We start from the raw sequence: 288358 nt of genomic DNA on the forward strand, positions 1-288358 counted from the left end.
CTGCCTGGATAGTAAGAGGCTCAAAGAGCTGGCAACTCCCCACTCTATTTCCACTGAGCACAGGGCTCTGGGTAAGGCTCAGTCAGTCAGAGCTGCTAGCATAATCAGGCGGGCTTTCCGCCCACTCAAAGACCTCTGGCTCTGTCTGCCACTCTGTCCGGTAACACAGGCGGGCGCCCACTTCCGGGGCTCTTGGAGGAAACTCTCACTCACTGGCTGCGCGCGCACACCAGGATATCTGGCCAGCAGTCTCACGCTCTGAGTGAAACCCCCAACCGCAGTGAAAAGTTGCAGCATTCGAATTGAGTCTCGCTCCGTCCCCGTGCCCGGCTTTTGGAAGGAGCTGGGGCGGCCCGAGATCCCGCTTTCGGCCCACACAAAGGCCCCTGACTCTGCCCCTCTGTGTGATAACACGGGCGCGCACTGCTGAGGCACTCGGAGGAATCTCTCATTCACTATCTGCGCGCGCAAACCAGGATATGAGGCCGGCCGCGTTTCCCTCTGAGTGAAACCCCTCCAGCACGGAAAATCTCCACCATTGGAATTAGTTCTCACTCCCTCCCGTGCGTGGCTTTCCCAGGGCGCTGGGGCTGCCCAGAGACTCTGCCCTCGGCCCACAGAAAGGCCTCTGAACCTGCCTCTCCGTGGGGCAACACGGGCACCCACTCTCGGGGCCTAGGAAGAAATCTCTTGCCCACTATCTGCGCGCATGCCAACCAGGAGACCGGGTAAAATGGCCGCCCCGCTTGTCTTTCTTTGTTTGGGTTTGGCGCGAGTGTTAGCTTGTATTGCTCGGGTTGCCACAGGATCAGTTTTTCCTCGGCTTGGATCTCCGTGCCACAGCCTGGTTCGGCCGTTTATGCCGCGGCCTGGATCTATTCACCCCCTTTGCCCGCCTCAGTTTCTATATTCACAGTTACCAGAGAAAGCCGCCCTGTTTAGGTTAGTGAGGAAGGCGGAGCATTTCTTACTCCCTATTTCCTTCGGGGTTTGGTTATATATTTAGCCAATTTTTCACTCGACCATACCTTCGGGTGTATTGCGAAGCTTCTGGAGGCTCCAAGTATAGGTTTTTCTGTTTCTGGTTGAAGATCTTGTTGAGTTTTGGGGGAGATTTATCGGTATCGCTTCCTACCCCGCCATTACTCTGACGTCATCTGCTTTCCTTTTTTTAAAAAATTTTTCCAAGTAAAGAAATTTATTTTTGTTGAATAAATATTTATTTTTGTTTTGTTATAAAAATCAGGAAGTCGTTTGAAAATTAAAGAGTGAACATATAAAAAAATTTTAATCCTATCAGATCAAGTCAACTCATAATGAATTTAGCATCTATTGTGACTCTAATACTGTGCTATTCCCATCAAGAAAGTAAAAGAAAAACTCTTCCTATTCTTGATTATTATAATCCACTAGGGGAGCAGATCTATCTATCCATCATCAATGTAATCTATGTATCTATCTATGTATCTATCTCTATCTATTAAATACCTGCTTAAACCAAGTGTCCAAGTCCTTTCCCTTTCATGAGTAAAAGACAGTTATCATTAGTCCTATTTTATAGGTGAAGGAAACTGAGGTTCAGGGAAGCTGAATGACAGCAAGTGAAAGATTTCGGTTCTGAGTCTGATCTTCACTACCAAATGCTTAAGGGCAAATGTCTTCTTTGGGATGGGTTTCATGTTTGTAGGAGTGTTATTGTTGTAAAGCTAATTAAGAAGCATTTGGAAGTGCTTAGGTAGAGATGAGACACCCAAGTTTCATATTGGACTTTCTACACAAGTGAGGTTTGTCAGGTTGTTGCTGATCTTGCTTTTCACCTATTTCTTTAAGCAGAATCTACTCCAAAGATTGACAAAAAACTGTGGACGCAATCCAGCCGTCTTTTGTGGAACATCAGAGGTGACAGAGATGTTAGAGATCACCTCTAGTGACATCTTTATTTAAAAGACAGAAAACTGAGGCCCAGAAAGGCCTGAAGCCTATAATACAGCCGTCTGGGACTTGGCAGAGCCTCAGCCGTTTTGGCTCACACATGCCGTGCTCATTCTCTTGAATGACTCAGTGAGATCTTGAACTAGTGTTTTTATGTTACCCAGTGTACCAGGCAGCTGCTCCCACCAACTGCAATCTGACCTAGGCTAAATTCTCTCTGGCCCGAAGGTCCTCAGATCAGCTTTACTGGAGCAGAAAGGTATGTCATCAAATCATGTTCTTTTTGAAACAGCTTTTGCTAATTTGTTATTTTATATTAGGAAGACAGTTTTGCCACATTCTAACTTACCCTTCAAGACTCCTCTCAATATTACATGCTGTAGTCCAATCCCCAGGATAGCTATCTGCAGAGGCTAGAAGGAGGTTCCTCAGGGCCCTTGTGGCTTCTCAGTGTTCACTGAGCTGCTGAGCACCTTTCTATGCCTCTCCCCTTAAAGTAGATAGTTCATTTACTTTTTTAACATTTAGGTGATCTTGATCATTGTTTTAATTTAAAAAATTTCTCTTATTGATTTGAGAAAAAGAGAGAGAGTAAAGAAGAGAGAGAAAGAAAGAGAGGAAGAGGAAAAGAGAAAGAGAGAAGCATCAACACATGGTTCCACTTAATTGTTCCATTGAGTTGTGTACTCATTGATTGCTTCTCATATGTGCCCTGACTTGAGGATCAAACCGGAGACCTTAGCTCACCAGGATGATGTTCTATACAATGAGCTACCCAACCAGTGCATCTTGATTATTCTTAATCCAATGAATGAGGTGCACACATGCATCATTATAACCCTGTATTCTCCTATTGTTGCTGGAAATCACTGAACTTCTGATTTTCATCAAAGTTCAAGCTGGTCATAATGACTTTGGGTGGTCTTGATTTCCTCTTTAATTTTTCCTTTCTCCCTTGGAACTAAAGACACAGATCTTCTGCTATTAGCATCATTATTGGCTGCGATGTCCACAGTGGCAACGTAGGAGCCCCATTTGCTCCTATAAGTGTCCTGTCACTTAGATAAATGTCAGGGCTGTCTTTGGCTCCAGGCATCCCTCTGGAGTTTACAGAGTTGGACTAACCTGAAATATTGCCTCAACCGATCCCATCAGACCTCCCCAATATGGAGGTTAGAGTGAAGATAGTTTATAGGGGGCAATAACAACAGAAATGTTCTCTCTGAATCAGGCAAATCATTTGCTCTCTGCTCTAGTCCGCTATTATTTCCCTTAATATTTTAATGCCCGAGAAGCTGCTGCTTCTGACCTCAAAGCTATTTTCTTCCCTGAAGGGTAATGCACTGAGGGATAGCTGGCCCATCATTTCTGCTCCTTTGGGCAGGCTCCCTATTTTCTTTAGTTTCATTTGGCATTTCTGGTGAAATAGCTTAGTGTTGAAATATGACTCATAGTCACTGGTAAGCCAGTGTTCTAGGTTGTCTAATCAAAGGGTCCTTCAGGACAGAAACCAGGCTGGTTTCCTGGGTCTCTTGCCCACTAGGTAGGGCTGCTGCTGCTGATGACCTGGTCTCAAATTTGGAAGGGTTCAGGTATGTTGAATTGGATGGGCCTGTAAGACATGGCAGTTGGATCACTGGATTGAAACCTATTAGAAGGCTATGAGCTAGAGCACAATCATTAGCATGTGCACATGGATATGTTGACCAAGGGATGGCTGGTAGAATACAGTGTGTCCGTAAAGTCATGGTGCACTTTTAACCGGTCACAGGAAAGCAACAAAAGACAATAGAAATGTGAAATCTGCACCAAATAAAAGGAAAACTCTCCCAGTTTCATACCTATTCAGTGCAGTTCGATGTGGGCTCATGCACAGATTTTTTAGGGCTCCTTAGGTAGCTATCCCGTATAGCCTCTACAGACTCGTCACTGACTTATGGCCTTCCAGAATGGGGTTTCTCCACCAAACTGCCAGTTTCCTTCAACTGCTTATCCCACCGAGTAATGTTATTCCTATTTGGTGGCGCTTTGTTATAAACGCGCTGATATTCATATTGCACTTTGGTCACGGATTCGAATTTAGCGAGCCACAGAACACACTGAACTTTCCTCTGTACCGTCCACATCTTGACTGGCATGGCCGTGGGCTGCTTTGCTATATACGTATACACGGTGTTACGTCATCATCTGCACATGTGCACATGCTGCCACATCATCCTACAGAAACTGGGAGGGTTTTCCTTTTATTTGGTGCAGATTTCACATTTCTATCATCTTTTGTTGCTTTCCTGTGACTGGTCAAAAGTGCACCATGACTTTACGGATACACTATAGATTACTTGGGAACGAGCTGTGGAAATGTAAACATTTCGCATGTTACATAGAAAAGGAAATCTGCAAAAGGAGTGTAAAGGAGAAGAGAAAGAGAAGTAGAAATAAAGCTGGAAGACTGATATCCCAGATACTGAGGAGAAGGGATTCCAGATAAAAGAGATGGCCAGCAATGGAAAATATTGCAACAAGGACAAGTAAGGTAAGAACAGAAGCATATCCATTATATTTGATGATACCAGGGTCATTATTCAACTTATCCAAAGAAACTTTTTTGGTGTTAAGGGAGCTGGTTCCATCTGGAAGACAAAGTCTAGATGGAAAATGAGGCATTGGAGCAGCTAAGTTGTAGGCTAAGGAAGGCGTGGGAAGGATATTTGGGAGAGGATGGACTCAGGGACCCATTGGAAAGATTATTTTTGAATAACAGTAATGTTGAGAGACTTCAGAAATAGAATTTTGACTAGTTTCAAATGCACTGGTGAGATTGGTGTGGAGAGATGCTTTTTTCACATATATATATCCATTAGCTTTATCTAGGCCTACAATCTACAACCAGTAATCTTAACTGTTGAGCAATTAGTTACTTATTAAATAATGCTCTGCTGTATCAGTTTATAATTGTCAATTTGATATTGGCATGTGAAATGGACATTAATTTTAAACATTTCCTTCTTTAAGTTTGTCCAGTATCTCTACCAGAGGATAAAAGGCATTCAAATGGATCATTGCAAAAGATATTAACCACCATATACAAACCTCGGAAAGCCTCATTTCTTTTTTGTTGAAAAATGGAGCTGTCATAACAGGCTTAGGCTATGGTGTTGACTTCCATAGCAGGCCGCAAGGGAAGTAAAAAGACAGGTATTCCATAATGTGGATAAATTACTGTCAGATCCTCTCATGAAGGGGGCCTCTCAGAACATGATGCAAGCAAAATCATCAGAGTAACAGCTCTCCAAACTTTAAATTATTTATGGGTTATGTACCTGTATCCTGGTTAGTTGGTCTCAAGAGGGCTTTATTCACAAAAGAATAAAATTTTTCTGATTTCAATGAGGGCAAGATGAATTAAGGCAGCAAGACAATTAATTATAGAGAGAGTTATAGACCCAACGGCTGAGAGAAATGCAGGGCTGTTTGCTTTTCTACATCTCTCAGGAATAACAGCATTAAGGTATTGGGAATTCACCCATGCAAAACTGCTTGAGTAAAAAATATTATTTTTTCCTGCAGACTCACAAAATAGAGGATCAATAAACAGGAGATAGGAAACACTGAGTAATCACTTGTATCAAACTAAAGCTATTCCTGCTTCACATTTCTGGGACCTGGCTTTATATCTAATTAAGCAACTGAAATGATTTATGGACTTTAACATTTACTTTAAAAGTGGAATTTGAAGGGCAAATTTGTCTTTCTAAACTCAACCTGTTCAAATAGGAACCTTATGTCACCAGTGGTGAGACTCAATACAATCTCTAGTTAACAACTCACCTGGGTTTGGTTAGGTCTAAACTGATTGTAGAGCAATTTACTACAATTTAGCAAGACTTTTAAGCTCTCTCTTAACCCTGTGGGGGTTTAGGAGTCTCTTGCTTTTTTATTTTTTGTTTTTTGTTTTTGCTTTTTATGCATTAAAAAAAGTTTTTTGCAGCTACTCATTTTTCTGAGTGCTTATGATATTGCAGTGAATAAAACCCAACAAATAGTTCTATCCTCAGGGAGTTTGGCTTCTTGTAGAGCAGGGGTCTCAAACTCAACTCAGCATGTGGGCCGCAGAGCAAGATCACAGCCATTTGGCGGGTTGCACTAGGTCTACAAAAGGCAACTGTTACACAACACTTTTCTCACTGCAGTTGAAAACAAAAAAAAATCAGTACAACAAGCACAATCGTACATGCAGTTTACTCAGTGTCACAAAACGACCAGAAACTGTAGTTCGCATCACAACTGCTGTTAACTAAGCTAATATCTAGCTAGGATGCTAGAGAAATGAAAAATACAAGTAGGCCCCTAGGCTTACTTAATTTTATCCAAAATATTTTGAACTTCGTGGATTAGTCTGCGGGCCGCACAAAATTGTTGGGCCGGCCGCATGCGGCCAGTGGGCCGCGAGTTTGAGACCCCTGTTGTAGAGGGAAGGAAAGGTACGCAATAAAATAAAATGAATAAGTGAATAAGTTGGTGTAAGGTATTTTTCCCTGCCGAGAAGGAAGGAATGGGCCAGAGCCGCAAAGTGTGGAATAATAAACGGCTTTATTGAGTACAGAGCACACATCCTGCCCGGCAAGGTTCCCTGGCCCCGAGGAAAGAAAGATGGAGAAAATGGAGGCTAGAGAAGTTGCACGGATTAAACCGTGTGGGTGTGGGAGATATTTAAAGGGTCCCTCTAGGGAAGTGGAGCTACTATGACGTGGTGAAATTTCACTGGCTGGCAGAGGATCTCTTCTTTCCAAATGGTTCCTGGGAAGCTTCCTTTGGCGGGCTTGATTGTGGGCAGTCCTAGCCAAAGTGGGCGGGTCTGAGTTCCCCACATGACCATGCCCCATTATCCACTGACCTTACAGTTGGTACATTAGAAAATGATAAATTTTATGGAAAGGGACAAAAGATGTACAGGGAAAAGTGGATGAGAAGTGTAATCTTAAGTGGGTAGAACAGGGAAGGCATCACTAAGAAGGTAACATTTGAGCAAAGATTTGTAAAAGCCTTGGTTTGGGTGATGTGTATATCTTGGAAAAGAGTGCTGTAGGTAGGGGAAACAGCATGTGCAAAGGCCCTGTATCAGTCAGAGCAGAAGACTGATGACACAATTCACTTGGATATTTTGAGGAGAGTTGAAAAAAAGTGATTATTTTCAAAGGTGTCAGCAAGTTGTAGGAAAATGAGAAGAGACAACCTAGTATTCAGGAGCTAGAGACAGTGATGCACTAAAATCAACTCTAGACTTGAGAAGGTGGCTGGTAGGTGGTCATTAGAACTTGGACAAAGAGATAATTATGTTGAGAGTCTGCCTGACTAAAGCTAGAACCTTAGGTTGAGTGACACAGCACCTGCACCAACATTGATGGAAGGAAGAACAAGAAGAGAGAGAAAAGGAAAGACTAACCTCACAGATATTCCCCCTTTAGATCTTCTGCTGGGTTTTCCATTGGCCAAATCCTTCTGGAAGAAAAAAGCCAGGGAGACCACTACATCAACCACAGATTTCATCCTTCCTGGGCACAGAGCAAAGATGATAAGGGCAAAGGGTGGGTCTGGAAGGGCAGACTGAAGACACAGAGTGCAAGAAATGAGGCAAGATCATGGGAGAAGTGAGGAAGAACTGCAGGGATGTCCCTGTGATTACAGAGGAAGAATCGAGTAGAGAAGCACCAGGAAATGAGGACAGAGAAATAACATTTGAGGGGCATTTTTAGGGACTATAAAGTTTTTAGCTCTTATTACAAATGAAACAGGGAACTACTGGAAAGTTCTGTGGGAAAAGATGACATGCACTGACATATCTTGAAAGAATCTTTCTGGCTGCTGCTGAGTTAAAAATAGATGGCAGTGAGACAAGGGTGGAATTGGGACACCAGTGAGGATTGTGTTTCTTAACTTAGGCAAGAGAGATGGTGGTTTGGATAGGTGGACATGGTAGAGGTGGTAAGAAATGGGCTCCTGAGTAATAAAGTAGATAGAGCCCACAGGAATTGGTGACAGGCTGAGTGGAGAGTGTGGGCTAGAGGGAAAGAGAGGAGTCAAGAAAGCGAGGATGTCTCCAACTTGGAAGGATGGAATTGCCATTGGCTGATTTGGGGAAGACTGTGAAAGAGGCAGGGCTTTTGAGGAGAGCTCAGCAGTCAGTTTGGACATGTTAAGTTGGAGGCGAGTAGGCAGTTGGCTTTCTGAGTCTTGAGTGTAAGTGGAAGGCCTTACATGTTTGCATATGATGGTATTTAAAATCATAAGATGGGATGAGATCACTGAGGGAATCAGTGTGGAGACAAAAGAGAGGGAGAGGAAGAACTGGAGACTGAAACACCCCACCTCTACGGGGAAACCAACTGAGGAGACAGAGAAGGAGCTGCCAGCATAGCAGGGAGAAAAAATTAAAGAAGAAGGTGGTTTCTTGAAAACAGGGCAAAGAAATGTATCCAGCAGGAGGGAGTGATTGAAGTGTAGAGAAGGTAGAGAGGTGAATTGGACAAAGGTGTGTGTTATTCTGAAAAAGTGTTATGAAGTGAGAGAATAACAAGGGATGGACAGTGTTCTCAAGGGAGTACTTTAAGTGACTGAACCGGAATTGAAATTTAGGCAAGGAGGAAAAAGAAACACACTAAGAGAGTGAGTGGAATGATGGTGGCAGGGTTAAACGAATGAAGATTTGATTGGAGCAGAAGGATTGTTGTGTGTTAGAAAGAGAGTTTTTAAATGAAGTTTAAGGAAGAATTGCATTTATTTATTATGACCAGGCCTGGGTTATGACCATGGGAGTATGTAGTTGAGAAATTGTTCAGATCAAGATTATGAAAGAGAGTAGTTTAATGATTTGAGAAACCAGTGTGTTGGCAAAATCATTTATATGAATATTTAAATAACTGGAATTAAAGATTTAAGTAGTTTTAGAAAGAGAGTAATAATAAATTGGGTGGTAAGAAATTTGAGAAACAAGAAGGACCCAAAGCTAGAGTTTTGGGGAAAGACAGAATGCTGTGAAAATGGCAGAGGGGAGCAAAGTAGTCACCTCCCAAGCTCCCCACCCAGGGTATGGGGTTGTGGGGCTGCATAACCCCTGGGAGGTCCAGGTATTAGACTAAGAGAAGCAACAATGCCACAGGGGAGAGGCTGAGGTAGTTGCGTGTTTGGGAATGTCTGTCCTGAGTTCCAGAGGACACAGTGGGAGAGTTTCAGGGGGAGACAGCAGGATTGGGACAGATTCAGGGATATGGGAGACTGTAGAGATTAGAGAAAATGAAGTATCACTCGGGAGTTGGAGTTTCTTGGGATGATGCATATAAATAGGGGAAAGAGCCATAATTTGGTGAATCCTGGTGGCCTCAAAGCAGAGAGTGCTGTTGAGTCTTTGCATGTTAAGAGGTAGTGAGGAGTAGGGGGCTGGGACAGCATCTCAGGGCTTCTGAGTGATATGTGGAGATCGAGGAGGGGCAGTCTTATTTTGAGGACAGGAGGCTCTCTCCTGTCTCCTGAAGACAGTCTTGAGTGTGTGGTGAGGAGATGTTTAACTGAAGTGCCCAGCCAAAATTATTTTAATTAAAGGAAATGATCTCGTAAGTGTTGCCAGATTCAGAGAAAAGAAACTCCAGCAATTGGATGGAGAATAAATAGATGCAAGATGTTGGAAAAGGCTCACTTATTTCTGATGTATAAACCATAAACAATTAAATGAAAACAGGGAACTTCTCAGAAGTTTTATTTTTCTAGCTTTTATAATTTTTTAAGGCATTTCTTACCTAAATTGGCCATGCATTTGCTTTAGTTTTGCACTTTGTGAACACGATCATTAAGATTTCTTGGCAGAACCCTGATTGTTAGGCAACCTCAGATATTTTGTTTTGGTGTTACTTTAAACCATAATTTCTCTGGATTTGGTGGGGTGAAATTCAATCCAACTAGCATTTCCTAAGTGTTTTTGGTGCGCATGGTAATTGGCTGTGTTCTCTGGGAGATGCCGAAAACTTCTGAGATGCTTGCTAGCGTAAATGAAAGTAGATGTTGCTTTGCTTTTTTCAGCATTTTCCCTGCTGAACATTTTCCAGATACTACTATCAAATGTGCATCCTGAGCTTAAGTTTGTTTTATCATGGTTATTATTCAAATTTAAGTTTATAATTTAAGAAAAGGCCTGTACATTTTTAAACCCCCACCTCTGAACATTAAATTGGTTACAAGGCAGAAGCTCTTCCAATAACTTCTGTCTTAAAACCAATTTTAAGTCCAATTTACATATGGAAAACAAAGTGACTCTTTAGAAATGCTAATGAATTATGCCCTCTCTTATCTCAGAACCCTTCAAAAAACTTGGTTTTGGTGATGATGAGATACAAAGACAGGAGCTCCATTTCCATCCTGCTTCCCACTGCCCCTGCACGTAGCCACACTGGTCCTCTGACTGTTCTTTGAACGTATGAGGTGAATTGCTACCTAGATCTTTGCCCTTTCTATTTTCTTTGGCCACAATGCCTTCCCCCAAGATACACGCAGGCTTGCTCTATTGTTTTATTCAGGTCTCTGTGCAAATATCATCTACTCAGGGAGAACTTCCCGGAAGATCTTGTTTGAATTGTATCCCACCCCCCACCCTCCTATTGCATGCTACCTTCCTACTAAGTTTTATTATTCTTTGAACTCTACTGCCTTACATTATATTATGTATTTACTTATTTTTTTGTTTGCTCTGAAAGGAAAATAAAAAAAAAAGCAACCCTAAGGTCAGGTGTTTTTGTTTCTCTGCTGTGTCTGTGGCACATAGGATACTTAAAATTTAAGAAATAAATTCCTGCAGTGAGGTGAGTCAGAGCTGCATCTTCCTCCAGGGAGGGTTTTGATAACAATAAACATTTGACAGATGGCCTGGAGTTATGTTCTCCTAACAGCGGTTATGGACTAACTGAATATTTCTGATAAGGGAACAGAAAGAACATTTTACACATTTTATATATTTATCGTTTATACCTTATTTTGATGAGCCAGGTCCATAGTAAGTGCTCAACAAGTTTTTGTTTAAGAAAGGATTTAATGGAAGAAAGAATATATACAAGTGTGTGGGTATTTATGAGATATGCAGACATGATGTTGGAAATCACTAGATCTTCGGGTAATTTCTTATTTTGCAACAACTATGCCTGTAATATTAAAAATATTATTTATTGAGGCAAATAAAATACATTTCACTTTGCCTTATGTATTAGAATGATTGTGACATTTTTTACGGCTTTATTAGATTTAAAGGCAAAACACTTTCTATAACTGAAAGAAAAATAAGGAGTCTTTTAATTAAGCAAAGACAAACTCTTACAAATATACTTAAATGGTAATTTAAGAATGATTTAAAACAAAAATTTTTTTTTTTTTTTTTTTTTTTTTTTTTTTATATTTTTTTTTTTTTTTTTTTTTTTTTTTTTTTTGTATATAGTTTTATTTTTTTAATGGGGTGACATCAATAAATCAGGATACATATATTCAAAGATAACAAGTCCAGGTTATCTTGTCGTTCAATTATGTTGCATACCCACCACCCAAAGTCAGATTGTCCTCTGTCACCTTCTATCTTGTTTTCTTTGTGCCCCTCCCCTCCCCCTATCCCTCTCCCATTCCCCCCTCCCCCCCCGTAACCACCACACTCTTATAAATGTCTCTTAGTTTCACTATTATGTCCCACCTACGTATGGAATAATACCGTTCCTGGTTTTTTCTGATTTACTTATTTCGCTTCGTATCATGTTATCAAGATCCCACCATTTTGCTGTAAATGTTCCGATGTCATCATTTCTTATGGCTGAGTAGTATTCCATAGTGTATATGTGCCACATCTTCTTTATCCAGTCATCTATTGATGGGCTTTTTGGTTGTTTCCATGTCCTGGCCACTGTGAACAATGCTGCAATAAACATGGGGCTGCATGTGTCTTTACGTATCAATGTTTCTGAGTTTTTGGGATATATACCCAGTAGAGGGATTGCTGGGTCATAAGGTAGTTCTATTTTCAGTTTTTTGAGGAACCACCATACTTTCTTCCATAATGGTTGTACTACTTTACATTCCCACCAACAGTGTATGAGGGTTCCTTTTTCTCCACAGCCTCTCCAACATTTGCTGTTACCTGACTTGCTAATAACAGCTAATCGAACAGGTGTGAGGTGGTATCTCATTGCCGTTTTGATTTGCATTTCTCTAATAACTAAAGAAGATGAGCATCTTTTCATATATCTGTTGGCCATTTGTATTTCTTCCTGGGAGAAGTGTCTATTCATATCCTCTTCCCATTTTTTTATTGGATTGTTTGTTTGTTTGTTGTTGAGTTTTATGAGTTCTTTGTATATTTTGGATATTAGGCCCTTATCTGAGCTGTCGTTTGAAAAAATCATTTCCCATTTAGTTGGCTTTCTGTTTATTTTGTTATCAGTTTCTCTTGCTGAGCAAAAACTTCTTAGTCTGATGTAGTCCCATTCATTAATTTTTGCCTTCACTTCTCTTGCCTGTGGAGTCAAATTCATAAAATGCTCTTTAAAACCCAGGTCCCTGAGTTGAGTACCTATGTCTTCTTCTATGTACTTAATTGTTTCAGGTCTTATGTTTAGATCTTTGATCCATTTTGAGTTAATTTTTGTACAGGGGGAGAGACTGTAGTCCAGTTTCATTCTTTTGCATGTGGCTTTCCAGTTCTCCCAGCACCATTTATTGAAGAGGCTTTCTTTTCTCCATTGTGTGTTGTTGGCCCCTTTATCAAAAATTATTTGACTATATATATGTGGTTTTATTTCTGGACTTTCTATTCTGTTCCATTGGTCTGAGTGTCTATTTTTCTGCCAATACCATGCTGTTTTGATTGTCGTGGCCCTATAATAGAGTTTGAAGTCAGGTATTGAAATGCCCCCAGCTTCATTCTTTTTCTTTAGGATTGCTTTGGCTATTCGGGGTTTTTTATAGTTCCATATAAATCTGATGATTTTTTGCTCTATTTCTTTAAAAAATGTCATTGGAAGTTTGATGGGAATTGCATTAAATTTGTATATTGCTTTGGGTAATATAGCCATCTTGATTATATTTATTCTTCCTAGCCAAGAACAAGGTATATTCTTCCATCTCATTATATCTTTTTCGATTTCCCTTAACAATGGTTTATAGTTTTCACTATATAAGTCCTTTACATTCTTTGTTATGTTTATTCCTAAGTATTTTATTTTTTTTGTTGCAATCGTGAAGGGGATTGTTCTTTTGAGTTCCTTCTCAGTTGTTTCATTGTTGGCATATAGAAAGGCTATTGACTTCTGTATGTTAATTTTGTATCCTGCGACCTTACTGTATTGGCTTATTGTTTCTAGTAGTCTTTTTGTGGATTCTTTGGGGTTTTCGATGTATAGTATCATATCATCTGCAAAAAGTGATACCTTTACTTCTTCTTTTCCGATATGGATGCCTTTTATTTCTTTGTCTTGTCTGATTGCTCTGGCTAGAACCTCTAGTACCACATTAAATAACAGTGGAGAGAGTGGACAACCCTGTCTTGTTCCTGATTTAAGGGGGAAAGCCTTCAGTTTAGTGCCATTTAATATGATGTTAGCTGATGGTTTATCATATATGGCCTTTATCATGTTAAGATATTTTCCTTCTATACCCATTTTGTTGAGAGTCTTAAACATAAAATTGTGTTGTATTTTATCGAAAGCCTTTTCTGCGTCTATTGATAAGATCATGTGGTTTTTGTTCTTTGTTTTGTTGATATGGTGTATTACATTAACCGTTTTACGTATGTTGAACCATCCTTGAGATTCTGGGATGAATCCCACTTGATCATGATGTATTATTTTTTTAATATGTTGTTGTATTCGATTTGCTAGTATTTTGTTTAGTATTTTAGCATCTGTATTCATTAGAGATATTGGTCTGTAGTTTTCTTTTTTTGTGCCATCCTTGCCTGGTTTTGGTATGAGGGTTATGTTGGCTTCGTAAAATGTGTTTGGAAGTATTGCTTCTTCTTCAATTTTTTGGAAGACTTTGAGTAGAATAGGAACCAAGTCTTCTTTGAATGTTTGATAAAATTCGCTGGTATAGCCGTCAGGGCCTGGACTTTTATTTTTGGGGAGGTTTTTAATGGTTTTTTCTATTTCTTCTCTACTGATAGGTCTGTTTAGGCTTTCTGCTTCTTCTTGACTCAGTCTAGGAAGGTTGTATTGTTCTAGGAATTTATCCATTTCTTCTAGGTTGTTGAATTTAGTAGCATAAAGTTTTTCATAGTATTCTACAATAATTCTTTGTATATCTACAGTGTCCGTGGTGATTTCTCCTCTTTCATTTTGGATTTTGTTTATATGAGTTCTTTCTCTTTTTTCCTTGGTAAGTCTTGCCAAGGGTTTGTCAATTTTGTTGATCTTTTCAAAGAACCAGCTCCTTGTTCTATTAATTTTTTCTATAGTTTTTCTGTTCTCTAATTCATTTATTTCTGCTCTGATTTTTATTATCTCCTTTCTTCGGCTGGTTTTGGGTTGTCTTTGTTCTTCTTTTTCTAGTTCCTTAAGGTGGGAAGTCAAGTGGTTCACTTGGGCTCTCTCTTGTTTGTTCATATATGCCTGAAGTGATATGAACTTCCCTCTTATCACTGCTTTTGCTGCATCCCATAGATTCTGATATGTCGTATTGTCATTTTCATTAGTCTGTATATATCTTTTGATCTCTGCACTTATTTCTTCTTTGACCCATTCATTTTTTAAAAGTATGTTGTTTAGTTTCCACATTTTTGTGGGATTTTTTTCCTCTTTTTTGCAGTTGAATTCTAGTTTCAAGGCTTTATGATCAGAAAATATGCTTGGTACAACTTCAATTTTTCTGAATTTGCTGATGTTGTTTTTGTGGCCCAACATATGGTCAATTCTTGAGAATGATCCATGTACACTGGAGAAAAATGTATACTCAGTCACTTTGGGATGAAATGTCCTGTAGATGTCTATCATATCCAGGTGCTCTAGTGTTTTGTTTAAGGCCACTATGTCTTTGTTGATTCTCTGTTTGGATGACCGATCTAGAGCCGTCAGCGGTGTATTGAGGTCTCCAAGTATGATTGTGTTTTTGTCAGTTTTTGTTTTAAGATCAATAAGTAGCTGTCTTATATATTTTGGTGCTCCTTGGTTTGGTGCATATATATTAAGAATTGTTATGTCTTCTTGATTCAGTGTCCCCTTAGCCATTATGAAATGGCCATTTTTGTCTCTGAGTACTTTTCCTGTCTTGTAGTCAGCATTATCCGATATGAGTATTGCTACACCTGCTTTTTTTTGGATGTTATTTGCTTGGAGTATTGTTTTCCAGCCTTTCACTTTGAATTTGTTTTTATCCTTGTTACTTAGATGAGTTTCCTGTAGGCAGCATACAGTTGGATTTTCTTTTTTAATCCATTCTGCTACTCTGTGCCTTTTTATTGGTGAGTTTAATCCGTTTACATTTAGTGTAATTATTGATACTTGTGGGTTCCCTATTGCCATTTTATATCTTGCTTTCTGTTAGTTTTGTGTCTTGTTTGATCCTTCTCTTTTGTTTTTCTATCTTTTGTTTTTATTTGGTTGTATTCCATACATCTTTCCACTGTTGCTATCTTTTTTATCTCATGTGCTTCTGTGGTGGTTTTTTCAATGGTGGTTACCTTTGAATAATGAAAAGGGTCCCTACCCTGTTCATTGTAGCGAACTATTTTGTGAGTACTTTTGCACTCCATCGTCCTTTGCTACTGTTAATCTCCATCTTCTCCCCCTCTTTCTTTTTGTTGTTGTCACAGTTTAAATTTGGTTTTATTGTGTTCTTCTTGGAGCTTTTACTTGTGGCTCTGTTTTTTTTTGTTCTTTGTATCTGATTGGAGAACCCCCTTTAGTAATTCCTGGAGTGGGGGTTTTCTGATGATAAATTCCCTCATCTTTTCTGTATCTGTGAATGTTTTTATTTCTCCTTCATATTTGAAGGATAGCTTTGATGGGTATAGTATTCGTGGCTGAAAGTTCCTCTCTTTCAGGACTTTAAATATTGGGGTCCACTCTCTTCTAGCTTGTAGAGTTTCTGCTGAGAAATCTGATGATAATCTAATGGGCCTTCCTTTATATGTTGTATTCTTCTTTTCCCTGGCTGCCTTGAGAATTTTTTCTTTGCTGTTGGTTTGTGTCAATTTCATTATGATATGCCTTGGAGTAGGTTTGTTGGGGTTAAGAAAACTTGGAGTTCTGTTTGCTTCTTGAACTTGAGGCTTTAGTTCTTTCCACAGGCTTGGGAAGTTCTCATCTATTATTTGTTTGAGTATGTTCTCCATTCCATTTTCTCTCTCTTCTCCCTCTGATATACCTATTATTCTTATGTTATTCTTTTTGATGGAGTCAGATAATTCTTGTAGGGCTATCTCATTTTTTTTAATTTTTGAGTCTCTTTCTTCTTCTCTCTGTTGTGCCTCAAGTTGCTTGTCTTCTATTTCACTAATCCTCTCTTCTATCTGACCTGTTCTATTAGCTAAGCTTGTTACTTCGTTTTTCAGCTCGTGAATTGAGTTTTTCATCTCTGTTTGATTTGTTTTTATAGTTTCAATTTCCTTGGACATATATTCTTTGTGTTCATTGAGTTGTTTTCTGAGCTCCCTAAATTGCCTTTCTGTGTTTTCTTGTATATCTCGGAGGATTTTTAGGATTTCTATCTTGAATTCTCTGTCATTTAGCTCCAAGGTTTCCAATATATTAAATTTTTTCTCCATAGATTTTTCCTCATCTAGCTGTGTTACCTCTCTTTCTTTTGTATCCATGATATTCGATTTTCTCTTCCTTAATGGCATCTGAAGGTGGTTTTGTTGATAGTATTAATGAGATTTAATAAAGAATAAAAAGTTTAAAATAATAATAAAAAATAAATCGAAAAAAGTTGTTTTTTTTTTAAAAAATTAATAATGTAATAAAGAAAAATAAAATAAAATAAAAATTTAAAAAAAAAAAAAAAAAAAAAAAAAAAAAAAAAAAAGGAAATTATTCCCCCCCTCCTTTTTTCCTCTCCTCTCCTCTCCCCTCTTTCTTGATAAAATCTTGTGGTGGACTGTGAATTATAACAAACAATGCCTGTGATGGAGGGCCTGAATTGGGGAAAAGTAATAAAGGGGCAAAAAAAAAAAAAAAAAAAAAAAAAAAAAAGAAAAAAGAAGAAGAAAAAAAAAAAAAAAAAAAAAAGAGCGTATGGACCCACAAAAAGCAAATAAGGAAAAAATTTGGGTCAAGAATAAAATGATTTGCTTTTAGGTGTTGGTTGTCTAAGAGTTATGATGAGAGGATTAAGAGGAAAACGGAAAAACGGGGGGACAAATTAAAAAATTACTATTGTATTTAGTGGAACAAGAACTAGATAATATGGAGAGCCAGGGATGAGAGCACTGCTAGTGAGTTAAAAAGGTGAAGTAAAAACCCCCCAGAATGCCACAAACATAAGTTTGAGTCCCAGATAAGATAATTTGTTTGTTATTGAGGTTTGAGTGAGAGGAGATATAAAGGAGAAAGGAAGAAACTAATATAGAGGGAGAAAAGAAAGAGAGAGAGAGAAAAAAAAGAGGGAACCACTAAAAGAAGAAAAAAGAAAGGAGAGAGAGAGAGAGAGAGTTAAGGGTTTTGGAGTGCAACCCTCATAGAGAGAAAGGAAGAGAAGAGAAAAGATAATGGGAGATGTAACACTTATGGGTAGTGTAGTTCAAGGAGAGGAGAGAGTAAGACCGGTAGAGAGTTAATCGGCCAAATTGGAGGAGGAAAAAAAAAGTATCAAGAATGAAGATAAGAGAAACAAACGAACAAATATAATAAAATGGGATAGGTTATAAAGTCTGCAGATTATTCTTGATTTTGAGAGGTTATCTTCTTGCTTTTTCTTTTCTCTCCCTCTTCCTGGTCGGTGACTCTGTACCCCGGGTTTTGCCCCTTTGCCACGCTCAGGTGGAGGTTTGCAGTTGATAAGTCTCTATGGCAATGTCATGTATTGTGCTTTAGTCTCGTTGGCAGTCTAGGCTATTAGCATTTATAGGCTCCGACAGTGAGAGAGTCCGTGTTCCTAGAGCCTTTCTCCTAGTCTTTCCTTCCTCAATTAGCAGCCTGATAATCCAGCTATGGGGTTGCTGCTGCCTCTGCCTGGATAGTAAGAGGCTCAAAGAGCTGGCAACTCCCCACTCTATTTCCACTCAGCACAGGGCTCTGGGTAAGGCTCAGTCAGTCAGAGCTGCTAGCATAATCAGGTGGGCTTTCCGGCCATTCAAAGACCTCTGGCTCTGCCACTCTGTCCGGTAACACAAGCGGGTGCCCACTTCCGGGGCGCTTGGAGGAAACTCTCACTCACTGGCTGCGCGCGCAGACCAGGATATCCGGCCAGCAGTCTCACGCTCTGAGTGAAACCCCCAACCGCAGGGAAAAGTTGCAGCGTTGGAATTGAGTCTCGCTCCGTCCCCGTGCGCGGCTTTTGCAAGGCGCTGGGGCGGCCCGAGATTCCGCTTTGGCCCACACAAAGGCCCCTGACTCTGCCCCTCTGTGCGATAACACGGGTGCGCACTGCCGAGGCACTCGGAGGAATCGCTCACTCCTTATCTGCGCGCGCAAACCAGGATATGAGGCCGGCCGCTTTCCCTCTGAGTGAAATACCCTCCGGCACGGAAAATCTCCACCGTTGGAATTAGTTCTCACTCCCTCCCGTGCGTGGCTTTCCCAGGGCGCTGGGGCTGCCCAGAGACTCTGCCCTCGGCCCACAGAAAGGCCTCTGACCCTGCCTCTCCGTGAGGCAACACGGGCACTGACTCCCGGGGCCTAGGAAGAAATCTCTCGCCCACTAACTGCGCACCAACCAGGAGACCGGGTGAAATGTCCGCGCCGCTTGTCTTTCTTTGTTTGGGTTTGGCGCGAGTGTTAGCTTGTATTGCCCGGGTTGCCACAGGATCAGATTTTCCTCGGCTTGGATCTCCGTGCCACAGCCTGGTTCGGCCGTTTGTATTCACCCCCTTTGCCCGCCTCAGTTTCTATATTCACAGTTACCAGAGAAAGCCGCCCTGTTTAGGTTAGTGAGGAAGGCGGAGCATTTCTTACTCCCTAATTCCTTCGGGGTTTGGTTATATATTTAGCCAATTTTTCAGTCAATCATACCTTTGGGTGTATTGCGAAGCATCTGGAAGCTCCAAGTATAGGTTTTTCTGTTTCTGGTTGAAGATCTTGTTGAGTTTTGGGGGAGATTTATCGGTATTGCTTCCTACCCCGCCATTACTCTGACGTCATCTCCAAAAATTAACTGCATTTTTCAAGCTTTCACAAGTGACTGTATAACTTAAAAAAACTACATATCCATAATAAAAACATGTCCAAATATATGTTAAAATTTTATTCAATTTTAGAGTATTGTATTCTTTCATTCTTGCATTTTTATACAAAAAATAGAATTTTATATTTTTGGAAATGAACTTTTGTTCCCGCCTTCTGGTGGTGATTGTGTTCACCCTTCTTTTCCTCTCTTTTGCATTTCACACAGGATTTAACAGGAGTTATGTGTGAGTAAAGCAGGGTAAAGCATGGGCTGTCAGGAACTGTGGTTTCCAGGCTCCATTTTTTCCTCTCATTAGCCATGAGAACTTGGGCTAAACACTATGTCTCTAAAACACTTTATGTCTCTAAAAAGAGGGTGTTCTTATTGGCTTCTAAGGTGGCATTTTGTTGTGCATGTCTCTGGGTTTATGGAGTCCCCAACAATTCATTCCCAGGTAAAATTTCCTGTCATGGAAGGGCACCTCTCCTCCACATTGTACTCTGTTGATGAGACCAAGGTGTTTGAATCTTGATTCAAGATTTGTAATCTTACATTTTGGCCACTCTTTTTATTGCCTCAATATTAAGTGTATTCATATCCTTGTTTTTGTTTTAAAAAAGAATCCGTTCTTATTAGGAAATCACTTGGCTTATGTAAGAGATAAGTATCATTCAACAAGAGTTGAATAATTTCATGCAGAGGATGGGTGGGACTAATGGTGTCTTTATGCTAACCTTAATCTGCTGGGTTTAATACAGTTAGGAAGAATGCAGGAGAAAATCAGGGTTTGTCCTCAGAGCACATTATTGTGCTTGGAGAAGAGCATAGTTCTGTATAAGGCATTTTACATGTCAAAATTTTCATAGGTGTCAAAATTTCTTAAAATCGGCTCTATTGAAGTACAATTTATAAACAATATAATGCACACATTTTAAGTGTACAGTTCTTTGAGAATGCATGATGCAAAATTGCTAAGATGTGGTCTACTAAATGTATGATCTGGGATCCAACTCTGGAGGTCTGATGTGAGTCTGTAAACAAAAGGGAACCATTAGAGGCCTTTTAATGTAGAAGCCCATGGGCAGTTGGAGGCCAGACTGGAAGAATAAAGGGCTGAAAGAAGGAATCAGTTTAAAGAGTCCCTATTATGAGAATTTGGAATAGGGAAATGACAATAAGAAAGAGGGGCCAGAATGGAAATATATTTAAAAGATAGATTTGGTGACCAGTTGGATATAGGGGATGCAGGAGAAGAGGAATGTTAGCATATCTTCTATTTTTTTTGTTTAGGCTACAGTAACAAAATACCAGAGGCTAGATGGCTTAAAATTATTTCTTACAGTTCTGGAAGCCAAAAATGTCTAAAATCAAGTACCAGCATATTTCGGGTCTGGTGAGGGTCTGATTTCTGGTTCATAAAAGCTTCTTATGCTATATGCTCACATGATGGAAGGGTAAAGGATCCCCCCACAGCTTCTTTTATAAGGGCACTAATCTTATTCACAAGGGTTCGACCCTCATGACCAAATCACCTCCTGCAGGCTCCATCTCCAAGTAGCATCACACAGGGAATTAGGCTTCAACATATGATTTAGGTGGGGAGCACAAATATTCAGTCTATAGCACAAAACAACCTAGAATTTTAAATTACAATATTGCTAATATACCCAACTCTCTAATATCTTTTTATTTTACTTCCCCCGTCCTCTTTCCTTTTCTTAATGAAAGAAAGCCATAAGGTCAGAACAGGGGCTTCAGAATTTGTCTCTATTAGATGGAGACTTTGACATATAACAGACATTTTCACTGTATCATAAAGACATTTTAATATAAAGCCTACTTTAATGAGAATTATATGTATAGTCAAGTAGCTTTAAATTCTATACACAATCACAGAAAGATTGACTTGACTAAAATTTAGGTAAATGTCACTATTTTGAAGGGAGAAGAAGTAAAATGTACCATGTGGGAAAGATGGGAAGAAAACTGGAAAAAATTGTTGGTGATGTTTATTTTCTGTCAGTGATTAGTATGCAAATATGATCTAATAAATTGCTCTTAATAAATAGCATTTCTGATGCACCTGATGTTCTCAATTCCTTTTGGCTTGTCTGTACTTTATCATATTTTACAAGGTTTGGAAAGCTATTCAATCTGGAAGTAGTATATTCCCTGTATGTTTGGGTAAAGAAATAAAAACAGAAACAAAAAATAAATGGAAAAAATAGAAATAAAAATATCTCATATTATCCTTACATGGCTATAATTATAGTGTACATTTGTAGCACCTTCACTCTTTGCATTTCACTTTCTTATTTTTTTATTTATGACAAGAATGAGAAAACAAAATCAGCACTTTCATTTTACAGGTAAAGGAATTGAGTCTCCAAATGTTTAAGTAGTGTCTAAGATATTATAAGCGCCCTATCCCATCTTGACTTTTGGCATCTTACATCTTTATTTAATGTTTTCCATTCCAATATGTATGTCTGAGAGGGTATATGTGGCAGAATTCATTACAAGATTAATAGAGAAAGACAACACTGTTGTTTTCTAAACTAGTTGCCTCTCTTATGCTCAATCTGGAACACCTAAAATTCAATGGAATTAGTGAGTGCAAAGTGAATTTGACTAAATCCTATTATCTTCAGACTTTGTGTAAATTTTCAGTAGATACAAGTCTCTGTGACCATTTCTTTCCTCCATTCAGGAGGAAGGTCTTGGACGTATATTAGTTTACCACTGAAGTATCTAGTTGGTCACTGAATTTATTTCCAAGGAGCTATTTATAACAAGATTTCAGACTCACTATAGGAATAAATTTTCAGTGGGCAAGCAGCTGGTCAAGGTTCTCCTCAGACCCATTAGATGGCAACTGTGAAGTAGAACAAAGACAATTTTAGATTGTAATTCATTATGTAAGGTCCTTCTTAGTTGAGATTGCATTATTACCTGAGTAGAACTGAATCTTCTGATGAAAGGAACTGATTCCTTCAGGAGAGGGAGCTGTGGAACTATGGGAGGGAGTGACTGGTGCAGTGTTGTGCTGAGATAGAGTGACTAGTCTTCCTGGTGTGCCCAGGACTGAGGGGATTCCTGGGACGTGGGCTTCTGAGTTGTAAAAGTGAGACTGTCTTGTCTGAATTGTTGGTCACCTTATAAGGAAATGTCTTGATCAAATAAATGCCTTCTCAAGTGATGCTCATGGCTAAATAAGGAGATAAAAATCGGTTTATACAAAATAGGAAATGTAAGGCTAATAGTAATTTTGGTGAGAAACTAATATTAACTTACTTTATACTGACATATTTCGTTAGAGAATCTTAGAATTTTGGAACTGGGAAGGAAATTAGATGTCATTTAATCTCTTGTCTGAATGATAAAATTGAGACCCTGGGAGATTAGATAAATAACTTAAGTTTGGAGAGCTACTGAAGGGCTTGATATTTTGGGTCCAAATTCTTTGAATGGTTACACCAATTTCTTTCTATATCACCTGAAATTTCTTCCTTTTACTCTTGGCAAGAGCCTTTAAAAGAGTCGATCTTATGAGATCTCGTTACAATGAAAGAAAAAAAAGTTTTTCTTTTTTCTCTGTCTATATAAAATGATAGATGTTAACTAAACTTATTGTGGTAATTATTTCACAATATAATCAAGTCATTATATTGTATACCTTAACCTTATGCAATGCTGTATGTCAATTATATCACAATAAAACTGAAAAAAAAAAAACCACCCAGTCTTTACTACACATAGGCTAGTTATTTTTTTAAATAAATTTTTATTAATGTTAATGGGGTGACATTAATAAGTCAGGGTACATATATTCAAAGAAAACATGTTCAGGTTATCTTGTCATTCAATTACATTGCATACCCATCGCCCAGAGTCAGATTGTCCTCCGTCACCCTCTATCTAGTTTTCTTTGTGCCCCTCCCCCTCCCCTTCTCCTCTCCCTTCTTCCCTCCCCCCATCCCTGGTTACCACCACACTCTTGTCCATGTCTCTTAGTCTCGTTTTTATGTCCCACCAATGTATGGAATCATGTAGTTCTTGTTTTTTTCTGATTTACTTATTTCACTCCGTATAAAGTTATCAAGTTCCCACCATTTTGTTGTAAATGATCCGATGTCATCATTTCTTATGGCTGAGTAGTATTCCATAGTGTATATGTGCCACATCTTCTTTATCCAGTCTTCTATTAAAGGGCTTTTTGGTTGTTTCTATGTCTTGGCTAGTTATTTTTTTTAAAAAATTACATTTAGTCAGCTTTCTTCAGGAGATTATAGTAAAATCTACTTTTGAACTCTGAGAATATCAGGCTGTAATATTCCTATGTCAAGTATTACTATTATAGTAATCACATGATTCCTATTACCACCATTACTGAAGTATGAAGGAAATATTAGACAATGTTAGCTTCAATTCTAATTTCTTAGGTAGGTTGTACTGAAGAACACCATGAAGTCTAGAATTCTAATAATAGTTCTTGGCTGCTTCCTATCTCTTGAGGTCTCTACTATAATCTCTGAGATGGATACTCAGCTTTGGGTCATTTAATTTAGTCTTCCCTACAGATCATCATTTTGGTTACTGTCTGGGCTATGAGTCATATTCAAGTCTTTCAAGAGAAAAAGAAATAAAATACTGCAGAGTGACCAAAGCTTCAACCCCATAAACTGTTACAAGGAAATTTCATACCTGCAGAGTGAGTGAAAATGAGAACTCTTTAAAAGCATCAAAGTGTAAAGGAACAGATCAATTTCAACTGGAGGGTCAGCTTGTCATTTTTCACTCAATTATTATCAGGTCCATCATGTCTAACATGCGCAGAGTAGCTCCTGGGAGGACTGTCTGCTACTGAGAGTCACAAATAAAAGAATGTTTTGAACAAGTTCATGGATAAGATGTATTCATACTTTAAAGCTGCTTAAGGTGGGTCTGGAGCAGACACAGAGAAGATTCTTTATTCTTCAAAATTTACCTTAGAAAACTAGTTTTGAAAAAACTCTTTGATATTTCACCTGGTCCCCTTTGAGGTTGGACTGTGAATAAATTTGATCTGGGTTAAACATTGAAAACATAAATTCCTATTTTGCCTCTTAAATCTATAAAATTACCAAATGACAGATTAAATGCTTAAATATTACCAATGGTTTTGTTTTGTTAATGTGACATCAAGTTTGCTTGAATTGGTTGACTCATTTACTCAAACAATGTCCTGATTGTTCTGGAATTGAGTAGACACTATTTTGGGGGATAAAAATTCTCATTAATCCAGAAAAACTATGAATTTTTGAATGGTGAAGAAGGGAAATGATTGTGCTGGGGCTTCAGAAACAAAATATTGGGACTGAAAGTGTGTCTGTTCCTCATAACAGCCTTGGATGACAAGAAGGGAAATTGATGTGTTATAATTGAATGGTTCATTCCCATAATTCCAGGAAATATTATTCTAAATCACCTCAGAAGCTTATCTTAGTACTGTAACTTCCCAAGTAATTCTAAAATATTCCTTCATGATCAGTAGATAATCTCTAATGGGGAATTTTCTTTTTTTAATTTGGTTAATGTCACCTCTATTGTGCACTTACGTAAGCACCAAGTTCAATGTTATATAAGTGGTAATAACTAAGCGTTTCAGGCTTCAGTAAATAGACATCTATAAATACAACTAAGTAAAGTTCATTACTTTTTCTACTTAATAAAAGTTTACCTTAAAATAGTTATGTTTTTTCTGATATAAAATACCTTGCATGTGTTTTCTGGAAACAATTAAAAATTAGCTTCATGAGAAGATCAGATTTAGATGGTTAATAAACCCATATTGGAAACTAGGAGATTGCTTTCTCAGACAGAGTAAGAGTTTTTTCTTGATAATATATTGTTTTTAATAAAGAAGCAATCCCTACATTAACTATTCCAATATTCATTATGAAGAAAAACATAATAAAACATATCTTGTCAGATTAAGGAGCTCCTGGATCAACTTTCACGAGACAAAGTGGAGCTTCTGAAAACAGATTATATTAGTAGGGAAATGCCAGAAGGCAATTTTAATTATGCTTTCTGCCAGCATGTGATAGTATTTCCCATGAATTATTGTGGGCAAATGCTTGGGATAAAAAACCAAAAGTGTAATTTTTAAGGTGGTCGCGTTGTGTGATGCTTCTTTGGCTTTTCTGTTGTACTTAATGATCATTTCCCTTAATTTGATTCAACTCACATTTGATTTTGTAACTTTATCAAGAATAAATCCCTATCTAATCAGTAGAACACAGAAAGAAAGTAGAGAGAACACATCATTTGTGTGGCAACATGCAAACGAGCAGCACCTTCTTTTTGTGAACACAGTAGAGGTTGATAACCATAACACTGTGTAAGCCGGGGTAAGCCAAACTCACCTTTTAGCTCCAGTTTTTCCATATATAAAAATGGGAAATTGTAGCTAATGCTACTTTTTGAAATATGTTTCAAAAAATAGCAAGAAAATTGCCTAAAGTAATATAAAGTATTATAGCCATGCATTATGCACAAAAAGTGTCCTAAGGTTTCCATTGTAAATCTAAATTATATAAATTAAAATTTAAATTCATTAGGTGAACTAGCTATTTAAAATGTAATTGATTAATGTTCCTATAAATCATATTTTCATACCTTATGGGTACATAAGTCATAGCAAAGACTATCAATAAAGGAAGCCACTCTCTCTTTTTTTTTTTTATAAATATTTATTTTAATGGGGTGACATCAATACATCAGGGTACATACATTCAAAGAAAACATTTCCAGGTTATCTTGTCATTTAGTTCTGTTGCATACCCATCACCCGAAGAGAGATCATCCTCCGCCACCCTCCATCCAGTTCTCTCTGTACCCCTCCCCCTCCCCCTCTCCCTCCTTCCCTCCCCCCACCCCCTGTAGCCACCACACTCCTGTCCATGCCTCTTAGTCTCGCTTTTATGTCCCACCAATGTATGGAATCCTGCAGTTCCTGTTTTTTTTCTGATTCGCTTATATCACCCCGCACAATGCTACCAAGACTCCACCGTTCCGCTATAAGTGATCTGATGTCACCATTTCTCCTAGCTAAATAGTATACCATGGTGTATATGTGCCCCATCGTCTTCATCCAGTCCTCTATTTTTTTTTTTTACAGTAATTAAAAGCCTTTAAGCAAACTCTTGGCCAATACAGCAAGAATCCCTAAAAGAGTAGTGTCCTTAACATGTTCCCCAAGTCCAAGTTGGCCCCATCAACATGCCAAATCCCTGAAAAATGCAACCCAACCACAGTTCAGTCTGTTAGGAGCTGTCACAGGGAGCAGGAGTCCAGGAAAGTTCCCCACAGGAAAAGTCCACATGGCACTGGAATTGTTGTCTCCATTCTATACTTTGCAGCTCATGTCCAAGTCCCAATGACTGCTGCTTCTAGCTGGTAATGATTCAGGTAGACTGGAAAAAGCCATTTGCAGCATGCGTGGATATGGAGCTTCTGTTCTCCTCTGCCTGGAGAGTTGAGACCAGGTTGCTTTTCCCTGGAGCTCTGTGACTGTGGCCTGGTAAAGAGAACCTTGGGATACACTAAGCTGGGTGGCAAAGGTAAATTCATAATACAAGTTGACAAAAGGAGGAAAGAGAGCTCTAAATTAGGAGTAGGTCCCAGCCTGAAATATGAGTGGGGCATTGAGGTAGGAGGGATAAAGGAAACACTATATATTAAGCAAAGCAGCAGAAAATAGGACTATCAACACCCACAACAGAGATCTTTGAGAGAAGAATAAAAAACCTGACTATTCAGGCAAAACATAGTTAAGTGGCCCTTGTGCGAATGAGATCAGTTTACCTGCTTCTTGGAAGAAATACCCTAGGCTCATCCACAGTGTTGTAGATGGGGCCGACGGCCCTGGGCACCTTCAGCCTTCAGTGGCAAACCCCAGCTTTCTGGGCAAGGTTAGGTCATAGGTGGCTGGAGCAGGGCTGGAAGAGACTGAACCCTCCCTTAGAGGAGCGAGGGGGAAGCCCACCTTCCAGTGTCCCTGTTTCCTCACAGCAGAGGCGAGGAAGCCACTCTCTTAGTAAGAGTATACAGACTTTCTATATTTTATGATATGAATGTCAATTTTATAGCCAAAGTTGAACATGACAGTAAAAACACTTAGAACCACTTTGAGAAGTTTACCAAAATCAAAGAATTTTTCTTCTAAAATGATCTCACAGAATTTGTCTGAATTCACCTAAATGTGCTTCTGGAACAAAATTTCTGTATAAAATATTATAGAAAAGTAAAGTGCCTTTGTCAATTAGTAGTCTGATTTATGATATGCACCTTTCTACTACTTTCTATATAAAATCAATTTGAGGTCACCCGAAATAGCTTCTAGCCAATAGTTTCATTCTAAAATTTCCAATATGCACTGTCTAAAATATGAACAAGATAATACGATGATTGCTTTCTGAAATACTAAGGCTCTTTCCTCTCTAAAAGGTATCTTTTATGGGTAGATAATCTGTCAATTGTCTTGACAAATTTGACTTCTTTTAGGTAATTTCTCAAAGTGGCAATCCTGCCATATCTATATTATTTTCCTCTCCATTTGTATGACTGGAATAAGCCTGAATATGTAGGTCTTCTTCCACTAAATAAGATGTTAGGATAATTTTATTTCTTTCTATTTTTATTTAATTTTAAACAGGCAATAATATATTTACAAGGTTTAAAATTCAAAGGGCATAAAAGAGTTTTGTTTTGTTTTTTTACAGAGGCAGAGAGAGAGTCAGAGAGAGGGATAGATAGGGACAGACAGACAGGAACGGAGAGAGATGAGAAGCATAATCATTAGTTTTTTGTTACGACATCTTAGTTGTTCATTGATTGCTTTCTCATATGTGCCTTGACTTTGGGGCTACAGCAGACAGAGTAACCCCTTGCTCAAGCCAGAGACCTTGGGTCTAAGCTGATGAGCTTTGCTCAAACCGGATGAGCCCGTGTTCAAGCTGGCGACCTCGGGGTCTTGAACCTGGGTCCTCCACATCCCAGTTCGACGCTCTATCCACTGTGACACCACCTGGTCAGGCAAAAGAGTATTTCTTGAAGGTTCTTTCTTCACCCATGTCTTTCAGCTATCCAGTTTCATTTCCTGAGACAAGAGCATCCGTGATTTCTGAGTTATTGTCCCAGAGAATTTCTATGCTGCATATACAAAATGTGCATCTGTTTTGAGTTTGCTATAGTAACAAAGTCTAACCTATTTGGGTACTCTCTCCTCCATGAGACAAACCTTTATATAGACTTAGACAGTGTAAAACAAACAAACAAACAAACAAACAAAAAACCAACTAAAAACCAAAATGTGCATCTGTCTGTACAGATACACTCTATGCTGGTGATCCTCTATGGAGCTCTGTGGACTGTATTTTCTGTGTGGTGATAACTTCCTCGAACTTCTGGATTGTGCACACATCAGAATGGTTGAGTGGTTTACACAGGTATATCAGGTCACTGACATAGAAGCCTTGGGACAGAAAGTGAAAGGTGGGTGCTACTCTGAGAAGAGGTGTCCTGAAGTCACACTTGTGCTGAAGCAGATCCTGAATGATCAATTGCAGTAAAAAAGTGGTAGCACAGTGGATAGAGCATCGGACTGGGATGTGGAGGACCCAGGTTCGAGACCCCGAGATCGCCAGCTTGAGCACAGGCTCATCTGGTTTGAGCAAAAGCTCACCAGCTTGGATCCAAGGTCGCTGGCTCAAGCAAGGGGTTACTCAGTCTGCTGAAGGCCCACGGTCAAGGCACATATGAGAAAGCAATCAAAGAGCAACTAAGGTGTCATAATGAAAAACTGATAACTGATGCTTCTCATCTCTCTGTGTTCTTGTCTGTCCCTATCTATCCCTCTCACTGGCTCTCTTTCTGTCTCTGTAAAAAAAAAAAAAAAAAAAAAAAAAAAAAAGTGGAGCCAAGAGGACATGGGAAAAGGCACAAGAGATGTCCAGCATGTAGCATGACTATGCACAATACCATCAACGTGAAAGAGGTGTCAGGTAACAGTTGTTGATACAGAAATTCTAGCACAAACTCAGACTTCAATTAATTCCTATCATTTCAAAAAGGAACTCATCTTGAAACTTTTCACACCATAGATTGGCTTTTATGATTGACCTTTCCTTGTAGACTTTTTTTTTTTTTTGCAAAATACACATAACAAAATTAACCATTTCATGTGTCAGTTCAGTGGCATTAAGTGTATCACATTGCTGTGCAACCTAGTAAGCTTTTGTAGAAGAAATACATGGTAGAAATTCTTGACTTTTTGCTGATGTTAAAATTTACTGTTTTACACCTTATATTTAATTTTTTTTTTAATTTTTTAATTTATTTTTTGACAGTGACAGAGAAAGACAGAAAGAGGAACAGATAGAGACAGACAGACAGGAAGGAGAGAGGTGAGAAGTATCAGTTCCTCATTGCGGCACCCTAGTTGTTCATTGATTTCTTTCATTGATTGCTTTCTCACATGTGCCTTGACCCTGGGGGCTACAGCAGATCGAGTGACTCCTTGTTCAAGCCAGCGACCTTGGACTCAAGCTGGTGAGCCTTGCTCAAACTAGATGAGCCTGCACTCAAACGGGCGATCTCAGAGTTTCGAACTTGGGTCCTCTGAGTCCCAGTCTAACGCTTTAACCACTGGGCCACTGCCTGGTCAGGCTACCCTTATTTTTAAACTTAGATCCCCAATATATTTAAAACTGTATGACTTTGAAGTCTTTCTGTGAATTTCTCTTCTCCAGATCCTGTGCCATGAAAATCACAAGGTTTTGGGATTCTCGAACTCCAGAAATGGCTGAAAAATTCCAGGAACTAAAATAACTTAAAATGGCCATTATTTTACTCATTGTTCTGAGAAACATTACTCTTACAGATATCTGGGTATGCATGCGTGGTATTGTCAATTGGCTTGGGCAGTACCAAATTATGTAAAGATTTTCTCTTAAGCAAAAGGGTGACTGGTTGATCCATAACAAGACTTGGCCTTGGATAAATTCTTTATGAAGTAGTACACCTACTTCAGATTGTGTTGATGATAATTGGTAGAATTAGGATGTGTCTTTTGATTATTTTATCCTTATATCTTTACACAAAATATATCTTTTTACCTTTTAATGAGTTTGTGCACTGGCTGGTACAGATGCTATTTTTGTCCTTGTAATTCACAGTCCTTAAATTATCCTTTGGGAAAATATCTACTTTCCAATAATCATCTATTTCCAATGGCAGGAATACGAAATACTAAATTACTGAATTCCAAGAATGGGAAGCATTTCTTTCTCAAGAAGCATTTAGCCTTACTCTCTCTGGGATAAATGAAGCTTCTTTGAAGGTGCCACACTGCATTATAAACTCATATTTCAGCAACATCAAGTCTGTGGTTGTTGGTTCACACAAACAACTGGTTAAGGATCTTACAGAAATTATTTGCTAAATGTCTTTTCTAATTATAAATAAATCAAATCAGAGTCATGTTCGATTTTGCAAACATAACAATTTGTAAGAATTAGGGTAAATGTTGTGGGTTCCAGTCTATGTTTAGGCTGTTATAACAGAATATCATAGACTGTGTTACTAATAAACAAGAGAAATTTATTTCTCCCAGTTTTGGAGACTAGAAGTAAAAGTTTATGAAATGGGCTGATTCTGGTGTCTGGTGAGAGCCTGCTTCCTGAGTCTTAGATGGTTGCCTTTTTGCTGTGTCTTCATGTAAGAGCAAGGGAGTGCGCAGTGATCTCTTTTATAAGGGTACTAGTCCCATTTTGAGGGTTCCAGACTCATGACTGAATCAGCTCCCAAGATTCTTCTAATACTATCATATTGGGGATTAGTGTTTTTTTATTTTTATTTTATTTTTTGTATTTTTCTGAAATTGGAAACAGGGAGGCAGTCAGACAGACTCCTGCATGCGCCCGACTGAGATCCACCTGGCATGCCCACCAGGGGGCGATGCTCTGCCCATCTGGGCCATCGCTCTGTTGCATCCAGAGCCATTCTAGCGCCTGAGGCAGAGGCCACAGAGCCATCCTCAGTGCCTGGGCCATCTTTGCTCCAATGGAGCCCTGGCTGCAGGAGGGGAAGAAAGACACAGAGAGGAAGGAGAGGGGGAGGGGTGGAGAAGTTGATGGGTGCTTCTCCTGTGTGCCTTGGCTGGGGGATTAGTTTTTAACATGAATTTTGGGGAGATATGAACATTTAGTCTTATAACAGTTCCTAAAGCATCTTATCTTGGAAATTTTAGATATGACAAATTTTTACTCATATCATGTACTTATGTTGAGTCTGTCTTATGAGCTCTTTGGGAAAATAACTTGCTACTATGTTTTCTGAATATGCAGCCTTGTTTTTTCTTTTCTTTTCAAGAATCTGTACTTAACACTTTAGATTTTGCAGTTAGAACATAAGTAGCCCTGGTTGGTTGGCTCAGGGGTAGAGTGCTGGCCTGGTGTGTGGTAGTCGCAGGTTCATTTCCCAGTCAGGGCACACAGGAGAATCACCCATCTGCTTCTCTACCCCTTCCCTCTCCTCCCCTCTCTCTGTCTCTGTCTTTCTCTCTCTCTCTCTACCCCTCCCATAGCCATGTCTCAAATGGTTTGAGCAAAGTTGGCCTCAGGGGCTGAAAATTTCTTGTGGCCTTGCCTCAGGTGCTTAAACAGCTCCGTTGCAACAGAGCAGCAGCCCAGACTGGCAGAGTATCACCTGGTAGGGGGCTTGCTGAGTGAATCCTGGTCAGGTGCATGTAGGAGTCTGTCTCTACCTTAATAATAGTAAATAAATAAGAACATAATTGTTCAATGATTTTTGGCATATCTGAAGACATTATTGTATCTGAGGTTTCTTATATTGTATCAGCAAGAGTAATATACTTTACAGTAAAAAGGACCCAGATATCAACAGCTTCTAAATTATTCCTGTGTTATGTCCTGTTGAGTTTGTTTTTATTTTGACCATTTAAATGTTGATTAATTCAGTCAAGGAATATTATTAGAAGACTTTATTATAACTTTTGTATACAAAGCTTAAGGAAGTATTTCTCAGCTTCAACATTATTTACATTTTGGGGTAAATAATTCTTTATTGTGAGGACTACAAGATGCTTGGCAGCATTCTTGGTCTTACCTTCTAGATGCTGATAGCTCTATATTCCAGTTGAGACAACCAAAAATATCTGCAGATGTTGCCAAATATCCTCTGGTAGGAAAAAAACTCACATTTTAGAACCACATACATATAGGGAAACCCTGACGTAGGCATGGTTTCTAGAGCTCGTCTCAATGCCAGTTGCATAAATCAGTGATACCTAAGGTTGCTGCATTATTAAAATAGAAGAGTATTTTATAACTGTTGCTAATAAGTGATATTCTGAGTCCTTCAAATTCTTCTCCCACCCTACTCTGTCTGTTGACCATACACAACATTCTTCTTAAAAAATAACTGAACTCTCACCTGAGCAATCATGGCACAGTGTATAAACTATTGACCCAGACCACTGAAGTTGCTGGTTTGAAGCCGTGAGTTCTCTGGCTCTGAATGTAAGCTAGTCAGCAAGGGTTCACTGGCTTGAACGGGGGAATCATCTAAGTAGTCCCAAAGCTTGGCAGCTTGAGCCCAAAGGCCAATGGCACAAAAAGCCCAAAGTCATTGGCTTAATCAAGGAGACACTGGCTCACCCCAATCAAGGCACATATGAGAAACATACAACTAAAATGAAACAAATATATATAAAATAAAAAGTAATCAAACTCTCCTTACCACTGATGTCAAGTAAACCCTACTCTGGTTAGAGTTAATTTTTAAGATGGACTTGTTTTGAGAGTCTGAGAATCAGTGGGAAAATATCCAGAGAGATATTTCTACACAAACGTACAATGTAAATATAGCTCCAGCTGTGATCATAACAAAAGCTTTGTCAACTTGTACATAACAGAACCAGTGATAGACTGCTTGGAATTCACTTGCATGGGACTTAAGTCAATCATTGACAAACTTCTCATGCTCCTCCACAAATTTACAGACACTGACAAATATATTTATTCAGTAGTTTACCACAGATCTCAGCCTACCTTGTTATTTGAGGGATTATACAGCATTTGAATATTTTCTTGTAGGTTCCTTGGATTTCAGAGAAAATTGTTTTTGTTTAAACTTGAAAAAAAATACACTTCTGTTTATGCCTTCCTTATGTTTAAGAATTATGAGTAATTGATGCCCTGGCTGGATAGCTTGATTTTTCCTGAAGCACAGAGGTTGCTGCTTCAATCCTTGATCAGGGCACATACAGGAACAGATCTCTGTTTCTGTTCCTTCCTCTCTCTCTCTCTCTTTCTTCATTCCTCTCTTACTAAAATCAATAAATAAAAAAAGAAAAAAAGAATTAAAACCAATTGAAATTTCAAAAAAATGTTAAAATCCTTAAAACATGGGAAAGTATGTTAATTTATAGTTAAAATTTTAAATAGCTTTGGTTTTCTGGTTATAAAAATCAAGGGACTATTTATCTTGAAATAAATAAAAATTTAAAAAGGAAATAATAGTACTCATTCATCTAACAACTCAGAGATAGCAATCTTTTTGCAACTATTCTCCTAGATTGCATATACAAGTAATATTTTGATAAAAGAAAATAAAAAACATTCTAAATCCTTCTTTTCTTGCTTGACACAATGGTTTGCTTGAGGTAGCTATGGAGTATTTCACTGTATGGATGATCATGCATTTGACTTCATCGATGCATAGTTACATTGATTTTCTTTTGTTATATTCAACATTACATTATGATCTCATGTGTACATCTTCACATATTTGTCCTATTATTACTTTTAGATCAGTTCCTCAGAATGAAATCAAGGAGTCCAAAAATAATACACATTTTGCCTTCTGGTGTTATGTTGTCAAACTGCTCACCAGGACGATCTACCCAGTGTATATATCCTAATAGGACACGAGTTCACCTGTATCCTACATCTCTAGTAGACACACACACATCTTTAAAAATAGATTTTCAATACATCAAGAAAGGCACCCAAATTTTGAAATCTTGAATTGATTTAGTTTGACTGTGTAAGTTTGTGAATGTGTTTTCAGCAATTGAGAAATAAGACTCTATCAATTTACCTTCTAAGAATAATATCAATTTTTTTTTGTATTTTTCTGAAGTGAGAAGCAGAAAGGCAGAGAGACAAACTCTTGCATGTGCCCGACTGGGATCCACCTGACATGCCCACTAGGTGGTGATGCTCTGCCCATCTGGGTTGTTGCTCTGTTGCAACCAGAGCCATTCTAGTGCCTGACGTGGAGGCTATGAAACCATCCTCAGTGCCCAGGCCAACTTTGCTCCAATGGAACCTTGGCTGCAGAAAGGGAAGAGAGAGATAGTGAGAAAGGAGACAGGGAAGGGTGGAGAAGCAGATGAGCACTTCTCCTGTCTGCCCTGACCGGGAATCGAATCCTAGACTTCCACACGCCAGGCCGACACTCTACCACTGGGCCAACCAGCCAGGGCAATATCAACTCTTTAGTGAAACTGTCTTTGGTTTAAGTTTTTCACTTAGAAATTCTGATGAAGGATGGTGATGGTATTTTAGGTATTGCATTATATTTTATCACATTCAGGACAAAGAATAACCTTAGCCTTACTTTTAGTGCTTCTTCTGATAGAGTTATTTTTGAAACCTTATCCTCTACTTGCCTTTTAGAGGCCAAAGCTTCAGTGAAGCATAGTTCTCTTTTGGGTTTGATGTGAAATGGTTTCAAAAAGCCAGGCAATAGCTCTCATTTATGAGATAATGACTTCAGCCAGGCATTGAGCCCAATTCTTTGGAGGAGTGAGACCCAGCTTGAGGCTGGATCTGGGTAGAATGACAGCTAATGAAATATAGGACTTTAATTTGTTGTTGTTCTAGCAGGCTCCCGTGGAAAAATCCATCCCTTGTGACATTTTCCCCTTCACCTCCTTTCCCCAGATCTTCTATAAAACTCAAAGGACAAAACCAATTTGCTTTCAGAATGTCTTATGAGTGGACTTCCTATAACTCTAATTTGGGAGGATAATTTATCAAACAATTGATTGAACGCTCTGATATTCTAGCACCATACAGAACTCCTTTTACCCGCACAACAAGATGAGATAGCATGTTAGCCAGTGTTCTCTAGAACACAGAACCCTAGGATGTGTGTGTGTGTATGTGTGTGTGCGCGTGCATATTTATACCAAAATGCAAAATACAGTATATATATCCTTTGACTCCGTGATTTCATTCTGAGGAACTTCTCTAAAAGAAGTAATAAAACAAATATTATTGCAAAGATATAAGCATGAGAAACATAACTGCAATTTTGAGTATACATATGGAGAAAGAGATTGATTTTGTTTTAAAGAATTGGTTCATGCTACTGTGGAGGCTGACAAGTCCGAAATCTTTTATGTAGATCAGTAGGCTGAAAACTCAGGCACAATTTCTATGTTACAGTCTTAAAGCAGAATTGCTTCTTCCATTGAAAACCTCAGTCTTTAAGACCACCCATATCATGGTGGGTAATCTACTTAAGTTAACTGATTGCAGATGTTAATAATATCCATAAATATCTTTACAACAACACCCAGACTAGTGGTTGACTGAACAACTGGGCATCATAGCTAGGTTGACATACAGAATCAATCATTATGAATGGTTTTTGGAAACTTAGATAAAGCAATAGCTCATGCTAAATGGATTACAATGTACAGATGAGGAAACTGGGGCTCAGAGAAATAATGTAACATCAACAAGATCCTGCAGTTTGTAAGCAGTGGTACAGGATTTAAATACTGCATTGACTGACTCCAAAGTCCATAGTCACTACACACACATGTGCACTTGCACCCATGAAACACAACCCCTCCCACACACACTAACCTCTCTTACCTTTCTCACCTGATCCTTAGAAAATCCATGTTATAGAAGAGGAAAAGTAACCCAGATCATCTTTTATAATCACTGACATCTAATGGGGGAGAATGCACCACAGGGTGGGTTACACTGAGTCAGAAAGGAGGATAGCTATTAAAATAATTAACCAAAACTTCATGATTTTGTTTAGGCCACATTTTTAAAAACATTCTACCATTTTAGACAAATAAACATTGTTCGGAGTTCTGTAGTAAAGGCCTCTGTACACAGAAGTTAAGAGGAAAGTCATTTTAACCATATTAATTATTTAGAACATTCTATAATACATATTTGTAAGCAGTAGTTTACCTCCTTTTGTAGCATTTTAAGTACTTTATACTCCTTTATCACTCCTTTTCTTCTTTTCAAGAAAATTAGAACATTTTATTTTTCTTTCTTTATTTATTTTTCTGAAGCTGGAAACGGGGAGGCAGTCAGATAGACTCCCGTATGCGCCCAACCGGGATCCATCCGGCACGCCCACCAGGGGGCGATGCTCTGCCCATCCGGGGCGTCGCTCTGTCGTGACCAGAGCCACTCTAGCGCCTGGGGCAGAGGCCAAGGAGCCATCCCCAGCACCCGGGCCATCTTTTTGCTCCAATGGAACCTCGTCTGCGGGAAGGGAAGAGAGAGACAGAGAGGAAGGAGGAAGGAGGGGGGGGGGGTGGAGAAGCAGATGGGCGCCTCTCCTGTGTGCCCTGGCCGGGAATCAAACCCAGGACTCCTGCACGCCAGGCCGACGCTCTACCACTGAGCCAACTGGCCAGGGCCAGAACATTTTATTTTTCATCAGCTACATCCTAGAAAATTGAATAGTTTGGTAATATCGATATTGGGTTCAGTTAATTATTTTCATTCTGTATGTATTGAAAAGCTTGAGTATTCCTTCATAACACTCAGAAATATAAAACGGGAAATTTAAGAAGTCAGATATCAAATGGAATTACTTTATTAGAACACAATCGTTCAACCTCTACATCCTCATCTTTTGGTTCTGAATTAGGAGGCAGCATTGTTATTTCAGAAAAGAAAAAGTTTGAGGGTAGAGATATCAGTTTTTTTGAAAATGTCCACATTTATCTTTTTCCTTTGAAGCATCTTATAAGGATAGCATTGAGATAAAGCTGAAAAATGCCATGAACAAGTGACTCAAGGAAAATATTAAACTTATAATGAAAAACTCTTGTTTTTTCTAATTTGAGGTCCTCCTTTGAATGTGTTATATAGGTAAAGAATTAAAATGTTATTTACATAGGAGACATTTGACTGGTTTGTAAGTCTTATTTGATAATTGACTAATTTGGGAGATGAACAGTGATTTATATTTATAAATGCATGATGGATTTCCTAGATTTTGGCATTGCTCCACATCCACCTGTTATTAGGAACGCTTAAATGAGCAACAGATACACACACCAAATGATTCCTCACTGGGAATGTATATACTCTTGAAAATTCAAAGCAATAAACTAAAATTTTCTACTTTTGAAGGACTACACACTCCAATGAATTTTAAAAGAGAAGGATAATAAAATAGTATTTTCTATTTTTACTTTATATCTGAATATTAAATATATAGTAAATATATTTCACAAATTGCAATAATTTTAAGAAGTGAAGGATCCATGATACATGTCACTTCTGGAAGAGATAACATATTCCATTAGATCATTCATATAAACCAAGGACTTGCCAGTTCTCACACACTGTAAGTTACCCGACACAACCTTTCTTGCCCTTTTATGTCCATTGTATATAAAATGAATAAAATTGGCTGTATATTCTTGTGTGTTATCATAGCAATCATAAACATTCAGAAACATAGACAGGCCACACATAGAACCTGATTCTCTAGTCCAAGACACAGTAAGTTGGATGGTAAAATATTTCAGAGAGAAGAACTAAAGGTATTTTTTAAAACAAAAATGAGTTTTTGAGATCTAATCTTGTGCTGGGAAGTTTTATTTCTGGCTATGCCTCTGAGGTGCAGGCAAAGCAGGGATGGCCTGTATTCTCTAGGCATTCTGGAGCATTTTAAAGTAAAAGAAAATCTTTAAGGGACCAGGATTTCCCACTTTTAAGTATTCCTAATTGTATCCTAACCTTACCTCTCTGAAGGCCACTCCCACTTCTAGCTAACAGCCCCACCATACTCCTAACGCCCTCAAGATCAATGGCAGTGACCCAATTTCCAAAATTTTCTTTCTGTTGTACAGTCTATGAATATCCATTAGGGGAGTGCGACATTGTCAACTGCGCTGATGATCTCATGCCTGTCACCCTGGGACGAGTAACCATGGCCTAATTTGATAGGGCCTCAGGCTGCATATTTGCATCTTTTCCTTCACCCACACATCTGTTTCACAGCTCTCACTTACACTCCACCACTAGACAATGAGCATTAAAATGCACATATGCAGATGAAAGCACCTTGAAATCTGAAGAGCAATGTACAAGTGTTAAATATTACAGAAAAAGGATATACATTACATAATTTTTCCATTTAAATTAAACATTTATTATAATATATCATATAAATAAATATATGCATATGTGACACGCATATAGCATGTACATAAGTGTATATATGACAGATACATATAAACACATACATATAGGACTAGAAGTCTTCCAGTGACTTCCCATTCCACTCAGAATAAAATCCAAATTTTTACCATGACTTACAGGTTTATCTGTTCTGATAGTAGGTGACATGATCTCCCTTTTGCTCACTGTGCTCCAGCCATAGTGGACTCCTTGCTCTTCCTTGCAAAGTCTGAGTGTTTGACAATCTCAGGCTCTTAGCTTCATGCTTTTCCCTCTTTCTGCTACACTTTGGCCCTAAATATTTACAGGCCTCATTTCCTTACCTCTTTAAATTCTCTGCTTAAACGTCATCGAATCAAGAGTATCCTGATCTTGCCATGGCCAGTTGACTCAGCGGTAGAGCATCAGCCTGGAGTGTGGAAGTTCCAGGTTAGATTCCTGGCCAGGGCACACAGGAGAAGCACCCATCTGCTTCTTCACCTTTCCCCCTATCCTTTCTGTCTATCTCTCTCTTTCCCTCCTGCAGCCAAGGCTCCATTGGAGCAAAGTTGGCCTGGGTGCTGAGGATGGCTCTATGGCCTCCACCTCAGGCACTAGAATGGCTCTGATTGCAGTGGAGCAATGCCCCAGAGAGGCCTGAGCACCATCCCCTGGCGGGTATGCTGGGTGGATCTTGGTCAGTTGCATGCAGGAATCTGTCTGTATGTCCCTGTTCCCCCCTTCCCACTTCTCACTTCAGAAAAATACAAAAACAGAAAAAAAAGAGTACCCTGATTTTACTAAAAACAGTTCTTTTATACCCCAACTTGGACATTCTTCCTCCTTTTGCCTTGCTTATTTTCTTCAGAGCTATTTCACAACTGACATGTTATTTATTATTTTTATTGGAAATTCCAGGGAGTGTTTGTTCCCTGATAAAGCCCCAGCGCCTTGAATCATGACTAACACATAGTAGGTGTGCCATCACTGTCTGTTGAATAAATGAACAAATATTAGTTAAGGTAGGCCTAGGTAGCACCTCTCGTCTCCTTGTTTACTGAACTGATTTTTTGTGATTTATAAAGAGCTTTAAAAATGAACTTTATTTTTCAGAGTAGTTTTAAGTTCAGAGCAAAATGGAGTCAAGAAGAAGTTACAGAGATTCTCGTACTATTTGTCCCACAAATACACAAGCTCTCCTACTGTAAACACCCCCACAACACAGGTGCATTCTTGCAACTGAGGAGCCCACACTGACACATCATTATTATCCAGGGTCCACAGTTTACATTCGCACTCTTGATGCTGTGCATTCTGGGGGTTTGAACAAATGTATACTATGCATCAACAATTATAATAACATACAGAAGAATTTTATTGCTCTAAAAACCTCTGTGCTCCACCTATTTATTCCTCCATTCCTGCTAACACTTGGCAACCACTAATCCTTTGACTGCCTCCATTGATTAGTCTTTTTCAAAATGTCATATAGTTGGAATCATACACTATGTAGGCTTCTTAGTTTGGCTCCTGTAAAGGGCTTTTTGCAACTCTAAAGTAGATGAGATTGACTAAAACCAATCAACCAAAACCAACCAACCAACCAACCAACCAACTGAAAAGCAATTAAACCACAGATGTATAGCCAAAGGCTTAATAATAAACAGAACCAAATTAAAATAGTCAGTTATGGTCACATTAAAATAATAAAAAGGAAACTATCTTAGGGTTTACAAGACAATTGTTCACTAGTAAGAATATTTAGATGCTATGAGCCTGGCTTTAGCAAAAGCACGCACACACAGATGTATTTTTAAGTGGGCCTGGCAGCCTTATATATAGATGACAATCCATCAACTTCATTGATGATAACTGGTCGGAACCCCAGGCATGCTGCTTCCTCTGTCTACACTCAGCTGAGTCACTTCACCTCCCACAATGTCAGCATTCCCACATGTCATGTGGGATAGTGGGTTCAAGCTTAATGACCTCGAAGGCCCATCTTGAACTGAGGTGTCTTCACCACACTTTCTACAACTGAAGTTGATAATTTTGTAGTGATTGTTTTTTTCATGTTCAGTACGGAGAGACTACTGAAATCTCTGTGAGTCAAGGAACCATGTCCATTTCCTTCATTGCTATCAACCCAGCATTTAGCATCTGACACGAAAGAAGTTTTCAATTTAAAATCTGTTGATTGAACAAAGGCCCTAATGCATGAATGAATAAGTGAATTAAAGTGATTCTAAGGAGAGTGCCCACAAATGTTCTGGAGTTTTTAGTAACTTGCCAAGAAGTAGGTATCATCTTTTTCCTGTGAAACCTACTTTATCCTTATTTTATTTTAAAATTAGGCCTATATCAATCAACTCATTTGAGTCATTTCCTTTTTTGTTTTCCTTAACATAAGGAGAAATACAGCCAGTTTCTACTATTTTAATTTTAATGCTGCCTCATAGTTATAGGGCCTGACTTACTTAAATACATGCTCAGGACATGTTATAAAAAACTAATATTTTTGTTTCCAAGAGTATATTTCCAAACTGATGACACAAAAACAGTGTTGCCTGGTTGGATTTCCCACTAACAAATGGAGACCATTACGAGGACTTACGTCCAATATCAATGATTCACACTCCAACAACTGTGCATCTACGTGTTGGCCTCTTCACCAAGCCCAGCTTCACTCTGGATAGAATACAGGTTGCTGTCAAGTAAAAGTACCTCCTAACTTGAACCCTGGATATTTCTATGTATTCCTGGAAGGTAAGCATACAGGGCTGTTATATTGCTGTCAAAGTGCAACTGCAGTGAGAGAGGCCCAAACACTGCTTGAAGCATTCTTGCTAGATAACCACCAGTGACTGAAGTTAGAAGAGAATGGAGGTAGAAAAACTTTTACTGAATGCCAATACTGCCTCAGGTATTTTACTGGATGCTGGATATAAAGTTATGCATTTAATAAACATGCCCCTGGTCTCAAGGAACTTGCAGTCTAACAGAGAAAGGGGACAGAACAGAAACAAGTGAACAACCTATTTAATTACATCTTAAAATAAGGGCTGGAAAGGCAGCATGGGAGATTGTGATGCAGAATAATGATAATGGTAGTGGGAGACTTACTCAATTCAGGTTGTCAGGAAAGACTTACCTTAAGATTTGTTTTTTAAACTGAGGCCTGGATAATAAGAAAGACAAAGATCAGTATGCGCAAAGGCCCTGAAGTTGGCAAGAGCATGGTAATAACAAACTGAATCAACTGTTGTGTGGAGAAGTGGCATAATGTACTAGATAAGAGCAAGGACATCAGGGTCTCACTGGTTGCTATCAAATTGGCTTATCACAACTGACTTTTAACTTCTCTCTTCTGTCTGTTTCCTCACCTAAAAAAAATATCAGTGTTACATAAGAATATTGCTATGCTGCTCTGTAACTCTGAGTCTATGTGAATCTTTTTATTGGCTTGTTCATTTTTGAAAGCTGCAGCACAGTAATTTATTAGTCTCACATAGGCTCACAGAGCTAAGCATGATCCTAGAGATCATTTAGTCTAACACTTTCATTTTGATTTTTAAAAAATAATGACTTTAGAGAATTTTTCACTGTCCTAAAGCTGTTTAGTATAGAGCTGAGGCTAGAATTCAGATTTCCTGCCTACTTTGTCAAATAAATATGTAATAAAACCCAGAGAAGTTGAGGAAAAATTCTGGTCTGTTTTAATGTATTAGATGACTCACATGTAGCTTTTAAATTTTCTTTTTAAATTTTTTTTTTTAATTTAAGAATGAGTGTTTCAGTCAGGGCTAGAAAGAATGGTAGACTCGGCCCTGGCCGGTTGGCTCAGCGGTAGAGCGTCAGCCTGGCGTGCGGGGGACCCGGGTTCAATTCCCGGCCAGGGCACATAGGAGAGGCGCCCATTTGTTTCTCCACCCTCCCCCTCTTTCCTCTCTGTCTCTCTCTTCCGCTCCCGCAGCCAAGGCTCCATTGAAGCAAAGATGGCCCTGGGCGCTGGGGATGGCTCCTTGGCCTCTGCCCCAGGCGCTAGAGTGGCTCTGGTCGCGGCAGAGCGACGCCCCGGAGGGGCAGAGCATCGCCCCCTGGTGGGCAGAGCGTCGCCCCCTGGTGGGCAGAGCATCCCCCCTGGTGGGCGTGCCGGGTGGATCCCGGTCGGGAGCATGCGGGAGTCTGTTTGTCTCTCCCCATGTCCAGCTTCAGAAAAAAAAAAAAAAAAAAAGAAAGAATGGTAGACTTAAACTGAGTAAATTGAAGAGAGTTTAGTGAATTGTGTGGTAAAGTTGAGGGAAACTACAAGGGGTATTGCACACCCCCAGGCTAGTATCAACATGGAAGCTTTCTTAGACTTTAGCCTGAAGGGGCCGGAGCAGAGAGGTGACAGAAATAGCTGTTTTGAGAGGTATCCAACGGGAATTGAGACTTTTATTTGAGAAGTGCAGCCCCAACAGTTTCCTGAGTGAATACCCTATCCTTAATTTCCATTTTCCTTCTGATCTTCTGGGTGAGCTTCCTGTTGGTCAAAGTCACCCAAAAGCTCAGTAGACAAGGGAGCTCACCCACTCAGTCCATGCAGTGCTACTCCTGGGGCAGAGATGGACGAGAAGGGTGGAAGCTAGAACCAGAAGGCCTAGGGGGAAGGTATGCAAAACAGAAAAGTTTAACACAAAAGGTTCTTCTACCCCTTTTTTTCTACTTGACATTTTGTTCATCCACACTTTCATGTGTCTCATGCTACCATACATTGCTCAAAAATTATTATATGATGAAGACACATTTGGCCCTTATTTTGGTTTCTACAGACATATTTTTAAGAACTTGTCTACAGATAGTCAAAATGACAGTCAACTCACATAAAAACTTGAAATAAGTCGATCAAATAATTTGATAAAATTATTCTTAGTTCCTTTGAATTTGGCTAAACAATATTTTTTACTACTTTACGGCAACTTATTCTTTCCTGGGAGAAATGGGTTAGTCACGGAAACCACTGTATTTTGTGTGCAGGGCAGAAGGCAGTTGTTCACTCCCAACATGTCTGAAAGAATGAATGGGGGACTGGGTCCACTGAGGTTTTACTAGTATTGGATTATGAAGTCTCCTGGGCAAGGTTCATCTAAGGGAGGAAAGAGCCAGAATTATGTTCCCATAAAATGTTCCAATCTTCAGAGGAGAGTGAATTATTTTTTATAATAAAACTACAATGTCTATCACACTACAATTTTTTTTATAATTTATTTTTTATTTGTTTATTTTAATTTATTCATTTTAGAGAGGAAAGGGAATGAGAGAGAGAGAAAGAGAGGAGAGACAGAGAGAGAGAAGGGGTGAGGATCTGGAAGCATCAACTCCCATATGTGCCTTGACCAGGTAAGCCCAGGGTTTCGAACCGGCGACCTCAGCATTTCCAGGTCGACACTTTATCCACTGCGCCACCACAGGTCAGGCCACACTACAATTTGTCCTAAGCTTTTTTCTCATAGATCCATGTCTAGGTTGAGGAACAGGAGAGGACATTATGTCAAAACTGAAAGCACTATTTTCGCAAAATAGCCCCTGAGATATTAGAACCATGAAGGATGGCTGCTATGAGCCTAATGTCTTCAGTAAAAAATAAAAGAAAAATAGGTATTTTCCCATTTAGCCCAAAGTGCAACATTTTCTTGGTTTGCTGAAGAATGGATAGAGCACAGGAGACTGGAGCATATTGGAGACTCTATCTTTCAGTGGCCCCGGCCTCAGGGTGTGTGTATGTTCTAACTCTAATGGTACCTGGGCCAACAGCTTTCAACCACAGCCAGGGACAGACATAGCATCCCAGTCTTTCTCCATGATTGCTATGACACTGCAGTAACAGTGATTCTGGTGGCTGGGCACCAGCAACCAATTCACACAGCTTCATGCTGGTTCTCAACAGCATGACAGTGCCCAGTGACCTTCATACAACTTGATAGCTGGCAAATGTCTAGACCAATAGTTCTCAAACTGTGAGCCAGAGTGCACTAGTGTACCCTAGAAGATTTCCAGGTGTGCCCTATGGTATTCCAGAGAAATATGTGCCTGTTGGGGACCAAAAATCCAACAGGGTTTTTGGAGTTTAGATTTTGGAGGGACAGAGGTGTGGCATTGGCTGTAAGCTGACAGTCTCTCCAACTCCCCACCTCACTTGCTTGATTAGGTTGCAAAAGGCTGTTAAGCTGTGGTGCTAAATTGTTTACACTACCCGCCATGTTCCCCGGAAAGACTGGAGGCAAGTTTCTTCTACCCTTTGTTTGGTGTAAAGTTAAAATGATATGTATGGTGAGGGTTTTCTGCACTCAACACAATTAAGAGTAAAAAGAGAGGAATCCTTCAATGTATTGACTAGGAAATGACAGTTTTCCTTTCAAATATATGCCCAAACATTGAAGAAAACGCGAGGACACATCAGGCTCATGTTTCTCATAAACACAAGAATGAAAAAACACATTTATTCTGAATTTACTAATTTTTTTAAAAATTTTAATGGGGTGACATTGATAAATCAGGGTACATATGTTTAGAGAAAACATCTCCAGGTTATTTTGAAATTCAATTATGTTGCATAGCCATCACCCAAAGTCAAATTTTTCTCCGTCACTATCTATCTGGTTTTCTTTGTGCCCCTTCTCCCCCCCCCCCCGCCCGCCCCCCTCCGTAACCACTACACTCTTGTCCATGTCTCTCTCATTTTTATGTCCTACCTATGTGTGGAATCATATAGTTCTTAGTTTTTTCTGATTTACTTATTTCATTCCATATAATGTTATCAAGATCCATCCATGTTGTTGTAAATGATCTGATGTCATCATTTCTTATGGCTGAGTTTACTAAATCTTACTAAAAAAGTATCTGTATATATAAAAAGATAACTTTTTGTCATTTTTTAAATTTTTTAACCCCTCTTTTCTATGAATTCTAAAAAGGATAACAGAAAATGTAACATAAAAATGTTCTTTAATGTCAGAATAAATTTAATTTTGTTGTATTTATTTCATTTAATTACCATAAAAGCACACTTGAACTTTATATTTTTTTCTTTAAAATTTTACTTAATTATTATAACATATTTCACAGAAATGTGTATATAGTGAGCCAACAATTATTTGTAGAATTTTAAATATGCCCCAACTTCAAAAAGTTTGAGAACCACTGGTCTAGACAATAACATCAGTTAAGGAGAGCTTAAGAAAAAAACCTGGGAAGATGTAACTTGCTAACTGAGAGGCAATAAGAAATACCTTTTCGGGACTCCCAAATATATAGGTTGTACTTGGCAGGATTTTGGAAGTCTGATAGCAGCAAATACGGCCCAGGAAAGAGAAATACCATCATTTGCCAGATTTCTGTGGCCTGGAGAAACACATACTTCATAAACATTTTAATTTTGACGTTCATGCATATATGGTTTTGTGCTGGGCAAAAAATTGTTTTATTCTTCGATTCTTATAGAACTCTGCTGTTTATGCAGAATTATCTGGAAGACTACTATTAACAATTTTCTCATTTACAAATTCTTCCCTAAATATTGTAACAGTATTTTTGTTTAATATATTATATGTATTTATATTATTTTATATTATTATTTGTATGTATTTAATATATTATATGCATTTTTTAATTTAAAAATTCTGCAAAGATCTTGAGTTTCTAAAAAAATGTATAACAGAAAGTCTACAACCATTTCCATAGGAATATTGATATATGTACTAAAAAGATACCAATTTTTTGCAGTTTTCATTCATGTTGACCAACATTCATGACTGTTCCTTTGTGATTAAAACTTCACATCGTTTTGCAAATGTCCATTTACTTTACTCCTTTTTCGTAGGTATAGACTCATTGCTTTGTTCTAATCAAGAAGTAGAGCAAGCACAGAAAGCTCACAGTGACTTCTGTACAGGTAAAAGTCATGACCTGGGAGACAACTGGGTGAAGTTGTCTGCTGGGACCAGGTGCTGTACCTGAGTTAAAAGGGTCATTTTCCTCTCTGTCTCATTCATGCTGAACATAAGAACTGGAACTGATGGAGACTGAATGATGAATTGCAGCAGAAGGACAAAGTGAAGGAGGTGAGTTTTAAGACTGTTTAAACTTGTTCAATCATCTGCTTGGAACTGAAGCCATGGAAAGGTAGCTTCATGTTCTGCTCCGAGACTGTCACATGTAGCTCTCCCGAGCAAACAGGAAATTTCTGTGTAGTATTAAAAATTTGTTCTCACTGAAGGATTTTGTTTACAATTATAAAAGGAAACATTTACAGTTTCTAAACCTGCAAAATGGGGAAATAATAATAATTATATCATGAAATTGGAAGAGAAAATGTAATTAACTGTGAAGTGTTTAGAATAGCTTCTTTTTTTTAAAGGTGTTTTAAATATTATTATAAAAATAAAACAAAGTGAGTGTGAGAAATTATTAATTTTAGATGATATTTAAAAGTGGCATTTAATAGAAAGCCTAAGAGAAGTTGTAGGGAGAAATTAGAATTTAGGAACTTATTGCTTCAAGTAGTTTTGGGATTCTTTCCCCCAGCCCTGAATGTTTTTTTTTTCCTTTTTTTTTTTAACTAAATTTAATGCAGTGACATTGATAAATCAGGGTACATATGTTGAGAGAAAACATCTCCAGATTATTTTGACATGTGATTATGCTGTATACCCCTTACCCAAAGTCAAATTGTCTTCTGTCACCTTCTATCTGTTTTTTTTTGTGACCCTTCCCTCCCCCACCCCCTCTCTCCTTCATCGCCCCATCCCTCCTCCCCCCCTCCCACCAACCTCCAACCCCGTTGCCATCACATTCTTGTTCATGTCTCTGAGTCTCATTTTTATGTCCCATCTATGTATGGATTCATATAGTTCTTAGTTTTTTCTGATTTACTTATTTCACTCCGTATAATGTTATCAAGGTCCATCCATGTTATTGTAAATGATCCGATGTCATCATTTCTTATGGCTGAGTAGTATTCCATAGTATATATGTACCAAAGCTTTTTAATCCACTCATCCTTTGAAGGACACTTGGGCTGTTTCCAGATCTTCGCTATTGTGAACAATGCTGCCACAAACATGGGGGTGCATTTCTCCTTTTGGAGCCGTTCTATGGTGTTCTTGGGGAATACTCCTAAAAGTGGAATAGCTGGGTCAAAAGGCAGTTCGATTTTCAGTTTTTTGAGGAATCTCCATACTGTTTTCCACAGTGGCTGCACCAGTCTGCATTCCCACCAGCAGTGCAGGAGGGTTCCCTTTTCTCCACATCCTCGCCAGCACTTATTCTGTGTTGTTTTGTTGATGAGCGCCATTCTGGCTGGTGTGAGGTGATATCTCATTGTGGTTTTAATTTACATTTCTCTAATGATTAGTGATGTTGAGCATTTTTTCATATGCCTATTGGCCATCTGTATGTCCTCTTTGGAGAAGTGTCTATTCATTTCTTTTTCCCTTTTTTGATTGGATTGTTTGTCTTCCTGGTGTTGAGATTTACAAGTTCTTTATAAATTTTGGTTATTAACCTCTTATCAGATGTATTGTCAAATATCTTCTCCCATTGTGTAGTTTGTCTTTTTATTCTTTTCTTATTGTCTTTAGCTGTGCAAAAGCTTTTTAATTTGATATAGTCCCATTTGTTTATCCTGTCTTTTATTTCACTTCTCCGTGGAGATAAATCAGCAAATATATTGCCTGAGAGATGTCCGAGAGCTTACTGCCTATGTTTTCTTCTAAGATGCTTATGGTTTCACGGCTTACATTTAAGTCTTTTATCCATTTTGAGTTTATTTTTGTGAGTGGTGTAAGCTGGTGATCTATTTTCATTTTTTTGCAGGTAGCTGTCCAATTTTCCCAACACCATTTGTTAAAGAGGCTGTCTATATTCCATTGTATTTCCTTACCTCCTTTGTCAAATATCAGTTGTCCATAGAGCTGTGGGTTTATTTCTGGGTTCTCTGTTCTGTTCCATTGATCTATATGCCTGTTCTTATGCCAGTACCAGGCTGTTTTGATACAGTGGCCCTGTAGTATAACGTGATATCAGGAAGTGTGATGCCCCCCACTTTATTCTTCTTTTTTAAGATTGTTGAGGCTATTTGTGTTCTTTTTTGGTTCCATATAAATTTTTGGAATATGTGATCTATATCTTTGAAGTATGTCATTGGTATTTTAATTGGTATTGCATTGAATTTATAGATTTCTTTGGATAATATAGACATTTTAATGATGTTTATTCTTCCTAACCATGAGCATGGTATATGCTTCCACTTGTTTGTATCTTCCTTGATTTCTTTTATCAAAGCTTTATAATTTTCTGAGTACAAGTCTTTAGTCTCCTTGGTTAAGTTTACTCCTAGTTACTTTATTTTTTTGGTTGTAATAGTGAAGGGGATTGTTTCTTTAATTTCTCTTTCTGACTGTTCATTGTTGGCATATAAAAATGCCTCTGATTTCTGAGTATTGATTTTATATCCTGCCACTTTGCTGAATTCATTTATCAGGTCCAGTTGTTTTTTGACTGAGAGTTTAGGATTTTCTATATACAATATCATATCATCTGCAAATAATGATAGTTTCACTTCTTCTTTTCCAACTTGAATGCCTTTTATTTCTTCTTCTTGTCTGATTGCTGTGGCTAGGACTTTGTTAAATAAGAGTGGTGAAAGGGGGCACCCCTGCCTTGTTCCTGATCTTAAGGGGATTGCTTTTAATTTTTGCCCATTGAGTTTGATGTTGGCTGTGGGTTTCTCATAGATGGCTTTTATCATGTTGAGGTATGTTCCCTGTATTCCCACTTTGCTGAGAGTTTTGATCATGAATGGGTGCTGGATTTTATCAAATGCTTTTTCTGCATCTATTGAAATTATCATGTGATTTTTCTCCTTCTTTTTGTTTATGTGATGAATCACATTGATTGATTTTTGAATATTGTACCAGCCTTGCCTCCTCAGAATAAATCCCACTTGATCATGGTGTATGATTTTTTCCATATAATGTTGGATCCAGTTTGCTAATATTTTGTTGAGGATTTTAGCATCTATATTCATCAGAGATATTGGCCTATAATTTTCTTTCTTTGTGTTGTCTTTGCCTGGTTTTGGAATCAGAATTATGCTCGCCTCATAAAAGGAGCTTGAAAGTCTTCCTTCCTCTTGAATTTTTTGAAATAGTTTGAGAAGGACAGGAGTTAGTTCTTCTTTGAATATTTGGTAGAATTCAGTTGTGAAGCCATGAGGCCCAGGACTTTTCTTTGTTGGGAGTTTTTTGATAACTGTTTCAATCTCATTTGGTGTAATCGGTCTGTTTAGGTTTTCTGATTCTTCCAGATTGATTTTTGAAAGATTGTATGTTTCAAGGAATTTGTCCATTTCATCTAGGTTGTCTAGTTTTTTGGCATACATTTCTTCATAGTATTTTCTTACAATATTTTGTATTTCTGTTGTGTCAGTTGTTATTTCTCCACTCTCATTTCTAATTTTATTATTTTGAGTCCTCTCTCTCTTTTTCTTGGTGAGTCTTGTTAAAGGTTCATTGATCTTGTTTACCTTTTCAAAGAACCAGCTCCTAGTTTCATTGATCCTCTCTATTGTTTCTTTAGCTTCTATGTCATTTATTTCTGCTCTGATCTTTATTATTTTCTTCCTTCTACTACATTTGGGCTTTACTTGCTGTTCTTTTTCTAATTCTTTTAGATGCAGGGTTAAGTTGTTTATTTGAGCTTTTTCTAGCTTCTTAAAGTGTGCCTGTAGTGCTATGAACTTCCCTCTCAGTACTACTTTTGCTGTGTCCCATAAATTTTGAGTTGTTGTATGCTCATTGTCATTAGTTTCTAGGAATTTTTTTATTTCTTTTTTGATCTCATTCTTAATCCATTCATTATTTAACAACCTGCTATTTAGTTTCCATGTGTTTGAGAATATTTGAGCTTTTCTGTTGTGGTTCATTTCTAGTTTCATGCCGTTGTGATCAGAGAAAGTGCTTGATATGATTTCAATCTTCTTATATTTGTTGAGACCACTTTTGTGCCCTAACATGTGGTCTATCCTAGAGAATGTACCATGCACACTTGAAAAGAATGTATATTTTGCTGCTTTAGGGTGGAGAGTTCTGAAGATATCTCTTAAATTGAGTTGATCTAGTGTGTCCAATAAGTCTGCTGTTTCTTTGTTAATTTTCTATCTTGAGGATCTATCTAGTGATGTTAGTGGAGTATTGAAATCCCCTACTATTATAGTATTGCTGTTGATCTCACCCTTTAAATCCATCAAAGTCTGCTCTATATATTTAGATGCTCTTATATTAGGTGCATAGATATTTATAATAGTTATATCTTCCTGTTGGATGACTCCCTTTATCATTATGTAGTGGCCTTCTTTATCTCTTACTATATCCTTTGTTTTAAAGTCCAATTTGTCTGATATAAGTATTGCTACCCCAGCTTTTTTTTCATTTCCATTTTCATGAAATTTTTTTTTCATCCTTTTACCTTCAATCTATGTGTATCTTTTGTTCTAAGGTGTGTCTCTTGTAGACAGCATATGTACGGGTCCTGTTTTCTTATCCATGCAGCTACCCTATGTCTTTTGATTGGATCATTTAATCCATTTACATTTAAGGATATTATTGATATGTAGTTGTTTTTTGCCATTTTATTCTTTAAAGATGTATTCCTTTTTTGCTATATTCTTTTCCCACTTTGATCTGTTTACAACAGGCCTTTTAACATTTCCTGCAGCATTAGTTTGGTTGTAATTAATTCTTTTAGTTTTTTTTTTTGTCTGAGAAGCTTTTTATTTCTCCTTTGCTTTTAAATGATAGCCTTGTTGGATAAAGTAGTCTTGATTGTAGGTTTTTTTCTGCATTACTTTGAATATTTCTTGCCATTCCCTTCTGACCTCAAGTGTTTCTGTTGAGAATTCGGATGTCACCCTTATGGGGGCTCCTTTGTAGGTGATAGCTTTTTTTTCTCTTGAAGCTTTTAATATTTTCTGTTTATCGCTTAGCTTTGGTATTTTAATTATGATGTGTCTTGGTATAGGTTTCTTTGGGTTTCTCTTTAATGGAGTCCTCTGTGCTTCTTGAACTTGTGAGAGTTTCTCCTGCATTAATTCAGGGAAGTTTTCAGCTATGATATGATTGAACAAAGTCTCTATCCCTTGTTCTTTTTCTTCTTCTTCAGGAACCCCTATGATGGGGATGTTATTTCTCTTCATGTTGTCACAGAGCTCTCTAAGAGTTTCCTCAGACTTTTTGAGTCTCTTTTCTTTTTTCTTTTCTGCTTTCTTCCCTTCATTCAAGTTGTCCTCCAACTCTCTGATTCGATCCTCAGCTCCATCCATCCTGTTTTTAATTCATTCCATTGTGGTCTTTATTTCTGATATTATATTTCTCATCTCCAACTGATTCTTTTTTAATATTTTAATATCCTTTTTTATACTTGCTATTTCTTTATTTAGGTGTTCACAATGACCATCTATTGTTGTTCTAAGATCCCGAAGCATCCTTACAATCATTATTTTGAACTCCGCATCTGGAAGTTTGATTATTTCCATATCACTCAGTTCATCTCTTGAAAGAGTCTCTTGTGGTTTCATTTGGATTGCACTTCTTTGTCTTCTCATCATCTGTTTTTGGGTGTTTTATTTTTAGAGTTGGTTGAGTCTAGGCTTGGTTTTGTCTGCCTCCAGTTTTCAGTTGTGTTATTTCTAGGTCTTCTTGGGTTGGTATCAGCTGTTATCTGTAATCCACTTTCGGATTTGGGCAGCTTTGAAGTCTTGATTTGTTTGTTTTCTTAACAGGTGATAGTCTTGTTGACTGATCTCAGCAGGGGGCTTTTTTGAAACTCTATGCAGGAATGCAGTGGGTTGTAACCTAAGACTCTGACAGCCTCTTCTACCAAGAAATCTCTCTGGGGGCAGGGTGTTTTCTCAGCTTCAGTAGGGGGAGGTGTATCTCAGATCTCCACGGAGACCTGAGTTACTGCCCCTCTTCCCCACTTCTGTTTTCAGCTGTGTCTTGTTGCGCTGATTGGAGCTGGAGAGATGTCTGGAGCTCTCTGATCCAGAAGCAATTCAGTACTGTTTTGCGGGGAAGGATCAGTCCCTCCCCCAGCTATGGCTGCCTCCAGCACAGATGAGTCAGCTTTTTTAGGTCATCTCCTGCATTCCTTAGCCCCTCACAGTCTGTCCCTCTCTCTCTCCTTTCCACTTGGGAGATAAGCTGGTCTTTTCAACACACCTCGTTCCCTGGTCACCAGGCAAGTGGCTGTGAGCAGTAGTTTCTGCTCTTTTCCTTGGAGTGAGATCCCCTCTGGGTTCTCAGCCTCCCCCCCTCTTGTTCCTTTAAGCAGGGGAGATTCAGGTGCTCCCTGAATCTTTGCTCCTTGGTTTTTGAGAGCAGTTCTTGTAGTCCAGAGTTGGTTTTTCACACTGATTTTTCCTAAATTGATTTCTATTCCAGTTTGGTGGTGAGAGCTGGGCATCTGTGCATCCACCTACTCTGCTGCCATCTTCAGGTCCCTCTAAAATAGCTTCTTGAACCAACCCTGCCTCCCTTCTCCTTGTCTCCACCAAACCTATTATTATTAGTATAACTTTTTCTTAGAGATAAAGGCTTTTGTTTTTCCATCATGTATGCAAGTTTACAACTACATATACTATTTAGGAACAAAGAAATAATTGGGTGTCGAAATTATTATCATTTAAGGTAGCATATTTTTAAATATGGTTTTATTGAGAATCAGTCTTTTTACAATGGTATTAGTGCTTTTCAGAACTTGGATAAATGCACTTTTCTTCTCTATACATATTTTTTTTTTTTCTTTTAAATAAATTTTTATTAATGGTAATGGGATGACATTAATAAATCAGGGTACATATATTCAAAGAAAACATGTCTAGGTTATTTTGTCATTAAATTATGTTGCATACCCCTCGCCCAAAGTCAGATTGTCCTTCGCCACCCTCTATCTAGTTCTCTGTGCCCCTCCCCCTCCCCCTAACTCTCCCCCTGTCCTCCCTCCCCCCACCCCTGGTAACCACCACACTCTTGTCCATGTCTCTTAGTCTCATAACAATAGTATGTTGGGCAAATAAATTTGTAAAATTTGTGCCATTTGATTTTGCTCACTTTTATTGTTAAAAATGGCAGCTGCCCACCTGGAGCAGCTGATTATCTTCTTGCATGGGAAGGGGCTTGGTTATGCTAATGTGTGCTGGAGGAGAGGTTGTCATGCTGAAAAGTTTTAAGAAGAAGAAAGGGGGAGGAGCTAGGAGGCCATTTTGGCAGAGACCAAATTGTTGCAGAGTAGGTAGGCAACCAACGTAATGGGGTTCTGAAAGAGAAGCCAGTTTGTGTAGAGAGAAGAAGATGGGAAACAGAGGTGAATAAGGCTGGTGGGGCCTTTGATTCTAGGACAACCAGGAGAAAGTTAGTGGCTTTTGGATTCCTGAATGGAAAGGGTAGTGTTTTTCTGCTGTGTGTATTTACTCGCCAGCTGGTTGCAAGGCTAGAATAAAAGATGGTCCACCAGTTTTGGGGTCATTGTTCCTCTACTGTCTATCCAAATCTAATGAGAACCTGCACTTGCCTGGCAGCTGCGACAGCCATGACTACTGGCCTTACATAGCATAAAAGTTGGGGAGAATTTTATGACCCCTTTCCACCAGTTTTAGTCATTTTATTTCATTTTTAACTCTTCAATTGTGTTTTCTTCAACATACTCTGAAGAAATTGCAATGTGAAAATTATGTTATCTCATTTTAGTAAAAATGCCTTTAGTGAATTCTTTGGACACTGCTTTTGAAAGCTAAATTACATTAGAATCCATTCTATAGAAATGTGACTTATGAGGTAATTTTTTCCAGATATTTGGTTAATATTATTTCTACTTAAAAAAGAAAGCTATATTTTAATCTAAAGAATTATAAAAGTGCCTCTCCCTTACTGGCATGTGTCTTGTTCTTACTGAGTCAGTCAAGATGAGCACATTCATTTACTTGAGCAGAGATGTGTCAATATTGTGCTTAATGACATAATCCAACTCTGTCTAGACCAACACACATCATCTGTTAAAAACTAAGAAACTATCAACCTTTTGTCCAGCTTGCTAACCCATATCCTGCTTTAGGGATCCCACTTAGAATGTGCTAACTCACTATAAAAGCTCTCATTCTTTAATTCTTCAAGCTATTTCAACTTTCTTTAATGTCAAATATTATTTTCTGACTTAATATATTCAATCATTTATTTCACGTTTTACATATTATATAGCTATACCGCTGAGGGACTACTTATGTCCAAGAGACAGTCCTTGTTTTCAAAGAACTTAATGATCTCATGGGGGAGACAGACATGTAACTAATCTGTGACAAAAGGTATAAGATGAGTACAAAACAGGCGCAAAAAAGAGACAGAGCTGGAATCAAATAATTTTGACTATAAAAATTATCAGGCCTCATCAGAGTATATAAGCCCTCTAGCTACAGAAGTGAAAGGCTTCTCCTTAAGCAAGGAGATGAGGGAGTTTGTCTTGTGTCTAGAGATGGTGTTGACACACCCAAGGGTTGGGTCTCCAGATGCCTTTAAAAAGACCAAGTAGAAGGAATCAAACTTCTGTATGGCTTCCAAGTTGTTCCCAGGCAAAGGAGAAGAGATAATACAAAAGATGTACAATAATGAAGACACTGATTTACAATAATATACAAACATGGCAAAATCAGATCACTTGGTACTGTTTGGATTTTGTCAGAAAAAAATTAAATTAGCCAGCTTCCAGGCCATGGAAACAATATGAGAAATCTTATTCACTTATCTCCCACCACCAATTGTGATTCAGAAAATAATTTCCTTGCCCCCTATTCACAGCAAGCCATGGCAGGAGGCAAAAACCCTGCAGCTGCCCCTGTCTGGGTGAGAAGAGGGGAACAGAGAAAATAGGAATAAAAAAATCTGATTCTAAACAATGTTTTAAAAACCTATTATTCTTAATGTGTCCAGAGAAGGCAAACATTCCCAGCACGTGTTTCTACAGTTCCAAGCATTGCCTTGGATTTGTTTTGCATTTTTAGCAAAGGAATTCAGGATTAAGCTAGGTAGCAACTTGATCCAACACTCATTTGAACAGTGGACTCTTTGGAGTGAACTGAGTCCACGTTAAGACTTGTTTCTGTGGTGTGTGGCATATTCAGCATATTTGTTCCTTGTCGAAACAAAATGTGCTTTATAGTGCAGCTCACAATTGAAGTTCAGGAGCAACACTAACTCTCTGCCTCATTCTCAGGACTCCTTAGGAATGCAGCTCTTAGCCAGTGAGCACAGCTCTGTAAATGCTGTTGGCTTCATGCTACCTATCAGCCCACTGAAAGCAGTTTGATCACAGTATAGCACGGCCCTCAGATTCTTTTAGCTGTTGAGTTGGTACTATTCAGTTAGAGGGAAGACTGCCTAAACTTCAGTAATGGACTTCAGGAGAATAAGATATACTAGCCCTGTGAGAATTAGGTGTTTCCTGATGCTCTCACCTCCTGGTATTTGGACATTGGTGAACTCCCATCCTCTTGTGCAAATTGAACCTAGTGACTTCATTCTAACAAAAAGACCAGAGCAAAAGTGATGGGAGGTCAGTTTCAAGATTGGATTTTAAAAGTCTGTACCTCAGAATGATTTGACTTTGGTGATGGCACCCAACACAATCAACAGTTAAAGTGCTATAAAGATGTTCATCTAAAACCTATGTACTCTTATTGATCAATGTCACCCCATTAAATTTAATTTCTTAAAAAAAAAGAAGAATCCTCATGGGTTGAGTCCCAGTGAATATGAAGTCATAAGTAGAAATCACAAAATGTACAAGGAAACCAAGCATCATGAATGAGAGTTAATAAAAGACAGTCAGTTACATCAATGAAGTCACATAATTAACCTGTTTGATATATGTTATTTAAAGAAACAAAAGAAGAAAATTAAAATGTGAATAAAGAGCAAGAGACTATCAAATATGATCTGACATAAAATACTTGAAAAAGTACTTAATGGAATGTCTGGAAACAAACAAACAGACAAACAAACAAAAGATTGAAATTTAAAGTTCAATGAAATAGTAGCCTTGAAGTAAAAATAAAATAAAATAAAATAAAATAAAATAAAATAAAATAAAATAAAATAAAATAAAATAAAAGTCTGTACCTCCCCTCTGACTGGCACGAGGTTTTGCAGGTGCACTTTCTAACTCTGTGCTCTGTTTGCGTGCTAGCTCTGGGGAAGCAAGCTGTCATATTTAGAGTTGCCCTATGGAGAGGACCATATGGTAAGGAACTGAAGGTGTTCTCTGGCCAACAGTCATGGAGTAAATCAGGCCCTTAGTCTATAAGCCTTCAAAGAACAGAATCCTGTTACTGGCCATGCATGTGAGTAAGCCTGGAGACGGATCCTTCCTCAGTTGTACAGTGAGATGACTGCAGCCTGTGGGAGTCCCTGAGCCAGAGGACCGTTTGAGTAACACCCAGATTCCAGTTTCTCTAGAAACTGAGACAGTAAATGTTGTCTCTAAGCACTACATTTTCAGGTAATTTGGGTAATTTGTTAAACAACAATGGATGACCATGACATGTGCTCATAGAAATGGTAACTCTTGAAAATGGAGCCACAAAGTTTGGAAAGAGAATAGTATTGTATATATATTCAATATTTGTGACTGTCTGAATCACCAACTCAGATAAACTCTTGATGACATACACTGTCATCAAACAATTCTACATACACTGTTTACAATCATTGCAACAACCTGGAAGGGGTATTGGTGTTCATATATTTTGGATAGACTGAGATTTTGGAATTTTGGAAACTCAGTTACTTAGCTCAGAACATGTAGCTACAATAGAAGGTGATGGAGATGAGAGAGAAATCTAAGTGTCTCTTATTTGGAAGCCTTAGTTCCTTCCTCTACATTAATGAGTCATAAGAGGTAAAGGCAGGGTTGAGGCTAGGGTGGCAATCAGTATCACCTGTAGATCTTTTAAAAGCTAGTTATGTCACTTTTGCTTTCTGAAGGTCCTGACACAGTTTGTACCGAACTGTACCACACAGTGGGGTTGGACCAGATGAGCACTGAGCCTACATAAATTCAGCTATATCTCTTGCAGCTTGGGGTTGTGATTCGAAAATTAAAATTGCACATATCAGCCAGGTTCTGATTGAGGGTCTGGTACTCCTTAGCAACCTCCCTGGTGATTAGATGATCATGTGACCTTAACATTCTGGTATTAGGTTCTTTTTAATTAAGTTGAAAACAAAACAATGGCATCCAGAACTCCACTATCTGATGGGCTCATTACGGTGTGATGTGTGCCAGATCCTGCCCAAGTTACAGCCCCAAACTGACAAAATAAGTTTGGCTAAACAAGGACACTTTGAGAATAGAGTGGATGAGCAGAGAGTGCTGCTTTCATTTGGTGGTAGCAAGAAGATTATGAAATAATAGAGTACACCACAGTGCCACACCTTAGGAAGATGTAGGTGTCCTGGATACTACAGTCATGGCTTCTGGAGCTGAGCAGGGCAGCTGCAGAATTGATTAGACTCTGCAAACAGGCTGTCATTCTGTCTCACCAACTCTTGGGCCAGGTCTAAGGTCTCTTATCTAGACTTAGCCCTTCTGTTCTTGTAATAGCTTCTCCACCACTGACCCAGAATGGGCTTCTCCTTGCTCATGGGCTTTTATGCAGATGACAGCCTCACTTCCAGGACAATAGCTTTTCCACACATATTTATGACAGTCATTATCATTAACATACAAAGTCCACATCAAGACAAGATGACTGTAGAGGCTTCTTCTTCAACATTTTCTTGCTACCTCATGACCTTTTTCATAGAGGATTTTTCTAGAGCTGCACTGCCCAATAAGGTAGCTACTAATCCTATGATGCTGCGTAGTATTAGAATTGTGGCTAGTGAGACTGAGGAATGGGATTTGACATTTAGTTTAATTTTAATTTATTTCAATTCAAATAACCATATGTAGCCGGTGGCTACTGTGTTAGATAGCACAACCCCAGAGGCTGTCATCCTTATGTTATTCTTTTGTTAATTTATTTTTGGCTCATATTTATAGAACGTTGTCTATGTGCCAGGCACCACACTTAGAATTATGCATGTATCCATCCAAGTTTCACAAAACCTGATGAAGCCCATTATGTGATTTACATTTTCCAGAGCAGATAGCTGAATTGTAGAGAGGTGAAGTGGCCTGTTTTACATCATTCAGGCAGGAGACAGAATTCAAAATAAAGTCTATTTGGCTCCAGTGCTGTGTCTCCTGTACAGAAGAATGAGGTGACATCAACAGGCATAGAGAGTAAAACACAATGGACAAAGACAATGAAAATATAACCCTTGTTAAAGTAGGTCATTTCATTTTATTCTTATTGTAAACATTTTTGGCCTCAACAAACACATTAATTTTTAAATAACCATCTTTTAAAACTTTCACGTCATATACTATTTTTCCTCATGATGTATTATTTATTAAAATAATCAGTGAACTCTAAAAGTCTATACTGATAATGTGCACTTTTATGCTATTATGACATAAATACAAATAATAAAAATAGTCATCTATTGTGGGTGTATGGTCTGTGAAATATCTTATGGGAGGCCAAAAACAAACAGAAGGAGAGAGATGGTGTGGGAGAAAATGGCTCCTAGGTGGGTAATGTTTGTAGAACATAGGAGGTATGTAATAGAAGCTTATAGATGGTGAAGTTGATGAGAACTCAGTTTCCACTGGTCGTTTCCTCTCAGTTTTCTTAAGAAATAAATGGTGTGTGCAGCCCACATTCTGAAAGTCAGAGACCCTGGCACTTCGAGCTGCATTGCTGCAGTGTAACTGGGTCTGATCATACTTGCAGAAAAGAGATAAATTAAAGTGTATGCATTATTAACATTGTGCTGAAATCTTAGTCACTAGATATTTCAATCAGATCAATGTATTTGTAAGTAAAATATGCTTACTTATATTAGGTACTAAATTTCTTAACTACAAGAACTGGAACTATAATTTATACCTTAAGCCATTTCTTTTGTTTTATTCAGTAGAATTCTTTGCATTGCTTTAGATTTAACTGAATCATGATAATGGTTTTTGATTAAACATTTTAGATTTAATTGCAAAGTGATACAAAAATTTAATCATCTATTTCCTAATTTTTTCAATGTAAAATTTAAATGCTTGAAAAGTCCAATATAAAAACATAAGTGTCAAGGTCACTTGTAGCAAAATATGACACATTCGAATTATTTATTAACAACTTTTACATGTAAAGATAGGTACTTCATAACATTTGGATTTTGGCAAAAGGCAACAATTTGATGTTAATATCTTAACTTTTTCATTAACTTTGTAACTTTTACAAGGGAGTAGATTATCAAAATATCACAAAAGAGAAAGAGAAATTTGTCTAAACTACCTATGAATGAAATTCTACAGAACAGACTCCAAAAATCATTTTTTCCTCTTCCTTTTGTAAAGTTGTATATTTTCATGTTCAAGTTCTGAGATTTTTATCTCCAGGTATAAAAATGGAAATATTTGGCTCTAATCTTTTAATCTAAAGTGAAGAATTTATGGCTTGTAGACCTGATGCATTTTTTTCACTGTTGAATCATCTTTTTCATAATACACTAATTAAAGTCAGATGATTTTTAGGTGGCAGTAGGTAGCATTGAAGAGTTCTTGGCTTCAAGCAACTGTTGAATCCCTTTGATCCTGTTTTAACTCTCATATTAAATAGATAAAATTCAACTGTTCCAGTTGTTTTTATTTTAGGAGGCATACAAATTTACCTCACACCTACATGAAACATGAGCAGAACTTTTGAGGTCCACTGGGTCCTTTAACCACTTGACTTAGCTATCCCTTCTACAGCGTGTCTCTAACAGATAGTCAGCCAGGTTCTGTTCGAAGTCATGGTAACAGAGAGCTTCACAAAAGCTTCAACTGCTTTTTCTCATGCTGAAACCAAAGTCCCTGTAACTTTCATCCAGTGTTTCCAATAGTATAAGGCACACAGTAGGTTCTTTCTCATCACTCAATTGGTGTTTATTGATGAACAAGAGAATGCACCGTTTTAGTTTTGACTCTTAAAACTATGCTGAATGTAGAATATAGTGGGGTTTTTTTTTTGATATGGTCCAGGCTATTTTCCTTTCTTACATAAATCTTTTCTTTTCCAGGGTCAGTATTGCAATTTCTTTAAGCAACATGATTTTCAGATATTTTATCTATCTCATTGTTCTCCTCCGAATGTGCTTACATTGATCAGTAGATCTCTTCAAATGTGGTTCCATCGAACCAAACATAATACTCCAGACAAGGTCAGCTCTGAGAAGGGTTAAAAGCTCTGTATCTTTGAGCCTGAACATTTCACTTGACACGACCCAAAAGACTATTTCTTACAACCCCCTTTCCTGTCTGTTTTAGAGTAGAGGCATTTGATTCCGGGCAAGATCTGTGGCTGGTGCACAATCCGTCCTGGGAGAAGGATTATTTCCTTGAATGTCCAGGGTAGGGAGGAGGTGGAGAACGCTGTGCTGCAGCCTGTGGGGTTGGGGAGTAGGGAGGAGGCAGTTCTGCACAGTATTCCATCTCCTGGTCATAACTATAGGGCGGTGGTGCCACTGAAAAAGGAAAGGAAAAGGCATCAGGCAGTTAGCGAATATTTATTTCAGTGTCCACCATGTTTATGCTGCCGGGCTGGGTGCTGTGGGAGGGGACAGGACTTTTTACTGCAAAAATCTGAGTTTTATTAAGTTGAGGGCACAGTTATATATAACAGGGCAAGTGGTGCCATTGGCCAAAGTATTTAGGGTTGGTGGCTAAGGGAAGGGTAAATTTCCTTCTTGGAAATAACATGTTGAAGGAGCAGAGAGAGAAGAGGTTAAAGGATGATTCAAGTCTGAGCAAAAGCACAGAAGCAGGAGGACATTTTGCTCAAAGCAAAAAGTACATGGAGAGGACAAATGGGAAAGACATTGAGGAATAAGTAATCTGATTGTATTATCACCATGGTGTGCTTTGAAAATCACATAAGGAGAATGTGATGTGCAATTATCAGAGATTTATTTGAACATGCTAGTGAATATGCTTTAAGAAGACAACTCTTCTGTAGTATGGATTGAGGTGAACCAAAGAAAAGCCAAGATGATATAAGAACTATGTAAATGAACAGAATAATAAAGAACTCATGGCAGCATGGTGGGAGGGTGGGGGGTTGGAATCACAAGAGCCCTCAGGCAGCTGAGTACTTCGGTGATGACTGGATAGGTGCAGAAAGGTATGGAGTGAAGGAAGATGTTGAAGTACTGGGCACCCAATATTGAGCTCCCATAACTTGGAAAGTCATGGAGTCATTAAAGGAAAAGAAAAAAAAAATAGGACAAGCAGTTTTGTGAATAAAAATGAAGAATTTAGTTTTTCAAACCTTATTTGAAAATTTTTCTTTAATTAATTTTTTGGATCAAAGACCTAAATATAAGATCTGAAACAATAAAGTACATAGAAGAAGACATAGGTACTAAACTCATGGATCTGGGTTTTAAAGAACATTTAATGAACTTGACTCCAATGGCAAGAGAAGTGAAGGCAAAGATAAATGAATGGGACTACATCAGAATTAAAAGTTTTTGCTCAGCAAGAGAAACTGATATCAAAATAAACAGACAGCCAACTAAATGGGAACTGATATTTTCAAACGACAGCTCAGATAAGGGCCTAATATCCAAAATTTACAAAGAACTCATAAAACTCAACAACAAACAAACAAACAATCCAATAAAAAAATGGGAAGAGGACATGAACAGACACTTCTCCCAGGAAGAAATACAAATGGCCAACAGATATATGAAAAGATGCTCAGCTTCATTAGTTATTAGAGAAATGCAAATCAAAACTACAATGAGATACCACCTCACCCCTGTTAGATTAGCTATTATCAACAAGTCGGGTAATAACAAATGTTGGAGAGGATGTGGAGAAAAAGGAACCCTCATACACTGTTGGTGGGAATGTAAAGTAGTACAACCACTATGGAGGAAAGTATGGTGGTTCCTCAAAAAACTGCAAATAGAACTACCTTATGACCCAGCAATCCCTCTACTGGGTATATACCCCAAAACCTCAGAATCATTGATACGTAAAGACACATGTAGCCCCATGTTCATAGCAGCATTGTTCATAGTGGCCAAGACATGGAAACAACCAAAAAGCCCTTCAATAGAGGATTGGATAAAGAAGATGTGGCACATATACACTATGGAATACTACTCAGCCATAAGAAATGATGATATTAGATCATTTATAGCAAAATGGTGGGATCTTGATAACATTATACGGAGTGAAATAAGTAAATCAGAAAAAAACAAGAACTACATGATTCCATACATTGGTGGAACATAAAAACGAGACTAAGAGACATGGACAAGAGTGTGGTGGTTACCAGGGGTGGGGGGAGGGAGGACGCAGGAGGGAGGGAGGGAGAGATTTAGGGGGAGGGGGAGGGGCACAGAGAAAACTAGATAGAGGGTGACAGAGGACAATCTGACTCTGGGCGAGGGGTATGCAACATAATTTAATGACAAGATAACCTAGACATGTTTTTCTTTGAATATATGTACCCTGAATTATTAATGTCATCCCATTAACATTAATAAAAATTTATTAAAAAAAAAATTTTATTGTAGTATATGTCAGTGTGTTTTTAAGTCACAGTTAATACACTTTGTTAAGACTATGTATGGATGCCTGTCTTGTAGTGACCTCAGCCCCATCTCGAGAGTTGGAAGAGAAGAACCCCTTGACCATACTGTCTTTAAGAACCCAGTCATTCTGTAACATCTGAGCAAACACTCAGCAAGCCCTCAGATGACTTGCCAGTTACTTGAATCATCATCAAGCTCATGATTCTATTTGGAATTGACATGTCTAATTGCTTACTGAAAATGTAGCCAAAATCACAAGACTAGTGTCATAGTAATATAAAAACAAAACCAAAAAACCAAAACCAAAAAATTCAAAAGTCGGGCTTTTAACATTAGAATGGGAGGCAAGAATAAGCAACATTTCAACAAACTTATTTCTATGACTTCTTACAAAACGTGCTTTGACCAATAAGAATATGCTAGTGTGTTCTGATCAGTATGCATACACAAACACCGGGCGTCACCCTATTTGCAAACACAAACTGTTTCTTCTGGATCCCTTTAAGTTGGTTAACTTCACCAGGTGTTTAATTTTTTGAACCATTTATTGATCTGTCTGTACTCCTGGATGTGAGGAAGCAGAATTGAGTTACTCAAGAGGAAGATGGAGGCACAGAACTGAGTGGGATGTCCTCCAAGGACTTGTCTGTTAAGCAAAGTCTTTGCAAGTCTCCAGTGATCTGAGCAGGTTGAGGGCTCATGACAGAAGACAAAGCTTTGTAGAGAGAGCAGCAACGATGGGCACAGCTTCTTTATGGCTGCCTTAGACCTTTGGAGGCGGGCTATGCCAAGCTTAATTTTATACAACAAAATGGAATAGCTCCTGTGGAGTGTAAACACACATTCTCTCTGCATTACACCTACTCCTTCCCTTCCTTGTGTCTAGGAGGACTGAGACAAAGAGATTTACAATAGCCTTCCTCCAAGTCAAGAAATGCAGCCTCCATGCAAAATAAGAAGTTACAGCTGGATACCCATTGAATTGTTTCTTATAAGCATGTGGTTTTAAGTTGTTTTTCTCTTGAAGCTTTCCGTGCCTCCCCTGGGAGGAGCACACACCGAGTGATTCTACAGATTGACTGCATCGTTCTCTGTCGTGAAGCCACAGTGCGTGGTTATGGCACAGTAACAAAGCGCTTATGCTTTTTCATCTGCATAAAACTGCTGGAGGACATTTGAGGGAGATTCCCACGGTTTATACAGTTGCATGTTGAACATGAAAATCCAACATATGAAACTGTATTCTCTCATTCATATAGCTTTTGAATTTTGATACAGTGATATTATAATGCTGAAGAGCAGTATTTTTAGGATGGTCCATCATGAAATAAACATGGCACATCTTTTATGGTACCAGCAACTGGAAGACTTTTTGAAATAATACTTGTATAACTGTGACTGTGCTATCTTTCTTTCTTATGGAAAGTAAGGTTTCACTGTGAAGTAAACTTCACAGCATCAATTTTTAGAGTTCCGGATTAACTCTAAGAAGATTTGTTCTTCCTTAAAGGTTAAGCCATCTTTAAAAGATATATGGATGCAGATGGAGATATGGTGTCTTAGAAATTCTTTCATAATCTATATTCCAATTTTCTGTTTTAAGTAGAGCAAACATGCCATTTATCCTTAATGTTATTATAGTTGTCTAGAATATTAGAAGATTTAAGGATGCTATGAAATTCATAGAAGAAATGTAATGTTTTTCACCCACTCAAGCCAACATTTCTAAAGCAAATGTAAAGGAAAGATGCATGGTGTTATCCAAACTATACACATTATTTTAGAAAATTTGAAAACAAAAAAATCATTCATAATTTTGTCACCACAATTCAACAAATATTATCTTTATATATTCTTTTTCAGTCATTTTTATGTTATATCCTTATGGTCATATAAAATGGTATATTCTCTTTTTACTTTATATTATAACATAGTATTTTTCATTGTGCTATATATTCTTTATGAACATTGTTGTTAATAGCTGCATATTATTCAGCTGATCATTCACTTGTTTTGAGATATAAAATGTTTTATTATTATTATAAATAATGGAGTGATGAATATCTTTGTATACATAGACTTCTATTTATTTTAAATTACTTCTTCAGAATAAAATTCCAGGCATCAACCAACTGGCCATAACTTACTATTTCTGTCTTTACTGTTTTTATTTTTTATCTCATAAAAGCCTCCTGCATTCTATTTTACAGTTCTCCACATGAAGAATGTCTACTTAACAATGTTGGTTTGAGTCACCTAAGCTGTCTTCTTTAATTTTTTTAAAAACACATGTAACCCTATCTTTGAGTCACTTGGACTGTTTTGAAGTCAAAAATCATTTTCTCACCTTATTGTAACCAATACTACCATTTTGTAAATCTGACAACCACTCTTTTGTCTTTCTAGAATATACATTACAAAACACCTTGAACCTCACCTGGATTTTCAATTTACTGATGGCATTAAAAAATAATAAATTAAACTGATGTCACCTCTTTTCTGTCTTTCTATCTTTTTTCAGTTTAGATTTATGGTCCATCACAGAAATTATTTCTGTATATCTAACGTCAACTCTTATCTCTTTCTTTCTCCACTGCCTGAAACTCCAGTCCTAATTAAATCCAACATTTTGTCTACCCCAGTTCTGCATCTAGGAGCTTAATGTCGAAGGATAAAAATGGACAGCTATGCTGACGGATTTCACTTTAAATGAATAACAGTATTCTTAAGTGTGGAGGCAGTCAGCAGTGCCTGTAAATTAAACATTTCTTTAGGCATTTCAACACCCCTCCATTAGATGAGAATACCATTTCATTTGTGTGTGTGTGTTTCATTTTCTTTAACTACAAATGCATCCTTAACCGATTTTAGCATAATACTTGTTTCTTATTTCATTCAGAAAATAGGTACAATCAAAAGACACCTTATCACCAAATCCTCCTGGGATAAATCTTCCCATGGTCACTGCCTTTCCCAATAAGATTGCCATAATTTGTTAACTCAATGATGCAGATGGAGTGTTGCTTTCTTAATAAAATATTTCCAAGAGATTTGAAATATTGGAAGCCAATTAGTTATTTTATAGGATGTTTCTCAACTTGGACTTGTCAGATAACTTTTCACGCTGCGATTTAGGCTGTGAACTTCCAGCCAGAATACTACACAGGTGAAGCTGTGTCACCCTCAGGGTAGCACCCAAAGATGGAAGATGTCTGTTTGTCTTTCTTTGATGATATTAATTTTTATTTTCTTGTCAAGATGTTGTCTGATTTCTCCACTTTTATAATTAACAAAAATCTGGAGATAGTCATTTTGAGAGTATATACCTATCCTGCTTCCCAGCAATCTTTTTTTTCCAGATTTACCATCAATTGATGACTCTTGTTCTAAACCAGCGGTTCTCAACCTGTGGGTCGCAACCCTGGTGGGGGTCGAACGACCAAAACATCTCCATGGCTTTAGGAGACCCCTGTGTTTTGGTCGTTCGACCTCCACCGGGGTTGCGACCCACAGGTTGAGAACCGCTGTTCTAAACCTTTCTTATGATGGTTTTAAAATGATAAATTTTCAAACTCCACAACTCTATTTTACATGTATTCTTTTGGCATTTTTATGTTAGCAAGAGCTTCCCCCTCCTCCTTCTCCATTGTTTATGTCTCTATCTATCTATCTATCTATCTATCTATCTATCTATCTATCTATCTATCATCTATCATCTATCTATCATCATCAGTCATCAGAGGATTCAATAATACACTTCAAATCTCAATTTTCTTAATAGCATTAAAACCCTTTGTTTTCCTTTTACTGGCATTTTACTTTTATATCTTTGCAAAGACTTTTGTTATGGTCTTTCTGTATTATTTTCTTTCAGGTGTATATAGTCCACTGTTAATATGACCAGTTTTCTTCATTTACATTGAATTTCTGGCAAGTAGAAATGTAAGACTTGCCAAATAATTCTTGTTTTCACACAGATGATTTTAAAAATATTTGTAACTAAACAAGACACCCTTCATTCCACCCAACATGGCAGGAATAAAAAACTATTTCAGAAGGTCTCTGTCCAACACAGGGTGAAGGATAGCAGGTTACCATTTCTTGATAATCTCCCCCCAACTCCAGAACGGAGTAATTATGTTCACTGTAGGGTTCCCCCTGAGCACTTTCTCCAAAGGATACTATAACCTTGGCTAAATTATTTTCTATTCACTTATGTGGCCTCTAGGCTGTAGGACTGTACAATAACTTGGTGTTATTTCTGTTACCAAAGGGTTAATTAATTAATGTGGGTAAAAACATTATATATTTCCACACATGAAAGATTTAAAAAAGCATTCAATTCTACCCTGAGCTGTTTCCCTGTCCTTTAAGTAAAAGCTTAATTAGTGTCTTTGAGAAGAAAATGAGGAGTAATCAAGCACATTATGTTTCGAAGGCCTTGTCTTTTTTCAGTAAAAATGCTTCTTCCATAAGGTTTATTATGTTTCTTGCATTATTCAGTTCCCAGAACCGCACATTTGTTAAAAATACAACATGTTTCTGTGATCTGCCTGTATTAATGGGGCCACTAAAAAGATTTTTTGTTTTTTGACAGAGACAGAGAGAGAGAATCAGAGAGAGGGATAGATAGGGACAGACAGACAGGAAGGGAGAAAGGTGAGAAGCATCAATTCTTCGTTGCAGCACCTTAGTTGTTCATTGATTGCTTTCTCATACGTGCCATGATTGGGGGGGGGTACAGCAGAGTGATGACCCCTTGCTCAAGCTAGCGACCTTGCGCTTAAAGCCAGAGACTTTTGGGCTCAAGTCAGCAACCATGGGGTCATGTCTGTGATTCCATGCTCAAGCCAGCTACCCCATGCTCAAGCTGGTAAGCCCATGCTCAAGTCAGCGACATTGGGGTTCTGAACCTGGATCGTCTGCATCCCAGATTGATGCTCTATGCACTGCACCACTACCTGATCAGTCAGGCCAGTATAAAGTTTTAAAAACCTGTTTCTATGCATGAAGTAGAAACCTCAAACTTGAAAAAGCACATAACTTCACATGAAAATATTTTGTGTTTTTTATCCTAATTTTATCAATAATATTAAAAAATGTTCTAAAAATTAAATTTAATTAAATTTTTCTTGGCCAGGCAAAAGTATGTCTGGGAGGTTATCTACAGAGCACTTCTCTTTGCCTTCTTTTTAATTTACGTCTCTTTATGATTACCTTTCTGCTCTTCTCTTGGGTAATGAGTTGGTTGGCCAGGAAACACGAAGAATAAAAAATAATCTTCCTACTTTTTCCCTATACCTTAGTCTTAACATCATTACAGCAACCCAAACTATATTCTCAGTGAATTGGGAAGATTTAAAATTATGAATAGTTTTTGCAGTGAGTAAAAGCTACACTTTCCAGGGTGGAATTCATTGTAAATTCCCAAGGTATGAATATTTAACTCAGATCTTGTCATGAGTAGTGTTTTTTCTTTGTTCAGCCATGTTTTCTGTGTGCCCATGATGTGCCCTTCCTGATCTCACATGCTTGGGATTTAATGGTAAACAAAAAAGACAAAGAACCCTGCCACATAGAGCTCATATTCTGGAAGAAGGGGATAAACAATAAACAATATATGTAACAATTAGGTAAACTAAGTGGTATATTAGAAGATTTAAAACATGGGAGAAAAAAGTAGAGTAGAGTAAGGAGGATTGTGTGCTGTGGGGAGGGACACATTATAATCAAGGAAGGACTCATTCAGGAGATGACATTGATCAAAGACTTGAATTAAGTGAGGGAGTCAGTGTTCTAGACAAAGCCCTAAGATGAGTGTGTGCCCTATTTGTCCACAGAACAGCAAAGGGGAAAGTGTGACTGAAGCCAGAATGACAAGAGGGAGAGTGCAAATAAACGAAGTCAGAGAAATAAAAACAGGAGCGAAATCATAACGTTGATTTGAAGGCCTTGGTAAAGAATTTGTCTTTTACAAAGAAAAAATGAGTAAATGTTGGCTTTGATTCTTCCTCTGGGAGCAATGGGAAGCCATTGAAAAATTTAAGCAGAGTAGTGATTTAATCTGACAGCTTTTTATTTTATTTATTTTATTTTTTTGTATTTTTCTGAAGTTGGAAACGGGGAGGCAGTCAGACAGACTCCCGCATGCGCCTGACCGGGATCCACCCGGCATGTCCACCAGGGGGCGATGCTCTGCCCATTTGGGACGTCGCTTTGTTGCAACCAGAGCCATTCTAGCACCTGAGGCAGAGGCCACAGAGCCATCCTCAGGGTCCGGGCCAACTTTGCTCCAATGGAGCCTTGGCTGCGGGAGGGGAAGAGAGAGACAGAGAGGAAGGAGAGGGGGAGGGGTGGAGAAGCAGATGGGCGCTTCTCCTGTGTGCCCTGGCCGGGAATCGAACCTCGGACTCTTGCATGCCAGGCCGACGCTCTACCACTGAACCAACTGGCAAGGGCTTAATCTGATAGCTTTTTTAAAAAAAGTTCACTCCGGTTACTGTGTTGAGAAAGACCCTGGGGGCCAAGGGTGGATTTTGGGAAAGTTGATAGGATGTCATCACAGTGATGGATGTGAGAGCTGATGGTGGTTTCTACCAGAGAAGGTACTGTGAGAAGTCGTCAGACACTATGTATTTTGAAGATGAAGCTAAGAAGTTTTCCTGATAGGTTGCATGTAAGTTTGAAGGAAAAAGAGAAGTCAAGAATGAGTCCAAGATTTTTAGCCTAAGCAACTGGAAGGTTAGAGATGCCATCAATTGAAATAGCAAAGGCTATAAGTGGAGGATGGTTTGGGGAGAGGGTCAGAAGTACTGCTTTAAACATGTTAAATTTGAGATTCCTATTAGGCATCCAAGTGAAGATGTCTAATAAGCAGAGGAATCAAATAAATCTGAAATTGAGATTTAAAACTTTAGGAAGCATTAGACTGTAAATAGTACTTAATAATATGATAAGACCAAATGATATAACCAAAGAAGTAAGTATAAATGCAGGATACAAGCAGACATAAGACTGAACCTCAAGGAACTCCAACATGAAGATACTTGAGAGGAGGAAGAACTAACAAAGAAGAACAGGAGACATGGGTATTCTCACGTTTACCTGAAATTTTCTTTCTCAAGTTGAAGAAAATAGAAATAGGTCAAAAAAGAAAGGAAAAATTAGGGAAATGATACAAAAGGAAGATTGCATGTGGAAGTTTTCCTCATTCTTTTCTACAGAGACTGAGAGGAAATGAGCATGGATAAGAAATTATCTATCTAAGGATATGCTAAATTTAGGATTTGACTCCTTTTTATTTGTCAAATTGTGCATATACAGATTGACTTAGAAAAAGCTATTGCAATCATGTAATGCAAAGCACAGTTAATGGTGTCATAGGTGTTCAAGATATTTATATGTGGAACATCTAGCAGATTCTTAATGAATACCTCCTACATTATTAATATTACCTTTACTCATTGTTGAGAATTTTAATATTATGTTAAAACTTTTATTTGCATAAAGAGGACACATACAGACTTTCTTCAATACTTTTTATCAAAACATACATATCTATTAGTTCAGATGCCAGTTTATTCAGACATGTAACATATAGTTTCTCTACAATTATTTGACAGAACACTCTGGCAGAATGACATGGTGGGTGTCAGTTGTTTATCTCTCTTAACTTTGGCTGACTGGCAATTGTAGTCAATGAGACAACCATTGAAAATACAATTTTGATCTATATGAATTTAGAAATACACTACATCCTCAGAGATTATTCCAGTGAGAGTCTTTATTGTTTCCTTTTTCCAAGGAGTGCAGCGTAACTAACACACCCAAGTCTTCCTCGAGAAGAAGCATGCAGTTCTGCTTACCAGGATAGGAGGTGATGGCATTGACGCGGGCAGTACTGATGACGCCCACTCGGGGCCCGTGGTTGTTTTTCATGCACATGCAGATACATATGGCGATTCCAGCAATGACCCCCATGATAAATACGATTCCAAACACAATACCAGCAATCGCTGTGCCCCTAAAGAGAAAAACAAAAGTGTATTTATTTAAAAAGCTCATAAAAGATTCTTCCAACTTTCAGATACAACCCAATGACTATATGACAAGTGTTTCTTTACGAATGTTCTTAAGGATAATGTTTAAAAAAGAGATTTTCTCGCCCTGGCTGGTTTGTTCAGTGGTAAAGTGTCAGCCCAGTGTGTGGAAGTCCCGGGTTTGAATCCCAGCCAGGGCACACAGGAGAGGCACCCATCTGCTTTTCTACTCTTTCTTTTCTTCTTTCTCTCTCTCTCTCTTCCCCTCCCACAGATAAGGTTCCATTGGAGCAAAGTTGGCCCGGGTGCTGAGGATGGTTCCATGGCCTTTGCCTCAGGTGCTAGAATGGCTCTGGTTGCAACAGAGCAATGCCCCAGATGGGCAGAGCATCGCCTCCTAGTTGGCATGCCAGGTGGATCTCGGTTGGGCGCATACGGGAGTCTCTCTGTCTCCCCACTTCTCATTTCAGAAAAATACTAAACAAATAAATAAACATAAGAAAGATTTTCTTGATTTGGTTAAGTAGTTTTGTGTATTCAATGAATGAATAAAAATTATAAATCTTTAAGCAATCCTCTTGCAGCACAATAAACCCATCTTTCAGATTCTGTTTTTAAAACTTCAGGTATTTATACAAAAACCAGTTCTCTAGGTATGCTCTCTAAAATAATATTTTCAAAAATCATTCTTCTGTGTACTTAAACAATAACAACAACAAAAAATTATCTATTTTCTCTTTGCCACCATTTTCTCTGTTTCTTTATCTGGAAGCTTATACCAAAATAAGCCTCTGAACTTCCTGAATAAATTTTCTAATTTTCTATCCTTGTTTTTTTCTTTTTCTTTTTGAACTACTTTCTGGGGAATCTTACTAACTTCATCTTCCAAAGTTTAATTGAATTTTTAAGTTTCAGCTATCATAATTTTACCATCTTAATGCCCTACATTGTCCTCTATTGCACTCCCCACCTTTTTTTATTCAGTGACAGAAGGGGAGGCAGAGAGACAGACTTCCACATGGGCCCTGACAGAATCCACCCAGCAATCCCACTAAGGGCAATGCTCTCCCTCTCGAGGACATTCCTCTATTGCTCAGCAACCAAGCTTTTCTAAACACCTAAGTCAGAGGCCATGAAGCCAACCTCAGCAGCTGGGGTCAACTCTCTCCAATCGAGCCATGGTTATGGGGAGTGGAGGGAGGAAAGAGAGAGGGGGGGGAGAGAGAAGTAAGTGGGGAAGGGGTAGAGAAGCAGATGGGTGCTTCTCCTGTGTGCCCTGACTGGGAATCAAACCCGAGATATCCACAACCTGGGCTGACGCTTTATTACTGAGCTGATCAGCCAGAGCCAACCCCATTTTTTAAAATAGTGTCCTGTTTTGCTTTCAGTGATGTAATACTTCTCTTGATTTCTAAAGGTATAATGATAAATTATTTGAAATTTTCTCTACTTTTTGTATTTCCTCTGTCTTGTTGAGATTCCTTTTTATTGATTGTTTATTTTGATTTAGTTCATGTTTGACATTTTCCTTAAATGTCTGGTGATCTTTGAATCTCCTCCTATTTAAAAAAGGGGCACTATCTGTCTGACAGTCAGTGTGCAAGGCCAACGTTGGGCAGGTGGATTCTATAGTAAAGAATCACCTGAGGTCAGTTCTGTTAGTTTTTTCCTTTGAAGCTATAATCATTTTTCTTTTAAAAAGGACCCTCTAATTTCATACTTAAAGTATGAGAAGGCTGCCAGTTCCTGGGAGTCTGGGGTTTTACCCACAAGGATATAAACTTTCATAAAATTATCATGCTTTCATTTCAGAGACTCAATCTCTCTCTGCTAGGGGAAGCTTTCAGGATAAATTTCAGTAAAAAAAAATCTTTGTGATTTAAAAGCTTGACCTCTGAAGCCAAATTTCCTGGGTTCTAATTATTAACTGGGTAACTATGGTCAAGTTGCTAGACCCCTCAATTTTCTTAATGAAGGTTAGTTTGATGCTTTTTCAAATTTTATATTATATAATATCTGTGCTAATGGCTTACTTGCCAGATAAATAAGTTATTGTTCTTAGTGCTATATGAATATACATCTAATTATTTTCTAGAACAGGTTTAGAATCTCTCATCCCAAACCTTTATACCCAGACATGCTTCACAAGTCAAGAGTTTTCACGGTTCGAAAGGGACTACAGTTCATACACCCAGAATGTATGGTACCCCCATGGCTAGCATCCTGAGCACAACACATTTATGTTTTTGTGGTAAAGGTGAAAATATTAACACTCGTGGGCTTTATAGAGACTAAAAAGTGCCTCAGTTTTGTTCAGGTCCAGTCTTGTCACTAATTGAATTATATAAAACCTTTCACTTCCCATAGTATGTTGAGAATTTCAGGTGGATTTAAAACCTGTATTTATACTTTTCAGAAGAGATTTTTCTTTCTATGACCTTTTCCCCTTGCTGGAAAAAAAAAAAACATAACAAAAACTATAATACTATTAAGAGTTCCAGTAAACTCTTTAAAAATATTCCTTCCTGCATTTTAACTTTGTTATTAAATTATGAAGCAGAATGTGAGATATTTAGATGTCCTGTTATTAGTCATTAATAATGGCAGAATCTAGCAGTTTAAGAAAAAAGATTTATCAAGGAAGATACTTTGAAATAAAAAAACTAAAAGTTATCTGGAAACTTCCTTTTCTTTGTATTTTTTTTTGTCTAAAAATATTAAATTAGAAGGTTTAATTTTTGTTCCAGAAATAATCAATACCTCAATTATTCAGACATAGAGTTTCCAAAGTATGTGCTATAGAAGCTGTTTATATTAAATTAGGATGTAATTATATTAATTGATCCTTTGCTTAAACAGTGGGAAGGAGAAAATTAGTTACATTTTGTTGCCTTGGCAGCTCCACCCAAGTGCCTTCTCTAGAGGTCAACAATAAGGATGCAACAATAAGGGTTAAGTTAGTTTTTGATTAAATCATAATTAAGGTGTTCTTGACCCTTTGGTACCCATTAACAATTGTAAATTATTTACTAAAAATGTGTCAACTATAAAATTTATAACACTATTTACTATAATTAAATAATTAAAAGTAGTAAATAAATTCATTTTTCTGCATATAAATAGTTTGGTTTAGTCAACTACTGTAAAAAGACAAGCTATCAATTTGAGAAATTTGACATCACAAAAACATTAAAAAATATTTAGGGAATATTTTTTTTTGAAAGACTACATTTTCGGGTGTGCACATTTTCTGGTCACCAGAAAGATCAAAGTATGACTACAAGGTTGGAACTTGGACCATTATTTCTGGCCTCTGGGGAAACCCTTACATCCTCCACTGGGGAGGAAGAAACAAGAAGAATACAGGGGAAAGGAGCCGGGGTGGGGGGGTAGCTGAGTCAGCCAATTATGGATTAACTACTTCTTATAGTTCTCTGAATAGGTGCATGGAGCAATTTGCTACACAGAGAAAGAAAGATAGATCTTATCTGAAAACCACTTCCTCTTCTCTTTTCTTAACAGTTTTTAAGACCTTAATTTACAAATTCCAACACTTATTCTCTGACCTCATCTAAACTCACCCTCCCATCCTATAGTCCTGTGAGTGATGTATACCTCTAGACAAACCCTTGAATTCTGTAAAAGGTATATAAGACTTAAGAAATCTAACTTCAGAGAGCATGTGTTTTGTTGACTTTGTTGGGGTCATGCAGCTCCTCTGGTTAAATAAGTCCTACTTCCTTCAAGAAGTTGTCTGGGTGTTTTTGTTCTCCTTTGATTTCTGCAATATATGGTGCACTGGCTGGGAACCGAGGAGGAAAGATGCCTGCAATGGGTGGACTTCAGGCACTCCGTTGGGGAGCCCCCGAGCTGCCTTGCAGATGCGCCTGCTGAGTGTATGTCAGGGATTTCCTCATGTGGACACCTCTGTAGGACAGGAGGGAGGATCCCCTTCGCTGGTTCCAGCAAGGACCAGACAACGAAGGATCGAGGGAACAAGGGAGCGTCAGAGCCACAGTAAGGAAAACTGGGCAAAGGAAACTAGCTGGGGTCCTGCCCCACTGGGCTGAAGGGAGACCTGATCACCCTCCATAGGTTAAGAGTGGTGACTGTGCACTCTCCACAGGTGTGTGGAGTGGTCCCCACGGCTTAGGAGTGGTGACTCATCACTCTTGACAGGTGTGAGTAGTATTCCCCATGGGAGTGGTAACTTGTTGCCCTCCACAGGTTGTGGGGAACGAGCCCCATGGGTTAAGAGTGGTGACTCATCACTCTCCGTGGGTTAGGAGTGGTGACTCATCACTCTCCATGGGTTAGGAGTGGTGACTCATCACCCTCCACAGGTTGTGGGGAACAGGCTCCACAGGTTAGGAGCAGTGACTCGTTACCCTCCACTGATGTGTGGGAGATTGTGTGAAAGAGAGTGAGTGCAGAGTGAATGAGACAGACACCAGGAGAGGGTTCTGACTCTCTCTCACAGGGCCGAAGTGAGTGTTGGGTCCCAAACCATGGTTCCGTAGAGTGGATCATATGGCCAAGAGGCAGAATTGCATGCTGACAGTTTATATCAGCCTGCCATAAGCCAAGAAGGCTGCCATTCCCATGAGGGGAGTTGGCCGGTGACAGACTGAAGCAAGTGGAGTCCCCTCCAAACTTCCCTTACACTTCCCATGTCCTTCATGTGGTGTGATTGTTGCCTGGCATGGGAGGCATGGGAGGTTCACAGGGAAAACCCACTTCTTTAGCCACAATGGTCAAGAATTTTAAGAAAGAGTTCTCAGGAGATTTTAGGGTTACTATGTCCCTGGGGAAATTGAGGACCTTGAACTAGAATAGTCCACTTTTGTGATAAGATAGCCAGCAGAAGGAAGCTTGGATAAATCTGTTGTACAGAAGGTGTGCAAATGGGGGCAGGCAGCTCTGGTAGAGGCCCTTCTGCACTGGAAAGCTTTCCATCCAGCTGGAGAGAAGCTCCAAGGACATTTTGCACTGTGGGCAAAGTGCTCAGAGAGACTGGTGAAGAGCACCTTTGTAATTGTTGGAATTGTATGACTTGTACTGTTACTGTAATTTGTTTGTATAATGTACCTTACTCCTTGCACAAGAATGCCTGTGGTGTTAATTGCAAAGTGAGGAAAAGGGGTAGAATCTTACGCAAATAAGCTTGTAAAATTTATATATTTTTGAGTTTGGTTACTTTTATAGTTAGAAAATGGCACTGGCAGCGAGCACTAGGTATATGTGTTTCATAAAATTGCAAATTACCTTCCTGCTTGGGAAGGGTCATTGTTTTGCTAATGATTGCTAGAGGAAAGGTTTTCGCACTAGAAAGTTGAGAAGAGTGTTAGAAACAAGCCATGTTGGCAGGGAAAGAGAAGGTGTAGCAGGTAGTCACTAGAGATCCAGACCACCCCGATCAGTTTCCCTACATAGACACTTGGCTTACACTAGTTTTGCACCCTCTTACTTAGCTTAGAGTTCAGACCTCTACAATATTGATAGCGAAGGCAAGGAAGCATTCCACCACACCCAGATTGCTGCTGCAAAAGAAGAAGCAGCATAAGATCACCTGGGCGGGAGGTGCCTCTCACCACCCTGTAGGAACCAGGTCCAGGCTCTCCTCCCTTAGCTGGGATGCTGTGCTCAAAGACAGGGCCTGGAGTGCAGATGCCTTTGAGAGGAGTGAGAAACAGTGAAATAACCAACAAGATTTTGTCAACAGAGAAGTTACAAATAGGCAGAAAGATGAGTGCTGAATGCAGAAAAAGGCAGAATTCATAGCGGCAGCCCTTCAACAGAATGGAAAAGGAAAGTTTCCCCTGTTCGAAAAAGGGAAGAAAACAGGCAAGGGCAAGAAAGAGCAGTCAGGGTGGGCCCCTTGTGATGTGATCAGTGTGCCATCTGCTGGGAACCAGTCACTGGAAAAATGAATGTCCCAACTGGGACAAGAAGAAGGCATGCCTGCCAGCCGCCTCCCAACGGGGAGTACCTCTTGGACTGAGGGTGACTGTACTCAGGAGACCCACTAAGTCCATGGTCCGCATGGTAGTAGGGGGCCAAAAGATGGACTTCCTGACTGATACAGGGGCTGAACACTTGGTAGTGACACGGCCAGTAGTGACATTGTAGGAGCCACAGGAAAACAGGCAGAACAGGCATTCTGCCTGCCCCATAAATGTCCTATAGGAGGTCATGAGGTTATGCATCAGTTTTATACATGCCTGACTGTCTAGCGCCCCTGCTGGGGTGTAATCTGCTAAGCAGACTGAGGGCTATTATCTCTTTTGCTGACTATGGTCAGCTGGATTTGCAGGTGCCTAACCCTATGCTTGTTTTAACTCTGTCCCCAGGAAGGAGGAATAGAGAAGTTTTGCTACTGAGTCTGGGAAAACACCCAGTCAGAGGCTAATCCAGAAATGGCCAGGAGTATAGGCAGAAGATACCTGCCCCCCCCGGCTGGCAATAAATGAAGTACCAGTATGGTTAGAGTTAAAGCCTGGAATACTGTCTGTTAACCAAAGACAACACCCAATTCCTAAGGAAGCCTTAGAAGAAATTCAAGTGCGTTTACAGAGGCTCAAGGAGCACAGCATTATTATCCCTTGCCACTCACCCTGGAATGCTCCTTCGCTCCCCTCAGAAAACCAAGAACTAATGATTATCAGCCAGTACAGGACTTGAGATTGTAAAGGAGGCAACAGTGACTCTGTACCCGACAGTGCCAAATCTGTACACACACTTAAGCCTCCTCTCAGCTTGTCTCATAGTTCACTTGCTTGGACTTAAAAAATGCCTTTTTAGTATAAGCCTGGGTCCTGGAGGTCAGGAGCTATTTGACTTCCACTGGGAGGACCCAGCTACAGGGGCAAAGGTACATTACAATGGGACTAGGCTTCCGCAAAGGTTCAAGAACTCCCCTGCCATCTTTGGAGAGGCCCTTGCTCTTGACCTCCAGGAGTTTCCTGAAGGACATTGGGTATGTCCTCCTTCAGGACATGGATGGCCTGTTGCTGGGTCACAAGACTCTCCAAGGATGTGCTTGAGGAATGGATGAGCTACTTCATTATCTAGAGAAGAATAGACAGAGGGTATCGAAGAAGGCCCAGATCTGCAAAAGCCAAGTAAAATACTTAGAATTTATTCTCCAGTAGGAAGAGAGGAGGTTAGAAATTCCTGGGTGCAATAGGATTCTGTCATTTGTGGATCCCCAACTTTGCAGTACCAGTCAAATCCCTCTATAAAGTATCAAAAAGGGGGAGAAAAAGAGTCCATGGACTAGCGGCTGGAACAGGACTGGGCTTTTCAGACTCTTAAAACAGGAATCACAAGTTGCCTCAGCACTAGGTCTTTCTAATCTAGTGAAACCTTTTGTGCTGTACGTCTCGGAGAGGAACAGGGCAGCAGTAAGTCTATTAACCCAGAACTTAGAGTCGTAGTCTGGACCAGTGGCTTGCCTCTCCAGACAGTTGGACAGAGTTGCTGGGGACTGGCAGCCATGCTTGGGGGTCTTGACAGCTGCAGCAGTGTTGGCACAGGAGGCAGACAGGTTGACTGTGGGACAGGGCTTGGAGGTGTGGGTGCCTCATGCAGTGGTGGCTCTGTTTAGTACAGAAGAGCATTGTTGGCTCACAGATGCCCATCTCACCAATTACCAGAACTTACTCTGTAAAAATCCAAGGCTAGCCATAGAAGTGTATACTACTTTAAACACTGTAACACTGTTCCCAGTAGAGGAACACACAACTGCCAGCTCTCCAGACCTGTTAGATCAACCCATAAGAGACCCCGGTTGGGAGCTGTATGTAGATAGAAGCAGATCTGTCAACTCACAGGGGGAAAGACAAGCAGGGTATGCAATAGTGACTTTAACAGAGACTGTGGAGGCGTGGCCTCTGCCCCAAGGAACTTCTGCTCAGCGGGCAGAACTGATTGCTCTGACTCAGACTCTAGTGCTGAGTAAAGAAATAAAGTGAATGTTTTTACCAATTCCTGCTTTGCCTTTCTTACTGTGCAAGTCCATGGAGCCATATATTTATATAAGGAAAAAGGGCTACTGAAAGCCAAGGTCAAGGACCTCAAATATCTTGGAACAATTCTCCAGCTGCTTGGAAGCAGTATGGAAACCAAAACAGATAGCAGTAATCCACTGCCAAGAGCACCAGAAGGCAGGATAGATAAAAGCCTGTCCTACCCGGACTGAAAAGATACTACCCAGAGAAGTCATTCCAAGGTTTGGACTGCCACTTCAGGTAAGCTCTGACAGCAGTCGGCCTCTGTGGCTAAGGTAGTACAAGGAACAGCTCAACTTGAAAGCTTCATGCAGCATACAGTCCTCAGAGCTTGGGAAAGGTGGGACTCATAAATAGGACTCTAAAGTTAGAGCTTAGCAAATTGAGTCAGGAAACAGGTCTTAAGTAGATGTAAGCTTTGCCTCTAATATTGTTTGAGATTTGGTGCACCCCTTCCAAGAACACTGGGTATTCACCTTATAAAGTATTATACAATAGGCCTCCCCCAGTATTATGTCATTTTCCAGGGACTACCTGAAAATTAGGAGAAACAGAACTACATAGACAATTAAAAGCTTTAGGGAAGATGGCTGGTGCCATATCCAGTGGCTGCTAGATAGGGCTCCGATCAGTTTGTTTGCACCTGTCAATTCTTTTTCTCCAGGAAACCAAGTGTAGATCAAGGATTGGAATCCGGATCCCCTCCGAATCAGGTGGAAGGGACCCTACACTGTGATCCTGACCACTCTCACTGCTGTGAAGGTAGAAGGCATGCCCACCTGGATTCACTACAGCTGCTGAAGCCTGCAGCCCCAGCGAGGACACCCTTGTGGACAGCAGAGACTGATCCTACCAATAATTGTGAGTCGACCCTGTGAAGGACAACATGCCCTGCTCCAGCCACAACCAGAAGCTGTTTGTTCCACACATAGTTGAAGCCTGAGGAACCTTGCCATGGGGCTTCTTATAATTGGACTCTGGGAAGGGAGGGAAACTAAGGTAAAAGGAAAGCCAGAATAAGTCATCTTAAGGTTTGATGCATGTACCTCTATGAGTCATACAGGAACGGGGTGTAGGTCCCTTGGCTGGGAGAGAAGCTACAAGGTAAATGAAAAATATATATGTGCTTATAGCTACCTGTGAATATTGATCATGTGTTCAATAGGCACATGGAAAAAGAGCACCTCCAAAAAGAAGTATATTTTAAAAGAAGATTACTTATTATTAACTTAGTCCTCACTGAAGTTTAAGGTTTTTAGAAATTAAGAATTCTGATTAGTTGGAAAGGAATTGTATACTTTTAATCATAAAAGTAATAAGGTATAGAAGTACTTGTGAAAGGAAAAGAAAAAAGTAAGTTGTTGTAAAAGCTGGTTATATATGAATAGTAAAGAAAGTTCATAAAAGTTAAAGGTTTGTTTAAGTTGCAGAAAGTTTGTGCAAGTTATAGAAGGTTTGTTCAGAAAAAAATAATAAGGTGAGACTCTAGGATAATAAAAAGTTCTTGAGTCTCAAAAGGGGGTATATGGAAGGAGAAGTAAGACCCCCCTACCCCTCCTCCACTGGGGAGGAAGAAACAAGAAGAATGCAAGGGAGATTGTTAAGAATATGTTGTTTAAAGGTCGAGGGAAAATGACGACGGAGTAGGCAGATGTTACAACTCCCACCTCCCAGAACCAAAGTGGATTACAATTTAACTTAGGAATAATCATCTTGAAAAACCAACTTTGGATTAAACTAAGAGGAATCTATAACCAAGCATCACTGAAGGAACCACACTGAGCTGATAGGAAAGTGGAGACATGGAAAGGGCTGCCCCACTCCCAGGAGTGAGCGGTGGCCCAGAGACTCTATTGTGGTGGTGGGGGGGAGGTTTCCTAGGGAGTTGTGGACCACCAGCCCTAGAACAAGAGCCCCATCCTGGAGCCCCAGAGACTAGAGGAGGCATACATACTGTAGGTAGCTGAAAGAAGAGATGGGTTACTGTTTGCGAGAGGAAGACAGAACTCTCAGACCCAGGCTCTGTCTTAAAGAGAATCTGCAGAAAACCTCGTTCACAGCCACTTACATGGCTCTGGAAGTGGGGAGCACCAAGAGGACTGGAGTTGTGAGAGAAGAGTGTAGTCTCAGGGGCATAGGGAGAGATTGAGGGGAACAGCCACCCTGACCACTGTAATGGGTCACTCCTCAAACCTAAAGTGCCCATTCGTCCTGGGAGAATCAAGCCAGCAAAGGGAAGCAATTATCCCACCCACCAGGGGTTCTCCTGCTCAAGTCAGTGCAAAGAGATGCTTAGAAGCAGGGGACAAATCAGGGGCACAGAATTTGAGTGCTGATGTCTGGGCTACATGCCCCACCCCAACCTGCTGAATACCCTCCGGAGGGCAGGAGGACCTGGCTGTGGCTGTGGCTGCTAAAGTTGGTCCATGCGGTGGTTAGAGGTGGAGCCCAGTGAGGTAGCCCACATGGTGGCAGCCGGGGGCAGAACCCAGAGTGGCCTGCTGCACACCAGCAAGGGTAGAATGCTGCAGGGTGAGGAGTCCCCTGCACTGGTGCAAGGAGGACCCCAGTGGGGTAAGGCATCACATGTGCCTGCAGGGGGTGGAGCTAGGCAGTCTGCGTGGCAACTGCAAGGTGCAGAGTACAGAGAGGTGTCCTGTGTGCCTATGGAGGGGGTGGAGCCTGCAGAGGCAACCTCTGCAACCATGAAGGGCAGAGCCCAGTGGCCTATGCTGCTAAAGAGAAGAAAAGGTGTCCCACATACCCATGGGGGTGAAGCCTGGAGAGGCAGACTGAGCTCGCCCAGGAGGGTGAAGCCCAGCAAGGCAAGGAGCCCCCTGTGCCCATGGAGAAGCCCAGGCTGTGGCCTACAGGCCTGTGCTAGTGCCCAAGTGCCTAAAGAGGTGGAGGCATAGGGGGGTCGACAGAAAAACCTCACTTCAGGAATAGACAGGCCATACACACTGGCCAAGAGTAGATAAAAGCCAGCCTAGGAGGAAAGCTGATATTTACAATGGCACCTGGGCCCAGCAGAGGCAACCACAAATTCAGATCGCTTGTAGCTCCAAGATGGTTCCTAAGGCCAGTCAGAAGCAGTTACCCCCACTGGTCTATGCCAGGTTCCAGCCAACGAGGTCCAGGGCTGGTACATCCAGTAAACAGATAGGGAGAGCATCAGCTCAGGACCTAACAACCCTAGTTAGAGTGGTATCTCATCCATACAGAGACAAAATGGGAAGACAGAGAAGTGCAATTCAAATGAATCAGCAAGAGAAATCCCCAGAAAAAGAACTGAATGAAATGGAAACAAACAAGATACTGGATGCAGAGTTTAGAATAATGATTGTTAGGATGCTCAAGGATCTAAGAGCAACAATACATGGACAAAGTGAGCACCTAAACAAAGAGATAGCTGGCATCAAAAAGAACATTGAAATCATAAAAAAGAGTCAGACAGAAATGAAAACCACAGTATTAGAAATGAAGACTACACTAGAAGAAATTAAAAGCAGGCTGAATAAAGCAAATGACTGAATCAGCGATTTAAAGGACAAGGTAAGCAAAAGCCCAGAAGCAGAACAGCAAAAAGAAAAGAGGATCAAAAAGTCTGAGGAAAGTCTAAGAGAGCTCTATGACAACATGAAGAGAAATAACATCTGCATAATAGGGGTCCCTGAAGGAGAAGAGAAAGAACAGGGATAGAGAATCTGATTGAAGAAATCATAGCTGAAAACTTCCCTAAATTGATGCAAGAAAAAGTCACACAAGTTCAAGAAGCATTGAGAATCCCATTAAAGTGGAACCCAAAGAGACCTACACCAAGACACATCATAATTAAAATACCAAAGCTAAGAGATAAAGAAAGAATACTAAAAGCTGCAAGAGCAAAGCAGTCAATCACCTACAGTGAGCCCCCATAAGAATGACATCTGACTGCTGAATGGAAACACTTGAGGCCAAAAAGGAATGGTGAGAAATATTCAAAGTAATGCAGAACAAGAACCTACGACCAAGATTTCTTTATTCAGCAAGGTTATTGTTTAAAATTAAAGGAGAAATAAAAAGCTTCCCAGACAAAAAAAAAATGTAAAAAATTCATTACATCAAACCAATGCTGCAAGAAATGTTAAGGGGCCTGCTGTAAACAGAACAAAGGGGGAAAAATCTAGTAAAGGAAGAATGTAGATTTAAAGAACTAAATGGCAATAAACAACTACATATTAATAACAACCTTAAATGTAAATGGAATAAATGCTCCAATCAAAAGACATAGGGTAGCTGCATGGATAAGAAACAGGACCCATACATATGCTTTCTACAAGAAACCCACCTCAAAACAAACACATAGACTGAAAGTAAAGGGAAGGAAAAAATATTTCATGCAAATGGAAATTAAAAAAGAAGCTCGGCTAACAATACTTATATCTGACAAAATAGACTTTAAAACAAAGGCTATAGTAAGGGATAAAGAAGGTCACTAAATAATGATGAAAAGAGCAATCCAATAGAAAGATATAACCATTATAAATATCTATGCACCTAATATAGGAGCACCTAAATATATAAAGCAGATTTTGATGAACATAAAGGGTAAGATCAACAGCAATACTATAATAGTAGGGGATTTTAACACCCCATCACTGGATAGATCTTCAAGAAAGAAAATTAAAAAAGAAACAGCACACTTAAAGGACACACTAGATCAACTGGATTTAATAGATATCTTCAGAACCTTTCACCCTAAAGCAGCAGAATATACATTCTTTTCAAGTGCTCAGGGTACATTCTCTAGGATAGACCACATGTTAGGACACAAAACGAGTCTCAATAAATTTAAGAAGATTGAAATCATATCAAGCTTCATCTTGAATCACAATGGCATGAAACTAGAAATCAACCACAATGGAAAAACTGAAAACCCCTGAAACTCTTGGAAACTAAATAGCATGTTATTAAATAACAAATGGGTTAATAATGAGATCAAGGAAGAAATCAAAATTTACTTGAAACAAATAAAAATGAACAAACAACAACTCAAAATTTCTGGGATATAGCAAAAGCAGTCCTGAAAAGGAAGTTCTTAGCAATACACACATACTTTAAGAAGCTAGAGAAAGCTTAAATAAACAATTTAACCCTGCATCTAAAAGAAGTAGAAAAAGAACAGCAAGTAAAGCCCAGAGGAAATACAAGGAAGAAAATAATAAAGATCAGAGTGAAAATAAATGACATAGAGGCTAAAAAAAACAATACAGAGGATAAATGAAACCAAGAGCTGGTTCTTTGAAAAGGTAAACAAGTTGGATGAACCTTTAATAAGACTCACAAAAAAAAAGAGAGAGAGAGGACTCAAATAAATAAAATTAGAAATGAGAGTGGAGAAGTAAAAACTGACACAGCAGAAATACAGAGCATTGTAAGAATATACTATGAAGAACTATACACCAAACAATTAGACAACCTAGATGAAATGGACAAATTCCCTGAAACATATAATCTTTCAAAAAACAATCAGAAAGAATCAGAAAACCTAAACAGACCTTTTACAACAAATAAGATCAAAACAGTTATCAAAAAACTCCCAACAAACAAAAGTCCTGGGCCAGATAGCTTCACAGGTGAATTCTACCAATATTCAAAGAACTAACTCCTATCCTTCTCAAGCTATTTACAAAAATTCAAGAGGAGAAAAAACTTTCAAGCTCCATTTAGGAAGCAAGCATAATTCTGTTTCCAAAACCAGGCAGACAATAAAAAGAATGAAAACTACAGGCCAATATCCCTGATGAATTTAGATGCAAAAATCCTCAACAAAATATTAACTGGATTCAGCAATACATAAAAAAAATCATACATCATGATCAAGTGGGATTTATTCTGAGGAAGCAAGGCTGGTACAATATTTGCAAATCAATCAACAGAATTCATCACATAAACAAAAGGAATGAAAAAAATCACATGATAATATCAATAGATGGAGAAAAAGCATTTGATAAAATCCAGCACCCATTCATGATTAAAACTCTCAGCAAAGTGGGAATACAAGGAACATACCTCAACATGATAAAGGCCATCTATGACAAACCCACAGCCAACATCTTACTCAATGGGCAAAAATTAAAAGCAATCTCCTTAAGATCAGGAACAAGGCAGGGATGCCCCCTTTCACCACTCTTATTCAACATAATTCTGGAAGTCCTAGCAACAGCAATTAGACAAGAAGAAGAAATAAAAGACATCCAACTTGGAAAAGAACAAGTAAAACTATCATTATTTGCTGATAATATGATAGTGTACATAGAAAACCCTAAAGTCTCAGTCAAAAAAGTACTGGTCCTGATAAATGAATTCAGCAAGGTGGCAGAATATAAAATTAATATTCAGAAATCAGAGGCATTCTTATACATCAACAATGAACTGTCTGAAAAAGAAATTAAGAAAAGAATCCCCTTCACTAGTGCAACAAGAAAAATAAAGTACCTAGGAGTAAATTTAACCAAGGAGGTTAAAGACTTGTACTCGGAAAATTACAAAACATTGCTAAAAGAAATAAAGAAAGATACAAACAAGTGGAAGCATATACCATGTTCATGGTTAGGAAGAATAAACATCATTAAAATGTTTATATTATCCAAAGCAATTTATAAATTCAATGCAATTCCTATTAAAATACTAATGACATACTTCAAAGATATAGAACAAATATTCCAACAATTTATATGGAATCAAAAAAGAACACGAATAGCCTCAGCAATCTTGAAAAAGAAGAATAAAGTGGGTGGTATCACACTTCCTGATATCAAGTTATACTACAAGGCCATTGTACTCAAGACAGCTTGGTACTGGCATAAGAACAGGCCTATAGATCAATGGAACAGAAGAAAGAACCATGAAATAAACCCATGACTTTATGGACGACGGATATTTGACAAAGGAGATAGAGCATACAATGGAGTAAAGACAGTCTCTTTAACAAATTGTGTTGGGAAAATTGGACAGCTACCTGCAAAAAAATGAAACTAGACCACCAATTTACACCATTCACAAAAATAAACTCAAAATGAATAAAAGAGTTAAACGTAAGTTGTGAAATCATAAGCATCTTAGAAGAAAACATAGGCAGTAAGCTCTCTGACATCTCTCGCAGCAATGTATTTGCTCATTTATCTCTACAGGCAAGTGAAATAAAGGACAGAATAAGCAAATGAGATTATATCAAACTAAAAAACTGTTGCACAGCTAAAGACAATATGAAAAAAATACAAGGACAAACCACACAACTGAAGAATATATTATATTTGACAATATATCTGATAAGGGGTTAATAACCAAAATTTATAAAGAACTTGTAAAACTCAACATCAGGAAGATAAACAATCCAATCAAAAAATGGGCAAAAGAATTGAATAGACATGTCTCCAAAGAGGACATACAGATGGTCAATAGGCAGATGAAAAAATGTTCAACATCACTAATCATTAGAGAAATGCAAATTAAAACCACATGAGATATCATCTCACACCAGTCCCAATGGTGCTCATTAATTAAACAACACAGAATAAGTGCTGATGAGTATGTGGAGAAAAGGGAACCCTCCTGCACTGCTGGTGGGAACACAGACTGGTGCAGCCACTGTGGAAAACAGTATGGAAATTCCTCAAAAATTTAAAAATGGAACTGCCTTTTGACTCAGCCTTCCCACTTTTAGGAATATATACTAAGAACACCATATCACTTATTCAAAAGAAGAAATGCACCCCCATGTTTATGGCAGCATTGTTCACAATAGCTAAGATCTGAAAACAGCCGAAGTATACATCAGAGGACGAGTGGATTGAAAAGCTTTGGTACATATTTGGTACATATATACTATGGAATACTACTCAGCCATAAGAAATGATGACATCGGATCATTTACAACAACATGTATAGACCTTGATAACATTATACTGAGTGAAATAAGTAAATCAGAAAAAACCAAGAACTTTATGATTTCATACATAGATGGGACATAAAAATAAGACTCAGATACATGGACAAGAGTGTGATGGTTACGGGGGGGGGGAGGGGATGAGAGAGAGGAGGTGGGGGGAGGGGACGGGCACAAAGAAAACCAGATAGAAGGTGACAGAAAACAATTTGTCTTTGGGTGAGGGGTATGAAACATAATCAAATGTCAAAATAACCTGGAGATGTTTTCTCTGAACATATGTACCCTGATTTATCAATGTCACTCCATTAAAATTAATAAAAAAATAAAGGCAGTGGTTGGAATACTATGGGGCTATGAAAAAGAAGGAAATCTTACCTTTTGTGACAACATGGATGGGTCTGGAAACTATTATGCTAAGTGAAATAAGCCAGGCAGAGAAAGAAAAATATCATATGACCTCACTAAATTGAAGAATCCAATAAACAATATGAACTGAGGAACGGAATAGAAGCATAGGCGAGATCAAAGGGACCAGAGGGAAAGGGGATGAGAGGATGTGATCAGAGAAGGGAAAGAGATTGGTGAAATTATATATACATAACAGCATTATAGAGAGCGGAAAAGCAAATCCTGGAGGGAAGGGGGAGGCTATTGGTGGTGGGGTGCATGGGGTATGTTGAAGTGAACTTGGGGGTGGGGGAATGTATTCGGTGGGACACTTGAATTCATGTAAACACAATAAATTTAAATCAATAATAATAATAAAAGAATGCAAGGGTAAAGGAAATGGCGGGGGGGGGGGGGGGAGGTAGCTGAGTCAACCAGTTATGGATTAACTACTTCCTATAGTTCTCCAAAGGGTGCTTTGGTCCACTTGCTACACAGAGAAAGGAAGATAGAACTTATCTCAAAACTCCTTCCTCTTCTTTTTTCTTAAAAGTTTTTAAGGCCTTAATTTACAAATTCCAACGCTTATTCTCTGACCTCTCCTAAGCTCACCCTCCATCCTATAGTTATGTGAGTGATGTATAGCACTAGACAAAGGAATCATGAGACCCTTAAATGAAAACCTGTATTCTGTACAAGGTATATAAGATGTAAGAAATCTAACTTTGGAGAGTATGTGTTTTGTTGACTCGGTTGGGGTCACACAGTTCCTCTGGCTAAATAAATCCTACTTTCTTCATCAGGTTGTCTGGGCGTTTTTGTCCTCTTTGATTCCTGCAATATGAACACACCCTGTGCCTGGGAAGACAAAGAATTTGGAAAGGTCACAGAAGCTCTGGCAGATCCGTTTCCCTTCCCTCATACATTGTTCTGTGTCTTTCCCGTTTGGCTGTTATTATAAACTGGTGATCTGGTAAGTGGAGCATTTTCCTGTGTACTGTAATGTTTAAGAAATTAATCAAACCTGAAGGAAGAAGTTGTGCGCATCCCTGACTTTGTAGCTACATTGGACAGAAGTGTTGGTAATCTGGGGACGTGATCCTTGTGAGATGCATTTGGAGCCAGGGCAATCTTGTGTGACTGAGCCCTTGAACCTCTGGAGTCCAATGCTAATTACAGTAGTGTCAGTACTGTACTGAATTGTAGGATACCCAGAGAATTGGTTGGTGCCAGGAGAAAATATATATATCCCACAGACTTCCTTCTTTGGTCTCCAAAATTTTTTGTAAATGGATATAAATATTATTGTTTAGCTTTATCCATGGGTGGATATTGACCACTTGCTGATAATAAAAAATTTTTGAACACAATTATGGCTTGAAAATGTATACTAACACGACACTTTATAGTTAAGATAGTAAATGCATTTGTAGGGGCTATAATAATACTATAAAACTGTGGTTTATAGCAAGGCTCAGAGATAATGTAATTCATTCCATAAATAGCTTTTCATAAGTAAAAAGATTCTGATAATGTTGTAATTGTTACAGTAATATTCAGAGGACACTTTTTTTTTTTTTGTATTTTTATGAAGCTGGAAACGGGGAGAGACAGTCAGACAGACTCCTGCATGCGCCCGACTGGGATCCACCCGGCACGCCCACCAGGGGCGACGCTCTGCCCACCAGGGGGTGATGCTCTGCCCCTCCGGGGCGTCGCTCTGCCGTGACCAGAGCCACTCTAGTGCCTGGGGCAGAGGCCAAGGAGCCATCCCCAGCGCCCGGTCCATCTTTGCTCCAATGGAGCCTTGGCTGCGGGAGGGGAAGAGAGAGACAGAGAGGAAGGAGGGGGTGGGGGTGGAGAAGCAAATGGGCGATTCTCCTATGTGCCCTAGCTGGGAATCGAACCCGGGTGCCCCGCGCAATAACTTAATAATCTCAGTCCCCCCAAAATAGGAAAATAAAAAAAGGTCACAGAGATTTTTTATATTTATATGAAGTGTAGGTAGAATTATAGAATATTTCCATTAAAAGAAACTTTTCATGTGAATTAAGTATTTTTAAGAAATACATAAACAAGAGATAAACATTTTTAGAAGAGTTTTCTGAACCCCTCCCCAACAATTTTAATAGAATGAACTTAAAATGAGTTCATTTTATATCAAATAACAAATTATGAGGAAAGGAAAATCATGTAACTATTTTTTATTAAAGAAGAAAAAGTTAAACAATTTCATTTATTTATGATAGTCTATGTGTGATAAACTAAAGCAATGAAAAAACATCACCCTAAACTGCAAAGATGAAAATAAAATGCACACACGAGAAAAAGAAAATGACAAAAATTCTTCTTCAGACTATTTCATTTTTTCAATAATTTATTCTTTTGGCCAATGCATTAAATACATTTTGTCAGGTTCATAAGTTTTCTAAAACAATATTTTATTCTAAACTTATTGGAAATTTTAAAGATTTATAATTTAGAAAAGCTTTGACTTGCTTAATCTAAAAATGATGTCTTTTCCTTTCTGTTCTTTTAAGAAATTAATTACTGAATAGTAAGAATAAAAAAATAAACTCGAGAGAGTAAAGTTTTTAATATTAAGAGTGTATAGTTCTGCAACTTTCATTAATAACAGTAAGACCGCAGAAATACCTATATCGCCTATCTCTGTACTTGTACCTGTAACTATATATTTTAGTGTCTACCTATATCTAGCTACATATACATTTATATATATAAAATAAGAAATATATTTTCAACTAGTTAAATTATTACTAAAATATTATTATATCATGTATAGAATGCCAATGGAGGATAAAAAAATTAATATGCTGTAAAATTCAGATAAGCCAAAGATGTTTACTTTGCCTTTTTTCTCACTAGTTCTTTTCTTTATATACTCCCCTCTGCATAGCCTCTTTGTTGGAGTTTTATAGGTAATTTCTTTGTTATGCTAAGAATAATAAAATTAGAAAACTAATGTTTCTCTAAATGAATCAACTTATCTGATTTACTGGCTCTACCCCTGTGGTAGAGAGATAGGTGTCTACCTCAATATCTTTCCTCTACATTTTTCTTCATAAAAGAACTCCTGAGAGTTAATTGGGTACATGGCTACTTAAAATAAATGCTATTATCTTCTAGATATTCCTAACACTAGTCTTTTTAATGTGATAAACTTCTAGAAGATAGTTGCATACTAAAATATTTTGAGACATCTCTCAAGAAAAGGAGTGAGTGTTCTCTCCCTTCTTCCTCATCTGCTTCCCATCCTGCATTTTGAAATATGGATGTCGTGGCTGAGCTTTAGTCTCCATGCCAGACCACGAGGACTATCCGCCTGTGAAGGGAGGAGGTATGAGTTTGATGGAGTGTGCATCCTTAATAGATGAATGGAGGTGCTTCATCTGCCCCAAGTTACCTATCTTTGAATTTCCTTTACATGAGAGAGGTCAACTATTTAAATTTTTTTATTAAATCCCTTTTTTTAAATTTTTGTGTTGTGTGTGTGTGTGTAATTTGTGTAATATGCTGCTTGACTAATCTCACATAATACAACTCCTTTGCCATGATTAGCATACTCTATGTTAAACATAGAGTATAAACAAAAAAAAATCTTTAATGTGGAAACAGCAGTCTTAAGGAGCTTACAGGTATTCTGAGGTCTCTGTAAAAAGATTCCAAATAAGCATACCAGGAACAAGAGAGCACGAGACTGCATTCAACTTTTATCAAATTGGGCTCATTCATCTTCCATCTTATGTGGCTAAATTTTTATGATTTAATGGGAGACCTTCGAGAAATCTTTACATTGTCTAGACATCAAAAAGGTATACAGAATGAGAATAAAAAATGGTCTTGAAAGTGTTGGGAACAATAGGCTGACCTGAACAATAACACATTTCCACCCCTATTGGAGTTCAATGGTAAGTGATCTGATTGATTAAGAAACAAACAAGTGCTCAATTCCTATAGTATATTCATAAAGTGAGTTCAATAAAGTGCAAATGCATATAATAGAATAAAAGTAATATTAATAGCTGCAATTAAATGTTTTCTAGTTCTCTCTCTATATGTATATATGAATATATTTGTATTTTATTTAGGGAAACAGAAATCTGAATAAAGATTTGCTGAATTATATTAATTGATAGGTCCTGTATGTTGTATGGATTCCAAATGTCACATATCTTGCCAATATAGCCTTAGCACAACATACTGTCAAAGTGCAAATGCAGTTAATCATAGTTAATGAAATTACTAAAATATTTTTGTATAATATACATGAATGTGATGAATTTCATAGTAATATTTTAAAGAACAGTTTTGACCCACACATGAATCAGATTAATTTTCCAGGCATGCCCTACAAATGTTTGATTTATTCTTGTCAGTATGCCTGCAATTTTAAATAGCTGCCACTAGATAGCAGCATTAATGAAATACAGTATATATTGCTTATCATGTGTTAGGCATCACTGTGAGTGATGGGATACAAAATTGAATGATAGATGGAACTTTCAAGGATTTGAGAATAATATACGGTATAACAAGCAAAGAGAGATTTTGTAGGTCAACTATTTCTGGCATAGAAGAATAAAACAAGAAAACAAAATAATTTGATCATATTCAGCAGAAGAGAACTGTTTCTTTTTTAAAAAAATATAAATGTAATACAGTATGAATGTAATAAACTAAAAAAGGTAGTAATTATTTCTTAATATGTAATTGCATATACCATTTTTTTTTACCCAGAGGATGCTTTTGTGAAATAGAATCCAACCCACTTATTTTGCAAGCAAGAAAACCAAATTTGTGAGAGGCTAAAATAAATATCTTCTAGCTAGTTTCCTGGTAAAGAAGAGATCTCACTGGTCCTAATTTCCACCCCAGAGGTATTCATACTGCAGTAGACTTCCTTGTTCATGTTCCCTCATCTATTTGGCAAATGTGATGGAATCTCTTTCTTCATTTTGCCACATTAATGGGCAAAATCTTACTGGGAAGCAGAGAAGAAAAAAGAAAGGATTCGTGGAATGTCTGGGATACTGAAGCTCTGAAATCTGATGACTAGATTGAACTGGGGAGTGAAAAGTGAGAGTATTGAGTGTCGTCCATGTGGGTGACTGCTATTTCCTGTACAATATACTGGAAATAAACAATATTCATAAAAATGTGTTGAAATGAAGACTATATGAGGCACACAACCAAAAGTTAAATTTAAATAGAAATAGCAACTGCACGAAGGTTTCCCTGCCTTCTGTCTTCTAAACCTAAAAATTTCCCAGTTACTGCTAGATATAATTCTTTCATTTCTAATGCTTTGGCACAGTTCACCCTTTTGAAGTAACCTTTGCTGAAACTTCACACTGAGCTAATTACCTTAACTTATGATGATTACTTTAGACAAGACTTCCTTCTTTTTTCTTTTTTTCATTTCCTTTTTATCATATTTTGAGTGAAAAAAATCACAAAGCAGTTTTTAACAGTGACTATAAGGATTCTATTGAAAATCTATTTGTTGAGATTTAAGTGCTAAGAGCATATAAGAAGGAAGAGATTGAATCTGAGTATGAAAATACAGAGCCCTTAAGAGTAACCCGCTTTTCTGTCCATCAACTCCAGAGTAGCAAGTTTTACATAAATATGGAAGCTCACACAGTAATGGACCTGGTAGAATAACAGCTGCCTTTCAGGCTTAGATATTTAAAAATTTAATAAGGTTCCTATGGGATTGGGGTGAATGTTGGAAGATGTAAGCCTTTCCAAATTAACCCCTGGCATTGAGCCCACATGCTGTCAAACTCAGTGTTTTCTCCTGTGCCTTACAAGTGGGCCTGTCCACCCCAACAACTGTGATCTTCCTGGACCTTAGCAAGTTCTCAACCTCTACAGACAAGCCTGAGATTGATCACTGTCTGCTGAGGAGATCTCCTACTCTAAGTTTGCCTATGATTTGTTCAGTTCTGACATATGTTATCAGCAGTACACACAACTCTCATGAGCTTATGGCTTCCAAGACCCAAGTGCTACTACCTGATCATACCTCTTCTTCAAAGGCTTTGCTCACAGCTTCACTTGTGCCCACCTAATATGGTTGATCTGAAATATCATGAGTTGGCTTCCTTGTTGGATGTAGCCTCATGGTCTTTTCAGTGATGCATAAAGCCACTCACAAGCAATCCATCCTCATCACAATATCACTATCATTCTCTCTCACTGTAGATGGCTGCCTCTACTCAGTTCCATAGTTTCCAAGTTTTTGCCTTACAATTTCCCATAAGAGAAAAGCTGATTTCAATCATGTCTTATCCAGTAGAGACAATCCTAGAGAAAGAAGAGGTCCTCAACTCCACATCAAGGTCAATCTATGTGGCCAATGCCAGGTATACTGCGATTGGCCCAGCTTGAGTCAAATGCCTGTCTCCAGAACTACAATAGATAATAATGAGAAAAGACAAGAGGGAAAGAGAGGTAGTCTCTTCAAGAGCATAAGAAACGGATTTGGCAAATATGAGACACACTAAATTTGTATAGCTAGCATTATAAGGATTCCGGGTCCAAGTCTGACTTTATAGATGTGAGCTAGAATTATCAAGAAGAATGGACAGAGATAAATGACCCTAAATCTCAGATCTGTCTATGCTTCACATAAATATATAAATTGGCAGTACAGAGTTTGAAAGGTAACTTCAGACAAATTTGCAGGTGTGGGACTCTGAAAATGTCTAGTGGCCATCTGTCCTAGTAAACTTTATTTTAAAAAGATCATTTAATCACAAGGTTGGATAGAATTATAAATTATGTAACATCAAACATTTTTTAGTGTCTTCTCTAGGCTAGTTATGATGTTGGAGATTCAAGAAAGACAAAGACTGGCCCTGGCTAGTTGGTAGAGCGTCAGCCTGTCATGTGGAAGTCCCATATTCGATTCCCGGCCAGGGCACACAGGAGAAGTGCCCATCTGCTTCTCCACTTTTCCTCCTCTCCTTTCTCTCTATCTCTCTCTTACCTTCCTGCAGCCAAGGTTCCAATGGAGCAAAGTTGGCCCAGGTGTTGAGAATGGTTCCATGGCCTCCACTTCAGGTGCTAGAATGGCAATAGAAAACGGCCCAGATGGGCAGAGCATCACTCCCTAGTGGGCATACCATGTGGGTCTTGGTTTGGTGCATTAGGGAGTCAGTCTTTTTGCCTCCCCACTTCTCACTTCAGAAAAATACAAAAAAAGAAAAAAAAAAAGAAAGACAAAGAATGTTAATTATAGACACAGATAATTATAATGCATGACATTAAGTCAATGGGAAAGCACAGACTAGGTTCTATAAGAACAGAGGACAACACCTAATCCAAATGTAGTAGCACATGTGAGTGTGTGTGTGTGTGTGTGTGTGTGTGTGTGTGTAGAAAGAAGGCATGTGTGAGAGTGTATGTGATTTGTATATGAATATTTGGGGGGGGGGTACTTGAGGATGGCTTCCTGAGGTGATATGCCCTTTTGAATCTTAAAGAAAGATTAGGAATAAATCAAAGGGGTTTGAGAGCATTTGAGCAGAAGCACATTTCAGATCAAAAGAATAACATACAAATGCCATAGGAATGTAATATTCATATCATCATGAGTTCAAAGGACCGTGAAAAGTCGACAGCTGTTGGAATAGAGAAGAGAGGGTTAGAAGGGTTTGTGGGGCTAGTCAGGAAGGTCTTCAATGACATTGTAAAGAACTTGCCTTTTTATAGGCCTGTACAACAAATAAGTGAAAATCTGTAAGCACAGTCTAAGAGTAATGTGGAGAGTGGATTTGATGGGTATCAATCAGATGGTCTCCAGGTAACTCTATTGTAATTACCTGGACACAACACAATGAAAGACTGAACCTGAATGTGACAATGGCAGAGGAGCAGGAAAAACATAAGGAGAAGGCAATTCAGGAATATAAAACATAGAAGGTGAAGTTAGTGGTACCTTAAAGTCATCAAGTTCAAACACCTAACAAATTGTTTTAACTCTACGCTAACTCCAGTCACCCAAAACTTTGAAGTCATTGAGTCTGGAGGCAGCTTATTCCCTTACAGAACAATGCCCTGTAAGTGTGTGACACTTCAGATAGTTTGCCTGGTTTCCTATCTCTCTCAAAGAAGGGGCCTCTGCAGAAGGAAAGCTCTGACCTTTTATGAGAAAGGATGGAAGTATCAGGCCCAGAAGGTGTCACAGAAAAAGTAGAAGATAAACTTGGCTTACCCTTGTTGCTTATTGGTCTGACATTAACCAAGCGTGTTTTCCAAAGTGAAGATGTTTAAAAAAACATATGCACTTTTTAAATATTGTTTTACATAAACTTATAGCATAATAAGAGTGCCTAGATGGGGGTTTGCTTTGTTTGTATAATCAATAAAATCTTAATTGTCCTTTTCTGAAACTAATGTTCTTAAACCTCTGAAAAACATAAATTAAAAATAATAGTCTGAGTTATTCTTAGGTTGCTGCATGCTCTCTGATCTTCTAGCCTGGGTCTTTGTGCAGTTAAAATCTAATTGGATCAGAGAATGCCCGAGGTCCCCTCCAGCTCCTTGGAACCGCAACTAATTAGCAGAAATTCCACTTTAATAATACAGCTGTTTCAGGTCAAGAATGGAGAGTGAAACAGAGGTGGAATTTCCAGTCTAATGAAAATACAAAGAAAAAAGAAAAAGGATTAGAAGAGTCTGAAATTTCTGTGTGATAATTGATTACAATCCAATAAGGACAAAGTTTTATGAATACTGGCTAATTGTAATTTAAGCTATATTTATTCACCCAATTCTCTCCTTCAACATCACCTCCAATTCTGAGGTGGAAGATGATAGTGCTCTTCAATAATTCTTATTTAATTTATTGTCAATTTAAGCAACACTCTCAAGTCTTTGGAGATGCAATAATCATCCAGGTAGCATTAAATATTTTATCTAAGTAATTATAACCTTGAGTACATAATTTGTATCCTCTAGCCAGTGCTTGACTAATTATTTCCACTTTCAAAGATATAGTTCTGTCTCAAAGATATTGGCAAAAATGTATCTATATCATGACACAGTAGTTGGTTTGAAAGATATCGTAAATGATTTTTTTAAGAGCATAAATGATTCAAAAGTTGAACTGATTCTCTGCACTTTTAGGAGTAGCAATTTTAATGCATTAGAAGGTTTCACTGTATTCCCCGAAATTCCAATAGTTCAGGGAGGGGGTTCCTCACTCTTACTGCCAATAGATGAAGAGAGGATTGTGCCGGGTTGGGTTTGAATCTTCAGTGTCACATTTGCTTCATCTATTTCGTGTGTCTAAGAAGACAGGCACACTTCATACCTGTTTCATCTATTAAGATAAATGAAAAGACAGAGAACTGGGCTGGGAAATGACATTTCTACCAGGGAGAAAAAAAGTTAGCAAATACAAGTTGTGTAACCTGGCAGACTGAGACAAACTGTAGTTATTCAGGTAATTATATTGCCAGTGCAGATGAGCATATCAGCAAATTTCAGTGTGGGTCATCACAATAGATCAGTGATTCTCAACCTTTCTCATCACATGGACATACAAGCTAATTGGTAAAATTTTGTTGCACACAAAAAAATAGTTTTTGTTGATCCTCCAAAAAAGTAGGTATAATTTTGATTGATTTACAAAAACAAAATAGTAATTACCTATCCGTTTTGTTCCCAAGTGACTTTTTGAATAATCAAGTGCTTATATTTGTATATAAAGATTTCTGGTACCAAGAATTAACCAATCAGATGCAACCTTATTATGCAATGTGACCAATAAGATCCAACGTTACTACATGACCTATATATTTGTGATTCAAGACAGGGCATTTGCACTGGACAGCTATTGTTGTGTTAGCTGTTGTCATGTTTTATTTGACAATCTAAGGAAAAAGAGGTCAGTGCCCCTGACTAAATAATCGGGTACTGCATGTTTTAAAAGTTCTTGCAGCACACCAGTTTGTTGAAATTCACTGCCATAAGTGAAAGATTTTTCTTATCAAATTAACACAGATTGGGAAGAGAGAGGCAGCTCCAACAAGGAGAACATGGTAACAGGGAATTAGAGGAGGTGACAATCTTTAATGCCACAGATTCAGCTAAGGCAGGTGGGGGCTGGTAGGGGGTGTGGCAGAGACAATAAGGGCCACGTGCTCCTCTCCATTTTCCAGTTTCCTTTGCATCTTAGAGAGGAGGGCTATGTGATGAGTGATAAGTTCTCCCCAAAAGAATATCAAAGGAAGTGATGTGTCACTTCCTATCAAGGTCAGTAAAGACTGGGTGTTTCTTCCTTGCCCCTTTTACTATCCCAGTCAGTTTGTGATACCAGAACCACAGGATTCTGAGATGGAGAGCTTACAATATGGAAGAAGACTGAGTCACAAAGTCACAGCTTGAGAGAGACACACACAGCTTAAATAATCAAGAAACAAAATGGTGTTGGGTTAAGCCTAAGATTTCAGGTTTATCTATTTCTGCAGAACAGCCTAACTATCCTGATTGAGGTATGGGTGCTGTGATTTACACCACAAGATGTGTTTTCAACATGACAGAGTTTAGCTCCAGTTTCCATCACTAATGAGCTCTGTGACTTAACCTCTCCAATCTTAAGTTTTGGGGCAAGAATCTGACTACCAGAATGAGACTTCAATAAAGTATTTCATCTAAGGAAACAAAATGAAAGTCCAGGGTAGGCCTTTGAAATGCTACCTTCTAAGACAGGTATAATTTCCAAGGAATCAAATGAGCTATCCCTAAAATGTAGAGGAGAACGTGGCCCTTATTGTCTCTACCACACACCCTACCAGCCCTCACCCACCTTGGCTAAATCTGTGGCATTAAAGATTGTCACCTCTCCTAATTCCCTGTTGCTGTATTATCCCTGAGTTACACAGTTGAATGGGGACCACAGTGCAGCTAATCTGGCTAAGAATATGAGAGTCGGTTCCTTTATGCCTCAGAGGGAAGGCTGTGGTCCTCAACTCTGGTTTCATGTTAGATTTAAATTAAATCACACACACACACACACACACACACACACACACACACGTCTCGTCCTTAATCCAAATTAATTAAATCAGAATCTTGAGCGAAAAGATCCAAATATTGTTATATATTTCAAGTTACCCTGGTGGTGTAAACCTAGAGCCAGAATTAAGAATCATTGAGTTGCAGTAACAAATAGGTTTAAAGCTGCCTGAAGAGCTTTCTGTTTCCATCAAAACTGGTTCAGGAGGCGAAGGACAGAGCCTGAGGGAAGGAAACACGAGGTAGAATCTGACCTGTGGAACTAGAGAAAGGTGGTTTCAGCAGCAATTTTTCAACAACAAAAAAGAGATAGTAATTTAAGTCAAAACATGTCTTTTTACAAAATAAAATTTAAAAGTACTGCTGTGACTATTACTATTATTTTCCTTTCAGTCCTCATTTTTAAAATATATTTTCAGTCTCCTAAATGCATTTATAATACGGGAAGAAATCACAGGTCTACAAAATGAATTTGCAACATAGAAGAATATTGCTGATGAGTAATACACAAAACAAGAAAAACATTAATAAAATATTACAGAAACTGAACAGTTTCTTACAGTCTTTTCTGCTCAGAGATAGTCATTGAAAGATCTGGTTGGCTCTATGAAAATAGACAGATCAGTGCTTCCCAAAAAGGGAGAAAACCTAGTCCAGCAGCCTAGAATTGTCAGATTGGGTCAGATCTATTCTTTATCCAATATCCTGTTCTATTGCTGCTGACTTAAACCACATTCAGCAAGGAAGATAAATTTCCTAGCAGATGTGAGTAAATCATAGTGGGATGGTACACCTTAATTTCCTTTAGTCATTTATAACTGTTACTAAATATTCTCTTAAGCAGTTTTGAACTGTGAAGGTCCACTGGGATGATAAACTTGAAAATGTCTGCAGGTAAAGAACGATATTTTTTGGAAAGTAACATATTAATCCCTCGGCTTTGATGATGTAGAAAGTTTGCTAAAGAATGCTCAACCCAGTTAGTCTTAGTTGCATTGGTGCCAAGGGATTTCACTTTTTCTTAGAATCAAAGTAAAAAATATATAATTTTTCCTGGTCTTTAAAATATTCACACATTTGCTCATATTTTAATTTACAAATGAGTCCTTTTTTTCACCAACGTATCCTCATCAGGAAATATAAATCATAAAAATTCCAGCGAGCAGTCCCAGTAACTTATTTGATGTAAACAGCCGCCAGGATTTTGTTCATCAATTCACCAGTTCACGACCTCAAAGACTGTTTCATCAATCTTCTACTGCTCAAGGCAGAAGACATAAAATAAACCTTTTAACAAGTATTTGGATTTTATTCTATTTATTTTTTTAAAAAGGTCATTTTAAAAAAGCAAATCAGCCAGCATGCTTACAAAGAAAAATGGTCATAGAGCCTTTCAGTTCTATTTTATAAATCTTGACCTCTTTTTTCCCCATCTGCTACTAATGGATAGTTTGCTTCTTATAGTAGTCCCTAAGGAAAGTTCTAGTACCATACGGGGTTAAGAAATATAATTTGGTCTTTTACTACTTTAAGTTCAAGTTATTAAAATGCTGTGGACTCAGTGAAGTATACCTCATATCATATGACCAACCTAGGAAGGAATTATGCCTACTTGCTTCTGACAACAGTATCATGATAGTATAAAATTAATAATTGTTTTTGGAAGGGATAAATCAATTTAAGATCAAGGCTCCTAAATGTTATGTTTTAAAATGCCTAAGAACCACACTTTTTTTTATATACTGAAAGACAAGTGAAACATGGCTCTTTCAGGAGACCCATGTGTAAATATCGATTTTATGCTTTCCACTGAATGAACAAGTTCGAATTAAAGCTCACACTGAGTTCCCACATGTCATTTGTGATATATATTTTTATATGGTTTGAAATTTCCAGCAGCTAACTTTGACATCGGCTTTACAAGAGTTACATCTTTTACATTTGATACATTCTCAAGCAAGAATGAGGAACAGTCTCTTCCCATACTTTTCCACTTGGATGAAGTACCTGTTCAGGTATTTGTCTAAGAGCTGTAGATACAACAGTGGTCCAGCAGGTGTCTCTTTTGAGTGATACCTGGGAAATAAGACAGTTTGAGAACGTGATATTAAGGGATATTGAAAAAGTGGTAATTAAAATGAGTTTTGAAGGGTGCGTTAGAAAATATAGTAATCAGAAAAAAAGCTGTGAGAAAGTGAAAGTGAGTGTAAGACAAATATTAAGAGAATAAAATCCAGTACGGTAAGTACTGTAAATAGGTTTGACGGCAGGAAAATGTTTGACTAATGAATGGTTGCTGATGAGCTTAGAGAACTAGACTGGCAGGAGTTCATGAAGGGCCTTGAAAGCTATGGATGGAACAGAGGTGTGTTTCAAGAGGATGTCAGTAGAATAACAACTAGTTTGTGAGAGGCCAGAGTGGAGAGACAGGGTCTCCAATTGGGAGTTTGCAAAGGAGATGAAGAAAGACATTGGCAAATATAGTGAGTTGAATGATGGTCTTCAAAAAGATACGTCTATGTCCAAACTCCCAGAACCTGTGCATGTGACCTTATCTGGAAAGGGCCTTTGCAGATGCAATTAAGAATCTTGAGATCAAGAGATCACCCTGAATATCTGGATGGTTCTAAATTCAATGATAAATATCCTTATAAGAGACATATAGGAAAGATTTGACAAACAGAGGAAGGCAATGTGACCATGGAAACAGAGGGTTGAGCAAGCGAAAGAATGACAATAGCCTCCAGAAACTAGAAGAGGCAAGAAAAGATTCTCCCATGGAACCTCTGGAGCGAGCTCAATGCTGCTGACACTGTGACACCTTGATTTCAGACTTCTGGCCCCCAGAACTGTGAAAACAAATTTCTCTTGTTTTAAGCTACAGTTTGGGGTCATTTGTTACAGCACCTACAAAAAACTAGTACAGAAAGGCAAGAGAAAGATGCTGGAGGAAGGAGAGGACACAGTGCATTTGGGACACGTCCAAGTCCAGAAGAGCAGAATCGAAGGGCAAACAGGAGGGAGGCTGAACACGTGTTTGGAGAACGGGCACACAGGAAGCTCCAGTAATGAAGAGCTGCAGAGTGTAAGTGCAGAAAATATCAGCGAGCTGATCAAAATGGCTGAAAAAGAATCATATTCTTGAACAATGGGAAGGAAAATTGGAAAGCTTGGAAAAATGAACCGAATGCAGTGTTTTCTTGCTGGAGGAAGTCTGTGGGTATACAGGCAGGGAGGGCACAAGAGCTGGGTTTGGGGAATTAATATACCAGTCAAATACAGGGCAATGTCTTCTAAGGCTGCCATAACAAATGCCACAGACTGGGTGACTTAAAAGGCAGATATTTATTTTCTCACACTTCTGGAGGCTGGAAAGTTGAAGATCTGGAAACTGAATCTGAACCAACAGATTCAGTTCTTGATGAGACACCCCTTTCTTCCTTGCAGAGAATTGCTTTCACACTGTGTCCTCTCATGGCAAAGAGAAAGCCTTGATGTTTCTTTCTGTTTTTAAAAGGGAGCTAACGCTATCATAGAGCACCCACATCAAAACCTAATCTACACCTAATTGACTCCCAGAAACCTCTCCTCTTAAAACCGTTACATTGGAGGCTAGGGCTTCAACATATACAGATTGCGTGGAACACAAATGTTCTTCCTTAACAAGCCAGAGCTTTGTCTCTCTGTGGGCCACGTGTAGCACCTGTGGGATAGAGAGCTGGTTGGGGAGCTGTTCCAGGTCCTGAGAGAACCATCTTGGAGACAACAGGGCTGCAACAGTGGGAACTGCTAAATTTGTGTATGGAGTGGACAATGGAAAGCCAAAAGGTAGTGCAAGAAAGAAGGGACAGAGGCCACTTGAATTAGATGCCAGCAAGGTCATCAAGCCAGCAGGGAATAAGCTCTAAGTCCTGCAGGCTGCTGTCAGAGAGCAGGAAACTAGCTAAGTATCAGGAGCGGAGCCAGAACTTTCCTGTACCCTTCCTCTGTCTCCTCCCATAGCTCTCCCTCTGGGAGGGGGGGAGGCTTGCACTAGGAGAAGAGGGCCTGCTGGGGAGACATGGATGGAAAAAGAGACCAATTGGACACAACCTTCTTTCTTAAAACCCATCTCAGGAGATGAGGAGAAGCCTGGCATGAAGTCTAAAATATTTCCAAATCAGAGTGTTTTGAGACTTGGAAGACTTATGGGCTAAAAGTGAGCTGAAAAATCATAGATCTGCTAGTTTTTAAAGTATCAGAGAGGAAATCGTTTTGTAAAACGGTAGTGGAATAGAGCTGTGTTGTGCTTATCTATGAAGCATCATGCTTGATCTATGTACTATTCAGAGGTTCAAAGAAAAAGAAAGTTGCTTCCTTTAAAAAGTCCTAGTAATTGACATATGTCCTTATAGCACAATCATTGAGGTGGCCAAGGACTGTTTTGAGTGGATGCTCTCCAACTCCCCAGTGCTAAACTTAGGATGAACAAATCTTGGCGTGATTATTAAACAATGTTTTTCTTTCATTTTATCATGTGTTATAATTCTTAGAGAAAGTTTCATGCAGAGCTTTCTAAAGCATTATACACAGGTTCACTCTGTTTTCTATAACCAATAGAGTTTGCAAGAAGATGAATACAAAAGACCTAGGAAGGAGAGCTTAAATTGAAAAAGCTTTTCCACTCTGTTCACACAGACTCTCTCTTTCTTCTTGGTCCACCACATAATCATTTGGCCTCATTTTTTCCATCTATAAAGTGGAGACAATGGGTCTCATTTTCACTTTGAATCCATGGCAGGATTCCTGCAGTTAGACTGAATGAAAATCTGACCAGCAATGCCCAGTTATCTAGTTCTCAGAAGTGTAAGAATTAATGATGGTCTGTAGATGTTCTGAAGATGAAGAGCACACCATGAAAGGTGATGAGAATTATTAGAAGTGCCAACAAATAAATATATTTTAATAAATGTGAAAGAAACATACAACAGATAACCTAGTTTTGCTTGTCCTAGCAGCTCATAAAAGAAGCATAATATCTGAGTAGAAAAGTAAAAGCAATAACAAAGCCAGATAATCCAAGCCCATAAACACCTTAATAGTGAAATATTCTTTGCATCCTAAAAAAGTCCACTTAAATTTTAAAACTAAAGCACTAATTTATGCACTGAAGATGTAATAAAATCAAATCATATGCCTTGGCAATTTGGAATAGTCTAGAGAGGAAGGCAAAGAACTAAAGACAGAGATGTTGTGAAGACAGATTAGGGAGGCTTTCTTTCTTGATTCAAAACACAGCGTGGACAGAATTCAATGACTGAGTGTAAATTTCATACCTGTTCTTTTGTCTTTCAAAAAGAGATCAAATGGAGATATAAATGTTGTTTACTTCTGAGGTTGTCACTGAGAATTTGAAAATGCATAGCAAGTTTTACAGGAAGAGTAAGTTACATTTATTGAACAATAAGAAAAGAATAAGTTATTTATGAATTTAAACATTTTAAAAGAAAGTTAAAGTCACAGTGTGCTTCCTAACCACTAATTATTTCAGGCAGTAAATCCTACAGCAAATAGAAAATAGTTAACTTATCTTGGCCCTTACAACTTCTCTTGGTGTTTTCACTTACAAGGCTGAGCTATTACAGTATCTGTCTTTTCTATTAGAGGTTACAGATTTCTTGTATTCCTGAAACAGGTGTCATAAGTCTATTTATAATATATTTAACTTCAAATATATTTTATTTTTCATCCTGTTTGTCTCTAGGTTGCAATACACCAGTGAGCTGCAGCTAATGTTAAAGTTAAGACTGGGCATCTTATTTAAATGCTCTCATCTTTCATATGACATGTGGAACAGGTGCTGCTCTGCTTCTGCAGGTGCGTATTTTTTAAGATGAATTTTTCTTTTTTTATTCCTTGTTCACATGTGCTAGTTTGTTTTTTCCCAAATGTTTATATTCTGTTCTATAGATATGGTCAGAGTATATTTGTTGTAGTCAAAAGTGTTTATGTTATATTTGATTCTGGAGGTAGATGTTACAAAGAAAATAAAAATAGGTGAAACTCATAATGAGTTAAACATTTTTTCCCCACAACTTTCAATTTTAGAGTTGCATTGAAGTCCACACAAAAAAATATCAGTCTCTGTGACATCAAGTCTAATCTCAGTAGGGTCATGTTATCAATATTAAAAACACCTAGAGACATATTATAATGGAGAAAATATGCAGGGATGTTATTTATTTAGGGTACTAGTGAGATAATTTGGAGTCTGTTCTTGAGTGGTGGGCATACTTTCAAATATTTAAGTCCTGCATTCCTTAACCACTTATTTCATTCTTAGAAAATAAAAAACAATTTAAGCTATATGATCAAAATTGAATCAAAATTATAATTTTAAAAGTATGTTATTGAGTATTACATTATATTCATTAAAAATTCAAATGTTATTAAAGTCCTGAATAAATAATTTAAAATACCATAGTCTAATTTAAGAAATAGATGATAGATTAAATGTTTTTCTTTTAATTCCTCTCTCCAAACACTAGAATATTCTCATGTATATCTCAAATACTTCTACATTTCTTCTAAATTTTTCCTTTCTCCAAGCTCAGCATTTTATCTCATTTCTGTTCACATTTGTGCCATTTGCTTTATCTATCTGCCTGGAATCATGTTGCCTGGAGACGACTCTTGAAGAACATTCACCTTTATGGCCTCTTGGAGAGTTAAGACAGCTAATGAGGAGTTGTCAGGAAATGATCAATTTGTCATGAGCAGGTAACATTTTTAAAGTCACAACAAAACATTTATCTGGATATTAACTATTCAGGGTATCATAACAACTAAAATATAGCATGCAGAGGAGAAAAAAAATACCTTTGGAAAAAATCTAAATTTTTCTACTCCATGCAAAAAGGAGGCTGGACAAAAATTAACATCTGTACTTTAAAAAAAGAGAAAGAGAAAGACCTTTCAGATCTCCCCATGTTGCTTATTTATTATAATTTTAAAAACTATTGTAAAGGCTCTGTTATCTGTATTTTTAGCTCTATTGTGTGTCTATTAACATTTCCTTTGTCTAAAAGGTGTTTTGAAGCAGTAAATCCAGTGAAATAGCATACTGATAACTGTGAAAAAGTCAACAATAAAGCTATAAGAACTTCATATAAAAAAATCAATAAGAAATAACCAACAAAATGAAAAGGAAACTGAAATCAGAATATTTGCAAATCATATATCTCATAAGTGGTTAATATCTAAAATATATAAAGAACACAGATAGCTCAATAAAGAACACAGATAGCTCAATAATGCCCCTCCCAAATAATCCAACTAATAATGGGCAATAAAACAGAATAGAAATTTTTCTAAAGAAGTAATAAAATTGTTAACAGGTAGATGAAATGTATTAATCACTAATGATTAGGGGAATGCAAATCAAAACTACAATAGGGTAATGTTAATATGTCTAGCATCAAAATGACAAGATAGCAAATGCTGGTGAGGACCTGGAGAAAGAGCAACTTCCTGCACTGTTGATGGGAATATAAATTATTGCAGTCATTATGTAAAACAGAATGAAAGAGTCTCAAAAAGTTAAATAAAAGTATAATCACCATATGATTTAGTAATTTCATTTTTGAGTATTTATCTGAAGAAAACAAACTCTCTGTCAAAGAAATATCTGCAAGCCCATGTTCACTGCAACATTATTCACAATAGCCAAGACGTGGAAACAGCCTAAGTGTCTATTGACAGATGGATGGGTGAAGATGTATTATGTACACACAGATACCCCCATACAAGCACACATACACACAAGAATACTATTCGGCCATAAAAAGAAGGAAATTCTGTTATTTGTAATAACATGAATGATGCTTGAGGACATTATGCTAAGTGAAATACATCAGACAAAGAAAGACAAATACTGTATAATCTCACTTACACATGGAATTTAAAAAAATTTACAAAATTATAAAAAGAGAGGTTAGATTAGAGGTTGCCAAAGGCAAGGGGTGAGTGTCGGATGGGGGTATTAGATGAAGGTGGTCAGAAGGTACAAACTTCCATTTACAAGATGTCTAAGTACTGGGAATGTAATGTACAACATAGCTAACAATGCTGTACTGTGTATTGGAAAGTTGCTAAGAGATAAATCCTTAAAGTTCTCATCACAAGGAAAAAATTTGTAACTATATGAGGTGATGGATATTCACTAAACTTATTGTGGTAATCACTTTGCAATATATATAGAATTAAGTAATTACATTATACATGTTAAGCTTAAAAATTTTAGAATTCAGGATGCCTTATAAAGAATGGCAATATAATAGTAATTTTGGAATACAATATACAGTAAAAATAAATAGTAAAAAATAAAAAAGAACCCCATATCAAGTTGGTACATTCTGAATAGGTCCAAGAGTCTAATGATAGCCAAAGATCAAGAACAGTTTATATATAGTAGAATGTGCTCTGTTTAAGAAGTTAAGGATGTATTCAGGTTATATTTTTCATTTTTGAAAAATATTTAAAATATTTTAAAATGTTTAAATTCTATAAACTGGAAAATTTAAGTGAATTAAAACATAACTCAGAGATGAAATCAGAAAAAAAAGGTGGTCCCTTTTTGATAAACTTTTATGGTTTTGATGCTATTAATTACGCTTAGTTTTTTCATATGGCACCTCATGGTCAAATTATGGTATATTATTTAGAATTAATATATTTTTCCCAATTTTTTTTATCCAGAAACACATAAAAAGCAATAAAAGCCTAACTTGAAAATGCAGATGTGCTTCTGTATGAGACTTTAGAGACTGCTGGGAGGTGGTCCAGTTCACAGAGTCTAAGATTGTGATTTGGTAACAGACAGATGTTCATTTCTGCCACATTTCACAATGTGACCATACATTGGCTGTTCAACCTCACTAAAAAATTTTATTTTGGTTAAAAAAATGAATGTTTATTATACTTAACTCATGAGGTTGTTATGAGAAAGAAATGAGTATATATATGTAACCAGAGTGCCTAGAACATTATAGTTGCTCAATAAACATGAGTTATTACCATTATCATTTTTGTTAAGTTACCCAATATTACCATAAAGTTCTGACACTGACTTTGAGGGTGGTTACAGAGCCACATAGCTAATTGTGAGATGTTTAAAAAAAGAAAGAAAATTATTGTCTACATAATACAGAGAAAAAAAGCACATTCTGAAGAATCTCAGTTATTATGAAAAAAATGTTTTTAATGTTTTTCACAGGTGTGAGAGAAGAAACAAAGTTAAGGTTACATCAAAGGACTATTTATTCTTGGGAGAAGTATAAAATCAAGGTTCTCTCTAGTTCTACCCCATTTCTGTTTTTTTATTCTTTATTGAGGTATAATTATAAAGTACATAAATATTAAGGGTGATACTTGATGAATTTTATGGTTTTATTTACATGCCATGTAACCATCCACCCATCAACATATACAACTTACATCATCTCAGTCAGCCTACCTATGCTCATTCACAATTAATATGCCATCCCCCCTCAAAGATAATCACTCTTCTGTTGATGATAAAAGGCTTCAGATTCCCTTTCTAAAAAGATGTGTAAGACATTGGAAGCCCTCATTCTTTTCCCTATCTAAATCTGACTCCTAACACATAGATTTTACTTTACTCACAGTCTGTGTCACTTTGCATGTAACCACAGTCATCCTATCATCAACATATTCCAGATCTAAGTTATCTGTATTATGTTGAGTATTCTCCAGACATAAAGGCTTATGAGCTATGACTTTCTTTTGACATATAAGGGGATTTTCCCTCTACTATTATATTAGTGAGGTTTCACTGTATTTTTTGATTCACAAACTACACAAATATTATTTTCTCAGCCATTACTGTATTCTGTTTTCCAAAACTTCCGGGGCCAAGGCTAAGTAAGGAGACAGAGAAAATGAGCTTCAAAAAGATCTGAGCGTGGCCTTGGCCAGTAGGCTGAGAAGTAGAGCATTGGCCCGGCGTGTGGAAGTCCCGGGTTCAATTCCCGGTCAGGGCACAAAGGAGAAGCACCCATTTGCTTCTCCACCCTTCCCCCTCTCCTTCCTCTCTATCTCTTTTTTCTCCTCCGACAGCCAAGACTTCATTGGAGCAAAGTTGGTCTGGTTGCTGAGGATGGCTCCATGGCCTCCGCCTCAGGTGCTATAATGGTTCCAGTTGCAAGAGAACAATGCCCTAGATGGGCAGAGCATCGCCCCCTGGTGGGCATGCCAAGTGGATCCTGGTTGGGTGCATGTGGGAGTTTTTCTGACTGCCTCCCCACTTCTAACTTTGGGGGAAAAAAAAGATCTAAGGGTGAACTACTTGAAGGACAGCTACATTCTCAAACTCAGTTTCCCCAAAGATTTTAAAAAGTTTTATTTTTTAATTTTTTCTCCATTACCTTCAAATTACATTTATTTTATTTTTAATTATAGTTTACATTGAATAGTATTTTGTGTTAGTTTCAGGTGTGCAGTATAGTGGTTAAACAATCATATACTTTACAAAATGCTTCCCAAATATTTTCCAAAATACTAACTTGAAAGAATATATGCACCCTTATGTTCATTGAAGCATTATTTATAATAGTCAAGATATGGAGGCAACCCAAGTGTCTATCAATAGACAAGTGGATAAAAAAACCTGTGGTATATTTATACAATGGAATATTACTCAGTTATAAAGAAGAAAGAGGAGGAGCTCCAAGATGGCAGCGGAGTAGGCGGATGCCCAGACGCCCAGCTCTCAACACCAAACTGGAATACAAATCAATTTAGGAAAAATAAGCATGAAAAACCAACACTGAACTGCAAGAACAGCTCTCAAAAACCAAGGAGCAAAGAGGAAGCCACAATAATCCTGGTAAGGAGTGCCTGAATCTCCTCTGCTTACAGGAACGGAAGGGGGGGGGGTGAGGCTGAGAGCCCAGAGAGGATTTCACAGAGGAAAAAGAGCAGAAACTACTGCTCACAGCCACTTACCTGGCGACCAGGGAGCAAGGTGGGTTGAAAAGACCAGCTTATCTCCCAAGTGGAAAGGACAGGGAGAGGGACAGACTGTGAGGGGCTAAGGTATGCAAGAAACGAAATAAAAAAGCTGACTCATTCGTGCTGGAGGCGGCCATAGCTGGGGGAGGGACTGAACCTTTCACAAAACAGAGCTGAAGTGCTTCCGGATCAGAGATCTCTGGACATCTATCCAGCTCCAATCAGCGCAAAAAGACACAGCTGAAAACAAAAAGTGGGGAGGAGGGGCAGTAACTCAGGTCTCCATGGAGATCTGAGATACACCTCCCCCTACTGAAGCTGAGAAAAAACCCTGCCCCCAGTGAGATTAGTTGGTGGAAGAGACCTTCAGCATCTCAGGTTACACCCACAGCATTCCTGGTTACAGTTTCAAGGAAGCCCCCTGCTGAGATCAGTTAACAAGACTATCACCTGTTAAGAAAACAAACAAATCAAGACTTCAAAGCTGCCCAAATCCGAAAGTGGATTACAAATAATAGCTGATACCAACCCAAGAAGACCTAGAAATAACACAACTGAAAACTGGAGGCAGACAACACCAAGCCTAGACTCAACCAACTTTACAAATAAAACACCATGATGAGAAGACAAAGAAGTGCAATCCAAATGAAACCACAAGAGACACCTTTGAGAGATGAGCTGAGTGATATGGAAATAATCAAACTTCCAGATGCGGAGTTCAAAATAATGATTGTAAGGATGCTTAGAGATCTTAGAACAACAATGGAGGGGCAGTTTGAAAACCTAAATAAAGAAATAGCAAGTATAAAAAAGAACCAGTCGGAGATGACAAATACAATATCAGAAATAAAGACCACAATGGAAGGAATTAAAAACAGGATAGATAGAGCAGAGGATCGAATCAGCGAGTTAGAGGACAACTGGAATGAAGGGATGAAAGCAGAGAAGAAAAGAGAAAAGAGACTCAAAAAGTCACAGGAAACTCTTAGAGAGCTCTGTGACAACATGAAGAGAAATAACATCCACATCATAGGGGTTCCTGAAGAAGAAGAAAAGGAACAAGGAATAGAGATGTTGTTCAATCATATCATAGCTGAAAATTTCCCTAAATTAATGCAAGAGAAATTCTCACAAGTCCAAGAAGCACAGAGGACTCCATTAAAGAGAAACCCAAAGAAACGTACACTAAGACACATCATAATTAAAATACCAAAGCTAAGCGATAAAGAGAAAATATTAAAAGCTGCAAGAGAAAAAAAAGTTATCACCTACAAAGGAGCCCCCATAAGGATGACATCCGACTTCTCAACAGAAACACTTGAGGCCAGAAAAGAATGGCAAGAAATATTCAAAGTAATGCAGAACAAGAACCTACAACCAAGACTACTTTATCCAGCAAGGCTATAGTTTAAAATTGAAGGAGAAATAAAAAGCTTCCCAGACAAAAAAAAACTCAAGGAATTCATTACAACCAAACCAATGCTGCAGGAAATGTTAAGGGGCCTGTTGTAAACAGATCAAAGTGGGAAAAGAATATAGCAAAAAAAGGAATACACCTTTAAAGAAGAAAATGGCAATAAACAACTACATATCAATAATAACCTTAAATGTAAATGGATTAAATGATCCAATCAAAAGACATAGGGTAGCTGTGTGGATAAGAAAACAGGACCCATACATATGTTGTCTACAAGAGACACACCTCAGAACAAAAGACACATACAGATTGAAGGTAAAAGGATGGAAAAAAACCTTTCATGCAAACGGAAATGAAAAAAAAGCTGGGGTAGCAATACTTATATCAGACAAATTGGACTTTAAAACAAAGGATATAGTAAGAGATAAAGAAGGCCACTACATAATGATAAAGGGAGGAATCCAACAGGAAGATATAACTATTATAAATATCTATGCACCTAATACATGAGCACCCAAATATATAAAACAGACTTTGATGGATTTAAAGGGCGAGATCAACAGCAATACTATAATAGTAGGGGATTTCAATACCCCACTAACATCACTAGATAGATCCTCAAGAAAGAAAATTAACAAAGAAACAGCAGACTTATTGGACACACTAGATCAACTCGATTTAATAGATATCTTCAGAACCTTTCACCCTAAAGCAACAGAATATACATTCTTTTCAAGTGTTCATGGTACATTCTCTAGGATAGACCACATGTTAGGGCACAAAAGTGCTCTCAACAAATATAAGAAGACTGAAATCATATCAAGCACTTTCTCCGATCACAACGGCATGAAACTAGAAATGAATCACAGCAGAAAAGCTCAAAAATTCTCAAAAACATGGAAACTAAATAGCAGGGTGTTAAATAATGAATGGATTAAGAATGAGATCAAAGAAGAAATAAAAAAATTCCTAGAAACGAATGACAATGAGCATACAACAACTCAAAATTTATGGGACACAGCGAAAGCAGTGCTGAGAGGGAAGTTCATAGAACTACAGGCATACTTTCAGAAGCTAGAAAAAGCTCAAATAAACAACTTAACCCTGCATCTAAAAGAATTAGAAAAAGAACAGCAAGTAAAGCCCAAATGTAGTAGAAGGAAGGAAATAATAAAGATCAGAGCAGAAATAAATGACATAGAGGCTAAAGAAACAATGCAGAGGGTCAATGAAACTAGGAGCTGGTTCTTTGAAAAGGTAAACAGGATTGATGAACCTTTAAGTAGACTCACCAAGAAAAAGAGAGAGAGGACTCAAATAAATAAAATTAGAAATGAGAGAGGAGAAATAACAACTGACACAACAGAAATACAAAACATTGTAAGAAAATACTATGAAGAACTGTATGCCAAAAAACTAGACAACCTAGATGAAATGGACAAATTCATTGAAACATACAATCTTCCAAAAATCAATCTGGAAGAATCAGAAAACCTAAACAGACTGATTACAACAAATGAGATCGAAACAGTTATCAAAAAACTCCCAAAATAGAAAAGTACGGGGCCCGATGGCTTCACAACAGAATTCTACCAAATATTCAAAGAAGAACTAACTCCTATCCTTCTCAAACTATTTCAAAAAATTCAAGAGGAAGGAAGACTTCCAAGCTCCTTTTATGAGGCGAGCATAATTCTGATTCCAAAACCAGGCAAAGACAACACAAAGAAAGAAAATTATAGGCCAATATCTCTGATGAATATAGATGCTAAAATCCTCAACAAAATATTAGCAAACCGGATCCAACAATATATGGAAAAAATCATACACCATGAACAAGTGGGATTTATTCTGGGGAGGCAAGGCTGGTACAATATTCGTAAATCAATCAATGTGATTCATCACATAAACAAAAAGGAGAAAAACCATATGATAATTTCAATAGATGCAGAAAAAGCATTTGATAAAATCCAGCACCCATTCATGATCAAAACTCTCATCAAAATGGGAATACAGGGAACATACCTCAACATGATAAAAGCCTTCTATGAGAAACCCACAGCCAATATCATACTCAATGGGCATAAATGAAAAGCAATCCCCTTAAGATCAGGAACAAGGCAGGGGTGCCCTCTTTCACCACTCTTATTTAACATAGTCCTGGAAGTCCTAGCCACAGCAATCAGACAAGAAGAAGAAATAAAAGGCATTCAAGTTGGAAAAAAAGAAGTAAAACTATCATTATTTTCAGATGATATGATATTGTATATAGAAAACCCTAAAGTCTCAGTCAAAAAACTACTGGACCTGATAAATAAATTCAGCAAAGTGGCAGGATATAAAATCAATACTCAGAAATCAGAAGCATTTTTATACACCAACAATGAACAGTCAGAAAGAGAAATCAAAGAATCAATCCCCTTTACCATTGTAACCAAAAAAATAAAGTACGTACCTAGGAGTAAACTTAACCAAGGAGACTAAAGACTTGTACTCGGAAAATTACAAAACATTAATAAAAGAAAACAAGGAAGATACAAACAAGTGGAAGCATATACCGTGCTCATGGTTAGGAAGAATAAACATCATTAAAATGTCTATATTACCCAAAGCAATTTATAAATTCAATGCAATACCAATTAAAATACCAATGACATACTTCAAAGATATAGAACACATATTCCAAAAATTTATATGGAACCAAAAGAGGACACGAATAGCCTCAGCAATCTTAAAAAAGAAGAATAAAGTGGGAGGTATCACACTTCCTGATATCAAGTTATACTACAAGGCCATTGTACTCAAAACAGCCTGGTACTGGCATAAGAACAGGCATATAGATCAATGGAACAGAACAGAGAACCCAGAAATAAACCCACAGGTCTATGGACAACTGATATTTGACAAAGGAGGTAAGGAAATACAATGGAGTAAAGACAGCCTCTTTAACAAATGGTGTTCGGAAAATTGGACAGCTACCTGCAAAAAAATGAAACTAGATCACCAGCTTACACCACTCACAAAAATAAACTCAAAATGGATAAAAGACTTAAATGTAGGCCGTGAAACCATAAGCATCTTAGAAGAAAACATAGGCAGTAAGCTCTCCGACATCTCTCGGAGCAATATATTTGCTGATTTATCTCCACGGGGAAGTGAAATAAAAGACAGGATAAACAAATGGGACTATATCAAACTAAAAAGCTTTTGCACAGCTAAAGACAACAAGAACAGAATAAAAAGACAAACTACACAATGAGAGAACATATTTGACAATACGTCTGATAAGGGGTTAATAACCAAAATTTATAAAGAACTTGTAAAACTCAACACCAGGAAGACAAACAACCCAATCCAAAAATGGGCAAAAGAGATGAATAGACACTTCTCCAAAGAGGACATACAGATGGCCAATAGGCATATGAAAAAATGCTCAACATCACTAATCATTAGAGAAATTCAAATTAAAACCACAATGAGATATCACCTCACACCAGTCAGAATGGCGCTTATCAACAAAACAACACAGAATAAGTGCTGGCGAGGATGTGGAGAAAAGGGAACCCTCCTGCACTGCTGGTGGGAATGCAGACTGGTGCAGCCACTGTGGAAAACAGTATGGAGATTCCTCAAAAAACTGAAAATCAAACTGCCTTTTGACCCAGCTATCCCACTTTTAGGAATATACCCCAAGGACACCATAGAATGGCTCAAAAAGGAGAAATGCACCCGCATATTTGTGGCAGCATTGTTCACAATAGCGAAGATCTGGAAACAGCCCAAGTGTCCTTCAGAGGACGAGTGGATTAAAAAGCTTTGGTATATATATACTATGGAATACTACTCAGCCATAAGAAATGATGACATCGGAACATTTACAATAACATGGATGGACCTTGACAACATTATACGGAGTGAAATAAGTAAATCAGAAAAAAAACTAAGATGAATCCATACATAGAAGGGACATAAAAATGAGACTCAGAGACATGAACAAGAATGTGATGGCAACAGGGGCAGGGGGTTGGGGGAGGGGGGATGGGGTGAAGGAGACAGGGGTTAGGGGAGGGGAGGGGCACAAAGAAAACCAGATAGAAGGTGACAGAAGACAATTTAACTTTGGGGGAGGGGTATACAGCACAATCAAATGTCAAAATAATCTAGAGATATTTTCTCTCAACATGTGTACCCTGATTTATCAATGTCACTGCATTAAATTTAATTAAAAAAATAAAAAAAAATAAAGAAGAAAGAAACTTTACCATTTGTGATGGCATGGATATTACGCTAAAGGGTATTATGCTAAGCGAAATAAGCCAGTTAGAGAAAGACAAATACCATATGACATCAAGTATATGTAGAATCTAAAAAACAACCTACGCCAACAACAAAACAGAAACAGACTCATAGATTCCCCAAATATTTTTTTGGTGCCACATTCAGAGTTAAAAAATGATGCAACAGATGAATGAGCTTGGTGATTTTAGTCTGCAGCAGCTCTCCATATGGCTACGGTATTAGTTTCTTCCTGTGCCTTGAGGCTTATACCTTGGATATCTGACCCAGGTGCCCATGCTGCGAATCCTTTTATTCTAGGGAAGAGAAACAGAAATAGGCTTCACAGGTGCCTCTCCAACCTAGGTGAGTGTCCACTTGCCAAAATGACCCTGGCCCCTTAGATAAGCACTTGGCCACTGTCAACTTTACAAAGCCCATAATAAACAGAGAATCAAAGCTTTTAGCTGATTGCAGAAAAACTAGAATCATCCTTAGTATCATCTTTTTCATAATAGTACAAGTGAGTTCTGAGCTTGCACTTTTCCACTTGCTGCACAAAAATGTAAAGAGTATAATATTACACCTCGGGAAACATTCAAATAGTAGCTCTGAAAACCCTCAGCCCACAGGTTGCTTTGATTTTTCACTTTACTATTCTAAAGGGTTCATTTTATTTTTGACTTTAAAATTATCACTCAATTCTGACACGAGACACATGACTCAGTTCTTTACAGTGCCAATACTGAAAAAACAGATGAGTCAGGCACCAGTTATAGCAGCATATTATCGCAGTACTCGGCCAAACATTTCTTATGCTGTTAGAGAGGGGGTTTTAGGTGATGAGGAAAAACAGCATTGTCCCAACTCAGAACACATGCTATCCTATAATAAGAAAAGGGTCAAATATAAATACTAAAAAACACTGTATTCATGAAATGTAATGCTTTTTTAAAAATCATGCATCTTTGTTTTCCCCATTATTTAATTATTAATTTTAGAATAGTTGCTCTCTTAAATGAAATCTATTTTTATAAAAATTTCAGAATTCAGATCCCCATGGGAACCGAGAAAGCAGAAGCTGATTTTTCTCAACAGATTTCCCTTTCAAAGCCAAAGCATATAGTGCACAAGAAAATGAGGTCAGCCCTAAGAAGAATGGTAATCATCTCATAACGACGGCTGCAAGCCAAAAAAGAATTACAAAGATAAATCAATCTGGAGCAATAACATGCCCACTTCAAATCCTGAGTAAAAACAAGTTCAGTATTAAAATATTGTTTATTTTCAATCCAACAAGCTGCTGAAAATGACTGCATTTTCCCTCACAAATAATATGACTACACAGTGCAACTTTTTATCCAATGAGCATCATAGGATGGTGTTGATAGAGAAATGACATCTTTTTAATTGTGTTAATACCACGCAATGGAGCTAGAATGGAATTTAGAGTTATTAATTCATTTAATGTGGACTGAACACCTTCCATGTATCTACTATGTATAGCTCTGTCTTGGCGGCTTGGCACATGAGAGTTGTCTTAGGGAAAGGGTGACAGATGTAGGCTTAAAGTCATCACAGAAATAAAGTTACATGTGAGAGGCCCTGGAAGGGAGAACAGGGAAGGCTTTACAAATAGTATGACGTGTAAACAGAAGCTAAAAGCAATAGGAATTTGCCAGTTAAAAAGGGTGAAAAAATATTCCAGCAGAAGGCACGTGCGAAGTTACTGAAGTGTGAAATAGATTCTGATGTTTGTAAAACAACAAGCAACTTTGCATGGCTGCAGCGAAAAATGGCTTCCATACGTAGCAGAGATGTGGCTGAAAACCCAGGCGTGAACTGCATGGTGAAGGACCATTAGGTCCAGATAGTGTAGCTCATTCCTTGCAGAGAGAGGGGAGCGACACAACCAGATTTATCTTTAAGTAAGACATTTTTTGCTTAGACTTCAAAAAGATACTGAATTATATACACACAATTATTTTCCTGGTCACGTAGAGATTGTTGCTGATGATATAAAGTTAATAATGTTGGTAATAATGTTATGTGTTTTCTATATTCAAAAGAAGTCTTGTTAATGGCAAATCTAATCTTTTAAATATATTTAATGCAGAACACTTAAAGATATGGATTCTACTCTGAACACTTTCTTTGGGTTCTCTATAAAAGTCAGTGGACTCTTACAACACTAAGGTAGAAGGGGTGCAACCAAATTAACAAGTTGCTCCTACAGAGAATTTCTTGTTAACTGAGCATGTCTTTTTTTTTTTTTAAACAGCTTTAGGCCCTGGCCTGATTGCTCAGTGGTAGAGCATCAACCTGGGTTCAATTTCCCGTCAGGGCACATCATAGAAGCAGCCATCTACCTTCTCCCTTCTCCCTTCTCTCTCTGTTCTTTCTTCCCCTCCCGCAGCCATGGCTGGGTTGGAGCAAGTTGGCCCCAGGCACTGAGGATGACTCCATGGACTCGCTTCAGGCACTAAAATAACCCGGTTGCTTAGCAATGGAGGAGCCACCCCAGATGGGCAGAACATCTCTTGGTAGGAGGCTTGCTGGGTGGATCTTGGTTGAGGCGCATGTGGGAGTCTGTCACTCCGCCTCCCTGCTTCTCGTGTAAGAAAATAAAAACAGCTTTATTGTGGTATACTGGACATATAACAAACTCCACTGAATTGCTTTTGCACCTTTTTCAAAAGTTAATTGGCAATTTCTTTTGCAGGTATGTCCTGGGTTCTTTAGTCTGATTCATTGGTCTATATGTCTACTACATTACTTTGATTAATGTAGCTTTGTAAATAGTCTTAAGATTGAGTAGCATACTTTCTGCAATTTTATTCTTCTTTTTCAAAATTGTTTTGGCTATAAATTACAGATAAATTTTAAAATAAGCTTGTCTACATCTATTATAATACCCTGCTCGAGTGCCATTTATGATCTACATGTATAAGATAGTTCATTCTATTTTTATATCTGTATCTAATAGAAAAGTATTCCCAGTATTAAGCAGATATTTGCCTCTGTAGAACCTTCACTCATTATTCTATTTCAGAAGATTTCTTTTGCTTTTAATAGAACTGTACATATATACAAAACAGGAGCACCATTATAGTCATTTAAAGGTCATAGATTGATAGCCTAAACTATTAGAGACCACAAACCAGTCAGTACTAGGATAACCAACACATAAAAATCCCTATGAGAATATTTTAATTGAACCTTGCCATGAAATTTTCCTACCTGGTCAATGGCCCACAAAATTCTAACTGAGATGAACAAAAGAAGGCAGAGTCAACAAGGCCAGCCCCCAATAGATACCCACAGTTGTGTGCTGGGATGCAGTCAGCATGTCAACACTGATACAAAGCTTTCTGAAGCCAGAGGTCATGGAATCGAGATTTCTGACACATGCACCAGTGAAAGTTATGAAAATGCCAAGTAACATAAAGCATAGTAAATTTCATAAGCTGATTTATGTGATGTTGTGAGAAGATAGGACCAGATTTTTGCAACGTGAATGCTTCTTTGTTTCCTTCTGCTGACAACTTAAATCACTGCCTTGACTCAAGGGTTTGGGTTGATTCTCCGAACCCGTAACCCAAAGATTGTTGAGATTGGTTACTTTTCTCCATTTTGTCTCTTTAGGTATTTTATTTTTTAACATGCAGAGAGCTGGTCGCAGTGCCAAGCTGATGGTCATATATTGTATAGGCATTTTGGGATAGAACGTGTAGAATGATTATCGTAGAAAACCAAAAAGTGCAGGGCAAATGTTACTTTCTACATGGCAGTTCAAAAATGTGTCAAAAATAGTGCAAACATGCACATGCACACATGCATACTAAGAGTTTGAATTGTGGCAATAGCCCCAGAACTGGCTTCCTCTCTTGTGTCTTTCTTACCACCATCTATTTCTTATTCATACTTGACAGTATCAAGCTTGTCTTGAATAAACACGATCAACAACTTCCCACTATGGCCCATGTGCCTTACAGCTCCAGAAGTGCCATTCCCATGGAGTCTAGCTAGGGAGTCAGCAAATTACAACCTGAGGGCTGCATGGGCCTGCAGCCTAGTTTTTTAGTCTATCAGCTAAGAAAACTTTTTTACAATTTTAAAGGGTTGAAAAAAATAAAAGGAATAATTTTTTTGTGAAGTTCAAATTTGAATGTCCCTAAAGTTTTATTGTACATATCCATACTAATTTGTTTACATGTTATCTATGCCTTCTTCTGAGCTGTAATGGCAGAGTTGAGTAGCTGACACATAGACCACATGGCTTTCAAAGCCTAAAATATTTACTATCTGGTCAGATAAAACAAAAAAGATGGGCCACCCTTCAGGCTATAACAATGGGACCTCCTGGAGCAGGGCCATGCTCAGCCTATGTTTCTGTGTGCAGTTCTGATCTCTGCCACTCATCTTATTACCGTATTTTTTGCTCCATAAGATGCACCTGACCATAAGACACACCTAGGGTTTTAAGAAGGAAAATAAGAAAAAAAATATTCTGAACCAAATGGTGTGTTAAAATATTTAATAAAATACCTTATTTTTCGCTCCATAAGACACACTTTCCCCCCCACAAAAGTGGAGGGGAAAATGCCCGTGCATCTTATGGAGTGAAAAATATGGTAAATATATTTTTTCTAGTCAGGCATTTAAGATTTTCCATAACCTAGATCCAGACCAGATTCTTTCTAGCTTTCCCACCTACTCTTTTTTTGGTGCCCTTTGAACCACCTGTGTCCTTGCTTGTGTTTCTTCTCTCTCCAGCTCTGCATTCTCCTTTATCTATCTGTCAGTATCTAACACTCTATTAGATGATCCTTACATATAAGAACTTGCCTTAGTCATCACTATACCTTTAAGAATGGTGTGGACATGGACAGGGATGGTACATATCCCCGAGGACTGAAGAACTAGTGCCAGGAACCACATCAGGCCTCTGGACATAGGCAATCACATACTTCTTTAGTTGCAGGGTCCAGGGGACATTTCCATGGCATGGCAAAAAACCCAAGTCAGTGCTCTAATGAAGCTCTGGTGAGGGCGGCTCAGTTCCATAAAAAACAAACAAGCTTTGGGAGCACAAGCCCAGGACCCGATCCAGAAGCAAGAGATACACTGAAGACCAGTCAGGCTCTAAACATCGGTGACGTTCACTACATGTAGCAAGATTCCATGAAGCAGACCAGAGTCTAGGGCAACAGAGCCAACAAATGATGGAGTAAAGTGGAGGCTGTGGAGTGGGGCAAGAAGACAGCCGCTCAGTCTTAGTAAGACTAAGGTTCTAAGGAGATTACTGGACATAAGTCCAAAGACGAAAATTAATGCTCAAGACCAGAGTGAAACAACCACTTAGAGAGTGGTTTAAATTTTTATCTAATTTTAGATCCATAGAGCGGAGAAGCCTATAAATAAGAATTAAGTGGCCCTGTTGTGGAGGAAGACACAGGACACAAAGCAAGGGACAGAGTAGAACTTGGACTGGGCCAGGGTGAGAAGGAACCAATTCTCTTGAGCAGTAACCACACTTCAGGCCCTATGATAGGCTTTTACTAACAATATCTCATTTGACATGCATAGGAGTGCCATCCCCATTTCACAGATGAGGGAACTGTGGCTTACAGAGAGTGTAAGTAATTAGTGGAGGTGAGATATGAAGGCAAGCCTAAGTGAACCCAAACCAATTTCTCCTGCTCCCCATCACTATTTCATACTTCTTCAATAAATATTTGTTAAATGAATGATGAAGACAGAAAAATGATAAATATATGCTCCTTTTAAAAATCAATATGGTGTGATAGTCTTTTTTACTCATGTTTCTCTGTGTTTTTTTTTCCTTATGAGTTACATAGCTTTTGTCTCGTTAATTGCTGTCTCTCTGATTGCTTACAACTGGAGGATAGTCTGTAGTCCCATGAGCACACAGGCACATAAAATAATCTAAGAACATACTGGTTGTTCCAGGCAACTGCTTTGAACTTCTGGCCTTCTAAGCCTTTCAGAACTTAGTCCAAGTTTCCTTCCCAGGCTTATTTTATTTTATCCAGTTCTCTTGGGCTATATACCATCTTCCAATCAACCCTTGTACACCTATTTCCTCTGTGTTACATGTTACCTCCTCTCTGGTCTCTTTATTTAGAAAAGACTTCTCTTTCTTTCCTCCACTCTTACAGCATTTCTTTCTAAATGGTTCTATACTTGATCTAAAATAATGCTCATTTACATGCTATAATGCCAAAAACTTCAGAGTTTTATACATCCTGTTATCTCTCCTTGTGCCTTACAGTATCATTCACACAAAAGAGGTGTTTAAAAAACATAAGTACTAAAGAATGATATATAAATGAAATTTCTCTTTCTTAGTCTCCTTTATGTTGGCAATTTTTCTATCTGAACTTTGTTCCCACATCCCATTTTTTTTTTTCTGACTTGGATCTTTCCAATTAATACTATTTTTTTCTGGTCATTGGAATTCTTTAGAAAAAAGCAGCTTTAGGAAAAAGAGGTTGGCATACTGAAGGTGGATTTTGGCTCTTTTTTTACACCACTTGCAAAGCCATTGAAAAGATGTGAGTCTAAAATTACCACTACCAACAGTACGTACATGCTTATGGAATACATGGAATATAATCTATTTTTCAAAGTCTTTAATAAAATTTGCTAATTTGCATCCTACAATCATGTATCCTTCCAAGAAGTTCTATTTGAATAACTGGTAATTTCTTTTGCTACCTAATTCGCATCGCTGGGACAGCCCAACAGCTCGCAAGGGCCTGTGAGAGCCAGCGTGGACTGGAGGGCAGGCCGTATTAAGGGTATTTAAAAATTATATTAAAATGGACTTTTCTTTTTATTTTGTAAATACTTATGCATTTATTAATTGATGACCAAAGGGTACTAAATTATGAAAAAATATTCTTGAGTTTGTAACTACCATAAAAAAAAGTCACCATTAGGAGAGCTAAAACTAAGAAATACATTCTTTGGAAAATTGCACCTTAAAATTACTGATGGCAGAATATCCAACAGATGAATTTTGCTGGGAAATAAGTAACCTAGTTTTGATAGCTTTGCAGAGGCTTGCCTAAATAGAATCATTTAATTATCTATGCAACTGGACAATAATAGCTGTGTATATTATGTATCATAATGGTCAAATTTAAAGCCACATATATAGACCCTTAGACTCTGTTGCATACTTTAAGGGCGATTTGCTTCAAAATTCTTTTCTTAATTTAATGCTAAAATTATTCCAGAGGCTAGCAAGTAATGAAGGGATTTTAGGAAATAAAAAAAAGCCAGGATTTAAGAATTCACTAGAATAATCTATCCAATTATAATTTTGACTATTATCAAGGCTAAAAATAATATACTATCAATAAAATGAATTATAAGGAAGAAATAAAACACCCTATACTAGGGTTATCTGAACCTATTTCTTCTAGAATCCATTTTTACTTTTCATGTTATTATATGTGATTTTAATGATATTACCTCTAATCTTTCAAGTACTGCTCTCAGATAAACCTAATTATTTCCCAGAAGTGGTTTGCTACTAAAGAAAAACGCAGCTGAAAACTTATTCACTCATTTAGACGTATTTAATTTATATAAAAATAGCTTCCTTTTCAGATGGTTGGGGAATTATACAGACTGGAACTGATAGGAGTGAGGCTATCGCTGGGGGAGAGGAGAAGGAATTCCCAAATCTGAGATAGCCTAGACAACTCTTCATTAAACTTTGAAGAGATCCCAGAGGGTTTCCACACAGGCATATACAGGTATTTTTCAGGGGTTATGGACTGGATGTTTGAGTCCCCACAACATTCATATTTTGAAGTCCTAATTACAATGCAATGATATTTGAAGGTGGGCCTTTAGGAGGTAATTAGATACAGTATAGATAAGGTCATGAGGGTGGAGTCCCCAGGATGGGATTAGTGCCCTTATAAAAAGAGATCAGGGAACTGGCTCTCCCACTACCCTCCTCCCCATTTCTCCAACAAGAAGGCAGCTGTTAATAAACCAGGAAGAAGCCCCTGACCAAGAACCCAACCAGGTTGACTGATTTTGGCTTTCCCAGTATCCAGAACTGTGAAAAATCTATGTTAGTTGTTTGAGCACTCAGTCTATGATAGTCTAAACAGACTATGACCTGAAGATTCACGTCAGTGTTCCTCTCCTGTGGCCCTAAGACAGCGGTTCTCAACCTGCGGGTCACGACCCTGGCGGGGGTCGAATGACCAAAACACAGGGGTCGCCTAAAGCCATTGGAAATGTCGGGGTCGCGACCCACAGGTTGAGAACCGCTGCCCTAAGATGTTGGTCTACATCCTAGAACAGGGGTCAGGAACCTTTTTGGCTGAGAAAGCCATTAACACCACATATTTTAAAATGTAATTCCATGAGAGCCATACAATGAATGACCCGTGTATGTTACGCATTATCCAATAAAAATTTGGTGTTGTCCCGGAGGACAGCTGTGATTGGCTCCAGCCACCAGCAACCATGAACATGAGTGGTAGGAAATGAATGGATTGTAATACATGAGAATGTTTTATATTTTTAATGTTATTATATTTTTTTTAAATAAATTTTTATTAATGATAATGGGATGACATTAATAAATCAGGGTACATATATTCAAAGAAAACATGTCTAGGTTATTTTGTCATTAAATTATGTTGCATACCCCTCGCCCAAAGTCAGATTGTCCTCCACCTCCCTCTATCTAGTTCTCTGTGCCCCTCCCCCTCCCCCTAACTCTCTCTCTCCCTCCTTCCCATGTCCTCCCTCCCCCCACCCCTGGTAACCACCACACTCTTGTCCATGTCTCTTAGTCTCGTTTTTATATTCCACCAATGTATGGAATCATGTAGTTCTTGTTTTTTTCTGATTGACTTATTTCACTCCATATAATGTTATCAAGATCCCACCATTTTGCTGTAAATGATCTGATGTCATCATTTCTTATGGCTGAGTAGTATTCCATAGTGTATATGTGCCACATCTTCTTTATCCAGTCTTCTATTGAAGGGCTTTTTGGTTGTTTCCATGTCTTGGCCACTGTGAACAGTGCTGCAATGAACAAGGGGCTACATGTGTCTTTACGTATCAATGTTTCTGAGGTTTTGGGGTATATACCCAGTAGAGGGATTGCTGGGTCATAAGGTAGTTCTATTTGCAGTTTTTTGAGGAACCACCATACTTTCCTCCATAATGGTTGTACTACATTACAGTCCCACCAACAGTGGATGAGAGTTCCCTTTTCTCCGCAGCCTCTCCAACATTTGCTATTACCCGTCTTGTTGATAATAGCTAATCTAACAGGGGTGAGGTGGTATCTCATTGTAGTTTTGATTTGCATTTCTCTAATAACTAATGAAGCTGAGCATCTTTTCATATATCTGTTGGCCATTTGTATTTCTTCCTGGGAGAAGTGTCTGTTCATGTCCTCTTCCCATTTTTTTATTGGATTGTTTGTTTGTTGTTGAGTTTTATGAGTTCTTTGTAAATTTTGGATATTAGGCCCTTATCTGAGCTGTTGTTTGAAAATATCATTTCCCATTTAGTTGGCTGTCTGTTTATTTTGATATCAGTTTCTCTTGCTGAGCAAAAACTTTTTATTCTGATGTAGTCCCATTCATTTATCTTTGCCTTCACTTCTCTTGCCATTGGAGTCAAGTTCATAAAATGTTCTTTAAAACCCAGGTCCATGATTTTAGTACCTATGTCTTCTTCTATGTATTTTATTGTTTCAGGTCTTATATTTAGGTCTTTGATCCATTTTGAATTAATTTTAGTACACGGGGACAGGCTGTAGTCGAGTTTCATTCTTTTGCATGTGGCTTTCCAGTTTTCCCAACACCATTTGTTGAAGAGGCTTTCTTTTCTCCATTGTGTGTTGTTGGCCCCTTTATCAAAGGTTATTTGACCATATATATGTGGTTTTATTTCTGGGCTTTCTATTCTGTTCCATTGGTCTGAGTGTCTATTTTTCTGCCAATACCATGCTGTTTTGATTATCGTGGCCCTATAATATAGTTTAAAGTCAGGTATTGTAATGCCCCCAGCTTCATTCTTTTTCCTTAGGATTGTTGTGGCTATTCGGGGTTTTTTTATAGTTCCATATAAATCTGATGATTTTTTGTTCCATTTCTTTAAAAAATCTCATAGGAATTTTGATGGGAATTGCATTAAATTTATATATTGCTTTGGGTAATATGGCCATTTTAATTATATTTATTCTTCCTATCCAAGAACAAGGAATATTTTTCCATCTCATTGTGTCTTTTTCGATTTCCCTTAACAATGGTTTTTAGTTTTCATTATATAGGTCCTTTACATTCTTTGTTATGTTTATTCCTAGGTATTTTATTTTTTTTGTTGCAATCGTGAAGGGGATTATTTTTTTGAGTTCGTTTTCTAATATTTCATTGTTGGCATATAGAAAGGCTATGGACTTTTGTATGTTGATTTTGTATCCTGTGACCTTACTGTATTGGTTTATTGTTTCTAATAATCTTTTTGTGGAGTCCTTTGGGTTTTCGATGTATAGGATCATATCATCAGCAAAAAGTGATACCTTTACTTCTTCTTTTCCGATATGGATGCCTTTTATTTCTTTGTCTTGTCTGATTGCTCTGGCCAGAACTTCTAGCACCACGTTAAATAAGAGTGGAGAGAGTGGACAACCCTGTCTTGTTCCTGATTTAAGGTAGAAAGTCCTCAGTTTTATGCCGTTTAATATGATGTTGGCTGATGGTTTATCATATATGGCCTTTATCATGTTGAGATATTTTCCTTCTATACCCATTTTGTTGAGAGTCTTAAACATAAAATTGTGTTGTATTTTATCAAAAGCCTTTTCTGCATCTATTGATAAGATCATGTGGTTTTTGTTCTTTGTTTTGTTGATATGGTGTATTACGTTAACCGTTTTGCGTATGTTGAACCATCCTTGAGATTCTGGGATGAATCCCACTTGATCTGATGTATTATTTTTTTAATATGTTGTTGTATTCGGTTTGCCAGTATTTTGTTTAGTATTTTAGCATCTGTATTCATTAGAGATATTGGTCTGTAGTTTTCTTTCTTTGTGCCATCCTTGCCAGGTTTTGGTATGAGGGTTATGTTGGCCTCATAAAATGTGTTTGGAAGTATTGCTTCTTCTTCAAATTTTTGGAAGACTTTGAGTAGAATAGGAACCAAGTCTTCTTTGAATGTTTGATAGAATTCACTAGTATAACCGTCTAGGCCTGGACTTTTATTTTTGGGGAGGTTTTTAATAGTTTTTTCTATTTCCTCCCTGCTGATTGGCCTGTTTAGGCTTTCCGCTTCTTCATGACTCAGTCTAGGAAGGTTGTATTGTTCTAGGAATTTATCCATTTCTTCTAGATTGTTGTATTTGGTGGCATATAATTTTTCATAGTATTCTACAATAATTCTTTGTATATCTATGATGTCTGTGGTGATCTCTCCTCTTTCATTTTGGATTTTATTTATTTGAGTCCTGTGCCTTTTTTCCTTGGTGAGTCTTGCCAAGGGTTTGTCAATTTTGTTGATCTTTTCAAAGAACCAGCTCCTTGTTTTATTGATTTTTTCTATAGTTTTTCTGTTCTCTATTTCATTTATTTCTGCTCTGATTTTTATTATCTCCTTTCTTCGGCTGGTTTTGGGTTGTTTTTGTTCTTCTTTTTCTAGTTCCTTAAGGTGTGAAGTTAAGTGGTTTACTTCGGCTCTCTCTTGTTTGTTCATATAAGCCTGAAGTGATATGAACTTTCCTCTTATTACTGCTTTTGCTGCATCCCAGAGATTCTGATATGTCGTATTTTCATTTTCATTTGTCTATATATATCTTTTGATCTCTGCGCTTATTTCTTCTTTGACCCATTCATTTTTTAGAAGTATGTTGTTTAGTTTCCACATTTTTGTGGGTTTTTCCCCCTCTTTTTTGCAGTTGAATTCTAGTTTCAAGGCTTTATGATCAGAAAATATGCTTGGTACAATTTCAATTTTTCTAAATTTGCTGATATTGTCTTTGTGGCCCAACATATGGTCAATTCTTGAGAATGTTCCATGTACACTAGAGAAAAATGTATACTCTGTCGCTTTGGGATGAAGTGTCCTGTATATGTCTATCATATCCAGGTGTTCTAGTATTTCTTTTAAGGCCACTATATCTTTATTGATTCTCTGTTTGGATGACCGATCTAGAGCCGTCAGCGGTGTATTGAGGTCTCCAAGTATGATTGTATTTTTGTTAGTTTTTGTTTTAAGGTCAATAAGTAGCTGTCTTATATATTTTGGTGCTCCTTGGTTTGGTGCATATATATTAAGGATTGTTATATCTTCTTGATTCAGTGTCCCCTTAATCATTATGAAATGACCATTTTTGTCTCTGAGTACTTTTTCTGTCTTGTAGTCAGCATTATTAGATATGAGTATTGCTACACCTGCTTTTTTTTGGGTGTTGTTTGCTTGGAGTATTGTTTTCCAGCCTTTCACTTTGAATTTGTTTTTATCCTTGTTGCTTAGATGCGTTTCTTGTAGGCAGCATATAGTTGGATTTTTTTTTAATCCATTCTGCTACTCTGTGTCTTTTTATTGGTAAGTTTAATCCATTTACATTTAGTGTAATTATTGACACTTGTGGGTTCCCTACTGCCATTTTATAAATTGCTTTCTGTTAGTTTTGTATCTTGTTTGATTCTTCTCTTTTGTTTTTCTATCATTTGTTTTTGTTTGTTTGTGTTCCATACTTCTTTCCTCTGTTGCTACCTTTTTTAAGTCAAGTGTTTTTGTGGTGGTTTTTTCAAGGGTGGTTACCATTAAGTAATGAAAAGGGTACCTACCATATTCATTGTAGTACCCTATCTTATGAGTATTTCTGCACTTCATCGTCCTTTGCTTCTGTTAATCTCCATCCTCTCCCCCCTTTTTTTCCTTTGTTGTCACAGTTTAAGTTTGGTTTTATTGTGTTCTTGGTGGAGCTGTTACTTGTGGTGTTGTTTTCTTTTGTTCTTTGAATCTGGAAAACCACCTTTAGTATTTCCTGGAGTGGGGGCTTTCTGCTGATAAATTCTCTCATCTTTTCTGTATTTGTGAATGTTTTTATATCTCCTTCGTACTTGAAGGATAGCTTTGATGGGTATAGTATTCTTGGCTGAAAGTTCCTCTCTTTCAGGGCTTTAAATATTGGGGTCCACTCTCTTCTAGCTTGTAGAGTTTCTGCTGAGAAATCTGATGATAATCTAATAGGCCTTCCTTTATATGTTGTACTCTTCTTTTCCCTGGCTGCCTTGAGAATTTTTTCTTTGTCATTGATTTGTGTCATCTTTATTATGATGTGCCTTGGAGTGGGTTTGTTGGGGTTAAGAAAACTTGGCGTTCTGTTTGCTTCTTGAATTTGAGGTTTTAGTTCTTTCCACAGGCTTGGGAAGTTCTCGTCTATTATTTGTTTGAATATATTCTCCATTCCATTTTCTTTCTCTTCTCCCTCTGATATACCTATTATTCTTATGTTATTCTTTCTGATGGAGTCAGACAATTCCTGTAGGGCTTTCTCGTTTTTTATTATTTTTGAGTCTCTTTCTTCTTCTCTCTGTTGTGCCTCAAGTTGTTTGTCTTCTATTTCACTAATCCTATCTTCAATCTGGGCTGTTCTGTTAGCTAAGCTTGTTACCTCGTTTTTCAGCTCGTGAATTGAGTTTTTCATTTCTGTTTGATTTGTTTTTATAGTTTCAATTTCCTTGGTAATATATTCTTTGTGTTCATTGAGTTGTTTTCTGATCTCCCTATATTGCCTTTCTGTGTTTTCTTGTATATCTCTGAGTATTTTTAAGATTTCTATTTTAAATTCTCTGTCATTTAGCTCCAAGGCTTCCAATATGTTAAGTCTTTTCTCCATAGATTTTTCCACATCTATTTGAGTTACCTCTCTTTCTCTTGTATCCATAATATTCGATTTCCTCTTTCTTATTGGCATCTGAGGGTGGTCTTGTTGATAGCACTACTTAGAATTAATAAAGAGTAAAAAGAAAAAAAAGAAAGAAAGAAAAAAAAGGTAAAACACCCCACAAAAAAAACCAGTAATAATTTATTATTTCCCCCTTTTTTCTTTCTTTTCTTTCCGTCCTCTCCCCTCCTCAGGGAAATATCGTGATGACCTGTGAATTATATTATGCTAAATGGAACAAAAACTGCCTATAATGGAGGGCCTGATTTAGGGTGAAGAGTTCAAGGGGCAAAAAAAGGGAGTAGGGACCTACTAAATGCAAAAAAAAAAAAAAAAAAAAAAAAAAAAAGGAAGAAAATCTTAGACAAGCATAAGATGATTTGCTTGTAAGTGATGGTTGACTAAGAGACATAATGAGAGGGATAAGAGGGAACCAGAAAAAAGGAGAAAAAAAAAGAATAATAAAGAAAAAAATAATAAATAAAAATCTGTTGTATTAAGTGGAGCGAAGACTAAATACGATGGAGACCTTGGGTTGGGAGGAATGCTAGTGAGTTAAAAAGCAACGTAAAAAGTACCCAAAATGCCACAAAAATAAACAAACAAAAAAAAAACAAAAACAAAAGTGAAAAAGAAAAATAAAACCAAAAAAAACCCTTGAGTCCCAAATTAACTAATTTGTTCGTGATTGAGGATTAAATGGGAGGAAAAGTAAAATGAGAAAAGAAAAAATGAATAGAAAGGAAAAAATAAGAAAAAGAGAAAAACGAAGGAAGTAAAAAAGAGGAAGAGAAAAAAACAAAATAAAGCAAAACGAAAAAAAAACAAAAGAGGAGAGAGTGAGAGTTAAGTGTTTTGGAGTATAACCTTAAAGGAGGGTGAGGATGAAGATAAGAAATAAAATGTAACACTCATGGGTAGTGTAGTTCAAGAAAAGGGAAGCATAAGATGGGCAGAGAATAGAAGGACCGAGGTGGAGGAAATAGAAATAATAATAATAAAGGCAATAAGATAGAAGAAACAAACAACAGCAAAAAAAAAAAAAATTAGTGGAACAAGTTGTAAAGTCTGTGGATTTTTCTTGATTTTGAGAAGTTTACTTCTTCCTTTTTCTTTTCTCTCCCTCTTCCTGGTCAGTGACTCTATACCCCAGGCTCTGCCCCTGTGTCAGTCACACTTAGGTAGGGATTTGCAATTGATGGGGTTCTATGGCAATGTCATATAATTGGCTTTAGTCTTGCTGGTAGTCAAGGCTTGTTGGCGTTTGCAGGGTCCAACGATGAGAGAGTTTGCTTTCCTGGAGTCTCTCTCCTAGTCCCCCCTTCCTGAATTAGCAGCCTGGTGATCCAGCTATAAGGCTGCCACTGCTTCTGCCTGGGGAGTAAGAGGCTCAAAGAGCTAGGAAATCCCTACTCTATCCCCACTCAGCGCAAGGCTTTGGGAAAGGCTCTGGCAGTCAGAGCCTGCAGTGTAATCAGGTGGGGGTGGGAGTCAATTGTTGTCAAGGTGTCTGTTCAGCGCCTTGCATTCAGTTGGACCACTCAACCCAGGCTTTCCACACTTTGTAGCCTGTTTTAGCTGGGAAGAAGAGGCACTAGTCTCTGCTTGTGACTAGTGTAGTAAAGATCTTATTATCTGCCAAGTCCCTCTTGTTAGCATTTATCCCTGAATATGGAGGCTCTATCAGTCAGAAGTTGCCCCCGCCCCTTTAGCGAGAGGCACTAAGAAATATCACGCCTCTTATCTTGGATCGCTGAACTGAGAGAGATCTTATCAATTAGAGCCCATGGGTGCACAGATTTCATGGGTTAAGCTAATTTCAGTGATTGGGTCCGCAGCTGTGCTCCCGAAGGTATTTCAGGCTGCCTGCGCACCCCTCCCCCAATGCTTGATTGTTAGCTTGAATGGCTGGGTGAGGTGCCCCGCCCACGGAGAGAATCTCCCAAGTAGGGAAGACCACCCTGGTGCCTCTCCAGCTCGCCCCGCCGCTGGCGGTTGGAGCGCACCGGGCGCAGGATAATGGGGCACCCTGGGTGTGCGGGCCAGTAGGGCGCACCAGGTGCAGGATAATGGGGCACCCTGGGTATGCGGGCCAGTAGGGCACGCGCGCGAATGGGGTGCTCCAGGCACCGGTGGCTGGGGACTCTCACTCGCAGTGCGCGGGCCGCTGGGAATGTTAGTGGTGCTCGCTCTGCAACCGGACCGGGCGTGCGCCTGCGGCTGCTCGCCGCTCCCAAGTGTGGGCCGACTCACCACAGGCGCACTCCCTCCGCGGCTTGAATGAACATCCCTGCGGTAGTTAGCTTCCTCCACACCCTCGTCTCTCAGATTCAAGTGATAACAGTCCTTTCGCTTTCAGTTTGTGTGGAACTCCGGAATGCTCCGAGGATAAATTTTTCTGTTTCTAGTTGATAAATTTGTTGTGATTTTGGGGAGATCTGTCGGATGTGCTGCTCACGGCGCCATTTCCATGACTTCACTTACGTTATTATATTTTTTATTAAAGATCTGTCTGCGAGCCAGATGCAGCCATCAAAAGAGCCACATCTGGCTCGCGAGCCATAGGTTCCTGACCCCTGCCCTAGAATCTTTGTGTCTTAGTTCCTACACTACCTACACACAGCTATGACAAGGACATTGGATCTTTAATGAGAAAGGGTTGATTTCAAATGTGAGTTAGGAACACAGAAATCATCTGCAACCTTCTGAGATACAAATTTAGACCCCTGATATGGTTGTCTAGGACACTGAATTCTTAACCAATTACTTTCATGTCTTCATTTCTTAACAGCAGAAATTATACTACTTCATTTCTTGAAACTCTATACTTTATGTTTGTCCCAGACTGCTATCTTCCTACTAAAGTTCAACCTTCCGACACACTGACCAATGGTTCAATTTAGTTTCTCACTAATGAACTACTTAAGAAAGAGCTCAGGATCAGGGTGACCTGATCAGAAATTAGGCATTAATTTACATTTTTTTTACATTTTTTGTACCATCACTGAAATCCTGGCAACAGATGTCTTTTCTCCTGAAGTGGAATAGATTTGGTTGAACTATCCTTGCTCCTTCACTCAGGCCTGTCTGAGATCAGTGGAGAACACTTTAATGTAGTTCCTATGATTAGAAGAAAACTCAGTTTTGAACAGAATCATATCTTCATACTCATTTTGGTACTCTCAAAATGAATTAATACATAAATCTTAGGTTGTCCAACTTGTCCAACCATTCATTTGATACAAGTATATTGAGAGCTTTATATGGGCCAAGAACTACAAATTTTAGATGTTTAGAATATATTATTAAGTTAGATCCCTATCCTTGAAGAGACTACATTCTGGAAGGAGTTGGGGAACAAGCAATAAACACGATATATATATGTATATGTGTGTGTGTTTATTATATATATAAAATATGTATATTATAAAATACAAAGTATAAATATTATCCAAAGGTACTACAGTCCCCAGGAATAAAAGAGTAAGTCAGAAGGAAAAAGAGGATCAGGGAAGGGATGCAGTTTAGCTGAGACAGAAAATGACTTGAAGGTGGAATCAGACTTGGTCAAGCAGACCTCTGAACAAGGACATTCTGGGGAGATGGCACAGATGGAAGAGTAGCCTGAGGCATGTGCCATTTATTCAAGTAGGAAGTCAGTGTGGCTGGGATAGTGCCTAGGGGGAAAATTGGTAGGAGATAAAGTCAAAGACTAAGATGTCTGAGGGTTTGTGGGCTATTTTTAAGGGCTTTGGTTCTTACTCTGCATGAAAATGAGAGGTGCTGGAAGAGTTTGCTAAAGAGTGACATAATCCAACTCTGGGTTTTTTCATTTCCATTTGCATAAAATATTTTTTACTATCCCTTCACTTTCAGTCTATGTGTATCTTTTATTTTGAGGTGTGTCTCTTGTAGACAGAATATGTATGGGTCTTATTTTCTTATCCATGCAGCTTCCCTATGTCTTTTGATTGGAGCATTTAATTCATTTACATTTAATGTTATTATTGATATGTAGTTTATTGCTATTTTATTCTTTAAATCTACATTCATTCCTCTCTTTCTAGATTGATTTTATTTTATTTTTTCCCCTTAGTTTGGTTTACAACAGGCCCCTTAACATATCTTGCAGCATTGGTTTGGTTGTTAGGAATTCCTTGAAATTTTTTTTTTTTGTCTGTGAAGCTTTTTATTTCTTCTTCAATTTTAAACAACAGTCTTGCTAGATAAAGAAGTCTTGTTTGTAGGCTCTTGTTTTGCATTACTTTGAATATTTCTTGCCATTCCTTTCTGGCATATAGTGTTTCTGTTGAAAAGTCGATGTTATTCTTATGAGGGGGTCTTTGTAGGTGATTGACTGCTTTTCTCTTGCAGCTTTTAGTATTCTATCTTTATCTCTTAACTTTGGTAATTTAATTATGATGTGTCTTGGTTTAGGTCTCTTTGGGTTCCTCTCTTGAACTTGCATGACTTTTTCCTTCATCAATTCAGGGAAGTTTTCAGTTACAATTTTTTCAGTCAGGTTTTCTATCCCTTGTTCTTTCTCTTCTCCTTCAGGAAACCCAATATGAGAATGTTATTTCTCTTTATGTTGTCACAGAGCTCTCTTAGAGTTTCCTCAGACTTTTTTATCCTTTTTTCTTTTTGCTGCTCTGTTTCTATGTTTGTATTTATCTTGTCCTCTAATTTGCTGATTTAATCCTCTACTTCATCAAGCCTCCTGTTGATTCCTTCTAGTGTATTCTTCATTTCTAATATTGTAATTGTCATTTCTAATTGATTCTTTTTATGATTCAATGTCCTTTTTGATGCTTGCTATTTCTTTATTTAGGTATTCATTATGTCCATCTATTGTAGCTCTAAGATCCTTAAGCATCCTAACAATCATTATTTTAAACTCTGCATCAATTAATTTGGTTACTTCTATCTCATTCAGTTCTTTTTCTGGGGATTTTTCTTGTTGATTCATTTGGATTGCATTTCTGTTTTTCCATTTTTTCTGTGTACCGATTGCAAACTTGCTGGGTTAGGGCAGCTGAGGTTGGTACAAGGAATGTGGCCTTTCTTCTAGGGCTTAATCCCTCAGCCTCTGCTGGTTGCTTGTCTCTAACAAGGTGAGCTGAACAAAAGTTTTAACTTCCCTGCTGTTTGTTTGCTGAGCCCAGCAAGGAATTTCTGTGATTAGGATGGTGGGGGTGGCGTGGGGTTGGGGTTGGGATGGTAGTAGGTGTATCTTGCTCTTTGGCTCTTGTTGAAACTTTATCCAGGCCTTTTTCTTTCTTGTATGGTAAGTCCAAAGGAATGTGGTGGGTGTGACCTCTGAGAACCAGCAGGTGTGGTCTACTCTGCTACTCTCCAGGGCAGGGCCTGTTCTCTATATCAGAATGGGTAGGTGTTGCTCAGGTGCCCCCAAAAACCTGAGTCACTGCCCCTCCCTTTTACTTCCTTTTTTCTGAATGGCCTTTTGTGCTGATTGGAGCTGGATAGATTTCTGGAGATGGCCCAATTGGTCTTATGTTAGGGTCGTGCTGGACGGAGGGAGTGCCACTTCCCCTGCATATGGCCACTTCAGTATTGGAAAATAACAGCGCAGGTATTCTTCTCCCCCTCACCATTTGTTTGTGTCCCTGTGCCATGATCCCCCCCACTCTGCTCACGCAAGACCAATCTTCTCAGCCCTACTTGTCCTGGATCCCCAGGCAAGTGGCTGTGAGTGAGATTCTCTGCACTGGCTCTTTAAGGTTGTATCCAGTTCTACACAAACCATTTCCCCACAGACAGAAATCCTGCTCTTCTCCCCACTCAATGCTGTCAGGTTGTCTCCTCCAGTCTCTGGGTCTCTAGGCTGGGGCTCCGGTCCTGGAGTTGAGGACCCATACCTCCCAGGTCTCTCTCCCCGCAATAAGAGTTCCTCAGGACCCTCAGCCAACCCTTGGTACTGGGAGTGGGGAACCCCCCACCATGTCCCTGCACCTCCTACCTGTCTCAGTGTGGTTTCTTCTGGGTTCCTTGGTTTTTAAGTCCTGTTTTTTTAGTCCAAATTTGGTTTTTCACCACAATTGTTCTTAAATTAATTTGTAATCCAGTTTGGTCCTGGGAGGTGGCAGTTTGTAGGTCTGCCTACTCTGCTGCCATCTTGGAATTTCTGAGAAAGACTTTTAGGAGATTAAATCAGAAAAAATGGTCCCTCCATGAATTAATTTATCATATTCTCTATGCCAGACTAAAATTGCTTTGTATGTGTACTAAAAAATTCTAGTTAAATAGATACAGCACAGCTAATAAGATATCCTCAAGGTTTTCTTAGTTCTTAAATTTTGTATACAGGTGGTACACAGAATAGATACTGACTCCAATAACAAATTCCAGTAAAGACCACCAGGATCAACTTATCTAAAAGAAACATTCAAAATCACATTAATTGATAATATGAAATAATAGTCTCCTTCAATGTTTTCTAATTTGACCATGTAAAAGTATTACCATCTATTTTTTTAAAAAAACAAAACCTGATGAACTGCTACACTGTTGCATGTTTGAGTGTATCTTATTCTAAAGAGAATGATCAACAAAATGTTTTTCATCCTGGCCAGTTGGCTCAGAGGTAGAGCATCGGCCTGGCGTGCAGGAATCCCGGGTTCGATTCCTGGCCAGGGCACACAGGAGAAGCACCCATCTGCTTCTCCACCCCTCCCCCTCTCCTTCCTCTCTGTCTCTCTCTTCCCCTCCCGCAGCCGAGGCTCCATTGGAGCAAAGTTGGCCCAAGCACTGAGGATGGCTCCATGGCCTCTGTCTCAGGTGCTAGAATGGTTCTGGTCACAACAGAGCAATGCACCAGATGGGCAGAGCATCACCCCCTGATGGGCATGCCGGGTAGATCCTGGTCGGGTGCATGCGGGAGTCTGTCTGACTGCCTCACTGTTTCCAACTTAAGAAAATTGTCCCCCCCAAAACACCAAAAATGTTTTTCATTGTATGCTAGATATATGCTATACATTCAAATATACCTACTTATTGCTCATCTATGACATAGCCTCTGAGTCACAGGACCATCATATTTCAAAAGAAAAAACAGGAAGAGACAGAGTCAAATATTTGCTCACATTCAGGAAGAAATTCAATCTATTTCTTAGCAGGCTAAGGTAACATTTATAACATTTCTCTCTCTCTCTCTCTTTATTTTTTGGAGTTTCTTGTTAGCTGTTTTGTCCTTTAGGAAGGAATCTGTGGTGGTATAAATTGAAAATGTTACACTGTCTTCATTGTACAAATAAATTCTATCTGAACCCAAAGCTCACCAAATTTTACATTGATGTCGTTTTGTTCTATGTGGTATTCTGTCAAAACTATATGCTGTCTAGAGCAGCAATTTTCAACCAGTGGGCCTCAAGAGACAAACAGGTGCACCACAAAAATTTTAAAATATGCAATAACTGACTATTCAGTCAGGGGCACTGACATCTTTTCCCTTAGATTGTCAAAGAAAACTATGACAACAGCCCACACAACAATAGTCGTTACGAGTAAATCAATTAAAATTATATCTTTTTTATTTTTTGTCAGATGGACAAAAAAATATATGTTTTTTGGTGTGCTGCAGAATTTTAGTAATTAGTTTATATGTGCCCTGAGATGAAAAAGGTTGAAATTGGTGGCCTAGAACAAAGATTTCACCTTTATTTCTTAAACATTTAAACCAACTACAGTATGAGACACTTGTGCTATAACAATTGACAGTATGGGCAATATTCCAATCACAGAGAAGTGTTGCTGTAAATTACTTTTAAGAACCTCAAAAAAGATACTTTAACCTAGTCTTGCCCTATTCCATGAGTGGGTCGTAGTGGGCCTAGTGACCTCTAAAGTCATTTGCAGAGCCGTATATTGATATGAATCTGTTTTTTTTTTTGTTTTTATTTAAATGAATTTTTATTAATGGTAATGGGATGACATTAATAAATCAGGGTACATATATTCAAAGAAAACATGTCTAGGTTATTTTGTCATTAGATTATGTTGCATACCCCTCGCCCAAAGTCAGATTGTCCTTCGCCATCCTCTATCTAGTTCTCTGTGCCCCTCCCCCACCCCTAACTCTCCCCCTGTCCTCCCTCCCCCCACCCCTGGTAACCACCACACTCTTGTCCATGTCTCTTAGTCCATTTTTATGTTCCACCAATGTATGGAATCATGTAGTTCTTGTTTTTTTCTGATTTACTTATTTCACTCCTTATAATGTTATCAAGATCCCACCATTTTGCTGTAAATGATCTGATGTCATCATTTCTTATGGCTGAGTAGTATTCCATAGTGTATATGTGCCACATCTTCTTTATCCAGTCTTCTATTGAAGGGCTTTTTGGTTGTTTCCATGTCTTGGCCACTGTGAACAGTGCTGCAATGAACATGGGGCTACATGTGTCTTCACGTATCAATGTTTCTGAGGTTTTGGGGTATATACCCAGTAGAGGGATTGCTGGGTCATAAGGTAGTTCTATTTGCAGTTTTTTGAGGAACCACCATACTTTCCTCCATAATGGTTGTACTACTTTACAGTCCCACCAACAGTGGATGAGAGTTCCCTTTTCTCCGCAGCCTCTCCAACATTTGCTATTACCCGTCTTGTTGATAATAGCTAATCTAACAGGGGTGAGGTGGTATCTCATTGTAGTTTTGATTTGCATTTCTCTAATAACTAATGAAGCTGAGCATCTTTTCATATATCTGTTGGCCATTTGTATCTCTTCCTGGGAGAAGTGTCTATTCATGTCCTCTTCCCATTTTTTTATTGGATTGTTTGTTTGTTTGTTGTTGAGTTTTATGAGTTCTTTGTAAATTTTGGATATTAGGCCCTTATCTGAGCTGTTGTTTGAAAATATCATTTCCCATTTAGTTGGCTGTCTGTTTATTTTGATATCAGTTTCTCTTGCTGAGCAAAAACTTTTTATTCTGATGTAGTCCCATTCATTTATCTTTGCCTTCACTTCTCTTGCCATTGGAGTCAAGTTCATAAAATGTTCTTTAAAACCCAGGTCCATGAGTTTAGTACCTATGTCTTCTTCTATGTACTTTATAGTTTCAGGTCTTATATTTAGGTCTTTGATCCATTTTGAATTAATTTTAGTACACGGGGACAGGCTGTAGTCGAGTTTCATTCTTTTGCATGTGGCTTTCCAGTTTTCCCAACACCATTTGTTGAAGAGGCTTTCTTTTCTCCATTGTGTGTTGTTGGCCCCTTTATCAAAGATTATTTGACCATATATATGTGGTTTTATTTCTGGGCTTTCTATTCTGTTCCATTGGTCTGAGTGTCTATTTTTCTGCCAATACCATGCTGTTTTGATTATCGTGGTCCTATAATATAGTTTAAAGTCAGGTATTGTAATGCCCCCAGCTTCATTCTTTTTCCTTAGGATTGTTTTGGCTATTCGGGGTTTTTTATAGTTCCATATAAATCTGATGATTTTTTGTTCCATTTCTTTAAAAAATCTCATAGGGATTTTGATGGGAATTGCATTAAATTTGTATATTGCTTTGGGTAATATGGCCATTTTGATTATATTTATTCTTCCTATCCAAGAACAAGGAATATTTTTCCATCTCATTGTATCTTTTTCGATTTCCCTTAACAATGCTTTGTAATTTTCATTATATAGGTCCTTTACATTCTTTGTTATGTTTATTCCTAGGTATTTTATTTTTTTTGTTGCAATCATGAAGGGGATTATTTTTTTGAGTTTGTTTTCTAATATTTCATTGTTGGCATAGAGAAAGGCTATGGACTTCTGTATGTTAATTTTGTATCCTGCGACCTTACTGTATTGGTTTATTGTTTCTAATAATCTTTTTGTGGAGTCCTTCGGGTTTTCGATGTATAGGATCATATCATCAGCAAAAAGTGATACCTTTACTTCTTCTTTTCCGATATGGATGCCTTTTATTTCTTTGTCTTGTCTGATTGCTCTGGCCAGAACTTCTAGCACCACGTTAAATAAGAGTGGAGAGAGTGGACAACCCTGTCTTGTTCCTGATTTAAGGTAGAAAGTCCTCAGTTTTATGCCGTTTAAAATGATGTTGGCTGATGGTTTATCATATATGGCCTTTATCATGTTGAGATATTTTCCTTCTATACCCATTTTGTTGAGAGTCTTAAACATAAAATTGTGTTGTATTTTATCAAAAGCCTTTTCTGCATCTATTGATAAGATCATGTGGTTTTTGTTCTTTGTTTTGTTGATAGGGTGTATTACGTTAACCGTTTTGCGTATGTTGAACCATCCTTGAGATTCTGGGATGAATCCCACTTGATCATGATGTATTATTTTTTTAATATGTTGCTGTATTGGGTTTGCCAGTATTTTGTTTAGAATTTTAGCATCTGTATTCATTAGAGATATTGGTCTGTAGTTTTCTTTCTTTGTGCCATCCTTGCCAGGTTTTGGTATGAGGGTTATGTTGGCCTCATAAAATGTGTTTGGAAGTATTGCTTCTTCTTCAATTTTTTGGAAGACTTTGAGTAGAATAGGAACCAAGTCTTCTTTGAATGTTTGATAGAATTCACTAGTATAACAGTCTGGGCCTGGACTTTTATTTTTGGGGAGGTTTTTAATAGTTTTTTCTATTTCCTCCCTGCTGATTGGTCTGTTTAGGCTTTCTGCTTCTTCATGACTCAGTCTAGGAAGGTTGTATTGTTCTAGGAATTTATTCATTTCTTCTAGATTGTTGTATTTGGTGGCATATAATTTTTCATAGTATTCTACAATAATTCTTTGTATATCTATGATGTCTGTGGTGATCTCTCCTCTTTCATTTTGGATTTTATTTATTTGAGTCCTGTGCCTTTTTTCCTTGGTGAGTCTTGCCAAGGGTTTGTCGATTTTGTTGATCTTTTCAAAGAACCAGCTCCTTGTTTTATTGATTTTTTCTATAGTTTTTCTGTTCTCTATTTCATTTATTTCTGTTCTGATTTTTATTATCTCCTTTCTTCAGCTGGTTTTGGGTTGTCTTTGTTCTTCTTTTTCTAGTTCCTTAAGGTGTGAAGTTAAGTGGTTTACTTCGGCTCTCTCTTGTTTGTTCATATAGGCCTGAAGTGATATGAACTTTCCTCTTATTACTGCTTTTGCTGCATCCCAGAGATTCTGATATGTCGTATTGTCATTTTCATTTGTCTGTATATATCTTTTGATCTCTGCGCTTATTTCTTCTTTGACCCATTCATTTTTTAGAAGTATGTTGTTTAGTTTCCACATTTTTGTGGGTTTTTCCCCCTCTTTTTTTGCAGTTGAATTCTAGTTTCAAGGCTTTATGATCAGAAAATATGCTTGGTACAATTTCAATTTTTCTAAATTTGCTGATATTGTCTTTGTGGCCCAACATATGGTCAATTCTTGAGAATGTTACATGTACACTAGAGAAAAATGTATACTCTGTCGCTTTGGGATGAAGTGTCCTGTAGATATCTATCATATCCAGGTGTTCTAGTATTTCGTTTAAGGCCACTATCTCTTTATTGATTCTCTGTTTGGATGACCGATCTGGAGCCGTCAGCGGTGTATTGAGGTCTCCAAGTATGATTGTATTTTTGTTAGTTTTTGTTTTAAGGTCAATAAGTAGCTGTCTTATATATTTCGGTGCTCCTTGGTTTGGTGCATATATATTAAGGATTGTTATGTCTTCTTGATTCAGTGTCCCCTTAATCATTATGAAATGACCATTTTTGTCTCTGAGTACTTTTTCTGTCTTGTAGTCAGCATTATTAGATATGAGTATTGCTACACCTGCTTTTTTTTGGGTGTTGTTTGCTTGGAGTATTGTTTTCCAGCCTTTCACTTTGAATTTGTTTTTATCCTTGTTGCTTAGATGTGTTTATTGTAGGCAGCATATAGTTGGATTTTCTTTTTTAATCCATTCTGCTACTCTGTGTCTTTTTATTGGTAAGTTTAATCCATTTACATTTAGTGTAATTATTGACACTTGTGGGTTCCCTACTGCCATTTTATAAATTGCTTTCTGTTAGTTTTGTATCTAGTTTGATTCTTCTCTTTTGTTTTTCTATCATTTGTTTTTGTTTGTTCGTGTTCCATACTTCTTTCCTCTGTTGCTACCTTTTTTAAGTCAAGTGTTTTTGTGGTGGTTTTTTCTAGGGTGGTTACCATTAAGTAATGAAAAGGGTACCTACCATATTCATTGTAGTACCCTATCTTATAAGTATTTCTGCACTTCATCATCCTTTGCTACTGTTAATCTCCATCCTCTCCCCCCTTTTTTTTCCTTTGTTGTCACAGTTTAAGTTTGGTTTTATTGTGTTCTTGGTGGAGCTGTTACTTGTGGTGTTGTTTTCTTTTGTTCTTTGAATCTGGAAAACCACCTTTAGTATTTCCTGGAGTGGGGGCTTTCTGCTGATAAATTCTCTCATCTTTTCTGTATTTGTGAATGTTTTTATATCTCCTTCGTACTTGAAGGATAGCTTTGATGGGTATAGTATTCTTGGCTGAAAGTTCCTCTCTTTCAGGGCTTTAAATATTGGGGTCCACTCTCTTCTAGCTTGTAGAGTTTCTGCTGAGAAATCTGATGATAATCTAATAGGCCTTCCTTTATATGTTGTACTCTTCTTTTCCCTGGCTGCCTTGAGAATTTTTTCTTTGTCATTGGTTTGTGTCATCTTTATTATGATGTGCCTTGGAGTGGGATTGTTGGGGTTAAGAAAACTCGGTGTTCTGTTTGCTTCTTGAATTTGAGGCTTTAGTTCTTTCCACAGGCTTGGGAAGTTCTCATCTATTATTTGTTTGAGTATATTCTCCATTCCATTTTCTTTCTCTTCTCCCTCTGATATACCTATTATTCTTATGTTATTCTTTCTGATGGAGTCAGACAATTCCTGCAGGGCTTTCTCGTTTTTTTATTATTTTTGAGTCTCTTTCTTCTTCTCTCTGTTGTGCCTCAAGTTGTTTGTCTTCTATTTCACTAATCCTATCTTCAATCTGGGCTGTTCTGCTAGCTAAGCTTGTTACCTTGTTTTTCAGCTCGTGAATTGAGTTTTTCATTACTGTTTGATTTGGTTTTATAGTTTCAATTTCCTTGGTAATATATTCTTTGTGTTCATTGAGTTGTTTTCTGATCTCCCTATATTGCCTTTCTGTGTTTTCTTGTATATCTCTGAGTTTTTTTAAGATTTCTATTTTAAATTCTCTGTCATTTAGCTCCAAGGCTTCCAATATGTTAAGTCTTTTCTCCATAGATTTTTCCACATCTATTTGTGTTACCTCTCTTTCTTTTGTATCCATAATATTCGATTTCCTCTTTCTTATTGGCATCTGAGGTTGGTCTTGTTGATAGCACTAATTAGAATTAATAAAGAGTAAAAAGTAAAAAAAAAAAAAAAAAGGTAAAACACCCCACAAAAAAAAACAGTAATAATTTATTATTTCCCCCTTTTTTTCTTTCTTCTCTTTCCCTACTCTCCCCTCCTCAGGGAAATATCGTGCCTATAATGGAGGGCCTGATTTGGGGTGAAGAGTTCAAGGGGCAAAAAAAGGGGAGTAGGGACCTACTAAATGCAAAAAAAAAAAAAAAAAAAAAAAAAAGGAAGAAAATCTTAGACAAGCATAAGATGATTTGCTTGTGAGGGATGGTCAACTAAGAGATATAATGAGAGGGATAAGAGGGAACCAGAAAAAAGGACAAAAAAAGGAATAATAAAGAAGAAAAAAAATAAAAATGATAAGTAAAAATCTGTTGCATTAAGTGGAGCGAAGACTAAATACAATGGAGACCTTGGGTTGGGAGGACCCAAAATGCCACAAACATAAACAAACAAGAAAAAAACAAAAACAAAAGCGAAAAAGAAAAATAAAGCCAAAAAAAGCCTTGAGTCCCAAATTAACTAATTTGTTCGTGATTGAGGATTAAATGGGATGAAAGTAAAAAGAGAAAAGAAAAAACGAATAGAAAGGAAAAAATAAGAAAAAGAGAAAAACGAAGGAAGAAATAAAAAAGGAAGAGAAAAAAACAAGATAAAGCAAAACAAAATAAAACAAAAGAGGAGAGAGTGAGAGTTAAGTGTTTTGGAGTATAACCTTAAAGGAGGGTGAGGATGAAGAAGAGAAATAAAATGTAACACTTATGGGTAGTGTAGTTCAAGAAAAGGGAAGCATAAGATGGGCAGAGAATAGAAGGACCGAGGTGGAGGAAATAAAGGCAATAAGATAGAAGAAACAAACAACAACAACAACAAAAAATTAGTGGAACAAGTTGTAAAGTCTGTGGATTTTTCTTGATTTTGAGATGTTAACTTCTTCCTTTTTCTTTTCTCTCCCTCTTCCTGGTCGGTGACTCTATCCCAGGCTCTGCCCCTGTGTCACACTTAGGTAGGGATTTGCAGTTGATGGGATTCTATGGCAATGTCATATAATTGGCTTTAGTCTTGCTGGTAGTCAAGGCTTGTTGGCGTTTTCAGGGTCCAATGATGAGAGAGTTTGCTTTCCTGGATTTTCTCTCCTAGTCCCCCCTTCCTGAATTAGCAGCCTGGTGATCCAGCTATAAGGCTGCCACTGCTTCTGCCTGGGGAGTAAGAGGCTCAAAGAGCTGGGAAATCCCCACTCTATCCCCACTCAGTGCAAGGCTTTGGGAAAGGCTCTGGCAGTCAGGGCCTCCAGTGTAATCAGGCGGGGGTGGGAGTCAATTGTTGTCAAGGTGTCTGTTCAGCGCCTAGCATTCAGTTGGACCTCTCAACCCAGGCTTTCCACACTTTGTAGCCTGTTTTGGCTGGGAAGAAGAGGCACTAGTCTCTGCTTGCTACTAGTGTAGTATAGATCTTATTATCTGCCAAGTCCTTCCTGTTAGCGTTTATCCCTGAATATGGAGGCTCTATCAATCAGAAGTTGCCCCCGCCCCTTTAGCTAGAGGCACTAAAAAATATCACGCCTCTTGTCTTGGGTCACTGAACTGAGAGAGATCTTATCAATTAGAACCGAAGGTGCGCAGATTTCACGGGTTAAGCTAATTTCAGTGATTGGGTCGCAGCTGTGCTCCCGAAGGTATTTCAGGCTGCCTGAGCGCCCCTCCCCCAACGCTTGATTGTTAGCTTGAATGGCTGGGTGAGGTGCCCCACCCACGGAGAGAATCTCCCAAGTAGGGAATACCGCCCTGGGGCCTCTCCCGCTCCCCCTGCTGCTGGCGGCTGGGGCGCACTGGGCACAGGATGATGGGGCACCCTGGGTGTGCAGGCCTGCAGGGCGCTCTGGGCGCGTGGAATGCCCAGGGTACACGCGCGAATGGGGTGCTCCGGGCACTGGTGGCTGGCAACTCTCACTCGCAGTGCGCGGGCCGCTGGGAACGTTAGCGGTGCTCGCTCTGCAACCGGACCGGGCGCGCCAGCGTCTGCTCGCGGCTGCTCGCGGCGGCTGCTCGCGGCTCCCGAGTGTGGGCTGACTCACCACAGGCACACTTCCTCGCGGCTTGAATGAACGTCCCTGCGGTAGCTTCCTCCACACCCTCGTCTCTCAGATTCAAATGATAACAGTCCTTTAGCTTTCAGTTTGTGTGGAACTCCGGAATGCTCCGAGGATAAATTTTCCTGTTTCTAGTTGATAAATTTGTTGTGATTTTGGGGAGATTTGTCGGACGCGCTGCTCACGGCGCCATTTCCGTGACGTCACTCGATAATAATCTGTTTTATCACAATTTCAAAGGCACCTGTGATGATACTTCCCCTCAAAGAAAAATTAAAAGAAAATATTTTATTTTCCCTGTTATAGGTTTTTATGGTGGAATAGGCCTTCCTTTATTTCAACTACATTTATGAGCAGCCACTTGCACTATGCAACCATGAAAAAAAAAAAGTTCAGTTTCTCCCCCTGAGAATGTCACACTGTATCAGGAGAGATAAAGACACAACTCATAATCACATATCGTAAAAACATCATTAGGGAAATGAATTCAAGAGCAGTTTATCCCCAGGATAACTGAATTCTTCCAAGGATTATTGGAACTGGAAAAATGAATAAGACTTTCCAGGCACAGCAAGAGAACTAGAGTGTTCTGGGCAGAAAAATCAATTGACATGAAAGTGTGGGCATCCATTACTGTATCCCATTGCCTGAATAGCCACGATTTACATTTTTTTGTCTCCTCGATGAACATTTTGGGGTGTATTTCATATTTTTCCTCCCTCTCATGACTAATAAAACCCAATGATCATCTTTGAATATGCCCCTTTCACCATGTGTCAAAGATTCTACTGATTTACATTCTAGTTAGTGGTGCAAAAAACGTTTTTGTTTTTTTTTATCATTTCCTTCTTTTTACTTTCCTTGAAGCTTTATTGCCTTCAGACTTCCTGAGATGAATATTTAATTCAATTAATTTCAATCCTTTTATGTTTTCCTCTAAGTAGTTTAGTTTGCATTTCCAAAAACTTTATATATTTTTTGAATACTCTTGAGTTCAAATCATTTTGTAATTTCCATTAAGATTTTCTCTTTACTCATAAAACTCAATGACAAACAAACAAACAATCCAATAAAAAAATGGGAAGAGGATATGAACAGACACTTCTCCCAGGAAGAAATACAGATGGCCAACAGATATATGAAAAGATGCTCATCTTCTTTAGTTATTAGAGAAATGCAAATCAAAACTGCAATGAGATACCACCTCACACCTGTTAGATTAGCTATTATTAACAAGACAGGTAATAGCAAATGTTGGAGAGGTTGTGGAGAAAAAGGAACCCTCATCCACTGTTGGTGGGAATGTAAAGTAGTACAACCATTATGGAAGAAAGTATGGTGGTTCCTCAAAAAACTGCAAATAGAACTACCTTATGACCCAGCAATCCCTCTACTGGGTATATACCCCAAAAACTCAGAAACATTGACTTGTAAAGACACATGCAGCCCCATGTTCATTGCAGCATTGTTCACAGTGGCCAGGACATGGAAACAACCAAAAAGCCCATCAATAGATGACTGGATAAAGAAGATGTGGCACATATACACCATGGAATACTACTCAGCCATAAGAAATGATGACATCGGATCATTTATAGCAAAATGGTGGGACCTTGACAACATTATACGGAGTGAAATAAGTAAATCAGAAAAAACCAGGTACTGCATTTTTCCATACATAGATGGGACATAAAAGTGAAACCAAGAGACATTGATAAGAGTGTGGTGGTTACGGGGGGGAGGGAGGAGAGGGAGAGGGAAGGGGGAGGGGGAGGGGCACAGAGAGAACTAGATCGAGGGTGACAGGTCAATCTGACTTTGGGTGATGGGTATGCAACATAATTGAACTTTAAGATAACCTGGACATGTTGTCTTTGAATATATGTATCTTGATTTACTGATGTCACCCCATTAAAAATAAATAAAAAAAAAAAAAAAAAAAAAAAGATTTTCTCTTTAATCCACGGTTTATTTATGACTGATACTTTTTTCTCATTTTCTAAACTTAGATTGTTGTATTTTAACTATCTTTAGATGCTTGATATTTAACTTTAATTGTACCTTGGGTGGTCTGTTGGGCATTTTTTTCTTCTTTTAAAAAATTTTCCATTGAGGGAGAGAGAGAGAGAGGCATCAACTCATTGTTCCACTTAGTTGTGTACTCATTGATTGCTTTTTATAAGTGCCCAAACAAGGATCAAACCTAAAACCTTTGTGTTCCAGGACAAGGCTTTATCTACCAAGTCACTCAGCAAGAACCTGCAGGACAATATTTCTTGATATCTATTTAAATTTTCTTGGTAGTTATGATTTATAAATGTCACATATATTCTTGAAAGAAAAGTAAATACTTTGTTTTTTTGGTGCAGAGTTTTGGACCAACATTTTTACCTGTGTTCTAATCTAGATTCATACAAATTGTATGTCTGAAAGGTCCATTTGTTTCTGAGAAGTGTGTTAAAAATCTCCTATTACAATTTTATTTCACTTTCAATTTTTCTTTGTGGTTCTGTCAAATTTTGCTTTATATAATTTATGTTATATAAATTTATAAATTAACTTTAATATAAAAATTAAAATTCCTGTCATACTTAGAATCATATTTGTGAGAATTTCAATAGAAAAAAATGAATGCAATTTCAACTACAGGACTCTAGGAACACATCTCTCCACTTTGGCATCCTAGCATAAAATGAGCAAAACCAAATTTCAGTCTCAAATCAACAATTTGGCCTTCTCTGTCTGCTGCCATCAACAGAGTCTTCAGCCTGAACGTCTGTTTATTCCTCTTCTTTTTCTTTATCTAGAGATATTTACCTTATTTTGAGTCCTACTATGACTTTTTATTATCTAAGTAACTGCATGCACGTTGCGTATGGCTCTTCACTTCTTTGATTCTTTGGTTTATTTGCTTTCATCTTTAAAGTGGTATAAAAATTCCCAATAGATGAAACAAAACCTTACATTAAACTTTCACTTTTTTCCCCATTTGAAGGTCTTTCCAAAGTTCTATTAATAAATTTTTGGAAATATTTATTTAACAGGAATTTCTAAAAAGAAACCAAAAGCTTCTAAATGCAAACCCTTTGGAGTTAAAAGCAGCGATTTAGTTATTAACCAAAATGATAATATTTTGGCTAACATAAATGTTTTTATTTTCATTGTCAAAATAGCTTTTCTGTAATGATGCTTGCCTCTTTTTGATTGACAGTTGACCAGATTTCAACAAAGCATGTCTAGATTTTTATTCATTTTAAGTGTTCCTGAATTTCTTTTATCTTTTTTATAGAATTGCCTTACTTTATTTCTTGAAGTTTCTATACGATGTTTTATAAAATAGTTCATTCTTCTGTCAGAGCTTTTTATAGAAAGAAAAGTAAAAATAATTCCCTAACCTTCATTACCTCGGACTTTGTAGACTGTCATATTTCTAAAGACCCAACATGTGAACAGAATCTCTGATCACTGTAATATCATCTGAACAAAATATTCTCCTAGCACCTATGCAAGATTCTGATACCTCAAACCTGAATTTAGCTTTGAATTTGGCAGCAGAAGTCTTTGTAAAATAGCAGTGTTCCGGAGGAGCTGAGGTTTCATATAATACAAATGATAAAAATGATTTAAATGTCCATATTCATGCAAAAGAAATCTACATAGGCAGCAATGGAATGGAATATATTCATCCCAACATAGACCATTGTTACTTGATAGTAAAAACAGATCTATTCCACAATCAAGCATTGTCTATAACGAAAGATTCCTAAATTCAGGGAGAATGTAAAAAGCTACTTAATACATATTCTTTTTTAGTTGTTTTTCTACCTTTGAGGTTTACAAAGCATTTAGTGAGAAAAACAAGTTATTTGACTTTCTTGGTTTTGTAAGTTGGGTTTTTTTAAATAGTTAAAACATACTGAGGTTACACAACTTCATGCCTGCAAAAACAAAATAAAATAAAAAGCCATAATAATATTTTAGAAATTATGCTTGGTTACCTCCAAATTCTAAGCCTGGATTTATTGATAGAACTGTCACTTGTTTGGGGGATACTGAAGGAAAAAAGAAGGAATCTGACTCTTATCTGTTCTCAATGTCCAAATGCCCTTCGGTATGTTTCCAGGGCACAACAGAGTCACATGTGGGCAGCCATTCCCTGAGTCTTGATGATTCATGCTATGAACATACCCGTATATTTGCAAGGAAAAAAAAACCCACCAGAGGAGTTCAGAGCTACTTTATCTTTGGGGCCAACTTACTTTATTGTCTTATTCATTATGAGTGATTGGCCAGCTCTTGGCTTCTTTTATGCAGGGAGAGGATAGCTCAGGCAGGTACTAAGAATTAATAGGGCCATAGTGCTTGGAGAACATGCGATGTGTTTCTAAGTGGGGTTGCTGAATTTTCAAATGCTCTCACCTTTCTTATTTCTTTTGATATCTAGAACCCTGTTTTTTACTAAGGTCACTTTGGTTCAATGTTATTGTATTTTGTCTTATTAAGTACTTAAGTTGTTTGCTAGAATGGTTGAGGGGTAGAGGAGTATTGGGAGAGTTTAAGAGTCAGCTTTTAGACCTTTAGTAACAATGGACTTCAAATGGAAGAAATCAAAGGATCTTAAAAGCTCCTTTTTGACAATTTTGTTTTTGTACCCAACCCATCTTTTCTGATGACAGTGATGAACTGTATAGAAACACTAATGTGTATCAGCAGGATTCTTGATACATTTGTATTGGTATGCAGCTTTATCAATGATGGTAAGTAAATGAGCAGATAGTTCTTCCACTGGAAGTTAGAGCAAACCTTAAAATCTATACTAATTGGGATGAAATGTGAAGCTTAGATTTGTGAGCAAGCTTGCTTGTATTTGTGTATAATGAACACCACCGAAGTTGAGACACTGCTTATAGAATTCAGGCTGGTCACAAGCAGCCTGTATGATTGCTTTGCCATAATACAATCAGGTATTTTCAATGGAGAGATTTTACAGGTATTAAGAAGTTGAGTATTATGTTATTTTGGCCATTCTATAGGCAGCACATTCAAGAATTGTTCATGACAGAACCTCAACTTGCCTGCTGCGTGCGGGTGGCGGTGCTGTTTTGTGGTACGGTGTGGTGTGGTGTGGTGTGGTGTGGTGTGGTGTGGTGTGGTATGGTGTAGTGTGGTACGGTGTGGTGTGGCGTGGTACAGTGTGGTGTGGTGGTGTGGTGTGGTGTGTGTGTGTGTACATGTTTTGTGTGCAATGCCTGGCATTAGTTCTGAGAGTGAAAAGACTGTAAAAGTGAATGTTAACAAACAATAGTTTCCATAACTTGGCCAGCCAGAGCTACTTATTCTTTCATGGCAAAAGGCCTAGAAGCTTCCGTTAAGAATTTAGGACTCAAGCATATTTTATGTAAGATTGATTCATATATGAAATTCAATATCAAACTCTACATATCCAGAGCTTCAAGCACAGGCGCATGCTTTTTACTAGTATTGCTGTCACTGTGTCAGCGTTTGTTTCAAATTAGTTCAAGGAATTTGTCAACCAGAATCTGAAAACAATGACTTTGTAAAAATACTTGGTCAATATTTCACTAATATCACTGTGACTTAAGGTAATTTGCCTGTGTATTTGTCTGATTTCTCCATTACTACTCTGAAAGCAGGAATGGTCTTATTCCTTTGTCTCCTAGGGAAATGGTACAGTTTTTACATAATAAGGGCTTGATATGGGGTTAATGTAAAATGAATGAGTCAATGCATACAAGTTGCTGATTTCTTGCTCCATCACTCAACGACAGAGCTGGTGGTCATACGTGGAACCTCTACATTGTTTTAATGTGCTGGATATTTTCTTCTCGCCACTCCTGACCCACCTTCTACCCTTCTCCACCTTGCTCATTAATCACAAAGGTTGATCCATAACGACTACATTAATAAATCAAATTGCCTTCTGACTTCTCTTTGGGTTTGGCCAATAAATGTCTGATGCAGGAGACTGGAGGCTGAAAGTGAGAATGACACTTAGGATGCCCTGGCTCCCCATACAGTCAGTTGACTGCCTTCCCTAGACAACCCTCGCTCTCAAGAGAGGTCTTTTTTATACAGGTAGTTTCTGAATTGGGTGCTCCCTCCCCTTGTCTTTCTCAGGCTTAAAGATGGTAAAGACTAACTGTTGTTGATAGCCCAGAAAGTGTTCTTTTGTTGGTTTCTCCAGACCTTATCTACACCTTTATAGAAGGTTCTTTTTTTTTTTTTTAATTTTGTATTTTTCTGAAGCTGGAAACGGGGAGAGACAGTCAGACAGACTCCTGCATGCGCCCGACGGGGATCCACCCGGCATGCCCACCAGGGGGCGACGCTCTGCCCACCAGGGGGCAATGCTCTGCCCCTCCGGGGCATCGCTCTGTTGCAACCAGAGCTACTCTAGCGCCTGGGGCAGAGGCCAAGGAGCCATCCCCAGCGCCCGGGCCATCTTTGCTCCAATGGAGCCTTGGCTGTGGGAGGGGAAGAGAGAGACAGAGAGGAAGGAGAGGGGGAGGGGTGGAGAAGCAGATGGGCGCTTCTCCTGTGTGCCCTGGCCGGGAATCGAACCCGGGACTTATGCACGCCAGGCCGACGCTCTACCACTGAGCCAACTGGCCAGGGCCTAGAAGGTTCTTTTATTAAATTCTCTTCAAGTTTTGTTTTGCGTGTGCTGTATCCTGCTGGGATACTGACCGGATACCATAATAGTTGCTTTCATAGACCCTATATAATTAATTTTTTCTCCTCACACTAGTGTAGGGAATCATCCTTCTAATCTTGGACCCTCTATAACCAGGATTAAGCAACTTTAGTTAAAAAGCCCTGAGTGTGAATGGTGATGTGAATATGCTCCCCTACTGCAGACACAGAGATTTAGGTTTCTTGGATACAAACACCAAGAAACTGTGTGAGTGAACTTTGTGCATACAAAAAGGCATGCATGTGAACTGGCTTTAGGAAATTGGTTTAGAGGTTCATAGATTGCCACTCCTTTTGTGCTTGTCAATCTCCTTATCACCTAATCTTCCTTCCCTGAAATCCTGTTACTTTCTGATCAATAAAAGCTCTAGGAAAAGAAGACTCGGGAGGGTTAGTCTCTCTTCATTGCCTTTTCCTCTTCTCTTGACAACAGTTTGTGTCTTAAGAAGTTTTTCCACACAACACTGGTAGTTCCCAGTGGGCTGGAGTTCTATATACTTGCAAGGAAAATAGGACTATTCTCATTTTGCAATTTAGCTGTGACAGAAATACATCTTACTTGGAACTATTATTTTAATTAACTAATTTCATTCATTCACTCATTCATTAATTCTTTCCCATAGTCATTGCAAAGTTGTCTGTTGATATTGCAACTGTTAGGTGTAATTTCTGATAGAGCAGAGTGTCACAGAGACATTCCATCCCAAAGTAAGTATCCCCATTGGATAAACAAATAAATCAGTTTAAGAGGGTCTTTGCGCCCTGGCCGGCTGGCTCAGTGGTAGAGCGTCGGCCTGGCGTGCAAGGGGTCCCGGGTTCGATTCCTGGCCAGGGTGCACAGGAGAGGCGCCCATCTGCTTCTCCACCCCTCCCCCTCTCCTTCTTCTCTGTCTCTCTCTTCCCCTCCCACAGCCGAGGCTCCATTGGAGCAAAGATGGCCCAGGCGCTGGGGATGGCTCCTTGGCCTCTGCCCCAGGTGCTAGAGTGGCTCTGGTCGTGACAAAGCGTTGCCCCGGAGGGGCAGAGCATCGCCCCCTGGTGGGCGTGCCAGGTGGATCCCGGTCGGGCGCATGCGAGAGTCTGTCTGACTGTCTCTCCCCGTTTCCAGCTTTGGAAAAATACAAAAAAAAAAAAAAAAAAAAAAAAGAGGGTCTTTGCTGTGACAAAAAAGGGGGAGGAGAAATTTATAAAAAGAACAGAAGAAGCTCTGCTCAGGATATGTTTGTTATTGTTAAAAACCGTTCTATTAAAGTTTTGGTACTTCTACTCATTTGGATAGAGTGGGCAGCTTTGCAAGAACTTTACTAGTACTGAGTCCATTTGTTATGGAGTGAAGTAAATAAATTCTAAAGTAGGTTTTATTGTAGCACCCTCTAAAATTTAGGTGACTCACTAATCTCATCTGTTTCATACACAGTGTCTGCATCGTAGGGGTTCTTTTCCTTGCATGTGTTGCCACAGTGAGTCAATGGCTACTCACAGATCCCACTCGTAGAGGACTGCCTCAGTTTCTCCATCAGACTCAAGAGTCGAGGGAACTCTGAGGCATCCCCACCAAAGGATATTTGTGACTTGTTTCCCAGTAGACCAGAAGTGAGTATGTATGTTTCCTTTGATTCTTAGCCTTTAGTTAGTTGCCAGAAAAGCATGAAAAAAAAGGGGAAGCCACACAGGTATTAAGCCCTACTTTATATGAGATGATTTATTATGCTTTTCAGAAATAAGCATATGTATAGTCTATGTGAATTATGAAATGATGTACATTATCAAAGGAAGGTACTGTCAAATTATACAATTTCAAAATCAGGTATAGCAGGAATTTAAGACTTTCTGGGAAGTGTAAGGCACCTTAGTGCATTTGAAACACCATTTTCTCCATACTTCAGAGGTTTTCCTTTTAGATATGAATGGCAGAAGTCACTCTAATGTGATTATAAAAGAGCTTTTGCTTTTAAAATTCAATACTTGGGTAGGAAGAAAATGATGACTTTTCTCCTTTGATTTTTGTCATATTTTTATAACACTAGCAGCCCTGAGACACCCGGAATGTATCTTCTTCTTGATGTTACCTGGGCAACGCTAATTCACGTCTTTTATCCAGTTCTATTTTCATCCATGCCAAGACCTTACTTCTGCGTTCCCCCAGTACCATCTCGTTTCTGTATTCTCCAGACTTATTCTCAGCTTTCATAGTACTACATTCACTTGTTCATGTACTCATTAAATATTTACTGAGCACCTTCTATGTGCCAGGCCCAGAGAGAGGCATTGCACTCAGAAAACCAAACAAAATAACAAATATTTGTAAACACTGTTAACTGTAAAATAGTGAAGACACTGAAAAATCAGTCCAAGTGTGGGAGTATAAAGCCAGGGGACCTTACCTGGCATCTGGGTGAGAGATATTTCCTTAGGGAAAAAATTTAGAGGTGATTGTGATGGATGGACACAAGTTGGTTAATCAATTGAAGAATACAGGAGAAGTTCTAACCAGTGTTTACCAGTAGAAAGAATGGCATGTGCAGGCACCCAGAGATTGTGAGTTGCTGAAGGAAGGAATGTATACATGCAATGTTGAACTTAAAACCACTGGACTCTACATAACTTATGCATAAGATCAAGGCTCAGATATTAAAAGGTCCAAGTTGACCTCCTCTATTTTATACCCCTGTGTGGCATTCCCGTTGTTTCACAGGTCAGAACACATAAGAGCAGGTTCAGGGAGGCAAACGGTGGAGATTCTAGTTGACATTGCAATATAACCCATTTTAAGCTCACAGTGCTTGGTCCATAAAAAGTTCATCTAGGGCTCAAGGTTTGTATTCAAGTTGGTTTGACAGGAAGGGGTTTCTTTCCTTTATGGGCACTCAGTAGCCCAAGCTGGCAGGGCTTACTGAGGCAGAAAGAAGAGCACCTGGCAGAGAGTGAATCAGCTTTCAAAGCTGTTTTCTGGAAGTGCTGCACCTTTCCCTGACCAAAGCAAGTCACAAGTCAATGCTTGTCCTCAAACTGCGAGCGAGATGGAGCAGCTCACCTCCACGAGGCTGGCCGGTAGAAAGCCAGAAATACTCTGTGAGGAACAGCAGTGATCGCCATGGAGAGATGAACCTGTGTTTATCAGATATTTCTGTTTATGCAAAGGGCAAATTACTGATGCCTTGACTGCAACCAACTCATTTGCTCACCTTTTTTCATTTCCAACCATTTGCTACCTCAGAGGAGGGTAAGCATGGGTAGGGCGTTGTACTGGAATGGTAGTGTATGGAAGTGGAGGTTAGATGGCATTTACTAAGCAATATAATATTATGTAAATGAAGCCTAGGTAGAGCAGGTAAAATAAATACCATTTCCATCTCTGACTTTTCTTCCTCTTCTTGGAACAAGGAAATGAGTCATGTTGTCTTTCTTATATTCTGCATGTCTGTTTAAGCTTTTGTTGAAGTTATGGCAATAGCTCCTTTGTGTTCTTTGTTCCTTTGCAGAGTGCCCTGGTCTTGAGTTATAGGTACAACAGAATCTCTCATTCTTTTAGGATATTAATGATGGTTTTTTACACGTTTATTTCCTCTGAGGTTTCTTTTTCTCCCCTCTTATTTCTTATTTGATTCCATTTTGTTGTGTTCTCTCTCTACTTCTCATGGTAGAGGTTGTCCTTAAATGTCTGATCTTCCTTAGATGTCAAATACTATTAAAAATGAAGCCTGAAACACCTTACTTGGAAGCATGAGTATGGCTGATCAAATTGTGAGTCTCACTGAAGGAATGCTACTATGGGATCATTTGTTTGGTTGTGGAGGGCTTTCCACATGCCTGTGTCTGTTATTTAAAGGTTCTTAACTCTTTAATTTTTGGCGCCATGGCCATCTGGTGGAGACTATGACCCTTGTTTCAGAATGTTTTTAAATGCATGAAACCAATTAAATCAAAATATTAAAAGTTAAATTTGGCCCTGGCCGGTTGGCTCAGTGGTAGAGCGTCGGCCTGGCGTGCATAAGTCCCGGGTTCGATTCCCGGCCAGGGCACACAGGAGAAGCGCCCATCTGCTTCTCCACCCCTCCCCCTCTCCTTCCTCTCTGTCTCTCTCTTCCCCTCCCGCAGCGAGGCTCCATTGGAGCAAAGATGGCCCGGGCGCTGGGGATGGCTCCTTGGCCTCTGCCCCAGGCACTAGAGTGGCTCTGGTTGCAACAGAGCGATTCCCTGGAGGGGCAGAGTATTGCCCCCTGGTGGGCAGAGCGTCGCCCCCTGGTGGGCGTGCTGGGTGGATCCTGGTTGGGCGCATGCGAGAGTCTGTCTGACTGTCTCTCCCCGTTTCCAGCTTCAGAAAAATACAAAAAAAAAAAAAAAAGTATTTATGATACAGTAATATGTGCTTCATTATTAATGCATCACGTAAGCCTTAGAGTTGTGTCTAATCACTGTTAAAACAATTATGAGTGTAAATACTATGTCGATACTTGCATTGAGTAAAGTGATAAGAAAATAACTGTGACAAAGGTCACAGGTATTATTATGATGGTTTGTGGCTAACATTCAGAAATGACAGAAATACTAACTTTCAGAGATAGTAAAAACAAAAATGAATTATTATTCTCATTCAAGTTCATAGACCCTCTGGTTAAACATCCTCAGGAGATCTATACTTTCCTAGAATGCAATACCAATTTTCCACCTCAAGTATACTGCTCACAAAAATTAGGGGATATTTCAAAATGAATATGAAGTGATAAAAAAAGCATTTGATTTTTTTTTTATTAAATAAGAACATCAGAAAAGCAAATGATAAGTCAAAGACAGTTGCTAGATTATGCAAATAAGATACAAAACCAACTTTTATTTCATTGGTAAAAATGCACTATACAAAAGGCTGAAAGTATAGGAGTATCTGCATGTTCCTTGATCCCCTAATTTTTCTGAGCAGTTAGTTATATATGCCTGCCTGTAGCCCTTTCCGGAGCCATGCAGGGAGCGAGTCGCTCTTCAGTGGGAAGATTTTACCACCATTCCTCTGATTTCAGCACAGTAATTCACCCTACGTCCTTAAATATTCTTGCTGTCTCTCAATCTAGAGGCTGTCTTATGAAACCTCTCCAAAGTAGACCCCGGCTTTTCTCTTGGTGGAGCAGAGTTAGAAATAAGAGAAGTCTAACTTCCTTTTTAAAGACGTTCAATCCATACTCTTGTTTTCAGCTCCCTTCTTTTTTTTGCAGACCTGCCTTTCGAGCATCAGTTGTCAATCCCTGAGGTTTGCTGTAGTTGTGTGTGGAAATGACTAGCTTTATGGCTTTATGTCTCAACAGGCTCAGGTCATGCATTTTTTAGTCTATAGCAGTTACCAGTGGTGAAAGAAGTCCAAATTTCATGATGTTTCTTAAGTTATCTGTTATCTTTTTGTCTTTGTGAGTTTTTTTTCTAAATTCTTTTACTGTCATTATTCTGTAAAGCTTCAGGAAGAAGTACAGATAGACATTTGTATTCAATCTATGCTGTTTAACAGAAGCTTTGCTGCATTCATAAATTCATAAGCACCACTTTATTATGTCTGGATTCACATCTTTTCTTCCCCTTATAATAGCATGATTCCTTCTCTCTGATTTAATATAAAAGTGAGTGAAAAACATGGTTGATATGCAATGCTACTTCAAGAAAGACATCCATTTTGTATTTTAAGGAAATCATTTCTTAAGAAAACTTGTCTGAGACTCTTCCTGTGTGCTTTTAGCATCTCTGCTTAGGACACCAGACTGTGAACTCCTCAAGGCAACAGGCAAGGGCGTGGGCAGGCGTTTCTGACAGAATGGTAAAAATAGGGTTGTCCTATTAGTACAACCCTACCACAGAAAACAACTACACATTTTTTTGAGACTATGAAAACTACCACCCTGAAGTCACTGTAGAGAAACTAAAAGCAGGTATAAATTGGAGGAGAGTCAAAATTTAGACAAAGGAAATGGGTTGGGTGAATTTCCTGTAAAAAAGACTTTGTCCAAGGGCATACCCCAGATTAAGCAAGTTAGCTAAACCATGGCTAGAACTCCCAGCAGTGTACTGGTTTTAATAACCAGAGGACAGAATTTAGGACTATCAAAGCAGATGGTGAAAAGTGAGGGGTAAACCAAGAAAAGTAGACATGGCAGCAAGAGAGAGACAATACATTCTAGGCAAAGTCTCAGAATCACCTCTGAATTATTCATGCATGGGTCAGTCTGCCAGCAACCTAGTCTAGCTAAGGCTTAGAGACCTGCACAGAGATTTTAGCAGCCACCCTCAGTTGGAGTATCAATGATTGGGATGTGCTTCTTTTCATGTTAACTACCTGATAAAACAAATTTTCAACTCTCAAGGAAATAACACAGACCAGTCTCTACCATGTATTTTTTTTTTACAATGTCCAGGCTACATCTCAGATTACTAGGTATATAGTTAAGAGGAAAGAAAAATAAATAAAGCCTTGCAGGACATTTGCCTCCATCCAAAACATCCATGGAAACATTTGTTCCATGCCAAGATGTCCTTGAATTTTGGCCCTATACAAAATGTTTGTGAGCATATTTGGTCCATGCCAAATGGTTCTTGATATTTTGTCCTGTCCAAAATGACCATGCTTAAGAATTATCTCTGGGTTCAAAAAGCCCATAATAGTTATGAATACTTTTGATTTGAAGAATTAATAGATAAATAATATTATCATGTTTTATTGGTCCAGTAATTGCGTTGTAGTTATATTGCTAATAATAATCCTTTTTGTATCAGAAGCTTAACTTGCCATGGCACATGGGGTTAGGCAGATGGGTAGGTATGGACCAAATGTCTCCATGAATGTTTTGAAAATGACCAAATGTGTGTTAATCAACTAAAGAAACTAATTGTGAGATAACCCAGATACTAAAATTAGCAAACAAAGATTTTAATGTAACTATTATAACCATGTTTAAATTTACAAAAGAAAATATGTTTGTCCTGAGTAAACAGGAAGTCTCAGCAGAGATATAGTAACTAAAGAAAAAAAAATCAAATGGAAATTCTAGAAATAAAAAACATCTGAAGCAAAATAATTCATAGGATGGGTTTAATAGCATATTGTAAATAAAAATTAAAAATTTGATATATTCCAGAGTATGTTCTCAGACCAAAATGCAAGTAAATTAGAACACAATAAGATATTGAGAAAATCCCAAATATTTAGAATTTAAGACACATGCTTCTAAATAACTGATAGGTCAAAAATAATAATAAAGGAAATTAGAGTAGATTTCAGGTAAATGATAAGAAAAGTGCATCACAGCCACATTACCCTGTAGGATGCAATTTTGCAGTGCACAGAGGAAAGTCTGTATCTATAAGTGATTGAACTAGAAAAGCAGTAAGGTTACCATCAATGATCTAAGCTTTCTTCTAGGAAAAGAAGAGCACTGCAAACATAAAATAGAAGGAAATAATAAATCAGTGAGTTACAAACAGTAGAGAACATCAAAAAAGCCCAAACCTGCTTTTTTGAAAATATCAGTAAAATTGATAGATCCCTAGGTAAGACAGACTGATAAATTTATAAAACAAGAACAGGCCCTGGCTGATTGGCTCAGCGGTAGAGTGTCAACCTAGCAGTGGAAGTCCAGGGTTCAATTCCCGACCAGGGCACACAGGAGAAGGGCCCCTCTCCTTTCTCTCTATTTCTCTCTCTTCCTATCCCGCAGCCAAGGCTCCATTGGAGCAAAGTTGGCCCGGGAGCTGAGGATGGCTCCATTGCTTCCACCTCAGATGCTAGAATGACTCTGGCAACAATGGAGCTATGCCCCAGTCCCAGAGGAGCTGAGCATCGCCCTCTGGTGGGCATGTTGAATGGATCCCGGTGGTGCGCATGCAGGAGTCTGTCTGTCTGCCTTCCCTCCACTTCTCACTTTGGAAAAGTACAAAAAAAAAACTGCTCCCAAAATACAAATTACCAATACTTAGAACAAAAGAGGGTTTATTGCTACAGAGCTTAGATATTAAAGAATAATAAGGAACTAGTGTAAATGATAGAATTATATTGGAAAACAGATAAAATAAAAAAGAATTTGAAAAATATGTAACTAGAAATTAAAAATCAAAATATTCCAATAGCCATTAAAGATTTAAAGTCATTTTCAAAAATTCTCCAAAATAGAACTCCAGACTCAGATAGATTCACTGATGAATTCCATTCAGACTTTAAAGAATAAATCAATCTCACAGAACTTCTCTCAGAAAATAGAGGGGAAAGAACACTTTCTGTTCTGCTATAGGAGGTTAGCATAACTCTGAGTGAAATTAAAAGCATTTATAAGGAAATAAAATTACAAACTAATATCCCTCATTAATATAAGTGCAAAAATCCATAACAAAACCTTCCTCAATTAAATTTATAAATATAAAAAGGATTAAAAAATCATGACTAAGTGGGAATGCTCCCAGGAATGCAACAATCATTTAAAATTTAAAAATTAACTACTATAATTCACTTTACAAGAAAACTAAATGTATAATTATTTGAATAGATATAAAAAAGTATTTTAAAAAGTTCAACCCCAATCATTAGAAACAGAAGGAAATTTCATTAAAATGACAGAGAATCAGTGAAAAAAATTATAGTTGTCTTACTTAGTGGAATGTTTCCTCCTAGATTCTGGAACAAGACAAAGATATCTATCAACTTCTATTTAATATTTCCAGAGCAACAGAGTACAAAAAAGAAATAAAAGGCACATAGATAAGAAAGGAAGACTTATAATGTTTTTTGCAAATGACACTTTTTTTACATAGAAAATCCTAACATACAAAATAATTACTAGAAGTACTAAGTGAATTTAACAAGGTTGTATACAGAATTTACATACAAATACCAAGTATATTTTCTTATTTTAGCAGCAAACAGAAAAGAAAAGTAAGAACAGTTCTATGTATTCAAGCGGTAAGAAACAAATTACTACTTAGGAATAAATTTAACAAAAGCGTGAACTGAATCACATTTACCTTTATTTCCACAATGTTTAGCAGAGTTCCTAACAAATAATATTTAATAAAATTTATTGAAAAACAAAAGAATGATTGCCTGCTGTAGCAGAGATTAATTTAAATTAACTTCTTAAAATATTAGACATCATTTTTCTGCTATCTGTCATGGTGTCAGTGCTCCAGGCCACAAAGGATAGCACCCTCACGCTAGGGGCCTGAACTACTTCTGCATTCTTGCTAGAGCATATGTACTAGGGTTGTGTTTACCACCTCTGCTCGTATACCATTGGCTGTAAGTTAGTCACATGGTCACACATCGCTGCTAGGAAACCTGGGAAACAGTGTTTGCCCTGGGTGGATACTGTGCTCTATGAAAATTACATTGGTATAGGAAAAGAGAGATTGGACATTAGAAGATAATTAGTGGTTATTGGTATATCAGTTCTATTGTGACAGATTTGGTTAACAATAATTTTAATTACAGTATTTTACTGTTCTTAAAGATAAAACACTTTGAAATCATCAATGAATTTAGAATTCGCTTGTACTAACTCACCTACGCGAATACAGGGTCAGGTCTATTTAGCTGCTGTTTTTAGTTCACTGAACTACATGCACATTATCACTTCCTAATATATGTACTGATGAGCCCCACTAAGTGCAGAGCTATATATTTTTATATTATGAAGATAGGGTTTATATAGAGACTCAGATAAATTACAATTTGAGTATAAAATGACATGAACAGAATAACTTACTGGGAAACCAAAACCATTTCAGAAGAGGTTAAATGTTTCAGAACACATTCAGTGACAAAATTTCTCTCTTATAAATCCTGTTCTGTGTTTAATTCCCAGTTTGGCAAATAATCTTATGTTCAAATTACATCTACATTTAATTACAAAGACCGTTGTGCTCTTTTAAAACATTTTATTTTTAAAGTTCTATTTTCTCATTTATCACATCCTGTTAGTCTCTGGCTTTGCTGGTGGAGTGGTAGTCTTCAAAACAGTCACATGGCTGCTTCCTCATCTGGTTTAGTTCTCTGCTCAAATGTCACCCCTTCAGGGCCCCTTACCTGCTCATCCCTGACCATCCAGTTTAAAGAACCAACCACATCGCTCTTTATCTTGGATGCTTTATCTACTTACTTTTTCACAGAACAATACTAATAAACAACTGGAAGCTTAATTCCGAGATGGCAAAGTTAATGAGTGATATAGCACAAGCAAACAGTTGCACTGTGAAGCTCCTACCTTCTGATGAACACACTACTCCAAATGAAATTAAAGATGGACTACTTTATTAATTTCTCAATAATGAAAGAGTAAACAAAATTTAAAGTAATTTAAATAGATATATATATATACACACATGAGGTGTTTTCTTAGGTGGGACTAGGACTTGCTACCTTTAGATATCAGAGATTTCCAAAATAAAGTAAAGCAGGAACACAATGGCATGTAACTTTTAAAAGAAAATGCACGTTCAGTGCATAAATCAAGAAAACTATGATCTTTTTAGCTTTTAATTTAAGAAAAAGTTGGGGCAATATTTCTGTGGGTTTTAATTCTCTTGATATTTTCTTAAGATGCAATTTTTCAAATACAAAATGGAAAGTTTTAAAAAAACAAAATATAAAATGCAAAATCATACTAAATAAATCTTTCTGTTACAAAGCAGGTTGGGTTAAATCTATCCCTCCCTCTTCATCCCAAGAGCAATAATTGTAATGATAACAGTAACAACAACAGACATCTCTGCTATAACATGATATATGCATTTCTGAGGAAAAAACATCCAGTCCTACAATATCATGAATTAAAAATATGATTTATGAGAAAAACAGATAAGAGACTAGTTCAGATCTATGCAACTTGCAAATCACAGTGTTTCCTGGAGTCCAAAGCATGTAAAGTTTTGTGAACTCTCTTTAAAGAAAATACAGTATGTTAGTTTAACTGCTTGACACAACTCAGCAGTGTGAATTCCTACAGGTTTTACTATACTGTTTTGGTTGCAAATTCGTTGAGCTCCTTTTCACATGACAATAACTTTACAATATTACTTTCCAAACAGAGAAGAGTAAGATAATGTACTGTTTTCTCTAAAACAGCGCTTTTCAACCTTTTCCATCTCATGGCACACATATACTAATTACTAAAATTCTGTGACACAATAAAAAATATGTTTTTATTGATGATAAAAAAGTAAGTATAATTTTGATTCATTCACTGGATGGCTATTGTTGTGTTTGCTGCTGTCATTTTTTTCTCTTTGACAATCTAAGTGAAAATAGGTCGGTGCTTCTGACTAAATAGTCAGTTACTACACGTTTTAAAACTTTTTGTAGCACACCAGAAAATTGCTGCTCTAATGTGATGGATTGAAATTTGCTTTGGGCTGTTTGATCATTTTTGGGACTCATTCCTCTGTCAGAATGTCTAGCAATAACGGAACTATTCTCGGAAGTGACGACGAATCATGTAAATGTACACTGTACTAAATTTAGACTAAATGTTTCCACAATTCCATTTCCTGCAGCTGGATTCTTCAACAGTACAGCCATTCCAAAGCCCCTGGGGGGAGAAAGTGAACTGGAAAGAGACTGTGGCCTTTAAAGGAACAGTCAAAATATCTTACTTTGCAAGAGTTACAAAATGCACTACTACAGAAACGTGCCGTCTCAGCTGCAATGAAGGCGCCCCGCAAGACAGGAGCCCTGACAAGAAAATGTCATTGACGCCTCAACAGATTTCACTGGGCTTCCGGTACTCAAGCAACTACAATGGATACTCAGGGAACAAACATGCCCAGCTCAGGGAGGAAGATCACCGTGGTCCGAGGCTGCCTCAGAGGCTATTATTAAAAAGGCACAAAAAACGATCTCCTGGAAATGCCAGCTTCCCAGCGCTGAGACAATGCAGAAGCAAGTGCAATCTGCCAGGAGTCAAGAAGGCTGGAGGTGCATTTTTCTGATTAAGGAGCCCCAGGGGCCAGCACTCATAACTATTTTTCTTAAAATAGAGCAAAAAAGGGTCTAGCCTGTATAACATTTAAGTGAAAAGTTTTGTCCTGTCTGGCTAAAGATGGTAATTCTATATATATATATATATATATATATATATATATATATATATATATATATATGTATTTTTTTTCTCCCTTTGATAAGAAAAAGTCATTTTTAAACCAACACAACTTGCCTATTACCTTAATATCATTCCCTGAGTTACCCATCATGTATGAGATAATTATTGTAATGAAAGCACACTTTGGCTGAGAATAGGTGGTAGCTAATAATTACTGAGCACCAGCTGATGTTTTAAGTGGTTTACATAAGTATTAACTAATTTATTCCTTATAGTCACCTATGGAACAGAGTCTAGTGTTATCACTATTTTACAACCTTATTTTTGGTAGAGGTAAAAAAGCTTTGTTAATTTGACAGTTCTTGGTATTACTTGAGAACCAATGGGTTCCCAGTAATCCCACGAACTGTCTTTGATTATTTGGATCAAATGTAAATATATTCTCATGACATTTTATTTTTAATACTCCAGAATATACTTTCCATAGTAATTTGAAATAAGCCTTTACATAAGAGTAAAGAAGTTAGTTTATGAAATGAGAGTTTGGTTATATCTCTTAATTTGATAACTAAACAGGATAATAGAAGTCCAAAATGAAATGTTTTTAGTAAGGTTTACTCAGACCAGTATGGTCCAAAGGGCCATGTGTTCCAGAACCTGCTACTGGCAGATAGTTAATAAAAATATAGGTTTCTTGATCCCATTTTGCATCTACTGAGCTTGAATTTCTAGAGCAGGTCCTGGGAAAATATGTTTTTAGCAAACACTCTTAGATGTTCTCATGCATACACAAGTTTAGAAACCTCTAATTTAAACAAATGTAGATGCTATGAAATCTCTACTTTCCACTGTTCAGGTATAATTAATGTCCTGTATTTATAATCAGAAGCCATATAAAAGCTTGAATGTTATTTTTAAAATGAATAAATATATTTTTGTTTCTTCTAGTCTAATATAGGCTTGCAAATGTTATTTGAAACAAATTGAGGTATTACAGGAAAAAGAAACTTATGAGATTTTGCAGATCTTTAAATCAGATCATTGATTTATTCAAACACCTGGAGGTTAGTCTTCCTACAGTATAACCTGAAAAGGAGAATAGCTTTTACCAACTTTGAATGAATCATTTCAAGATAAGTTCTTTTCCCCTTAAGAACTACTTTCTCCCTCATGGACTAATTTCATTCTAGAAAGGAATGAATTTTGGGCATACAGTTCTGGGTGAGCCCTCCCTGCTCATCAATATTTAGATGAGAAGAAAACATACCGGATTATTCTTTGAAAAAGTTTAATGAATTTTAAAATTTTTATGAATATAGTTAGGAAAGCCTGCTAGTGATGAAAGAGTCTTGGTTTTAATATTATGCTCATTTTCCTTCCAAACTTCTCCTCCACACTTCATGAAACAATGTATTTCTCTTAATAAACCTAAACTGAAATTATTTTAGTCATTTTCATTGCAATGTTTAATTATCAGCACTCAGTTTTCTAGGACTTGTGTCGTTGTCTTTATTCCAAGTCACCTACAGAGCACATCCGCCATTTAGTATGTGAAATTAATATTTCTATCATCACTGAACTGGGTTTTTGGGTGACCAATGAAGTTTCTCAATTTTTTAAAAATTTTCATTTTTAATTTATTGTGTGTGACATGGTTTCATGTGTCCTATTCAATATAACACCCTCTACCCACCGCATCATACCCCCCATGTCCCATGCAAAGTCTCTCTCCACCCCTGTTTCTCCCCTTTGGCCCCCCTCCCCTACTTCCACTCCCCTTTCCCTTGGGAATTGCTACCCTGTAGTCTGTGTCTGTGTGTTAGGAACACATTATTTGGCTAATCCCTTCACTTTCTTTGATCCTGTCCCTTTTTCTCTTTCCCTCTGACAGCTCTGTTCCCTGTGACTCTGCCTCTATTTCTATTTTGTTCCTCAGTTTATTGTGTTCATTAGATTCCACATATAAGCAAGATCATATGGTATTTGTCTTTCTCTGCCTGGCTTACTTCACTTAGCATAGCTGGCATTTATTTGCCATTACTACAAACACTTTCAATCTGCCAATTGTTGCCAATGTAGGTTGTGTACAACACCTCAGAAGCAATTCATTGCCCTCTTAATTCTTGTAAGTCTTCTAAGCACTTGACATATTGAGAAAACTGTTGATTAACAAAAAAAAAAGTCTTATCAGAGCAGTTCTAAACTTTTACGTGAAAAGGCATGCAAAAGTCTATAGAGTGCCATGATCACTCTGCTAAACTGGCTAGCAGTTAGACCACTGTTTTGTCCATTATTGACAAGTCATCAATAGAGATGAACCAGCCATTTGCACAATGTATACTTCTGAAAAGTTGTGAATAAATACATTTTGAATAGTGAATTAACTGGAACTCTATCATAAATCCTGATTCTTGGTATTACATGTGTGACTGTTTCATAAATCAGGTTCATATATTTCTATTTAGATTGGTTTACCCCATTTTTCAGTTAGCTTCTCTAATGCACAGGTCAGACTTTAGGGCTGCGTTATGCTTTTAGCAACTGCTGGGCAGCAGGACAAGGTACTGAATTAGCTGCCTTTGCAGATAAGAGGCTGCAATCACATTTGATTAAGTGGATCATGTATTTCACTCAATGCTGAGAGTGTTCTGAGGAGAGAAGCCCATATTTTGGCCTGGAGGACAAGGTAGAGAACCCCACACCCAAAGCAGTGCTTGCTATCAATTGTGGGCTTTCCAGGTGACCTTGGAGAAGTCACTTTGCTTCCCATCTGTTTCATTTTTTTCTAAACTCCAGATGTTTTCATTGCCCAAGGTTTTCATTAATGACAGGAAAAATTTCCAACGTCACTGTAAATGCCTTTATGTACAAATATTTTCTTCAGCTTGATTTTGAGATATAGGTAACCTGCTATTGTTATTCCCTCTTTATAAATTAGTAAACTGAGGTTCAGTGGTATTAAGAGAATAAAGTCCATACAACATACAAAAACTCACAATTTTTATCCTTTTCTTTCTTTCTTTCTCTTTCTTTCTTTCTTTTTCTTTCTTTCTTCCTTTATCTTCCTTCTTTCTTCTTTCTTTCTCTTTCTTTCTTTTTCTTCTTTCTTTGTTTTTTTTCTTTCTTCCTTTATCTTTCTTCTTTCTTTCTTTCTTTCTTCTTTCCTTCTTTCTTTCTTTCATTCATTCTTTTTTTTTTAATTCAGTGAGAGGAGGGGAGTCAGAGATGGACTCCCTCCCGCATGCGCACCGACTGGGATCCACCCAGCAAGCCCACAAGGGGGTCATGCTCTGCCCATTTGGGGCCCTAGCTCTGTTGCAACTGGAGCCAATTTTTTAGGGCCTGAGACAGAGGCCATGGAGCCATCCTCAGCACCCAAGACCAACTCGCTCCAATCAAGCCATGCCTATAAGAGGGGAGGAGAGGAGAGAGAGAGAGAGAGAAGCAAGAGGAGGGGAAGGGTGGAGAAGCAGATAGACAGTTCTTCTGTGTGCCCTGGCCAGGAATTGAACCTCGGACATCTACACACTAGGCCAACGCTCTACCACTGGCTGGGCTATCAATTCTTCTACAACCCTCACTCACTGAAAAGTCTCTGAATTAAAAATTGACTCACAAGAGTTGTATCCTAGTTATTTCCACCTGGAAATGGACAAAGTATATTTATTAATATAAGTATGGGTATCACTTGAGATTGAAACTATATAATAGAGTTTTTACCATTTATTTGATAAATTGAAATTCAAATATTTCCTTCTGTGTAAGACTTTGGAGACTGATTTTATATTATTTCTGGTGTTTGTAGAGGAAAGATGTTGTATTGACATTGTACAATTGATTATTTGCAACCACAGGTAGCACTTATCTTTTGCAAAATGCAGCATAGCCCAGAGAGCTATAGCTCTGCCCACCTTTTTGGCCATGTAAATCTATACAGAGTATGCTTGAGGTAATCTGTCATCATTTTCTTGATTTTTGTCAGATTTGTGCAAAGGCATAATAAAAACAAACATTCTTTCTGTTACCTGTAAGATTTTTCCCCCATCTTTTTATAAGAAAGAATATCAACACTAGAAATTCTGTGTGGCTCTGAGTTACTGTGGGTTAATTAGGGAAGGTTTTCATCCATGACATTTTCAGATGGAATCTGATTATACTGCGTGAGATTATCATTGCCCTTGGAAATTGTCATTCGTTATGGGTATGTTCATCCTAACATTTTACATTTGGAGGCAGCTGCATGCTGGGTTCTGGCCTGCAACTACCCACTAGAATTCTTCCAGTATAATGAGATAAACATCACTGTTTGTGTGCATAATTCTTCTTCCTCAACATTATCAATAAAACATTTTATCTCCCCAAATTGTGCACCTGAATAGAGCTGGGCAGCAGCCTGTTGCCTTAATAGTCATAGGCAGGCAGATTATACCTCCTCACTGATGGATCACAGTCAAATACATGCTTTGTCAACAAAACATGACAAGAGGTTAAATCATTATAATCAAATTGGCATTTGAGTTCCAGTCTTATTATCTGATTATAAATTTATCATCACACAAAGTGTGACTAGAGAAGGCCAACTGAAGCAATCCATAGAAACCACCCCCTTTACTTTGTAATGATAAAATGATTTGTATTCCATGAAAAGAAATGCTCTGAAATCAATAACTTATTCAAATTATAATTTGATTTTTCTAAGCAAATATTTAGCCCCATGATACATATTTATTTAGAACACACAAAATGTCAGGATTTTTTAAAATGTTTAAACAGAGAATCGACCTGCATTTAAATGATGCATTATGGATCATTCAGTTGGGTAGACCCTGGATTTTCAACCATAAATTGTCAGATTGGTTTCTTATTACCTCAGGATCCAAAATGTGAAAGGGTAAATAAAGTGATAAGTAATACCGTGGTAGAGAAAGGGTAACTTTATAGCAGCATATAGGAGAGAATATCATCCAGGCATCGAGGGTAAAGAAAGGCTTGCCCCAAAATATGATGCTTAGGACTTTATAAGGACTTATAGGAATGCATAGTTTCCATTCTTTTGTACTGAAACCGTGAGATTTTCCAGAGCTAGTGGAGAGTAGCAGACAGAGGGCCAGCATGGGAAGTTTTAAATGCTGGTTCATTATACAGTAGCTGTGTTAATTAAAAACAAAACAAAACAAAACAAAAAACCCTTACCTGTGAACCTCAGCTTCTTCATCTGTACAGACTGAAATAATAATATCTAGGTCATAAGGTTTTTTTTGGAAGATTAATAAACTAATGTAATTTAAGCATCTGGGAAAGAGGAAAATTAAATAAATGGTGATTCCTATGATTCTAATAATCCTTGCCACAACCAAACACACTTTCTTTTATAATACTGAACTCTAATTGCTGTCTAATTAAAGTAGCTCCCAAAACCTGAAATATATGACCAGACATGAACTGATTTGGCTTGGGTACCATCAAAATAAATGAAGATGGATTCTCATATAAGCTGCTTTGTTATGGCAACATACACAATTCAGAATGAACTAAAAGACCAGGACTTCTAACTTTTATAAATATAAACCACAAAAAGTGCATAGAAGAAAATTAAGGCATCTACTATTCCTACCACCACAAGGTGGTGTCTTTAGGCTGATTAGTAAAAGATAAATTAATTTTCATAGGGGTGAAAATTTATAGGGGACCTTTTAAAAGAAGCAGATGGAGAACAAATTGAAGGAAGCTGATCAAGTGTAAAGAGGGGAGAAAGCACAGTGTATGGCTGACTTTCCCTGGCTGTCCCCTTTTTTGCACCCCCCTTAAGAACATCTCATTCACTCCCACACACCACTGTCAAGCAGCTCTGTTAGGTCTACTCCCAAATCTCTGTGCGATGTTCCAGACTTTCCACTGAGTTCAGATTGATCCAGTCCACCAAATGAAGGTTCATTGAATTTGGCTTGTGTGCTGTAAAATCTATTACCACCCTCTTCTTGGCTCCTGCCATGCAAAATATTAAAAATGAAATCAATTCCCTTCTCTGAACTATTTTGCATATCTCCCAGTAGTTCCCAGAACACAATCTACCCAGTCATCCAGAGAAGAAAATCAGACTTATTTTTGACTGGTTATTCTTTTTAGCCCTAAACCTTTGCCCCACATTCCATCTGTCCTCAACTAGAAATTTTTTCTGTCACCTCAGCCTTTAATTAGTATAGTACATTGTCAAATAACACCAGTCCCCTCGCCCAAGTGTGCTTGGAGGTTGGGTGATGTCGACATTGCCTGGGAATTTGTTAAAAACGCAGAATCCCAAGTCCCATCCTGGGCCTACTGAATCAGAATCTATATGCTAAGAAGGTATTGTGATATTTATAATACAAAATGTATTTTTGATCTTTGTCCCTGTGTCTGACACAGAAGTCCTAAAACTCCTGAAATTTCTTAAGTGATAAGAACAATAAAGGTGTCTTGACATTCATAACATGCCTCTTCCAACCACACCTGTGTTTTATGTTATTGAGGTGACGTTGGATAGCACTCAAAGAGGGAGACTAGTTGCCAAGGAAACCAACCACATGATTAGAAGGCTGAAGTTTTCTGTTCCATAGGTTGGAGAGAAGGGTGGAGATTGAGTGTAATCATTAATGGCCAATTTTTTAATCAACCATGTATATGTAATGAACCCTCCATAAAAACCCAAAAGAACAGGGTTCAGAAAACTTCCAGGTTGGTGAACACGTGGAGATTTGAGAAGAGTGGTGCCCCTGAAGAGGTCGTGGAAGCTCTGCACCCTTTCCCTATACTTGCCTAATGCATCTCTTCCATCTGGTTGCTCCTGAGTTATAATCTCCTTTTAATAAACTAGTATCTAGTAAGTAAAATATTTCTCTGAGTTCTATGCTCTTGTAAATTAATAAAGCCCACGGAAGGGGTCTTTGGAATCTCCAATCTATAGCCAGTCAAAAGCATAGATGACATCTTGGACTTGCAATTGGTGGCTAAAGTAGAGGGTAGGGCAGTCTTTTAGGACTGAGCTCTTAACCTCCATGATCTGATCGCTCTCAATGTAGACAGTGTCAGAATCAAGTTCATTACATGGCGGTGTTGGAAAACCCAAACAATGGAACTGGTCTCAGAATAAGTGAATGCATTACAACCATTGCCAAACTTTTTCATTATTTTCTTTTTTTTTTAATTATAAAGATGTTCAAATATAATAATTACAGATAATAATAACTGGAACACCCACACATTCACCACCCAGACTTACTACATGCTAATAATTTATATTTGTTTCAGATGTTTGATTTTTTAAGTAATAAAATATTAGAGTCTGAAGCCTTCTACTTGCTCCTCTTCCTGGGATGACCAACTTGTTCCAGTTTGCCCAGGACTGTCCCAGGGGCACGGAAGTCCTACATCCCAGAAACCATTCAATCCTGGGCAATCCTGAACTTCATACGTGCCCTTTTCTCTTATGTGTGCATATTTCCATAAGTAATACACAGAACTATTGTATGTTTTTAATTTGACACCAATAGCACCATGTTTGGCAGTTTTTCTGCTCTTTTTCATTATCTCTTTTGAGCTTTACTATAAAGATATGTTATCATGCATTAATTTATTTTAATTGTTGTATCTCATTTCATTGTATGACTATACTTTATATATCCATTTTCCTCGGATGGAAATTTATGTTGCTTCCAATGCTTTGCTATTTCAAATAATATGTGAACCAACATAATATGTGTGAATTGAGGAATTTTCTAGGGATGGCAGAAGAGGTACTGCTAAATCATAATTTATGCCCATCTTTATCTTTATTGCATGAGGTCAAATTGCTCTGCAAGTGTTTTTAACTGTATGTCCTCCCAACAGCAGTGCACATTCTTCTTCACCTTGGCCCACACAGCTTAGTGTTATCAGACTCAGAGATGTTGCAGACTGCTGGCTATGAGACAGCATTGCATTTCCCTGTTTTAGCTTGCTGGGGAAATGACTTTCATAGTTTTATTATCCTTCCACTATTCTGCTCTATGACCTTTTTGTGCACACGCACCGCTCACTTCACTACTGAGGTATTACAGATACTAATCTTTAGTGAATCATATAAACTGCAAGTGTCTTCTCTAGATGAGTATTTGCCTTATACATTATGAAATTCTGTTGCCTTATGTATTTAAAAACATTGTTCCACTGATATATAATTCACATATAATGCAAAACTCACTATTTTAAAGTCTACAGGTCAGTAGTTTTAGTCTTATTGGTTTTACAGTGGTTTTATGGTTTCTGCTGTTTACCTTTTATTTTAAAAATCTTTCCTGATTTCATAATGCATTCTTTCCTTTTTAAAACAATTGCAAAAGTTTGCTTCTTGCACTTATGTAATTAGTCCAGTGGAAGTGGATTTGTGGGTGTGGTATAATGGGGTGATCTAGTGAGATGTTTATCCATGTGGATTGTTGTGTCAGCAGTATTTATTATATAATCCATCCACCACCACTGGTTTTTTATGCCATCTCTGTTATTTAAGTTCCCATATACTGTATACAGTCAATTCCTAAGCTCTGTATTCTATCAGTATATCTGTAAATCAATATCATATGATTTATATATCTATAACTTTATAATAAATCATTTTTTGAGACAGAGAGAGGGAGACAGAGAGATGGACAGAGAGGGACAGATGGACTAATAGGGACAGACAGACAAGAAGAAGAGAGATGAGAAGCATCAATCATTAGTTTTTTGTTGTGACACTTTAGTTGTTCATTGATTGCTTTCTTGTATGTGCCTTGACTGGGGAGCTACAGCAGAGCAAGTGACCCCTTGCTCAAGCCAGCGACACTGGGTTCAAGCCAGCAACCTTGGACTTCAAGCCAGTGAGTGACCTTTGGGATTAAGCCAGCAGCCATGGGGTAATGTCTATGATCCTGTGCTCAAGCCAAATGAGCCTGCACTCAAGCCAGTAACCTCTGGGTTTCAAACGTGGGTCCTCTGTCCCAATCCGATGCTCTATTTACTGCGTCACCACCTGGATAGGCTATAATAAATCTTGATGTTTCTAAGGTATGTCTTCTCACTTTATTCTTTTTTATAACTGTCTTTGATTATTGTGCCACATACATTTTAAACTCACTGTCAAACTCAGCAGAAAGATAATGGTTCTCTGGATATTAATTAATTAGAACTACATTAAATTTACATATAGTTTAGAAGGAGTCAACATACCCCAATACTATCATCCTCACAGTATTTCCATCTATGTTATGGTAGAGCTCTTCATTTCTTTAGTTCTCTCTTCCACCCCCTGAAATTTTTACATAATTATAATACTCCATAAATGTCATGCTTATCTTATTATTAGATCTCTTGCTGGGTATCTTAAGGTTTTTGATGATGTAAATGAGATTAGTGTATACACATACATATTACATTTTCCAACTGTTGTTGCAGTATAAGAATATTTATTTTTGTGCACTGCAATCTTGGTGAAATCTCTTATTTATTTTATAGTCTAAGGAATATAGGCAGTCATAAAATTTGTAAATAAGAACAATGTAGTTTCTTCTTTTCTAATTTTTTTTTAAGTGAGAAGACAGATTACCCTCTGACCAGGATTCACCCAGCAACCCCTGTTTGGGGCCTATGCTCTGCCCATCTGGGGCCATGCTCTCATCCAAGCTATTTTTAGCACCTGAAGTGGAGGCTCATGGGAGCTATCATCTGCTCCTGGGGCCAACATGCTCAAATCAATTGAGCCATGGTTGCAGGAGGAGAAGAGAGAAAGAAGGAAGGGGAGAAGAAGAGGTGGAGAAGCAGATAGTCAACTCTCCCATGTGCCCTGACTGGGAATTGAACCAGGATTTCCACATACCAGGTTGATGCTTGATCTCTGAGCCAGCTTTCCAGGGCCTTTCCAATTGTTATTACCTTTTTGAAATTTGGCTTATTGGTTATACTGACCAGAAGAGTAGGGTATTGAATAGAAATGGTGTTAGTTGATAACTTGTTTTATAGTTGCCTTTAAAGGGAAAGGTTATCACATTGGACCATTAGGTATGATGTTTAAGATAGGGTGTGGGTTTTTGGGGGATATTTATTGGGACAGGAAATTTTCTTCTATATTCCTGGTTTACTAAGTGTTTTCTTTTAACTTTGAGTGATGAATTTTGTTAACTGCTTTTTCTTTCAAGATTTAGCTTAGAATTACTTTTCTTCTTCAAGAAGCCTTCCCAGAACCCTACAGACAAACTAAAAGCTTTTTTTTTATTCCACTGCATGTTGTGCCTTCCCTAGTAGATTAAACTATTTATTTATAGTTCTATACTCACAGTAGCTTATAAACAAGGGCAGAGCCATGTATTTGATTCATGACTGTATCCCTCAGTAACTGGTGTAGAACATAAAATATCTCTGTACATATTTAGAGAAATAAATGATTAAGACTATGTTCTAAAAATTTCATCTATTCTTTCCTTGAGACAAATTATGATTCTGACATTAGTCTTAATTTACAAAGACAATTCTGATAGAATAGAATACAGATTTGACTGAGAAAAGTTTAAGACATTAATGCTTGCTTTTAATAAAATAACTCTTCAAATGTAAACGTGCATGTCTTCCCAGAAACACGAAACACTTGCTTTTCTTTCTTTTTCTTTTTTCTTTTTTTTTTTTTTTTTTTTTTTTTTTTTTACAGAGACACAGAGAGAGGGATAGATGGGGACAGACAGGCAGGAACGGAGAGAGATGAGAAGCATCAATCATCAGTTTTTTGTTGCAACACCTTAGTTGTTCATTGATTGCTTTCTCATATGTGCCTTGACCATGGGCCTTCATCAGACCAAGTAACCCCTTGCTCAAGCCAGAGACCTTGGGTCCAAGCTGTGAGCTTTGCTCAAACCAGATGAGCCTGCGCTCAAGTTGGTGACCTCGGGATCTGGAACCTGGGTCCTCCACATTCTAGTCTCACGATCTATCCACTGTGCCACCACCTGGTCAGGCTGACTTTCTTCTTATATTAAAAATAATTTGTTAAATTTTAAGTCAAGTTCATATTTATTTTAACATTATATTACTTATCTTTTTGACATTACTAAAACAAAAATAAGACTCCCACAAACTCTGATATGCTTAATATGCATTGTTCAAGAAGTGTGGTTTCATATCTAAGTACTAAGAAAATTTAAATTTAATTAACTTAAATGTTTTTCCCAATGCCAAAGGCTTTTCAAAATGCATTATGTTCCTGTCAGTATTTGAATAGCCTCGTGTGTTTTATTCAGAATGTACCGCTGCTTAATGAGAATGGGACCTCAAATGCCATTTGAAAATATGAAGCCTTTATCTTTTAACTCATTTTTGCTTTCATGCATAACAGGACTCTAAAATCACAGTTGTGATATTTAGGAGTTGTCATTGCAAAATTGCAGACAATACATCTTTCACATTTCATTGAGGAGAAAAGAAACTTAATCCCACCAAGATCTCCATTATTAGTTCTTCCTCTTAATTTTTCCCCGTGGGGATTTCTGTTGGCCAGATGGCTCTCTGATGAATATCTAGACAGACCTGCATTTTATAGGGTCCAACTGGAAGAGCCAAATTCTATTTTTGAATAAGGAATTAAACCTTACCTCTTGTCATCTGACTCACTATGCCTGTCATTACCGGTTTCTATTCAATATTGTACAATCATTCTCTTACTCACATAGCAGCTTACCTTCACTTTCACTAAAGTCTAACAGTAATTAGCCACTCAACTGCACCCTCTATTCCCTTGAGTTTTACCAATTCTAAAGACTATTGTGCAAACCATATCTTTAAGCTGGATCCTCTCTCTAGGGAATGTCAATTCAATTTCATCAGCAGGAAAAAAGAAATAGCCTTTTCCATATTCATCACAGATGTTTATCTTCCATGGAGAATAGTGGCTGAATGAAATGTTTGAAAATCAGTTTGATGAGAAATTGTTTATTTCTTGAATTGGCCCAATTCTCATTTTCAAGCATAGTGAAGCTTTTAATCTTCAGTAGTTACCTTTGTGATTAAGAAATATGTTAAAAAATGGAGAAATAATTCCAAAGTCACATATTCTGTCATTTATGGTTCTAAATAGTGTAACATCTCAAAGTATTTATTTCAACTTCAATAATATTTCACAGATTAATTCATAGTAAATTCTGAGATCCTAGAGGTCATGATGCATCATTTATTTATCTTTGGATACCAGGACCTAGCTCAGTGCGGCCATGGTTATGGGCACTCACTACGTATTCGTAAATAATTAGTTGAATAGGATATGTTGACTTTTGTAAAATTAATCTTAAATTCTGGAAAACAGTGTTATTATTTTTTATACTGAAAACATTACCTGTGATCATAATGATTAAAAGTAAAGTATGCTATTCTTATGTTGAAAAGACATATTAAATAGACTTACTGTAGTTATTATTTTGCAATACATACAAACATTGAATCATTATCTTTTATACCTGATCTAATGTAATGTTTTATGTCAATTATATCTAAATTTAAAAAGGTAGATATGGTATTTTAAAAGTTTAATTTTAAAGTTTTACATGAGACACAAGTAAACTTTAAAATTCCTAACCAGAAAAGAAAAAAATGGGAGAAGAAATCTCTATTTGTCATAATTAGCTCATATTTAGGTAAAATATTAGTATAAAAAGAACTTAAATAAAATAAGACCTTTCAATGAAAAGGTAAATTGAAAGTTAACTCTTGTGATTTCTTTAAAAATGAATTTTAATGGTTACTTTGCAAAACAGAGAGGGGAGTTGACATAAATAGAATTAAGGGCTAAAAACATGTCTATTCTGATTATTTTAGAAGATGACCAGGGAGAGGACTCAGTGACCAGATCAAGTGTACCTATCTTACTATTTACAAACACTCTAGAATGTCCCAAATTGTATTTTGTATTTCTTTTAGCTCATTTTAAATTGAGCCAAAATATTTTCTTTTTTTTTTTTTTTTTTTTTTTTCATTTTTCTGAAGCTGGAAACAGGGAGAGACAGTCAGACAGACTCCCGCATGCGCCCGACCAGGATCCACCCGGCACGCCCACCAGGGGTGACGCTCTGCCCACCAGGGGGCGATGCTCTGCCCATCCTGGGCGTCGCCATGTTGCAACCAGAGCCACTCTAGCGCCTGAGGCAGAGGCCACAGAGCCATCCCCAGCGCCCGGGCCATCTTTGCTCCAATGGAGCCTTGGCTGCGGGAGGGGAAGAGAGAGACAGAGAGGAAAGTGCGGCGGAGGGGTGGAGAAGCAAATGGGCGCTTCTCCTGTGTGCCCTGGCTGGGAATCGAACCCGGGTCCTCCGCACGCTAGGCCGACGCTCTACCGCTGAGCCAACCGGCCAGGGCATATTTTCTATTTTTAAAAAGACAAAAATAGAAACCAAGTATAACCAATTCATAAAGTTGTTCATTTAGGAGACAAAACATCCCATTGTATTTATTGTTTTCTTTCTTATTACTTTTTCAATAACCACAAAGATTTAATTTTCTGTTTAGATGATTAAAATAATTTTACTGAGAATGTGCCTGGATTCTTGGAAGAGAGGAAACATAATTTATGACTTCCAAAACAGAGATATTTGAAAGCACGTGCATGAAAGAACTTTTTTAAGCACTCTTGGAATGATTTTTTTCCTCTCAACGCACCCACCCACACTAAACTTAAAAAAAAAGCTTAGGGTGGAGTTAAGAACTCTTTTCAAATCTTAAACAATAACTGGAAATCCTGAAAATGTATTCTCCTTTATCCAGTGGGGAAAACATTTAAAACGTCCCCCTCCTTTTCCCCCTAAGAATTGTTTAGCAAGGGATTCACTTCGTGGTTTCTATTTTGAACAGAAAATTCAGTTTTAACTGCCTGAAATATAATGCCATCTGTGTTTATTTCCTACCAAAACAAAATCCATTTTAATCAAATATTACAAGTACAAGTACATGGCCCGAAATACCCAGATAAATATACTATTCACAAAAATTAGAAGATATTTTATCACTTCATATTCATTTTTGAAATATCTCCTAATTTTTGTGAGCAATATATATTAACAAGTAATTCTTTACTTAAATTAAGTGGTGAAATAAGTGAAAGACTAAGAATATGTACTATGAAAATGTAAATCTAATTGCAAATAAAGAACATAAAAACAGCCTGACCTGTGGTGGCGCAGTGGATAAAGCGTCAACCTGGAAACGCTGAGGTTGCCGGTTCAAAACCCTGGGCTTGCCTGGTCAAGGCACATATAGGAGTTGATGCTTCCTGCTCCTTCCCCCTTCTCTCTCTCTCTCTCTCTCTCTCTCTCTCTCTTCCCTCTCTATGATGAATAAATAAAATCTTAAAAAAAAAAAAAGATTTCAAAAAAAAAAACAAAACAAAAAAAAAACAAACATAAAAACACACTTGTAAACTTCATATTTTAAGTATTCTGATTAATAAGTAGTTAGGTCTCACACATATATTTACCAGGGCAAAGATAACTATCAGGTGGGAAGTAAGGGCACAGCACACACCATGATGTAGTTAGTGGACCGGGAAATCGAGCAAAGAATCACAGAGTCACTCTGATAGCAGGTTCCTCATAGTTATACCACCTGCTGGGCCCACTCACACATCTACACTGGGACTGCTGTGTCTGGCATCTGGAGACTATTTAAAAATAAAATGAAAACTTAGTCATATTGTATTTTTAAATTACGTTAAGTGTGAAGTAGTACACAAATGTGAAACATCATTATATACTTATATTTAGAGTATGCTGAGCTGATTAATTTCTGTAAATACCATTCTGATCATTTGCTAATGTAAGAAAGAGAGTTCATCTGTTTTCCACCAAGTCTTCCATGAGAAAAACATTCAAACATTTTATTTAGCATTTATATGCATTTCAAAGAATGCTTAAGTTCCATTCATCAGTCTTTATTACATTTTGTACATAATCATGACAGTCTTCAAAAGTTTTCTGAAGTATGCTCCTTTTTGGTCTTATTCAGAGAGACATGATCTCTAATATCAGGCCCAACTCTTTCGTTCTTACTTTTCTGCATTTTATTTCTCACCTTAAATTTAGCGCAACTGAAAGAGTTGTATACTTTTCAAAGACATTCAACCCTGAAGGCACTTCTTACTTCTCCATTTCCCTTTGACCAGAAGCATCTCTAAATAAGTTCTTAGTTTGCTATGGAGAAATGCTTACATAGTCTAAGTGTATATGTTTCTTTGCTTTTTATAGTTGGTTATTACTTTATATTGTTGATGCCTGGCCTATCTTGGGCCTTAAATTTATTTCCTGAATTTGTTTTATATGAATTACATGGAAAATTGACACTTCATATCTCAACTATTTTTTATTCTTATCTCTTTTCCCTGACATATTCTGGATGAGTTAGACAAATACACGAATGGCAACATAATTTACAATGTTAAAAATGATCAATAATATAGTCTACTTAAAATATTGCTGTTATTATAGTTATTATTATAAGACACAAATTTAGTAATAAAAGTAGATTCCTTTTATATACTTACATTGCCTTCTAATCAAGAAAATTTATTTTGTATATTAATTTGCACATTTTGTCAAATAATGTAACATACTAGATAATGATAAGGATTTGGTATCTCCAGTGGAGATTTTATGTCAACAGCAGCCACACTTAAAATTTCTTGTCCATATCTGTAACTTGGTACTTTTTGAAAACACAACTGGCCATGGGAAAGGGCATCAATACTGCCGAATTTGACTAGTACTCACGAGAGGACATTTCCAATATAAGCGTAGTAGGAGCAACAGTAGGGCGTGGTCCCATCACAGCAGTAAGATCTGCAGTCTTTGCCACACTGAGCAAGACAATTGTCTATGAAGTAAAAATAACAGAGGTTGAATTTTAGTTCTGAAATCACAGCTTCATGAAAAGCTATTCCATTTTATACCTTAACCAGTTTTTAGTGCCTTTAGGTTTTTTGTTTTACATACTCAGAATTGCATCTGAACTTGTCTTTCTTCTTTTTAACCACAAAACTAGAAAAAGCAAAGACCATTCTTTGAATCTTAAGCAACAAACACCATAATTGGTGGTCAGAATTGAATGAGACAATGAAGGGAGGGATAAATGTCCCAACTACTCAGTCATTCAATTTGTCAATTGAGTTCTTATAATCATTTTTAAATGATGAAGTCTTTTGACTTTAGGGTATTACTCTCAATTAACCTCATTTAATGGCAAATGTTACTGCCATGAGTAATGTCAGCTGGAGATAATTTTAAAGTAAGATCTATTTTTCATGACTATGCATTATATGCTTTTCTTTCTCCACCACTTATTTTCATAATCACATTTTGCCATCATATGGTAACACAAATGAGTCTGCACATTTTGTCAATGCATTTGGATTGGAAAGTAAGTTTTCTTAGATAATTAACTTGTGAATAATTGAGAGTTTAATACCAGATTTAAAAATTAATAGGCTATGAAACAGCACTTTGTGAAGGGGGAAAGGTATTTTCTGATTAGAAATCACATATTGGAGCTAACAAAACCAAATTACTATCTTTTTCCCATATGATTTGGTAATGAAAATTATACCAAATATGTTGAATAAAAATTACTCTGGCTTTTAAATATTCTTTATTCCACTTAAATAATTTATCTGGAACACATTAAGATTACCATTTAGTTATATTCAGTGGTTTAAATTATAATAAATATGTGTTTCAGGTTAATACAGTCAGATCATTTAAGTTACATGTTCAAAAACCAACCATTTTCTAAATCATGAGACTTTTTGCTTTCTTGTTCAAGTCATAACATAAAAATACAAGATGTTATATTTACATTTACATGACCATAAAATTGATTAATCTATAAAGGAGAAGTTAGATTTTGCTTTTAAATCATCTTCCTGAAACGATGATTTTTTACAAGAGAATGTGGTCAAAGAGTAGCAAAATTCATTCACTTTTCAATAGTGCATGGCTTCTGTGGAACAAGTGAAAAGTTTCACATTTTCTTTTCCTCAATTTTATTTCTACCTCATAAATCAACAAACTTTAATGTCTTCTTCTGGGATGTGGTAAGAAGAAATGAGAGGGGAAAATAATTACTTTTGTAAAATGAGTCATTCTGCTTAAATTTACCTGAAAATTTTGAAGACGGAAACACAATCTAATGATTTATTGACTGAATATTTTTTGCAGAGTACACCAAACTTTAAAGGTGATTTAGCTTATCATTTTCCCAGTGAATGTTTATTGTTTTCATTTTTCATGCTATTTAATTAATTCAAATATTTAGGTTGCTCGCTTGTCTCAAGCGCTTAGCAGGAATAGTTTTGCTTCATGCTCCTAAAAGCCATTACAAGCCATTCAGATAATGAGAGAGCTAATGTCCCCACTGATTCTGTGGGAGAGGACAACCAATGTGCAAGTGGTTACAATGAGGTGCCCTTTATTTATTTTTATTGAGTTTATTAGGCTGACATTGGTTAATATAATTAAATAGGTTTCAGGTGTACAATTCTATGATGCATCATATATATTGTGAGTTCACCACCTCAACTCGAGTCTCCGTCCATTGCCATTTATCTCCCCTTTACCTGATACCTCTCCCCACTGCTCTGTCCCCCTGGCAATCATCATACTGCTGTCTGTGTTCAAGATTTTTGGTTTGTTTTGTTCTTTGTTTAATTCCTTCACCTTTTTAACTCAGTTCCCTTACCACCACCACCCTTACAGCTGTCAGTCTGTTCTCTGAATCTATGAGTCTGTTTTTATTTTGTTTGTTAATTTTGTTCAATAAAGTCCACATATAAGTGAAATCATATGGCATTTGTCTTTCTCTGTCTTATTTCACTTAGCATAATGCTCTCCAGGTTCATCCATGCTATTGCAAGAGGTAAGATTTTCTTCCTTTTTAATGGCTGCATAGTATTCCAGTGTGTAAATGTACCACATTTTTTTATCCATTCATGTACTGAAGGGCACTTGGGCTGTTTCCAAAGTTTGGTTATTATAAATAATGCCACAATGAACATAAGGGTGAATGTATTTTTTTGAATTAAGTGTTTCTCAGAAGTGGAATCACTAGGTAATAATGAAGTCCCATTTTTAATTTGTTTGAAGTTTCTTTTAAATGATGCCCAACACAGCGACATCCTACTAAGCTCTCCATGAATATCAAAGATTCTACTACTATTGTACTTAAGTTACTATTATTATAAGGACATGGTGCTATCAAAATATTCAAGCTAATGTTATAAGAAACCAAGCCCAAAATCTTGTAGCCAAGAAACTGGATTTTACGTGCAGCAAACATCTAGATCATGTCACACATTGTTCCATTTATTTATGGCATTTTCCAGCGCTCTTAAAAGGGCAGATTGAACAACACAGCAAATACATTCACAATCACATTTCCAAATTGAGATCCCAACCACACTTTAGAGTTTCTTTTGATATGTTAGTTGTTTTCTTTGATTTATTTGAGACTAATTCTATGAAGATCAGAATTTAAATGATGCAGGAGTGTTCTTTCACTTGTATAAGAATAAAGAGCATTCTAATTGTCTTCAGAAAATAAATAATATTGCTTCAATTATTCAAGTTAATACCCTTGAAAGTCAATCAGTTCCAATTTTTTTCAATGACTTTAATTAAGGCACACTCTGGAAGAAGGTTTCTACCCCCACCCCACCTTAATGGAATGTGTAGCGCAGGAAATGTGGCTGCATCTGGCTGCAGACCCTTGCTCAGACACAGTTCTTGTTGCTACAGTTGAGGACAAGAGAGGAAGGAAAGGGAGAGGCACAAGTCACTGGCTGAGGCTGGGAAGGCAAAACCTTGGCCAAATCCTGTCTTTGTAGCCTACACTGGGAGCTGGAAATAATATAAACACTTCACTGGGTCTCTTTCCAAAAGTGACTCCACAGTACAACATGACGCTTCAGGTATAGAAACCTTGCTCTTATTTCTTAACAAATGGGGCATGAACTGAATGTATTTGGGTTGGGGAAAATAATTCAGGTTATGGACAGCATATCAACTTGTATTTTTGTCCCATTAAAGCTGGCAATTCATTTAACAGAATGTCTGAACTGTTCTTATTTCTGCATTGGTCCCCCATCTCACCCCAGCCTCATTTCCAGCCATAACTCTTAGTTCCAACCAAACTTAATTATCTATTGTTGTGTAGACACATATGGTTTTTACTTTTGTACACACTATGTTTAAGGTTTCCCTATCTTTCAAAGGTCTAGTTCATAAAAGTTCACCTCAATTCAGTTTTTCTGAGCAAATATTGACTGAGTTGCATTTTTGGACCAGGAATTTTCTTGTCTCTGAGACTATGATGCTGAGCAAAACAGACATCACCTTCATGGAGCTTACACACCTAACCCAGCAATTTGACTCTCTCCTATGAACACTGACAGCACAGGACTGTACCTCTCCTATGACCCATTAGAGTATTATTGGGTACACCTTATCTTCCAGCCAAGACTCACAGCATGTCCTCTGCCCTATATATCACTCACTATATCTCACTCAGAGAATATGGCAAACAAGAAAAATCCTCTGAAATAAAGAGTTCAGGAATTAATACCAAAAGAACACATTAGCTAAACATTTCTTCTGGAAGATAATAAGTCAATCTTGTATTATTGGTTTACAGTTGCGTACTTTGTAGCTTAGCAGGGAGAGATGTGGAAGGAGAGAAGAAATTAACGGAGAGAAAATTTTCTAAACTAACCAACCTTCCTGCTAGCCAGCACTGCTGGTATCCTGAATATGGGAAGTTGTGCACCCAGCACAGCTGAAAGAAGAGGAGGATGAGAAAGAAAAGTGTACAAATTAGAAGATTTCTGTTTATCTCAGGGATAACATGGACAAAAAAATAAGAAAAAGTTGTTAACAATGGTGGTGTTGGGTAAAGGTAAGTGAGGGTATTATGTTTTATCTGCAGTGTTCGATATTCTTATTTTTGAATTCTTTTGATAAACAGAGAAGGTGGAAAGAATTGCCATTACTTCAAATAAATTTATAAAGAGATAAAATTAATAATAATGCCATTGATTCTTTTAGTCCCTCAAGCTCTGAAAATCTTGTATGATTTAAGTAAAAGAAATAAATGTAAACAGATTAGGATATGGATGCTCCTCATCATGAATAGGGAGTGCTTTTAATACTTTTATAAACTTCCGCATTTGAAAGTCAGTATTTTCCCTACAAGAAAATATCTTTAAAGTAACTTACAGAATCACTAATTTGCATTAAATACACAGGCTGAAAATTTTCACTGGAGTTATTGTGTCACACTTCTGTCAAAACTGAAAGAGAAAATCAAATGTTTTGATGATCAGATAATGTTGAAAATGTCTTTACTTCAAGTGTAATATCTTTCTTTATATTAAAAGGTAAATCACAGTACTACGTGTAAATGTACTGTTGCAAGGTCATAGGTCCAGTTTTTGGTTTTTGTCGGAGGACATTAAAGACATGAAAATATTTTGCAAAACACTTTGCTTGTAGCTTGTTTTATGAGGGGAAAATAAAAACAGGTGCAAAATTCATGTGTAAGTAACTTTTTCATGAAGAAGCAATGAAAGGCCATCTCACCGGGCCCTATAGCAATCACAAAACAAGAAAACCACACTGCTTCATCAATTATTAGCAATTCTCAGAGTAATTAGAAAGAGGCAAGTGAGATGTCCTTCAACTACAAACATGTGCTTAACCAAATCCAAGAAAACAGATTAGATTCTGGGTGAATGGATGCTTCTCAAAAACCTTATATTTGACTTCAAAGCATCCAATTGCTCAGGCTACCACACTTGAGAAAACCTTATATTTGACTTCAAAGCATCCAATTGCTCAGGCTACCACACTATTGTTTTTAAAAACAAAAGTCAAAGGGTTTTTCTTTCCAAAAGGTTAAAAGCAGAATTTTCAGAAGAAGAGGGTGGAGAGGGCAGTGAGAAGCCTACACTGAAATGGAAAAGTCGCTACACTAGCTTATTTGAAAACCTCAGCGATATTTCAGGTGTTTTTAAAAAATGATTTCTTCCACCCCTTAGCCGCTAATCACCCCTGATTCTTGAGTCGTCGATTCGACCAGATGAATGTTACGTTAACCAGAAATAAAGTTCCCTAATGGGGTTGGGGTTTCCATACCGCTTTGAGGAGAAAGGAAAAGAAAATTAAAAGAAAAAGAAGAAAAGGAAACGTTAAAGAAAACAAACAAAAACAGTGGAAGTCGTTTGGAGGGTGATTGCCCCGCGAGGACCACACAGTGTCTGCGCGCCCGCAGAGGTCTCCGTGCGCGCTGCTCAAACCGCAAACCGCGTCGCCCGGAATGTGACCCAAGCGCAGCCCCAGGGCTCCTTCCCCTCTCCCGCCGCCCAGTGTCACTGACCTGCGCAGACAAAGAGCAGAACCAACTTTGGAAGCAAGACCCCTGGACCTCCGGACAGCCTCCACGCGTCCATCCAAGCCAGTGGCCGGAGGTGTGCGCCAGGCCAGACAGACGGACAGATGTAGTTGAGTGAGCGCCGGCAGGAGCAAAGGGAGAGTCGGGAACCGGGAGGGGATGGAGGGGATGGAGGGAGGTCAGATGGGAACAGCAGCACGCCAGGAGGGTGTAGCGCGGAGACCTGGCCGTTGCCCGGGAGCCTGAGAGGGGGGCCGCGCTGGGTCTTTGTCTCCCCCCGTGGTGCTCCGGGGCGGGCAAGGCGACCGCTCCTGCGTCCTGGGCCACCCGGGCTCACTTTTCATCTCTGCCGGCGGCACCGACCTGGCTGCGGGCGGGGTGGCCCCGACTCCTCCCCACGCTCCAGTCCTTCCTTCTGTATTGACCTCGGGAACATAGCCCTGTCCGAAGGAACTTCTAACTGGAACTTCTAACCTTTTGCTTTGGCTGTTGCTCTGGAATTTAGCAAGTTCCTTTGGCGCCCGGTCGTCCACTCTAGTTTTTTCCTTTTGAAGCAGTAGATGAAGAAGAACTTTACTTTTTGTCTTTCAACAAAATTAGGACATTTTCAAGGTAGAAGTTATTGGACAAAGAAAGTTAGTGATGAAAATGCAGCAGAATCGGAAATTACACATACAATATGTGGGATCTTTACTGACAGCTGATAAAAATGTTTGTTAAACACCCAAAGTATTTCCAATAAGATCAGGGAAAACCAAACCAACCAAAATGTACACCATAGTCATTTATTATTTGACAATGATATGGAGTTACTGGCTTATGTGATTAGACAAGAGAAAGAAAATAAAATCAGGCCCTGGCCGGTTGGCTCAGTGGTAGAGCGTCGGCCTGGCGTGCAGGAGTCCCGGGTTCCATTCCTGGCCAGGGCACACAGGAGAAGCGCCCATTTGCTTCTCCAGCCCTCCCCCTCTCCTTCCTCTCTGTCTCTCTCTTCCCCTCCTGCAGCCAAGGCTCCATTGGAGCAAAGTTGGCCCGAGCGTTGAGGATGGCTCTGTGGCCTCTGCCTCAGGCGCTAGAATGGCTCTGGTTGCAACAGAGCAACGCCCCAGATGGGCAGAGCATCGCCCCCTGGTGGGCATGCCGGGTGGATCCCGGTAGGGCGCATGCGGGAGTCTGTCTGACTGCCTCCCCGTTTCCAACTTCAGAAAAATACCGAAAGAAAGGAAGAAAGGAAGAAAGGAAGAAAGGGAAAGAAAATAAAATACCAATTGGAAGGAAAATTATCACTTTTAACTGATATGCTTGTATACATAGAAAATCAGAGAATCAACTACATTGCTCTTAAGTAAAGTTGAATAACTAAAAATTCATTAACTTTCTTTTATGAAGTTAAAAATCAGTTAAAATCTGTTATAGCATGAAGGAATAAAAGATATAAGAAATAGAAATACTGACCCTGGCTGGTGGCTCACTAGAAAGAGCATTGGCCCCTCGTACCACTGTCCAGGGTTCAATTCCCTGTCAGGGTACAAAGAAGAAGTGACCATCTGCTTCTCTTCCCTTCTTTCTCCCCTTTCTATCCCTCTTCCCTTCCTGCAACAGTGGTACCATTGATTTCAGCATGGCCCCAGGTGCTGAGGATAGCTGCGCTGTGCCAGCGCATAAGCTTCAGGTATTAAAAATAGCTTGGTACTGGAGCATTGGCTCCAGATGGAGGATTGCAGGTGTGGATCCCTGTTGGGGTGCATATAGGAGTTTGCCTCACTATCTCCCCTCCTCTCACTTAAAAAAAAATAGAAATACATCTCTTGACTGAAAAAATTCAACAGTATGAAGATATCAATTTTCCCTAAATTAACCTATAAATCTGGTAATTAAACTGAACTCAATAAAAATATCAACATGAATTTTTTTCAAGCCACTCTGATTCTGTACTTTACAGAGAAAATAAACATGCAAGAATATCTATTAAAAGTTAGTGAATAGGACAAGCCTTAACAGATAATAAATGTAACATCACAATCATGAAATCAGTTTTGATTAACACTAGGCTATGTAGACTCAATAAGACAGAACAGAGAATTCAAAAATAGATATGTATAAAATTTTAACTTATTTTTAAAAAAGGTATTATTTTAAAATAATAGGTTAAACAGTGAATTGTGTTGGGACCATGGGTAGAGATTTATGAAATTTTATCTCTTTTCATCAAAATTGGTTTTATATGAACTAAATATGGAAGCACAAAGATGCAATTATGAAAATATTAGACAACAGAACAAAAGGATGACATTTAAATAATGATGAAATAGAAAATGCTTTTATCAGCATTATTTTTAAAAGTCTCAGAAATCATAAAAGAAAAAAAAAAGAGCAATTTGAAAGTCCATAGAATTAAAGCATTCTGTGTATGACAAGACAAGCACTTAACTGGCAAATATATTATCAATGTTTAAGAAAAACAGAGACCCGATCTCCATATACAAGAAGCTTAAAAAATCAATAAAGAAAACAATCAATGGAAGAATACTGAGCAAGGATATTAACAGATACATATCTGTCTTCTATGTCTTCTACTGTTTTAAACATTTAGAGAATGCTCATCTTTACTACCCAAAAAGAAAAATGTAAAAATCAAATTGATAGTCAGACATCATTTTTTTGTGTGTGTATCAGAACAGCACTCCCAGCCCCAAAATTTACTTTTAATGAGAACAATATGCATCAAAATTCAAACACATACGAAGCATAATTTACTCATATCTTCTCTTGGAATTTATCCCTATAAATATACTCCTGCACAGACCTAAGAGGATGAGAGGATCTATCACCTCCAAAATAAATGCAACCTGAGATTCCAGTGTGATTCTGCCTCAGTGTGACCCAGCCATTCACCTGATCCAACAAAAAACCTGGTCAATTCCTCCTCTCTCGCCCCAACAGCTGATCTATCACCAAGTTCCACGAATAGTACACCTAAACACACACAAACATATTTGCATTTTATCCTCAATTTCTGCCCTAAGCCCAGTTCTTAGAGTCTCCACTGTGAGCAGTCTCTTTGCCTTTAAGGATATTCTCTAGAATGAAGGTAGACTATTTCTTCTGAAACATTAAATCACAATCATTCACTGTTTTAAACTCAGTGGCTTCCTATTGCCATTATGTTAAAATCCAAACATTTAATCCATGGTATTCGAGAAACTTCATCAGTAGGTTCTGTCCCTCTCAACCTGATCTCCACATCTGTTGAAGAGCATAATTTATAAGTAATTAGAAGAATGGCTGGAGCCTGAAGGAAGTCCCAGATAGACAGGATTTTAAGTCTTAAAAGAAAGTACATGCATAAGTCAGTGTTTGCAGTGTTGGAGAAAGGTATTGAGGATTCTTGCAATGATAAAGTGCTGGCTTCTATGATGACAGTGGATACAGAGCCCTGGGTGGGAAGGGGTGGGAGTGGAGCAGGCATCTGGTGATGGAGAAAGACTAATCCTGCCCAACCCTTACATACAGTGCTGGCAGAGGCTGGCTGTTGCCATGAGTGCCAATAGAAAGCTATAGTGTACGTCAGAGTAGCCTCTCCTAACTTACGTTTAAGAACAAGAGCCTTCTCTTCATTTTGTTCAACAGAATGGCTAATCAAGCTTGCCTCTTGGTTTGCCATTTTGAAAAAAAATCCACCTTAAAATACTCAGGTGTTTAGGAAATTCAATCCAATTGACTTCCAAAGACAAAGGAAGATATCAAGCACTTAAGAAAATGTAGTAGCTTAAAGAAAAAATTTGGAGGAAAATTAAAAGAAAAAATATGTATGTATATATGCATACCCAATATATATGAAATGAGAAACCCTAAGAACACAGCATTAGAGGGTATAAAGCAGTTTTTGAAAATTAAAATGATTCGAGATATTTTTTAAATCACAGAAAAAATTATAAAATGGTCACTGAAAAAAAAGACTGTTAAATCAAATAGCATATCCCATAATTCTACCGTTAATGATGAAATTTTTTATTACAGTTTAGAAAATCATCTCCATGTATGTAATATCTCATTTAATCATTCTATTAATACTGAGATGGATTATACTACTATTATTTTTTAAATTTTATTGCTATAGTTTTGTTATAGTTTAGAAGTATGGTTCTGAGAGCTTAGTGAAGACCAGAAGCTGCAGCCACAGGAAGGGCCATTTGAAACACAGATCACTGGACTTATCTCTGATTTAGGAGGGTTAGCAGTCATAGTCAGAAAGCTTTTTCCTATTCCGAGTGATAAAGGAATTTACCTTTGATAACACTTACGTAGTTTCATTTTATACATTTAGATTCTTTGTTGTTAGGTAAATAATTCAGGACAGTAGCAGGATATAAAATTAGCATGTAACAATTACTAAACATGTAAGTACGCAAATCACAACTAATTAAAGGATATCTTTTTTTTTTTTGGTGAAAGATTATATGAAACGATTTGAAGTCAGATGGCCACAATTGTTTTCTGTTTGGAGATCTGATGCATCTGTTTTTAACAATTAGGAATTCTTCAAAAGGATAATATCTTCTTTGTGGTTGTAGTGCAGGGAATGATGTTGGAAACCTGATGGAATGCTTATGATTTAAAAAATACACTGAAACTCACTCTGCAATGATAAACACAAATGCACTTGTAGCTCACAGTATCAACAATTTTATCTTCTGAGCTTATAAAAATATTTCACAAGAGGATAGGCAAGAGAAATCTTTCAACTAACTAAAGAAAAATTCCAAATTTATATTATTCTGAAGTAATATTAGGTTAATTTAATTTTTGAGAAAAGTTTATCATCCATATTTTCACTATTGTTTTCTTCTTCAAGGTAGATGGGGTATTCTTATTCAGTGTTTGTGTGAGAACAATACTTCATGTAGTTAAAGCATAATGTGTGCTCAATTTTATATACTGATTTTTTTCCAGTTAATATTTTATCCTAAATATTTTCAGTATTTGTACCATCTCTGTAGTCTTTATTGTCAGTAGTTGCTACAATTTCATTTGGTCATTTCAGCATATTTTACTTAGTTCTCCCATTATTGTTGTTCTGTTCATTTCTACGTTCTCCTATTCAATCAGACTTATAGGCATTAGCTGGGATAATCTTTTAGAAATGATATCAGATCCCCCTATCCCACTGCTCCCACTGATTGAAATTATTTTTATGGATTTCCTTTGCATTTTGAATCCTATTCCGACTTGTTACTGAGACCTACAATGCCACGTACACCTTGGTTCCCATCTGTCTTCTTGATTTCCTAACACATTTTTGTCCCTTCTTTCTATTATCCAGCCACAGGAGACTCTTGGAGCTTCCCAGAAGTACCAATTATTTTATTTTCTCAGAATCCTAGCTCATGCTATCCTATCTCCCTGTAACAGACCTCTCCGCAAATCTTAACCTTTAGAGCTGACCTAAAAAGGTCACCTTTTCATATTTCTTCCTTGATTACTCTCCCTTATTCTCAATTAAAAGTGTATTGATATAATATGCCTTCCAGGTAATTCTGATGTATATTAAATTTTGAGAACCATTTGTCTAGGAAATTGTTGCCCAACAAAAATATATCACACAGCCACACATGTATTTAAAAATTTTCATAGCCATGTTAAAAAAGTAATATGAAAGAGTGAAATTAATTTAAAGATATATTTTGCTTACCTAGTCTATCCAAAATATTATTATAACATATGATATAATCAATATAAACAAATATTGAGATATTTTATATTATTTTTATACTGCCTTCAAAATCCTATGTATATTTTATACTTAAGAGCCCATCTCAATTCAGATACTAAATTTCTATCAGAAAACCTGATCTAGATTTTGATTTCATAAAATTTCCAGTTGAAAAAGTAGATATACATTCCAAAATTGTTCCAAATATACTTAAATGTTTTCTAATAACTGAATAAAGTGGTTGTTTTGAAATTTTAATTTAAATTAATTTTAAAATTTTGTTCATCCATTGCACTAGCCACATTCTGAGGTCCCAAGAGATGCAGAAAGCTATTAGCTGTTAGATTCAGGGAGTGCTGATATGCTGGGGCTGCCAAGAGTGTAACTATTGAAGGAACAGGGAGTGCTGATAGAGCCCCTGTGAGGCTGAGAACGAAGAAGGTCAGAGACCCTTATCAGAAGTTTATGTTTGAAATTCGCCACTAAGCTAAAACCGGCCCCTGTTGCTATGCCGGCTCCTGTTGCTATGCTGCCTGCAACCTCCCTAGCGAATAGCTAACTGCCACATCTGCTTCTGTATAATGCTTGCTCACGTAGGATATATAAGGGCCTAGCTGTAAGCACCAGGCGCGGCTCCCATTTGCAGCTCCTTGTGAGCACGGTGTCTCCGGACATCTTGGGAGTTCGCCCCTGCGCAGGTTAAACTTGGCCAATAAAGTACCATCTAAACTCCTGAAAGTCTCCGATGTTTGTTCTCGTACCTGGTGGATGCAACATTAGCTACCATGTTGGATGGCACATATCATGAAAATGCCCAAATTGTACCACAAGGCCACTTAACTGAGGAATCCGCATCTTGGGCACCAAATACTAATTACAAGAATCACTGTTACTGGTCCTTCCCTGGCCTAGATGACTTTTTGCAACACCACAGCACTCACAAAAAATATATATCTGTGTGTGTCTTCACCTTTATGACATTTTCTTCTGTATTTAATCTTTTAGCAATGCATGCACTTGGAAAGGCCATAGTCATATCCCTGTGATCTAGTTGCAAGGGAGTCTGGGGATGTTGAGTTTTCGCATCCTCTTTGGGGAGGCAGGTCAATGTGGGCAGCGAATGTGTAAACCCTGGACAGATGTTCTAAGAGTGCTGGGCAGTCACAGAGATCTGGCAGATAGCCACTGCTTGTCCCCACCACAGTGTAAGCTCCCAAGCCAGGGACTTCATCATTTTGTTTATGGATAATTTATTCAGAGCTTTAAACATAACTAGATTCAAATGACTGTGCAATAATGTTTGATTTAATAAATAAGTTTATGGTTCATGCCAGAGAATATGAACTAAGAAATATAAAATATGTTCACTTCACTGTTTGGGAAAAATCAGTTTCAATTTGACACTGTTGTGAGGAAGACGTGTACTTATCTATTTGCTTTTAACCTCTGCTACTGCCAGGATGAATTTTCTGATATCTTCCAAGGATTTCTCTAGATAATAAGTTAAAAATGGAACATGAATGATAGCAGAGCTGAAGAGTAAAGTGACCTTGAGTCCACAAGACGAGTGATCCAGCTGGTGATTTCAGGAACTATGCCAGCCAGGAAGCTTTCTTATCCAGACTGTTAAAGAAACTGACATGACTGCAGTTCTGCTCAAGGGAAACTGCAAGCAGGTATTGTAACACAAACTGACCTTTCTCCATCACAGACTTTTGGATTAGATTAGCAAAGCACAGCTGATTCAAGAGTAGTCAATCCATACATAAAATGGTAAGTGGTTTATGGTATTCCTTCATACACAAGGTAAATTCAGCCCATCAGATGAATTAAAATTCAAAAATGCCAAAATAATTTGGCAGGTAATAGTAGTAGTACGGGCTGAAAATGTAGGAAGGAGATACTAGGAGAGAGCAGGCAATTCTGATGGGTCATTTGTTGGCCTGTGTTAATGAGGAAGGAGTAACGATGAATGAACAGAAGCTCGCATGTAGAGAAAATGTTCATTAAATATATATATGTATAGATACTGTTTTAAGTCAATTCAGGCTGCTATAACAAAAATACCATAGACTGGTGACTGACAGAAATTTATTTCTCACAGTTCTGGAGGTTGATAAGTTCAAGGTCAAGGTGCTGGCTTCTTCAGTCTCTGGTGCAAGCCTATTTCCTCTTTGGCTGCCTTTTCATTGCATGGACAAAATTAGGGGGCTGTGTGGTGTTTCTTTTATACGGTCACTAATCCCATTGGTGAGGACTCCCCCCTCAGACCTAAGCACCTCCCAAAGGTTTAATTTTATTTATTGGTTTTAATTTGTTGTGTTTACATAGTTACATGTGTACCCCAACTATACCTCCCCCCCCCCCGTTCTCCTTGAAATCCCCTTTAACCCCGCCCCCCACTGCCTTCTCCCCTTTCCTCCATAATTTACTATCCTGCCCTCTATCTCTCCCTATTATGTTTATATACTTTCACTAATGTCTTTTCTTTCTTTGATCCCCTCCTTTCTTCCCCTTTCCCTCTGGACTCTTTGACCCCTTCTCTGCCTCTCATCTGTTCCTCAGTTCTAGTTGTTCATTGGATTCCTCATATGAGTGAGGTCATATGATATTTCTCTTTCTCTGCCTGGCTTATTTCGCTTAGCATAATAGACTCCAGGTCCATCCATGTTGCCGCAAAGGGTAAGATTTCCTTCTTTTTCATGGACGTGTAGTATTCCATTGTGTTTATGTACCACAGCTTTTTGATCCACTCATCTACTGATGGACACTGGGCTGTTTCTATAATAGCAAATCAAGCTATTATAAACAATGCTGCCATAAACATGGGAGTGCATTTCTTCTTTTGAATCAATGATTCATTATTCTTAAGATATATTCCTAGAAGTAGGATAGCTGGGTCAAAAGACAGTTCTATTTTCAATTTTTTGAGGAATCTCCATACTGTTTTCCACAGTGGCTGCACTAGTCTGCATTCCTACCAGCAGTGCAGGAGGGTTCCCTTTTCTCCACATCCTAGTCAGCACATGTTATGTGTTGTTTTGTTAATAAGCGCCATTCTGACTAGTGTGAGGTGATATCTCATTGTGGTTTTAATTTGCATTTCTCTAATGATTAGTGATGTTGAACATTTTTTCATATGCCCATTGGCCATCTGTATGTCCTCTTTGGAGAAGTGTCTATTCACTTCTTCTGCCCAATTTTTGATTGGATTGTTTGCTTTCCTGGTGTTGAGTTTTACAAGTTCTTTGTAGAATTTGGTTATTAACCCCTTATTGGATGTGTTGGAGAATATGTTCTGCCATTGTGTGTGTTGTCTTTTTATTTTGTTCATGTTGTCTTTTGCTGGCAAAAGCTTTGTAGTTTCATATAGTCCCATTTGTTTATCCTGTTCTTTATTTCACTTGCCTGTGGAGTTAAATCAGAAAATATATTGCTGAGAGAGATGTCAGAGAGCTTACTGCCTGTGTTTTCTTCCTGTGTTTCAGGACGTACATTTAAGTCCTTTTACCCATTTTGAGTTTATTTTTGTGAATGGTGTAAGTTGGTGGTCTAGTTTCATTTTTTTGCATGTATTTGTCCAATTTTCCTAACATCATTTGTTAAAGAGGTTGTCTTTACTCCATTGTATGCTCTTACCTCCTTTGTCAAATATCAGTTGACCATAAAGGTGTGAGTTTATTTCTGGGTTCTCTGTTCTGTTCCATTTATCTATATGCCTGTTCTTATGCCAGTACCAGGCTGTTTTGAGTATAATCACCTTGAAGTATAACTTGATATCAGGAAGTGTGATACCTCCCCCCATCCCGGCTTTATTTTTATTTTTCAAGATTGCTGAGGCTATTTGTGGGTTTGGTTTTTTTTTTTTTGGATCCACATAAATTTTTGGAATATTTGTTTATATCTTTGAAGTATGACATTGCCAATTTAATAGGAATTGCATTGAATTTATAAATTGCTTTGGGTAATACAGACATTTTAATTATGTTTATTTTTCTTATCCATGAACACAGTGTGTGCTTCCACTCATTTGTATCTTCCTGATTTCTTTTATCAATGTTTTATAGTTGTCCAAGAACAGGTTTTAACCTCGTTGGTTAAGTTTACTCCTAAGTACTTTATTTTTTTATTGCAATAGTGAAGGGGATTGTTTCCTTAATTTCTCTTTCAGATAGTTTATTGATGGTGTATAAAAATGCTACTTTTTTTTCCAAATATTGATTTTATATCCTGCCACCTTGCTGAATTCATTTTTCAGGTCCAGTAGTTTTTTGACTGAGAGTTTAGGGTTTTCTATGTAAAGTATAAAGTCATCAGCAAATAATGATAGTTTTACTTCTTCTTTTCCTATTTGGATGCCTTTTCTTTATTTTTCTTGTCTGACTGCTGTGGCTAGGACATCCAGAACTATGTTGAATAAGAGTGGTGAAAGGGGGCACCCCTGCCTTGTTCCTGTTCTTAAAAGGATTGCTTTTAATTTATGCCCCTTGAGTATGATGTTGGCTTTGGGTTTGTCATAGATGGCCTTTATCATGTTGAGGTATGTTCCCTGTATTCCCACTTTGCTGAGAGTTTTGATGATGAATGGGTGCTGGATTTTATCAAATGCTTTTTCTGCATCTATTGAAATTATCATGTAGTTTTTCTCCTTCTTTTTGTTTATATGATGAGTCACATTGATTGATTTGAAAATATTGTACCAGTCTTTCCTCCCTAGAATAAATCCCACTTGATCACGATGTATGATTTTTTTCATATATTGCTGAATCCAATTTGCTAATATTTTGTAGAGAATTTTAGCATCTAAGTTCATCAGGGATATTGGCCTATAGTTTTCTTTCTTTGTAGTGTCTTTGCCTGGTTTTGGAATAAGGATTATGTTCGCTTCATAGAAGGAGTTTGGAAGTTTTCTCTCCTCTTGAATTTTTTGAAATAGCTTGTGAAGGATAGGAGTTACTTCTTTGAATATTTGGTAAAATTTGCCCGTGAATCCATCAGGCCCAGGACTTTTGTTTGTTGGGAGTTTTTAGATAACTGTTTCAATCTCTTTTGGTGTAATCAGTGTAATCAGTATGTTTAGGTTTTCTTATTTTTCCAGAATGATTTTTTTTTTTTGTATTTTTCTGAAGTTGGAAATGGGGAGGCAGTGAGACAGACTCCTGCATGCGCCCGACTGGGATCCACCTGGCTTGCCCACCAGGGGGTGATGCTCTGCCCATCTGGGGCGTTGCTCTGTTGCAACCAGAGCCATTCTAGTGCCTGAGGCAGAGGCCATGGAGCCATATTCAGTGCCCGGGCCAACTTTGCTCCAATGAAGCCTTGGCTGTGGGAAGGGAAGAGAGAGACAGAAAGGAAGGAGAGGGAGAAGGGTGGAGAAGCAGTTGGGCGCTTCTCCTGTGTGCCCTGGCTGGGAATCAAATCTGGGATTCCTGCACGCTAGGCCAACACTCTATCACTGAGCCAATCGGCCAGGGCGACAGATTGATTTATTATTATTATTATTATTATTATTATTATTATTTTGTATTTTTCTGTAGTTGTAAACAGGGAGACAGTCAGAAAGACTCCCACATGTGCCTGACTGGGGTCCACCTGGCATGCCCACCAGGGGGCGATGCTCTGCCCATCTGGGGCATTGCTCTGTTGCAACCAGAGCCATTCTAGCGCCTGAGGCAGAGGCCATAGAGCCATCCCCAGCGCCCGGGCCAACTTTGCTCCAGCGGAGCCCTGGCTGCAGGAGGGGAAGAGAGAGACAGAGAGGAAGGAGAGGGGGAGGGGTGGAGAAGCAGATGGGCGCCTCTCCTGTGTGCCCTGGCCGGGAATCGAACCCGGGACTCTTGCATGCCAGGCCGATGCTCTACTATTGAACCAACCAGCCAGGGCCAACAGATTGATTTTTGAATGATTATTTTATTAAGAAATTTTTCCATTTCATCGAGGGTGTACCATTTCTGGGCATACAGTTCTTCATAGTATTTTCTTACAATCATTTGAATTTCTGCTGTGTCAGTTGTTACTTCCCCTCTCTCATTTCTAATTTTATTTATTTGAGCCTTCTCTCTTTTTTTTCTTGGTAAGTTTGGTTAAAGGTTCATTTTTTTTTTTTTTTTTTTGCCACTATGTCATTTATTTTCATTTTGATTTTTAGTATTTCCTTCTTCTACTTTCTCTAGGCTTTACTTGCTGTTCTTTTTCTAGTTCTTTTTGTCAAGGGTAAGTTGTTTATTTGAGCCTTTTTTTTTTTGCTTCTGAATGTATGCCTGTAATGCTATTAATTTCTCTCTCAGGACTACTTTTGTTGTGTCCCATAAATTTTGAGTTGTTGTATGTTCATTTTCTTTTGTTTCAAGAATCTTTTTAATTTTTTCCTTGATCTCACTGTTAACCCATTCATTATTTAATAGCATGCTATTTTGTCTTCAAGTGTTTGAATATTTTTCAGTTTTTCTATTGTAGTTGATTTATAATTTCATGGCACTGTGGTCAGAAAAGGCGCTTGATATTATTTCAATCTTTTTAAATTTATTAAGACTTGTTTTGTGTCTTAACATGTGATCTATCCTAGAGAATATCCATAAGCACTAGAAAAGAATGTATATTCTGCTGCTTTGGGGTGAAAGGTTTTAAAGATATCTGTTAAATCCAGTTGATCTAGTGCCTTTGTTGGCAAACTACGGCTTGTGAGCCACACGGAGCTCTTTGGTCCCTTGAGTGTGGCTCTTCCACAAAATACCATGTGTGGGTGCTACCTCAATAAGGAATATACCTACCTATATAGTTTAAGTTTTAAAAATTTGGCTCTCAAAAGAAATTTCAATTGTTGTACTTTTGATATTTGGCTCTGTTGACTAATGAGTTTGCCGACTATGACAATGGACTAGTGTGTCATTTAAGTCCGCTGTTTCTATGTTAATTTTCTTTCTTGAGTTTCTATTTATTGATGTTAGTGGGGTATTAAAATCTCCTACTATTATCGTATTGCTGTTGATTTCATCCTTTTTGGTCACCAAAATATATTTTATATATTTAGGTGCTCCTATATTAGGCACATATATATTTATAATAGTTATATCTTCAAGTTGTAATGCTCCTTTTATCATTATGTAGTGACCTTCTTTATCTTGTACTATAGCCTTTGTTTTAAAGTTTATTTTGTCAGATATTAGTATTGCTACCCCAGATTTTTTTTCCTTTCAGTTTGGGTGAAATATTTTTTTCCATCCCTTTACTCTCAGTCTATGTGTATCTTTTGTTCTGAAGTGAGTCTCTGGTAGACAGCATATGTACAGGTCCTGTTTTCTTATCCACACAGCTACCCTATGTCTTTTGATTGGAGTATTTAATCCATTTACATTTAAGGTTATTGATATGTTGTTATTTATTGCCATTTTATTATTTATATCTATAATCCTCTATTTCATTTTTTCTTTGTGCTTTTTACAGCATGCCCCTTAACATTTCCTGAAGTACTGGTTTGATTGTAATGAATTCCTTGAGGTTTTTTTTTTTTTTTTTTGGGGGGGGGTCTGGGAAGCTTTTTATTTCTCTTTCAATTTTAAATGATAATCTTGCTGGATAAAGAAGTCTTGGTTGTAGGCTCTTATTTTGCATTACTTTAAATATTTCTTGCTATTCCCTTCAGGCTTCAAGTGTTTCTGTTGAAAAGTCAGATGTCATCCTTATGGGGGCTCCTCTATAGGTAATTGACTTCCTTTCTCTTGTTGCTTTTAGTATTTTTTCTTTATCTCTTAACTTTAGTATTTTAATTATGATGAGTATTGATGTAGGCCTCATTGGGTTTCTTTTTATCGAGTCTCTCTGTGCTTCTTGAACTCTTGTGACTTTTTCCTTCATCAATTTAGGAAAGTTTTCAGCTATGATTTCTTCAAATAGTTTCTGTATCCCTTGTTTTTTCTCTTTTCCTTTTAGGAACTCCCATGATGTGGATGTTATTTCTCTTCATATTGTCACAGAGTTCTCTTATAGTTTCATCAGACTTTTTGAGCTTCTTTTCTTTTTGTTGCTCCATTTCTGTATTTTTATTTATCTTGTCCTCAAATTCACTGATTCAATCCTCTGCTTCATCCAGCCTGCTATTGATTCCTTCTAGTGTAGTTTTCATTTCTGATATTGTAATTGCCATTTCTGATTGATTCGTTTTTATGATTTCAGTGTCCTTTTTGATGCTTGCAATTTTTTATTTTAGTGCTCATTAAGTCCATCCATTGTAGCTTTGAGATCCTTAAGTATACTGACAATATTATTTTAAACTCTGAATCTGGTAATTTGAATATTTCCATCTCATTCAGTTCTTTTTCTGGGGATTTTTCTTGTGGATTAATATGGTTTACATTCTTCTGTCTTCCAAATCTTTCTGTGTGTGCTTTGCAAGCTTGTTAGAGTTGTGTGTCTGAGGTTGGTTTATGGAATGTGGCTCTTCTTCAGGAGTTTATTTCTCAACCTCTGCTGTTTGCTTGGATTGTAATCCTCCCTAACTAGTAGAGCTGCTTAAAAGTCTTAATTTCCCTGCTGTTTATTTGCTGAGTCAGCAGGAAGCTTCTATATTTGCTGATCCCAGCAGTGGCCTTCTCTGTTTAGGAGGAGGGAAGTGGGCATATCTTGTGTTTTTTGTTTGTTTGTTTTTTGGCCCCAGTTGAAACTGTATCCAGGCATGCAGTGGCTGTGGCCTCTGAGAAACTGAAAGTGTGTCCTGCCCAGTGCCTCTCCAGGGACAGGGCACATTCTCAGTATGAAGGAGGAGGTGTAACTCAGGTCTCCCTGGAAAAGTGAGTCACTGCCCCTCCCCTTTACTTCCTCCCCTTTCTGAACAACCTTTTGTGCTGATTGGAGCTGGAAAGCTTTTTGGAGGTGGGTCAACTGGTTCCACGTTAGACTTTTCAGGTTGGAGGGAGTGACCCCCCCCCCAAGCAATGGCTGCCTAGACACTGGAGAATGACTCAGCTCAGATCAGCATCCCTGTGTCTCGATCTCCCCACTCTCCTCATGCACAACCAGTCTTCTCAGCCCTCCTAACCCCCGCAGCCCCAAGCAAGTGGCTGTGAGTGATATTTTCTGTGCTGACCCTTTAAGGCTGCACTTTCTTTCTTTCACCAGTCACTTCCTACAGACAGAACTCTTGCTCTTCTTCCCACTCAATGCTGTCATGCTGTCTCCTCCAGTCCCTGTGTTTCTAGGCTGGGGCTGCGGTCCTGGGACTGAGGATCCCTGCCTCTCAGGGTCTCTCTCCTTGCAATGAGAGCCCTTCTGGATCCTCAGCCTCAGCCTCCCCTCACTCCTGGGAGCAGGGGAGCCCCCACCACACCCTAAAACTTTTTATAAGCATCAGTGTGGATTATTCTGTGCTCCTTGGTTTTCGAGTCTTGTCATTTTAGTTCAAAGTTGGATTTTCACAATAATTGTTTTTAAATTAATTTGTAATCCAGTTTGGTAGTGAGAGGTGGCAGTCTGTGCATCTGCCTACTCCACTGTTATCTTGGAATCTCCAAGGCTTCGTATTTCAATACTATCTTTTGGGGGATTACACTTTTAACATATAAATTTGGGGGATTGCAATAATTCAGATCATAGCTCATATGTATACACACATATTCATATGTAAGCACACAGTCATGTACACACAGACACAATTCTTGTTGTTTCCTTCTCCTAATGTTCTCTTTCTAGGCCTACAAATGGGAAACTTTTAATTATATCCTCTAATTGTGTTTTGAAATTTGAGTCAGATGTCACCTCATTAGTGGCTCTCCCCTGACTTCCTAGTCTAACTTTGCCTTCTCTGCTTCTCCCCCAACCACTATTAATTTCTAACACATTACACTCTCATTCTCTCTATAGTACTTATTACTTATCACCACCTACATTAATTTACTTATTGATAGTTTTACTCTTTACTATCAACTGTCCCCTTGAATATAAACACCATGAAGGTTGAGGCCTTAACTATCACATACACTGCAGCATGTGTGTTCTGTGTCTCCAGTGGTTGCTGACACATTGTGGGTGAGAAATAAGTGTCTGTTCAAACAGTGTGTGGTAAGTGTAAATTTATATATGACATACATATGTCAGGTAGGAAGACAGAGAGGAAATACTGAGCACTGCAAAGACAGTTGACTGCAAATAGCAAAAAATAAAATTGCACAAAGATCAAAGGGCCCTACTGCTGAGTTCCTCGGATCTACCTTGGCTCCCACCATTTCCTGCTTGCCCTGAGATCATACAGTAATTCAAGGTCAGAAGTATTGGCATGTCTTGCTGCAAGGCTTTCCAAGTCATATTTTGTTGGTTAAATTAAGGAGTAGAGGATCTTTCTTATGTTTCTCACTTTCTCTTCTCTACTGTGGTAACAGTACTCCGATTTCTTTCTATATTAGTGGTTCACAATCAGAAGAAATCATGTCCCCTTTCCCCCAGGAGACATCTGATAATATCTGGAGACAGAACTGAGATGCTTCTAAACATACTACAATGCTCAGGACAGCCCCACCCAACAAAAAGTTATTCAGTGTCAAATGTCAATAGCACTGAAGTTGAGAAACACTGCTCTAAACAATCACAATTATTCCCATTGTTCATATATGATCTCATTGTTCTTATACAAATGATATATGTTTATTTTGATCCAACTCTAAGGGCGTTCTGCCAGTTATCAAAACAAAAGACTTAGAAAAGAGAAATCAGGTTAATGTTGGCAATGATTCTCATGGACCAAGCAGATCCATTACATGCGTATATTACTCTTTATTCCAAACTTCACTAAAGAGGAATTAAGGGTTAAAAGTGTATCACTTCATATGGTCAAAGACAATAGAGAAAAGATATATGCGGACAAAGATTGTTATGAGTTTGAGAGCTAGGAAGTCAGTCAAGAAGTACCAAAACTGGCAGAGGGCAAAGACACCTTAAGTATTTGCAAAGTGTACTCCAATTGAAATGTTTAGAACTTGGAGTAGCAGATAACATGGAAGGTAGTAGTAGGAAGCAGGACTGAAATGAGAAGGGTTGGTTTAAAATGGGTACATGAAAGTGGGTAGACTCTAGATCTCCCCTGCAACCATGGAATGCCAGGTGCTGAGTTTACCTTCTCTCCCTCCTTCTCCATTCCACTGTTCCTTCTAGCCTCATGAACACCTTACATTTGGACTCTAGAAAATGTAAATGAAATAATTTCTGGGATCAGTGATATGAAGTGACTAGGTTAATATAAGCAGGGATTAGTAGTGAAACAGTGGTGTTGGGCGCAGCCTTATTATTCTTGGTAGACTATAATGAGAAGGTTAAAATTTATTCTAAATTTGGTGGAACAATTTGAAGAGTTTCCAGAAGAGGAGTGCTATGATTTGATGTATCTTTAAATTTTTTTTCTCTGATTGCTATATGGAAAATGGATTAGAAAGACAACAAGTAGATCATTTTGGAGGCTATTTTTGTATTCCATGTTGATTTGGATCTTTGTGCTGGCCAAAAAGATGAGAGGAATGGATGATTCAACACCCATCACAAAGGTAGAAGAACAAGAACATGTTGTTGATGGACCATATGTAGGATATGAGGGTAAGGGAGCCACAAAGATGACTTTTAGACTTTTTAGTTGAGTAATGAGGCAGCTGTTAGCCCCGTTCACTGAAATGAAGAAGGCTGAGAATGGAAAGCTTTGGAAGTTGGGGTTTGAGACAGTTACATTTTGCATTTATTGAGATAACTATTTCAATATCCAAGTGGAGCTGCCAAGTAGGCAACTGAGAGATGGTTCTGGATCAATACTAAAGTTGTAAATCTGAGGCCCTGGCCAGTTGACTCAGTGGTAGAGTGTCAGCCAGGTGTGTGGAAGTCCTGGGTTTGATTTCTGGTCAGGGCACACAGGAGAAGTGCCCATCTGCTTCTCCACCCTTCCCCCTCTACTTCCTCTACTCTATCTCTCTTCCCCTTCCGCAGCCAAGGCTTCATTGGAGCAAAGTTGACCCAGGCTGAGGATGGCTCTGTGGTCTCCATTTCAGGTGTTAGAATGACTCTGGTTGCAACAGAGCAATGGCCCAGATCGGCAGAACATCGCCCCCTGGTGGGCATGCTGGGTGGATCCTGGTCGGGTGGATGCAGGAGTCTGTCTCGCTGCCTCCCTGCTTCTCACTTCAGAAAAAAAAAAAAGTTGTATACTTGGGACTCATCTGTATATTAATGGTGCTGTGGGTTAAATTATGCTCCCCAACCAAAAATAATAGGTTGTAAGTCCTAAGTCCCAGTACCTTACAGTATAATCTTTTTTGGAAATATGCTCATCACAGATGTAGATGGTCAAGTTAAAATGAGCTCATACTGGAGTGAAGCAGGTTCTAAATCTGATATGGCTGGCGTCCTTATACGAAGAGAAGAGACACAGATTTACAGACACATGAGGAGAGGATGCCATGTGATGATGGAGGCAGAGATCAGAGTGATGCAGTAGCAAACCAAAGAAAGCCAAGGATTGCCAATAAGCCACCAGAAGCAGAGAAGAGGTAAGGGAGGATTCTACCCTACAGGCTCAAAAGCAACAAAACCCTGCTGATAACTTGGTTCCAGACTTCTGGCCTTCAGAATTGTAAGACAAAAACCTCTCTTGTTTTAGGCTACCTAGTTTGTGTTACTAGCCTATGGCAGTGGCCAGGAAACAAACAAGATGGTGTGTAAAGGCAAGGACCTGGTGAAAACATTCATTGTGAGAATATATGAAATAAAATAAGAGCCAAGAACTGAGCCATGAAGCACAAGTGGGAGGGCCTGTGGCATTGCCCTAGTTTCTGACTGGTTTCTGTCTCCAGTGGTACCTCGTTGCTTCCTCCTACATACACAAGCTTATTGAACCCTCCCCAGTCACTTCAGACATTTGTCATGGTTTCCCCTGCTGCTATCTCTGTGCCTCTGTCTTTTACAATGACTCATAACACTGCTGCCTCACTACAACTAGAAAGAAAAAACCTGGTAACCATGTGGAGTACCACTCTTATTACTGTATGTTAAAGGAGTGTAATAAACAATGGAATCAGAATATTTAAAAACTCATTCTTTTGTTATATTCTCACTATAGCATATGATGCCAATAATGAGGCAGGCTTCATACTGTTATGAACAAAATGATGTTCTGCTTTGGTGGAATTGTAGACTCTCTTTCATAACGTCAGATAGAATCCATGTTCCATATCATAGATCTAATGATGAACCTACCTGCTGTATGGGACATTCAAGCTAACAAGGAGGAAATCTTACCTTCTGCTTGCTGGAATCAATGCCTCTGCTTTACAGTTGTTCAGCAAGCATGCAAGGCTTCTCATACATATTCCCTCTTGACCGTAAGGAAGCTATTAGATATTTTAAAGCAAGTTTGCTGTTTCTCTATGACCATGTATTTTTAAAATTTCCATTTCTTAATGTGAGAAGCAGGGGTGCAATAATGCTTCTCTTTTATATTCAGGAAAGGTGAAAGGGCTTGTTTACTAATCAGAAGTTAATTGTGGAATTAAAAGAAATCGAGCATTTCCCCGCCTATCTATTTCCCAGATCATAACAGTGGTTTCCATTTTAATTTAGAATCTTTTCCCAGGCCTTTATTCCCAAGCTTTATGCAGCTTTTCTGTCTATTCAAGGTTATTCCATCCACCTGTGTTCTGACTTTCATTTCATTCTATCTCCTAATTGTCCTCCGAAGAGAATATTTTCCTGCACGTATCTCGTATTCTGCACTTCAGCATCCCTTTCTTTGTTCTCTGGCTCTCTCTTGAATGTGTAAACATGACTGCAGATGTTATAAACATAGAAACAGTGTAGTCTCTTTGGTAATTTTAACTGTTGTGTGTAATTTCTGGCAAAGCTATGTCTCTACAGATATTGTTGCTTCTCTGAGAGATATGTTTCTGCTTTTTGAATATACAGGGGTGGGCAAAGGAAGGCTTAAAGTTGTGAGGATGTGAAACAGTTTATTCTTGTATTACTATTTATTAATTATTGCATCATTTTCCATATGAACTGTAAACCTATTTTTGCCAACCTCTGTAATTATACTATAGTCTGCTTGTATATTGTAATTTACTCTTTAAAATTGCATGTATTCTTTTCAAAGATTTTTTTTATTGATAGATTTTAGAAAGAAGGAAATCTATAGATTAAACTGGGAAGAACTGGCATCTTAATAGTATTGAGTCATTCTGTCCATAAACATGAAGTATCTTTTCATTTTTTTAGTTCTTTGATTTTGTTTATCACAATTTTGTATTTTTCCTCTTATAGATCTTATACATTTTTTGTAAGAGTTATACCTAAATATTTCACTTTTTGGAGTGATAATGTAAATTATATTGTGTTTTTAATTTCAAATTCCATTTGTTGTTGGTATATAGAAAAGCAATGGACTTGTATATATTGCCCATATATCCTACAATCTTGCAAAAATTGCTTATTAATTCTAGGAAATTATTTTTCCATCAGTTTGGATTTTTTTTTTTCAGAGACAGAGAGTCAGAGAGAGGGATAGACAAGGACAGACAGACAGGAACAAAAAGATGAGAAGCATCAATCATTAGTTTTTTGTTGCGCATTGCGACACCTTAGTTGTTCATTGATTGCTTTCTCATACGGTTCTTGACCATGGGCCTTCAGCAGACTGAGTGACCCCTTGCTCGAGCCAGCAACCTTGGGTCCAAGCTGGTGAGCTTTTGCTCAAACCAGATGAGCCTGCGCTCAAGCTGGTGACCTCAGGGTCTCAAACCTGGGTCCTTGGCCTCCCAGTCTGACGCTTTATCTACTGCGTCACCGCCTGGTCAGGCTGAGTTTGGATTTTTATACAAAAAAATCAAATCATCTTTGAACAGTAAATTTATTTATTCGTTCCTAATTTGTATATTATTTTCCCCATCTTATTGTATTAGCAAGGACTTCCAATATGAAGTTGAAAGATAATAGTAAAAGTGGACGTGCTTGCCTTATTCCTGATCTTAGTGGAAAAGCTTTGAGTTTCTCAACGTTAGGTATAATAATAACTGTGGGCTTTTTTGTAGATTTAAAAAAATCAGGTTGAAATAGTTCCACAGTTTCTGATTTTTTGAGAGTATTTATTTCTAATTTGCTCAGAGTATTTATCATGAGTGAATGTGGATTTTGTCAAGTGTTTTTTTGCATTTGTGGATACGATCATGTGATGTTTTTAAGGCTGTTGATATGATAGATTACATTAATTGATTTACCATTGTTGAACCAGACTTACATACCTTGAATAAATCCAATTGCTTGAGGTGTGGATATGATTTGCTAATATTTTGTTGAGGATTTCTGCATCTTCGTTCATAAGAAATACTGGTATATCATTTTCTTCAAATGTTTTTGCCTGGTTTTGATAGGGTAATATTGGTTTCATAGAGTGAATTTGGAGGTATCCTTTTGCTTCTATCCTCTGAAAGTGATTGTAGAGTATTGTTATATTTTCTTTTTTTAAATTTTTGGAAGAATTTACCAATGAAACTATCTGGACCTGGTATTTTCTGTTTTGGAAGATTATTGATTCAATTTCTTTACTAATATTGGCTTATTCAGATTGACTATTTCACATGTGAGTTTTGACAAATTGTGTCTTTCAAAAAATATTTAATTTATTTTATCATATTTATGAGCATAGATTTTTTTGTTTTATTCCTTTATTATTGTTTTTTAATTTCCATAGTTCTATAGTGATATACCTCCGTTTATTTTTTATATTAGTAATTTGTGCACAGTCTTTCTCTCTCTCTCTCTCTCTCTCTCTCTCTCTCTCTCTCTCTTCCTCCTTCCTTCCCTCTCCTATTTTTCTAGATAGAGTTTTAACGATTTTAGGAATCTTTTCAAAAAAATCAACCTTTGGTTTCATTGATTTTCTCCATTGATTTCCTATTTCCAATTTCATTGCCTTCTGCTCTTATTTAAATTTTCTAAAATTTATTCATTTTAGAGAGTGAAAGAAGGGGAGGGAGAGAGGGAGAGAAAGAGAAGGGCAGGGGAGGAACAGGAAGCATTTACTCTTATATGTGCCTTGTGGTGAAGGGTTTCGAACCGGCGACCTCAGCATTCCAGGTCTATACTTTACCCACTGCACCACCACAGGTCAGGCTGCTTTTATTTTTATAACTACTTCTATTCTGCTTTCTTCAAGGTTAATTTAATCCTTTTTTATTTTTTAGTTTCCTAAAACAGAAATTTTGATGATTGATTGGACTTGGATGATCTTTCTTTTTTTCTATTATATGCATTTAATTCTATAAATTTTCCTATAGGCATTGTTTTCTCTGTAATCTACTAATTAAAATTTTTTTTTGTTTATTGATTTTAGCCTGAGAGAAAGGGGGGGAGGGAGAGAGAGAGAGAGAGAAAGAGAGAGAGACAAGAACATAGATCTGCTCCTGTATTTGCCCTGACCAGGGATCAAACTGGCAACCTGTGCTTTGGGCCAACGTTCTAACCAAACAAGCTATCTGTCCAGGGTTCTAGTAAATTTGATGAATTGCATTTTTATTTAGTTCAAAATTTTATTTAGTTCTTAAATATTTCTTGAGATTTCCTCACTGACTCATGTGTTATTTATAAGTCTGCTGCTTGACTATATTTCCTGTGCTGAAATTTACATCCCATAACTGTTTTATAGCTACCAATTTATACTTCTCAATTCCTTCACATTTTTCACCAAGCCTTTCAACTTCCCTCTTCTCTGGCAACCATTTATATTTCAATATCTATGGTCTGTTTCTGTTTTGTTTATTCATTTATATTGTTCTTTAGATTCCATGTATAAGTAAAAAAAATGTATTTGTATTTTTCTGACTGACTGACTTACTTCACTTAGCATACTATCCTCTAGATCCATCCATGTTACTATAAATGGGTACTGGAAATATAGGGAGGGACACTTTGTACACTATATCATTGCTCAACTACTCTGATTAAAGCTAACACAAAATAATATTGAGTATAGTTGTAATTAAAAAAATTTTTTAATCTTTTTTTTTCTTTTTTTCTTTATTCATTTTTAGAGAGGAGAGAGAGAGGGAGAGAGAGAGAGACAGAGAGAGAGAAGGGGGAGGAGCTGGAAGCATCAACTCCCATATGTGCCTTGACCAGGCAAGCCCAGGGTTTCGAACCGGCTACCTCAGCATTTCCAGGTCGACGCATTATCCACTGCGCCACCACAGGACAGGCTAAAAATTTTTTAAACAAAATAAAGAAATATGTTGCTTGAGTCCCATATATTCTGGGATTTTTTAGTTATCTTTCTATTACTGATTTCTAGTTTAATTCTATTATGGTCTGCAAGCAGACATTGTATGATTTCTAGTTTTAAAATTTGTTAAGATGTGTTTTATAGCCAGGAATATAGTCTGTTTTAGAGAATGTTCCATGTGAACTTGAGGGGAATGTGTATTGTTGTTAGATGAAGTAATTTTTAGATGTCTATTATATCCAGTTGATTGATGGTGTTGTTGAATTCAACTTCACCCACACTGATTTTCTGCCTGTGAGATCTGTCCATCTCTGACAGAGGAGTGTTGCAGTTTTCGTCTGTGATAGTAGATATATCTGTTTCTTCTCCCAGTTTTATCAGTTTTTGCATTATGTAGTTTGATGATTTCTTGTTAGCTTCATATGCATTGAAGATTGCTATGTCTTCTTGGAGACTTGACCCCTTTATCGTTTTGTAATGCCCTTCTTTATCCTGTTAAACTATCATTTTTCTTGTTTTAAAGTCTGCTCCATTTGAATTTAATATAGCTACTCTTACATTCTTTTGATTAGTGTTAACATGAATTAAAGTCCTCCGTCCATTTACTTGAATCTATAGTTGTCTTTATTTAAAGTGGGTTTCTTGTGGACACTATATAGTAGGGTTGTGTTTTTTGATCCACTCTGATAACCTGTGTCTTTTAACTGGTGCATTTAGACCACTGACATTCATTCAGCATGATTGTTAGTATAGTTGGGTTAATATCCATCTTATTCATTACTGTGTTTTATTTGTTTCCCTTATTCTTTGTTCCTGTTTTATTCTTCCTACCTATACTTTTTTATTCATTTTAAAAATACTGTTTTGATTTTACAATAGTCTAAATATATGTAGAAATGTATGTATTATATATATAGTAATAATAAGACAACAGGGGCTCTAAAAAAGTTAAAACTAATATATATAAATATATCAAGGAAAATGTTCTCTAAGTCATTGACATGTTAAACATTAAACTGGTGTTAAGAAAATATGTTAACTTTATGTAAAAAATGTTATCACACCTTTCTCTGCAAAAGGCTTTATTCTTTCTTTAATTATATATAGTTTTAAAAATAACCTTTGAGAGAAAGATATCTTGAAAGAGGGATATATAGTGCAACCTTGTGTTATAGGAAGCTTCATCTATTTTAATGCTAGTTATATATATTTCCATTATAGTGTGAATATATCACCACTTGATGTAAAGGAAAAAAAAAGAGAGAATATGACAGAAGGAGAGGTGACTTCTGGCTTGAAATAAAGGGGAGAAGGTGTTCACTAATTAGAACATCACTATAGGTAATATAGTAAATATAAATATTTATGTCCTCCATGACCTTATTTTTATTTCTTATTTAAACAATTAAATATATTGAGGATATATTGGTTAATAACATTATATAAATTTCAAATATACAATTTAATAATATATTATTTATATATTACAAACTCATAGACACACAGACAACAGTATGGTGGTTACCAAAGAGGAAAGAAGGTTTGAAGAGGACGAAGAGGGTAAAGGAAATCTAACATATAGTGAGGAAAGAAGACTAGACTTTGAGTGATGAGCACATAAGAATATCTTTGAAATCCTACCTTTTTGAAATCTTTGTGAGAATATAGCTCATGGAAACATGCAGATGAACAACCTTTTATAGAAGTTCACAGTAACTGAAGAAAATCCAATTCAGAAAAATAGCCATTACTGCTAATTCTGTAAAATTCTGTGCCCTGCTTTTTCTGTTTGTTGGTTTTTTAACAATAAAAATGTACATCAAAACTATGGTGCAATATTAATTTGCGGTGATGTGCATCTTTAATCTCTCAAGTTACAAGATTGGAGATAAAGTATTTTGTAGTCATTGCTGACTTCTGGAGCTCCAACAATGTTCTAGGAGATGAAGCTGGTTTAGATGACATCACTTCTTGCATTTAAATTTTTCTGTGACTATTTTGCTGTGAATTCAAGTCATATGTCTTTTATTCACTTGGAATGAATATACCCTGATTGATTCTCTTGATTCATAGAGTCATTACTGATAATCATTGATTTATTAATTCTTAAGAAATCTAGAACTTGATTAACTTATCTTAGAGATCCAATATAAATTTAAGTTAATTGGTATATTATGAGGAAATGTGTTTAACATTTCTTCTCCCTTTATTTTTGTGGTTACTACCTTTTTAAGAACCTACTCCACTTTCAGATCGTTTGTTGGTCAGCAAGTAAGTAGGGAATTAAAACTAATTTTATAAATACACAAAGCAAAACATAATTAAGAAAATGTGTAAAAAATTTAAAAGCTGCAATTTTTATTGTATAATTCAAAGCTAAATAAAAGTGATTTTTTAATTATACACTCATTTGAGTTATGTATCATAGTTCCCAAAAGAGATGTCTGTTTAAACCCAAGTACTGACCTCAGTATCTCATTATGACATAATAGGGTGATATAAAAGATTATTACTCCATCCTCCTTCTCTTTTTTTCCTGCCCCAGCCTGGGAACTGAGTAGGATAAAATATGGCCCTTGCTATGCTCAAACATTCATTCCTTGTGTCAAGAGTATGCTCAATTATGGGGCATTAGGTAGGAAAGGACCTATTATGAAACTGTTTCTTATAAGGAATCTCAATCATTCCTCTTATGTTGAGCCCCATGTGTCATACATTCAGCTCCTTAGCCCTTTTATAGTTCCAGAGGCCACCACATGTGCTTTTTGGGAAAGCAGGTAGTTTTCAGCTTCCTTTGTTCAACTAAATGCTTTATCGCTCATCTGTCTTTTTCTTCTTTCTAAACATTTTTTGACGTGTCTGCTCTTGTCTCTTCTACTACACTCTCTATTCTTGTGAGATTATGACTTTCAATCTTTTTTGTCTCTTTACTGTCATTTTGGTTAGATTCTTGAAGATGCCATGGGAAAATGCATCTGTGCAATCTGCCACTCTAAACAGATGTCCCTGACACAGTGTTTTTAACAAGGGGTAAATAAATCTTTGCTCTACAATCTCCTCCCTTTAGTTCTGTCTCACTTATGCTTTGAAAAGTACCTATAAAGTTCTCAACTAGCTGTCAGTTCATCTCTAGCAAGGCATTACTTGATATCAGCTTAAAGAATTAGTCTATGTTGGAACACTGCACATATGTATTTTGAATTCTGAAAGAAATACATTCTGTTTGCAGCAAGAAAAACAGTACAGAAGGATAGAAAGAAGTAGCAGAATTTCTTTTAAACAAGAGTGTAAAAGACCAAAACAACTTTAAGACTACCAAGGAATAAATAAAATTTGATTAAAAGTTCAGACTGAGTCAACAGTTCAGGGATAGAAGATTGTCTCCAATCTAATCTGATTAATCTGGATCAACTCATAGAAACTACTCCTCTCTAAGACTGAATCTGCTGGTTTTATAGTAACCAAATTTTCCTATTTTAAATAAACAACTGAATTAATCAAAAAAGAAGCACATCTTTTTTTGTTTCCCAAGAAATTTGTGTTTTATTACACTGAGGTTATTTTTTTTCTATTGATTAGCCTAGAATCTAGATGACATTTCTAAGTAATGTTTATACTTCAAAAGATTAGTAGAGGGGGAGATCCAAAATGGCAGTAGAATAGGTGGATGTCATATTTACCTCCTCCCAAGACAAAACTGGAATTACAACTAAAATATAGAATAATCAACCTGAAAAAGCAACTGAAGAATAGCTGAAGAGAAGTCTTATAACCAAGGATTTATAGAAGTCTCACCTGGACTGGTAAGAAGGGTGGAGATTTTAATAAATCTGGCCCTATTTTCATGGGCAGAGGCTGAGATTCTGGAAGAATACCTCAGCTTTGAAAGTTTCCCCTGAGAAGTGTGGGGTCTCAATCCCAAGCAAAATCCCCAGCCCAGAGCCACCTGAGCCAAGAAGAGGCACCCACATAACATCTGGCTGTGAAAATCAGCAAAGATTCTGTATGCCAGGGGGACATGGAAGTCTGCAAAAGACATAAGCACCCTCCTAAAGTGCCATTACAAAAAATCTTGTTCATAGACACAATCCCTGAGAGAACATTCCTCAACATAATAAAGGCCATATATGACAAACCCACAGCCAACATCAGACTCAATGGACAAAAAACTAAAGACATTTTCCTTAAGATCAGGAACAAGACATGGATGTCTTCTTTTACTACTCTTATTCAACATAGTACTGAAAGTCTTAACCACAGAAATTAGACAAGAGAAAGATATAAAAGGCTCTAAATTGAAAAGAAGAAGTAAAACTGGCATTATTTGAAGATGATATGATATCAATTATAGAGAACCCTAAAGATTCCACCATAAAACTACTAGAACTGATAAATGAGTTCAGTAAGGTAGCAAAATACAAAACAAATATCCAGAAAGTAGTTGCATTTTAATACACCAATAATGAATTATCTATCAAAAATAGAAAAAAAATGATTTACAATTTCATCGAAGATACCTTGGAATAAATTTAACCAAAGATGTAAAAGGCCTGTACTTGGAAAATAAAACACTGAAGAAAGAAATTGAAAAAGATACAAATAGGTGGAAACAAATACTCTGTTTATGTATAAGAAGAATTAACATCATTAAAATGTCCATATTACCCAAAACAATCTATAGAGTCAATTCAATTTTTACCAAGATACCAATAGCGTATTTCATAGGACTAGAACAAATATTGTAAAAATTTATATGGAATAACAAAAGACTCTAAATAGCCACAGCACTCTTGAGAGAGAAGAATCATGCTACCTGATCTCAAACTATAGTCAAGGCAATAGTAATCAAAATAGCATTTGTAGTACTGGTAAAAACAGACAGATAGATCAATGAATTAAAATAGAGAGACCAGAAATAAAACCACAACTAAATGGTCAATTAATATTTGTCAAACGAGTCAAAACATACAATGGGATAAATATAGTCTATTAAATTGGACAGATAGCACAAGAAAATAAAATTAGACCACCTTCTTACACCACACGCATAAAAAAACTGAAAATGGAGTGAACACTTAAATATAAAACTTGAAACCATAAAAATCCTGGAAAAAACATAGGCAGTACAATCTCAGAAATTTCTCATAGCAATATAGATTTTTTCTAATGTCTACTTGGGCAAGGGAAACAGAAGAAAAAAATGGACTACATCAAACTAAAAAGTTTTTGCACAGCAAAGGAAAACATCAACAAATAAAAAAAAAAAACCACTGATTGGGAGAATGTGTTCGTCAATGACACATCTGAAAAGGGTTTAATATCTAAAATTTATTAAGAACTTATATAACTCAACACACACTCTCTCTCTTACACACACACACACACACACACACACACACACACACACACGATCCATTAAAAAGTGAGCAAAGGACCTGAATTAACACTTCTCCAAAGAAGATAGACAGATGGCCAATAGACATATGAAAAGATGCTCAATGTCATTAATCATCAGGCAAATGCAAATTAAAACCTCAGTGAGGTATCACCCTATACTTTTCAGAGCCTATCATCAATAAAACAACAAACAACATATGTTGGTGAGATGTGGAGAAACAAGGGGAACCATCACGCACTGTTGGTGAGAATGCAGATTAGAGCAGCTTGGAAAACACTAGTTCAAAAAATTTAAAATGGAACTGTTTAATGACCCAGTGATTCTACTTTTGGGATTATATCCAAGAAAATAAAAAACACTGGTTCAAAATAATAGGTGCACTTTTATGTTCATTACAGCATTATTCACAATAACCAAGATTTGGAAGCAGCCCAAGTGCCTATCAGTAGATGAATGAATAAAAATGCTATGGTACAATAAATTTACACAATGGAATACTAAGCCATAAAAAGAAAAAAATATTACCTTTGGCAAAAGCATGGATGAACCTGGAGTATTATGCTGAGTAAAATAAGCCAGTCAAAGACAAATACCAAATGACTTCACTTATATGTGGGATCTAATTAAAAAAAACATATATATATATATATAAAATAGACATAGTTTCATAGAGAGGAAAGAGGTTGGAGGCTGGATGAAAAAGGTGAAGAGATTTCGGAAAAAAACCCCCAAAACAAACAAAAAAACAGGTCATCAACCCAAACAACAGTATGGTGATTACAAGATGGAAAGGGGTTGGGGGAGATGAAAAGGGTAAATGGGGATAAATGATGAATGGAGACTTGACTTTTGTTATGATTTTTCTTTTATGGTTCGGACTCGCAAGGAATAAGACACATCAGATGAAAGTAGTAGGAGCAGAGGGCTGAAACTCAGAAGTGGAACCAGCCCCGAGAAACTGCACCACTGCATATTTATTGAGTTCCAAAAGCTACAGCTCAGCAGATAAAACTAGAAAGCTACAAAAGCCTTTTTTTCCATCCATACCGTCCCCAATCCTGCACATCTACTGTTTCCTTTTTGATCAAGGACACAAGAAGAGTCAGAGTCTCAGAGTTTATCAGTCATAAAGGACATTGGTTCTTGATGGCATTCCTCCAAGAATCCTGCGCACTTGCATTCAAGTATCCCCAGCCAGTCTCTTGTTGTGGTTAACACATTCCAAGATCTCTTGTTTCCAAGTAACCCCTACTCTGAAGTTAACTACCGTTCATATTTGTGCAGGATCTTTTTCTTCAGACTTTGGGTAGTGAACACACAATACAATATATAGATGGGCTATAGAATTTTATACTTGAAACTTAAACAATTTTATTAACAATGCCACCCCAGTAAATTCAATAAAAAATTTTAAAGATTGGTAGAAAAAAATCTAGGCTTTCAAAAATGTCTAAGAATCAGCTCAAATTTATGAAAAAAGTATACATTTCTAAAAGCATTTCAGTGGCGGGCATAAAGACAGTTTAAGAAAATACCTGCTAGACAATTGTGTGAGATCTCTGAAGATAATTACTGGAGCAGCTCTGTTTGGAATTACTATTTGTCCATATGCCTTAAAGTTTTGAGAGTTGGAGAGTTCCCAGAACAACATGAGAAACAAGTTCTTGAATGTTAATAAACCCTTGAAAAAAGAAATTCTTGTGTATATTATTTCTTCATAAAGTAGACAGAAAAAAACCATCCCAAATCCCAAGGAAAAAAATAAGTAGTAATTAAAAATCTATTATTAAACAGTGAGAGCAGTACGATTTATTTTTATGAGTTTTTTGAAATAATGGAAATACTTTAACAGCTATATATGTAACAATATTTACTATAAGTCAACTCTGTGTATAGAACATTGCCAAATGAAAATTTTAGAAATTTTATCTGATGTTAAAATCTTGAACAGAGAAGCTGACATAGTAATATTCTGAAATTCCCTGAGGAAAATTGCTTTGTTCAGGCTGTCATTCTGTTTTACCTTTAAAAGGGGACTTTCTAGGTTAGATCATCTTTTTTCTCAGATCCAGGGTTAGAGAAATAATTTGCATATTAAAATAATTAAATAATAATTGTAGGCATCTGGGTGCTAAGCTGAAGGTAACAAGACAGAACAAAAATTCTGATTTATTTAAGAAATTCCCACATTATTTGAGATGTTAATCTCATCACAAGTATTTTTTCATCTGCTTTCAGGAATAAATCTCAAACAGTCATGAAGTTTGGAATGTCTTAGAGAAGAGCCTGGAAACTTGACCCCTGCCTTCAGGACATGTTTATAAATGTGTTGGGTTCATGCTTCTGTGGAGGAGGCAGAACCATAGTCTTTGCCTTTCCAACAATTCATTGATGAGAAAGAGGGATCAGAGAGACTAAAACCTGGTGAATGCTCAAGAAACTTCTCTCACCTGGTTGTACTCTTACTCTTCACAGATGGAATCATGCACAGCTGAGTATCTCTAGCTCTTTTCATAACACTGGGGAACAAAATTTTTGTTGCATCCACAAAAACACTTGTTCTTACCTAATTTGAGTGTGCTGATCTCAATTCTGACATTAGCTTTTCTCTGCAAGCTACAGTTTTTTTGCAATTCAAGATTTTAGGTTTTCATCATATTGTAAAATTGTCAACATTTAGTTTAACATAATGAAGTAGAATGTCTTCTTTGCATCATCTTTGTGAAAATATAATTTATATAATGCATTAAATACACTAATACACTAAAATATATGATAGCATCAGAATTTATCTATAATTTTAAAATAGAACATATTAAAACACTTATTTAATCATAAAATTTGTGCAAAACTTATTAAAATTCTATTCAGGCAAAAATTTGCGTTTGTAGCTCTTGCATTTGTGTACTTGTTGAGGACAATCTCATTTGATGCTCCATAAGTAGTCTGCTCATCACTAACAGCTTCAAGATTTTCAGGATATTTATCAAGGTGACTGTTCAGGAAGTGAATCTTAACGCTCATGTTACATCCAATGTCGTGGAAAGCCAACAGCATCCTTTGAACCAGAAGTTCATAGTTTTCTGCTTTTTTGTTGCCAAGGAAGTTCTTTGTAACTGCCACAAAAGACTGCCATGCTGCTTTCTTCTCCTTATTTATCTTCCTGTAAAGTTCTTCGTCATGTATGAGGGTTCGAATTTGAGGTCCATTAAATATACCTGCTTTTATCTTCTTGAAAGATAAGGCAGGAAAAGCAGAAATAATATATTGAAAGCATTCGCTTTCTCTATTCAAAGGCTGAACAAACTGCTTCATTAAGCCAAGTTTGTTGTGAAGTGGGGGAAAAATGATTCTGTCTCAATTAACTACAGGGTCATTCACAATATTTTGCATCCCTACTTCCAGAGCTTCAGGTTTAGGCCACTCCTTCTGTGTCCAGTGTTTCTCCTGAGCTTGCTGTCTCACAAACACAGAAAGCAAGGATACTTTGTGAAACCTCTCTGTTGTCCTAGCAGGAAATTTACCATTTTAAGATCCACACAAATGATCCAGTTATGCTCCTCATACTTCAGAAAGTTGAGGACAGTTTTTATGTCATTATAATCTTCTGGCAGATGAGTTGAATAACCAGTTGGAACCTCTGCATAAACATTACCGTTGTGTAGGAGAACATATTTCAGACTTCATTTAGAGCTGTCAAGAAATAGCCGCCATTTTGTTGGACTGTAAGTGGTAACACCTAGCTGGCTGAGAAGACTACTGATATCATGACAGTAAACAAAGTGTTTGTCTTCGGAAAAAAGTCCACAAAAATTTGTTCAGGCTTCCTTAAATGGGATACTTTAGCTGACGAGTGAAGTAGATTCTTTCTTGAAGCCTGGAGGTTAATAACTCAGCTGCTTTCTTTGATAGGCCCAAATCTCTTACTAAGTCATTCAATTCAGGTTGGCTAAACTGCTGAGGGGTTAATGACTGCTTAGTATCAGATGAAGACCCGTCAGATTGTACAACCATTTCCTCATGAATCTTATCAAAATATACTTGATCACCATGTTCACTTTCTTCATCCTTAGAAGAAATAAAACCATTGAAAACTGGAACCGGGCCTGACCTATGGTGGCGCAGTGGATAAAGCGTTGACCTGGAATGCTGAGCTTGCCAGTTTAAAACCCTGGGCTTGCCCGGTCAAGGCACATATGGGAGTTGAAGCTTCCTGCTCCTCCCCCCTTCTCTCTCTCTCTCTCTCTCTCTCTCTCTCTCTCTCCTCTAAAATGAATAAATAAAAAAACAAAAACAAAAAAAACCCTGGAACTGGGAGTGTCTCAGAGTGTGGGATAGGTCACATTGCTGAAGGAATATTAAGATATGATGAGATCATATCTGTTTTTTCTTGTCGATGCCCTTTGTATGGATTAGACAGAAATAACAGTCACTGCTATGAGCCTTAGGTTCATGCCAAACCATGGGAATATCAAAAGGCATACCTTTGCGTTTTCCTTTTGTCCAGTCACAAAGCATTTCCTCACAATATGACACACAATATGAGGAGCCCAATTCTTGTCTTGATTGCCAAGGGGAACTTGAAAATAGGCAATATATGCATGTGTCAAAAATGATGAAATATTGTGCCTTTGACGTTGAAGTGAGTAACAGCCACATATATAACAGAAGGTGTCAGGACTATTCTTACATTTACGCCTACTCAAAGAAGCCATGATTCAATCTTAAAACAAAATAAGAGGGTGTTTTTATCAGATAATAATTTTTTTACATTTAAAAACAACTACAATTATGTAAAAGTGATGTTTGTAAATCATTAATTGCCTTGTCGTTATGTTCAATCCAAGAGTCGTTGCCCTTTAATTCTAATTTAAAAACCAAGGCATGTCATTAACTGTAACAAAAAGAAATTAAAATTGCATAAAAACTAGGGCACACACCAAAAAATGGGATCAGCAATGCAGAAATATATAAAAACAGTTTTAAAACCTCATGCAACAGAAAATAAAAAAAAAAACTGTTCCCCAGTGTAATATAATAGTTCTGGGAATTGAGGAAGAGTCCTTATATGTAATCTTCTCCATATCTTATCAAGTCCATACAGTTCCGTATCTTGCACTATCAGCTTAGCTCTCTTAAGTGTAGTTGTTGGCTTCTTCCTATTAAGGACGTCACCATTTCATTGCGATAAAAATGCACTAATATTGATTTAGCATATTCAAGACATTGGAGCATTTTACTAGAAATACATCTGTTTTTCAGAAGGATAGGCCTTAGCCTGTGAAATGCAGGAAAGGTTGCAGACTTGACCAGTGGGAAAATCTCATTATCATTTTCAACAAAGGGTGACTCCCACTGTGTCAGTTCTCTCTAGTTTTTAGGTGACATGTTTTATGACACCCATCTCATCATACCAGCTGATTGTGTGTCTCTCTTCCCACCTTCACATTCATCAAAGGCAAGCCAAAAGCATAAATCAGCCATGATGGGAGCGTTTACACCAGTGGAATTGACCGTAGCTACAAATGAGAGTTTTCATTGCCTTCTTCTCCCTAAGCAGGTTGTTCAAACTTGACCACCATTACACTGTCTCCAAATTATCTATAGGGTCATATACAATTGGATCTATTTGAACATTATCTTTTAGCACAAATAGTAGAAAAGATCAATCTGAAAATGTCAAAGCAACTTCTCTAGTTCTGAGAAAAGATCATATACTCCTCAACAGTACCCAATCCATTACTCATCATGTTTAAATGTTTGCACTACTAATATACAAAATCAAGAATCTGGAAGTTAGGTTGCTTCAGTGTCTCTCAAACATTCTAACATGAACTCTTTTTATTCTAATATATTTTCTGAAAGCTTTCCTTAGGCATTTGTTTCACCATGTGTTTAACACCATGAGAGAAAATTTGTTATTATTAAATATTTCAGACATAGTACAAAACACAAGAGATATTATAATGACCACTCATACATCTTCAGCCCAGTTTGAAGAAAATTAATTAAAACCTCTTGTATTTTATGTCTCTTTTGTTTCTGCAGAAGTGATTATCCCCCATATGATGTTTATTACTGTATTTCTCTATGTTCTCGATATATTTTCTACATAATATGTGCTATTCTATTATTGCTTTAAGTATTTAAATTTAAAAGTATCATGGAATTTTCTTAAACTTGATTTTTATTTTTGCTTAATATTATATTTGTGAGATTATCCGTATGGAAACAAGTAGCTCATATTTACTTATTTTTATTGCTCTATAGTGTTAAGGATATGTGTCACAATTTATGCATTTTTCTGTTGCCAACACATTTATGCTGTTTTGACTTTATAAAAACTGCTGTTCTAAATGTTTTTGTCAACATCTGTTTATGTACATAGATGAGAGTTTCTTTAAAATACATAACTAGGGTGGAATTAATGGAGAGTAGAGACTGTGCTTCTACAACTTTCTTAAATACTGCCAAATTACTCTCCAAAGTGATTATAATAATTTTATTCCATCTAGTAGACAATAAGCATTCTGATTTCTGAATAATATTTTCTAAATATGCTAGCTACTGTTACATTTAAATTTTGGCTGGTGGGATGGATGTGTAATTAACAGAATGGTTTTAAGTAAAAGCATAGATCGATATATTATTAAACATAAAGTAGCAAAAAAGCCCCAAACTAGAATAAAACCAATGTACTGTAATGAGAGAATGGATAACCAAACAATGGCTTATGCATACAACTGAATACCACTTAACAATAAAAATGATAACCTTGTCTGGATAGCTTGGTTGGAGTATCATCCTGAAGGGTAGAGGTTGCCAGTTCGATCCCCAGTCAGGGTACATAGAGGAACAGATATTTCTGTCTCTGTCCTGCTCTTTCTCTTTATTTCTGTAAAAATCAATTAAAAAATTAAAAATATTTAAAAAATTAAATTAAATAAAAATATAAAAATGTTTTAAAAAAGAAAAAATACTGCTCCATGAAAAATATGAATAAATCACAAAATAGCAATAGAAATTATTATGCTGGTTGGCCTCAATTGTAGGAAGGTGCCTGACACAGGTACAAAAAAACTTTCTGGACTAATGAAAATGGTTCACAGAGTTTGAGTTCTGTGTGTTGGTTACAAAGGTGTATATACTTGTCAAAATGGATCAGACTGTATATTTAAAATAGAGTATAAACAATGTAGTGTGAAAATGTTTTTTTATTGAGTTGTATGCTTGAAACCTTTACAGTTTAGTGAATCAGTGTCATACCAATATATTCAATTAATAATAAAATAAAATAATAAATAAAATATAAAATATAAAATAAACTATAAATTGTACATTAGTTTTTTAAAAAGAGTATTAGAAGAATATAAAAGTGAAGATATAAAAATATTATTGAATCTGAATTTCAGAGCCTTTTTTCCATCTCCACATCACAAGAAAGAGTAGTTAATTGCTTGTGTAGCAACCAACGCTGCCTTTCTATTTTATTATTCTTTTAAAAATATATGTTGATTAGGACAATGGAAGCAACTGCAAAGATTTAGGGAGAAAGAGTTAGGGGAAACTGGGTAGAGATAGAAGGAAATTGGGAGCAACTAGCTTGTCATGTTGTATAGAATCATAGATAAAGAGATTTTAACATATTTTTCTCTGAGTTAAAAATATAGTCCCTCTTTAATGCTTTACAGAAGCAGCAGTAAAAATTTAAATTGCCTTCCAATCACTTTTGGATGTCACAATGGTGCTTTATCTAAATGTAGTGTCTCTGCTGAGATCAACTAGTAAACAGGATCTCCTGAGACTTGCTGGAGTAACATGTTAAATTATAGTACATTTTTATGACTATTCTTAAGACACATAAAACAAGTTTTAGCTTTTTTTCAAATAATAAGTCACATCCAGTGGTTAACTTATTTTAAATTAATAATACAGAAAAAGTGTGACTTAAAAATAAATAATAAAAGTGATATATCTTATTTTAGAAGCCAAACGTATGTTGAATTTTAAGTACTATGCTATGGAAAATATATAAAAGCAGCTCTCATTGGCTGCTGTTGGAAAATCTTGCTATTTGTAATCCCCCCCCCCCCATAATTTTGTGTTTTGTTTTTAGATAAAGAAATAAGAGAACCCATTTAGAATTGTTTCAATCATGCTTTGTTGTTGTTGTGAGTCGGGGGTGCAGAGACAGAGATCAGCAGACGAAATCATCAAGGACTAGCAAAGGACGACCACTCACTCAGGCAAATGGACCCGAGTTTGCGCTGTGTCCTATTTTTATTCACAAGACTTCAAAAAGCTTGTTTACTGAGAAATTGGCATAACATCAGTTTAACTTTTACTTAAAGATACATGGAGTGCACCTGCAAGATAGCTTAGTAACAACATAATATCAGAAGGCATTAATTGCTATTGCTTCTATGGTTCCCACAACATTCCTCTCCTTATCTGAAGGGATAACCTTGGAAGGTACAGAAATCTTAAGAGAATGTTTTATTGAGAAAAAGCCCAGAAATTGCCTTCAGTCACATAGACCTGTTTCAGTGACATGCCTTCAAGTCACAAAACAATTTTCTTGGCAAAACACTCTTTTCTTGTTGGCTGTGTTCCCATCCAAGGCCATGCAATGGGTTATTCCACTACACTTTGTATATACACTGTCAGGTGAAAGTCAAATCAGAGGTTTTTCATCCTTGTGTTTTATCTTTTTAATAATGATTTTTAAACTCAAAAATTGTTTAAAAATGATAGTTAAGAACTGTGATCTAGTAAAGATTACCCTAATACAGAATTTTGAATTTTCATCTTTTGTATGCTTCTTATTATCTTTAATTCAAAATCACTGTTTCTTATGCTTTCCACTTAAACAAATGTCTAAAATGAACAAACATTACACAGGATATGACCAAATTAAAAGTAGTAAAAAAAAAATAAATGAAAACTCCACACCCCTTGAAGCTACTATGGTGCTCATTCAGGTACAAATGAGCCATAAATCCATGGGAAATGTTCAAGGGCATATTAGACCACTCACCTGGTCTCTTCCAGTTTACTCCATGTTTCACTGTAAACTAAAATTAAATTTTGTTTTTTGAATTAATTAACAGTACAGTAATGGGAATAGTTGTTATAGACTTTCTGGAATGTGTTGACACACTTGTGATCAGTGACAAAGCACAGGTTGTGAAAAAATGATCTACTTCATGCTCTTGATCTTGGGCAGGAGAAAATCAGCCCTGTAAAATGTCATATTCCTTACCCTAATTTCCAAAGATATGTAACAGCATAATGTGCAAAGATCATGATATGGTAAACATAATCTAAATTATTATACTTATATAGTTTTCAATTGATCAATAAGATATTAAGACTTATACATAAGGTTAATTTGTAAACAAGACTCTTAATAATAAAATGCACTTCTGGGTATTTGTTCAGAAAAATTGAAAACAGGATCTTGAAGAGATATTTGCACTTCCATGTTCATTGAAGTACTATTCAAAATAGCCAAGAAGTGGAAACCACTTAAATGTCTACAGATGGATGAGGAATAAAGAAAATATGGTTTACACATACAATAAAATATTATTTGGCCATGAAAAGAAGAAAGTCTTTGTCATATGTGGCAACTGGAGGAAAACTCTGAAGGACATTATGCAAAGTGAAATAAACCAATCACAGAAAGACAAATATTGTACGATTCCACTTGTATGAGAGATCTACTGTGGTTAAACTCATTGAAATGGGAAGTAGGATGTTAATTGCCAGGGTTTGGGGAGGTTGGTGGGGAGGTGACAAGTTGCTGTGTAATGGATCATGCAAGGTTAAAAATGTTAAGAGAGACCTGCTAAACAGAAATGCTATATAGTTAACAATATTGTACTGTTTATTTAAAACTTGGTTGATGTGGTAGATTTCATGTTATATGTTTTTTTTTACCACAATAAAAAGGGCTAACTATATGGAATAAATATATTTCCATGTTCATTAGTTGTAGACAATTGTTTATAGGAGTCTTAGTAGCTGTAAGAGCACAAAAACATCCCCTTAAGAAGGGTTGCATCATGAAGACTTTGGGATTTCAGGGTAAGGAGTAGATGGCGTGGACAGGTTTACCAGGAGGCTGACTCTGGCTTTAGCATTCAGGGAGCTGCTGTAGAGTGTGCTCTTGGGAATCAGCACTGAGAGAGTGAAGGAAGGAGAACTGGGCAGAGAGAGAAGCTGAGTTGTATTGCAACCACAACCAGGCCTCTGCCAACTTAACATTAGGTGGTGCTACATGGTCTTTTGGTGTTGAACCAAATAAAATCAAAAGAGTTCAGGCTTCCATACCCTTACATCTGTCAGCCATTGGTTACCTGGGATGCCTTCTTAAGAGCATGTGACTTTGATCTTCTGTGGAGGGTAATCACATGGAAAGGAAATGGGGAGAACAAGCTCAGTGTTGGGGAAAGATCACATCTGTCCAGAAGGGAGATCCACGTGTCAAACCAGGGTCCATTAGAGGAGGCCGAGGGAAGTGGAGACAGGCTATTTAGAGTTTAAAGGGATGCGGAAAGTGAAATAGGGAAAGAAGGAAATGAAAGAACCAGATGCAGGTAACAATGCTGCCCTTTTAAAGAATTTAAGATGTGCATTGAAATCTAGGACTATCTCTGAGTCAGAAAAGAAGTTTGCCCAAATGAGGGTTCATACACATGTCTGTATTTAAAGCTATGGTGTTAGTCTAGGAATTATGGTTTACCTGAGTACTGTTCAATATATGTTGAAAGTACAATGTATTATTATTTATGAAACAATTGACATTTTATATAAACTCTATTACTATAGTGTAACTTTCTGCCTTTAAACCTGTGGCTACATATTTCTGTTGCCAAGATAATTATCTGTTCCCTGATGTATGTTTTACTTGTGCATAGCAAGATCTTAATTAAAAATTTTTCTTTGCCCTCTAATCCCCTCTCTGAGGTTATAATGGCAATGATATATCCTTCTTACTCATACATAATACATGAATGCTGCTGAAGTAGGTTATTGAAATACTTCAGTCATTTCCTTCATCACCTTCTCAGCTGATGTATAGTGAGGAGAAAGTTGATATACAGATGTGTTCTTCCACTTTTATGCACCAATTGTAAATCTAGGTTGTGCATACATAAAAGAGAGTTTAAGGAAGTTAGTTAATTTTTTGGAAAAAAACAGTGTCTTAGATTGGATTCTAGTCCTTGCTCTGCTATTACCTTTGTGGGCATGTTGATCAAGAAGCTTTATTCCTGTTGGTCTCATTTATTATTTGTAGCATGCAGTTTTGGATTTCATGATTTATAATGACACTACCCAGTTCTTATTTCATTGTTTGTTGAATGAGTAGATAGAAGTTTCCTATCTGTTCACAATATTCATTTCTTGTCCCAAAGAAAATGAATTTTTCCTTATTCACTGCTCAGCCCTCACAGGTCATTTAATGGTGCACAACTAAATTTTAAACACTACACTTTTCCTTTGTTTCATTAACTTCAATCCATTTCAAAGCTGTAGCAGGATCAATTATATTCACCTATAAACTCATATGTTATAAAATATAATAGCACATTATTTTACATCATTGATCAAAAATTTCTAATTACCTTTCTTTGCCACTGAGAGCAAGAAAAAAATTAACTCTCTTCCAGGCCTGTTTCCCTGTTTCCTATCTTAAGTCCCAAGTGAGAAGACAGTTCCAGTGTCCTCATGAGGATAAGGGAAGAGACCCAAATTTCTGTGTAAATTGTGTTCTCAGGTCCCTCAAGGGTGTGTTGTTTTTCTGAGCTCTTGCTCTAGTGTCTGCTGTGGCACAGCCGGCTGCTCTGCTGATGTTGTGGACTGTATGCCTTTCCTTGTTGATGTCCGGGGATTGCGGATTCTCTCTGAGGATGCCATGGTTCTGGATTCTGGAGCTTTGACTTCTGACTGAGGGTTCCTTGTGAAGCATAACTGATGATGTTCAGGTACCAGCTGACTATCTTTTCCACAGCAACCGGGAACTGAGGATTTAGTGTCGTGATTGGTACCTTTACCTCCCAATCATTGTCAAGTGATCCAAACTTTGCCTCTCTATCGGATTCTTTTGCCTTTTTGGGTCATTTTATTTTTTTAAATCTCAAGAGTTGGTCTCTTATGAACCATTATCTACTTTCTTCTTCAGGTCTATGTAAAACTAGGAATTTCCAACACACCGACTTTTTTTTTTTAAATAAATTTTTATTTTAATGGGGTGACATCAATAAATCAGGGTACATATATTCAGAGAAAACATGTCCAGGTTATCTTGTCATTCAATTCTGTTGCATACCCATCACCCAAAGAGAGATTGTCCTCCGTCACCTTCTATCTAGTTTTCTTTGTACCTCTCCCCCTCCCCTTCTCCCTCCTTCCCTCCCCCTGCCCCCCGTAAACACCAGACTCTTGTCCATGTCTCTTAGTCTTGTTTTTATGTCCCACCAATGTATGGAATCCTGCAGTTCTTGTTTTTTTCTGATTTACTTATTTCACTCCGTATAATGTTATAAGGATCCCACCATTTTGTTGTAAGTGATCTGATGTCATCATTTCTTATGGCTGAATAGTATACCATGGTGTATATGTGCCACATCTTCTTTATCTAGTCTTCTATTTTTTTTTTTTACAGTGATTAAAGCCTTAAGCAAACTCTTGGCCAATACAGCAAGAATCCATAAAAGAGTAGTGTCCTTAACATGTTCACAAAGTCCAAGTTGGCCCCAACACCATGCCAAATCCCTGAAAAATGCAACCCAACCCCAGTTCAGTCTGTTAGGAGCTGTCACAAGGAGCAGGAATCCAGGAAAAGTCCACATCCAGGAAAAGTCCGCATGGCACTGGAATTGTTGTCACCATTCTATACTTTGCAGCTCACGTCCAAGTTCCAATGACTAATGCTTCTAGCTGGTAATGATTCAGGTAGACTGGAAAAAGCCATCTGCAGCATGTGTGGATATGGAGCTCTGTTCTCCTCTGCCTGGAGAGATGAGACCAGGTTGCTTTTCCCTGGAGCTCTGTGACTGTGGCTTGGTAAAGAGAACCTTGGGATACACTAAGCTGGGTGGCAAAGGTAGATTCATAATACAAGTTGGCAAAAGGGGGAAAGAGAGCTCTAAATTAGGAGTAGGTCCCAGCCTGAAATATGAGTGGGGCATTGAGGTAGGAGGAATAAAGAAAACATTATATATTAAACAAAGCAGCAGAAAATAGGACTATCAACACCCACAACAGAGATCTTCGAGGGAAGAATAAAAAACCTGACTATTCAGGCAAGACATAGTTAAGTGGACCTTGTGCAAATGAGATCAGTTTACCTGCTTCTTGGAAGAAATACTCTAAGCTCGTCCACAGTGTCGCAGATGGGGCTGACGGCCCTGGGCACCTTCAGCCTTCAGTGGCAAACCCCAGCATTCTGGGCAAGGTTAGGTCATAGGTGGCTGGAGCAGGGCTGGAAGAGACTGAACCCTCCATTAGAGGAGCGAGGGGGAAGCCTACCTTCCAGTGTTCCTGTTTCCTCACAGCAGAGGCATGTAAGTCTGGCAGGCTTTAGCTTCAATGACCTTCCTTTCCACTATTGAAGCAGGACCCCGATGGCATCCTATGAGACCCCTTTGGGGTGTTGGAGCCTTTAGGGGTGTATCCTAAAAGCTGGTAGTTCCCTGATCTCTATTGGGCTTTTTCTGCCTCTAGGTGTCTTAAAAGCCATGCTCAGAAGATCTCGCTGAGGGGTTTGAGGATCCCCATCTGCCTATATAAAACTTTTCCATATATCTGGAGCTATTTGGGAAAAGACAAAACAGTGTTATTAGCTGGATCAAATAAAGAAGGTAGTAGTTTGCAGGCGAAAAAGATTTGGCGTCTCCTGTTCATCAGCATTCAAAAGGAATTAAAAAAAAATTTTTTTAAGTAAAAAGCATAATATGGTAGACCCATAGGAGTTCCAGGATATGACTTCCCCCTTTAAAATTTTTTTTTAAATTGACCTTAAAATATTTGCTGGGTACACTTTAATAATACCTTAACTTTAAAGATTGTAAGAATGACAAAATACAGTAAATGCTTTTGCTCCATATGCAGGAGCATTTTCAGTTTAACCAGTTTAGGAAATCCAATAATAGAACAATGCATACAGACAATGAGCTATAACATGCTTAGCAGCCTCTCCTGTTATGACAGATGTTACTATAAATCCAGAATACGTATCCACTGTAATGCGGACATAGGACTGTTTGCCAAATGAAGGTATATGAGTAACATCCATTTACCAAAGTTGTCCTGGTAGGGGTCCTTGAGGGTTAACTCCAAATGAGGAGCAGATTGTAATATAGGACCCTTTGGACAGGATTTTCCAATCTGCCATGCTGCTTCCCGAGAAAGTTGAAACTGTTTACACAGGGCTGCAGTGTTCTGGTGATGAATAGTATGATACTGAATTGCTCGATCTGTCATGGTTGCTCCAAATAATTTTCTTTTGGGTAGCTTGATCAACAAGGGCATTCCTAGGCCCTGGCAGGTTTGCTCAGTGGTAAAGCATCGGCCTGGTGTGCAGGATTCCTGGGTTCGATTCCCGGCCAGAGCACACAGAAGAAGCGCCTATCTGCTTCTCCACCCCTCACCCTCTCTGCCTCTCTCTTCCCCTTCCGCAGCCAAGGCTCCACCAGAGCAAAGCCACCCCGGGAGCTAAGGATGGCCCCATGGCCTCTGCCTCAGGCACTAGAATAGCTCTGGTTGCAACAGAGCAACACCCCAGATAGGCAGAGCATTCCCTCCTGGTAGGCGTCCCGGGTGGATCCCGGTCGGGCGCATGCGGGAGTCTGTCTGACTGCCTCCCCATTTCCAACTTCAGAAAAATACAAAAAAGAAAAAAAAAAGGGCATTCCCTTGTGCTAAAGCTCCAGGGAGCATGGAGTGAGCTCGAGTATCTCCTATGAAACATGGAGCTCTATGTTGACATACAAGTCTTTGAAGAAGGAGGAACTGCTGAAATAGTTCATCAGCATTTGTCCCTAAGACAGCAGTCTTTATAGTGGAAATATCATAAGTAAATATTTGCTGTCTGTATATAGATTAAAGGGGGAATATGATAAATGCTGAAAAGCCATGATAATGGCATATAATTCTAGACTTAGAGCTGATTTTAAGTTGACAGTTTCAGTATAAACTCCATTGATTTGCAAGAGCGATTCGCCATTCAGTGGAAGTTTCCCAGAGCCATTGTTGTTGATCCTTTGAAAAAAGGAACAACAATAATTTTGAGGCTCAAAACCTATAAGCTGTAAGGGTCGCCTATGCCCCTTCATAATCCAGGAGGCAACAAAATCAAAATATAGAAGTGTATTCCATGGGCTATTAGATCGTTCAATGTGCCCAAGCTGTAGCTGCTCTTGTACCAATTGAGCAGCTGCCCTAAGTTTCTCCTGAGAAAGGGGCCATTGGTCTACCCGTACAGGATTATCTGATTTCCAAGTAATTGGGTCTGCACAATGAATTATTGAGGTAGCAGGAGCTACGAAGGCCCCTATGCTAAATTTTGATATCCTAATCCACAACTTCTGGTATTGGGTGCCACTTCTATGGGGGTGAGAATTCCTCGCTGTTCTTTCCCTTAGACCCTTGGTGGGCAAAAGTCCCCAATCAAGCATCTGAGTACTGACTAAATCATTAGGACTGACAAGCAACACTCCCATATTTTTCAAAACATCTCTACCTCACAAATTAATTGGCCATCCTGGGAGCACATAAGGCTTAAAAAATCCAGAATGACCTTCTTAATCTTCCCAATGTAGAAAACTAGAACTTTGTTGAGGGGATTTACTCTACCCTATACCTTGTAATTCTGTGGCTGCTGCATGAGTGGGCCAGGAAGGAGGCCAATGAAGCTTAGCAATAAAAGATACATCAGCTCCACTATCTAAAAGTCCTTTAAATTTATGCTCATGTATCGTTAGTTCCATTGCAGGGTGTTCCTGACCTATTTTTTTTTTTAATCCAATTGGCAAAATCAGAGGAGCCAAATCACCAATTTGCTAGGGGTCCCTTTTGCAGGATGTGGCCTGAGAAGCAGAATTAGCATCCTTATACCATTCTTCTAACTGTCTGAATTAGCCGTGAGACACATTCTTTTTTTTTTTTTTTTGATTAATTTTGATGGGGTAACATTGATAAAATTGTCTTGTCAACTTCTTTTTTTTTTATATATTTTTTAATGGGGTGACATCAATAAATCAGGATACATATATTCAAAGATAACATGTCCAGGTTACCTTGTCATTCAATTATGTTGCATACCCATCACCCAAAATCAGATTGTCCTCTGTCACCTTCTATCTAGATTTCATTGTTCCCCTCCCCCTCCCCCATTTTCTCTCCTTCTCCCCCCTACCCCCGTAACCACCGCACTCTTATCAATGTCTCTTAGTCTCACTTTTATGTCCCAACTACGAATGGAATAATGCAGTTCCTGTTTTTTTCTTTTACTTATTTCACTTCCGTATAATGTTATCAAGATCCCACCATTTTGCTGTAAATGATCCGATGTCATCATTTCTTATGGCTGAGTATTATTCCATAGTGTATATGTGCCTTATCTTCTTTATCCAGTCATCTATTGATAGGCTTTTTGGTTGCTTCCATGTCCTGGCCACTGTGAACAATGCTGCAATGAACATGGGGCTGCATGTGTCTTTACGTATCAATGTTTCTGAGTTTTGGGGGTATATACCCAGTAGAGGGATTGCTGGGTCATAAGGTAGTTCTATTTTCAGTTTTTTGAGGAACCACCATACTTTCTTCCATAATGGTTGTACTACTTTACATTCCCACCAACAGTGTTTGAGGGTTCCTTTTTCTCCACAGCCTCTCCAACATTTGCTATTACCTGTCTTGTTAATAATAGCTAATCTAACAGGTGTGAGGTGGTATCTCATTGCAGTTTTGATTTGCATTTCTCTAATAACTAATGAAGATGAGCATCTTTTCATATATCTGTTGGCCATTTGTATTTCTTCCTGAAAGAAGTGTCTGTTCATGTCCTTTTCCAATTTTTTTATTGGATTCTTTGTTTGTTTGCTGTTGAGTTTTATGAGTTCTTTGTATATTTTGGATATTAGGCCATTATCTGAGCTGTTGTTTGAAAATATCATTTCCCATTTAGTTGGCTGTCTGTTTATTTTGTTATCAGCTTCTCTTGCTGAGCAAAAACTTCTTAGTCTGATGTAGTCCCATTCATTAATTTTTGCCTTCACTTCTCTTGCCTTTGGAGTCAAATTCATAAAATGCTCTTTAAAACCCAGGTCCATGAGTTGAGTACCTATGTCTTCTTCTATGTATTGTACTTAATTGTTTCAGGTCTTATGTTTAGATCTCTGATCCATTTTGAGTTAATTTTAGTACAGGGGGACAAACTGTAGTCCAGTTTCATTCTTTTGCATGTGGCTTTCCACTTTTCCCAGCACCATTTATTGAAGAGGCTTTCTTTTCCCCATTGTGTGTTGTTGGCCCCTTTATCAAAAATTATTTGACCATATATATGTGGTATTATTTATGGGTTTTCTATTCTGTTCCATTGGTCTGAGTGCCTATTTTTCTGCCAATACCATGCTGTTTTGATTGTCGTGGCCCTATAATATAGTTTGAAGTCAGGTATTGTAATGCCTCCAGCTTCATTCTTTTTCTTTAGGATTGCATTGGCTATTTGGGGTTTTTTATAGTTCCATATAAATCTGATGATTTTTTTGCTCCATTTCTTTAAAAAATGTCATTGGAATTTTGATGGGAATAGCATTAAATTTGTACATTGCTTTGGGTAATATGGCCATCTTGATTATATTTATTCTTCCTAACCAAGAACAAGGAATATTCTTCCATCTCATTATATCTTTTTCAATTTCCCTTAACAATGGTTTATAGTTTTCATTATGTAAGTCCTTTACATTCTTTGTAATGTTTATTTCTAGGTATTTTATTTTTTTTTGTTGCAATCGTGAAGAGGATTATTCTTTTGAGTTCATTCTCAAATGTTTCATTGTTGGCATATAGAAAGTCTATTGACTTCTGTATGTTAATTTTGTATCCTGCGACCTTACAGTATTGGCTTATTGTTTATAGTAATATTTTTGTGGACTCTTTGGGGTTTTCGATGTATAGGATCATATCATCTGCAAAAAGTGATACCTTTACTTCTTCTTTTCTGATATGGATGCCTTTTATTTCTTTGTCTTGTCTGATTGCTCTGGATAGAACCTCCAGTACCACATTAAATAAGAGTGGAGAGAGTGGACAACCCTGTCTTGTTCCTGATTTAAGGGGGAAAGCCTTCCGTTTAGTGCCATTTAATATGATGTTAGCTGATGGTTTATCATATATAGCCTTTATCATGTTGAGATATTTTCCTTCTATACCCATTTTGTTGAGAGTTTTAAACATAAAATTGTGTGGTATTTTATCGAAAGCCTTTTCTGCGTCTATGGATAAGATCATGTGGTTTTTGTTCTTTGTTTTGTTGATATGGTGTATTACGTTAACCATTTTATGTATGTTGAACCATCCTTGAGATTCTGGGATGAATCCCACTTGATCATGATGTATTATTTTTTTAATATATTGTTGTATTCGATTTGTTAGTATTTTGTTTAATATTTTAGCATCTGTATTCATTAGAGATATTGGTCTGTAGTTGTTTTTTTTTGTGCCATCCTTGCCTGGTTTTGGTATGAGGGTTATGTTGGCCTCATAAAATGTGTTCGGAAGTATTGCTTCTTCTTCAATTTTTTGGAAGACTTTCAATAGAATAGGAATCTAGTCTTCTTTGAATGTTTGATAAAATTCACTGGTATAGCCGTCTGGGCCTGGACTTTTATTTGAGGAGGTTTTTAATGTTTTTTTCTATTTCTTCTCTATTAATAGGCCTGTTTAGGCTTTCTGCTTCTTCTTGACTCAGTCTAGGAAGGTTTTATTGTTCTAGGAAATTATCCATTTCTTCTAGGTTGTTGAATTTAGTGGCATACAGTTTTCCATAGTATTCTACAATAATTCTTTGTATATTTACGGTGTCCGTGGTGATTTCTCCTTTTTCATTTTGGATTTTGTTTATATGAGTTCTTTCTCTTTTTTCCTTGGTAAGTCTTGCCAAGGGTTTCTCAATTTTGTTGATCTTTTCAAAGAACCACTCCTCGTTCTATTAATTTTTTCTATAGTTTTTCTGTTCTCTATTTCATTTATTTCTGCTCTGATTTTTATTATCTCCTTTTTTCGACTGGTTTTGGGTTGTCTTTGTTCTTCTTTTTCTAGTTCCGCAAGGTGTGAAGTTCAATAGTTCACTTGGGCTCTCTCTTGTTTGTTCATATATGCCTGACGTGATATGTATTTCCCTCTTATCACTGCTTTTGCTGCATCCCATAGATTCTGATATGTCGTATTGTCATTTTCATTAGTCTGTATATATCTTTTGGTATCTGCATTTATTTCTTCTTTGACCCATTCATTTTTTAAAAGTATGTTGTTTAGTTTCCACATTTTTGTGGCATTTTTTTCTTCTTTTTTGCAGTTGAAGTCTAGTTTCAAGGCTTTATGATCAGAAAATATGCTTGGTACAATTACGATTTTTCTGAATTTGCTGATGTTGTTTTTGTGGCCCAATATATGGTCAATTCTTGAGAATGATCCATGTACACTGGAGAAAAATGTATACTCAGTCACTTTGGGAAGAAATGTCCTGTAGATGTCTATCATATCCAGGTGCTCTAGTGTTTTGTTTAAGGCCACTATGTCTTTGTTCATTCTCTGTTTGGATGACCGATCTAGAGCCATCAGCGGTGTATTGAGGTCTCCAAGTATGATTGTATTTTGGTCAGCTTTTGTTTTAAGGTCAATAAGTAGCTGTCTTATATACTTTGGTGCTCCTTGGTTTGGTGCATATATATTAAGAATTGTTATCTCCTCTTGATTCAGTGTCCCCTTAGCCATTATGAAATGGCCATTTTTGTCTCTGAGTACTTTTGTTGTCTTGTAGTCAGCATTATCAGATATGAGTATTCCTACGCCTGCTTTTTTTTGGATGTTATTTTCTTGGAGTATTGTTTTCCAGCCTTTCACTTTGAATTTGTTTTTATCCTTGTACTTAGATGAGTTTCTTGTAGCTAGCATACAGTTGGATTTCCTTTTTTAATCCATTCTGCTGATCTGTGCCTTTTTATTGGTGAGTTTAATCCGTTTACATTTAGTGTAATTATTGACACTTGTGAGTTCCCTATTGCCATTTGATAGATTGCTTTCTGTTAGTTTTGTGTCTTGTTTGATCCTTCTCTTTCATTTTTCTATGTTTTGTTTTTATTTGGTTGTATTCCATACATCTTTCCTCTGTTGCTATCTTTTTTAAATCATGTGCTTCTGTGGTGGTTTTTTCAATGGTGCTTACCGTTCAGTAATGAAAAGGGTTCCTACCCTGTTCATTGTAGTGCACTATTTTGTTTATACTTTTGTACTACATTGTCCTTTGCTACTGTTAATCTCCATTCTCTCCCCCACCTTTCTTTTTGTTGTCACAGTTTAAATTTGGTTTTATTGTGTTCTTCTTGGAGCTTTTACTTGTGACTTTTTTTTGTTGTTGTTCTTTGTATCTGATTGGAGAACCCCCTTTAGTAATTCCTGGAGTGGGGGTTTTTTGATGATAAATTCCCTCATTTTTTCTGTATCTGTGAATGTTTTTATTTCTCCTTCATATTTGAAGGATAGCTTTGATGGGTATAGTATTCATGGCTGAAAGTTTCTCTCTTTCAGGACTTTAAATATTGGGGTCCACTCTCTTCTAGCTTGTATAGTTTCTGTTCAGAAATTGGATGATAATCTAATGGGCATTCATTTATATGTTGTATTCTTCTTTTCCCTGGCTGCCTTGAGAATTTTTTCTTTGCCGTTGGTTTGTGCAAATTTCATTATAATGTGCCTTGGAGTAGGTTTGTTGGGGTTAAGAAAACTCGGAGTTCTGTTTGCTTATTGAATTTGAGGCTTTAGTTCTTTCCACAGGCTTGGGAAGTTCTCATCTATTATTTGTTTGAGTTTTTCTCCATTCCATTTTCTCTCTCTTCTTCCTCTGATATACCTATTATTCTTATGTTATTCTTTTTGATGGAGTCAGATAATTTCTGTAGGGCTATCTCATTTTTTTCAATTTTTGAGTTTCTTCTCTCTGTTGTGCCTCAAGTTGCTTGTGTTCTATTTCACTAATCTTACCTTCTATCTGGCCTTTTCTATTAGCTAAACTTGTTACCTCGTTTTTCAGCTCATGAATTGAGTTTTTCATCTCTGCTTGATTTGTTTTTATAGTTTCAATTTCCTTGGATATATATTCTTTGGGTTCATTGTGTTGTTTTCTGAGCTCCCTAAATTGCCTTTCTGTGTTTTCTTGTATATCTTGCAGTATTTTTAGGATTTCTATTTTAAATTCTCTGTCGTTTAACTCCAAGGTTTCCAATATATTAAATTTTTTCTCCATACATTTTTTTCTCATCTATCTGTGTTACCTCTCTTTCTTTTGTATCCATGATATTCAATTTTCTCTTCCTTAATGGCATCTGGGGGTGGTTTTGTTGATAGTATTAATGAGGTTTAATAAAGAATAAAAAGTTAAAAAAATAAAAATAAAAAATCGAAAAGAGTTGTTTTTTTTAAAGAAAATTAATAATTAAATAAAGAAAAATAAAATAAAAATTAAAAAAAAGGAAATTTTTCTCCCCCCTTCTTTTTTTCTTTCCTCTCTTCTCCCCTCTTTCTTGAGAAAATCTTGTGGTGAACTGTGAATTATATTGTTCTAAATAGAACAAACAATCTATGTAATGGAGGGTCTGAATTGGGGAAAAGTAATAAAGGGGCAAAAAAAAAATAGAAAAAAGGGGGTATGGACCCACAAAAAGCAAATAAGGAAATAATTTGGGTCAAGAATAAAATGATTTGCTTTTAGGTGTTGGTTGACTAAGAGTTATGATAAGAGGAATAAGAGGGAAACAGGAAAATGGGGGAACAGATGAAAAAATTACTATTGTATTTAGTGGAACAAGAACTAGATAAAATGGAGAGCCAGGAATGGGAGCACTGCTAGTGAGTTAAAAAGATTAGGTAAAAAAACCCCAAAATGCCACAAACATAAGTTTGAGTCCCAGATAAGATAATTTACTCATTATTATTATTATTTTTTTTTTGTATTTTTCTGAAGCTGGAAACGGGGATAGACAGTCAGACAGACTCCCTCATGCACCCTACCGGGATCTACCTGGCATGCCCACGAGGGAGCGACGCTCTGCCCACCAGGGGCCGATGCTCTGCCCCTCTGAGGCATCGCTTTATCACGACCAGAGCCACTCTAGCGCCTGGGGCAGAGGCCAAGGAGCCATCCCCAGTGCCTGGGCCATCTTTGCTCCAATGGAGCCTCGCTGCGGGAGGGGAAGAGAGAGACAGAGAGGAAGGAGAGGGGGAAAGGTGGAGAAGCAGATGGGCGCTTCTCCTGTGTGCCCTGGCTGGGAATCGAACCCAGGACTTCTGCATGCCAGGCCGATGCTCTACCCCTGAGCCAACCGGCCAGGGCCAATTTGCTCATTATTGAGGTTTGAATTAGAGGAGACTTAAAGGAGAAAAGAGGAAACTAATATAGAGGGAGAAAAGAAAGAGAAAGAGAAAAAAAAAGAGGGAAGCACTAAAATAAGAAAAAAGAAAAAAGAGGAGAGAGAGAGAGAGAAAGTTAAGGCTTTTGGAATGCAACTCTCATAGAGAGAAAGGAAGAGGAAAGAAAAGATAATGGGAGATGTAACACTTATAGGTAGTGTAGTTCAAGGAGAGGAGAGAGTAAGACCGGCAGAGAGTTAAATGACCAAATGGGACGAGGAAAAAAAAAAAATCAAGAATGAAGATAAGAATAACAAACGAACAAATATAATAAAATGGGATAGGTTATAAAGTCTGCAGAATATTCTTGATTTTGAGAGGTTATCTTCTTGGTGTTTCTTTTCTCTCCCTCTTCCTGGTCGGTGACTCTGTACCCCGGGTTCTGCCCCTTTGGCACGCTCAGGTAGAGGTTTGCAGTTGATAAGTCTCTATGGCAATGTCATGTATTGTGCTTCAGTCTCGTTGGCAGTTGAGGCTCATTAGCATTTATAGGCCCCGACAGTGAGAGAGTCCGTGTTCCTGGAGCCTGTCTCCTAGTCTTTCCTTCCTCAATTAGTAGCCTGATAATCCAGCAATAGGGTTGTTGCTGCCTCTGCCTGGATAGTAAGAGGCTCAAAGAGCTGGCAATGCCCCACTGTATTCCCACTCAGCACAGGGCTCTGGGTACGGCTCAGTCAGTCAGAGCTGCTAGCATAATTAGACGGGGCTTCTGCCCATTCAAAGACCTCTGGCTCTGCCACTCTGTCTGGTAACACAGGCGGGCGCCCACTCCTGGAGTGCTTGGAGGAAACTTTCGCTCGCTATCTGTGCACAGACCAGGATATCAGGCCGGAAGTCTCACACTCTGAGTGAAACCCCCGCTCACATGGAAAAGTTCCAGTGTTGGAATTAGCTCTCGCTCCCTCCCCATGTGTGGCTTTTTCAGGGTGCTGTGGCAGCCCAGAGATTTCGCTTTCGGCCCACACAAAGGCCTCTGACTCTGCCTCTCTGTGGGGTAACATGAACGCCAACTGCTGAGGCACTCGGAGGAATCTCTTGCCCAATATCTGCGCGAGCCGACCAGGAGATCAGGGAAAATGGCTGCCCCACTTTTCTTTCTTTGTCTGGGTTTGGCGCGAGTGTTAGCTTGTATTGCCTGGGTTGCCACAGGCACAGTTTTTCCTCGGCTTGAATCTCCGTGCCACAGCCTGGTTCGGCCGTTTGTGCTGCGGCCTGAATCTATTCACCCCCTCTGCCCACCTCAGTTTCTATATTTTAGTTCCCAGTGAAAGCAGCCCTATTTAGGTTAGTGAGGAAGGCGGAGCATTTATTACTCCCTATTTCCTTTGGGCTTTGATTATATATTTAGCCAATTTTTCGCTCGACCATACCTTTGGGTGCATTGCGAAACATCTGGAGGCTCCAAGGATAGGTTTTTCTGTTTCTGGTTGAAGATCTTGTTGAGTTTTGGTATTGCTTCCTACCGCGCCATTACTCTGACGTCATCTCCTTTTGTCACCTTCTAACTGGTTTTATTTGTGCCCCTCCCCTCCCCCAACTCCCTTCCTCTCCTCCCCCCATCCTGTAATCCCAACACTGTTGTCCATTTCTTTGAGTCTCATTTTTATGTACCACCTATGTATGGAATCATATAGTTTTTAGTTTTTTCTGATTGACTATTTCGCTCAGAATAATGTTATCAAGACCCATCCATGTTGTTATAAAAGATCCAATGTCATAATTTCTTATGGCTGAGTAGTATTCCATAGTATATATGTACCAAATCATTTTAATCCACTCTTCCTCTGCTGGACACTTGAGCTGTTACCAGATCTTTTCTATTGTTAACAATGCTGCCACAAACATGGGGGTGCATTTCTTCTTTTCAAACAGTGCTATGGTGTTCTTAGGGTATATTCCTAACAGTGGTATAGCTGGGTCAAAAGGCAGTTCAATTTTTGATTTCTTGAGGAATCTCCATACTGTTTTCCACAGTGGCTGCACCAGTCTGCATTCCCACCAGCAGTGCAAGAGGGTTCCCTTTTCTCCACATCCTCGCCAGCACTTATTCTGTGTTGTTTTATTGATGAGCACCATTCTGACTGGTGTGAGGTGATATCTCATTGTAGTTTTTTTTTTATTAAATTTAATGCAGTGACATTGATAAATCAGGGTACATATGTTGAGAGAAAACATCTCTAGATTATTTTGACATTTGATTATGCTGTATACCCCTCCCCCAAAGCTAAATTGTCTTCTGTCACCTTCTATCTAGTTTTCTTTGTGCCCCTCCCCTCTCCCAACCTCTCTCTCCTACTTCACCCCATCCCCCCTCCCCCAACCCCCCACCCCTGTTGCCATCACATTCTTGTTTATGTCTCTGAGTCTAATTTTTATGTCCCTTCTATGTATGGATTCATATAGTTCTTAGTTTTTTTTCTGATTTATTTATTTCAGTCCATATAATGTTATCAAGGTCCATCCATGTTATTGTAAATGATCCGATGTCATCATTTCTTATGGCTGAGTAGTATTCCATAGTATATATGTACCAAAGCTTTTTAATCCACTCGTCCTCTGACGGACACTTGGGCTGTTTCCAGATCTTCGCCATTGTGAAAAATGCTGCCATAAACATGGGGTGCATTTCTCCTTTTGGAGCCGTTCTATGGTGTCCTTGGGGTATATTCCTAAAAGTGGGATAGCTGGGTCAAAAGGTAGTTTGATTTTCAGTTGTTTGAGGAATCTCCATACTGTTTTCCGCAGTGGCTGCATCAGTCTGCATTTCCACCAGCAGTGCAGGAGGGTTCCCTTTTCTCCACATCCTCACCAGCACTTATTCTGTGTTTTTTGTTGATGAGTGCCATTCTGGCTGTGTGAGGTGATATCTCATTGTAGTTTTAATTTGCATTTCTCTAATGATTAGTGATGTTGAGCATTTTTTCATATGCCTATTGGCCATCTGTATGTCCTCTTTGGAGAAGTGTCTATTCATTTCTTTTTCCCTTTTTTGATTGGATTGTTTGTCTTCCTGGTGTTGAAATTTACAAGTTCTTTATAAATTTTGGTTATTAACCTCTTATCAGACGTATTGTCAAATATGTTCTCCCATTGTGTAGTTTGTCTTTTTATTCTGTTCTTGTTGTCTTTAGCTGTATAAAAGCTTTTTAGTTTGATATAGTCCCATTTGTTTATCCTGTCTTTTATTTCACTTCCCCGTGGAGATAAATCAGCAAATATATTGCTCCGAGAGATGTCGGAGAGCTTACTGCCTATGTTTTCTTCTAAGATGCTTATGGTTTCACGGTCTACATTTAACTCTTTTATCCATTTTGAGTTTATTTTTGTGAGTGGTGTAAGCTGGTGATCTAGTTTCATTTTTTTGCAGGTAGCTGTCCAATTTTCCCAACACCATTTGTTAAAGAGGCTGTCTTAACTCCATTGTATTTCCTTACCTCCTTTGTCAAATATCAGTTGTCCATAGAACTGTGGGTTTATTTCTGGGTTCTCTGTTCTGTTCCATTGATCTATATGCCTGTTCTTATACCAGTACCAAGCTGTTTTGAGTACAATGGCCTTGTAGTATAACTTGATATCAGGAAGTGTGATACCTCCTACTTTATTCTTCTTTTTTAAGATTTCTGAGGCTATTTATGTTCTCTTTTGGTTCCATATAAATTTTTGGAATATGTGGTCTATATGTTTGAAGTATGTCATTGGTATTTTAATTGGTATTGCATTGAATTTATAGATTGCTTTAGGTAATATAGACATTTTAATGATGTTTATTCTTCCTAACCATGAGCACGGTATATGCCTCCACTTATTTGTATCTTCCTTGATTTCTTTTATCAATGCTTTGTAATTTTCCGAGTCCAAGTCTTTAGTCTCCTTGGTAAAGTTTATTCCTAGGTACTTTATTTTTTTGGTTGTAATTGTGAAGGGGATTGTTTCCTTAATTTCTCTTTCTGACTGTTCATTGTGGTGTATAAAAATGCTTCTGATTTCTGAGTATTGATTTTATATCCTGCCACTTTGCTGAATTCATTTATCAGGTCCAGTAGCGTTTTGATTGAGACTTTAGGGTTTTCTATATACAATAATATCATATCATTTCCAAATAATGATCGTTTTACTTCTTTTTTTCCAACTTGAATGCCTTTTATTTCTTCTTCTTGTCTGATTGCTGTGGCTAGAACTTCCAGGACCATGTTAAATAAGAGTGGTAAAAGGAGGCTCCCCTGCCTTGTTCCTGATCTTAACGGTATTGCTTTTAATTTTTTCCCATTGAGTATGATGTTGGCTGTGGGTTTGTCATAGATGTCCTTTATCATGTTGAGGTATGTTCCCTGTATTCCCACTTTGCTGAGAGTTTTGATCATAAATGGGTGCTGGATTTTATCAAATGCTTTTTCTGCATCTATTGAAATTATCATGTGGTTTTTCTCCTTCTTTTTGTTTATGTGATGAATCACATTGATTGATTTACGAATATTGTACCAGCCTTGCCTCCCCAGAATAAATCCCACTTGATCATGGTGTATGATTTTCTCCATATATTATTGGGTCCGATTTGCTAATATTTTGTTGAGGATTTTAGCATCTATATTCATCAGAGATATTGGCCTATAATTTTCTTTCTTTGTGTTGTCTTTGCCTGGTTTTGGAATCAGAATTATGCTCGCTTCATAAAAGGAGCTTGGAAGTATTCCTTCCTCTTGAATTATTTGAAATAATTTGAGAAGGATAGGAGTTAGTTCTTCTTTAAATATTTGGTAGAATTCCGTTGTGAAGCCATCGGGCCCCGAACTTTTCTTTGTTGAGAGTTTTTTGATAACTCTTTTGATCTCATTTGTTGTAATAGGTCTGTTTAGGTTTTCTGATTCTTCCAGATTGATTTTTGGAAGATTGTATGTTTCAAGGAATTTGTCCATTTCATCTAGGTTGTCTAGTTTTTTGACATACAGTTCTTCATAGTATTTTCTTACAATAATTTGAATTTTTGTTGTGTCAGTTGTTATTTCTCCTCTCTCATTTCTAATTTTATTTAATTGAGTCCTCTCTCTCTTTTTCTTGGTGAGTCTAGTTAAAGGTTCATCGATTTTGTTTACCTTTTCAAAGAATCAGCTCCTAGTTTTGTTGATCCTCTGTATTGTTTCTTTAGCCTCTATGTCATTTATTTCTGCTCTGATCTTTATTATTTCCTTCCTTCTACTACATTTGGGCTTTACTTGCTGTTCTTTTTCTAATTCTTTTAGATGCAGGGTTAAGTTGTTTATTTGAGATTTTTCTAGCTTCTGAAACTGTGTCTGTAGTGCATTGAACTTCCCTCTCAGCACTGCTTTCACTGTGTCCCATAAATTTTGAGTTGTTGTATGTTCATTGTCATTTCTTTCTAGGAATATTTTTATTTCTTCTTTGATCTCATTCTTAATCCATTCATTATTTAACACCCTGCTATTTAGTTTCCATGTGTTTCAGATTTTTTTAGCTTTTCTGTTGTGATTCATTTCTAGTTTCATGCTGTTGTGATAGAAGAAAGTGCTTGATATGATTTCAGTCTTCTTAAATTTTTTGAGAGCACTTTTGTGCCCTAACATGTGGTCTATCCTAGAGAATGTACCATGAGCACTTGAAAAGAATGTATATTCTGCCGCTTTAGGGTGAAAGGTTCTGAAGATATCTATTAAATCGAGTTGATCTAGTGTTTCCAATAAGTCTGCTGTTTCTTTGTTAATTTTCTTTCTTGAGGATCTATCTAGTGATGTTATTGGGGTATTGAAATCCCCTACTATTATAGTTTTGTTGTTGATCTCGTCCTTTAAATCCATCAAAGTCTGCTTTATATATTTGGGTGCTCCTATATTAGGTGCATAGATATTTATAATAGTTATATCTTCCTGTGGATTACTCCCTTTATCATTATGTAGTGGCCTTCTTTATCTCTTACTATATCCTTTGTTTTAAAGTCCAATTTGTCTGATATAAGTATTGCTACCCCAGCTTTTTTTTCATTTCCGTTTGGATGAAATGTTTTTTTCCATCCTTTTACCTTCAATCTATGTGTGTCTTTTGTTCTGAGGTGTGTCTCTTGTAGACAACATATGTATGGGTCCTGTTTTCTTATCCACGCAGCTACCCTATGTCTTTTGATTGGATCATTTAATCCATTTACATTTAAGGTTATTATTGATATGTAGTTGTTTATTGCCATTTTCTTCTTTAAAGCTGTATTCCTTTTTTGCTATATTCTTTTCCCACTTTTATCTGTTTACAACAGGCCCCTTAACATTTCCTGCAGCATTGGTTTGGTTGTAATGAATTACTTGAGTTGTTTTTTGTCTGGGAAGCTTTTTATTTCTCCTTCAATTTTAAACTATAGCCTTGCTGGATAAAGTAGTCTTGGTTGTAGGTTCTCGTTCTGCATTACTTTGAATATTTCTTGCCATTCCATTCTGGCCTCAAGTGTTTCTGTTGAGAAGTCGGATGTCATTCTTATGGGGGCTCCTTTGTAGGTGATAACTTTTTTTCTTCTTATACCTTTTAGTACTTTCTCTTTATCGCTTAGCTTTGGTATTTTAATTATGATGTGTCTTGGTGTAGTTTTCTTTGGGTTTCTCTTTAATGGAGTCCTCTGTGCTTCTTGGACTTGTGAGAGTTTCTCTTGCATTAATTTAGGAAAGTTTTCAGCTATGATATGATTTAACAAAGTCTCTATCCTTTGTTCTTTTTCTTCTTCTTCAGGAACCCCTATGATGCAGATGTTATTTCTCTTCATGTTGTCACAGAGCTCTCTAAGAGTTTCCTCTGACTTTTTGAGTCTCTTTTCTCTTTTCTTTTCTGATTTCATGCCTTCATTTCAGTTGTCCTCTAACTCACTGATTCAATCCTCTACTCTATATATCCTTTTTTTAATTCCTTCCATTGTGGTCTTTATTTCTGATATTGTATTTGTCATCTCCGACTGATTCTTTTTTATACTTGCTATTTCTTTATTTAGGTGTTCATAATGACCATCCATTGTTGTTCTAAGATCCCTAAGCATCCTTACAATCATTATTTTGAACTCCGCTTCTGGAAGTTTGATTATTTCCATATCACTCAGTTCATCTCTTGAAGGAGTCTCTTGTGGTTTCATTTGGATTGCACTTCTTTGTCTTCTCATCATCTGTTTTTGGGTGTTTTATTTTTAGAGTTGGTTGAGTCTAGGCTTGATTTTGTCTGCCTCCAGTTTTCAGTTGTGTTATTTCTAGGTCTTCTTGGGTTGGTATCAGCTGTTATCTGTAATCCACTTTCGGATTTGGGCAGCTTTGAAGTCTTGATTTGTTTGTTTTCTTAACAGGTAATAGTCTTGTTTACTGATCTCAGCAGGGGGCTTCCTTCAAACTGTATCCAGGAATATGATGGGTGTAACCTGAGACTCTGAAGCCCTCTTTAACCAGCTAATCTCACTGGGGGCAGGGTGTTTTCTCAGCTTCAGTAGGGGGAGGTGTATCTCAGATCTCCATGGAGACCTGAGTTACTGCCCCTCCTCCCCACTTCTTGTTTTCAGCTGTGTCTTGTTGCGCTGAATGGAGCTGGATAGATGTCCAGAGATCTCTGATCCAGAAGCACTTCAGTTCTGTTTTGTGAAAGGTTCAGTCCCTCCCCCAGCTATGGCCACCTCCAGCACAGATGAGTCAGCTTTTTTAGTTCGTTTCCTGCATTCCTTAGCCCCTCACATTCTGTCCCTCACCCTGTCCTTTCCACTTGGGAGATAAGCTGGTCTTTTCAACAAACCTCGCTCCCTGGTCGCCAGGCAAGTGCCTGTGAGCAGTAGTTTCGGCTCTTTTCCCTAGAGTGAGATCCCCTCTGGGCTCTCAGCCTCACCCCCCCCCCCCCCGCCCTCCATTTCTGTAAGCAGAGGAGATTCAGGCACTTCCTACCAGGATTGTTGTGGCTTCTTCTTTGCTCCTTGGTTTTTGAGAGCTGTTCTTGCAGTTCAGAGTTGGTTTTTCATGCTGAATTTTCCTAAATTGATTTGTATTCCAGTTTGGTGGTGAGAGCTGGGCGTCTGTATGTCTGCCTACTCCGCTGTCATTTTTTTCCCCAACTCTCATTGTAGTTTTAATTTGCATTTCTCTAATTATTAGTGATGTTGAGCATTTTTTCATATGCCTATTGGCCATCTGTGTGTCCTCTTTGGAGAAGTGTCTATTCATTTCTTTTTTCCATTTTTCATTTGATTTTTTGTCTTCCTGGTATTAAGTTTTACAAGTTCTTTATAAAGTTTGGTTATTAACCCCTTACAGACGCATTGTCAAATATATTCTCCCATTGTGTAGTTTGTCTTTTTATTCTGTTCTTATTGTCTTTAGCTGTGCAGAAGCTTTTTAGTTTGGTAAGGTCCCATTTGTTTATCTTGTCTTTTACTTCACTTGCCTGTGGAGACAAATCAGCAAATATATTGCTGCGAGAGATGTCAGAGAGCTTACTGCCTATTGTTTCTTCTAAGATTCTTATGGTTTCATGGTCTACATTTAAGTCTTTTATACATTTTGAGTTTATTTTTGTGAGTGGTGTAAACTGGTGGTCTAGATTCATTTTCTTGCAGGTAGCTGTCTAATTTTCCCAACACCATTTGTTGAAGAGGCTGTCTTAACTCCAATGTATGCTCTTATCTCCTTTGTCACATATCAGTTGTTTGGGTTATAATATCAAAAAGTGTGGATTTATTTCTGGGTACTCAGTTCTGTTCCATTGATCTATATGCCTGTTCTTATGCCAGTACCATGCTGTTTTGAGTAGAATGGCCTTGTAATATAACTTGATATCCGGAAGTGTGATACCTCCCACTTTATTCTTCCTTTTCAAGATTGCTGAGGCTATTCATGTTCTCTTTTGGTTCTATATAAATTTTTGGAATATGTGTTTTATATCTTTGAAGTATGACATTGGTATTTTAATTGGTATTGCATTGAATTTATAAATTGCTTTGGGTAATATAGACATTTTATTGATGTTTATTCTTCCTAACCATGAGCACGGTATATGCCTCCACTTGTTTGTATCTTCCCTGGTTTCTTTTATCAATATTTTATAATTTTCCGAGTACAAGTCTTTAATCTCCCTGGTTAAATTTATTCCTAGGTACTTTATTTTTTTGGTTGCAATGGTAAAGGGGATTGATTCCTTGATTTCTCTTTCTGACAGTTCATTGTTAGTGTATAAAAATTCTTCTAATTTCTGAGTTTTGATTTTATATCCTGCCACTTTGCTGAATTTATTTATCAGGTCTAGTAGTTTTTTTACTGAGACTTAAGCATTTTCTGTATACAATATTATATCTTCTGCAAATAATGATAGTTTTACTTCTTCTCTTCCAATTTGGATGCCTTTTATTTCTTCTTCTTGTCTGATTGCTGTGGCTAGGACATCCAGAACTATATTGAATAAGAGTGGTGAAAGGGGGCACCCCTGCCTTGTTCCTGATCTTAACGGTATTGCTTTTAATTTTTTCCCATTGAGTATGATGTTGGCTGTGGGTTTGTCATAGATGTCCTTTATCATGTTGAGGTATGTTCCCTGTATTCCCACTTTGCTGAGAGTTTTGATCATGAATGGGTGCTGGATTTTATCAAATGCTTTTTCTGCATCTATTGAAATTATCATGTGGGTTTTCTCCTTCTTTTTGTTTATGTGATGAATCATATTGATTGATTTGTGAATATTGTACCAGCCTTGCCTCTCAAGAATAAATTCCACTTGATCCTGGTATATGATTTTTTTTATATATTGTTGGATCCGGTTTACTAATATTTTGTTCAGGATTTTAGCATCTAATTTCATCAGGGATATTGGTCTATAATTTTCTTTTTTTGTGTTGTCTTTGCCTGCTTTGGGAATCAGAATTATGCTCGCCTCATAAAAGGAGTTTAGAAGTCTTCCTTCCTCTTGAATTTTTTGAAATAGCTTGAGAAGGATAGGAGTTAGTTCTTCTTTGAATATTTGGTAGAATTCACTTGTGAAGCCATCAGTCCCAGGACTTTTCTTTTTTGGGAGTTTTTTGATAGCTTTTTCAATCTCATTTGTTGAAATTGGTTTGTTTAGGTTTTCTGATTCTTCCACACTGATTTTTCAAAGATTATATGTTTCAAGGAATTTGTCCATTTCATCTAGGTTGTCTAGTTTCTTGGCTTACAGTTCTGCATATTATTTTCTTACAATATTTTGTATTTCTGTTGTGTCAGTTGTTATTTCTCCACTCTCGTTTCTAATTTTATTTATTTGTGTCCTCTCTCTTTTTTTCTTGGTGAATCTGGTTAAAGGTTCATTGATCTTGTTTACCTTTTCAAAGAAACAGCTCCTGGTTTCATTGATCCTCTGTGTTGTTTCTTTAGCCTCTATGTCATTTATTTCTGTTCTAATCTTTATTATTTCCTTCCTTCTACTAGGTCTGGTCTTTACTTGCTGTTCTTTTTCTAGTTCTTTTTGATGTAGGGTCAAGTTGTTTATTTGATCTTTTTCTAGCTTCCTGAGGTATGCCTGTAATGCTATAAACCTCCCTCTCAGGAGTGCTTTTGTTGTGTCCTATAAATTTTGAGTTGATGTATGCTCATTATCGTTTGTTTCTAGAAATTTTTAAATTTCTTCTTTGATTTCATTGTTAATCCATTCATTATTTAATAACATGCTATTTAATTTCCAAGTGTTTGAATGTTTTTTAGTTTTTCGGTTGTTGTTAATTTCTAGTTTAATGACATTGTGATCAGAGAAAGTGCTTGATATGTTTTCAATCTTCTTAAATTTGTTGAGACCGCTTTTGTGCCCTAACATGTGGTTTATTCTAGAGAATGTACCATGAGCACTTGAAAAGAATGTATATTCTGCAGTTTTAGGGTGAAAGGTTCTGAAGATATCTATTAGATCGAGTTGATCTAATATATCCTTTAAGTCTGCTGTTTCTTTGTTAATTTTCTTTCTTGAGGATCTATCTAATGATGTTAATGGGTTATTGAAATCCCCTACTCTTATAGTATTGCTGTTGATTTCACCCTTTAAGTCCATCAATGTCTGCTTTATATATTTAGGTGCTCCTATATTAGGTGTGTAGATATTTATAATGGTTATATCTTCCTTTTGGATTGCTCCCTTTAACATCATGTAATGACCTTCTTTTTTTTTTTTTTGTATTTTTCTGAAGCTGGAAACGGGGAGGCAGTCAGACAGACTCCTGCATGCGCCCGACTGGTATCCATCCAGCACGCCTACCAGAGGGCGATGTTCTGCTCATCCGGGGCATCGCTCTGGCACGACCAGAGCCACTCTAGCACCTGGGGCAGAGGCCAAGGATCCATCCCCAGTGCCAGGTCCATCTTCTGCTCCAATGGAGCCTCGGCTGCGGGAGGGGAAGAGAGAGACAGAGAGGAAGGAGAGTGGGGGGTGGAGAAGCAAATGGGTGCTTCTCCTGTGTGCCCTGGCCAGGAATTGAACCTGGGACCTCCACACAGCAGGCCAACGCTCTACCACTGAGCCAACTGGCCAGGGCCGTTCTTTATCTCTAACTGTGGTCTTTGTTTTAAAGTACATTTTGTCTGATATAAGTATTGCTATCCCAGCTTTTTTTTTATTTTCATTTGCGTAAAATATTTTTTTCCATCCTTTTATCTTCAGTATGTGTGCATCTTTTGAATTAAGGTGTGTCTCTTGTAGACAGCATATGTATGGGTGTTGTTTTCTTATCCATGCAGCTACCCTATGTCTTTTTATTGGATCATTTAATCCATTTATATTTAAGGTTATTTTTGATATGTAATTGTTTATTGCCATTTTATTCTTTAAAACTCTATTCCTCTTTTGATATATTCTTTATCTCCTTTGATCTGTTTACAACAGGTCCTTTAGCATTTCTTGCAGCCTTGGTTTGGTTGCAGTGAATTCCTTGAGTTTTATTTTTTGTCTGTAACGTTTTTATTTCTCCTTCAATTTTAAATGATAGCCTTGCTGGAGAAAGTAGTCTTGGTTGAAGGTTCTTGTTCTGCATTACTTTGAATATTTCTTGCCATTTCCTTCTGGCCTCAAGTGTTTTTGTTGAGAAGTCAGAAGTCATCCTTATGGGGGCTCCTTTGTAGGTGATAGTCTTTTTTTCTGTAGCAGCTTTTAATATTTTCTCTTTATCACTTAGCTTTGGTATTTTAATTATGATGTGTCTTGTTGTTAATTTCTTTGAGTTTCTCCTTAATTGAGTTCTTTGTGCTTCCTGAACATGTGAGATGTTTTCCTGCCTTAATTGAGGGAAGTTTTCAGCTCTGATATGTTTGAACAAAGTCTTTATCCCTTGTTCTTTCTCTTCTTCTTCAGGAACCCCTATGATGCAGATGTTATTTCTCTTCCTGTTGTCTCAGAGCTCTCTTAGAGTTTCCTCAGACTTTTTTTTTTTTTTTCATTTTTCTGAAGCTGGAAACAGGGAGAGACAGTCAGACAGACTCCCGCATGCGCCCGACCGGGATCCACCCGGCACGCCCACCAGGGGCGACGCTCTTCCCACCAGGGGGCGATGCTCTGCCCATCCTGGGCATCGCCATATTGCGACCAGAGCCACTCTAGCGCCTGAGGCATAGGCCACAGAGCCATCCCCAGCGCCCGGGCCATCTTTGCTCCAATGGAGCCTTGGCTGCGGGAGGGGAAGAGAGAGACAGAGAGAAAAGTGTGGTGGAGGGGTGGAGAAGCAAATGGGCGCTTCTCCTATGTGCCCTGGCCGGGAATCGAACCCGGGTCCACCGCATGCTAGGCCAACACTCTATCGCTGAGCCAACTGGCCAGGGCTCCTCAAACTTTTTGAGCCTCTTTTCTTTTTTCTGCTCTGCTTTTGTGCCTTTATTTATCGTGTCCTCTAACTCGGTGATTCGATTCCCCACTTCATCCATCCTGCTTTTAATTCTTTCCATTGTATTCTTTATTTCAGATATTGTATTTGTCATTTCTGACTGATTCTTTTTTATTATTTCAATGTCCTTTTTTATATTTGCTATCTCTTTATTTAGGTTTTTGTAATGACCATCTATTGTTGTTCTAATATCTTTGAGCATCTTAACAATCGTTATTTTCAACTCTGCATCTCGTAATTTGGTTATATCTGATTCATCTTGGTCTTTTTCTGGGGATTTCTCTTGGTTCATTTGTATTGCATTTCTCTGTCCCCGTATTTTCTCTTCATGGGAGTGGCTGTGATCATGTGCTTGGGTGCACAAGCCTTAGTGGCCTTGGCCTTTGCCCCGCCCCCATGGATGACATTGTGCTCGGTCCTGAGGGCACTGGCGAGCACCTTTGCTCAGCTGCGGCTTTCCACCTGTTTCCGGGCTTTCACCCTGCCCTTGCAGGAGGAGCCCGCTCATGGAATAGCTGCTAGCCTTGGCTCTACTGGCCAGGCAGGACTGTGTGCCCAAGCTCAGCTCAGTAGCGGAACTCCACCTGTTCTGGGCTTTTGGCTCCACCCCCACAGGAGGAGCCGGCTCCCAAGTCAGACCACAATCCTGGGCTGCATGGGCAGGGCAAGGCTGTGCTTTTGCATCCTTGCTCTGGGGATGGTCTCCACCCTTTCCAGGGTTCCTGCCCTTCTCCCGCAGGCTGGATTACAGGCTGCTGGCAGCTGGGCTTGACCGCTTTTGCACATCCCCTTCTCCCCAGCCAGGCAAGACTGAGCTCACACCTGAGCCCAGTGGTGGCCAGCCAGCTTCTGTCCCTGCCAACAGAACCACGCTTCTGTCTCCCACTGCTGCCACCCTCCCGTGAGCCCTCAGCCACGTGGGTGAGGGCACTGCAGCTCAGACCCTAACACTCACTACTGTAGACCCGAAAGCTCCCTCCTTCTAAGCAACTCTGCTCTGAGTGCCATGGGGAGAGCTTGTTTGGCTGGTGTCCTGCTTCCCTTTGCTGGTATTGCTGTTTCCAGGGGAAATATTCACTTCAGATTTGAGGAGTGACTCGTCCCAGGGGTTAGGGTGGCTATCTCCCAAAATGTTTCTCCCTGTGCCTCCTAGATTACACTCTCTTCCTGCTACCCTGGTAGTCTCCTCTCTCCCTGACCCCCGGAGCCCCAGGTGAGTGATTGTGAGAGAGGTGTTCTGCTCAGTCCCTTTAAGAAGAATCCTGGATCTGAGAAATCAGACTCTTTCTCACAAACAGTATCCTGACTTGTTTCCAGCTAAATACTGTCCTTACGCGTCTTCTGGGCTCTGGGTCTGCAGGCTGGGGCTTTGTTCCTGGGTCTCAGGACCCTCCCCTCTCTGCTAAACTCACTTCCCGCCACACAAGTTTCTCCCGGCTTCCGTTCGCTCTAGGGAGCTGGGCAGCCCTCTCCGCGTTTCTGCTTTTCCTACCAGTCTCGGTGTGGCTTTTTCAGTGTTCCTTGGTTGAAGAGTCCTCTTAGTTTAGTCCAAAGTTGGTTTTTCCAGATGATAGTTCTTAAAATTCATTTGTAATCTACTTTGGTTCTAGGAGGTAGATGTTGATACATCTGCCTACTCCAGCGCCATCTTGTCTTCTCCCACCGACTTTAGATATAAGAGAAATCAGTTAGATAATTGTCTTTTTCCAACTCATGATGCCAATCAGACATTTCCAGGCTGAAAGGCATATTGTTAAAAATCACCCTCATGTCAGGTGCTATAAAATACCTGCAGTACCTGCAGGGGACAAAATCCTATAGCTCTGGGTTTTCTCAACTTATCTGGCTGTTTTTAGCAAATTCACCCATTGCAGAAGGCAAACATGGATGTTAGACCTTCTGGACATCCTTTCTCTTCTTTCCCCTCTTACTCCACCTGGGACCCAGAAAGTCTCACCCGCTTTCGTTTTTGTTTGGCAGAGACTTCTCTTGTGTGCCCTCTGTCTTTCAGCTTCTCATAGTGGAAGTCATCTCTTACCTTCGCTGAAGGTATGGTGGCTATCGATAAGAAATGTACTTTGGATGGTGTTTAAAACACATCATCCCCAGTACTAAAACATGTAGTTAAATCCCCTCAAAACTGAAAGACAAACCTTTATCAAGTAGCTCAATTGGTTAGAACTGCACCCCAATATGCCAAAATTGTGGGTTTGATCCCTGATCAGTTCACATGTCAGCCAATGAATGCATGAATAAGTAGAACAAGTTGATGTTTCTCTCTCTCTCTCAGGATGAACACATTTTTTAAAATGTCAGTAAAAATTATTTTATAAAAAACTAAAAGACAAGTTGTTGCATCTTATATTACAGAGAAGGAAATATTACATGGGCCCCTTTAATTTTGATGGCAATGTATATATTACATCAGGGGTGATACTCTGATCCACTTCTTGGGTGACCCTGTGGGCTATGGGCTTAAACCTCTTTAAACAGTTGTGCAGGGCTAGCCGCCTGCCATTTGGACCTTTTGAACCAAGATAATCAATTTTGCTTGAACTTTTTACAGATTATTGGATTGTTCTGTGGTTCCTGTAGCAAACTCCAGTAGGAGAATTACTGGGAGACTTCAAGGATAGTATGTTTCAAATTTGTATGTGTGGTGATCCATAAGTGAGTTGTGAAATCCATTTAAAAGGTCTTGAGCAGCATTTAAAAGTATGAATGCTGAGCATAGAATAGAAAAAAAAGTCAGTCTACATAGCTTATAATAGGGAAACATTCTTTTAAATATTTTCTTATTTTGTTCAAGATGTTAGTATATCATATTTGTTTACAAATTAGAAAGCATTTCTTACAAAGTCTTGAGGTCACAATTTTTGAAAACCACTTCTTCAGAATATTTGAAGAAAGTCACGCCTGCTTAGTCAAATAACTGGTTGTATTTTTTTTTAAATTTATTTATTCCCAAGAAACAGCTCTCTACTTGGTACTGAGAACTAGAAGGTAGCAATGCGCTACAGGCTCCTGGGAAGTTTAATTTGATTCATTGACTGAAAAAAAGGAAAGAACAGAAATCTTGGTTTACAGATGGGCCCTCCCAAATTCTAAAATTGGCTGTAAATAGATGTGCAACGTAATAAGTCCACCAGGTATGACTCTGAAGAACAATGGGGAATGGGTTTCTTTCCAGAGAAAGAAAAGTAAGCAGAGATTTACAATGAATTATCCAGTTTTTTCCTTAAATAAAACTTTGAAGTAAAGGTCAACATTATTTCCTTAGTTTTGCTGATCGGTCTGGGATATGACGATTCGGTAAAAAGAATGTTGGGGTGGGTAGATAAGTTTAGTGTATGGAGTTATTTGGGTTCCACATGTCTGCTCACTGTTCTGAAATAAGTGTTTATGTGTCCCCCAAATTTCATATGTTGAAGTTTAATGTGATGGTATTTGGAGGTGAGCCTCTGGAAGGTAATTAGGCCAGGAAGGTGGAAATCTCATGATGGAATTAGTGTCCTCATAGAAAGAGGAAATGAGGAAAATTTCTCTCTGGACTCAGCAAGAAGACAATCATTTACAAGTTAGGAAGAGTGTACTCAGTAGATATGGGATCTGCTGGCTCCTTGATCTTGGACTTCCCAGCTTCCAGAACTGTGGAAAATAAAAGCTCACTGTTTAAGCTTACTTGTCTGTGGTCGTTTGTTATAGCACCCCGAACTGGTGAAGATATTTTCCAAAAGTCCTTTTCTGAAAATACAGCTCTTAATAATCAGATGAACAAGATTACCTGCTCTGTCAATACTGGTCATCCTTATTCTCCAACTAGCTCAATATTTGCTCAATGGTGTTAAAGGGACCGTGCCATTAGGAATGCATAGGTTTAGTAATATAAAATTACCATTATTAAGCCTTATCTAACCATTGAGGAGGCTCAATTTGCTACCAGCAGAAATAAAACCCAGGCACATGTGCCAGATACTGTTGAATGCCTATTCAATATTTAAACCCTAAGAGAACAGAGATATAGGTAAGAAAGAAATAATCTGCCCTTTCTTTCTTCCTTTGGATATTGTCACAGCCCAGCATGTGGTAGTTGGGCAGAACTGTGGTAGTTGATTATCACCTGGAAAGGAGAGACAAGAGATTCACAAGAAAATTTGACCCGGAGACATAGACATCTTTGAGCTGGCGAATTAACCCTAAATTGTTGTGACATAAGATAAGAAATATTTGATGTTTAAGCTACCTTTTATTGAGTGTGTTAGTTTCAAATAACCACTGAAATAAATGAACACAAACTTGGTGGTTTAAATATTTATTCTCTTAAAGTTCTGGAGGTCAGAATCCTAAAATCAGTTCTACTAGGTTGAAATGGGGTGTAAGCAAGGTTACACTACCTCCAGCTTCTCTAGGGAAGAACCAGTTTCCTTTTCATGTCTAGCTTCTAGAACTGCAATCTTTGCATCTTTTGGCTTGTGGCCCCTTCTTCTATCTTCAAATCCAGCATTGTAACATCTTCAAATCTCTCCCTGCTTTCTCACATTGCCTTTGTCTCTGAGGTCACATCTACCTCTGCTTCACACTTATAAGGACACTTGGTGATTATAGTTATAGCCCACCCAAATAATGCAAAATAATCTTACATGTTAAGATCTTACTTTTAATTGCACCTTCAAAGTCCCTTTTTGCCATATAAAGTAATACAGTTCTACATATTAGGGTTTGGATATTTAGGAGGGGATCCTTATTCAGCCTACTGTATTGGGTATTCTGTCACTTGCATCTGAAAACTTTCTAATGGATACTTCTTTTAAAGTAGAACCATACCTGGTGAAAAGTAGAAGACACCAGCAATTTACCAGGCTTTAAGTTGATTATTCTGAGTCCCTTCCATCTTGGAAAGAAATATTTTATCCTCCCTGATGCATGCTTTCATTCTGGATTTCTTCCTACCAGGTCATACTTATTTCTGAACTTATTGAATACCTAAAAGCTTCATCATAGTACCATATACAACATTGCCTCTAAACAAAGAACTCATTTAATAGTTAAAAAAATAAGTAGAGGCTGAGGATCATGGGATTCACCAGTTTTATCATGCCCCCTGTAAGTTAGAAGCTCTGGTCTTACAGAAAAAAAAGGGTTATTATGACCTAGTTATAGCCCAGCTGGAAAACTATTTTTGCAAGATACATTATAAACCGAAAGCTAATATGCCAAAAATATATTGATTCTGAGAGCAGGGAGTAGAAGTAAAGTTGGCAATTCTCATATTTACACACTCATGCAAAATGTTGCTCTATCCCTCAACTCTGGGATATTTTGGTTTAGAAATTTTAAGGATCAAGGACTAAATGCCTTCATCCTGAAACACATTCGTACCTTCAAATTGAGACTGGCCATTCCAGGCTTCTCAGGCACTGAATGAACACCTCCACCACCCACCCCACCCCACCCCAAAAAAGAAAAATCCCGATCAGGACACACAGGAGAAGCATCCATTTGCTTCTCCACCCTTCCCCCTCTCCTTTCTCTCTATCTCTTCCCCTCCCACAGCCAAGGCTCCACGGAGTAAAGTTGGCCCAGGCACTGAGGACACCACCATGGCCTTCGCCTCAGGCGCTAGAATGGCTCTGGCTAAAGCAGGAACAATGCTCCAGATCAGCAGAGCATCGCCCCCTGGTGGACGTGCCTGGTGGATCCCGGTCGGGCACATGCGGAGTCTGTCTGACTGCCTCCCTGTTTCCAACTTCAGAAAAATACAAAAATAAAAAAAGAACAAAAAGAAATAATAATGTTGTTCTGGGGGATTTTTATCCTATCAAATAAAAGTAAAATTGTAATATACATCTATATTTTCTTATTTGTTTTGTAATATATATTTCGATATATTTTATGAACAACCCCCCTCCTTTGTGGTTAAAATGTAATTTAAGCAACACATCAAGTAATATTCAAATAGAACTGTGACAGAATTCGAGAATGAATGCAACGTCCCAGAGATCCTACAGATAATTAAGTTTAGTGCTAACAATAACTCTGACATATACGTTTTATAGGTCTAAGTTTGGCTTCTAAGTTCAAAGGTCGAATTTTCAGCAATGCTTTAAGAGCTGCTGTTGTGTTGGAGAATGTTCAGTGATCATGACCCTTTGAGTCTCCCCAAACCTTTATTGAAGAAGATCTGGTCATGATGTTCTGCTTGATCACAGTGAGGTCCTGCCAGATTGCAAGATGCTAAATTGGGCCTTTCCAAGCTGCTCATTTCTCCACCAAGTCATATTTAAATAATTACTGTATGTTGATGCAAGCCTGCCTTTACTAAGCCATGTCAAGCAGCTGTAGAATCTGCTTTCCAGGGACAGTTTCTAAGTATACCCCCAGCACCATCTGCTCCATTGTCCACAGTTGGCCAAGCAGCATGTATTTTCATGTCACAACTATTATAGAAGATATGCAAGATCTTCATGTTGCCTGACCAGGCAGTGGCGCAGTGGATAGAGTGTCAGACTGGGATGCTGAGGACCCAGGTTCGAGACCCCAAAGTCGCCAGCTTGAGCGTGGGCTCATGTGGTTTGAGCAAAAGCTCACCAGCTTGGACCCAAGGTTGCTGGCTTGAGCAAGGGGTTATACAGTTTGCTGAAGGCCCGAGGTCAAGGAACATATGAGAAAGCAATCAATGAACAACCAAGGTGTCGCAATGCGCAACGAAAAACTAATGATTGATGCTTCTCATCTCTCTGTTCTGGTCTGTCTGTCTCTGTCTATCCCTCTCTCTGACTCTCTCTCTGTCTCTGTAAAAAAACAAAAACAAAAGAAAACAAAAACTTCATGTCTTCTGGGTCACTAGACCTGAGAGGGACTGTGCCTGGCTTACCCCCTATCTTTTGGAAAACACAGCGCCAGATTTCATATAGGGCTTAGTGACATTGTACTCTTCAGTTCTCATGGAAGTATCAGAATCATTTTGTCATAAAAGATTTCACTTAAATAGATTGAGTGGGCTTCTGAAAGAATATATAACAATGAATTTTCTGAGCTTCTACTGTTTAATTCTTTTGTGCTCAGGTAATTGAATACAGGACAGACTTCTGCATGTTATGGTTAGTTTTAGGGGCTCTCAGCCCGTGCTAGGCCATCAACTGACCTGGCTCTCTGGTGAGGCCAGGAGAGCCCTGCTCAGCATAATGTTTTTAAACTCACAAAATAAAGCGAATCATAAAGAAGATCAATCATATTAAAATATAGCATTCAACATAAAACTAATAAGCATTCAATATTTTGAAATAGTAGTTTATGTGTTTTTTTAGAAGTGCATAAAATAATGTGCTTTGTCAGTAGGCTGATCATTGTAATTTGAAGTTAATTTCAAGCAAAAATGGTATTTCGTACCTGTAACAATAGTAATATGATATAAAAATATCAGTAATTTCTTGGTGACTCAAGTATAAGTATTGCTAAGACTACTGTGATTTCTGACCTGCCTTTATAATGGAAAGAAGTGCTACTTTATTCAATTAGAAGTTCATAAAATAAAAATTTATTTTTCCATTCAAGTTTAAAGGCCCTGGCATTCTACACACAAATTCCTTGGTTAAGGAGTTCTAGAGAAACTAAAGATTTTGACTGATATATGAAGACAATACTTAAGAAGACTCCCATCATCACTAATATTCATTTTTTATATCTTATTACTACTTATATAAGAGAGATGCACTCGGACATCTCTCGGAGCAATATATTTGCTGATTTATCTCCATGGGGAAGTGAAATAAAATACAGGATAAACAAATGGGACTATATCAAACTAAAAAGATTTGCACAGCTAAAGACAACAAGAACAGAATAAAAAGACAAACTACACAATGGGAGAACATATTTGACAATACGTCTGATAAGGGGTTAATAACCAAAATTTATAAAGAACTTGTAAAACTCAACACCAGGAAGACAAACAACCCAATCCAAAAATGGGCAAAAGAGATGAATAGACACTTCTCCAAAGAGGACATACAGATGGCCAATAGGCATATGAAAAAATGCTCAACATCACTAATCATTAGAGAAATGCAAATTAAAACCACAATGAGATATCACCTCATACCAGTCAGAATGGCGCTTATTAACAAAACAACACAGAATAAGTGCTGGCGAGGATGTGGAGAAAAGGGAACCCTCCTGTACTGCTGGTGGGAATGCAGACTGGTGCAGCCACTGTGGAAAACAGTATGGAGATTCCTCAAAAAACTGAAAATCGAACTGCCTTTTGACCCAGCTATCCCACTTTTAGGAATATACCCCAAGGACACCATAGAACGGCTCGAAAAGGAGAAATGCACCCGCATGTTTGTGGCAGCATTGTTCACAATAGCGAAGATCTGGAAACAACCCAAGTGTCCGTCAGAGGATGAGTGGATTAAAAAGCTTTGGTACATATATACTATGGAATACTACTCAGCCATAAGAAATGATGACATCGGATCATTTACAATAACATGGATGGACCTTGACAACATTATACGGAGTGAAATAAGTAAATCAGAAAAAAAACTAAGATGAATCCATACATAGAAGGGACATAAAAATGAGACTCAGAGACATGAACAAGAATGTGATGGCAACAGGGGTGGGGGGTTGGGAGAGGGGGGATGGGGTGAAGGAGAGAGGGGTTAGGGGAGGGGTGGGGCACAAAGAAAACCAGATAGAAGGTGACAGAAGACAATTTAACTTTGGGGGAGGGGTATACAGCACAATCAAATGTCAAAATAATCTAGAGATATTTTCTCTCAACATATGTACCCTGATTTATCAATGTCACTGCATTAAATTTAATAAAAATAAAAGAAAAATAGAAAAAAAAAAGAGAGATGCATTCTTATATTTCTTTTAGGTGTACCTTATCTCCTTATTTACACTGTTTTATCAAAAATACTTACTATTTTGGTCTCTCCAAACAGTTTCCTGTTCCTGAAGTTCCTTTCTCACTTACATACATCATCAATAGTGTTCTCTCTCTCTCCCTTCCTTCCTGATCATGCATCATCTCCAGTCTAAGAAAGCACTTGTTTTTCTGTTTTTTTTCTTTTTATCTGTAAGAGTTTATCTATAGCTTGTAAATCCTAGAAAGAATTTTGATCAATAATTCATGTGACAAACATAAGCATCGGATATTACTAGTGATAATTGTTGAATAAATGTATTGTTTGTTGGACATAACTTCAAGGTAAACTTCATTTATAAAAATGTGTAGTATATAAATCACAGAATTCAGTTATTTAGGGGAAATTTGAAAATACTTTATAAATTGAGAGTTTCATCATGACTCAAATACACTTAATTTGTCAGAAATCATATCCTGTCCAAGGTATATTTCTACCCCTTTCCTCTATAATTAACAATATGAATATTAAGAGGAAGCTTGCGTGAGTTTTAAAGATATATAGAAATACAATAATTATAGAAGTTTCATAGATGGAAACTCTGCTAGTAGGTCTAGGTAAGACAAGTTATTTGGAACCAGTTTTTCAGAAAACATAAGATTTGCATTGCTGTTTAAAGGATGAAAGGAATGTAAGATGTCAGGCAAGCTGAAAAAAGCTGCTGCAAACTTTGTGTGTTCAAAGGGATGGTAGTAAGTGGAAGACTGAGAAATTTACCCAGAGGACCCACAGGTGAAGCTGGTACTGAAGGAGTTTTGTTGTTAGAAATATGACAGATATTGGAACAGATGGATAAAGTGGGTAATATCAGCAGAGAAAAGTAAATGCAATAAAAAGTTTCTGCTTGAAATGAAAAGGGTTTCTTTGATTCTATCCTGTAAAAATTTAAAAAGTGCTTAAAGTATTTTCAATAGCAAACATCTATTAGAATAAAAAAAAAACAGAATTATTAAGCTAACAGAATATTCTGGAATCCTATATTGGTAAAAATATGCTACAATGATGTAAGCAATAGACCACATTTATTCAATGTACATATAAAAATAAATATCTGATGGTTTTCAATTCTTTTGTATAATTAGTATTGCCATATATAAATATTCCTTGTTCCCATGAAGATAACACCAAATTAGATATCGATATGTTTGTTCAATATATTTTTATAATCTTTAATACAGATTGTTCTTTAGAAACTAATGTACTCTAACGACTCTGTTTCTGTTTAGAGTTTTTAGTCACTTGTCAATTTTGTTTTGTTTCATTAAAATTAGCTATTTCTTGACCTAGGCTTTTTTCATTAACCAAATAGTCTTTGTGGACAAGTAAATTGTCTCCTCTTGGAAAATATAAACCTTAACGCAAAAAAGCTCTTTTGTCTAGAAGCCATATAACTTATACTATACATTTAAATAAAATGTCAATTTCTCTAGTTATTTCATAATTTTTATCTTACAGCATTAGTTTCATTATTATCAAGCAAAAAGCAAAAAAAAAAAAAACCCCAAAACAAAAAAATAAAATAAAAATACTACATTGTATTGGAGGGAACTTTTAAGGTAAAAAATATGTATATATTTGAATTTTATCCTTTTTTTCCTGCATTTTGTAATTGTAATTGATACAAAGTATTTTATTATATGAATCTATAATATAAAATGGATGTATAAAAAATTACTTGTTTAATGATAATACAAAATATTTTTATTAGCCTCACTCTGGTTTGCCAGATGCATGATTTGATTGATTTAAAAACATCAGGAAACCTCTCACCTAATTATTCAAATGTAGTCAATGGACCATGAAAGCTCCAGAGAGACTTATTCTACTTCATTGAATAAATAGGGATTTATTCATGGTGAAGTCATTCTAGTTTATTGAATAAATAGGTATTTATTCAAGATGAAGTTATTTTAACCTCTTGGGTAAAAATTTATTTTAGTATTTCCCCTCCCCAAAGTTGTAAATGCAGTTATAGAATTTTAATACAATTAAATCTTAAAATGCTGTTTAGCATTAAAAACAGAGATGTTATGTTATTCAGTGTTTGAATACTGAGACGAAACCATTTAAAATGAACACTTTTCTTAGATGAATCCTTTAAATAACCTAAAATGTAAAGAATTCTTGTCAATTGTTGCCAACATTTCTTTTCACTATTATCTTTCTCAAAGCAAAAAAAAAAAAAGAAAGTATTTTAAAAGCAACAATACCTGAAGGGATAATATAATAAAACTTTTATTAATGAAAAATCATTAAAACAACCACTCTCCTTCTAAACTTAATCCTCAGAGCAAGTGAGGAAAAAAACAAAACAAAACAGAAAGAGGCCAAATGATTCTCTAAACTGTTTGCTTATACAAATTGAATTTTATTTGACTCTTAAAAGAGTTCTTTTGTTGGACTTACACAGGCATATTTAAGGAATAGGTCCCAATTTCTCACAGGGAGGGTCACATATGTTTCCAATTTCAGGAATAATTTCATTCAGATTGATCCCAAACGCTGTAACATGGTGTATTTATATAAGAAACTCAGAAAAGAGTATTATTGCACTTAAATATGCAGCTATCTTTTATGTCCACAAAGCTCCTTCCGAAGGCAATTGGACATGTGTGAGGGTAGAGGATAAATGGGATATGGGAGGAAAATGATAATCTGACCCTCTGCTTTTCTATTAAAAAAATAAAGTAAAATGCAGCATTTCTGTGCTTTGTGAAAATGATGTTGCTATGAAGACTGCCTTTATGAATCCCAATGAAATTGATGTTAGCAACATTCTTCTGATTTTGACTTCCCATGAGTTAAGGCTACCTCTCTGTTATCCACAGCTTCTTACTCTTTGTTAAATATGCATGTCTAGGACAGCAGAGCAAGGCATGTAAATCTGTAAAACAGCCATTTTCCCCATGACAAAGTAGAAAACATGGAAATAAAGACATTGGTATTTTCAAGGAAAATGGTGCGTTTACACACTATATGGAGAATATGCATAATAATGGCTTTTCATACACTGCATGTGGGTAAAAGAAGAACAAACATAAGTTGGAAAATTATGTTTCTGTGGTGTTTTACAGTTTTTTTATGCGGTGATACTGCATAAATAATATTTAAACATGTAATTTGATCTTTATTGATTTATAAGAAATATAGATTACACTGAATTAAGTGTTCTCAGTAATATTTTATCCTTTAAATTTTACAATAATAACAGACACTAATCAAGTCCTTGCCAAATACTTGGTGAATGTTTCTCATCTCTTTTCTGAAAGTATTTTTTTCTTTTTTTAAAAATTAAAAAATTTTATTTAGAAAATTAACTTTAAGAGGGTGACATTGATCAATAAGAGTACATAAGTTTCAGGTAAATATTTCTATAGCATTTGAACTGTTGATTATGTTGCATACTCATCACCCAAAGTTAAATAATTTTCTGTCACCTTATATTTGTCCTTCTTTGCACCCTTCCCCCACCTCCTCCCAGTCCCCTACATTTCCTTCCCCTCTCCCACATCCCCTTCCCTCTGGTACCCACTTCACTTTTATCTATGTCCATAAGTCTCAGTTTTATATCCCACTTATATGTGAAATCATACAGTTCTTAGCCTTTTCTGATTTACTTATTTCATTCAGTATATTCTCAAGGTCAATCCATGTTTTTGTACATGGCAATATGTCATCATATCTTATGGCTGGGTAGTATTCCATTGTATATATGTACAACATCTTCTTTATCCAATCCTCTATCAAGAGACATTTCAGTTGTTTCTGTGTCTTGGCCACTATAAATAATGCTGCAATGAACATGGGGATGCATGTGTCTTTATGTACCAGTGTTTCTGAGTTTTGGAGGTAGATACCCAATAAAGTAAAACTTCAAGAACTATGTTGGAAAGTTCTCTTTAAAATGTTTGATTCGGAGATGATGTCAGAGTAATGGCACAGTAGGAAGCGATACCGATAAATCTCCCCCAAAACTCAACAAGATCTTCAACCAGAAACAGAAAAACATATCCTTGGAGCCTCCAGATGTTTCGCAATACACCCGAAGGTATGGTCAAACGAAAAATTGGCTAAATATATAATCAAACCCCAAAGGAAATAGGGAGTAAGAAATGCTCCACCTTCTTCACTAACCTAAACAGGGCAGCTTTCACTGGGAACTGAGAATATAGAAACTTAGGCGGGCAAAGGGGGTGAATAGATCCAGGCTGCAGCACAAACGGCCGAACCAGGCTGTGGCACAGAGATCCAGGCCGAGAAAAAACTGTTCCTGTGACAACCTGGGCAATACAAGCTAACACTTGCACCAAACCCAGACAAAAAATGACAAGCGGGGAAGCCATTTTCCCCGATCTCCGGGTCAGCACACGCAGATAGTGGGCAAGAGATTCCTTCCAAAGCCCCGAGAGTGTGCTCCCGTGTTGTCCCACAGAAAGACAGAGTCAGAGGCCTTTGTGTGGGCCGAAAGCGGAATCTCTGGGCCGCCCCAGTGCCCTGGGAAAGCCACGCATGGGGACGGAGCGAGAGCCAATTCCAACGCCGGAACTTTTCAGTGCGGGTGGCGGTTTCACTCAGGTGAGACTGCTGGCCTGTTATCCTGGTCTGCATGCACAGATAGTGAGCGAGAGATTCCTCTGAGTGCCTCGGCAGTGCCTGCCCGTGTTATCCCACAGAGGGGCAGAGTCAGGGGCCTTTGTGTGGGCCAAAAAGTGGAATCTTGGGCCGCCCCAGTGCCTTGAAAAAGACACGCCCAGGGATGGAGCGAGAGCCAATTCCAACACTGGAACTTTTCCATGTGGGTGGGGGTTTCACACAGAGTGTGAGACTGCTGGCCTGATATCCTGATCTGCATGCGCAGATAGTGGGCGAGAGATTCCTCCAAGTGCCTCGGCAGTGCGCGCCCGTGTTATCCCACAGAGTGGCAGAGCCAGAGGTCTTTGAGTGGGTGGAAGCCCCGCCTGATTATGCTAGCAGCTCTGACTGACTGAGCCTTACCCAGAGCCCTGTGCTGAGTGGGAATAGAGTGGGGAGTTGCCAGCTCTTTGAGCCTCTTAATATCCAGGCAGAGGCAGCAGCAACCCCATAGCTGGATTATCAGGCTACTAATTGAGGAAGGAAAGACTAGGAGAAAGGTCCAGGAACACGGACTCTCTCACTGGCGGAGCCTATACATGCTAATGAGCCTCGACTGCCAACGACTGAAGCACAATACACGACATCGCCATAGAGACTTATCAACTGCAAACCTCTACCTGAGCATGCCAAAGGGGCAGAACCCGAGGTACAGAGTCACCAACCAGGAAGAGGGAGAGAAAAGAAAAACCAAGAAGATAACCTCTCAAAATCAAGAATAATACGCAGACTTTATAGTCTATCCCATTTTATTATATTTGTTCATTTGTTTCTCTTATCTTCATTCTTGATATTTTTTATTCCTCCTCCAATTTGGTCATTTAACTCTCTGCCGGTCTTACTCTTTCCTCTCCTTGAACTACACTACCCATATGTGTTACATCTCCCATTATCTTTTCTTTCCTCTTCCTTTCTCTCTATGAGGGTTGTACTCCAAAACTCTTAACTCTCTCTCTCTCTCCTTTTTTCTTTTTTCTTCTTTTAGTGGTTCTCTTTTCTCTCTCTCTCTTTCTTTTCTCCCTCTATATTAGTTTCTTCCTTTCTCCTTTACGTCTCCTCTCATTCAAACCTCAATAATGAACAATATCTTATCTGGGACTCAAACTTATGTTTGTGGCATTTTGGGGGGTTTTTACTTCATCTTTTTAACACACTAGCAGTGCTACCATCCCTGGCTCTCCATTTTATCGAGTTCTTGTTCCACTAAATACAATAGTAATTTTTTAATTTGTCCCCCCATTTTCCTGTTTTCCTCTTATTCCTCTCATCATAACTCTTAGTCAACCAACACCTAAAAGCAAATCATTTTATTCTTGACCCAATTTTTTTTTTCTTATTTGCTTTTTGTGGGTCCATATGCCCTTTTTCTTTCTTTTTTTTTCTTTTTTGCCCCTTTATTACTTCTCCCCCATTCAGGCCCTCCATTACAGGCATTGTTTGTTCTATTTAGTACAATATAATTCCCAGTTCACCACAAGATTTTCTCAAGAAAGAGGGAAAAGGAGAGGAGAGGAGAGAAAAAAAAGGGGGGGATAATTTCCTTTTTTTAAAAAAAATTTTATTTTATTTTTCTTTATTTCATTATTAATTTTTTTTTAAAAAAACAACTCTTTATTATTTTTTATTTTTTTTAACTTTTTATTCTTTATTAAATCTCATTAATACTATCAACAAAACCACCCTCAGATGCCATTAAGGAAGAGAAAATCGAATATCATGGATACAAAAGAAGGAGAGGAAACGCAGCTAGATGAGGAAAAATCTATGGAGAAAATATTTAATATATTGGAAACCTTGGAGCTAAATGACAGAGAACTTAAGATAGAAATCCTAAAAATCCTCGGAGATATACAAGAAAACACAGAAATGCAATTAAGGGAGCTCAGAAAACAACTCAACGAACACAAAGAATATATTTCCAAGGAAATTGAAACTATAAAAACAAATCAAACAGAGATGAAAAACTCAATTCACGAACTGAAAAACGAGGTAACAAGCTTAGTTAATAGAACAGGCCAGATAGAAGAGAGGGATAGTGAAATAGAACACAAGCAACTTGAGGCACAACAGAGAGAAGAAGAAAGAGACTCAAAAATTAAAAAAAAATGAGGTAGCCCTACAAGAATTATCTGACTTCATCAGAAAGAATAACATAAGAATAATAGACATATCAGAGGGAGAAGAGAGAGAAAATGCAATGGAGAACATACTCAAACAAATAATAGATGAGAACTTCCCAAGCCTGTGGAAAGAACTAAAGCCTCAAATTCATGAAGCAAACAGAACTCTGAGTTTTCTTAACCCCAACAAACCTACTCCAAGGCATATCATAATGAAATTGGCACAAAACAATGGCAAATAAAAAATTCTCAAGGCAGCCAGGGAAAAGAAGAATACAACATATAAAGGAAGGCTCATTAGATTATCATCAGATTTCTCAGCAGAAACTCTACAAGCAAGAAGAGAGTGGACCCCAATATTTAAAGTCCTGAAAGAGAGGAACTTCCAGCCATGAATACTATACCCATCAAAGCTATCCTTTAAATATGAAGGAGAAATAAAAACATTCACAGATACAGAAAAAATGAGGGAATTTATCATCAAAAAACCCCCACTCCAGGAATTACTAAAGGGGGTTCTCCAATCAGATACAAAGAACAACAACAAAAAAAAGCCACAAGTAAAAGCTCCAAGAAGAACACAATAAAACCAAATTTAAACTGTGACAACAACAAAAAGAAAGGGGGCAAGAGGATGGAGATTAACAGTATCAAAGGACGATGAGGTGCAAAAGTACTCACAAAATAGTTCGCTACAATGAACAGGGTAGGGACCCTTTTCATTACTCAAAGGTAACCACCATTGAAAAAACCACCACAGAAGCACATGAGATAAAAAAGATAGCAACAGAGGAAAGATGTATGAAATACAACCAAATAAAAACAAAAGATAGAAAAACGAAAGAGAAGGATCAAACAAGACACAAAACTAACAGAAAGCAAGCTATAAAATGGCAATAGGGAACTCACAAGTGTCAATAATTACACTAAATGTAAATGGATTAAACTCACCAATAAAAAGGCACAGAGTAGCAGAATGGATTAAAAAAGAAAATACAACTGAATGCTGCCTACAGGAAACTCATCTAAGTAACAAGGATAAAAACAAATTCAAAGTGAAAGGCTGGAAAACAATACTCCAAGAAAATAACATCCAAAAAAAAGCAGGCATAGCAATACTCATATCTGATCATGCTGACTACAAGACAGCAAAAGTACTCAGAGACAAAAATGGCCATTTCATAATGGCTAAGGGGACACTGAATCAAGAAGAGATAACAATTCTTAATATATATGCACCAAACCAAGGAGCACCAAAATATATAAGACAGCTACTTATTGATCTTAAAACAAAAACTGACAAAAATACAATCATACTTGGAGACCTCAGTACACCGCTGACGGCTCTAGATTGGTCATCCAAACAGAGAATCAACAAAGATATAGTGGCCTTAAACAAAACACTAGAGCACCTGGATATGATAGACATCTACAGGACATTTCTTCCCAAAGTGACTGAGTATACATTTTTCTCCAGTGTACATGGATCATTCTCAAGAATTGACCATATGTTGGGCCACAAAACAACATCAGCAAATTCAGAAAAATTGAACTTGTACCAAGCATATTTTCTGATCATAAAGCTTTGAAACTAAAATTCAACTGCAAAAAAGAGGAAAAAAATCCCACAAAAATGTGGAAACTAAACAACATACTTTTAAAAAATGAATGGGTCAAACAAGAATTAAGTGCAGAGATCAAAAGATATATACAGACTAATGAAAATGACAATACGACATATCAGAATCTATGGGATGCAGCAAAAGCAGTGGTAAGAGGGAAGTTCATATCACTTCAGGCATATATGAACAAACAAGAGAGAGCCCAAATGAACCACTTAACTTCACACTTTAGGGAACTAGAAAAAGAAGAAAAAAGACAACCCAAAACCAGCCGAAGAAAGGAGATAATAAAAATCAGAGCAGAAATAAATGAAATAGAGAACAGAAAAACTATAGAAAAAATAAATAGAACAAGGACCTGGTTCTTTGAAAAGACCAACAAAATTGACAAACCCTTGGCAAGACTTACCAAGGAAAAAATAGAAAGAACTCATATAAACAAAATCCAAAATGAAAGAGGAGAAATCACCACAGACACAGTAGATATACAAAGAATTATTGTAGAATACTATGAAAAACTTTATGCCACTAAATTCAACAACCTAGAAGAAATGGATAAATTCCTAGAACAATACAACCTTCCTAGACTGAGTCAAGAAGAAGCAGAAAGCCTAAACAGGCCTATTAGTAGAGAAGAAATAGAAAAAACCATTAAAACCTCCCACAAAATAAAAGTCCAGACACTGATGGCTATACCAGCAAATTTTATCAAACATTCAAAGAAGACTTGGTTCCTATTCTACTGAAAGTCTTCCAAAAATTGAAGAAGAAGCAGTACTTCTAAACAGATTTTATGAGGCCAACATAACCCTCATACCAAAACCAGGCAAGGATGGCACAAAAAAGAAAACTACAGACCAATATCTCTAATGAATAGAGATGTTAAAATACTAAACAAAATACTGGCAAATAGAATACAACATATTAAAAATATAATACATCATGATCAAGTGGGATTCATCCCAGAATCTCAAGGATGGTTCAACATACATAAAACTGTTAACGTAATACACCATATCAACAAAACAAAGCACAAAAACCATATGATCTTATCAATAGACTCAGAAAAGTCTTTCGATAAAATACAACACAATTTTTTGTTTAAGACTCTCAACAAAATGGGTATAGAAGGAAAATATCTCAACATGATAAAGGCCATATATGATAAACCATCAGTTAACATCATATGAAATGGCATTAAACTGAAGGCTTTCTCCTTTAAATCAGGAATAAGACAGGGTTGTCCACTTTCTCCACTCTTACTTAATGTGGTACTAGAGCTTCTAGCCAGAGCAATCAGACAAGACAAAGAAATAAAAGGCATCCATATCGAAAAAGAAGAAGTAAAGGTATCACTTTTTACAGATGATATGACCCTATACATCGAAAATCCCAAAGAATCCACAAAAAGACTACTAGAAACAATAAGCCAATACAGTAAGGTCGCAGGATACAAAATTAACATACAGAAGTCAATAGCCTTTCTATATGCCAACAATGAAACATTTGAGAACGAACTCAAAAGAACAATCCCCTTCACAATTGCAACAAAAAAAATAAAATACTTAGGAATAAACATAACAAAGAATGTAAAGGACTTATATAATGAAAACTATAAACCATTGTTAAGGGAAATCGAAAAAGATATAATGAGATGGAAGAATATACCTTGTTCTTTGTTAGAAAAAATAAATATAATCAAGATGGCCATATTACCCAAAGCAATATACAAAGTTAATGCAATTCCCATCAAAATTCCAATGACATTTTTTAAAGAAATGGAGCAAAAAATCATCAGATTTATATGGAACTATAAAAAACCCCGAATAGCCAAAGCAATCCTAAAGAAAAAGAATGAAGCTGGGGGCATTACAATACCTGACTTCAAACTATATTATAGGGCCACGACAATCAAAACAGCATGGTATTGGCAGAAAAATAGACATTCAGACCAATGGAACAGACTAGAAAGCCCAGAAATAAAACCACATATATATAGTCAAATAATTTTTGATAAAGGGGCCAACAACACACAATGGAGAAAAGAAAGCCTCTTCAATAAATGGTGCTGGGAAAAGTGGAAAGCCACATGCAAAAGAATGAAACTGGACTACAGTTTGTCCCCCTGTACTAAAATTAACTCAAAATGGATCAAAGATCTAAACATAAGACCTGATACAATTAAGTGCATAGAAGAAAACATAGGTACTAAATTCATGGACCTGGGTTTTAAAGAGCATTTTATGAATTTGACTCCACAGGCAAGAGAAGTGAAGGCAAAAATTAATGAATGGGACTACATCAGACTAAGAAGTTTTTGCTCAGCAAGAGAAACTGATAACAAAATAAACAGACAGCCAACTAAATGGGAAATGATATTTTCAAACAACAGCTCAGATAATGGCCTAATATTTAAAATATACAAAGAACTCATAAAACTCAACAACAAACAAACAAACAATCCAATAAAAAAAATGGGAAGAGGACATAAACGGACACTTCTCCCAGGACGAAATACAAGTGGCCAACGGATATATGAAAAGATGCTCATCTTCTTCAGTTATTAGAGAAATGCAAATCAAAACTGCAATGAGATACCACCTCATACCTGTTAGATTAGCTATTATTAACAAGACAGGTAATAGCAAATGTTGGAGAGGCTGTGGAGAAAAAGGAACCCTCATACACTATTGGTGGGAATGTAAAGTAGTACAACCGTTATGGAAGAAAGTATGGTGGTTCCTCAAAAAACTGAAAATAGAATTACCTTATGACCCAGCAATCCCTCTACTGGGTATATACCCCCAAAACTCAGAAACATTTATACGTAAAGACACATGTAGTCCCATGTTCATTGCAGCATTGTTCACAGTGGCCAGGACATGGATACAACCAAAGAGCCCATCAATAGATGACTGGATAAAGAAGCTGTGGCACATATACACTATGGAATACTACTCAGCCATAAGAAATGATGACATCGGATCATTTACAGCAAAATGGTGGGATCTTGATAACCTTATACAAAGTGAAATAAGTAAATCAGAAAAAACCAGGAACTGCATTATTCCATACGTAGGTGGGACTTAAAAGTGAAACTAAGAGACATTGATAAGAGTGTGGTGGTTATGGGGGGAGGGGGGAGAGGGCGAGGGAAAGGGGGAGGGGGAGGAGCGCAAAGAAAACTAGATAGAAGGTGACAGAGGACAATCTGACTTTGGGTGATGGGTATGCAACATAAGTGAACGACAAGATAACCTGGAGTTGTTATCTTTGAATATATGTATCCTGATTTATTGATGTCGCCCCATTAAAAATAAAATTATTAAAAAAAATGTTTGAATCTCGTGTTCAGTTGAATCTATATATTATATGTTTAAGTTCTTTCCTTGTTCATAGAATGAATTTAAATGCCAAGTGAAACCACATGTAACACCCATAGGAGTCCAAGGATTGGATAGGTATTAGTAGAACAACTAAAGTTTTACTTTAATAACTAGTTCAAAAGTAGTAAAAATTATCAAAACAAACAAAGCAGAAAACTGTGCTGTGAGTACAGGAAATCTCCTGTATACTTTCAATACAACAAGATCTGCACTGTGGGTGATACGCATTAAAAGTCAGCTACACTGGTCCCTCGTCTATCTCAGGGTTAGATTCCAGAACTCCCGCGATAGGTGAAAATCTGTGATGTAGCTACCTTATATTTATTTTATTACTTATATATATTTTAAGGCTTTATAAACCCTCCCCACACCTTATAAACCTTTTCCACACTGTTATTAATCTTTCCTATACTTATTTTGCCACAAAAATAATTAAAATAATAAATATATAAAAGTATCTATGTACCTCAAAATCCCACAACATAGCAAAAAAATCCATAGTACAAAATAATATATTTATATCTACAATTTTAAAATCTGCAATCCAGTGAGACCATGAAAAGTGAACCTTGATGTAATGAGGTATGACTGTAAGTACTGTTTATCTCCAAGTAAATTAAAATGAGCTTAGAACATTTTCATAAAAAAGTGAAGGAAAATGTGAACTGTTTTAGACTCAGAGTGAAGCTTCATTAAACATACAGTTGTTGATTTTATAAAATTACTCTCCCTCAGAATTTACAGGAAGAATTCTCTTCTGGTTTATTCTTCATCTATTTTCATGGTTGGACATCCTCTTATCCCAGACTTTCCCCATAGTTCTGCCCAAAACAATCAATTTTCCTTTTATCTGGATTCTCTTCATAAGTATTTCATTTTTTTGCATGTATGCTGATATCTTCAAAATCTGCCATCTCAATTATCCCAAGGATCCTAAAACTTATCTTCCGTCCCCAAATACCTTTTTCTGTTTACCTGTTATCTACAAATGAGGTACAATGAGAAGTACCTTGTTTTGATGATAAATATATTTGAAGAATTCTATGAAGACTGTAATACTACAAGATTATTAATGGAAACAGTCAAAAGGTAATTTTCTAAATTTTTGTTGCATATGCAGAAAATCATCTGTGCTATGAAGATTATTTAGATCTTGTTCTTCACATTTAAAAGAAAGGTACAAATAATAAATAGGAACAGTAAAATCATAACATTTTTTCCCAAGAAAACAAGTTTCTAGGGTCAATATGTATTCTAGTCAATGGCCTGAATTTCTACATCTATAGAATATTATAAAAGTTCGTCTATATATCAGTAATGCTTATATTAGTTTTTTATATAATAGTTTAAATTGTTGGAGAAATGCACAATCACTTTTAAAAACTATAAAAAATTAAATATAAAACATGTGATATTCCAATCATTTGGATTATTGTTTATTTAGTATAATGCGTTCCTTTAGAGAATGGGACCTTTGGGGTTTTATTAATGCACTCAAGTATTTTGTCATTTAGCAACAAGCATTTATAATGGTATTGATGTATTATGGACTATCAAGAAAGAAAATTTTATGTTAATTGATCTTTTTGTAGACAATAATGGCTAACAGGAGGTATATTATCACTAAATTTAATGTCATTTATGAACAAAATATGTGTGTATATGTATATATATATATGTGTGTGTGTATACATGTATATATTTATGTATATAAGTTTATATACATACATACAATTAGGAATTGATTTCCACCTTCCATATGGAAATAAATATATACTGTTTTCTCAGCTGTCTATTATCTCTGAGATATTATTTGCAGAGATAATAAAAACCAATAAGACACACAACGAACTTGGAATACTCATTTATAATTTTTCCAGTCAGAGTGCTGTGAGAATGCACGAAGCCACTGCATTTTTATGCCTGTCCCTACTGTATAGGCGAATTCTAGTGCTTGACAGATTAACAAAGTATAGCTGTGGGAAAATGGTCAGTGACTTTATAATTCCAGATCTTCCAGCAACTCTAAGGAGGACTGGATAAATTGCATTTGGTGGGTTACTTGACAGTTGATTTGCACAAAGGATGCTATGTGCTATGGTGAAATAATGTGTTCTACTTGTGGCGGGCATGCTCAGAATAAAAACACACCATGCTGTAATCTCAAAAAGGCAGTGTAGGAAATAAGGCAGAAGTTAAATGGGGTATCTTTCTTGCCCTTTTAATATATAGTCACTAAAATATATAAAGAATTGTTTCCCATGAAAGAAAGCTTCTTTTTAAAAAGGTCTTAGAGGCTTTTATAATATGAAAAGGTGTATTTGTGTTTAACTACAACAAAATAGATTCTTCTAACATTTATTTTTCTTATTATAAAAGCAAAATATATTTAAGATATTAAAAATCAAAAGGAAGAAAATAACAACAGTCTGCCATTCTATAAATAAATAAACAATGTTTTCACATTACTATATTTGTGATTTATAGATATATACTACTTGTATATACATTATTTTTCATGGGAATATACTGTATTGTAATCTTTTGCTTTTTTGTTGTTGGTTTAACAATATAAGGTAAGTATTAATATTAATGAAAACATTTTATAATAGCCATTTGAATAGTTGCTGAGAATTAGTTTTACTGCTGAAACCTGTTTATCAAATCATTCTTTCGGTGATAAGCATTAAAGTACTTTTTACCTGCCACTCAACCTCACTCATTTTCTCACTTATTTTGGGTATAATTATGTTAAAATTAAAATCTTTGTTACTATATGTGACCTATATATAAATATGATTATCCTCTTACATCAAATAACTAGAAATATTAGCAGTGGGTCAAGGGTATGTGCCATGGTGATGAGATTGGCAGGACTCAACAGGGCACCAGAAAATAACATCTTCATTCTTTTCACCTCTAGCCCTTTAAGCTTCTGTTTTGAACTAGGTCTTTAGTTCTACAACTAGATGAAAAATCTTAGGCATGTTTCATAGTTTTTTACAACTCTTTCAATTAATAAACAGATACTTTATTTTTAACATTAAAAAGAATTGTCCAAAACCTGGAAGAATGTTATGTTCTAATGTGGTTAGGTGTTTCTTCTGGAAGCAATTACCATTCCTGATAAAATTCTCAAGCAATTTTCTAATAGAAATTAATAAACTTATTAGGCACTGCTAAAATTTTAACAATGTTCAACCTGAGGATGAGCCTGATGTCAATTACCCAATCTCACAAAGAGTTGATAATGTTTAACCAGCCATTGCATTATATTTCATCCAATTTAATGATGATTATACAACAATTTTTCTCCCTAAAATGTCCCTCCCAGAAGAATTATCTAAGTCCTTTTTTTTTTTTTTTTTGGTGATAAATTTCAAGAAAACCTCTCGCATGTGTTAGAATCAATTTGAGAAGTTGATTTAATAGACGTGAGAAAGTTTTATCTATAAGTCTGAGTGGGGTTTATTCCAGGTAGATAAATACAGACTAAAAAAGTTGATCAGCAGAAATTGTTATGTTTTTGAACGAAAAGTAAAGGTTATATGATCATATTATTAAATACAAAAAAATATTTGGTTAAATTACAAAGTCATTTATGATCAAAACAAAAAAAATTCTCGCTAATTAGAAATGAAAAGGAACTTTTTTAATCGGAAAAGAAATATTAATAAATAACTTATAGGAAACATTATACATTATAGTAAAATATTTCCTCAAGATTAAGAATAAGATGATGAGACATCTTTTATCCAATATTGTAATTCAGTCCCTAGTCAATAAAATAAGAAAAAAGAAAAGTATAAAGATAAGTAAGAGGGAAATAAAGATTTATAGTTTTGGAGAACAAGATGATTCTGTACATAGACACTCAAAATAATTTTAAAAGTATTAAATTGAATAATGAATTAAACAGTGTCATTATATTGAAGATTATAAGCAAACAGTTGTATGTTTATGATTCAGTAGGAAATGAATAGAAAAAATACTCACAAAAAAGGTATTACTTTTAACATCAAATACATCTGATACATAAGAATAAATCTAAATATGTAGTGATATGCAAAGTATTTTAAAAATAACAGCTCACTAATAAAACTTGAGTGTTTTTAACAATAGACTGAGATTTTTGGATAGTCACATGAAAAAAATTATCTTGACCCTGACTCGCAATACAGTGAAAAAGTACTTTTCAGATGATTTGTAGATCTAATTGTTAAAATAAAACAATAAGATATTAGTGGAGAACAAGTGATTATCTTCATGATTTTGATTATGAGAGAAAAAAAAACCAATCTTGAAAGGAAAAATCTGTAAGAAAAATTGTTTGTCAAAATGCATGGTCTGCTATGTTTTTGGTAGAGTAACAGGATCCAAGCTTTTTCTTTGGCCATAAACAATTAGACTACTAGACAAAAATTGTAATAGTTTTCAGATATTAAAAACAACACAGAACTGCAATCCCAGAGACAAAGGGGACAAAAGAGGGATCTGGAGAATCACCCTAGCTGTCTGTGTGGAAGTGCTTTCTGGATTATTTCACAAGGAATCATAAGGATATAAGGCAATTCTCTGGATTTGAGGAGATAAAATATAGTTTTGGAAAAATGAGGTAGCTGTCATTGGTTAGGAAGAAACTGGGGAGGAAAGAAATGCATGAAGAAAGCTCTAGAAATTCACACAGGAATACCCTGGATTGTGTTGATGAATACCAGTCCTCACATATGTAGAGTGAAATGTCATAAGATTGGCTCAGGAGTAAAGAGTTGGTGCCCCGGACCAGCACGGCTCCAAATAATGGTGAGGAATTGAGGAAACACACTTGTCAAAACAAAAATGATGGGACCGGGAGGACTCCTCAAACTGCCTGGCAGTATCTGAGTGCCTCATAGCACCAGTTCGCTTTATTATTTAGATATATGCAAATCAAGGACCCTGATACAAAGTTGCACATCAAAGGCTAAGACAGGAACTCTCCCAAGGTAAAAATAGGATACATTAGTGAAATCTACCAACAACTGAAACAAACAAAGAGTCAGAGGAAGGGCATGTATATTGCTTCCAGCAACCCAAGGAAGCAAGTGGAGTGGGTGCAAATACTCAGCATCAAAGCCAAATATGGAGATGGAGGAGGGAGAACTTAGCCTTTTGCTAAGCCTCGAATCTAATATAATGGCTTTTTGCCATTTACGGTCCACAACAAGTTGGCTTGGTGTGTGGATGTCCTGGGTTTGATTCCCAGTCAAGGCACACAGGAGAAGCAACCATCTGCTTCTTCACCCTTCTCCCTTCTCTCTTTCTATCTTTCTTCTCCTCCCACAACCATGGCTGGGTTGGAGCAAGTTGGCTCCAGGTGCTAAGGATGGCTTCATGGCCTTGCCTCAGGCACTAAAAAAGCTCAGTAGCTGAGCAAAGAAGCAGTGGCTCCAGATGGGCAGAGCATTGACCCAAAGGCGGTTCAACTGGATCTTGGCTGGGGCACATGCAGTAATCTGTCTCTCCATCTTCCCACTTCTCACCTAAGGAAAAGAAAAGGAACACATAATCTGAATAGTTCTTGGAACTCACAAAGGGCTGGAGGACACTGTTTCAACTGGACAGAATGAGTGTCATTATTGAACACCTGGGGTACCAAGTAGTGAAGACCATAAAAAGGCATGTGGTCAAACCCTAGAATAGTAGCTACTTTAGACCCACCCTAACAAAATGGAAAAACAAGCTATGAAAATATACAGCTGCTCTTCAATCAACCTAAGTATCTGACAGAAAAACTTTTTTATATTCTTGAAAGAAAAACGATAAAAATCCAATCCTTGTCAACACAAATTCATCATGTCCATAAATGGCAAAAATGTTGGATTTAGTAGACAAAGACATTTAAAGAAGTTATTGATTATGCTTGATGTGTTTAAGTAATTAAAGAAAAATGAAACTAATGAGAATAGAAATAGAAGATTAAAACGGAGAACCCCTAAAACAAAGAACATGTGAAACAAAGAACAAGAATCAACTCATTGAATGGATTTAAAAGCAGAAGATATTGTAGAAGCTTATTAGTAAAATGAAAAGTAATTGAAATTATAGAAACGGGCACAAAAGCTGGGGAAAAGACTGAAATTAATGATCAGACTTGCTGTTATAGGATGAATTGTGTCTACCCTCCTCAAATTTTTATGTTGAAATATTAACCTCTGTTCTCTCAGAATGTGACCTTATTTGGAAATAGGGATATTGCAGATGTAATTAGTTAAGATGAATTTATATTGAGGTCAGAGTAGGCCTACAATTCAGTATGACAGACGCCCTTATAAAAAAGAGGAATTTGGATACAGACGCCCAGGAAGAAGGCATGAGAAGATGAAGGCAGAAATTGCAGTGATTCATTTACAAGCCACAGAATGCTGGATTGTTAGCAGACCACCTGAAACCAGAGAGAGAAATGTTCTTCACAGACCTCAGAAGGAACTAACTCTGCAGACCCCTGGAACTTAGACTTCTAGTTTCCATAATTTATTGTGAGACAATAAATTTCTATTGCTTACTCAGCATAATACCATCTAGGTTCCTCCAAATTATTTCAGATGGCAAGATTTTAATCTTTTTCATGGGTGAGTCACATTCTATTTTATAGGTCAGATACAGAAAGATAAATGCCATATGATTTCAATTATATGTGAAATCTGAAAAACAAATGAAAAAGCAGAATAGAAACAGACTTATAGATAAAGAAGACAGAGTGATGATTTCCAGAAGGGAGGGGCATTGAGAGAATGGGTGAAGGTGAGGGACTAAGAAGCATAAATTGGTACAGAATGGTCACAGGGATGTACAGTGCAGCACAGGAAATATAATAAATAACATTGTAACAACTACGTTTGCTGTCAGTCAGACAGTACTAGATTTATCTGAGTGATCATTTTGTAAGTTATATAAATGTCTAATCACTGGGTTGTATACTAGAAATTAATATAATATCGTATGTCAATGGTAATTGAAAAATAAAAAAATTACTTAAAAGTTTTTTTATTATTAAAGCCATCCAGTTTGTAGTACTTGGTTAGGGCAGCCCCAGGAAATTAATATACATGCAACTCTCCTTTTAAAAAAAATAAAAAAAATGAAACTATAGTTTAAAAAGTAGTCAGAAACAAATAGATTCATTCACAGAGCATGCTAACATTACATGTGTAACACAAGTGGGAAAAATGTATGTGCTACAGGAGGCATTGACAAAAAGGCTGACGTTGACACAAAGGAAAAACAACTTATTTTTTAATATAGGTGTCATGAAGGTCTCATAAATTCAGTTTAAATTACTTTGTTGTTTGGTATCTTTCTTTAAATGAAGACAGCTTTTAAGATACGGAGTTGAGATAAATGACAGTAGGAGCAAAGTGTGAAGTAGAGAACTATAGTTTATCCTTAATTGGGTTTTACTATTGGGATTTTGCATTTTTCTGGTTCAAAAACAGCAGATACTACATCCAAAAGTTTTAAATTTGGCTCAAAACATCTTTAAATTATTGCAAGAGGAGCTGTGTAATTTCAATTTTCTCTTTGTGCTCCTCTGATCCTTCAGACTAATGGAATTGGTGAGTGAATTTTCATTAAAATGTCTTTTAAGTTGGAGGCATTTCTCAGCGAGTTATTCAGAATGCACATTGCTATCCTGTTACCAGCTCTCCTTTGTACTGTATGGGTCAGTGACTAAAATGGAGGCTGCTCTGAAAGTCAGAGGGACTTCACCTAAAAGATGTTAAGGAAGCAAAATTGCATGCCAGGCAAATCTTTATCTTAATTAGCTACTAGAGCATAAAGGGTTTGCTTCTGTGCCTAAAAGGTACCGCAGCTGCTTACTTATGTGGAGCCTTTATTGAACAACCTGATACAGATTTTCCCCATAGGTCACCCAAGATACTAAAATTTTCAAGGGAAAAAAAAATGCTTTTCTTGGATGCAATATGCTTATTCTGTAGAATCATGAAACCTGTGCATTTCCATCTGAACAGGACTTGCCTGCTTTTAAACACTTTACACTGATACTTAAGATTGGAGAGCATACTTTTCAAATGGCGATCATTACAGGTAATTCATCTTTGTGGGCAGAAGAAGAAGATATTCTTGTATCTATTAGCCCCTGAAACTGGCTGGCATGCTATTTTTTCTTATAGTGAAATAGAGAAAAATATTTCTGAATTTCTACTGAACATTTCCATTCGTGTCATTTTAATTCTGTGAGACCGTGTCACAGGAAAACCACAGGCTGACAAGAGGCTTTTCTGAATAAATTCATGTGACAGAGGTGATTCTCTGCTGACCTTGCCTCTCCTGGGTGTGGCAGTCATCACACTGCCCTGAGCGCCACTTTTAAAATACAGCATTCTGTATCACTTGTCTGAGTCTGACATGCCCTTGCACGAATTCTGTTCTTGAAACTTTGAAGCATTGCTCATGGAAACTCATGCAAGATAAAAGGCTCATAGTAGTGGCAGAGAATGTCAGGGGAAAGTTATTCAGTGACTCTACATGAATTTACTGAGAATTTACTATGCACATGACTAAGGCCACGTGGGAGATATAAAGACAAGTTATTTTAGATATTGATGTGAAGGTATGATGACAGATTGTGCACGTTGAATCCCAATGAGACTCTGTAACATCCCACTTCTAGAATGTCATTCTAAAGCTCAGATTTTCTGCTTTGGGCTGAAAATGTCTTGTTATATCTGACACATGACCTCACACTGTTATTATTTTCAAATGTAGCAACTCTGCTGAATATTTTCCATTTATTCTCTCAAGTTCTGTGTTTGACTCTTTTCCACCCTTCTCTATGCTCCAGAGTGCAGATCTAGACCTGTCCTCTGGGTTCAGGTTGGGTTCAGTCAATGGGAAACACAGAGAGAGTTGTTTGCCTACATACACATATTTTTCAGGATCCCTCCCTAAGTATTGGCTGTCTCCCTTTACTGGAGGCCAGAGTTTCAGGAGGAATCCTTCTCCATACCAATGCCCTTTCTAAATTCAAGTCACTTTACCCATCCGCTTCCCCTTCCACCAAGGGATAACAACTCTCTCAGTTGGTAGCCTCCTATTCAACATTATCTCTTGTTAAATTTTTCTAAATCCTATCCACACCTTTGTAAATCACCCTGCATATATATATATGTATATGACACATACACATGGATGGAAATATGGTAATAGACCAACGAAAGGGGGATGGAGTAAGTGGAAGTGGGAAAAGGGTAGATAAATTGGGACTGAAAGAGGCTCGTCTTGGGCTGGTGAGTGCACCATGCAGTGTGTGGTTGGTGTTTCATCGAGTTGTACACTTCAAACTGATATGGCTTTATGAACCAATGTCACTCACTCCAATAAGTTCAACAAAAAATAAAAATGAACTATTTTCAAATTACTCAATTTCAGTGTGGCATCTCTTCTTACCAAGACCCTACTTGATACAGCAACTTAACTATGGTTTGGAGAAGTGCCTATGAAACACTTACACTGAAGTTAGTAAACTGGCATTGTATTATTACAAGGCCAATGATTTCATGATAAAAAGATGCAGAAATGAGACTGTGTGACTTTAGATATTTGGTTCATGGATTTTGAGTACTCATTGATTGCAGAAAGGAGCTAGGCTGACATTGTTCATATTTTTCCTCATTAGCAGAGTTTCATCAGAAAGTGATTGAGATGACTTAGTTTCATGGAATTCTTCTTGGTTTATGCAGCCACAGTAAAATAAGTGTTAAAAATAGATGATTTGCCATATAAATTTGTAATGATTTTCTGAGTTTTGTGGGGATGAGAAATTTGTGTGTGTGTACACATAATCGACACAGAGGATTATAGTTTATTTGAGTCTCAGTTGTTGGTATGGAAACATAAAAAAGCTATTCTAGTAACATGCAGGTATACGCTGTGTTGTTTGACATTTTGACCAAAATATTCTCCAATTACTGGTGCTATCGGAACAGATTGGACCATCTGTTTGAGTGCAAGGTGAAAGGGGTTAAGAATTACCTCTCTTCTTTCTAACTCATTAGCAAAATGACAAATTGTAAGAGAGAAAAAATAATAATCCAACAGGGATGTTGAAAAGAGGTAATGTTTAAAAAAGTAAAGCAATATTAAGAGCATCAGCAAGAAGTCAGTAACATTGTTAGAACAACATGATGCTTAAAAGAAGAATTTATTATAAATTTTATACCATTCTAAGTAAGGTACTAGTTCCTAATGCCACACGGGACAAAAAGGGATATGTGATAGATGGAGAAAAAATGATTCTGGTCTCTCAACAAAGAGTAGACTATGGTTATTGGTGATTTCCTGGGGAATTGTGGGGAAGTGGCAAAGCATATGTAACAGGTGATGCATTTTTTTACTATAAGTATCTGATATGTGGCAAATAATCTTCTGATAATTAACAATCTCGTTGAAATTCCCATGTCTATTGGTTTACATAGAAAGAAGTTCTATTATCAGAAAAAAATGGAAATAGGAAAGAAATTGAAATCATGGGAGGACAATGGATAACAGAGGTTAGAAGGAAATCTTTTACTTTATCTCTCATGAAAAGTAAAAAGAAATTCAACCAAGTTGATGTAAAAAATGGAATTTGGCCCTGGCCGATTGGCTCAGCGGTAGAGCGTCAGCCTGGCGTGCAGGAGTCCCGGGTTCGATTCCCGGCCAGGGCACACAGGAGAGGCGCCCATTTGCTTCTCCACCCCACCCCCTCTCCTTCCTCTCTGTCTCTCTCTTCCCCTCCTGCAGCGAGGTTCCATTGGAGCAAAGATGGCCCGGGCGCTGGGGATGGCTCTGTGGCCTCTGCCTCAGGCGCTAGAATGGCTCTGGATGCAACAGAGCGACGCCCCAGAGGGGCAGAGCATTGCCCTCTGGTGGGCATGCCGGGTGGATCCCGGTAGGGCGCATGCGGGAGTCTGACTGCCTCCCCGTTTCCAGCTTCGGAAAAATGAAAAAAAAAAAATGGAATTTGATTTTCTGATTTCTGATTTGATTCTAATGTATCTTTTGAATGGAGTAGCCCATCTCATGAGCTCTGGAGAAAATGTTTCACAGGAAATTTGTTTACCTGATGAGTCAAAATGAAATAGGACAAAATAAACAAAACTACAAAGCACAAAAACATGGATCTGCATCCTTTGGAAAGCCATAGCTCATACATAAAAAGTAACAATATGGCTGATTTGAATCAATCTCTTGGTGAAACAATTGATGTTGAGCTTCTGAGTGATCCAAGTGAGAGGCTTTCTGATTTCATCAACCAGTGATGATTTCACATTAAACGACTAGGCAACCTTCTCTCCATCTGTTTAATGTTAGTGAACTTGACCTAGAAATGGTACAGTTGTAATTGGAGCTGAATTTCCCTTTCTATAAACATCTTAATTGTTTTTAGAGGCATTATATACTCAAAGAATGGTTAAAGAAACTAGGCAGTGCTTAAAGGGGTCATTTAAAAATAATTTAGAAATAATTGGCCTTATTTCTAGAGTATATAATTTTTAGATGACTACTTATCTGTGACCCCAGGCTTAATCAATCACCACCTTTGAGACATTTTATGTTCTTAAAACTTCAGAACATCCCATAAACTTGACTTCTTACCTTAAAGTCACAGACTTTCAAACTTCAATAACAAAATGATATTGTGGGGCAGTAATTTTACTACTATTGGTGACTTTACATAAAGTGATGTCTTTAATTATACCAGTATAATTATAGTAAGGCAGGAGTTTACATAATTATATTTGTGTTTTAAGTTATAATATTACAAAAGATCTATTTATAATTTTGCAAAACGATAATGAGCAAAATGTTCTGCTTAGTTTTTTTTTTGTTTTTTGTTTTTGTTTTTTTCTGTTTGTTTGTTTTTTAGATTCTGACAGAACATACGATCAGAAAAGAGTTATGGCACCAAGCTGGTATTATTTGTAATTTATTTTTTTTGGCAAGATGCCATTTTTTTCCCAAGGAAATGTATCAATTTCATTTGAAAATTTTGACTGCTCTCTTAAATAACTGGCTTATTCTTTCTTTTATTTTTTTAATTGAAATATAGTTGACATACAATATATTAGCTTTAGGTATACAATATAGTGATTCAACATTTCTATACCTTACAGTCTGATCACCATAATAAGTCTAGTATCTATCTATCACCATTCAGAGTTATTGTAATCTTACTCTATTCCCTCCACTGTATTCTACATTCCCATGATTTATTTTATTTCACAACTGGAAGTTTATACTTTTTATTCGCCTTCACTTTTTTTTATCCACCCCCCTCAATCCTTGCTGTTTGGCAACCATCATTTTGTTCTCTGTATCTATGAATTTGTTTCTGTTTGCAACTGGTTTAGTTTTATTTTATGGTTACTGTAATCTGTTTGTGACCAATGATTCAGTTATCGGATCTACCTAATGCGATCTTGTGAACCAAGTTTCTTCCTTTGCAGAGCAGAAATCTCAGACTCTTATTCATGCCTCACCTTTAGTCAGTGCAAAAGTCCCACAACATGCATTTAGTTCATTATGGTTTCAGCTTATTTTTTCCAAAATTCATGTTCCTTTCACTTCATATATTAAGTGTTGAAAATCTCACTATGTTGTGTCTAGTTTTGCAGGCCAACTTACATCTTTTTTAAAGCAAGAGGTATATATCTAAAATAGATAAATGACAGGTAAATAGATAGATAACAGGGATCTAGAATTTAGTCTATATTAAGTAGCAGAACTGCAAAGATGTGTGATACCGTGGAAAGTCTAATAAGCCTACGTTACAGGAGAACTGATGCTGGGTCTCATTCTACCTCTAAGTAGCTTTGATGATTTAGAAAGTTCATTACATTTCTCCCAGCCTCAATGTTCTTATGTGTCAATAGAGAGAGTGATTGCGTGATGTGCAGAAATCAACTTCCATAAAATCATGGGAATGAAAAATACCACCAGCGAAAGCTGATAAAAAGCTCTCATGCAGAAACATGCCATTGATTATCACTACCATGTAAAAAATATTGCTCTTTTCTTATTGCAACAAGAAGTTTTCTTAGACAGAGAATGGAGTTATCAGACAAACAACAACGTCTCCTGGTAGAACGCCTGAGCATTCATTAATCTGAATAGTCTTATCACAGCCATGGAACTAATTCTGGAGCTGAGTCTATAGTCTGATTGTAAATTACTCCAGGTATGAAAAAGTCAGGAACAGATTACTTGGGAAACCCAACAGGAATTATAGGCAAAAACTTAGAAGTAGCTAATTATCACTAAAGACTACTTTTAATAAAAATTTTGGTTTGTTTTCTATAATATAAGATATCCGTTTTTAATACACAAGTATTTCATTTCCATTAGTTAATGTTTTCTTAAAATTTAGTAGATTTTCCTCATTTTTATAGATTTTGAAACTGCAAGACTAAAATAGTCACAGGAGCCCTTATCTAGTAAATTTGCTCCCATCTGTATATTCTTAGGCCAAAAATTCCAAGGCCACTTTAGGATAGGACAGTAAGGGACACCTTTTGTTTCAAGGATCTAATTCATACATGTCCCGGTTGTGAATGTTTGATACTAACCACTAAATAATCACATCCCTTCTGCAAATGGCTCTAGGTTGATAGAAGCCACCTCGTTTACCTGGCAAATATCTGGGAGGTTAGGCTCATTCCAAGTTGGGAGCAGTCAGAAAAGATAGAACAATAATAGGGTCAAAAAAGGCCAGCCTTGTTGCCTCAAAAAGGGATAAAACTATGATGTCATTCAAACCACACGGCTCCTCACAGGGTCAAGTTCAGGCTGAACTTCACCTGAATTATTTTCTAGACTTTTGGAGCTAGGTGCCTGCAAAGTACATTTCCCACACTGCCTTGCCAGCTGTGTTCCTGTCAGCCCGCAGGAGGCACGGTTGGCAGGTTAGAAGGAAAAAGGGAAGAAGAAACATTTCGCTGCTGGCTCTAACAGCTGCTGCCCCTGCTGGCACTTGCTGTCTTGGCAGATGAGACAGGACAAATAAGGACCCTGCAGTCCCAGCAGAGGACAGTTGCTCAAGCTACTGGGCTGGAGTAATTTTCTGATTTCAGGTTGTCTTTATTCATTTTGGCTTTTCTAACAATCTCCTTTCTTTGGTGTCACTCCAGCCCTTACAACATCATTGTAAACAATTTCTTATGTCAAATTCCCACTGTTTAAATATCTCAAGTCATTTTCTTATTTCCCAACTGGATCCTGAAAGATAAAGTAGCTAATATTGATATACTAAATATTATAAGCCTGGAACTTTACAAAAGTTGACTCATTTAGTCTCTAAAACCAATACTCAAGTCACTATTACTTTATAGATTAAGAAACTAAGGCGCAAAGCAGTTAATAATGTGCCTATGGTCATGTGGTTAGGAAGTAGTAAGCCCTAAGCAGCTGAGGACCAGAATTCATACTCTGTCCTATACAAAACGTCCCCTATACATGGGGCGTTTTATGTTCTTCTCGAGTACCATTTTTCTGGTATTCATTTGCTATGGACTGCATGTTTGTGTCCCCTGCACAAAGTAATATGACACCCTCTAATGTGTGGGGTCACTGAGAGGTATCAGGTCATGAGGATGGAGCCCTTGTAAATGGAATTAGTGTCTTTACAAATGGCACTCTCTTGCCCTTTGTGCCAGGGGAGGACACAGAGAAGTGGCTGTTCACAGTCTGGAAAAAGGCTCCCAGCAGAACTCAATCATGTTGGCACCCTAAATTTTGATTTCTAGCCTTCTGGCCGTGAAAAAATATCTATTGTTTATAAACCACTTAGTCTATGGTGTTTGATTATAGCAGTCTGAACAGATGAGAAAATTTCTAATGTTCTTCAATAGTTATAAGCATATGTAAATCACAGGGTGTTTAAGTCTTCTATATAGATTTATTGTACTTGCTTTCATACATTCAGCTTTATTTGAAATTCCAAAGAGCATGATGTTGGCTTAACAATAAAGAGGTCTTCAATCTCAGGATTTTCTTGGCTGAAATCAGCTTACTTTTTTATTATTGATGCAACAAAGTGAAATAATATTGAAAACACTAATGGAATAATTGTAAAATTGTTTCTCTTGGTGCCAATTTTTTAAGAGACTGATGTTTTGAACAAATGAAAGAATAAATACTAAACTTCAGCAATAACTTTGGTAACCAATTTTTCAGTTTTTTGATTCTTGGTTTCCTCAACCACATTTTTTTCCCCTGAAATGCAATAAGTTTTTAGATCACCAAAATACTTTATTCTCTTTTAAGCAATTACAAGAAGAGGAGAAGGTATTAAGATTTTTAAGCTTCTACTATCTCACTTAATAAAAATTAAACCACATTTATCTATGTCAGTAATGAACACACAATGATCATTATACATTATTTAACCAAGTAAAATGATCTATTATTAGTTCTATTTACTAGCTAAAATCTACTTAAATTTTCTGTTCCTCAGTTTTCCATCTAAAAAAATGAAGAAGAGCCTGACCTGTAGTGGCACAGTGGATAAAGCGTCGACCTGGAATGCTGAGGTCACTGGTTCAAAACTCTGCTCTTGTCTGGTCAAGGCACGTATGGGAGTTGATGCTTCCTGCTCCTCCCCTCTTTCTCTCATTCTCTCTCTCTCTCTCACTCTCACTCTCACTTTCTCTTCTCTCTAAAATGAATAAATTAAAAAAAATAATTAAAAATGAAGAAGATAATAAGGTTATATTACAAGGTTGTTGCAATGATTAATCATAATAAAATATATAAAACACTTGCCTGGCAAAAGAAAGTGATGTGTATTAACTACTATGTCCTTTCATTCTCCCTACCTCCCTCTATTCTTACTTCCTTTATCCCTCTCTCTTACCCATTTCCCTCCCTTCTCCTCCTCCCTTTTCTTTGGATATGGAGATGGGGAGTCTCCATGAACAAGGAAATAGTCTAATAAGTGAGAGTTTATTTAAAATAAGTTAGCTAAATTAAAATATTCAAATTTTAATTTTCTTGAGTAAATAATATAGCTATTAAAAGGTATAATTTTTTTCCTATTATAATGAAAACTTATCTAGCAACTACATTGTTTTATATAGGACTCCAGCATTATATTAAATTAAATAATTCCATCTAAATTAGAATAAATGCTGAGCATCATATGTAACAACATAAACAATGGCCAGGAAGATCCTATTCCTTCTTTCATCAAAGAAGCTACAATGGCCCTGGCCGGTTGGCTCAGCGGTAGAGCATCGGCCTGGCGTGCGGGGGACCCGGGTTCGATTCCCGGCCAGGGCACATAGGAGAGGCGCCCGTTTGCTTCTCCACCCCCCCTCCTTCCTCTCTGTCTCTCTCTTCCCCTCCAGAGTGGCTCTGGTCCCGGCAGAGCGACGCCCCAGAGGGGCAGAGCATCGCCCCCGGTTGCCGACGCCCCAGAGGGGCAGAGCATCGCCCCCGGTGGGCAGAGCGTCACCCCTGGTGGGCGTGCCGGGTGGATCCCGGTCGGGTGCATGCGGGAGTTTGTCTGACTGTCTCTTGTTACATCCCAGGAGACAGGCCACAGCAGACACAAAGTGAATTTGAATCAGTTTTATTACAGACCTGCACAGGGACTGCAGGCAACCCATGCAAGGGAGCACTGCAGCCCCCCAAACCTGCGCAGGGATGCAGGTAACCCACGCCTCCGAAGAGACTGGAGCACTGCAGCCAACCAAACCTGCGCAGCCAACAAACTGCACAGGGACTGCAGCCCCCCAAACCTGCACAGGGACTGCAGCTCCGAGCTTCTAAAATGGCTCCTTTTTATAGGGTGGCTATCTAGGATGAGCAAGCATCATACAGAAGCTGATGTGGCTGTTAGTCATTGGCTAGGGAGGTCGTGCGCAGTTACGGGGGGGGGGGTATTACTCTGGAGAATTTCAAACATAAACTTCTGATAAGGGTCTCTGACTCAATGCAGGATGTTGCTGAACTCTTTGTTCTCAGTGTCACAGGGACCTTGTACACTCTTGGCAGCCCCAGCATGTCAGTACTCCTTGAATCTAACATCTCTCCCCATTTCCAGCTTCAGAAAAATACAACCACAACAACAACAACAAAAAAAAAAAGAAGCTACAATGTTACTATTTATTACCAGCTAGCCTTTTCTTAGATTCTTAACATTTTTAAATATTAAATTTTATTTGGGTTGTACACTTGTAAATGAACTGTACACACAAGCACACACACAACATTGAAGGGATTCTATAAAAAAATTAAGATTCTTAGGCATTCCTTGTTCTTAAGGTATAGAGTTCATGAGAACTAAAAAACTGTAGGATGTTAAAAAAAGAATGTCTGTTATCTACTAAGACACACTGCAGTGCACTAGGGTGTTTGCTTCATAGGCAGACATCAGCATTGAAACATCTCTCTACATAGCAAGATTTGCTTTTCTTTTCCACTCTTCATCCTATGTTCTGCCTTGCTATGTTCTGCTTGCTGGCCTTTTGGCTACATTTTAAAATATGAATCTAAATGATATTAGATATTGCTAAAAATAAATAGTATTTATATGATTGCCAACAACAACAAAAAAACTAACATTGAAAATAGTGTGAGACTTTTCCATTCCTCTTTGGGTTTTTTTTTTAAGATTTTATTTATTAGAGAGGAGAGAGAGAGAGAGAGAGAGAGAGAGAGAGAGAGAGAGATGGGGTGGGGGTGGGGAGCAGGAAGCAACTCCCATATGTGCTTTGACCAGGCAAGCCCAAGGTTTTGAACCAGCGACCTTAGCATTCCAGGTCGATGCTTTAGCCACTGTGCCACCACAGGTCAGGCCCCCTTTGGTTTTTTTAAAAAGACAAAATTACCAGTTTCTTCCACATTATAGCAATTAGCCATGTTTGTTAATTTTAGGTACTAATTATCTCAGGACAGTTCTGAGTAACCCCAGTACTTTGATTGGATGACCTCATTCTCAGTATGAATATCAAGAAAAAAAAATACTCAGTGCCCTTAAGGTTGTGTAGAAAACCAATCAAACAAACCAAGAAAACAGGAACCTCACCTATGTGGATACCACTAAAACATCTGACATGGATTTTTCAATTTAGTAGATTGGAAATGTGCCAAAAAATCCAGCTGTCCAGATTGTGGAATCATCATTGACTTTTAAAGTCAGGGCTGTTGCTCCCGCTCTAGCTGTAAAAGTAGGAAGACGCATTTTTTTTTCTTTTTTTGTTGTTGTTTTTTGTTGTTATTGTTGTTATTGTCTTCTGTAAAGTATATTCAAGAGCTAGCCTGGTGAAGTCTCCATGTCCTGTGGTAGCTATTAGCACCCTACATCAATCATCCTTAAGAGGTTTTACAAACCTACATTTTACACCTTTCTTCAAACTAGTGTTCTCAAGGTAGGGGCCTCTAAGCCTCCAGCAGACTCCATTTATTTTTATTTAAAAAATTAAAT

The 288358-nt window shown here is 37.5% G+C and overlaps 1 protein-coding gene and 2 non-coding genes across 4 annotated transcripts; 1 reads left to right on the plus strand and 2 right to left on the minus strand.

Moving 5' to 3' along the window:
• The first annotated feature begins 28449 nt into the window (after window positions 1-28449).
• Window positions 28450-28573, plus strand: LOC136396085 (small nucleolar RNA SNORA28). The gene has a single exon (XR_010749508.1). It is a non-coding gene; the product is annotated as a small nucleolar RNA SNORA28 (small nucleolar RNA).
• A 3862-nt stretch (window positions 28574-32435) lies between these two features.
• Window positions 32436-185625, minus strand: CYYR1 (cysteine and tyrosine rich 1). Of its 2 annotated transcripts, none has more exons than XM_066369941.1 (4): window positions 185296-185625; window positions 179643-179745; window positions 71413-71570; window positions 32436-32511 (listed from the first exon to the last, which is right to left on the minus strand). In XM_066369941.1, the coding sequence occupies exons 1-4, from the start codon at window positions 185366-185368 to the stop codon at window positions 32459-32461; spliced, it is 387 nt and encodes a 128-aa protein (XP_066226038.1). In that variant the 5' UTR covers window positions 185369-185625; the 3' UTR covers window positions 32436-32458. The 2 variants fall into 2 exon arrangements, with proteins under 2 accessions (XP_066226038.1, XP_066226037.1); XM_066369940.1 differs by lacking the exon at window positions 32436-32511 and adding an exon at window positions 59162-61468 and having other exon boundaries at window positions 185296-185623.
• Window positions 185626-247779: 62154 nt separating this feature from the next.
• Window positions 247780-247855, minus strand: TRNAS-GCU (transfer RNA serine (anticodon GCU)). Its single transcript has one exon. It is a non-coding gene; the product is annotated as a tRNA-Ser (tRNA).
• Between the last annotated feature and the right edge of the window lie 40503 nt (window positions 247856-288358).

This window comes from Saccopteryx leptura, chromosome 2, assembly GCF_036850995.1.
Source record: "Saccopteryx leptura isolate mSacLep1 chromosome 2, mSacLep1_pri_phased_curated, whole genome shotgun sequence".
Lineage (NCBI taxonomy): Eukaryota > Metazoa > Chordata > Mammalia > Chiroptera > Emballonuridae > Saccopteryx > Saccopteryx leptura.

Coding starts and splice junctions, on each gene's coding strand:
- CYYR1 (XM_066369940.1), bottom strand. CDS start 185,368: ATGGACGCGTGGAGGCTGTCCGGAGGTCCAGGGGTCTTGCTTCCAAAG. Junction 179,746..185,295: donor TCTGCTCTTTGTCTGCGCAG/GTCAGTGACACT, acceptor TTTACTTCATAG/ACAATTGTCTTGCTCAGTGT. Junction 61,469..71,412: donor TGCCATCACCTCCTATCCTG/GTAAGCAGAACT, acceptor TTCCTTTTTCAG/TGGCACCACCGCCCTATAGT.